Genomic DNA, 288,358 nt, shown 5'->3' with positions numbered 1-288,358 from the left:
GGACAGCTACCGCACCCTGGGCCAGCCGGGATCAGCCAGGGTCGCGGTCCTTGGGCTCCCGGACCGGAGCGAGCAGGGAAGTTTGTCAAAGGAATAGGGATTTTTCCTTCTCTTTATCTCCCAGCCCAATCCATGCAATTTTAATCTATATCGTATCGTCTCCATTAATCTCGCAGAGAGATGGCCCATTAAGTCGTATCTGGACACCCTTTAAGACAGAGAAAATGGGGAGGGGAGGGGGGCAGTCGAGAGAACCGGGCTCAACAGCGCCGACCCATAAAGAGAGAGAGAGTTGCAACTATTGATTCAGAGATTGGTCAGGGTGATTCCCGGCTCAGCAAGAATTTCCCCTTTCAGTTCCTTTTCATGCAGCCCCAAATTCATTATGCACAAACACAGCTATACCCCTCGCCCCCTACTCAGTCCCACCCTTCTCTTTAGAAAGGGGTGAAAGGCAGCCAAAAAAGAACCCCAGAGCATGCACAAAGTCAGCCTCAGCTAATACTCACAGTCTGCGGCATGCACATGACATAATATTACTTACCCAAACGGGAACTCCTTAAGAGAGAGAAAGAGAAACATAGGGGGAGGGAAGAGAAAGTGGAGAGAGAGAGGGAGACAGGAGAGAGGAGAGGAAAAATCCAACAATTAATTTCCAGACATAGTTGGGGGCGGGTGGGGGGGGAATGCGGCGGTGTCCAGGTTTTCTTCCACCCGCGCTGGCTTTTTATCCCAGTGCAGCCCTCGGTCTATTTCTGGAACACGATCAAACACTGATGCTATTTTTAGCAAGTACTGAAAAAACCTCCACACACAAAGGCACTTCGCTGGAACGTTACGTCCAAAACATTAAATGTGCATTAAGCGCCCCCTCCCCTCCTCAGCACCCGCGTGCGTTACTGCAGGTGATGTTTTTCAAAGCAGAAAAATACTCAAATGTTGCTTATATCCTCCCTCCCTCCCATTAACTCCCATCTGCCTCTGCCTGTTGCAAGCTCCTCGCTGTCTCCCTGAGCAGAAGGCTTTGGAGTGGATGTATTCTTTTAGAGCTGCATGTCTCCATTGACCAGATTCCCTACATGCTGGGGAAAAGGGGGGGAGGTGCTTAGGCCCCTTCCCCAGAAGAGCGTCCCAAGAAAGCTCTAGGGTCTAACGCTGTCCACGCTGGAGATTCCCAAATGAGGAAAGAAAATAAAAATTCCTCCATACCCTTCCCACATTTCCCACCCATGCTTTGCAAAATCGCGCTGTGTTTGCAACACACCGCCTTTGGAAATGTATATTTTGAAGGCTGCGTGTGTGTGTGTGTGTGTGTGTATGTATGTGTGTTGCGTTCTAGTAATTCACTACGAAGGGGTTGGAGAAAATAGACTTCATGAAGGCAGCGCGGAGCAGCCGCCTTGAGTCTCCTTTGCCAGTCTGCGTCAGTCATCAGCTACTGACGTCACGTGCAGATTCTCCTCTTTGGTGGGTCTGGTTCAGCCGAGAAGAGGCTTCTGCTCGGAGACAGCGCTTTGTGTTCGGCGCAGCCACTGAGCAAGCGAGGCGGGCGCCACCCGAGGCTTGGGCTGGGCAGCTGCAGAGGAGGCTGCAGCCTGGTGTGCGGGGCCCCGAGGGTTTGCCCAGCAGGACAGCCCCCTCCCCAAACGCCCGGCGCAAACTCGGCTCGGCACAGACGTGGAGTGAGCGTCCTTTCCCCGCCCTTTCGCAGCTGGCCGCTGTAGCGGAGACAGCTATGGCTATAACTCGGATTAATTCTGTGTTTGTCGGGCAGATAGCCCCGGCTCCTCGAGTGACGCAAGTAACAGATTCTAAGGCTCCCGCTCTCTCTCCTGCTCCCTTTTTCTCCCTCCCTCCTTCTTTTCCCTCTTCTGTTTCCTGCGCCCACGCATCCTGCTCGGTCGCCCACGGAATCAGACAGCTACAGCTTCCCAGAGAGCAACCATCCAAGTTACAGACAGACAGACTCCCAGAGCAGGAAAAAATAACCGTGCAATTAAACACACACATACACACAGCCTTTTGCAAATGGCCAGCAGCGTTTAGGGGCTCCCCTGTGTGGGGGAGGGGAAAGCTGATTCACAAATCCACCGGCCTCCAGTCAGTGCTCCAGGCAGGGCGGGGGGAGCGGAGAGCGGACGGAGAGACGACGGACAGGGAGGGCTTGCTGCTGCAGCTTTGCCCTCGCGCCACCACCCGGAAAGGAAACCCACCTCTATAAATGCCCAGATGGCAGGGTATTAGCGAATAAACAACTTTTGTTGAAAGGTAGAAGGAGAAAATTGAACAAAGACTGCAAAGGCTTAGTCTCTAGCGACATTATCAGGACTTTTTAAGACTAGGTGACGCTTTACCCTTTCTACCTCTCACAGACCAGGGGATCTGCTATTTTTCTTCTTAAAATAATGCCCCTGAAAAATGAGCTGAATGGATTAGTGCTATTTTTAAACCAGGTTGAAAGGAGCTTGTTTCATGAGAGTGACGAAGTGTGTGTGTGTGTGTGTGTGTGTGTGTGTGTCTGTCTGTCTCAGTGTGTGTTGTATCTGAATCTGAGATTTTCAGCAGAAGACATGCCACATCTCAGCATGACAGAGGGTTTATTGATTGGGGATGTGATGGAGGTGGGAAGAATTCTTGCAGATTGGAAGGTTTGAACAAAATCACATACACAGATCACCCTCCCCAAACATACACAGCATCCCAGATCCACCTCGCATAACTTCTGCCTCGAGAAGTGGGAAAACCGGAAAGCAGAGAGCTATTTACATGGTGCCCTCATGCCCGGTCCATCTCCTTTATCAACGTTGCCTGTCAATGATCTTCCTTATGCCAATAAACAATTTTCCAGAGGTTACCACTAGGATTTGGGGCACAAGGCCTGGGAGAGAGTGGTCATGGGGCTGACCTTTAATCAGTGTGATCTTAGAGATTTTGGTTTAAGCTTAAGCCCGTCCTGTATGCTCAACTCCTGTCTGTGACTTAAGCTTTGCCTACAAGAGGGAGACAGAGGACGGCTGGCTGCTCCGCACGGAGGACACCCTCTGGCAGCCCATCAGCAGCTGTTTATTTTTAGTTCCATGAATGCATGTATGTATGCACGTGAGAATGTCGCTGCAGTGGGGAGGTGGGCAGTCAGAAGAAACATCAATGAGACGGAGTCTGCCGGGGTTCTTGCACTGAACATGGCTTATCACATGGGATCATCAGATGTGGCCGGATGGACAGGAAAGCTTCCCCATCATGTGTTTCAGTGAAGTCTTGTTGGATGAATGAAAGTGTCAGGCCAAGTATGTTTTCAAAGGCACAGAGTAGGTATGTTTTTAGAGATATGAGCATAAACTCATGTGACCATACATTTTCTATGTAGACTACATAAACTATACAGAGAAGAGACACTTTAGCATTGTGTGACCTGCTTTCTGTTTCTATGCTTTGTATGGTGGTTGGGTGCTATGGTGTCTGATGTCGAGGCCAAGGCAGCCTCATTCAAGATCACTTTGGGGGCCCCTAAGAGCTTTCGGCAAACCCTGTATGTAACCCTAACAAAAGAGGCAGAGTTGGAAATAGAAGAAATGTGCTCAGACCCTGCATCTCAAAACTTTTGAGAGCGGCAGCCAAAATTACACTAATCCAGCTTTGGCGACCTGCTGGACTCAACGTCTGTGCTCCTTCCCACGTGCCCCCAGAAGGGGACCCCCTCTTTCCTGTCCCTGTCTTGCTACTCTAATCAAGCTGACTGGTTACACTGGGGGCCAGGGGGTGCCTAGGAGGCTCAGCAGAAATATTTACCAAAAGTTAGTCCTCCAAGGAGAGCATCTGCAGTTTCCCTGCACATCAGTCAGGTCTTTTGGTACAGGCCTGGACTGGAGCTGGTGACCTTGGCTTTTCAAGCTGTCCCGCCAGCCTTTGCTAAGGGTTGTGGTGCCCAATTCCTGTCTGAGCAACCAAGCTAAGGACCCAGGGAATTAATAGACTGACATGGAACCTGTCCAAGATGCAAACCGCCTTCTGCACTGCCAACCCGTCCCTGGGCACCCCAAGCATGAGAAGGACTCATTTCCCCTAATGCTGTCCCAGAGGGCCTATGGGGTAGGCTGCTGTCAGAAAGCCCTTGAAAAGAACTGAGTCTCCTCTCTTTCAGGGTCAGAGAAGGCAAGAAATGTCCCGCCTGTGTCTCTTGTCTCCTCTCTGAGCACCAAGAAAAATGCCAGTAGGTAAAGTACTGGGTTTGCAAGAGGAAAAAAGAAAAAAAAAAATCCAGCTCTCAGGAAATCACCAAGGGGAGACTATCAGGGAAGACGTCCAAGAAAGAGATTCCTCTTGGCCTAAAGATGTCTCCATCAGGGAACAGAACTATTTTGGCCTAAGTAAGGGACAGGGTAGGGGGAGAATAAACCAATAGTTTTTGAGCACCTATATGTGCCAGACACTATGCTGGATACTTTTACATGAATGATCTTATACTTAAAGGGCAATTTTATGGCTATCGTTATAGGAATGTTACCTACCCCATTAGGTTGTTGAGCACATAAATCACTCCCAGAATATTAGTTGTTGGTTTTTTTTTTTCCATTTTAAAGCTAAGGAAACGGAAAGCAGACGATTTAAGCGACTTGTGCAAAAGTCTTAGAGCTTGAAGTTGTAGAATTAGGGATCTCTCTGATCGTATTCATATTTGTGTGGCTCCCATACTCATGCTCACATCACTCTATCATGTGGCTTCTATTCCAATATCTGGTCTTTTATGTACCAGTTCTAGGCTCCATCATTAGGAATTAGAGATGCCTAGGACTTTCTCAGCAGTGACCTAAATAATGAAATTGATTTATTCCTCCAATATGACACCCCCTCCCACCCTGGCGAGGCTCTCTGCCTATGAAAAGAGACTCCCCACTCTCTACCAACAAAAGCCCCAGCCCGTTCAGCCTCACCAAAACTCAAGGGATTTGTCTGAAGCCAGCCAGTGTGAAGTAGAGATGCAATGAACCTTCTGTCCATCCAGGCCGCTACACCCAACCATGTTTCCCCCCTCCACTGAGGAAGCCCCATGGGTGGTACCAGGAAGGAGTTAGGAACTCCCCGGACCAGTCTCCCAAGAAAGCTGTTTGAAGGTGAGAACAGCAGTAAATCTGCATTTGGATTGGCTAGTCATCCGGGTCCTCCTTCACACCTTTAGAAACTGGCATCCCTGATCATTTTCCTGATTCTGAAAACCTTAGAGGCCAAGCCATCAGCACGGTGGGGGAGATAAGCCACAGCATGCATAATACAAGCTATTCCACCATCCCCTTCCTCTGTTAAGCACACGTTTCATCACTTACCCTGAGCAAGAGGTACATTTGGTCTTGGAAAACACTTCTTACAAGCCAGCACATTGGGAGGTTTGAGGGTGATATTTTTTGTGTGTGTGTGTGTGTGGTACGCGGGCCTCTCACTGTTGTGGCCTCTCCCGTTGCGGAGCACAGGCTCCGGACGCGCAGGCTCAGCGGCCATGGCTCACGGGCCCAGCCGCTCTGCGGCATGTGGGATCCTCCCAGACCGGGGCACGAACCCATGTCCCCTGCATCGGCAGGCGGACTCTCAACCACTGCGCCACCAGGGAAGCCCTGAGGGTGATATTTTTAAGGATCACTAGCATGCTGAAAGAAAGTGACTAGAATTCCAGCCCCTCCCTTTCCTTTTGTTGCCATCAGCACTCAAAAGTCTCAACTCTCTATCTACCTGAAAGCCATGGCAGTGTTCAATATCAGAACAGTTAAGACAGTATCTGCTCTTTGCTCTTTCAAATGCCCTCCTCCCCACCCTACGCCACTCTAACTGCTTGGAGAACCAGATGATAGGTTTTCCCCTGTCTCACCGGATGAAAAGCACGTTTGGGAGGATGGGGACCTAGAGGGTCACCCAAGAGTATCTAGAGTGGGTTACATGGTGAGGATCCAAGCAAAGACAAGGAAACCAGAGCAAGCACATGATAGGGGGCTGAGGCTGAAGCAGTTGGGTGGGGTGGGGCTCGGGATACCGGAGTGCTTTAGTTTAGCAGAGGCTAAATAGAAAAGGATCAGAGCTTTGGATCACAGGGAGAAAAGAATCATGTGAGGGGTGCTTCAAGATAGCTGCGTGAGTCTGGCTTTAATCTTGTGGTTGTTGGACCACCCACCTGAATTCAGTGGGCAGAGAGACCTCAATCACAGATTCATTTCGGGGGTGGGGGGTGTCTAGTGGATCTGAATTAGCTGAACTTTTTATCCTTTCACTATTAAAGCAGCCTTAAATTAGCTGCTGGTCTGCTAGACTTGGATCGCTATATCTGATAGTCCAACAGTAAAAAATGGGTATTGCATCTCTAATTCCTTATCCAATAAATATAGGCAGTAGAACAGTGGAAGAATGGACTAACATGTCTGCTGATTGGCCAGTTGTTTTGTACTTATTGGCAAGGCTATGAGTTAAGTAATGAATTGAGTCTGAATCTTTTCATGAGAAGAGAGACCTTCAGCTCACATGTGAAAACCTGGCATCTTCCATTGGTTCTAGCTTACCCCTAAAAGTGGAAATAAAAGTAGGGAAGAGAAAATATACTTTCTAGGTATAGTGGGTTTTCCAAGAACCACGCTTTTTGAAGTGATTGTGAGAAAGGGAGCACTCTGACCTCAACAAATTCTGATTGGGTTAATCGTGGGGGTCTGTTTTGTTTTGTAGTCCAGATTAACATTGTGAGGCTGGACCAACGTCTGTGTCAGGGCTGGGATCCCCAAAGGGCATTCAGGTCAAAAGGAAGCAATAAATGACAAATCTTAACAAGCCTAACAGGGTAGATCTATTTCATGAGCACTGGGTTTCTGAGATCATTACCAATCATCCTAGACAGGGCTGGCAAATGTCACTTACCTCACCATACAGGAACCTGTGGCTCAGAACCCATGAAGAAAAGCCTTGGATCTCAAATGAAAATGTCTAGAGTGAAGCCATAGCAATGTGGTAGGATGAAATGCAAATTTAACTGGAGAAAAAAAAATCTAGATGATTCCATCCTGTATTCGGGGGGCAATCCAATTCTGAGGATCTCTTTCTCTCCTCCTTACCCCGCATATTCTCAATCAGTCCTAAGTAAGCTCTTTCACTATATATGACTAGGATTAAGGGATTTCTGGTCTCTCCATCTGGTTTCAATTACATCACTCTCAGATACCTTGGGTACCTTCATTGAGTGTGACTGCTCTGGTAGAGAGTCTTGCAGCTTCATTTCGGAAGAGGTAGGATTTGCTGTGGTTTTCCTGACCTGGGGGCTGAGTGCTGGGCTGATTCTGGCATGAGGCAGGGGGAGGAGAGAGGGAAACTAATGTCAGGCGTCTGGGTATAACTCAGAGAGGAACTTGCCAAAGAGAGAGAGAGCAAAGCCACTGCCCCTGTGAGGGGCACCTCAGAGAAACAGCTGGGTGGGCAGTGAATGGAGGAAGGATGGTGATCAGGAAAGGGTGATGATGGTGAGGGTTGATAGGAAGGTGAATGCGAGCAGCAACATTGCAGAAAGCACGAGGCAAAGGATGAGGTGTGTCCTGGGTGTTTGAGGACTGCTTTGAAAACTCATCTGGTCTCCTCTTGGTCGCTGGCGCTCCTACAACAGCAAGAATGAAAGGGAAAGGGTGTCAGCAATCTACATTCCGTCACTCACAGCTCCCTGTGAGCACTCAGTTCCAGGCTCTCCCCTCCTCTCCTTCGGTGGTATCCTTTTAGTTTCTCAGATCATGGCAGGGACACAAGGGCCAGATGCTCAAGGCTACAGTTAGGTAAAGGGATGCTCAGCCTTACCAGCAGGTGGCCAAATAGTTCACTCCAAATTGGCAGATCTGAACCAACTATTCACCAAGAAGTCACATTTCTGGCAAAGCACAGTTTGTGATATTAACAGGTCAAATCAGAGAGAGATGCTTCCATTGGTAGCTGAGGGCCAGGAGGTCACATTATGGACAAATGGGTTTAACCCAACCACCCTGTTTAAGACTGGGACAGCCCAGTTGCTCAGGAGGTGCTGCAGAAAGCCTGCTCTTGTATCTTCTGTGTTACTATCATCAGGTACCATTCTGATCCCATTATGACATCACTCTGCCTATAGGGAAAGGAGTAGCTAGTAGGACGTCTTGGGACAGGGGTGGGGAAGTAGGTAATATCCCATGTGACCGCTGTCCCACTGTGTAGATTTAGAGACACCGAAGTGAAACTGGAAACCATCACCCAGCCCAAAGAGAAATGGGAATCCTATGACTTACCCATATCTCAAATCCCCAGGAAGAACCAATGTGGAAAAATGTTTTTAAGGTTCTCCTGCATGAAGTGAAAAGGATTACACCTTTGCATGGTACAGGAGAGTTGAAATAATATGTGGGATTCTTCCAGGGACCTAGATACCTTTAAAATGTGGGCTGGTGAGAGACCAACTTTACAAAGATAAGTGGCTTGTGTAATTCCCAATTCTCAAATGACTTTGTATCAAGGGAGCTCAATTATGAACCAACCTGAAACAGGGAAAGGAGTGACTCAGGACAAGATCTGTGTGTAAATCAAGGAGGTGTTTTCACAATCCTTATTATCTGTGGTTAAAAAGCCCAAATGAGACCTCAATTTCAACCAACGCCAACCATAAAGTCAGAACTTAAGCTGGGAGTAAAGATTCTGGTCTTGACTCTGCCATTTGCTCCTAACCGAAATCTGGCCACAGCACTATTTTAAATCCTCAACTTACAAAATGTGCGTACTGCTACCTGCCCTACCTACCTCATAGGATTTTATTTTTAAGAACATAGGTGTGAACATGTTCCACAAATTAAAATGACCTCATCTCCATAATGGAAATTCTTCTTAGGCACTGTGGCAGTTACTCTGTTTTCTTCAGTCTGGGCTTCAGAGAGCACAGATTGGACAAGCATTGCTATGTAAGTAATTGCCTTATGTACTGAATTAAAAAAAAAAAAAACAGGATTGAAATGCTCTAGGATCCAGGAAGTTTATGGAGAAATCTTAGAACCAGATACGACCTATTTAAGCTAGGTGATAAGAACACATTTCACTTCCAATTTCATGTTGTCCCTTGATCCTTGCTTCTCTTGAGTTCTCTCTCTCTCTCTCAGGAAAATTCTAAGAACCATGAAGGTCACTGAGGGGCGGGCGTCTGCTAGTCTCTGGTGATGCCAGGAACTTATTTAATCTTCCCAGGTCTTGGCTTCATGCAGTTGTAGTATTTAATCAGATCAGGCAAGTAAGATGCTTAGCACTGTGTTGGCACCCAGTAAATGTTAAATGAAATTATGAAGGAGGCAGAAGAAACCAGTCTTTGGAGTTTCATGTCCCTTGATGACTCAGGACATCTTATTTTCTCCTTGGTTCAAGGCACCAAGAAGCTGAGATGCCTCAATTTGCTACCCACAGGCCAGGGCAGAATGACTGCTATGGAATTTCTATCAAAGAGCCAGTAGAGGGAGCTCCTCAGTAAAACTACTCTGGTCTACATTTCCTTCATTTCTGTATAAGATAAATCTCTGCCCAGAGGCCCGGGACTTTTTCTCTACCAGAAATCTTTTACTTAGAGAAAACTGGAGCCCTCATCAAAAGACCTGGACCCAGTCCTGCTTTCAGAGAACCCAGGGGCTCTTGTACTTTAGAGACAGCTTGAGTCCCATGCCAAGGTTCAGCTCTTGTGCTACGGTGGCAAGTTGGAATAGAAAGTTCCTATTGGGGCTGGATCCAGAAGATGTGGGGCTGAGACTTTTGAAGCTAACACTTCTCTGGCCCGTGGAATTTTGAGTATGCTCTAGCTTTAATAACCATCCTCTCCCTACAAAAATCTAGACTCACAGTCCCTAAAAGACCTTGTTACAAATTTGTTATAAGGCAGTCGTGGAACCTGGATGCTGTGAAGCAGCAGAGTGAAGGGAATAGTCCTTGTCTGCTCTGAAGAACCTTTAAATGCAAGCATCTGTGAAACTCAATGATGGCCATGAAACCCTTCTCGGATAAAAGACCTAAGATGGCCGCCAAGAGGTGGCAAGACAGACTCTACTGAGGCTCTGAGCCTCAGTTTTCCCACAGTTCCTTCTCTGCTCAGATTCCTCAGGTCAACCAGGGTGCCCACTATCAGGGGACAAACTTTTTTTCCCCACACTTATTTTCTGGTTCACAGTTAATCAGTGTCGTAGTCGGAGCCCCAAGAGACGGTGGGAGATCTTTCCAGTCTGTCTTACAATTAACATTTGCTCACAGTCTGGTTTTGATTAGCAGTGGCCTCCTTTCTTTTAGGGTACCCAAGGGGCTCTGTGCCTCACCTACTTACAGGATGATGCTCAGGAGGAGCCCAGAATAAGATGAAGACTTGCCATTCAGGGAGCTTAAGAACATATGAGCGCTATTCTCCCTCCCCCTGCTGGTACGGTATCAAGAGTAACAACAGCTGAGATTTACTGAGTACTGACAAGCCTCAGGTGCTGTGCTAAGAGGTATGTATACATTATCCCATGTAGTCCTTACAGTAACTCAGTGAAATAGTTCCTTTACAATTTCCATTTTCAAGTTGAAAAGCTGGGCCTTGGCGAGGCTAATAACCTGGCCTAAGCCAGTGTATTAGCTGTATTCTGAAATACAGAGCAACCCCTCTTTGAGCCCTAGCCAGGTTCTCCAGAACAGACAATAGTGGAGTTCCCTTCAGCCTCAGGGGCTGTTTCCAAGGGTAAGAGGAGCCTGGGCAGTGGCCCACACCTTGTTAAGTCCCACCCAGGCCCAACGGAAACATCTGATGTTCCTTGTCATTCCATTGTCTCATTTCCATAGGGTAAGTGCAACCTGCCTTGGGAGGAAAAAGTTACCACCATGATGAAGCTCTTTACCTCCTTTTCTATCTCTAAGATAATCCCTCTAACACCTGGCCAAGCCACCGAGAACAAAAGGGACTCATTATATCTTTGGAAACTTCATTGGATTCAGAATTTGGGGATGAGCTGGAAGACTGATAGCTGGGGACCTAGTTCAAGAGTAGAATTCTTTAGGCCCTATGCTAGAAAAGAAAAGACTCTTTGGGAACTGCCACTAAGAATAATCTGGGAACCAGGGGTAGGTAATGGATGTTAGCAGCAGCTCTCAAGCTATGACTCCATCTACCCTGATTTGTAACTTTGCTTGGCTCTGTCCACCCAACTCTGGCTAAGGGTCAGTGTTGGCTCCTTTGACATAGGGGCTTGGACCAGGTAGGAAAAGCAGAGGCTGTACAGCTAACGTCGGAGGAGGCACTTCTCCTTAATCATAGATGATGAAGGCCCTGCCTTCAATCACTCCATGAGCTTGACTCTCCTACTACCCTCCACTCCTGAAGTCAACAGAGGGAAGCTGTCCAGTGAGAAGGTAGGTTTCTGATGACCAGAAGGAGAAAAGCCGATACTGCCTTGAAGAGCCTGAGAACCACGGGCTACAGGAAGAAGGCCCAAGCTTGTCCCAGGTCCCTCCTACCATGTCTTCTCATCCCCTCGTCTCTAGGGCTGACACCAAATGTTTTGACTCACGGAATGACTTGCTGCTCTGGGCCAACAGTATTAGCAAATTGGTTCCAATGGGTTTGAAAAATGTTCAGTTACAAATGAAAACAAAACTTTGGTCTGGATTGTAACAGGAGAATTACTAATGTTTTGACTATATCTGGAGGTCATGCATATGAAGAGTTCATTCTGATTAGGGACTTGTGGCCCAGTTCACTTAAACACGTAGGCACCAAGCCCTCAGCAGGGACCAGCTTTCATCGTGCTGCAGCTTGCTTCCTCTGCATCCTGGTTAGAGCCCTCCAGCGCCAAACGGGTTACAGGGTATTTATGTTTTCCTTGAAATCCCCTTCAAATGCATGACAGTCTCCCAAGGGACCCAAAGGGCTGGGGTATTAGGGACAGAGATGCCTTAAGAAAGGGAGAAACACTAATAATAATAGAAAGCGTTCATTGAACACTTGTTATACACCAGGCAGTGTCCTAAAGCACTTCGCACATCTTCATTTACTTCTTGTAGTAACCCTAGGAGGGGGTACTAGTATTATTCCCATCTTATAGATGAGGAAACAGGGAGGTGACCGAACTTGTCCAAGGTCTCAGAGTCTATTAAATAGGCAGGATTTTCATCCAGGCTATCTGGCTCATGCTCTGAGCCCTGTGCTAGATTCTATCCTCTTAATGGAAGGACCTCCAAGGTGCTGGCAGGGAACTGGGCATGTATAGATCCCAAATGAAAAGGGATCCACATTCAGTCTGGTGTTATATTTGCTGTGGATAGTCTGCGGAAGGCCAGACATCACAGGGACTAATGGGCCCAGAGAAACCTGTTGCCTGAGGCCTGAGGAACTCCTGATCCCTCCATTCCAGGGCCATAGAAGAAGACTGTGATAACAGTACCCTTAACACATACATGCCCACTCCTCCAACCACCCGAGGAGCTCCTTAAGGAAAAGAATTATTTAACTTGCTCTGAGCAACAGTCATGAGACTGCATAAATTATAGAGCGGGTGGACTCTGACCCCTTGTTTTAGAGAAGAGGTCAAAAGAGGCCAAGTGGATTACCGACGTCCACTAGGTTAGGCAGCAGAGCCTGGGCTAGAACCGAACTGACTCCTGGTTCAGTCAGGCTTTCTGATCACAGCGTGTCAGATAAGAGAATACAGTGGTTGCTGAAGAAGGAGGCTACTAGTACTCAAGACCCCACCTTCTAGAAAAGAAAGGGAGGTGTTTTTCTAATCTGTGTCGGGAACTAAAGCCGGGAGGGAGAGTCAGCTTGCACCAGCTCACAGGGCAAGTTAGGCAATGAGCTCATTGATTTCTGTTCCCAAATATGCAGCTCACCAGCTACATAGGTGGTGGGTGGTTAGCCTTTAAAAGTCTGAGAGCTTATACATCAGTAGGTTAATGTAGAGCAGGAGAAATCCTATTGTCTTGGAGGAGGTGGCTGAAGAAACGTTTTTAGGGAGGGATAGTGCCTGTTTTGCTCTTTTCTCTTACGTCACCTCCCTGAACGATTTCGTTTTCCAAATCTAAGTGAATTCAATATAGAAAAATAAGTAGAAGCAAATCACCCTCGGAGTGAATTGGGATGCTAACTGCTGCCCTAGAGTGAGGGTAGGTGAAGCCACGCCCCTCTCAGACTTGGTCATTCTTAATAGCCAAGACATGGTGGTATGGGTAAGTCCTATAATTCCGGGACCCAAGAACCCTAACAAAATCAGCCTGTGGGCTTGCAATAGGATGAACTGCCATAAAAACCTGGCATCATCCCCCAATACTACCAAGTCTCTGGAACTAGAACCTGGATCTTAACGGATGAACTTTTTTCTTTCCACCTGGTACATCCACACCCCTTAACACGCTCATATAAACTCATGGATGAAAGGATTCCTGATATAGTGGGACACAGGACATACAAGTTTGCAACAGGGAAAGGAAGCCTATGGTGGCTTATTGGTCAGGCAAGGGCTTTTTAAGTTCATAAGAAATCAGGGTGGGTGTAGGGCTTATGAAAGAAGAATATGGGCCGCTAAAGGCCTCTTTCACCTTTTGGACTATTAGTACCATGGCGGCAAGCAGGGTCCATGTCTTATCTCTGAATCTGCAGAGACTAGTATATGGCCTGCTATCTAGTGGACCCTTCATGATGTTGACGAGGCCATGGGGACTGGGCAAGTTACTACTTTCTTCTGTTCTCTATTAGAGAATGAGGTCATTGAAAATCAAGACCTGGATGAGGAGTAGATAGTCATACTTGCCCCCAAGGAATCACTGAGGGACTCTCACAATGTCCAAGGAGAGCTTGGAACATCTGCCCCAGTGGAGAAGAGGAGACTTGAGTCTTGTCCCTCGGCTCCAGGGAGTCAGACGCAGATGATCTTCTTACACCCATACCCTTGAGGTCCAGACTTATGCTAAGTATTGACTGGCCCCCTTTCTACTTACCTGGGTGTCTCCAGTTTCAGGACTGCGAGCTGCTTGGAGAAAAGGGTTATGGGCTCTGAGCTGAAGGGAAAGGTCCAGGGAAAGCTTCCCAGGCCTCTCCCTTGCTTGGCAGGGTCAATGAGAATAGTTCCCTTGACTTTCAGTAGGGTAAGGAGAGGGGAGGTAGATTTTACCCAGCATCTCCCAAGAGGAGTACCTGAGTATGTGAAAAGGTCTAAGAACAACTCTGCTAGCTTCAGAAAAGGAAGAATCTACCCAGGAAAGAAAGGCATATGGTGGAAATGCCATCCCACAACACGCCATGAGAAGATGCTCCCAAGTCACTTTTCTGTTGCTTCCTTGGGCCCATCAGTGGCCAGAGGTATAATCATTAAGACAACAATAAAAAATATTAGTAATACATCAGATACTTGGTGTATGCCAGGCACTGTGCCAAGCCCTCTGCAAATAACTCAGTAAATCATTATAAGAACTCTTTGAGGTGGGTACTATTATTACTCTCATTTTAAGTGTCAAGAAACCAAGACTTAGAGAGTTTAAATAACTGGTGAAAAGTTACATAACCAACCAAATACAGGAGTCAAGATTTGAGCCCAGCTATGTTTGGCTGCAAAGCCTGAACTATTCGTCGCCATACTCAGGACGCTGTGAGGGTCTAGCCTATCAGAGGCCTATGTCCACCTCTACGGCTGAGTGACGTGAGACAGGAAGGCAGGGTTTTCAAAAATTTAACATCTTCCTCTGTGCACGCACATATGTGCAGACTCATGTATCACGTATGTAGAAGAGTGCTTTTGGATAAGCCACCTCATTTCCCATTTCATTCTCAATAGGCATTATAATGTGAATACTCCCACTTTTTAGGTGAGGTTAGCAGGTCACAAAGAAGCTACATAATTTGCCTGAGATCATACATCCACTTGGTTTTTTGAATCTGTGTGGTTTGATACCAAGTCCCTGGCTCTTTCACTATGACATATTGCCACAATAATGAGACATACTCAGAGTCAGCTAGCATTTATTAAGCACCCACCATGGGTTAAGCACTGTGCTAGGCTCATTCATAAACAGTAAGTAATCATTCATTGATTGGTCTTTCAATCCACTAACTTGGGCTGTCACTGCAGCAGCCTCGAAGTCTAGTCAAGGTTATATGAAAGAATAAATAAGAGTAACGCCTTTTCCTCTTTTCCCTAGGTATTCTCAGTAGCTAAGTCCAAGCTAAATATTTCACAAAAGGGTGTTGCTGTCACCTGAAGGACCAGGAAGAAAGAAAAACTAGATTAAGGTTGAAAAACTCAAGTCTTAAAGTCCCCGATTCAGTGATGGAGGGTCCATAGTGTCTTTGTTCTCCATGTTGGATGCATTTTTAATGCCATCCTATTTCCATTCTAGTCCACCTCACATTTCTGAGGCGCCCTCTAGCTTTGCTCCTTCGAGGGTAAGAAGCAGGGAGGCAGTTGACGATGGAAGAAAACATTCCCTTTCTTCTGGGGTCCATCAGGAATATAGGACTGTCTTCCTCCTGACCCTTTCAGTCTCAAACCCTAATTCTTCCATGTCGACATCAATTGAATGTAGTGCCAAAGTCATTGCTGAGAACCTATCATCCTAGACCAAGAGATCCCTGGGCAGACTTTGGAGCAGTGGTGAGATAAATAACAATTAATAAGTACTAAGTAATTAGCAGAATTATTCACAAAGCAAGCTAAGTATTTTTTGTATTTGTTTGTAGATGGTGAAACCTAAGTACATGTCAAGCAGAAGAGCTGCTTGATGGAGCCAAGCTCGAAAGTGGTGGGTGGGGATTGGACAGATGCTTCATTTCCAAGGCCCAGACTCTAATCCAAGGCTTCAGCAGACCAGGGAGAGATCTGCAGATGAACTCTCTCTTCAGAGCTGTGACACCCTCACCCGCAAACGGTGGACTTTTCACCAAGTGAGACTTCGTTAGAGGAGAAGAAAACCCCAATGGATGAAAAATGGAGACTGCTGAAGTTTTTTTGCTGCAGATGGGTTATTTGCTTGATGAGGGAAAATGAGCAACAGTCTTCTCAGTCTGGGATCTGGGTTACCTTTCACCTCTTCCTGCCTAGGCTGGCTTCATGGGTGTGCGACATGTGTACTCACATATGGCCCTGTGCTCAGAAGGGCCGAGTGCTTGGTTTAATCCTCTGCTGTCATTGTCTTGAAATTCTTCATAATTTTATCTTTGCACTTGTGTTTTATAAGTAGAGTCTCTGGGACAATGGCGAATGCACGAGTAGAGAAGACACAAGCCATGTATGTGTTTACCGTTTCTTGCTGCCCCATTGGGTTGGCAGTACCCCAAGAGCACAGAATTCCAGTGGGAGCCCAGTAAGATGCAAAGCAAGTCAAAGGTAAGTCTCTGAGAAAGTGGGGCCATAGACAGCACCAAGAGGTCATGCTGTTGAAACCAGAACTTGCTTAAGTGTAGAAAGAAGGCAGTGGGGGTTCTATGAAACACTAATGACCAAGGAACCCTACCCTATCATTTCTTACTCATGTTCCTTCCCTCTATTTGCCAACCACCTATGCTGAAAAGGATGACACGGAAGCAAAGGGCAGCCCATAGTTCCTTCTCCTCTCAGTCCTTCCTTACTCATAAGCAAGGTGAAGTCAGAGATGCTGGTAGAACGTTCACATATTCGAAGTCAGATAAAAGCAGTTGAGTTCATTTTGTTCAACGTGTCCATTGTTCTGCTAAGGACTGAATATGTATGCATGTATAACCTATGAAATACAAATTGTGTGATTTTGGTGACTCTGCAAATGAATTAAATGCTCTTACGTTTGCATTTAAAACTAGCATTGCACAATATAAAAATGGATGGTAAAATTCATGCTAATAATTGGGAATTTTTATTTTTATTTAGCATGGCATTAAACAGCAAATAAAAAACATCATGACAAGATGAGAGAGAGAGACTCAAGGAAAAAAGCTTTATATTTTAGTACCTTTAACATCACTTTTTTCCTGCGTTTTGAACGAGGGGCCCTACATTTGTATTTTATACTGGGCCCCATGAATTATGTAGCTGGCCCTGCTCCTACTCTTATTTTTCTTTTCAGAAACAGAGGCAAAGCACTAGAGCTCATCCAAGGCAATGAAGGGAACACCTGGACTTGATTTTTCTCCTAAGCGGGTGAGCACCTGCTTGCAGTAATGGCCTCCAACGCTGAGCGAAGGGGGAACTGACACTCCTGAATGAATATGAGGAAACCCCAGGCAAATTCAGGTTCACCACATACACTCAGGGACGTCAGATCCACCCCTAAACTGGAAGTGGCATTTCTCCGTTGGCATCTTCACACTTAACAGAGATGAAGAGAGTCCAGTCTTTTGTGTGCTGTTTGTGAGCTCATGTGTGGAGAGAACTCTGCACACACACACACACACACACACACACACACACACACGCATGCACATGTGGGTGCTGTTGTGGTCTTGGCACACACATGTGCATGTACATGCACATAAGTGTTTGCATGTGATGTGCGCTTGGGCACCTGGTAGAACCTGAGAGAGGCAGTCTTTACACGGATCTCTGGGACGGGGGTGGGGATAAGGAGGGTTGGCTGACCGACACGAAACACCTTTGAGGCTGGGGTGACGATGGCGTCTTTCTGGAACATGGTCCTCAAGAGACCACAGCTAAGAGTGGAGAGCTATCCTGATGGGTTTGGGGGACTGTGGGGGACACATGGCTCTATTTCCAGGACCAGTTTTTCTTGTAAACACTCTCCTCTCCCTTTATATCAGAAGAAGACAAACACTTGTTGACTTAGGTAAAGAACAGAAACAATTTTGACTTCCTTCTGAAAGGAGTGACACAGTGACCCCACTGCCTCCTAGGCTGTGAAAGACTATTCCCTTCCACTACTGGACAAAAAATGAGGGGACAGTCTCATGAACGAGGCACTTAAGTGATGTGGACAGTGGATGTCGGGCCTGCTGGCCTGCTTTTACTCCACACCAGCAGGTCCATAAGGATGGAGTCGCCATCCACTCTGCTTTCTTTAGCTTCATACCAACAGCAGGCTCAGTGCCAGTCTGTGCCCCCATCTCACCTCCAACCCCATTTCTTTGCCTTTGGGTTATTCTAGCTCTGGAGCCATGCGGTGACAATGGCATTGCTGATTCTAACTTCCAAGTACCCTCCCCAAATCTCCCATCACCTCTGCTGAACCAGATTCACTTCTCATGTTAATTTGGTAACCCAGCCAGCTCCCCACAAGGAAAAAGCCACTAAGTCACAGCTTCAGAATCACATCCCCATCTGGGTGGTCTTCACCACCACCAGCCCACCAAAGTATCTTTGCCTTTTATCTTTCCCATATTTCCAAGTGCATTTTAATCAGACATTCAAATGGCACCCCAATGTCTATATTTAAAGGCCATGGGGGGAGTGAATTCTCCCCTCTAAAGAGACTTGGCGTTCCACCTCCCAGCAGTGGCTGCTCATCGGAGCGGAGTTGATTCCGCTTTCCTAGAAGGTCATTTGCAGGGGAAAACACAGTACTACTGCTAAGCGTGCTGCCTGCTTCCCTAGATTAAAGAAAACCAAAAGAAGCCCTGCTCTCAGACACACGGAATTCCCATCGAGGACGTTTGACCAACACCAGGCGCAGAATTTTTCCCATTAAACTTAAAGCTCAGGATGAAAGATATGGGGGTGGGAGAAGGGGTACCGTTTCAGCATTTTCAACCCTCTGGAGGACTTGAACTCTGGCCCCCAAAGTCAAATGGCTGATGTTCTAAAGTCCCCTCTCTCTGTCCCTCCACCTCTCTTCCCCAAGCTCCCTCCTAACAAAGAATGACTCTCTTTGCTACACACAATAAAGCCCTGGTGGATTTACCCAGATTAGAGAACCGCTTGAAGTCTCTGTCAAAACTAATCTTCTCAGGAGAAACACTTGTTGGTAACCACCCTGCTTTGTGCAGCAGTAGGGAAACCAGGGCTCTGCTGGAGAAACCGGCCTCTGACCCCGCCATCGCCACATGGCACCAGCCACCACCCAATCCCTGACCTCGCAGAACGTCCCCTCCCGCCCCCAGCACTACTACACACGCCCTGCAAGCCCGCGCCCCCATTTATTGACCTTCTCCACTTCAAGCTGGGCCCATCCCAGCACCAGCCCCCCAAAGCAAGGAAGCCAGCACCGTGGCTTCCTAGACTCTGAGAGGCCCCGGCTGCGTGCCAGCCTCTCCCTCCGCCGCCGCCACGATTTAACCCTCCACCCTGCGGAGTTCAGCCTCTCTTGTCTTCAAGCTGCAAAGTTTGCCAGGCGCCTTTTCCGGCGGATTTTCTCCACACAACCGGCCCTAAGAAATCATGCACAGAGATTTCCCTCTACAGGTGGTTGTGAGCTGTAGCAGTTTTTGCTCTTGCAGTAGAAACGTGGTGTGTTTTTGTCTTTAATTTCATTTTACCCGCTATTAAGGGTTTAAAACAATTATTTTCCTTGCACCCACTAAAGACTTAGCATTTCTCCAAATAATGGGAAGAGAGATTAAATTCTCTATGCAAGAAATGTTACCACTAGCATCACCACCACCATGCCCTGACTCTCTTCATCTCCCCTCGCTCCCCCACTTTGCTCTGACTTCACGAAGCCTTTTCAGAACTAAAATTTCATATGCAAAATAATTACAAGAATGAAAACACTTAGTGAATGAGAATCCATCCAAAATACGACAAAGTGGACAAATTGCCCACGACAGAATCCCCCTCCATCCCTCCACCACAAAACAGCAGGGTGGGGGGAGAGAGGCAGTATCCCCTCCCTAGTTTGACACCACAGGATTGTCTTCCAGCTGGCATGACTCCTGCAAAAACCACACACACACCCAACCCCAGCAAAGCCTGCTCAAGAAGTCAAGGCGATTTGTACAAATATAATTGTTCAATGAAATAGACAGTAATCATGGCCAGTCATACAGCTCTAGTCCTCCAAACATCCATCAACTGACATCATAAACTTTGCAAAAGCCAAACACAAGACAGTGCACGGTATAACCTACCTTGGCGAGCTCCTTCACTTTTTGTGCAAATGTTTTCCCCTCCGCACGCTTCACAGAGATTTCTAGGGAAATTTGGAAGGACTGGTGAGGGGGTGGGAGAGGTGAGGGAATGAGGGTAATATAAATAAGGAAGCGTTTTAAATGCACCACGCAAAAAAGCTCGGGATTTCACGTTCTGTGTCTGCACTCTTCCCGGAGCAAAGCAAAACAGTTCGCGTTCAGTGCCAGACTTGGAGGGAGAGGGAGAAGAGAGAGGGAGGGGGAGAGAAGGAGAGGGGAGAGGGAGGGGGAGAGTAAGAAAGAGGGTGGGGGAGAATGGAGGAGAGAGGGAGAAGAAGAGAAAGAAAGGAAGTGAGGGAGAGATAGAGGGAGAAGAGAGGGGAGGTAAGCGGGGAGGGAGGGGGAGAGAGAGAAAGAGAAGAAAGGAGGGGGAGAGCCGGAGGAAAGGAGGAGAGAGAGGAGGCAGCCCCCTTCCCACGCTCCCACCCCCATACATTCAGGCACCTCCTGACTAACTGATCAGAGCAAGAACTCATCACCCACGTTCGAAAACCCCGTTTGGGGACCAAGTCCCGATGCACACACTCTCGGGGGCTATATATAGACAGACCCTAATGATATGCATTGCATTCTGAGCGTAAATGTGTGTGTGCGGATTACATACGGTTCCTTTGACAGGTATGCTTTTTTTAAAAATTTTATTTATTTATTTATTTTGCACTGCAGTGCGTCTGATTATATCTGTTTGGATTTTTTTTCCTCTTTTTTTTTCCATCAGGAAAACATGCATCAATTTTGAGGGCGTTCGGTAAAAATGGTGGGGGTCTCAATGCCTACCAAACCCTGGCTTTTTTTCCCCCTGCAAAGCTGGGATATTTGCAGAGTTGGGGCTGTTTGAAAAGGCTCCAGCTCTGGCTCGGTGTAGCACGCCCAGTTCCAGCAGTGTGTGCTATTGACCTGCATTGACGTCAGTGCGTCATTAGGTCTCCCTTAGAAACACTGACTTTCAAAAATAGTATCAAATTAATTCAGCTGGAGCCTGGTGAAGAAAGGCTACTAGCTGGAATCAGCCATAAAACTCCAGAATTTTCAGCCCTAGATCTCTTCTTCTTTTTCTAGGAGCCAAATAGAAATCAGATTGTATGGAAAATGCCATTGATGGGATTTTTTTTTCCTTAAGAAAAGAGACTAAATTAGATTGCAAAAACCCAGAACTGCTCCTCTTTTTTTTTTCTTTCCTCTCTTTTTTCTGATCTAAAAATAACCCCTTGCTTGAGCTGACTGCGGTATCTTTTGTGTTGCAGCTCTCTGCTTTTAGCAGTGTGGTCCTGGTGAAGGGTGGAACACAGTGCAGATATCGATCTATTGATATTTGCAAGGCCAGGAATTAATTTCAATAAAACAGGTGCGCCTCAGTGGTGGTGGGTAATAAAGAAGAGGGGGTGCCCAGGGGGAGATTTATGCCATTCGCACTGTACCGTTTCATTTTTTTCCAGTTCACCTTTTTAAGATATAATTCCCAACCCACGTGTCTCACGTGGCCTCTGACCAGCACATGTAACCCCCATTCATACAAACACAGAGCACCAGGGCATTCACACTTAGCAGAGACAGCACATTCATAAGCAAAGGCTCTGGGATCTTCCCTCCTCTCAGGGTTGCTTGGCAGAAAAGGCATAGCAGCCACCCACCGAAACAGGTTGAAGTTTAATTGGGGGGATTTAAATATTCAATCTGATAATTAGATTATATTATTAAAATCTGCACGTATTAAAAATCTGCTTTTTCTAGGGGAACAATCACCCCCCTCACATAGCTCACGATACAGTTCTAATTGGTCTATTTTACAACTATACAGTTTTCGACATACCTATGAAGTATATACAGGGGTATAGAGAGGGCCTCCCCCGTAGAAGCAAGGTGGGTGATAGATACCACTCTCAAAACTCTGGGGAGGGGCATATTGGATTTCTCTGTTTTCAGAGGAGGCAATTTACAGTAGTTTCATGGAGTCTTCATTGCCCACATTTCTTGCTTCCCAACCCTCTCGCCCTGACCCACTCTCCTCCAATGTGCTGCACTTGTGCCTCTGAGTGAAAAAAGAATTCGGTTTCTCTGACCCATTCAGTCTTTGGCCTCTGCTGAGACTGTTAATGAGGGGACTAATTAGGGCCATTGTGTACAGGGGCCCTCCTGGGAAGCATCTGGATGACAAGGGATGTGGGGGGCCTTGGGTGGAGAAGAAGAAGCTTCCATGATATACTTAAATAACGTGACAAAATTAAGAGGGCCCTCAATTTTTTTTGATACACCCACAAGGTCAGGTTTCCCGTTCATCATCACCCGATCATTTGTGCTTATCACTATGTCCTAAAAGAATGAGGCCGTTCCTTTCATTCCCTGATATCTAGTCGAGAGAGAGAGACGGGGTAAGATCTTGTCATTCTCAACATTTTCAAACGAGGACAGAAAATGCATAATTCTATTATGCCAGGCTAGTAGGTCAGGGGAGTGCAGGGCAGAAAAAAACCAAACCCCATCTGCCCCTCGTCAGCCCCAAGGAGAAGCATTGAGGGCTAGTAGGGCTAGAGTTTATCTAAGGACAGTTTCTGGTTTTTGGAGGAAACTTCAACTGAGGACAGACTGACCATGTGATTTTCCTTGTCTCTTCCCCTCTTTCCTCTCTGAGGGCTCAGGGAGGACAAGACAATTGCCAATGGTTTGTGCTGCCACAGCAGCAGCAGCAGCAGCAGCAAAAGGGAGATGCTGTGAGAAAACCCAGTGTTCCTCTCTCCCCCAACCCAGCACTTACAGACTTTGGTAAAGACACTGATCATGTGGATGCTTCCAGCCAACCAGGCACCTGCAAACCACTACCCCAGCTTGCAAAGGCTCCCAGACGCCCTTCATCACAAATGCACTCATTCACAGAAACTTACAGTCATTCGTGCACCTGCACACAACGACATTCATTCACATTTTAGCCGCAACTGCAGTCACACGTTTGCCTGCAAAGGCTGAGCGAGTGTGCACAGCAGGAACGTGCCTTTAGAGGGCTGCATTCTACCCCTCCCTTCTTGCGCGCACGCACGCGCACACATGCGCGCTCACACACACACATATACACACCGTCACTCCTGGCCCCACTTCCTTCCCTGAAACAAACACATTTCTGCTATTCAGACGGTTGAATCCCCAGCCTGTATAAAGACCTACTGACCTCGGAGGAGATGCCCAAGTGCTGGCAAAGCTGCAATTGCCTAGGTGGATGAGGGGGCCAGTTCTTTTCCTGGCCTGGTTTCCCTCCCTTGGCAGCCTGGTGAACAAAGAGAGGGCCAAGGGAGGGGCTTGCAGTGTGGCCCAAGACTGCACAGTGCCCCACTTGGCCCGCTCAGATCTTGTACTCTGGGGAGAGGTGAGAGTTGTGGAGGGCTGTCAAGTCCTGCAGGAGCTAAGATTTGGCATTCCCAGGCTCTGGGACTCCGTGTTGGTCTGGACACTGAGGTTGGGGAGCTGGGGATTCTCCATTTGGCCCTCCAGAGGCACTTGGCAATTTCTCCCTTCTGTTCTGTGCCCCTGGAGGTTGACCTGCAGGGCCCCCATGGACTCTGGATCTCTGGTTCAACCAATGGGGGGCCCTGCCAGGGAAATCTGAAGACAGAAGGACAGCACCATCTTCCTCCCTGCCAAGCTATGGGTTGTCTGTGGCCGTGTTCCTCTTTGGCAGGGCAAAAGTCCCCGAATCCACTTTCCTCATTGGTTCCTACTGGCTACTGAAAAAATCTCCAGTCGGAATGCTGGGTAAGTAGTGCTTGCTTTATGGACAAAGAAAAGGTGAGCTTTTTCAGTTAAGTTCATTAAATTAAACGACATATGCTGCTGGAGATATTGTAGCATAGCAGTTAAGGAGAGCGCTGAAAGTGGACCATCAGCACAACTGTTTACTGCCTTTGTGATCATGGGCAAGTGGCTTAATTTCTCGAAGCCTCAGTTTCCTCCCCTGTAAAATGGGAATAATAATGATAACAGCATCCTGCCCTTAGAATTGTTATAAGAACTGCATAAGGTAATGTATGTGAAAGTGTGTAACACACTGCCTGGCATAGAGTTAGCCCACAATAAATGTTAGCTATTTAACTATTAAGACTATAAGCATACATTCTACAGATGACCATCTATGGGGCATCTAGAACTTTCAAAGTTTTGGCCCATGGCCAACAGTAAGATTTTCATTTTATATCATAACCTGAAGATAACACACACAAAGCTGAAAGATTATAATACTTAGCCTTACAACTTGCGATGCACTCTGATATTCCGTCATTTGCTCTATTTCATCACACACACACACACAAAATGTGGGTCCCAACTCATCAGTGGAGAAACAGTGATCTGGTGGATATTCCGGGGGTCAATGCTCTGTCCTTAAAGGTGACAGAATAGGTAAAGACCATATCCTCATGTCTTCTAAACAGGTGTAGTCACATTAATGGGGGAAAAAAATCAGTTGGCGATACTCTCTACAGAATCTGAAATTCACTCAATGAGCATTTGAGTGGACTTACATGTACAGAAGCCAGGAGTTGGGGAAGGGGACCCAAGTATAAAATATGGTGCTTGCCCTCAAGGAGCTTATAGTTGAGTACCAGTTAAGATCCATTCACTCATTCATTTAACAAACTGAGCACCTACTATGTGCGAGGAAGCACTGTTCTGCATCAGTGAACAAGACAAGTTCCTGCCTCACCAACCTTATCTTCTCATGATAGTGCCAGACAATAAACAAATAACCGGTGCAGACAGTGGTAAAGGCTCTTAAGAAAAGGTAAGAAAAAAAAATAAAAAAAGCAAAGGTAAGGAAATGTAGAGTGACTGATAGGAAGGCCTATCCTAGATAAGGTAGTCAGGGAACACCTCTAAGAAAAAGGTATTTGACCAGAAACACGAAGTGAGGGAGTGAACCCTGTAAATTCTAAAAGAAAGGCACTCCATTAAGAGGGGCCAACAAGAACAAAGGCTCTGAGGCAGAAATGGAATACTCCAGAAACAGGAAGAACAAGGTGGCTAGAAATCAGGGAGCCTATGAAAGGTAGATGGGGCCAGATGACGTAGCGTCATGAAGGTCATGTTAATCTTAAGTTACATCTGAATGTGATGGGGAACCATTGTAGACATGGGGGCAGGAGAGTAACATGATCTGGTTTATGTTTTAAAAGGATCACACTTGCTGCTGTGTGGAAAACCGACTGAAGAGGGCAAGAGGAAAGCAACTGAACGGGTCAGGAGGCTATCATGGCAGTCAAACAAGAGATGATGGTAGCTTGGATAAGACTGACATTGATGGAGGTGGCAAGAAGTGATGGGATCAGCAGCACCTACTTTGAAAGTCGCTGCCTCTCCATATCCATAATACAACGTAGAACGTGAGGTGCCAAGATAGAGTACACTGTGTTGTGGGAACTCAGATGAAAATTACATCTGGCTGTGGGATGAGCTGGCACTTGAGCTGTGTCTTCAAGGATGAGTGGGTAGAAATGGCAAGGGAGGAGAAGACATTCCAAAGAAAGGGAAAAGCATATGAGTAAAGGCACAAAAGAGGGAAGGCAGAAGGCGTGTTTGAGGACCCGGGGCAGTTCTGTGGATTATGGTAGGCCTGAAAGGGCAGAATGGGAGGTAAGATTGAACAGGTTTGTTGGGGATAAATCACAAAGGGCTCGCGGTGCCATCATAGAGTTTGGGCAATGGAGAGCCATAGCATGTTCCTAATGAGGGTTTTATGTGATCAGAGCTTTAGTGTATTGGGTTAATGAGAGGCTGCAGGGGAACCTGATAGTTTCTGCTTTGGGCCTCTGTAGATTCATTCATTAAGGCAATCTTTGACTTTAATCCTAAATCTTTTGTTCCAGCCAGACCAGCCTTCTCCCTGACCAGTGGGCTGCCCACAACCATCCCTTCCTCCTTGCCTTTACTCATGTAGTTCTCAGCACCTAGGACACCTTCCCCAGCTCCTGTCCATTTATTCAAAACCTCCCCATTCTTCTCTGGCTTCTTGGCCTCTACTGCTCTCCCCCTTCTATCAAAGCACTTGTCTACACCACTCATGCTGGCTCTTAACCTCATATAGTCACTCACATTTCCTTAAGTACATATTTCAAGAACGTAGGTAGGCCTTTCCCTAAGAGATGTAAACTCCTTTCGGTCAAGGACATTACCTGGCATTCCCTTTGGCTTCTCCACAGTGCCTGGCACTCAGTAGCTATTCAATTATATTGACCACCCTCATACCTAATAAAGTGAGTGTTGAGAGCCAAGTGGCCTCCTTAAAAGCCAAGAGTAGAAAGGCAATTGTCCAGATACACTGACATTTAGACACACAGCCCAAGGGGACCTATCTCCTTGTCTCCAAATGTCTTCCATTCCCTGATCATCCCAGAAACGAACACATTAAGAACTGGACACACTTAGGTTTTGCCTTCCATAAAAGAACCGTCCTGGGGAATTACCTCTGCTCTAGAGACTATAATCCACATTCAAGAGAACACACCAAGCCCATGATTTCCCACAGGGAAACAGGGAAGTGGGCCTGGGTCAGATGCAGGTCCTCTCCTCTCCCCCTCACACCTCTGCCCCTCCTCCAGCGCTTGGTGGTTTCCCTGCATCCGGCTCCCACCCTCCGTGCCACATCATCCATCATTTTTCCCTGAGATGGTTTACTTTAGGGATTTCCACTCTAGAGCCACCCTCCCACCCCGTTTCACCGGGCACGGGAACTAGCAAGCAGTGAGACACAAGTCTCAAGATAGCAACAAGCCTGCATGGACTCTCTCAACACCTGACACCCTGCAGGGACATGGGTCACTTAAGGACACCACGCAAAGGCACAGATGATGGGTTTCCTTCTCTGTTGCTGTGGACACTCAATTCGGTGCGTGGCCTGTCCTTGGCCTCCAGCGCTCACTGGTTCTCCCCAGGTGCTTCGTCTGCCATTTCCGGGAGAGGTTTTGGGGCCGGGGGAGTCTGCGAGGTCACCGACCCGGGAAGGATGAAGATTTTAGATTCTCGCCCGTGGGCTGAGCTCGGTGCTCGGCACAGGATCCAGTAAGCCAGGGCACCTGACCCAACCCAGCTCAGAGTCTGGCGGTCGAGACCAACCGAGGCGTCTACGCCACAGCGTCGGCACAGTAACGGAGGCCAAAGAGGGCTGCGGGCTCCCCCTCATTTCAAAACCTCTTCTCCCCGCCTCCCTCCCAAGCCAAGCTTAGGTTTAAATCTGGAACCGTCTCTTCCCTTACAAAAGAGTCCCCCTACTCTGCCTCCTTCTTGCATCCCTGAAACTCAGGGGGGTGGGGGTTAAGGAAGGGAGACCTCCTTTCACCGAGTTCCATCCCGTTCCCCCACAACCGGGCTAGCATGGAGCTCAGCAACCCTGGCCGGCAACCCTGGTCTCCAAGTCCAGGACAGAGAAGGGCGGCGGTGCCAGGTCCTCGGGCGGGGACGTGGCTGCACGACGCAGACTTCCCCTCCGCCTGCTCAGGCCGGCCCGCCCCCACCGCGGCGGCCTCCCTCCCACGCGTGGGAGCCGAGCGGCGGCGGCGGCCGGGTGGAGCCTGCCGTTCACGCGGGCGGCACGCGGCGCTGCGCCCCGGGCACGTGAGGGGGCGGGGCCTGCGCCCAGGATCCCCTCTCGCGGCTGCTTGCGTAGGAGCGCGGCGCCCGCCCCCGCCCGCGCCCGCTCCGCCCCGCCCGGCGCCCCCGCCCTCGCGCAGCTGAACGCGCCGCCTCCGTCCCGAGAGCTCCCGCGCGTGGGCGAGCCCCGGAGCCGGGGGAGCTGGAGCTGTGCGACTAGGAGCTAGGGGAAGGAGGGGGGGTCGGGGGGGGGAGGAGAGGGAGGCACGGGGGTAGGGGCTGGCGCCCGGCGCTGCACTAGGCCCTCCGACGGGGCGAGCCCCCTCCCCCAGTCCCTCCAAAGGCTCTCCCGTACCATCCGGGGTTTTCCTACATTTGGGGCGAAGAGAAGTAGGGATGCGGAATACAGCTGCCGGCTGGTGGAGGCGAGGGGTGCGGTCAGATGCGAGGATACCCCCTTAACACCCCGCCCCCCCATCCACCCACGCGCGCGTGTTCTCCCAGCGCTGATGATGCCCTGCCCGCTCCGCTGCTCTCGCTCGGCTCGTGACTCTGCTTCGTGCTGGCAAAATTCCGCAGCGTGCACTTGGGGGCGGGGGCGGGAGGTTGGCTCCCAGCCTTGCCCCTTGAGCTTGCCACCCTCGGGCCTGCCCAACTGCCAGGCACCCCACTTACTTCCCCTCACCCCGCCTCCAATGACTGTGGCTTCCCACACCAGGTCATTGCCAGGCCCAGCCCCCGTGTCCCCGTCCACCCTATGGGACACTCTTGTGTCTCCATCCTGCACCTGGTTGCCCTTGATGGCATTGAAATCTCCCATGTTTTCCTCTGGGCCCCACAGCCCCACCTCCGGAGTCCACATGGTTGCTGGCGGCAGAGGGAGAGTAGGGCGGCCCACAGGCCATCCACACGGCCCCTGTGGTGTACACCCTCTTGGAACAGGGCAGTGGAAAAACAAACAGGAACTCCGCAGGAGGAGATGGATCCTAAACACCAGCTCATTTCCACTCTTTGTTGATCACCCAAGCACGTGTCCCTCCCCCCCTCCCCGGAAGTAAATATTGTGGTTTGGTTCCATTCAGCACCGAAGAGTACGCATTCGCTGCCCCTGCTAACTGGGCAGCAAGGCCTAGCCCAGGTTTCTCTCCTCTGGGTTGCAGTGCGTCTGACGCAGGGTCTGAGGTAAGGTGGTGTGTGTTGGACACAGAGGTAGGGTGAGAAATAAATATGAAAGGCGAGAGATACCCAGAAGTCAGGTCCGGCCCTCTCCCAGTTGTTAACACCCTGCCCTGGAAGGTGTGGGCTCGCTCCTCTGAGGCCCGTCCCCTAGCTGGAGGATGATTCTGGATGTTGCCCTAAGAGACAGACCTGGGGCCCTCGCTTCCAGGTGGCGGTCGCCTGCGCTAAAGTTTCACCAAGAGAGAGGCAGCAGGGCTGGGGGTTGCAATTCCAGGTTCCAGTGTTACCTGCTAAGGGCTTGCCCTGGATAGGCTCTTGAAAACTGCCTTGTAAACAAGCTCTTTCAGCCCCAAAAGAGAAGTCTGAGTGGACGGTTCAGTGTCCCCTGGGCCCTCTTCTGCTCCAGTCTACTGGGGTTGTTGAATCCGGTTGCCTTGGACATTAGAAACTTGAGGACGTCCTTCAGAAAGCCCTCTGCGCTCCAGGTCAAGCTCCTCAGGATTCCTGTTGTTCAGGATAGCAGTTCCATACAGTTTAGCAGCAGCTTGTGCTTTGAGTTAATTTTGTCACCTGGTATCACCTTGAAAACAGAGGTTTATGTGCAAGCATGCAAAAGGCCTCAGGAGAGGGCTGCACTCCTGGAGGAAAGGGCACTGCAGAGCTTTAGGATTCTTTGACCATTTATTTACTCGTTCATGTTTCTTGAGGGCTTACTGTGTTCTGTACCTTATGCAAGGCACTGGGGAAACCTAGTTCAAATGACATGGCCTCTGTTGATGAGGAGTATTGGGTCCACTGAGAAGACAGTAAATGATTTTATCACAGTGAAATGATATAACTGGATTGCTCATGTGATACAATGGTAACATAAGGGGGAAGCTGCTGAAATCTGCGCCGGGGAGTGTATCTGTCAGCTTGGGCTACATTATGTTGCAGTAACAATTGACTCCAATGGCTCAAGTAGCTAAAAACAATCGAGGTTTTTATTTTCTCACATGCATGTCCACCAGAGGTCTCCTGCGGTTTTGCTGCATGCTCCCTTCGTTCTGGAACCAAAGGTAAAGGTGCTGTCCCTACGTGGGTCTGGCTGGTCTTGATGGCAAAGAGAAAATAGAGATGGCAGAGCCATGTAATGGCTTCTGCTCCAGAGTAGTATATGTCACTCTCACTCATGCCACATTGGCCAAAGCAAGTCATGTGATTAAGTTGGCCATAAATAGAGCAGAAAGTATAATCTTCCTACAGGGTCAGGTGGGGTGGTGAATATCTGGACCAATAATACAATCTACCACAGCTTTCCAGAGGTGGTGATGCTTGGACCGATTGCAAAAGTAAATTAGAACTTGGGCAGGCAAGCAGACAAGGCAGGGAAGGATATTCCTATAGAGAGAACCTCACTGGCCACAGTCATAGAGGCATGAAGCTGCCTGGTACAACAGCCTTTCCCCCTAAGTCTGCACGGTGTGGGGCAGCATTCCTCATCCACTGTCCCTTTCCATGGATGAATCTCTTTTTAGGGGCCTGCCTCCAGCCCTGTTTCAAAGGGTTGTCAGTGGGGGAAAGATGCTGATTGGTTGTTGTATGTCTTCCCAGAGGAAATGGACCCAAGTTACTCCAAAAGCCTCTTGTCCTCCGTAAATACTGGAAAACAGAACAGCGACAAAAACAAATCGGCAAATTGCCATGAGATTCTTGTCATCTTGGAGGCTTGATAGTGATGGGTCTGGACAGCCATGCCAGGTGGGGGGTGCTGGGGGCTACCAGAGCGCCCCTGCAGGTGTCAAGCCTTCTAAGATTTCAGCCTTTGTTCATGGAGGAGTTTCAGAGGATGTCTCTAGATGGTTCTTATAGTCACCTGGGTCTCTGCAACCCTGCCTCTGTCTCCTGGTGAGCCCGATCAATAAAAGCCTCATTCCCACCCGCTTCTTTCATTTTCTATCTTGATTTAAGTGTTAAAAGAGGGACCTGTTGGACTTCCCCAGTGGCGCAGTGGATAAGAATTCGCCTGCCAATGCAGGGGACATGGGTTCAATCCCTGGTCCAGGAAGATCCCACATGCCGGGGAGCAAATAAGCCCGTGGGCCACAGCTACTGAGCCTGTGCCCTGGAGCCCGTGAGCCACAACTACTAAAGCCTGCGTGCCTAGAGCCCATGCTCCACAGCAAGAGAAGCCACCACGAAGAGTAGCCCCCGCTCACCACAACTAGAGAAAGCCTGCGCACAGCAACGAAGGCCCAAGGCAGCCAAAAATAAATAAAATTAAAAAAAAAAAAAAGAGGGATCTGTTGACCAAGGTGCCTAGGTGGCAAACACAGCGTCAGATGCTGTTAAGCAAGAACAAATGCATGTTATTGATTTCCAGAAGGATTAGGTAAACCTTTTGTAGTGGTTTGGCTTTTCCTTTATGGTAGTCTAGATGCCTGGAGGGCAGTGCTCATGGCCTGATTCTTTTCCCCTCTGTAACCCCTAGAGCAGTATTTCCCTGAGTACCAGAGCCACCCAAGGGAGATTTGTTTCTGGGTTGATTCGTTGGAAGGCAACCCTCCTAAAGAGAGTCAGGAATATTTCAGTTGCAAGTAACTGAAAATTCAGCCTAACTGGCTTAATTTAAAGTGGATTTTTTATTTTTTTAGTTCACATAACTGGAAAGTACATAGGGCAGTGTCACCCTCAGGCGTGGCTTCACGTAGGGGCTTAAAGCAGACATCTGGTTTCATTCTCTCTCCCTGTCTAGGCTCTGCTTTCTCCTTGGCGGGCTCCTGTCTCAGATAGGCTCCTTCAGGCTCGTTGTAAGATGGCTCCAGAACTTCCAATCTTGCACCTACCTGGATTCACGTCCATTGGGAAAGAATGTCTGTGCCTTTCCCAGCATTCCTGGCACAGGTCTCTCCTAAACCAATCGTGGTTTTGTGATTGTGATGCTCCATTGATAAAGGCCAAAGGCACATATATTTTGGGTGAGTTTCACCCCACTCAAAGCACGGGACTGAGAGATGGAGAGGAATGGTTCTCAGGAGGCATCCAAAGGTGGTGACGAGAGGAAAGGTGAATGGCAGGTGGGTGACAAAAACAGCAGATGTTCAATTCATTAACAGTAGTCTGTATCCGCCAGCTATTGCTACGGTAACGCTGTATAACAAACCACCCCAAGACTCAGTGGTTTACAATATTTAGCATTAACTTTTTTTCTCATTCACAGGGTTGTGGAGTGGTTGGCTCATTTCTGCTTTGGGCTGCAGATTGACTAAGCTTGGCCCCAGGATGTGGACTGGGTTCAGGTTTAGTCTATTTCCTCTCATCTTCCTGGGAACAGGAGCCACCTCGGGTATGTTCTTCTTGTGGTGAGTGGCAGAAACACACCGCGCCTTTTAAGACCTTGGCTCAGAACTGGCACGCCTATTGGCTCTGCCCATATTCCTTTGGCCAAAACAAGTCAGAAGGCCAAGCCCAACATCAGTGGGGCAGAGAAATATACTGAAAAATAATCCAGTTCATCACAGTGTTGGAAAAAGTGAGCTCAGCAATAGGATTAGAATGGGCTGCTCCAGATTTCCCAAACTCCATCCCTGTGGCTTTATTCACAGTTGTCCCATGTTCACATGGACATGTGTGAAAAGTTTCTGCTGAGAAAATCATGTATCAAGTTCTTTTGTCTCCCTAACTTCCCTTTCCCCTGGCCTCAGCCTTCAGTCTGCCTCTAGATTTTCCTGCACCAACTCTCTGTGATTCACTTCACCTCTTTTTGAGGCTGTGAGGGCTGATACAAGAGCTATGGTGGGTGAGTGTCAACAGCAGGTGAGTGCCCACCTGTCTGGAACATTGTGGAAAGAATTCTTGCCGTGAGTGGGAGATTGGATAAGAAGAGATTACTTCTTGAGCCCTTTCCCACACTAAGATACTCTGATTCTGGGTATCCTATGTGTGGGTTTTACCCCACAGGCCTGTAAGTCTTGTAGTTGCCCAGCCTAAAGACTGAAGAAAGAGCCCAGAGACAGTGACAGAGACATCAGGGATTTATTGGACAGAGGCTCTTACACAAAGGGTCCTGGAGTGACACCCCGCCGTACATGGCAGATGGTGGGCAGGACATGGCATCAGTCTTCACTACTCATGGGAGAAGGAGGCTACCGTTTATAGGGGGAGTTGACAGCCAGGTGGGCCCATCAGTTACCAGGGACTAATTAAGCCCTAAAATTAAGAGGATTACATAGTCATGTGAGAGAAGCAGGGACTGGTTGAGCAGGGGGTGTACAGAGAGCAAGAGAACAGCCATCTTGAATAGCCTAACCATACACTGTGTCAATTTCTGACCTGTGTAGTTGTATTTTAGGATACACGGTTTGACCTGTGAATCTTAGATCTCTTTGCCTCCAGCGTCCTCAGTCTGGGATCCATCAGGGCCTGAGACAATAAGCTCAAGTACCCAGAAGACCATTATTCTGCCTCCTCTTGGGGACCCCATGAGGAAGAGGAATTGGAAGAAGGCAAGTTTCTCAGCAGCCACATTTCTTTATAAAGCTTTTCTTTGCCTCTGGATGGCTTCAGATGGAAGAGCCATCCGGAAACATTAGTCTCTCCCTCTCTCCCTCCCTTCCTTTCTTCCTTCTTTCCTTCCTTACTTTCTTTTAAAAATGGATCTCCAAGAAACAAAGCACAACTTTTTCATTCTGTATGCCAGGGGTGCAAAGGCCTCCACATAAGGAAGTTCTGCAGTGTCTAACTTGATTCTCCATGGCTGGCCATCATTTCTCCCTTCTCGTCTCTTCACATCTTTGCATATGGTGGAATCCATCTCTAACGCTGGTGTTATAGAGACCTGGTTCCAGAAGAAAGAACTAGTATTGTTTTCTTTTATTTCATATCAACAGACAATTGTTGAACGAGTGTGATTGTCCCCATAAACACTGCAGTGTTAAGGGCATCACCTTTGGAGTCAGACTGTCTGGGTTCCAGTTCTGGCTCTGCCACTTACTAGCTGTATGACCTTGGACAAGTTATTAATCATCACTTGTCCACAGTCTCCTTGTCTGTAAAATGTCTTTATGAGAGTACCTCTCACAGGGTTCTCATGAGGGACAAGAGAGTTAACACACGTAGAGCACTTAGAATAGTGCCTGGCCTATATGTGCTCAGTAAACTTGGGCTGTTATTATCCTTACTTTGAGATGTAAGACTTAGTTGCTGGGGACTTCCCTGGTGGCGCAGTGGTTAAGAATCCACCTGCCAATGCAGGGGACACGGGTTCGATCCCTGGTCCAGGAAGATCCCACATGCCATGGAGCAACTAAGCCCGTGCACCACAACTACTGAGCCTTTGCTCTAGAGCCCGCGAGCCACAACTACTGTGCCCGTGTGCCACAACTACTGAAGCCCACGCACCTAGAGCCCGTGCTCCGCAACAAGAGAAGCCGGCGCACCACAATGAAGAGTAGCCCCTGCTCACCGCAACTAGAGAAAGCCCACACGCAGCAATGGAGATCCAATGCAGCCAAAAATAAATTAATTAATTAAAAAAAAATAAAGACTTAGTTGCTGTCCTAAAACTCCAGGGAAGAAAACTGCATTGATGACACTGGGGGGGGGTAGCTGTCCTCTTGTTTAAAATGGCAAGGGGACATAGGTGGTTGTAGGAACAAAGTGAGAGAAAGTTACAAGGAGGTAGATTTTGTAAGATAAGATCTTCCTAACAATAGCATTGGTAAGTAATGAGCTCCCCTGTCATCAGAGGCATTCAGGCAAATCCTGAATAGACATCCAGGTAGATGGTATATGACTTTGCAAATGGGTAGTCCATGGGCTGGATGGATCTCACCTGCAAAGGTGTGTTATTTAGGCGGTCACGTATTTTTAAAAAGTTTCAATGACTCGACCGTTGATTAGGAGAGGATTCCCTGGCAGTCCAGTGGTTAGGACCCCACATTTCCACTGCAGGGGGCACGGGTTTGATCCCTGGTTGGGGAACTAAGATCCCACAAGCTGCGTGGTATGGCCAAATAAAAATTTTAAAAAATTAAAAATAAAAACAAACAAAAAACGATGGATTAGGAGATTTTTGTTAAAAAGTCTAGATTTTCAGCTTGTTTGTGTTTTGCAGATGTTGGAAGATCTGGCAACACTGAATCGACAGTCCTGCATATCAGTAATGCAGCTGAGCTGTGGCTACTCCCTTAAGATAAAGCCTATTGTACATATATGTATGTCTTATACCCTCTCTTAGGGCCGCATCTCTCATTTATGGGAGGCAACTGACTCCTGTGTATTTTTTTTTTTAATTTTATTATTATTATTATTATTATTTTGCGGTACGCGGGCCTCTCACTGTTGTGGCCTCTCCCATTGCGGAGCACAGGCTCCGGACGCACAGGGTCAGCGGCCATGGCTCATGGGCCCAGCTGCTCCACGGCATGTGGGATCTTCCCGGACCAGGGCACGAACCCGTGTCCCCTGCATCGGCAGGCGGACTCTCAACCACTGCACCACCGGGGAAGCCCTCCTGTGTACTTTTAAATTTACAACACCTGTTGCAGAATGTCTGCATAGTGGGTGGGAGGCTAGATCAGATGAGATCACCTTTAGGATGACCTGATCCCAGATGAACTCCCTCCTAATTCTGAGAGCCTCCATTCTGGATGCAAATCTGACCTCTGGCACAGCACCATTCATTAAGCGTGCCCTGCACACCTACTCCTTGCTAAGCCCTATGATTCATACTAGAATACTAAACTGGCCTTCAATGGGTCCTATTTTAAATATTGAAAGGAGAACACTTGTTTTCTTTATTCACTATTCACTGACTACTTCTTACACCAAATGTGGGTGGCTTTTTCCCCATCAAGCAGTTCTTCAACTCTTCAGACATCAGCTGGGTGTCCTACAATTCAAACTCAATTCTGAAAATAATGCCTGTAGTTCGCACAGGCCCCATGGGTTAAGGGCTCAGTTCCATGACTGCCCACCCTCCTCCCTCCCTTAGATGCCAGTCGCCAAGTCCAGGTTGTCACCTGTGCTTCTTACCTTCTGGCTATAAATTAGAGGCTCCCATGACCCCCTCCTTGGGTTTGATAGTTTGCTAGAACATCTCACAGAGCTCAGGAAAACAGTTTACTTACTAGATAATTGGTTTATTATAAAAAGATACAACTCAGAACGGCCAGATCAAAGAGGTGCATAGGGCAAGGCATGTGGGGAGGGATGTGGAGCTTCCAAGCCTTCCTGTATGGTCAGGCCACCCGAGATGGCTGTTCTCTTGCTCTCTGTACATCCCCTGCTCGACCAGTGCCTGCTTCACCTGTACCCTACTCGCATGACTGCCCGTACTACATACTTGCCTCCCACCCCAGCTAGAGATTGTTCTAACCTGACGTCACTGATTGATCCCACCTGACGTCAATTCCCTCTATAATTGATAACCGCCCACTCCCTCCCGGTAGTGAAGATTACCGCCCAGTCCAGCCCGCCTGTCTGCATCGTAGGGTGTTGCTCCAGGATCCTGCTTCAGACGCTTCAGATGTGTAAGCTCCCCCATTTATTAAACCATTGGCGTCTCTGTTGCTGACTCTAGGCTTCTTCTTCGGTCCTGAAGCTGGGCAAGTACAGGCATGGTAGGCCTGGGGGGTGCAGCCCAACAATTGGCGGCGCTTGCCAGGAGACCGAGGAAATTTCCGTGAGTGCAGAGATGTTGGGAGATAAGGAAGGGGAATGGAAAGTTGCGGGGCCATCCACTAATATGTGGGCCTAGGAGATCCCAGGGTGTCTGTCCACTAGTATGTGGGGTCCTGTGGTGGCTGTCCTTGAGGAAGGGGGGCTGCCAAGAGAGTATGGAAAACAGTGGCCCCTAATGGCTCTGCTATTGTGTCAAAGTGAGCCTTTTGTCATTGGGTTGGCTTTTACCTTGGATGTGTGCATGGGCGCCTAGTACGTACGTGAGTCCAAATCCTGTTCTCTCTCTTTGGTCTTTACCTTCGTTAAAAGGCCCTGGTAACTTGAATGCTGATTCATGTTTTTCTGAAGGTGAGGCAAATGAATGTGAGGGAACGATATGTATTATTGTCTACTGCTATTAATTGTTTAAACTGAGTTGGCTATTTAGAAACTGCAAAATAAATTCCTAAAGATGTCCTTTTAGATGTGGACATTCTAAAACTGCTTAAAGGAAGTTAGCTTCCTAGAAGGATTGGTATTTTTCTTGCGCCTTTGAGATGTAAATGACCTGCCTGGGCTCTCAGTAACGTTAATCACCTGGTCCCTGAGAGTGAAGAAGAAAAAAAAAAGAGGCCTTTTAGAACTCTACAGGAATAATTATGTTTTGGGAATGTCTGTCTAAAATTGTTTCTCCAGATTTTGGTAATTTGCAACTAAACTAAGTTAAATGAAGAGAATTCTTCGACAATCTGGGTCATTTCAAATAGGATAAAATATTGGAACATTAATTGCTGGGGAGGTGTAAGTTTACCTACCTTTGCCTTTTTAGGAGAGAAAGACTAAAGCATAAGTTTTCCAATCAAGAAATGCTGGTAGGGCAAAAAGTTCACAATTACTTTCTTCTTGTTTTCTGCCAGAGATTAAGGTTATTAAGGGTTAAGATTATAATCGGTCATAATTCTAGTTACTGTGACCAAGTTTTTTTTTTTTTAACATCTTTATTGGGGTATAATTGCTTTACAATAATGGTGTTAGTTTCTGCTTTATGACAAAGTGAATCAGTTATACATATACATATGTTCCCATATCTCTTCCCTCTTGCGTCTCCCTCCGTCCCACCCCTCCAGGCAGTCACAAAACACCGAGCTGATATCCCTGTGCTATGCAGCTGCTTCCCACTAGTGACCAAGTTTCTTTATTGATTATGTTGTAACCAGGTGTTTAACAGTGCCTTTTTAGGTCTTTTGTGATTTATAGGCTTATTGTTGTATTCTGATGCTTTTGCAAAAGTGCTTCATCTTCAAGAAGATTCATAGGAAGGATCTTTTGACAAGTACAGGTCTCTGATAAATTTCAGATCATACCACTGAACTGGGTAAGAAATTAAAGAATCCTAAGGGAGAACCTGATGGCTTCATAAAAAGTTAACAAAAGGATTGGTTACTGAGTGAACTGGTAGATATGGTTATACTTTTTATGGTTTTTGTCTGGAATATTACTGGCATTTTTTTTTTTTTTTTTTTTTTTTCGGTACGCGGGCCTCTCACTGTTGAGGCCTCTCCCGTTGCGGAGCACAGGCTCCGGACGCACAGGCCCAGCGGCCATGGCTCACGGGCCCAGCCGCTCCGCGGCATGTGGGATCTTCCCGGACTGGGACACGAACCCACGTCCCCTGCATCGGCAGGCGGACTCTCAACCACTACGCCACCAGGGAAGCCCTATTACTGGTTTTGATCTGTGTTTCCCAGGTCTGGGGAAGCCCTTCCCCTCAAGTTAGTTACGACTTACAGCAATTTGGTAAACTACACCTGTGGGTAGAATTGAAACATTTCTTCTCTCTGCCTGGTCGCTCCAGAAACTGGAGACTTTTGGGTTCTGAGCAGCCTTATCAAGTGAATGGGAAAGACTGTCTCCTGGCATGTGCAGGCATCTCGATATTTCGGGGACCTCTAGGAGAGAGAAATCCACTGATGTGGAGCCTGATGGCAGGCCCTTGGCATGGCTCTCCTGGCCTTGAGAGGCTTCCTGGGAATTCGGTGTGAGACTCCTGAGGAATTCTACCACAGCCAGTTTGGAGGAGCCTATGTGGTCAACTGACCAGACTTGTTCTGCAAACAAATTAGTTCTGATGTGGCTGTGTTTGGTGGAGATGAGGGTAATTTCAGAGAGAAAAAAGATTGTTTCAATAGATATTAAATTCTAGTTCTGCTAATTGAGGTCTGTATTTACGAAAGTTACTGTGTTAGCCATACTTTTGCCCTGATGTTCAGGCTGGAAAGAAGATTATCTAGTGAAGTTGTCCCAGAGTATAATTACTCATAGTATATCACTGCTTGCTTTATGTCTGCCACTAAAAGCACATGTACAATGTTTGTGTAACACTTCGGTATAAGGAATAAAATGTATAGCCTATAAAATGTTTCCCCATACCTCTGAGCTTGTTCACAATATCTCATTAGTTCTCCCTCAAAGTGGACAACTCTATAAGCAAATAGAAAGGAGACCTAGCACTGAGGCACATGATCTGGACCCAGGGTAGGCAGCATTCACCCTGGCTCCCAGGAACATATACTTTGGTCTATCTAAAGATTTGCAATCAAAAGGGGAAAATGATGGAAAAATCTTCATATATGGAGGTATGGGGAAGTCATTCTGGCTTATACGTGGTTTAATTTAAACTTTATGGACCAGAGTGGCCTGTTTGGTGGCCTGTCGAGCATGAATTATGCATCTGCTTTGGCCATGTGGAGGGGAATGCATTTGAAAGTGAAAATGGAGTAGCAGTGGTTCAGACACCCAAGGTAAAACTAGGTGGCCATTGTTCAGAACTGTATTGCAGACCAGCACAAAAACCACAGGCAGGTGTGGTATTATCTCAGAATGCAGGTACTGCTTGTATTTTGTTTAATGGTCATGGTCACCCCTGTATTGTACCTGTTAGATGTCTTACATTTCGTCCCTAGCTTGAGCGAAGGGAATCTATTTGAGGACGGAACAGCAATGCTGGCCTCACTGCAAAATGAGTCTAATTGCTGGGTCAACAGCGAGATGCCATTGTCATCTTCCTCTGGACTTCCATGGAAAACTGACCCAGCTAATGTGACCATGTGGGGATGACTGACAATGGGGCAGGGGAAGACTTTCACCATCTTCCTTTCCCACGGGCCAGTACATCGGAAGGACCCCTTCGGTAAATGTAAAAACCAAGGGGGGCCTTACCTTCCTTATAACTGGACAGGGCATTGCTGCCATTGACTCCATCTCCATTGACCTGGTAAGCGCTTGGCTCCAAAATTGGCCCACATCCTGGCAAACGACTGTTCTTAGCATACTAGGTATCTTACTGTTGATACTCTTTAGCCGCTGGTGTCTGTAGTGTATTTGTGGTATCTGGTGGCAGTGCCCCTCTATATACCCAGGGATATCATGGAAGAGGGGTGGACCAAGACTGTAAGGGTCGTGCAGGGCCTGTAGGGGTGGAGTGTAAGGTCAGGCCACCCAGGATGGCTGTTCTCTTGCTCTCTGTACATCCCCTGCTCGACCAGTGCCTGCTTCACCTCTACCCTCCTCACATGACTCGCCTTCCACCATACGTGCCTCTGCCCCCCAGCTAGTGATTGTTCTAACCTTTAGATCAGAACATCTCCACCATGACAGCTTATCAAAGGGGCAGTGAGGGGCATGCCCCTCAGCTGGTTTCCCTGGTAACCGATGAGCCAACCTGATGTCAATTCCCCCTGTAACCTACCCAACTCACTCCCGGCCAGGAGTGAAAACTGCCACCCTGCGTGGCACAGTGTTGCTCCTGGACCTTGCTTCAGACATGGAAGATCCCTCATCCGTTAAACCATTGATATCTCTGTCACTAACTCTGGACTTTTTTTTCGGTCTTGAAGCTGGGCAAGTACAGGCCTTGTAGGCCTGTGGGGTGCAGCCCAGCACTTACCCAGGCTCACCACCCTCCCAGCACTTCTACATATTCTGCAACCTGGGAGCTCCCAGGACCCCATACTATTGCTTTTTTATGGAGACTTCATTACTTAGGCATGGTTGATCAAATCATTGGCCACTGGTGATTAATTCAACCTCCAGCCCTTCTCCCTTCCCTGGAGGTCAGGTCAGGGGCTGAAAGTTTCAACCCTCTAAATGGTTGGTTCCCCTGGCAACTAGGTGCCATCCTAAGGGGTTTTTCAAAAGTCACCTCATCAACAAACTCAGGTGAGGTTTATAGGGGCTTGTGATGAATAACAAAAGATGCTCCTTTCACCTTTTTTCCTCTTTTAGGGAATTCCAAATGCTTTAGGAGCTATGTGCCTGAAGACCAAATATATATTGTAAATCACAATAGTACATATACATATTTGAATTTTTGTGGTAAAATATACATAACATAAATTTATTATTTTAACTCTGTTTAAGTGTACAATGTATTGGCATGAAGAACATTAACAATGTTGTACAACCATCACCACTATCCATTTCCAGAACTTTTTTGCCCCACACAGACTCTGTACCCATTAAAAAATAACTCCCTATTTCCTCCCCCTCCTCAGCCCCTGGTAACCTCCATTCTACTTTCTAAGAATTTGCTTATTCCAGAAACTTCATACAAGAGGAATCATACAACATGTGGTTTTCTGTGTCTGATTTATTTAATTTAGCATAATGTTTTCAAGGGTTATCCATGTTAAACCATGGATATATCAGAATTTCCGTCCCTTTCATGGCTCTCATTGTACATACATACATCTCATTTATCCATTGCTCTGTTCATGGACACTTGGGTTACATTGTAAATAATGCTGCTGCGAACAGTGGGGTACAATATCTGTTGGAGCTTCTGCTTCCAATTCTTTTCGGCATATATGGTCCTGTTATATTTTAATTCAAATTGAACAACGAACTTCCAGCTCTTTCTTCTTCTTGGTGGTCCGTAAGGCAATAAAGAACCTGGTACTTCCATTTTCCAGATGCAGAAACTGAGCAGGAGATTAAGGCTGCAAACTGGAACTGGAAACTAGATCCTTAGGGTGGAGTCTTTGGCACTAACACCCCCAAAGACAAGGTCTGTGCATCACCGATGCATCCTCAGGACAAGGGGCCAGGAGGCAGTCCACATGGTGAAAGAATGGATGAATGTTTTTTTGTGCTGACACTTTGAAGAGCCTCTCGAATAAGCTCCTGGTGTCTGTAACACTTTTTCCTCCCCTTTCCCAAATCTCGCTCTCCATTAATTAGACACACTCCCCCCCCACCCCCACCCCACCCGCCCCGCCAAGGGACTTGGACAAACCAGCTGGTCCTGGTCCATATCTTAAGTCATAACAACTTCAGTCTCATTCAGGCCTGAGAGAGGTTGCTTTCCAAAGTGTTCTGTCCACAGTCCCAGGTGTATGTCTTTCCCTCCATCCTGTGTGGGGCTTCACTTGAGCTTCACCCCGAGTTCATTGCAATTCCCAAGCAACTGGTTCCTGGCTGCTGTGTGAGACCCAGTGGGGGGCCCTCTGGCATAAGGTAGGGGTGGATTTGGATGCTTTCTAGTCAAGTTTTGTCAGAGAATCTCTAGCCTGCTGCATGGTCGCAGGTCCTCTTATCTCACCAAGCTGTCCTGGGGTTTTGGGAATCTCAACCCAAATTCCCTTTTGTTTAAAAATTGAGACAAATGTAATTTTAATGAAGTGGTGAAAATGCTTCTCTTGGTAAACTGTACTGTCGACTTGGCATTTGCTTTAGAAAATGGGGGCTCTAAAAGGATTCCCTGCTCTCTTCTCCTTGGAGGAGCCTGGCTTCAGGCTCTCAGAGGAGGTAAGGGGTGTGGCTTAAATCATCTGGGGTCCTTTGTCCACTTGCATTCTGCCCACACGACAACAAAAGCTGTCACTAATGGCACATAGATGGGATGCAGAAGGCGTGTGCCTGTCTCTCGCTATTGGGGAGAGTGTGTGTAAGAAAGAAGGCAAGTGATGGTGAGAAGCACACGCAAGGCATCCATTTCATGCCCCCAAAGTAGTATGGCTAAAGGTTCAGTTTCACCAGGGAAAATTCTGTCTGGTGGAGGAAGGAGGCGCTGAGACAAAAGGTTTCGTGGTGAGGGTGGGGTGGAGATGAGCTCGTGCAGGTTTGGCAAAAATAGAGAACTAAATCCATCTATCTATAGCCCGACTACAGGCAAACAACCACCCGTCTCCGCTGAAAGTGGGCGGGGCCGAGGGGAGCAGGGGAGGGAGCGGCTTCACGGACAGCAGAGGGTTAACCGCTCCGGGCGCCCAAGGACGTCAGAGCGGGCTCTTGTCTGCAGCTGGGATTGAGAGCTTTTATTCCTTGTTATTTTTCCTCCCGTCTTTGCTTTTTATTGTGTTAGGATTTCGGGATTTGGCTTTTTATTTTTTTAATGTTGAAAATACTTGGAAGGGGAGAAAAAAAAATCAATCCCAGTGAAAGGATAGGAAGACAGCAGGCTGGAGGATGGGGCCATTGGGAGTCCGTGGTTCAGATCAAGAGCAGGGCAGCTACCCTTACGTGGCCCCCTCCCATCCCTACATTCCCCTGAACCCCCAAAACCTCAGCCTGGGCAAAGGGGCTTCCTGCTTTGGAGCCATTCATCCACAAGTCAGCTATGAGGCCCGCTGTTATTAACAGGGGCCACTGCCCCATGTGCCCTCCTCCTGGACACAGACGTCCTCCCGCCCAGCAGTCGTAGCCTGTGGTGGGCTGCGAGGTCAGGAGATGTCTCTGCAGGAGACTTTCTCCTCTGCTGACCCAGTGGGGAAGGGCATGGAGAAGGACACAATCTCTCTGAAAGTGAGGGGGGAGAATAGAGGAGATCAGGTTCCAGAAAGGAGGGAAGGAGTGACATGCATTACTCAAGACAATTTAGAGCTGCTTAGATGTTTATAAGATACTTCTTTAGGAAGTAAATATGAAAACTCAGGGAGGCCATATTCAGCCGATGGCCATAGGGGTCAGAATTTTTCGTAGTCTGCAGGTTTCAGGACAGAGTTGTTGGTCTGAGGCAGAAGGTACTGAGCACAAAGGTCAGGTGAGAGAAAGGTAAGGTGGCCTGAGTGTGGCGCCATGAAGCCAGAAATTGAGACAGAGATGTGGAGACAGAACCATTGAGCCCCAGGATCCTAGGGATGGAAAGGATGCCTGAGCATATCTGGGGGACCTGCTCCCCAGAGGAAGAATGATGTTGGCCCACATCCCTGATATGGAAGCCTCCAGTTGGCTTGCATACTTTGGGTCCTAGGGAGACGACCCGGGAATGGGTATAGCTACTTCCCAATGGAACTTTGTCACTTGGTAGCCCTGGGAAGCTGCAGGAATTGCAGGGAGAGAGGTGGAGACTCAAAGGGCAAGACCAAATAACATTTGTCTCTTACTCTTGCTTATAGTCACACTGACAGAGAAAGCAAGCTGTGGGAAATGGTCACCTGGTGTTAAAGATCAGAACTGGGTCTTCTGAACTAAGACTTAACATTATAAAAATGGACTTTCTACCAAGGATAGGGTACATCTGAAGGGGATCATGACAATGGGGGTTGGCAGGAAAATCTCCCACCTGATCCAAATAACTTAAACTGAAACTTTGAGAGAAAGTGGGAGGGATAAATATCCATCTGCAGTGAAAACTGGATATTGTGGAGAGTGAGCCTGGCATCAGTGAAAGATAGAAACAAAGAAGTTCTTGGTTAAGTAACAATGTTCGTGTGGTCTCAGATTGGGGCTGGAGACCTTTACTTTCTCCTCTCCACCCTGTCTTCAACACTCTGCCCTGAGTCCTGGAAGCCTGTCTTTATGGATGCATCAGTGGGCTCTCTGCTGGGTTCAGCCAATAAGAATCAACCAGTGGGAGACTGGAAGATGGGAGGACAGTGAAGTCGGGATATTTATTTTCTGGCTCCCTCCCAGGTGGGTCCCCATGTGCTGGCTGCATCCCTCCTCTAAAAACCTCAGCTCTTGTCAGTGACGTGCTACAGCAACTCTGTTCAGATTCAGGTACCTACCTTTTCCCTTTGCCCCTCCAGGGCTTGGAATGGTAACAGATCCCCACCATTGTTGGCTCTATTCCTTGCTGGTTTCCCTTAACCCTGCTGACACTACTTAACCAGCCCCTTTATTAAACTCCGAATTACCCCATCTGAGATTGCCAACCACTTCCCACTGGGACCCTACCTAATACAATAATCTAATTAATGACATAAAGTTGAAACTGTAACATGAGGTTGGTATAAGCTCAATGTCACCAGCAACACTTGGTTGGATGAGGCCGAAGATGTGAATTCTATGTTGGTAAGGATCCTATTCACCCAAATAAATTAGCCTCATGGCAGTGGGTCAAGAACTCAGTTCATTTAATTATTTAAATAAATATTTATTGAGTATCTACTGCATGGCATGTACTACAGTAGGGACTGGGGAGTCAGTGATGGGCAAAACAAACATCCAGGTCTCAAGGTGTTTTCAATCTAGTGGGGGAGAAAGACATTAATCACACAGTCACAAATATAAATATATAGGTAGAAACTGTGATAAATCCTTGGCAAGATAACATGTTTCTCTGAGAGCATCTAATAGGAGGTTAATAAGGGGTGGAGCATCAGAGAAAGTTCCTCTGAGGAAGTGACACTAAGCTTAGTCAGGCAAAGGGCAAGGGATGGGGAGAGGAGCGTAGTAAGCAGAGGGAATAGCACGTTCAAAGATTCTGAGGCTGGGGCTTCCCTGGCCATCCAGAGGTTGAGCCTCAGCGCTTCCACTGCAGGGGGCCTGTGTTCGATCCCTGGTTGGGGAACTAAGATCCCGCATGTCACATGTGGTGTGGCCAAAAAATAAACTGTCAAAGATCCTGAGGCTGGAAGGGCCTTACAGGTGTTCAGTGAGCCTGGGAGAGGCCTCTACAGCAAGTTGAGAGTTGGCTTTACGTGCAGTGGGGGGGCATCATAGAGTTTTGGGCAGGAGAATAGCATGACTTGATGTCACAAAAACTGGTGATGGTACACCACGGGGAGCACTGGTGGGGATAAAAGGAGAAACAAGTGACGCTGCTATGGGAGGTCCCAACCACTGGCCTGGCTAACAGCGTTGTGATGCTCTCCTTGTCCAGGAAAGCCTCACTTGGAGGCAGTGAACTGGGCTGATGGGCACAACCGTTGGGTGCCTTGTTCTTTCATAAGCATTGCAGTGATGCGGGGAGCTAGTACCTGGGATCTAATTCTGACTAGCAAGGAAGAATTTGTTGGTAAGGTAGAAGTGTCTGGAGGAAAAGGGGAAGTTCTTGGGAGAAAGGGATGGATGATCATATGATGTGTGTGTGTGTGTGTGTGTGTGTGAGACACAGACTGAGAAACAGAGGTAGAGAGATGTGCTAGAAAAGCAAATCTCTTGGACTCCAGAAAGAAAACAGGAGTTACTAGCTTATGGCTAGAGATTCAGACAAATAAACTAGATTAACAGGCACAGGAAATCCTACTGTATTTATTTGCTTGGACTGCCATAACAAAGTTCCACAGACTGGGTATCTTAAATGACAGAAATTTATCATCATCTCACAGTTCTGGAGGCTAGACATCCAAAATTAAGGTGTCAGCAGAGTTGGTTCCTTCTGAGGATGTGAGGGAAGGAAGGACCTGTTCTAGGCCTCTCTCCTTGGCTTGTAGATGGCCATCACCTGCCTGTCTTTCTTCACATTGTCTTCTCTCTACTTGTGTCTGTCTCTGTGTCCAGATTTCCCCTTTTTATAAGGACATTAGTCCTATTGGATTAGGGCCCACCCTCAAGACCTCACTTTTCCTTGATTATGTCTATAAAGATTCTAACTCCAAATAAGGTCACATTCTGAAGTACTGGGGGTTAGGACTCCAACATATTCTTTTTAGTAGACCCAAGGGACCCATCACAACTACCAAATGAAATTCAAGCAGAACTTACTAATTCATCTATCAAACATGTACCAGATGCTTACTCTATACCAGGTACCTGCTAAGTGTGGGCTTGGCCCCAAAAGTACACTTGGTCTTGTGGTAGAATACGGACATTCAAAATATGTAATGCAGGTTAACAAGAGCTGTGATAAGTATGTTTACTTCTAGGACACACTTGATATATGACACAGTTTAATGTAACATAACAGGGAAGCACAGGGGATACAAAGCATAGTGGTGGCACAAAGAGCAGAGTGGGGACTTCCCTGGTGGCGAGTGGTTAAGAATCCACCTGCCAATGCAGGGGACACGGGTTCAAGCCCTTGTCCGGAAAGATCCCACATGCCGTGGAGCGACTGAGCCTGAGCGCCACAACTACTGAGCCTGCACTCTAGAGGCCGCGAGCCACAACTACTGAGCCCACGTGCCACAAGTGCTAAAGCCTGCATGCCTAGAGCCTGTGCTCTGCAACAAGAGAAGCCGCCGCAATGAGAGGCCCGCGCAACGCAACAAAGAGTAGTCCCCGCTCGCCACAACTAGAGAAAGCCTGCGCGCAGCAACGAAGACCCAATGCAGCCAAAAATAAATAAATAAAATAAATTTAAAAAAAAAGGAGGATAGTGGTCAGCGCTACTCAGGGGGCTCAGGGAAGGCTTCTTGGAAGAAGTGACATGACCTGAGTCTCTAAGGATGACAAAGGAGTGGCCCAAGGGGAGAAGAAGTGGAAGGGAGTTCCATGTGGAGGGAAATCCATAGAGTGAGTAAGTGCAGGTGGGTGTGGGTGAGAGTATGGCTGCAGGTCAGTGAAGGGAGATGAGGTTAGAGATGCCAGATCATGAAGGGCCTTGGGTCCAGGATAAGGAAAGTGAACTTACACATACACTTGACAAAGTTTTCAGGATATGTGGGGAACATCATCTGGGGGATTTAAGGACAGAGTGGTATGATTAGATTTGGCTTTTGTGTGGAGGATGGATTGAGGGGGTTGTGAGGGGAGCCAGTGAGACTACTGAGTGGGCAGAAGCAGAAATAAGAGAGTGAGAGGGAAAGAGAACAGAGGGCTGGGCCAAGGCAGTAGGGATGGAGAGGGGAGAAACCATTATGCAGAGTCCTAGGGGTAGAATTGAAATCTGTTAGTGACAACTTAGTCGTGAGGGACAAGGGAGTGGGGAACTTAGGATACTCCCTAGATATCTGGTTTGAGTGTGAGTGGACAGTGGTGGCATTCACAAGACAGGGACTTCAGGAGGAAGAGTGGATGTTGGGGGAAGGTTAGTTCTGTTTTGGACATGTTGAGATTGAGATGTTTGTGGGAAGTCAGGGAAGAGGTCTGGGTTTGAGATATACATCTGGGAGCTGGCAGTAGTTGAAGTCATGGACTTAGATGAAGTTACCTGGAATGAACTTTTTTTTTTTGCTGCACCATGTGGCATGTGGGATCTTAGTTCCCCAACAAGGGATCGAACCTACGCCCACAGCAGTGGAAGCACAGAGACTTAAACACTGGGCTACCAGGGCAGGGAAGTCCCTAGGATGAACCTTTAGAGTGAAAAAAATGTAGGACTCAGGGACAAAACCTTGAGGAAAAGGAGAATGATAAAGGTCAACCAGATGGTGCTGGAGAAAAGTCTGATGAACATCACAGAGGAGAGAGTTAACACCATTAGATGCCCCTCAGAAATCAGAAAAGAAAAAGGATGAAAGGGAATCTTTGGATTGGCTATTTGGTGGTCACTGACTACATCAGTGGGTCAGTTTTAGTGGAGTGAGTGCAGCAAAGTTTAAGTTGCATGGACAGAGGAATGAACAAAAGGGGAGGAAGTGGAGATGAATAGTGTGGGTGATTCTCTTAGAAAGCCTGGCAGTGAAGGGAAGGAGAAAAATAGACTGTAGCTAGAGGGGGACAGAGGATTTGGAGTTGGGTTTTTTCCCCCATGAGAGAGATTTTATGGTGTTTCTATAAAGAATGAGCAGAAGAGCAGGAGGAAGAGGTCAAATATACAGCGAGGAAAGAGAAGACTCCGGAGATGAAAAGGATGGATCCAGAGCAAAGGTGGTTGGGTTATCCTTGTAGGAAAGATGTAGTGGAGGTAGCAGTGGGTCTAGAAACCTTAGATGGATTGGCAGGAACTTAAGAAATTCCTCAATGATGTTGTCTTGTTTTTCCCCTAAAATGTAAGAGATGATTCATCTCTGGGGAGTGAGATGGGAGGTTATTGGATAGTAGAGATGACGCGGGGAAGAAAAACTTGAAAAGGGTGTATTAGTCAGAGTTCAGTTGCAGTTAACAATCCTTTGTAGCTATTTTAAGAAGAAAAGGACTTAATGCAGTGAATTGGGTGCTTACAAAAATCACTGGAAAGTCTAGAAGGCCAAACTCTAAACTGAGATTCCAGGAATGAATCCAGGGCATCTCATCACTAATCTTCCAGGGGGCCTACCATCTCTACCACAGTCAAGAAATTGGGGAGGGACTTCCCTGGCAGTCCAGTGGTTAAGACTCCATGCTCCCACTGCAGGGGGCACAGGTTTGAAGTAAGATCCCATATGCTGCGCAGCATGGCCAAAAAAAAAAAAAGAAAAAAGAAAAGAATAAAAAGAAACTGGGCAGTTTGGAAGCCACTGCTGTTGAGCCTTGGAACACTTAGCTGTCATGCAGGGATCAGGAAGTTGGGACAGCAACTTTGGATACAGGGCCAAGTTCCCAAATTCAAGTCTCATCAAGTGTTACTTATTGGCAGAACCTAAGTCACAATCTAAAATCTAGCTGCAAAGGAGTCTGGGAAGTTTTTGGTTTTTCATTCCATGCAGTATGGGAACGTATACCCTTATCCCCACACTTAAATTCTAATAAACAACAGCAACGTGCTCCCATCTAATATAACTATCCCTTCTTACAAAACACCATCCATCCATCCATGTTCAATTTCAGTTGAAATCAGATGTATGCCTAACATACAATTAAAGGATTTGATAAAGCTAATTAATAACAGTAGAATTTCATCCTTCAATAATATAATTGCCAAGATTCTCCATTTCAGTCTTGAGTATAGAAACCACCTAGTGTTAGCCTCTTCCATCTTTTAAGGCAGGGCACTGAAGTTTGCAGTGCTCTTTCACATATATGATTTCATTTGATTATCACATTTTGTGAACTGGACATTCATAGGGGTTACTGTTTTCATTTTACAGCTGACATAAAAGTCTCTATTGGCATAGTAGCATATAAATTTTAGTTATATTTATATTAACTACAAAGGACTTTCGTATCCAAATGTATTTACAGTTCATCAAAGAGAATAAAGTTATGTATTATATTCACTAATAATGCATGATGAACCGTACAGGTTATAGGTCAATTCAGTTTCATTGGACAGTGTGCTAGTCTGTCTATATAAGACTGGAAGCAATTACCTTGACCTTGTTCATAATTATCATTTTTCTTTTCAGCTTTATTGAGGTACAAGTAACAAATGCGAATGGTATATATTTAAGGTGTACAGCTTGATGTTTTGATTTAAGTATGCATTGTGAGATGCTCACCACAATCAAGCTAATTAACATATCCATCACTGTGTATAGTTGCCTCTTTCTTCCTCCCTCCCTCCCTCCTTTCCCTCCCTCCTTCCCTCTATCCCTTCTTTCCAAATCCCTCCCTCCCTCCTTTCCCTCCCTCCTTCCCTCCATCCCTTCTTTCCAAATCTCAAGTAAATAATGTATTGTTAACAGTAGTCACCATGCTGTACATTAGATCTCTAGAACTTATTCGTCTTGCATAACTGAAAATTTGTACCCTTTGACCAACATCTCCCCATTTCCACCCCACACCTACCCCCACCAACCGCCATTCCTCTCTCTGCTTATAGGAGTTTGACTACTTTAGATTCCACATATAAGTGAGATTATACAGTATTTGTCTTTCTGTGTCTGGCTTATTACACCGTAATGCCCTCCAGGTTCATCCATGTTGTCACAAATGGCAGAATTTCCTTCTTTTTATGGCTGAATAGTAATATTCCATTGTGTGTACCACATTCTCTTCATTCATTATCATCAGGTATTTAGGTTGTATCTTAGCTATTGTGAATAACATGCATTCATCTTCCATCATCCATCCATCCATCCAACCACAGTAGGCATCAGAAGCTGTGTTGATATGGTACGGTGAGTAGACCAGGTGTAGAACAGCAGGTGCAATAGGAATTACAGTCTGATCTTACATAATCTGTCATCATTCTCCAGTTCCAAGGTACATCTGGTCAAGTCAAGTAAGTAGGTTAAATGAGGATGTGATGGGGATCACCTCTAGTTTGCTGGTAAACTGGCTCTCAGAGAGGACGAAAAAGCCCCGGTTTGTAGCGTGTGCCAATTTCATGGTTTAAGTAGTCTCATCGTGGCCAATTTAAAGCTACCAAAGATGAGGTTTGGAGGTAATGTTAACAATCTTATATAATTCTTACGAATAAATGAGAACAATTCTCACCGATAGGTCACCAACCTTGCATTCTTCAAGTCTTCTCTGGTGATACTGAACTCCGTGATTCCCTAGAAATGTGGCATTGGTTTTGATTTACTATTTTGTTAAGGAGGGGCTCACCAGGAGTTCTCACTTGGTCCTTCCTGTCATGATGGCCCTTAATCCATAGGTCAGGCAGAATCCGCTGGAGATTCTGCCTGTCGCTGAGCATATATATTCCAACTGTACATTCAGGACCTGGAGAAACAACCACAGGGTGGATATGAATCTGTTGGGCCCACTGTGAAATGGTTTGGGCCCAAACTCCATTTATTTCCTGACCTCCATTAATTTCATTTCAACCCATTCAACCCATTAGCTCAGCGCCAGTAATAAGCCCTGAAAAGTCTGCTATTCCTCTTTTCCCAGTGCACACTCACTCTACTAAATGACCACAATTCCCCTGGAGAAAAATCTGGAGGAAGATGTACAATATAAATTTGTAATGTCATATGGTACAGAGTACACAGTTTTTCTACTCACCTGACTTAGGTCTGGGAATTTAGTGGAAACCTATGACCCTCTGATGTCCGGCGACCTTGTCTGTCAGATCTTTAGAGCTCTAGTTTTAAAAAAAATTCTACAGATCTAGTAAGATGTTAATGCAGTGCTCTATATATTTCATCCCCTGGTATCCATGATCACTTAGCCACCACTAAAGTTCCCTGTGTGTCAGTCTATTCTGACTGTCACTCTGGCCCTGCTGCCTTCTTTTTTTTTTTAGACGTTGGGGGTAGGAGTTTATTCATTTATTTATTTTTGCTGTGTTGGGTCTTCGTTTCTGTGCGAGGGCTTTCTCTACTTGTGGCAAGTGGGGGCCACTCTTCATCACGGTGCGCGGGCCTCTCACTATCGCGGCCTCTCCTGTTGCGGAGCACAGGCTGCAGACGCGCAGGCTCAGTAGTTGTGGCTCACGGGCCCTGCCGCTCCGCGGCATGTGGGATCCTCCCAGACCAGGGCTCGAACCCGTGTCCCCTGCACTAGCAGGCAGACTCTCAACCACTGCGCCACCAGGGAAGCCCCCTTGCTGCCTTCTTTGTCCACCTTGCTTATGGTCACTAAGTGTCACTACAGAGCTGGGGTCTCATTATCACCATTAAAACCCAGGAACGTATTTCAATGGCATGTCTTCCATTATCACCCAGAGCATAGAGAGGACTGCAGCTCTAGCACCTTTGGAGGAAGCTAGTGTTGTCCTCATCAACGAATTTCTTGATGTCTTGGTGAAGCGGGGAGTCCTCTGGTCCCTCTCAGGGGATGTACAGATAGTACCTGACTTATAATGCTCCGAATTTAACAATTTTTTATTTTTATGGTGGTGCAAAAGCAATACATGTTCAGTAGAAACTATACCTCCAATTTTGACATTGGGTCTTTTCCTGTGCTAATGGTATGCTTATGATACTCTCTTGTGATCCTAGGCACGGGTAGTAAGCTGCAGCCCCCAGTCAGCCACGTAATCATAAACAAGAGCGTAAACAGTTGATACACTTAACAACCATTCCAGTTTTTACTTTCAGTACACTATTCGATAAATTATGTGAGATATTAAACACTTTATTATAAAATAGGCTTTGTGTTAGATAATTTTGCCCAACTGTAGGCTAACATAAGTGTTCTGAGCATTTTTTTTTAATTTTCTAATTTTATTTTATTTAGTTTTTATACAGCAGGTTCTTATTAGTCATCAATTTTATACACATCAGTGTATACATGTCAATCCCAATCGCCCAATTCAGCACACCACCATCCCCACCCCCACCACGGCTTTCCCCCTTGGTGTCCATACATTTGTTCTCTACATCCGTGTCTCAACTTCTGCCCCGCAAACCAGTTCATCTGTTGCATTTTTCCACGTTCCACATACATGCATTAATATATGATATTTGTTTTTCTCTTTCTGACTTAATTCACTCTGTGAAGTGGATCTAGACAGTCTCTAGATTCATCCACACCTCAACAAATGACCCAATTTCGTTCCTTTTTATGGCTGAGTAATATTCCATCGTATATATGTACCACAACTTCTTTATCCATTCATCTGTCGATGGGCATTTAGGTTGCTTCCACGACCTGGCTGTTGTAAATAGTGCTGCAATGAACATTGGGGTGCATGTGAACAATAGTGCTGCAATGAACATTGGGGTGCACGTGTCTTTTTGAATTATGGTTTTCTTTGGGTATATGCCCAGTAGAGGGATTGCGGGGTCGTATGGTAGTTCTATTTTTAGTTTTTTAAGGAACCTCCACACTGTTCTCCATAGTGGCTGTATCAATTTACATTCCCACCAACAGTGCAAGAGGGTTCCCTTTTCTCCACACCCTCTCCGGCATTTGTTGTTTGTATATTTTCCGATGATGCTCATTCTAACTGGTGTGAGATGATACCTCATCGTAGTTTTGATTTGCATTTCTCTAATAATTAGTGATGTTGAGCATCTTTTCATGTGCCTCTTGGCCATCTGTATGTCTTCTTTGGAGAAATGTCTATTTAGGTCTTCTGCCCATTTTTAGATTGGGTTGTTTGTTTCTTTAATATTGAGCTGCATGAGCTGTTTATATATTTTGGAGATTAATCCTTTGTCCATTGATTTGTTTGCAAATATTTTCTCCCATTCTGAGGGTTGTCTTTTCGTCTTGTTTATGGTTTCCTTTCCTGTGCAAAAGCTTTTAAGTTTCATTAGGTCCCATTTGTTTATTTTTGTTTTTATTTCCATTACTCTAGGATGTGGATAAAAAGACCTTGCTGTGATTTATGTCAAAGAGTGTTCTTCCTATGTTTTCCTCTAAGAGTTTTATAGTGTCCAGTCTTACATTTAGGTCTCTAATCCATTTCGAGTTTATTTTTGTGTATCGTGTTAGGGAGTGTTCTAATTTCATTCTTTTACATGTAGCTGTCCAGTTTTCCCCACACCACTTATTGAAGAGACTGTCTTTTCTCCACTGTATATCCTTGCCACCTTTGTCATAGATTAGTTGACCATAGGTGCGTGGGTTTATCTCTGGGCTTTCTATCTTGTTTCACTGATCTATGTTTCTGTTTTTGTGCCAGTACCATATTGCTTTGATTATTGTAGCTTTGTAGTATAATCTGAAGTCAGGGAGTCTGATTCCTCCAGCTCCTTTTTTTTTTTTCCCTCAAGACTGCTTTGGATTTTCGGAGTCTTTTGTGTCTGCATACAAATTTTAAGATTTTTTGTTCTAGTTCTGTAAAAAATGCCATTGGTAATTTGATAGGGATTGCATTGAATTTGTAGATTGCTTGGGGTAGTGTAGTCATTTTCACAATATTGATTCTTCCAATTCAAGGACATGATATATCTCTCCATCTGTTGGTATCATCTTTAATTTCTTTCATCAGTGTCATATAGTTTTCTGCATACCAGTCTTCTGTCTCCCTGGGTAGGTTTATTCCTAGGTATTTTATTCTTTTTGTTGCAGTGGTAAATGGGAGTGTTTCCTTAATTTCTCTTTCAGATTTTTCATCATTAGTGTATAGGAATGCAAGAGATTTCTGTGCATTAATTAGCTTTACCAAGATAATTGATTAGCTCTAGTAGTTTTCTGGTGGCATTTTTAGGATTCTCTATGTATAGTATCATGTCATCTGCAAACAGTGACACTTTTACTTCTTCTTTTCCAATTTGTATTCCTTTTATTTCTTTTTCTTTTCTGATTGCCATGGCTAGGACTTCCAAAACTATGTTGAATAATAGTGGTGAGAGTGGACATCCTTGTCTTGTTCCCGATCTTAGAGGAAATGCTTTCAGTTTTTCACCATTGAGAATGATGTTTGCTGTGGGTTTGTCCTATATGGCCTTTATTATGTTGAGGTAGTTTCCCTCCATGCCCACTTTCTGGAGAGTTTTTATCATAAATGGGTATTGAATTTTGTCAAAAGCTTTTTCTGCATCTATTGAGATGATCATATGGTTTTTATTCTTCAATTTGTTAATATGGTGTATCACATTGATTGATTTGTGTATATTGAAGAATCCTTGCATCCCTGGGATGAATCCCACTTGATCATGGTGTATGATGCTTTTAATGTGTTGTTGGATTCTGTTTACTAGTATTTTGTTGAGGATTTTTGCATCTATATTCACCAGCGATATTGGTCTGTAAGTTTCTTTTTCGTAGTATCTTTGTCTGGTTTTGGTATCAGGGTGATGGTGGCCTCATACAATGAGTTTGGGAGTGTTTCTTCCTCTGTAACTTTTTGGAAGAGTCTGAGAAGGATGGGTGTTAGCTCTTCTCTAAATGTTTGATAGAATTCACCTGTGAAGCCATCTGGTCCTGGACTTTTGTTTGTTGGAAGATTTTTAATCACAGTTTCAATTTCATTACTTGTGATTGGTCTGTTCATATTTTCTATTTCTTCCTGGTTCAGTCTTGGAAGGTTATACCTTTCTAAGAATTTGTCCATTTCTTCCAGGTTGTCCATTTTTATTGGCATAGAGTTGCTTTAGTAAACTCTTAGGATGCTTTGTATTTCTGTGGTGTCTGTTGTAACTTCTCCTTTTTCATTTCTAATTTTATTGATTTGAGTCCTCTCCCTCTTTTTCTTGATGAGTCTGGCTAATGGTTTATCAATTTTGCTTACCTTCTCAAAGAATCAGCTTTTAGTTTCATTGATCTTTGCTATTGTTTTCTTTGTTTCTATTTCATTTATTTCTGCTCTGATCTTTATGATTTCTTTCCTTGCGCTAACTTTGGGTTTTGTTTGTTCTTCTTTCTCTAGTTCCTATAGGTGTAAGGTTAGATAGTTTATTTGACATTTTTCTTGTTTCTAGAGGTAGGCTTGTATAGCTATAAACTTCCCTCTTAGAACTGCTTTTGCTGCATCCCATAGGTTTTGGATCATCATGTTTTCATTTGTCTCTAGGTATTTTTTGATTTCCTCTTTGATTTTTTCAGTGATCTCTTGGTTATTTAGTAACGTATTGTTTAGCCTCCATGTGTTTGTGTTTTTTTCCCTGTAATTCATTTCTAATCTCATGGCATTGTGGTCAGAAAAGATGCTTGATATGATTTCAATTTTCTTAAATTTACTGAGGCTTGATTTGTGACCCAATATGTGATCTATCCTGGACAATGTTCTGTGCGCACTTGGGAAGAAAGTGTAATCTTATGTTTTTGGATGGAATTTCCTATAAATATCAATTAAATGTATCTGGTCTATTGTGTCATTTAAAGCTTTTGTTTCCTTATTTATTTTCATTTTGGATGATCTGTCCATTGGTGTAAGTGAGGTGTTAAAGTCCCCCACTATTATTGTGTTACTGTCGATTTCCTCTTTTATAGCTGTTAGCAGTTGCCTTATGTATTGAGGTGCTCCTATGTTGGGTGCATATACATATATATTTATAATTGTTGTATCTTCTTCTTGGATTGATCCCTTGATCATTATGTAGTGTCCTTCCTTGTCTCTTGCAACATTCTTTATTTTAAAGTCTATTTTATCTGAGTATTGCTACTCCAACTTTCTTTTGATTTCCATTTGCATGGAATATCTTTTTCTATCCCCTCACTTTCAGTCTGTATGTGTCCCTAGGTCTGAAGTGGGTCTCTTGTAGACAGCATATATATGGGTCTTGTTTTTGTATCCATTCAGGAAGCCTGTGTCTTTTGTTTGGAGCATCTAATCCATTCACGTTTATCAATATGTATGTTCCTATGACCATTTTCTTAACTGTTTTAGGTTTGCTTTTGTAGGTCCTTTTCTTCTCTTGTGTTTCCTGCCTAGAGAAGTTCCTTTAACATTTGTTGTAGAGCTGGCTTGGTGGTGCTGAATTCTCTGAACTTTTGCTTGTCTGTAAAGCTTTTGATTTCTCCATCAAATCTGAATGAGATCCTTGCTGGGTAGAGTAATCTTGGTTGTAGGTTCTTCCCTTTCATCACTTTAAGTATATCATGCCACTGCCTTCTGGCTTGTAGAGTTTCTGCTGAGAAATCAGCTGTTAACCTTATGGAAGTTCCCTTGTATGTTATTTGTCATTTTTCCCTTGATGCTTTCAGTAATTTTTCTTTCTCTCTAATTTTTGCCAATTTGATTACTATGTGTCTCGGCATGTTTCTCCTTGGTTTTATCATCTATGGGACTTGCTGCACTTCCTGGACTTTGGTGGCTATTTCCTTTCCCATGCTAGGGAAGTTTTCGACTATAATTTCTTCAAATATTTTCTCTGGTCCTTTCTCTCTCTCTTCTCCTTCTGGGACCCCTATAGTGTGAATGTTGTTGCGTTTAATGTTGTCCCAGAGGTCTCTTAGGTTGTCTTCATTTCTTTTCATTCTTTTTTCTTTATTCTGTTCTGCAGCAGTGAATTCTACCATTCTGTCTTCCAGGTCACTTATCCATTTTTCTGCCTCAGTTATTCTGCTATTGATTCCTTCTAGTGTATTTTTCATTTCAGTTATTGCATTGTTCATCTCTGTTTGTTTGTTCTTTAATTCTTCTAGGTCTTTGTTAAAAGTTTCTTGCATCTTCTCGATCTTTGCCTCCATTCTTTTTCCGAGGTCCTAGATCATCTTCACTGTCATTATTCTGAATTCTTTTTCTGGAAGGTTGCCTATCTCCACTTCATTTAGTTGCTTTTCTTGGGTTTTATCTTGTTCCTTCATCTGGTACATAGCCCTCTGCCTTTTCTTCTTGTCTCTCTTTCTGTGAATGTGGTTTTTGTTCCACAGGCTGCAGGATTGTAGTTCTTTCTTCTGCTGTCTGCCCTCTGGTGGATGAGGCTATCTAAGAGGCTTGTGCAAGTTTCCTGATGGGAGGGACTGGTGGTTCTTAGAGCTGACTGTTGCTCTGGTGGGCAGAGCTCAGTAAAACTTTAATCCTCTTGACTGCTGATGGGTGGGGCTGAGTTCCCTCCCTGTTGGTTGTTTGGCCTGAGGCAAGCCAACACTGGAGCCTACCTAGGCTCTTTGGTGGGGCTAATGACAGACTCTGGGAGGGCTCCCGTCAAGGAGTACTTCCCAGAACTTCTGCTGCCAGTGTCCTTGTCCCCATGGTGAGCCACAGCCACCCCCCGCCTCTGCAGGAGCCCCTCCAACACTAGCAGGTAGGTCTGGTTCAGTCTCCCCTGGGGTCACTTCTCTTTCCCCTGGGTCCCGATGTGCACACTACTTTGTGTGTGCCCTCCAAGAGTGGAGTCTCTGTTTCCCCCAGTCCTGTCGAAGTCCTGCAATCAAATCCCACTAGGTTTCAGAGTCTGATTCTCTAGGAATTCCTCCTCCCGTTGCCGGACCCCCAGGTTGGGAAGCCTGACGTTGGGCTCAGAACCTTCACTCCCGTGGATGGACTTCTGTGGTATAAGTGTTCTCCAATCTGTGAGTCACCCACCCAGCAGTTATGGGATTTGATTTTACTGTGATTGCGCCCCTCCTACCGTCTCATTGTGGCTTCTCCTTTGTCTTTTGATGTGGGGTGTCTTTTTTGGTGAGTTACAGTGTCTTCCTGTCAGTGATTGCCCAGCAGCTAGTTGTGATTCTGGTGTTCTCATAAGAGGGAGTGAGAGCACATCCTTCTACTCTGCCATCTTGGTTCCAGTCCCTGAGCATGTTTAAGATAGGCTAGGGTAATCTATGACGTTTGGTAGGTCAGATGTGTTAGAAGCATTTTCAACATATGATATTGTCAACTTACCATGGGTAAGTCAAGGAAGACCTGCAGTTAAAGCTTAGATAGACCAGTCACATGTGATAAATCCACTTCAACATACGTAGTTCCCTAAGTCTTTGGATTTCTCTTACATTATACCCAGAGACTTTTTGGCATGTCCGTTTCATTTGACTATCAGTGAGTCCAGACTTCAGTTTACCAACTGAAGTAACAATACAGCTTTGATCAGATTCTTGAGCTGGTGCACCAGCTTCAGAATCTCTGGTAAGCAGGACATCCATACTGAAAAATTCAGCCAGATTTAAAACTACTCTCTCCTCTCTACTCTAGCATGGTTCAAACCTATTCCTATGAATATTCCCCAGGTTTTCACTGATATATAAATTTGCACATTTTGGCATCTAAGCATCTACTAGGCACACCTTTATAATTGGCTCCCTGGGTACATGCAGATTGTCTTTAGCCATGGATCTGGGACACATGTGAAGCTATGGGGTGGGAGATGGTCATAGGATCATCAAGCAAGGCAAGACCAGCCTCCTTAGGGTCAGAGGAGTTGTTTCTACTGGTGAGAGAAGCCCGGTGGAGTTATGTTGTCCAGGGTCTTCAGATTTAACTGGATTCTCCTAAATATCACCATTCTAATACTTTGGGACTCTGGTCTTTCCTAATCATTGCCCTAAAATTTCACGTAAGAAATATGGTAGGCTGTGAATCCAGTCTATTGTGTAAATCAGCAACCAATAGGACAAGAATCCACACTTGACTACGCTAGGCTACTCACTGGCTATGAGAGATAGGATGTGATTTAGGGTATTCATAAGACCGTTCTCTCAGGACAGTTATAGGAAGTCCTTGGTTCTCTGACTAATAAGCCATGAATTTAAAGCCCTGGGCTTGATATTCTATTTAAATTCTCTTGGATGGTGAGAAGCAACCAGCCTACCTTTTATTCCTCCTGACCGCCAAACTGTGCTATGGCCTTTGCCATTTGTTCTGTCAAAGCCATATCTTTAAAAATTCACTTTATGATCATAGATGACAAATTAGAACAGAAACTGCTCTATGAAGAGAGACTGAGGACAGAACTCCAGCATGACATTTGGTAGTAAAGGAAATAAGAGAGTTAGGAGATGGCATGACTCATGAAGGACTTTTTGTTTTTTGGCCACACCGCACGGCATGTGGGATCTTTGTTCCCCGACCAGGGATCGAACACTTTCCCCCTGCAGTGGAAGTGCAGAGTCCTAACCACTGGACTGCCAGGGAAGTCCCATGAAGGACTTTTAGAATAGAGATATTTGTAGACTAAGAAAACAGCCTAATGGAAAGGAAGTGATGGAAGATGCAAAGAATATGGCAAGTAACGGAAGGAGCAAGTTCTTAGAGGTGGTCTAAGTTTGAAAAGAAGAGCTCAAGTGAAGGACTGATACTGGTGCACGGTCTGGGGATGGAAGGAAAATATGAAAGCAAAGAGCAAGTTCAGATGGAGTGGGTGGATGATGGCAATGAAAGGCCCGGTCGTTATATAGGAGAGGGATGTCTAGAGCCTGAGACTCAGGGGCTGAGCAGTTGTGAAGGATGACATGGTCCAGATGCAGCCTTGCCTCCGGCTGGCTCAAGTGCAGCGTGGATGAGGCATCAATTCGAGCTGAGGCAGTGCAAGCTGAGAAGTCTTCAGCCTGGTTGTGGAAATCAGTGGAGGTGAGAACAGGGAAAAGTGTGGGGATGGAACCCATGAATGAGCCAGGTGTGCCCATTCTCGGGGAAGGTTGGGGTTGGAAGGGATCCTGCAGGCTGGAAGATAACATGGAGGAAGCGGGGTGGTGGTGGCGACACAAGCGGGTGACCTGGTTTTGTAAGGAGGACATGCTGGCAGAGGGGCCTGGAAGTAGCTATAGGAAACCAAGAAGTACCCCAGTCCTTCTAACCTCCTGCCCTGGGGCAAAAGGTGACCTCGGTTCGTGCGCTTTGTGAGCAAATGATCTCAGCAAGGGATTAAATGAAGATGACTTAGGACAGTGCCAAGCACATTGTCAGCACTCAGTAAATGTTGGCTCTGATTATTATTAAAGTCAGGGACCAGTAGAAGAAATAGAAGATGGGCTGATGGGGGTGATAGAGAGAGATGGGGGTGATAGAGAGAGGGGTTAGATCTGACAGTAATAAGGGGACAGGAGGGAATAGCGCTGACAGTTCTTTCTTCATCACCGGTTCATGAAGAACCCCCTCCGCTTCCTCCTCCTCATTCTTTCTCTCTCTCCCCCCACCCATAACAGCTTTATCAAGATATAACCCATATGTTACACGTTCACCCATTTAAATTGCACACTTGATTTTTACTATATTCACATAGTTGTGCAACCAGCACTACAGTCAATTATAGAACTTTTTTTTTTTTTTTTTTTGCGGTACGCGGGCCTCTCACTGCCGTGGCCTCTCCCGTTGCGGAGCACAGACTCCGGACGCGCAGGCTCAGCGGCCATGGCTCACGGGCCCAGCCGCTCCGCGGCACGTGGGATCTTCCCGGACCGGGTCACGAACCCGTGTCCCCTGCATCGGCAGGCAGACTCTCAACCACTGCGCCACCAGGGAAGCCCTATAGAACATTTTAATCACCTCAAAACCCATATCGTTTTGCTATCACCCCAATCCCCCATCATTTCTGGCCCTGGGAAAGCCACTCATCTACTTTCTGCCTCTGTGATTCGCCTGTTGTGGACATTTCATATACATGGATCAGAATATGCACAACAAGCAAATCCTCTTAAATTCCTTTTAATTATAAGTTCAAAGGAATGAAGCACTAACAGTGGACTCTCAGGTACTAGCAATAGGTGTGTGTGGGGGGAGGGGGACAGGATTTGGAGACTCAGATCCTCCTTCCTCTGTGCATAAGTCTAGCCCGTTTGTTTTTCCTCTTATAACATGCTTGGAAAGGAAAATGTCAAAAGCCAACCAGCTACAGAATACAGGAGGAGGCTGGCGAATCACTTCAGTGGCTGGCGCCCTGCTGAGAATTGCACAAAGGAAGGGCTGGGGGGATCTACTCCCTTGGGGAGACCGGCTGATTCTGCGGCGGCACCAGAGGGAACAGACCAGTCGGTGCTGAGGTGGCGGTGGCAGGTGGCGGGGGAGAGAGGGGATGCCATGGTGGAGCCCATAGCATTGCCCAGAGGGCTGCACGGGGAGGTCATCCAGAAGCCCCTACTTTCCATTAGTCCATGCAGCCCCTCCACGGGGACATAGTAATTTGCGTAGGGAGGGGCAGGACCCACCAGTGTGTGTCAAGTGAGGGCATAAATCCATGGTGCCTTAGATGACGTTAGGTGTTTCATGGCCCGCCAGCCCCTAAATAACATTAAATCACCCACTAAGAAGGTTTCTCCCCTTTTAATTCTCTTTCAACCTTTTAAGTCAAAGAGAAGGCATCAACTTGGTGCCCATGTTTCCAACACCCTCACTGACACTTGTGAATGTCCCTTTTAAGAGAGTGGGTCCTAGAATCAGGGTCCCCTGGCAGCAACAATGTCTCCCTAGAATTTAATAACATTGTTTTGTTCACAATGAATTGATTTTCCCATGGTCTTCCATGTCTGGTAGTGATATAAAGTTTCCATCTTACATAATCTTTTTAGAGCTTAATAAGAGAGTCAGTTTAAAGAAAGATATTAGTGAAATAATGGCAAGTGATATGTAGATATGGTAAACATGGTGATGGTGGTACATGAAATGACCAAAGCGTAAGAACTGAACTGGAAGAATTTTATGATCTGTTTCTCTGCCTAGAGGGTCTGCGACTCGGTGATTCAGAAAATGAGAGATGCCGTTGCGGTCAGCCTGGCTTCCCCCATTGTAGCTCTCACTCCACTGCATGTAATGGGGAGTTTTTACTTGTCCGCCTCTCTCACCAGACTTGGAACCCGATATGTGTTGTTTCCCTTATGTCAGCAGTGCCCAGCACAGTGCCTGATACACAGAAGTCCTCAGTGTTTATTTACTGAATGAATGTAAATGAATGAATAAATGCGTGAATGAACAGTTGCCCTCAGTACTCTGAGGAGAGTAGTTACTGAGAATCTGTCCATCCGTCCATCCATCCACACGTGCATTCCATACTTACTAAGCAAGACACTGTGTGCAAGATACCCTGCCGTTAACTTCCTTGTAATGGCTTCATTTTTAGTCAATAATCAATCTACGTATTGTGCCCAGGGTAGTCAAGATACTGTCAGTGGTGGGGAGAATGTAATCTCTTCTTCACTTAAAAGCAGCGATATTAGAGCCAGCCGGAGCTGAGATTAAATCCTGTCTCTGACACTTAATATTTCGGGCACTTTGGGCCATTTACCTCTTGGAGTAAGAGTTCTCCTTCTGTAAAGTGGTTTTAATAATATTGAAGTGGCCCTGAGTCAGCCCCAGGGAATGTTGTTGAATGAATGAGATAGAGCGAGTGAATGAGTGAATGGATGCGGACCACAGCCCCCAGCGCAGCCTGGGCGCCAGGACACAGCCTAGCTCCTCTCCCACAGCCCAGGCCCCCGCCTGCCGGTGAAACTTCAGAATGGGTGGGAGAAAGCCTCAGCTCCAAGCTGTGCTTCACTGAGCAAAAATACAGCACACTGGGTGAAAAGCAGAGAGCTAGCGGAGTCTCTCCCGCAGTGGACCCTGAGGCCTATGCTGGGCCAGCAGCAGGGGCCCTTGGCAGGTGACCCAAGGACAGACAAACCACTCCCTAGACTGCTGAATGTCCGAAGGCCCCAGCCCCTCCCCTCCCCCCAGGGATGTGGGCAATGTGTTGTTGGCATGGTGACCAGTCAGCCTGTCCCCCCCATCTCTGCATCCTGCTGTGACAAAGAGGCCCTGAGGGGTGGAATGGGGCCCTGCGGGCTCCACTGGCTCAAGAACGGTAGGGAGAGCCAGGTCCAGGAGCTTGGGGGGGGCCTGCCTGCTGCCCTCCGGAGGCAGGAACAATGGAGCCGTTGCCCTGGCAACCAGAGGAGGCCTCTCCCTGGGCCTCCAGGCTGAGTCTGGGAGGAGGTGTCCTAAGAAAGGGAGGTTGGGAAGAGGGTGGGTGTGCCTGTTCTCAGAGCTGCCTGTCCCCCAAGGAAGGGCGGCAGGGGCTTCTTTCCAGAGAAGATGATCAGAGTCTCTGTGGACCCATTCTGCAGAGCCTCAGAGGGAGACAGGTGCGAGCAGTTTCCACCACATCAAGGCTGAGCAGGCCACGGACACGTCACTGCAGTATCTCCTGAGCACCTTTCCCTAATGCCCACCTCTCCTCCTCTGAGGCCTCCTGAGGGCTGGTTTAGGGCCGGGACCGTGCAGTCAGGACCAGACGCTGATGGCCTGAGAGGCCCTCTAACCTTGGGGCTGTACTGCAAACTCTGGGATGTGTGTGATGCTGTGGGGGCAGGTGGGGCTTGGGGAGCTGGGCCACGTTCTCCGAGCCTGAGGGCAGACCCTTGCCGTGAAAGGCCCCAGGGCTTTGTAAAGGCATCAGCTTCTGGAGCGAGACATCCCAGCTCCAGATCTGGGCTCCAGCAGCACTTCACTGGCTGCGTGACCCAGAGCAAGTGATTTCGTCTGAGTCTCAGTTTCCCTAGCTGTAAAGCAGCACTGGTTAGCATGTGCATATAGAATAGAGGAGATGGCTCCTGGGACGGACGTATGGGGTCACAGGGTGGCTCAGCGGGGATTAGCTTCCTTCCCTCCCCGGCCACGTGCTTCTCCCTCCAGGCACCTGTGGCTCGGAACCCTGGGGGTATCACCGGCTCTCCACAGACCGCTGAGTACCCCATCGACAAATGCACCCCCATTCTCCCTGAAAGGCTCCCCTATTCTTGTTACCCTCCTGAGGGTCCCAGGCAGGATGTACCTCTATCATGGTAACCAGGCTTGTCTTTGAGATGGGCTGGTGTCGGATGTCCTTTGCTTGTCTGAATGTTCTCATTTTCCCCTTTGAGCTTGGGTTGCTTCTGCCATAAAGAAAAGAAAAATTTAAGAGAGGAGGAACCTTATAAAAGGTCTGAGAGCTCAGAGGCATTGGAAGTGGCTGTGTCCATTGCACCCACCTGGGTAGAAGCAGGTCACTGGGGGAGAATCTATCTCAGTCGGTGGCCACCTGCACCCCATGCTCTGTCCTCGCCTGCAGTCAGCACCTAACGCTACCCGGAGCCTGCGTGGGCGTCGGGGGATGAATGTGGGAGTCACGATCCCAGCCAGACGCCTGTCCTTTCAGGACAAATGGCTCCCTCTTGTGGCCACTAGGCCTCATGGCAGGCGTTTCCCGCCCCCGTGCCCTTGGCTGCTCAGAGCACCCTGACAGGTGCCTGAAGGGAGGGGCACCAAGGACACTGAAGCTGGTCTGGCCTGGCCCTTGAGCTCCCAAAGTAAAGCTCATTCCCAGCCTGGACCCCCTGAACCCCTGAGTCTAATTGGAGCAGCAAGGCCCTTTCCTGCTTCTTCCCAAGCAAGAACCTTGTGGAGGCTGAAACAGCCGTTCTGAGAAGGCTCACCACGCTCAGACTGCACTGCCGACCTGACAGGCGCTGAGGGGACAAGCTGGCCACAGGGACCTCGCCCACAAAGATGATCTCAGAGTGAAGAAGGGCGTACCAGTAGTTCACATTCTATTTCTGGAGAATCTGTTATGTCCTGGGCCTGGCCTGGGCTCACTGTGAGGTGGGTGGGTAGAAACTAAGAAACGAAGGAGACCATACTTGTTGCTCTCTGGTGCCTTCACACTAGTTAGTGTGTTCATTCCAAACAGAAGTTCTTACCTGGGATCCTTGGGTTGGCTTCAGGGGGTCCGTGGGCCCCCTGAAATTATATGCATGAAATGGGCATTTTTCTGGAGAGACGGTCTGGAGCTTTCATCAGATTCTCAAAGGATTTAAAAGCATCAGAACCACAGCTAAAGTAAATGAGATGAAAACTTCTCATCCCATGGTGTATGTGGGCCCCTTCAATATAGTCACCTTGGGAGGAGGCTGACTGCTCAGATGACCGTTTTCTTTTCCACCTGGGGCTCCTGTGGGCTGTCCTCAGGGATAGCTTTGAAACTATGGAAAAATATCAGGCTCATTTCTTCTTGATCACTTCTTTTTTTCCCCCCAGAATGACCCAGATTTATCACCCACCTTTGTCACCAGCTTTGGATCTAAATGACTGTCAGCTGTTTCCAAAAATTCCATCCACCTTAACAAGGCAAAGATTTGTCACCCTCAGGAGTATTCAAGCGAACATGACAGCATTACTGCGGGAGTTCCTGAAACTTCCTTCAGAACTCAGGGTGGGGAAAGAGTATAGAAAAGTATAGTCTTTTGAGGTGACTGATTTGAATGCTCTGTCAGTAAAAAGACAGCCATGTGACTCTGTAATGATGAATTGTAAGCATAACAGATTAACCAGCAATAACCAGAAAATGAGATAAAGGGTGAAAATAATGTGTAGAGGAAGACAGAGAAGGGAGGGGTCGTGGTGGCCGTCATTCACTCAGCATTCAAGGGATGTTTATGGACATCCCTTGATGTCCATAAACATCAAGGGATGTTTATGGACATCCACTCTGGAACCTAGGTGAATAAGACAGGAGCACCCAGTGTATCAGAGGAGACAGACACACAAAGAACCCGCCAGAGAACCATGTGGGGTGTGTTATAACAGAAGGATAACTGCGGAAGTGACACCACAAAAGCTCACCCCAAGTGGCACTAAGTTTACCCCCAAAGTGACACATCCTTCCAGGGCTGTGTATCGAACAGAGCACAAAGCAAATATTCTGTTTATCTGGCCCCCTGAAGGCAAAACTTGGAAGAAGACTGTGGTAGGTTGTGTTATGGCCTCAATTCTTCACTCCTTGTATCCGTGTGACTTTGAGGGCAAGTTGTAATTCCCTGCCCGGGAACAGTGGATATTAGCAGACGTGACACAAGCAGGATATTTAAATGTGCTTGCATGACTGGGTTTGTTCTCTGGTGCTTCTGCCATTGCCATGAGAATATTCTGGGCTAGCTCGCTGGTCCCAGGAAGAGGATGAGAGACGTGTGGAGCAGAGTTGCCCCAATGAAGGTGCCCAGCCAAGCCCAGCCTAGAGAACTACCCGCAAACCAACCTCTAGATACAGAAGTGACCCCAGTGAAGTCAGCAGACCCCTGAGCCCCATTTGAGCCCAGCCTTGATCAGCCTACTCTTAGTCAACCCAAAGACAGATAAGGTATGATAATAAGTGACTGTTGTTTCAGGCCACTGAGTTTGGGGTGGTTTGTTATGCAGTGATAGCTGACTGATACAAAGGCCCCTTTATCAGCGATTTCTGTAGATTTCCCCTTGCCTAGTTTCCCCTTTCCCCCAGCCCCTGGCAGCCTCTATCTTCCTTTCTGCCTCTATGAATCAGACTATTCTAGATATCTCACATAGGCGGACTCATACGATATTTTTCCTTTTGTGTCTGGCTTATTTCGCTTAGCATAACATCTTCAAGATTCATCCATGTTGTAGCAGGTATCAGAGTTCCATTCCTTTTTTTTTTTTTGGATAATTATATATATATGTATATATTTTTTGTGTGTGTGTGGTACGCGGGCCTCTCACTGTTGTGGCCTCTCCCGTTGCGGAGCACAGGCTCCGGACGCGCAGGCTCAGCGGCCATGGCTCACGGACCCAGCCACTCCACTGCATGTGGGATCTTCCCAGACCGGGGCACGAACCCGTGTCCCCTGCATCGGCAGGCGGACTCTCAACCACCGTGCCACCAGGGAAGCCCCAATAATATATATATTTTTAATTGAAGTATAGTTGGTTTACAATGTCATGTTAGTTTCAGGTGTACAGCACAGTGATTCAGTTATATATAAATATATTTATTCTTTTTCAAATTCTTTTCCCGTATAGGTTATTAAAAAATATTGAGTGTGGTTCCCTGTGCTATACAGTAGGTCCTTGTTGGTTATCTATTTTATATATAGTAGTGTGTATATTTTAATCCCAAACTCCTAATTTATCCCTCCTCCTCCCCCTTTGTTGACCATAAGTTTATTTTCTATTTTCATTCCTTTTTTAAGGTTGAATAATATTCCATTCTTTGTGTGTACCATATTTTATCATCCATTCATTTGTCAATGGACACTTGGGTTGTTTGCACCTCTTGGCTATTGTGAATAGTGCTGCTATGAACATGGGTGTACAGCTGCTGCTTTTAATTCTTTTGGAAATTTAGTTCTAGAAGTGGAATTGCTAGATCAAATGGTAATTCTCTGTTTCGTTTTTGAAGCTCTGACCCACCTCATTGCAGATGAGGCCGTCAGAGGTTAAAGGCTGGCATTGAGAAGCATCCCATCAGCACTTTCCCATTGCTAGTCCCACTCCCGTCCGTTATGGGGCACGAGCTTTCCCGGTGCCCAGATGCCCTTTAAAAAGAGAGATAAGAGGAGGGGAATGTGATGACACCCTGAATTACTGAGTATTTTTGTTAAAACTGCAGTCAAACTCTGAACTGCACAGTGATTGAGATAATATTTAAATTTATCTGAAAAACGCCTACTAAATTGGACCAACTGGGAGCACATTAGAACAGGGCCTTGAGAGCAAAGATGAATTCAATTAAAAGTTCAGCTGTGGGAAATCAAGTTGGTTTTTCCTTTTGACATCAGGGTTGAAATGTACAAATTTTAAACTCGGCTACAGACACAATGAAGATCATCGTAGCTGGTGGTTAGTGCCATCGATACCAAGGAGCTGGACAAGGTACTGGGGTGGAGAGGATGGAGGGGCCTGTTTTAAATCACATCATGGCCACAGGGAGGGCTCCTCAGAGGAGGTGACACTTGGGCTGAACCTTGATGGACAAGTCCACCCAGAGGACAGCCATTGTGAGAGGGTTCCAGTCAGGAGGAAGTGCATGGGGGCCTGGAGGTAGGAAATAGCTCTATATGTTTGAGAAACAAAAGAAATTCCAGAGCGAATACAGGGTAATGATTAAGGAGAGAGCGTGACCTTTCATTCTTGATCATAACCCCCCACTCCTTCAAATTCTTTAACGATGCCTCATATGTTCCAAGGTCAAGTTTAAATCCTGTAGCCCTGAGCCCAGGCGCCTCATAGATCTGGCTTCTCTGGCCTCCCCTTCCGTCACTGTAGTGTGTCCACCTCCCATCAGCCACTTTCTTTTCTCCACTCAGCCTTTCCTTCTGCCTGGGACACCGGCCTCCCTCTTCTCTACCTGTCTAATTCCCTTCCTGTGTTTAAAAAACCCAGCTCCTGCCGCCTCCTCCAAGAACCTTCCCCAGTCGAGGGGATCACCCGCTCCTTTGCGCCTCCACTGCTCTCTGATGATTGTGTGCATTTCTGTCTAAGTGACTGCGTGATCCTTGGGGGCCGGAACCCAGTCTAATTATTCATGTTTGTGTTCCCTGGGTTTACCTGGTAGGCACCTGTATGTACGCTGATGTCTGCCAAACGTTTTCTGCATCCTGGTCCTCTCTCTTGGGCTTTACACCCGTACATCTACCTGCCTATTAGATAAGTTCATGCAGTTGGCCTCGAGCAGTGGCTCTGGGCCCACAGGTGCACCTCAGAACCCCCTGGAGCCAGTTCATACTGCCTGGGGGTGACAACTGCTGCATCTCTTCCCAGCTCTGTGTGGGAGTGATGTCAGACAGGTGGCTTGAAATCGGCCATGGTGGGATTATTTCCACCGTTAGAATTGGCGAATACTAAAATCAGGAATTCCTTCTCCCCAGGAGTGAGTTGTTAAACATTTCTCAGCACGCCACTACTTGGAGGGCTAGAGGGTTTATTAAAGCCCAGATTGCTGGGCCCTCCCACCGAGTCCCTGATTTAGTAGGTCTGGGGTAGGGCCTGAGAAATTGCATTTCTAAAAGTTCCAGGGATGCTGAGGCTACTGGTCTCAGAGAATCAGAGGCCTACAGGCACCTCAGAGTCATGTCCAAAACAAAAGTCATCATCTTTCCCTCAAACCCACGCCTCCTGTGTTGTTTGTAGGGAATGGCAGCAGTATCCACCGAGTTTCCTCAGCCAGGAATCTGGGATCATCTCCCTCGGCTTCCGGGGCTCAGTGATCACCAGGTCCCGGCAACCCTCCTTCATCAGCTCTCCTCTGACCCTTCACCTTCTGCCTGTCCCTGGGGCCTGGGCCCTGCCTGATTCACACCCCGTCCCTCCTTGTCTGTTCCCACACCAGCCTCCTGGGCGGGCACCCTGCTTCCATCCACTCTGTCCTTTCTCCACATCACCTTCAGCGTGAATGAGATGCCAATCCCATCACATGATCCCCAGCGTGAAAGGTGTCAACGTTTCCCCATTCATGTCTTCAGGAGCGCTTCTGTCTGGAGTTCTCCTTCCTCCCTCGGCCTTCAGCACTCACCTTAACTCCCCCCCACCCCATCCAGGCTGGGCGGCTGTCTCTCCCCAGGGAATCCCTGCCCCCTCTCCTGCCCCATTACAGTGCTGTTCACACCACCATCTCCCAATTGCCTCTTCACCCTCCGGCTTCACCCATGTCACTGCAAGCTTACGAGGAAGGAACTGAATTTGTCTTATCAAATCTCTTTTCCTCTGTGCTTACCACTGAGTCTGGCACACGGTAGGCCCTTTTCTCGGCTTGGCTTGCGGGAAGGAGACTCTGAGAATTTTAGTGCAAGTCGTTTATTTGGGAAGTGATCTGAGGAAGCACCAGTAGGGAGTGAGGGGCAGGATGGGGTGTCGGAAAGCCAGTAAAAGGCGTCTCTTCAGGCCAGTTGCCCCTGGGGACCCCACTGAAGCTCAGTCCTCTGGGGATTCTGGGAGCAAGTGTAGAAAAGGCCTCAGAGTCATCTTACTCAAGGGGTATCTATCCACCAACACCCCATCTGTTGGGGCATTAACTCTCCAGCACTGCCTGCCCGTGCAAGGGCCAAATGGCTCCCATAGCCAGGACAGTCCCCAGGCAGCAGCTGTGGGCACGTTGAAGCAGTGCTGAGGGCATATGGGCAGATACCGACAGCCCCGGCACAGTGCTCACTGTTTGGTACATAGACGTGAAGAAGAGAGCATCCCAGCATCCCGGGGAGAGGTGACAGCATGTTCAAAGGCACTGAGGCCTGAAGGAGCCTAAACCATCCCAGCTTAAGGAGGAAAAATTATTTTCCAAGAAGAAAGGAGGGGGAGCTGGATGAAGATGGTCAAAAGTTACAAACTTCCAGTTTTAAGATAAAAATGTACTGAGGATGTAACGTACCACACAGTGGCTATAGCTAACACTGCTGTATGGCGTATCTGAAACTTGTTACGAGAGTAGAGCCTAAGAGGTCTCATCACAGGAAAAAACACGTTTTTTCTTTTTGTATCTATATGAGGTGATGGATATTCACTAAACTTACTGTGGTAATTAATTCACAATATATGTAAGTCAAGTTGTTAAGCTGTACACTTTAGACTTATATAGTGCTGTATGCCAGTTGTATCTCGATAAAACTGGAAAGGAATAAAAGAAGGAGGTGAGGAGGGGTCTGCGTTAAGGGACCCACTCTGGGGCCTTCTGAATGGACGTTCTCTGGGGGTGATGCAGACTTGTCTGGTGTCTGGGTGTTACACACTTGGGTGGGTTGGAGCTCATTGTCTGGGGCAGCACTCCCCCTGGGACTCTGCTGATGGAGATGTTTCATATCTGTGCTGTCCAATACAGAAGACCCATGTGGCTGCTGAGCATTTGAAAATGTGGCTGGTGCAACCGAGGAATTGAATCTTTAATTTTATCCCATTGTGATGAATTTAAATGTCAGTGTCAGTGGGCAGGTTGGTTACTGGCTACCGTCGTGGACAGTGCAGGTCCTCCACCACACTGTTGCCTCTCCATCCTCTGCAGCTAGGGCTCTGAGCTGCCCTGATCAAGAGCACCCCTGCGCCTGGAGTGCCACGTGGTCCCCCCTTCGTTTGGTCCTCAGATCCTCAGCCTTGTGTCCGGCTGCCACCTGCAGGATTTGGAGAGCAATGGGCAGAAGCTGGCCTGGTCCCTTATCAGGCCTGGGTCCCCTGATTTTCACTAGCCTCACCCCAAGGCATGTGACTATAGAGAGAAGGCCTGGTGAGAATGACTCTGGACACATTCTCAGAACTCTTAGAGAGGCCTTAGTGGAGAAGTTCCAGGTTCCCGTCTGCCATCTTTATGAAGTTAGCATGTGGTAAGGGTCTGGCTGGGCCTTACTTTCACTACTGGTCCGGGCTTGTTTTCAAATTATAAAAGGTACCTCCCTAATGCAGCTGGGCATTTTCAGAGAGGCTGGGCTTTCTGTGATAGGCCCTTGCAGAGATTTTGGGGTTGGAGGGCATGGAGGAGGTCAACTCTAGACAAAATGGGAGTCTGCTCTGAAGCCAGCGTGTCTGGATGCCCTTTCTATTTCATCCTGCATGAAGGATAAAATTCATGTCTTTCTGTAGCAATGCTTCTCACACAGGGATTCGTGTGCCCCAGGGGAAGGTTCCAGGTTTCTTGGAGGTAAGGTCATATGTAGTGTAGAGCTGGCCTCTCCAAACGTCCAGCCGTGTTGGCCTATGGAACACACACACTGGAATCCTGCACCTCCAACTCCAGCGCATACAAAGGCACGATATGATATTTTAGAATATTGAGCAAACTCAAAATCAAGAAATTACCAGGTGCCAATGATGGAGTGGGAACTGGCACTGAGAATTCCTACAGGCCTGGAGAACTGTGGTCTTGGTTCCCCCGCAGGGACAGGCATAAGCCCTCATGGACAGTTGATTGATGGAACTGGACTCTGTCTAAGGCCAGGAGCAGGGACAAGACCCAGATCAGACAGCCCCTGTCCACCAGGTAAAACTATTAGGACCTTGAGCCTCCTACCTGTGGGAAGGTAGGGTCCTAATTCACACTCTCCATACAGTGTGGAAACCCCAACTTCAGAAGCTAACAAACGTGTTGACCTTATGGGGTTTCCAGTAGAGGCCACTTCAAAAACTTCTGCGGAGGGAGGTGCCTTCAATCCCAGGTACTTGTGGGATTACCTCGAATGTTAACTCCTGCTAAATAAAGACAAAAAATATAAAATATATGAGGAAGTCTAGCATCACTCACTCGTTCATTCATCCATCCATCCATTCATTCAGCAGTTTCCTCTGGACACCTACTCTGTACCAGGGGCTAGAGACACATCAGGGTACAAAACAGAGACAAGGGCTTCCCTGGTGGCGCAGTGGTTGGGAGTCCGCCTGCCGATGCAGGGGACATGGGTTCGTGCCCCGGTCCGGGAAGATCCCACATGCCGCGGAGTGGCTACGCCCATGACCCATGGCCGCTGAGCCTGCGTGTCCGGAGCCTGTGCTCCTCAACGGGAGAGGCCACAACAGTGAGAGGCCCACGTACCGGAAAAAAAAAAAAAAAAAAAAAAGAGAGACAAATCTTGCATCGTTAGAACATATGTGTGGGAGTGACAGACAACAAATAACTTACACAGTAGGCTCAATAACGGTAAGAGTTACTGGGAAAAGTAAAGCAGGAAAGGGGATTAGGAAATCGTGGAGGTAGATGTCACAATTTAAAATATCACGATTAGAGAAGCCTCCCAGGGAAGGTGGTGAGCCAAGTGGATATTTGGGGGAATTCAAGGTACGAAATTTCCATCACCCCGAAAGACTCCCTCACTCTGCCCCTTCGTACTCAAACACCACCCTTAACCCTTGGCAACTGTTAATCCGTTCTCCCTATGGTTTTTCCTTTTCCATAATGTCATGTAAACGGAATTATACAGTCTATAGCTTTTTGAATCTGACTGCTTTCATTTACCATAGTGAACTTGAAATTCATCCATGTTGTTGCATGAATCTGTAGTCCGTTACTCTTTTTTTTTAAGATTTTATATTGGAGTATAGTTGATTTACAATGTGTGTTAGTTTCAGGTGTACAGCAAAGTGATTCAGTTATACGTATACATGTATCAATTCTTTTTCAGATTCTTTTCCCATAAAGGTTATAATAGAATATTGAGTAGAGTTCCCTGTGCAATACAGTAGGTCCTTGTTGACTATCTATTTTATATACAGTAGTTTGAAACTGCTAATCCCAACCTCCTAATTTATCCTCCCCCGACCTTTCCTCTTTGGTAACCATAGTTTGTTTTCTATGTCCGTGAGTCTGTTTTGTAAATATGTTCATTTATATCTTTTTTTTTTTAGATTCCACATATAAGTGATATCATACGATATTTGTCTTTCTCTATCCAACTCACTTCACTTAGTCTGGTAATCTCTAGGTCCATCCATGTTGCTGTAAATGGCATTATTTCATTCTTTTTTTATGGCTGAGTAATATTCTGTTGTATAAATATACCATATCTTCTTTGTTCATTCATGTGTCGATGGACATTTAGGTTGCTTCCATGTCTTGGCTATTGTAAATAGTGCTGCAGTGAACATTGGGGTGCATGTATCTTTTGGAATTGTGGATTTCTCTGGATATACGCCCTGGAGTGGGATTGCTGGATCATACGGAAACTAGTTTTTTAAGGAACCTCCATACTGTTCTCCATAGTGGCTGTACCAATTTACATTCCCATAATCCATTACTCTTTATTGCTGAGTCGTATTTCATCATTTATTCACCTGTTGGAGGACATTGGGATGTTTCTAGCTTTTGGAGATTATAAGTAAAGCTGCAATAGACATTCACATATTGATTTTTGTGTGCAGATAGGTTTTAATTTCTCTTGTGAAAATAATTCAGCAGTTGTTTTCCTGTTGTAAATGTATGTGTTGAGTTCTTGGTATGTTCCAAGATTATTCTAAAAGTTTCCACTGGATAAAACTCATTGAAGCCTCACATCAACCCCACAGTGTAGGAGCTGTTGTTATTCCGATTTTAAGAATGGGAAAACCATAACTGAGATTAAGTGACTTGCCCAAGACGACAGCAGGGAAGCGTTGGAGTTGAGATCTGAGCCCAAGTAGCCTCGTTCTAGAGCCAGCACTGCCAAACACCATGCTATGTACATCCATTATCCCATTTAATCCTCCCAGCTACAAAATGAGATAGATGATGTTATCCCCATTTTACAGATGAGAGAACCAAGGCTCACAGGTGAAGTAACTGGTTCATAATCACACATATGTGGTAGAGTTCAGATTCAAACCAAGCTCAGATTTACCTAAATTAATGTACCAAGTTAGTGCTCTTAGCTGCTCTCCTACACTTCTTCCACATATAAATTATTTCTAGTAAGTACTTCATCCTTAACTGTTCTCTAGTTGCTTTCAGGTGTGTTGATCTTGTCTCTTCCATATGCGTTCTCCTTTGTGTGTCACATGTCTGTGCCTCCTAGCACTGAATGCAGCACCCAGTATGTAGTAAATACTTAGTAAATGCTGAATGAATGACAAACAGTGCAATTGATGTGTTCCTCTCTTTCCTGCTGTTGGAGTTTGGAGGGCTTTCCACCCATATCTCATGGTTTTTTAGGAAACCAATCTAAGCGAAACAAAATATCTTGCTTCTCAGCAATGGAACTTGCAACACACACACACACACGCACACACACACACACACACGCACACACACACACGCACACACACGCCTCAGACTCCCTACTCTCAATCTGGCTACTAGGCTGATAGAGGAAACCCAGTCTATTTCACTGCCCAAGAGCCCTGCACCACTAGTTAAGGAGAATGGGGCCAGTCTGGTGGGGCCAGCTTTGTGTGGATAATTCCCCTTTCCTGGATCCAGCGACTCTACTCAAGTCTATGCCTGTTGTTATCTTTCAAGCAGTGGATGAGCCAGCAGCAGGGGAGACTGGCTTCTAACTTCAGCTTTTGTGGTTCTCCTAACGGTCAGATCTAATCCCATGTTCTCCTTTTCTGTGGAGATGCAAACAGGCAAGTCCAGCTTTACCGACGAACATTTAATTCAGCACCTATTGATGTTCAACACTGTAAATGAGACATTATACACGGCTTCTTCCCTCAAGGAGTCACAGTCTAGTTAGAGATAAGACTGAGAGAATTAGGGGACACAAAGTCTACTCCTGAATGTTGAAGACCCAGAAACAGAGGTCTCTGATGGATTCACTGTCCGAGTCCCCTAGGGTGGTGTAGCCTCTTCCAGGTGTACAAACCTTGGTTTGGACCCTCCAAGCAGAGGCCCCCTGCCTGCCTTTCCATACTTTCCTTCTGCAACTCATTTTATATTCCACAAACATGTACTGAATACTTCCTATGTGCCAGGCACCGTGCTGGCCACTGCAGGTGATCCCACATGGTGGGAGGATAGAGTGTGGGTGGGGAAGGTGGTGAGAGATGAGGCAGGGTCCAGATCGTGAAAGTCATCATAAGCAGAGCCACGAACTCTGGGCTTTTTCCTGGTGGAAATGGAGAGCCACTCCCCAGCTTGCACTTGAAGCTACAACTTAGTGTTTCCCACATGCACAAAACTTCCCCATTTCCATGTCTGGGATTATGCTGCTGCCACTACCTGGATGCCAACTCCTCCCACTTCTCCCCCTTTTTTTCACTTAATTCCACTGATTTTCAGAGGCATTGTCCATGTGTCACAGGATGCCACGTTCCTACAGCACCTGTGATAACCCCTTTGGTGACACTCATCGCCTGTAGGGAAATGAGCTGACCATGTTTCTTTTTAAAAAAATTGAAGTAGGGGCTGCCCTGGTGGCGCAGTGGTTGAGAGTCCGCCTGCCGATGCAGGGGACGCGGGTTCGTGCCCCGGTCCGGGAAGATCCCACATGCCGCGGAGCAGCTGGGCCCGTGAGCCACGGCCACCGAGCCTGCGCGTCCGGAGCCTGTGCTCCGCAACGGGAGAGGCCACAACAGTGAGAGGCCCGCGTATCGCAAAAAAAAAAAAAATTGAAGTAGAGTTGATTTACAATGTATTATTTCTGGCGTACAGCAGGGTGATATATGTATTCAGTTATATATACATATATGTATTCTTTTTCTGGTTCTTTTCCATTATAGGTTATTACAAGATATTGAATATAGTTCCCTGTGCTATACCGTAGGACGTTGTTGTTTATCTATTTTAAAAATAGTGGTTCATATCTGCTAATCCCAAGCTCCTAATTTATCCCTCCCCTCCTCTTTCCCCTTTGGTTACCATACGTTTGTTTTCTATGTCCGTGAGTCTGTTTTGTAAATAAGTTCATTTGTGTCACTTTTTAGATTCCACATATAAGAGATATGATATTCGTCTGACTTCACTTAGTATGGTAATCTCTAGGTCCATCCATGTTGCTGCAAATGGCATTATTTCATTCTTTTTTTAGGGCTGAGTAATATTCCATTGTATATATGTACCACATCTTCTTTACCCATTCATCTGTCGATGGGCATTTAGGTTGCTTCCATGTCCTGGCTATTGTAAATAGTGCTGCAATGAACACTGGGGTGCATGTGTCTTTTTGAATTATGGTTTTCTCCAGATATATGTCCAGCAGTGGGATTGCTCGATCACATGGTAACTCTAGTTTTAGTTTTTTGAGGAACCTCCATACTATTTTCCATAGTGGCTGCACCAATTTACATTCCCACCAACAGTGTAGGAGGGTTCCCTTTTCTCCACACCCTCTCCTTTATCATTTGTAAACTTTTTAATGATGGCCATTCTGACCAGTGTGAGGTGATACCCCATTGTAGTTTTGATTTGCATTTCTCTAATAATTAGTGATTTTGAGCAACGTTTCACGTGCCTATTGGCCATCTGTATGTCTTCTTTGGAGAAATGTCTATTTAGGTCTTCTGCCATTTTTTGATTTTTAAATTTTTTTTGAGTTCTATGAGCTGATTGTATATCTTGGATATTAAGCCCTTGTTGATTGCATCATTTGCAAATACTTTCTCCCAGTCCCTAGGTTGTCTTTTTGTTTTATGGTTTCCTTTGCTGTGCAAAAGCTTATAAGTTTGAGTAAGTCCCATTTATTTTTGCTTTTATTTCTATTGCCTTGGAAGAGTGACGTAAGAAAACATTGCTACAATTTATGTCAGAGAATGTTTTGCCTATGTTCTCTTCTAGTTTCATGGTGTCATGTCTTATATTTAAGTATTTAAGCCATTTTGTGTTCTTTTTGTGCATATGGTGAGGGTGTGTTCTACCTTTGTTGATTTGCGTGTAGCTAGCTGTCCAGCTTTCCCAACACCATTTGCTGAAGAGACTACCCTTTCTCCTTTCTCCATTGTATTCTTGCCTCCTTTGTTGAAGATTAACTGACCATAGGTGTGTGGGTTTATTTCTGGGCTCTCTACTCTGTTCCATTGATCCATATGTCTGTTTTTGTGCCAATACCATGCTGTTTTGGTTGCTGTAGCTTTGTAGTATTGTCTGAAGTTTGGAAGGGTTATGTCTCCAGCTTTGTTCTTTTTTCTTAGGATTGCTACGGCAATTCTCGGTCTGCTGACCACGTATCTTGTCTCCAATCAGATGCTTAGCTCCATGTCTAATAAATGTCTATATCCCCTGCTCTTTCAACATATGGACCTGGTGCAAAACAGTTGCTTGATTAAAAAAAAAAAAGTTACTGAACTATTGAATTAATAATGGTGGACAGACCCAGCAATACCCTAAAGCTATAGAAGCATCAGGGAGAAGAGACTGGAAATTGAAAGAGAGAGGGAAGACTAAATCAGGGACAGCTCCAGAGGACACGTGAAGCTGTTCTCACTTAATCTACAGAGGTACAGTCTGGTCTCTCAGCTCTGCCCGAGTCACCCATTGCTCCTGATCCATGTAAAACACTTTGAACAGGGACAGGCACACACCATGCAACCGATAGATGTTAGTTCTTCTTATTAGCAGAGGTCTTCAATCCTGTCACCAACTCTTTTCCCAGTTCTAGAAATAAATTAAGAGTTGTATTCTGTTTCTGGACCCTGATTCAAAAGCTTGACTGCTTAAGAAAGTGAGTTCTAGCCTGGAAAGTGAGGAGTTTGCCCTATGAGAGCATTTAATACAAATATTTGAGGAAAAGTTTGTCCTTCTGTTTTTATGCTTTGGTGGATTTCTTTCATTCTATCTTACAAGTCACTAACTCTCTCTTCAGCTGTGTCTAGTCTGTTTAACCTATCCATTGAGATTTTTATTTCAATAATATTTTTCACTTGTAGGAGTCCTATGTGGTTCTTTTTCACCATATCTACCTGCTCGTGTTTCTTTCTTTTTTTTGGCTGCCTTGGGTCTTCGTTGTTGCGCGTGGGCTTTCTTTAGTTGCGGCGAGTGGGGGCTACTCTTTGTTGTGGTGCGTGGGCTTCTCATTGCAGTGGCTTCTCTTGTTGTGGAGCATGGGCTCTAGGCATGCAGGCTTCAGTAGTTGCAGCACACGGGCTCAGTAGTTGCAGCATGCAGGCCCTCGAGCATGCGGGCTTCAGTAGTTGTGTCTCGCGGGCTCTAGAGTACAGGCTCAATAGTTGGGGCACACGGGCTTAGTTGCTAAGCGGCATGTGGGATCTTCCTGGACCAGGGATTGAACCCGTGTCCCCTGCATTGGCAGGTGGATTCTTAACCACTGTGGCCCCAGGGAAGTCCCTAACCTGCTCATGTTCCATAATCTCTGTTATGTGGATGATAGTCTTTTAACTACTTGAACATTTTCAGCATTCTTACTTTTCAAATTGCTCTATTATTTCTTGTACATTAGGAATGAATTCTGTTGTTGGGCATGTGAACTCTTTGACCCCATAACACTGGAATTCCCCAGTTCTGCCTTTAAATCTGTGCTCTTGTCTATATTCTCTCATGTCCTTAGTGATCTCATCCAGTCTCATGGGTTCAAATACTATCCCCATGCCTGTGACATCCAAATTTATATCTCCAGCATAGATATCCTCTATTAACCCTAATTTATCCAACTGTCTACCCAATATCTTCACATAGTCTGTACAAAACTGAATTCCTTAATCTTCCCCACAAAACTCTTGTCTAACTTTGGTCTTCCCATCTGAGTTAATAGCAACTCCCTCCTTCTAATTGCTCAGGTCAAAAAATCCTAGAGTAATCCTGACTCCTGTTAAAACAGGTCAGATCATGTTATTTCTCTGCTTAAAACCAGTGACTTGCAGTGACATATAAAGCCCCACAACAAAAATAAACAAAACAAACACCCAAAAAGCTACACAATCTGGTTCCCCTCTCTGGCTTCATCTCCTACTATTCTTCCTCTTGCTTACACCTCTTCAGCCAAAGCGGTCTCCTGTGTTTTGAAACTTTCAGTGTGCTTCTGCCTTAGGGCATCTACCGTTGCTGTTCCATAATGCCATGTAAATAGAACCATATAGTACATAGCCTTTGGAGTCTGACTTCTTTCATTTACCATATGGAGGAAAAGGAAAAACTATAGAAAGAACAGATCAGAGGTGGCCAAGGGTTAAGGGTGGTGTTTGACTACAAAGGAGCAGAGTGAGGGAGTCTTTTGGGGGTGATGAAAGTTTTTTACCTTGATTGTTGTGGTGGCTGTATGACTCTATGCATTTGTCAACATTCACGGAACTGTACACTGAAGAATGAATTTCACTGTATGTAAATTTTAAAAAAAGCAAAACAAAATCACAGAAAACGGTTGCAAGTTTCAGGAAAAACTAAATGCAACATTGTGGAGAGGTGGGGAGGCAGGAAATACAATCAGACACACACAAGGATTCTCAGTGAAAAGAGGTTCCCTTTATCCAGCAATGAATGAGCTGCTTCTCAAAATACATCTGACATAAAACCGTTTGAAATTAGCTGGACTCTAGCTGCATAAAAGACAGAAGGAGAGTTGACAGGCATGTCTGACTGCTCACCTGCTTCTAAGAAATTACAGTCTCTGCTAGAACCAAATGCTCCAGGTTTAGTGACCCAGTATTTGAGATGACTGGTGTCTGATAATGTTCTAGGAAACCCTGTGTTCAGTGGAGTCCTGTCCCAAAGGGAATGCTCAGTTTCACACTGGTACAACTCTCACCAAAGCTCCACGAAGCTTACTTGGACGAACTTTAGGATCCGTGCTCACCGGAGGGCTGACTTTTGTGGTTTAGATTATTCTTCCTTTCCCAGGAAGGTCAATTATCAACTCTGAACATCTGCTGACTGTGCATCTTTCCTGGTCAAATGTATTGTGTTAATGAAGTTCATCAACCATAAAACCTAGTGATGGATTGTTTCTCCCCACACCTTGCTGTGGTGGAAAGAAAGAAAGAAAGATAAAGACAACCTAGGACTTGAGAAGATCTGACCCAGAGTTATAGTTAGGCTTCAGAGCTGTCCAAATGAGCCTGGTTCTATAAAGAAGAACCACACCACAGACCTATTTTCATAAACAACTTTTATTTTTGTCCTCAGTATGTGCCCTTCAAGACTCCCAAATGCCTGGAGTTTCTGACTCTCCTTGGACCAGAGGCATAAGCATTGTACGGAACACTCAACCTTGGCTCTTCACTCTCCTGAGGGGCTAAGTCTGAAGGCCTCAGAGAGAGGGAGCTGACACTCATGCCTCATCCCAAGATGGGTAACACAGTGAACAAAGAATTAGTAAAACATAGACTCAGTCTGTAGAGGGCTTCAAATATACATATTCTCTATATATAAACCTGTTTATATATATAGGATTTCAACTTATTGGTTTCCTTGTGATTTGTAATTAAAGTACAAATGATATCGATGTTGTACACTGCTGATTTCCCCTTCTCAGCCCCCCTCCCTCCCCAACATAAATAACATCACAAAGGTCAGGTGATCCTAAGAGTTTTTGTTGTAAATATTTTGTTTTTAAAATCATTTCCCCTTCCTCCCCCGCAAACTACCTGTGAGAGTTTGGATCGGAGCAGCATGGAACGGACAAGGCTGGGGGCAGCATGGAGATCTAGTGGGGAGAGCGCGGAACATTGCTTCTCACTGACTGGCACCAGATGGGCTTCTGCATTTCCACTGACAACAGAGGCTACGACGGGAAGCAGAGAATGTGCGATGCGGTTTCGCCCTCCTCCGAATTGGAGGAGGCTGGCTGGACCACTGAGAAAAGCCCTAAAGGCATCGAGGTTTTGGAGACAGAGCACAGCTCCAGAAATGTCTTGGCTCAGTATTTACACAATATCTTTAGGCTGCATTTTCCTTTTAAGAAATTTATGTTTCTGAGGTTGGCTGGGGGAAAGAAGGAACTTAAAAACCAAAACAAACCAATTCCCACATATGTAAAAGTCCTGTTATATGTCTTACTCAGTTATTGTCATAAACATCATTAAAAGGAGATACTGACAATGATTGGTTTCTTATTCCTTTTCTGAAGAGCATGAGAAAAGAGAGACAGGAGAGAAGGGAGGAGTGAGCTAAGGAGAGCGCCGGCCCTTCTTCAGAATTAAGTGACACTGGATGGTCTGGATTCGGTTCTTGGCCGGGACAAACTCGGGCTGCAGCTTCAGTGTAGATTCGTACCACACCAGTGCTTTTTCAAACTCTTCCTGTGAGGGGCAGAGGGACAAAAGTGAGAGGGGTACTACCACCAGGCTAAATATATATGGTGACTTCTTTTTCTGTGAAAAGCACATCTGTGGTAGTGACGATCCTGCAGTATTTTCTCAGTGGATCTAAATCTCTGAGGAAAACTCTAAGGTCTGGAGGAAACAACTACCTCCATCCCCAAGGTATGAAATAACAAAGAAAATTATGGCAGAGCCCAAGAACCAGAGGGAAAGGGGAGATCAAGTTTATAGAGGTTTGGCCCAACAAAAGGAGTAACTGTGGTGGCAACAGTAAGAACCAACATTACTGAGTACCTGCTGCGTGCCAGGCACAGTGCTAGGTGCTTTATGGAATCCCTTCCTTTAATCCTCACAGAAACCTCTAGAACTATGTCTGGCAAAAGCTTACTGTGCATCTGCCTGAATTTTCTACTGTTAACTGGAAAGATGGAAGTCATGTCAGGTATCTCAATTAGACTTGGAAATTCTGAAACAGCTTCTTATTCTCCCTAACACTTGAAAATACGAACACGGTTTGGAAATGATCACTGCCATGGTGAAGGCGTTAATCTTTTACTTAGACTAATACTCGCAAAGAAGAGCCCAAATCTACTGCTTAAATGGCTCCTTCTGGCCAAATGAGAGGCAGAATTCCTCATTCACAGCAGCACATTTTGCATTTACTGGGGATGAAAATAGATTCTTCAGTTTTAAGAAGCAGAGAGGGAAATCTGCACATGCAGCAAGACCTACCTGTGGCCAAGATTATATCTCCTGCCTTGGAGGTCACGGGTAACACATAAAACTTGGAGCCTGAAGCTGCTCATTCTATTACCCTTCACTGAGGGTACCGTGGGAAGAGCCCCATGTGGGACCCCAAGCTTTGGACGAAAGTGCATGGCACAATTCTTGTTAAATTCGGCTATGACAGCTTCTGGGGGACCCCTGGGACTTTAAGTTCTGAAATTGGTCCTTGTTCTGAACAAGATGGCTTTGCCATTTTATCTGTAAATGGTATCCCATGAAACTAGTGGCATTCCATCATTCATCAAAGCTTTGGTGAGCACCTACTATGTGCCAAACCCTGTGAAGTGCTAGGAACAGGGAGATGAAGAGGAGTCTCTTTCTAAGGAGCTCCTGGTCTAGGGGGAGAGACTAATACTTGAAACAGAAATTATAAAACAAGGTGAAAGTACAAGAGAAATCTGCACAGGGCATCATGAGTGCAACCATAGGGACCTAGCCCAACCTTGCAGTAAGAAAGCACGAGAGTGTGTCCGTCCATGTGGAGGGTTAGGTAAGGTTTTCCGGAACAGGTGACATCTCTAGAAAACTGCAGGTAAATCTGACTCTATTACTGTTAAAAACTTAAGGTGCGGAACTACATAGTTGCAAACACGTGGATGAATTTCCTGTATTACTTTAAAAACTCACAAACCCCTTACCTATAAAATACACCTTTGGTGGAGAGCTAACAATTTTAGACGCAAAACTTACAGGAAACTGGAGGACACTGACACAGTCAAAGAGGGTTTGAAATCAAAGAAGATGTGCCCGAGAGAAGGTGACAGAGCTGGTGTGCTCCGCTCACAGGCCAACCTCACCATCGCCACGTAGACGTTGCCCAGTGTGAAGTGGTTCACAGCAAAGTGTGGCGCGATCTCCACTGCCATGGTGGCCACGATGACGGCGTCGTTCCAGAGCTTGGCGTTGTGCAGGATGTTGGCTAGGCTAATGAGGGGTACGTCCTGGGGGAGGAAGGAGAAGGCGAGAAGGGAAGAGCTTTCATTCTCGGCTCTGGTGATCGTAAGTAATGTGGTCAGCGTTTCCTGGTGAATGGCAGAGTCGTGCAGCTCAGCGCGGGAGGCTGCCGTTTGCTACGGGTCTGTGATAGGGAAGGAGCGCGCACCAGCCTACCCATGCAGTACTTCTTTCATTGAGTGAGACTTACCTCAAAAAACAAACAAACACGTCAGCTGCGTAAAAACCTGCTGAGTGCGGTTGTTGGCTTCCATCCTGGTGCAAGCTCCTGGCTGCGCTGCAGCTTGGTAAGGGAAGTCGGTGGCCCGATGCTCTGCACAGCCCACACTCTGGGGCATGCCGTCACAGAGCCAAGGGGTTTTCTGCAAGGACCGCTGCACTGCCTGAGGCAGAGGCTGGCAAGCTGTGGCCCACAGGCCAGTCCAGCCTGCTGCCTGCTTTTGTAACTTTTTATTGGACCACACCATTCCCATTCCCTTAGGTATTTCTGTGGCTGTTTTCACGCTATCATGGCAGAACTGAGTGGCTGTAACAGAGCCTGTCTGGCCTCAGACCCTAATTTTGTACCACCTGGCCCTTTACAGAAAAAGTTCCCTGACCCCTGATCCAGAGTCTTCGCCCTTCCCTATCACCTAGCAGTACAGAGCACAGAATGATGGGTTGATCAAGTAAAAGTATTATTATCACAAATATTTATTAATATCACAAATATTTATTCCCTTTAAATGTGTTACCTGAGCAACTGCTATCTATATTGCATTGTTCTACATCACTGGGTTCTTCTATAGGAGATACAGAAGAAACCGAAAAAATGACCCATCTTTGTCCTTGCTGGACACTCACAGAGTGCATGTCATTAATAGGGTCACAGAGGTTTAAGAATTTGCCTAAGATCACAAACCTAGTGAGAGGCAGAGCTGCATTTAGAACTCGGCAATGCCTGCGCCTGATATAATGTTTTACAGTGATCTTGAAGCCCTTCCTTGATGTTCCATCTTGTTGAGGTAGGGAAGGCGCAATAGTGGGTGTAATTCACAGGCTTGTGGTGGCACAAGTGGGGTCATAAGTTTTCCCCCCTATCTTAGCCTTTTGCCATTTTCTTATAGGCTGAGCATGAGGAAGGTTGTTGAAACCTCAGAATAAACCACTGGGCAAAGGAAAGGACTGAGAGATGGAAATTCCCACCTCTGAGTTCCACTCACCTTCATTTGGTGTGGAGCATAGTGCAGGGCTTGGCGTAGGCAGTCGATCGCCTTCTTTCCTTGGCCTTTCACTCTCCAGTAGAGGGCTGCCATGCTGGAAAGGACCCAGGACGTCTGGTTCTACAAAGGAATGGTCAGCTAAGGCTGATGCTTCTTAAATAACACACTAATTTACCACCAAGATTAAGAACAGTAACACAAGTAACACAAGTTAATGACCATTTAACTGAGCACTTACCTGGTCCTGGCGGTCTGCTATACACTCATGTTCATCCTCTTATTAATCCTAATAGCAACCCTATAAGCTTGATTCTACTATTACAGTCTTTTTATAGATAAAAAAACTATGATCCAAAGAGGTTAAATATCTTGTCCAAATCCACTCAATTACTAAGTAGCAGAACTATATTTCATGCCCATGTTCTTTTATATTTAAATTTACTTAGCTTTTTGAACAGGTAATTCATTCACGTTTCAAAAACCAGAAATTATATAAAGTTATACAATGAAAAACCTCCCTGCCATCCTTGTCACTATTATATACAAGTAAACACTATTTTTGGTTTCTTATGTAACCTTCTAGGATTTCTTTATGCTGTATCTAAGCAAATGCGAATACAGGCTTATCTCTCCTGCTTTATAAGCCTATTACTTATATACGAGCTAACGTTCATCCGCACTTTGCTTTTTTCACTAAACAGTACACCTCAGAGATCGTTCTACATCAGTGTGTAGAAAGCCTCTTCATTCCTTTGTTATCAGCTGCATAGTATTTCATTGTTTGGAAGCACCATTATTTATTTAACTAGGTCCTTATTAATGAATATTCCTCTCTCCTCCAATTCTTCACTATTAAAAACAATGCTGCAAACATGACTTTGTATAGGTGTAATTTTGTGTCTGTGCAGCGCATCTGTAGGATACATTTCCAGTGTGGACATGCTATATCAAGGGGACACACATGTTAGTTTGATAGAAATTACCACACTGCCTTCCATAGGACTGTAGCAATTTAATATCCCACCAGAAATATACACATGTCCCTGTTTCTTTATTGCCTCACCAAGGAGTCTTATTAAATAAACTCTGGGATCTTTGATAGGTGAAAATGCGGTTTAAATCTACATTTCCCTTCTTATGAATGGAGCTGACCATCCTTTCATGTTTGACAGCCTTTTGTATTTCTTTTCTGTGAACGACCTGTTCTTATATTGTTAATTTTTCTGTGAGGTCTTTAGCTTATCTATATGAGAAAGCTCTTTAGGTATAAGGGAGATTAGTCCCTTGCCTGTATATGAATTACAGATACATTCCCCCAGGCTTCTCAAGTCTGCCTTTGGACTTATGGTGCTTTGTGTGATATAAAGGTTTTAATTTCTGCATAGTTCAGTTCATTAATCTATTTCTGATGGCTTCTGGATTTTCAGTTAGGAAGGTCTTGTTTACTCCAAGGTTATTAAGAATTTTTACCATGTTTTTTTCCCCAGAACATTTGTAGTTTCATTTTTCACATTTTACCCTTTGATCCACTTAAAATTTAACTTGCTGTAAAGTAAAAGATATGGCTCCAATTTAATTTTTTTTTCCAGATGGCTACTAAGTTGTCTCAATAACAGTTAATGAGTAATTCCTCTCTCCCCCCGACTGTGATGCTACCTTTATCATATACAAAACTTTAGTACTTAATTTAGGTTGAATATTGGGTTAATTTAGGTTCAATTTTGCATTTTCCTGTCTATTTCATTCTGATGGGTGGTCTCTAACTCCCAGCCATTACAGATGAGGCAATCAGAAAACTTACCCTGCTTCCTATCTTCTTTCTGTCTTCCAATCTATTTTTTTGGTGATTTTATCATTTTTCATTGTCAGGGCACATAGCATTTATATTCTGTTCTATCACCCAATTTCCTGCCTTTGTTTTTGTATTGGTTCTACAGTTAAATACAGTCCTTGATCACTGACATTACTTTTGTGCAGCTTCCCTAGTCATCTCCTGGTTGGCTGAAGTTTATCTTCTAGTAGTTTTCTTAAGACGGGCCGATGGGAAAATTATTCTCTGAGATTGTTGTTATGGGCTGAACTATGTCCCCCCAAATTCATATGTTGAAGTCTCAAATCTCTAGTTCCTCAGAATGTAACTATTTAGAAATAAAGTATTTAAAGGGCTGATTAAGTTAAAATGAGGCCATTATTGTGGGGCCCTAATCTAATATAACTGGATTTATGTGAAGGATTTATAGAAGAGGAAGAGATACATCAGGGTCGTGTGTGCAGAGGGATGAAGGCGAGAGGTGCCAACAGGGCGGCCAACTGCAAACCTAGGAGCGAGGCCTCAGAGGAAAACAACCCTGCCGGCACCTGGATCCCCGACTTGTAGCCTCCAGAACTGTGAGAAAATAAATTTCTATTGTTTAAGCCACGCCGTCTATAGTATTTTGTTATGGCACCCCTAGCAAACAAATACAATCATATAAGTTCAAAACTTTCTGTCTCTAGCCTTTATGCCTGAAGCACAGCTGGCTGGATATAAAACCATGGCTCATTCTTTCTTTCCTTGAACAATTTGCTGGTATTGCTCCATTGCCTCTTGGTTTGAATGGGGGCTGCACAGAAATCTGAAGCTAGCCTGATGTGTTGCTCCTCCTTCTTTATGACTTGATTCTTCTGACTGGCTTCCCAAAAGGATCCTTTTTTTAAGAAAATAAAATTACCTTTCTTTAATGCCAATATCTGACACATACTGAAGAACATATTTATATATATACACATACAACAAATATGTAATTATATAAAATATACATGTATGCTGTAAAGCATAAAATAATGAATATTCCAGAAACCGCTACCCTACTAAAGAATGAACCTGCTTCTCCTGTATGTTCTTAACACTATGCCATCCTCTTGTCTTTTCTCCAGAGGCACACGCTATCCCAAGTGTTGTGTTTATTATTCCATTGCTTTTTTTTTTTTTGCGGTACGCGGGCCTCTCACTGCTGTGGCCTCTCCCGTTGCGGAGCACAGGCTCCAGATGCGCAGGCCCAGCGGCCATGGCTCACGGGCCCAGCCGCTCCGCGGCATGTGGGGTCTTCCCGGACAGGGGCACGAACCCGCGTCCCCTGCATTGGCAGGCGGACTCTCAACCACTGTGCCACCAGGGAAGCCCTCCATTGCTCTTTTTAAACACCGTTCTATCACTTACGCACACATATTTGCTCCAACAACACAATACTTGTTTGCGTCTTCCTGTGCCTTGGAAACAAACATGGTGTAATCACTCTTCTGGGGCTTGGTGCTCTTATTCGGCCCTCTAAGATCCATCCGTGTCGCTGCATGTAGTTTCAGTTCATTAAATTTCCTTGCTGCACAGTTAAATGTCCATTAAGTGAATATACTATAACGTATTTATACGTTTTCTGTAAATGGGAGGGTTTGAGTTATTTCCTGTTTTTAAGTTAGCTTCCCGTTGCCAACAGATGTACAAAGAGGTTCTCTAGTCTAGATACCTAGGGGTGGAACTGCTGGGTCAGAGGATGCGCAAATGTCCAACATAACAAGAGAAAGCCGAATTGCTTCCTAAAGGTGTTATGACAAGTTTCAGTGCTATCAGAAATGTTTAAAAGTGCCTCTTGCTCTATATCCTTTCTAACTCTTGGTATTATTAGTAGGGATAAAACAGCATCTTACTGTAGCCTTTATTTGCATTTCCTGATTATTAGTGAGATTGAGAATTGTTTCTTGTGTTTATTGGTCATACATATCTTTTTTCTGTGAAATGTCTGTTAATATCGTTTATACATTTTTCTATTTTATTATCTATCTTTCTCATCACTTTATTTACATGCTCTGCATATTAATCCTTGTAGGTTAAATGTGTTAAATGGATTTTCTCTCCCTCTGGCTACTTTAATTTAAAAAATGTCTTTAATTAAAAACTTTTAACCTTTAATATACTTGAACTTAATAACGTTCTCTTCTCTAGCTTATGCTTGTATATCTTCTTTACGAAATCTTTTTGTACTTCAAGGCCAGAGAGATCATCACCCACAGTTTATTTTAATTTTTAAAGTTTTGTTTTTGATACTTGAGTCCTTAATTCACATGGAGTTCATTTTTTGTGTATGATGTGAGGTGAGGATTGAAATTAACTAATTGCCCCAGCAAGCTTTCTGAATAGTCCCCCGTCTCCCCATTGATCTTCCACAGCTCTGTGTACACTAGAGACTTTCTGGGCTTCCTATTTAGTCCCCCTCATTACTTTTGCTTATTCCTTGAGCAAATGGCATAATGTCTTGTAATTTTTCATAAAAGTAAGGCAATTCTCACAACCTATTCTTCTTTTCAAGAGTGTTATGTCTGTTCTTTACCCTTCCATATTAATGTAAAGATCTGCTTTTTAAGTGCCGTAAAAAAAAACCCTGTTGTTATTTTGATTACAATAGGATTGACTCTATAAATCTAATTGGGGAAAACTGACATGTTTATGGTGTGTGTCTTCTTATCCATGAACATTACATATCTTTGTTTATTTAGGTCTTTTAAAATGTCTTTCAATAAAGTTTTATCACTTTCTGCACCTAAGTCTCACGACTTTTTTGTTAGATTTAGTACTGGGAACTTTATATTTTTGTAACAAAGTAAATACATGTTAAAAATTATGTTTTCTAATATTTATTGCTGCTGTATAGAAATGCAACTTATTTTTATTTATTGACTTTACAGGCAGCCACCTCGACAGAAACATTGTTATTTCTAAATATTTGTCTGTAGATTCTTTTAGGTTTGCTATGTAGATAAGCACATCATTTCTGAATAACAGCTTTTTTCTTCCTAATACTTATGCCATTACTTTCTTTTTCTTGATTTACTATACTTGTTAGGACTTTTAGTACAATGCTGAAAAGAAGTGGTAGTGGTGGGCATTCTTTTTCCTGATTTCAAAGAATTATTTTAAATATTTCCCCCATTAACAATTATCTTTGATGAAGATGTTTTGTTGATTCTTCTCATCAGATTTAAGGAAATACTTTTCTATTCTCAATTTGCATTAGGTTTATATCATGAATGTACTGAATTTTATCAGATGCAATCTACTAAAATGATTTCATAATTTTTCTCCTTTAATTTGGCTGATGAAATTTAAGATTTTCCTAAAGTTAGACTGTTTACATTTGTATTTCTGGGATAAACCCAACTGGTCAAGGTGCATCTTTTATATATATATATATATATATATAAAATAAGATATAAAAAATTCAAAATTACAGCTGTAGATTTCAACATACCTCTCAATAATTGATAGAAGTAGACAAAAAAAATCGGTAAATATAAAGACTATAGAGTATTAACCAACTTGACTTAAATGACATTTCTAGAACAGTCTAACAACAGCAGAAGATGCATTCTTTTCTGGTGCTTATGGAACATTTATCAAGACAGATCATATTCTGGGGCATAAAACAAGTCTGAATAAGTTTAAAATAATTCAAATCATACAAAGTATACTGATTTACCACAGTGTAATTAAATCAGAAATCAATTAAAGCAAGACATCTGGAAAATACCCAATAGTTTGAAACCACATAACACACTTCTAAATAATTTATGGGTCAAAGAGGAGATTAGAAGGAAAATTATAAATCATTTTAAACTGAATGAAAATGAAAATATGACAAATAAAACATGTGATATGCAGCTGACACAGAATTTAGAGGGAACTTTTAGCACTAAACCCCTACATTAGAAAAGCAAGGGATCAAATTAGTAACCTAAACTTCCATACTGAGAAACTAAAAACAAAACAAACAAAAAACTTGTCAAATTAAATCCTAAGCAAGCAGAATACAGGAGGTAACAAAGATAAGAGCAGATACCAATGAAAGAGAAAACAGAAAAACAATAGAGAAAAATCCATGGATCCAAAAACTCATTCTTTGGGAAGCTCAATAAAAACTGATAAACTTTTATTAGTCAATGTGACCGGGGGGAAAAAAAGAGAAAAGATACAAAGTCCCAAGATAAGAATTGAGAAGGTACATTACTACAAATCCTACAGATATTAATGGAATGATAAGGAACTATTATGAACAACTTTATGCCAATAAATTCAATGACTTAGGTAAACTAGACAAATTAAAGACACAAGTAACAAAGCTCACTCAAGAAGAAAGGGCTTCCCTGGTGGTGCAGTGGTTGAGAGTTCGCCTGCCGATGCAGGGGACACGGGTTTGTGCCCCGGTCCGGGAAGATCCCACATGCCACGGAGTGGCTGGGCCCGTGAGCCATGGCCGCTGAGCCTGCGCGTCCGGAGCCTGTGCTCCGCAACGGGAGAGGCCACAACAGTGAGAGGCCCGTGTACCGCAAAAAAAAAAAAAAAAAAAAGAAGAAAGACAATTTGAATACTCTCATTAAAGAAATTGAGTTTATAGTTAAAAATCTCTCACAAAGAAAACTCCCTGTTCAGATGGCCTCAAAGGTGAATTTTCTATCAAACATTTAAGGAAGATATAATACCAATCCTCTACAATCTTTTCCAGAAAAATAAGGGTAGGGAACACTTCCCAACACATTACACACAGTCATTATTATCCTGATACCAAAACTAGACAAAATATTACAAGAAAATCACAGACTAATATACTTATGAATATAAATTCAGACAGACTGAATGGCTTATCAGCGGTAGAGAAAGGTGTGTGTGTTGGTTTGTCAATTTCTCATTAAATCAATCATTTTCTGCTTTATATATTTTGAGGTTATTTTTATTGCATCTGTATAAGGTTAGAAGCAGTATATATTGTTTTTCTGGTGAATTAAAGCTTTATCATTATGTGCGCATTCTCTCTGACCCTAATAATTTTTTCTGCTTTGAAATATATATTTCCAGGTAATTAATGTAACTATAGCTACTTCCTTTTGATAGTATAGTCCTTTTTGATTAGTATTTTCCCATTAACATTTCTACTATGCTTTAGGTATGACTTAACAACATGTAGCTCCTTTAAAAAGTTTCCAATTTGACATTATTGTGACTGTTATATTACAGATTTGTTTAAAGACTGTTTATCATATTTCTTGGTTTCTTTTTATCCTGATTCTTGAATACATTTTTTCCTCTTTTTTTTTTTTGGTGCCATTTCTTGGATTGATTTCTTTTTTGGATTGTTTTTTTTTTTTTGGTCCTCCTGTTCTTACTTCATTATTTTACCCTCAGAGGTTTGGGAGTTGCACATTTTTTTTTAAAGGTTACCCTTAAATCTCTACTTAATATTTAAGTTAACAAAGTCCAAGTAATATATTAACTCACTCCTCCTGAACACTAAAAGTGCATTTGAATACCTTAACTATGATCATCCCACTCTCAAATGTACATTTCTCCAGTATTTCGGTTTAGCCACTCCTGAGACTGAACCAGAAAAAGATAGAAAACATAAACAGACCAATCACAAGCACTGAAATTAAGACTGTGATTAAAACTCTTCCAACAAACAAAAGCCTAGGACCAGATGTCTTCACAGGCAAATTCTATCAAACACTTAGAGAAGAGCTAACAACTATCCTTCTCAAACTCTTCCAAAATATAGCAGAGGGAGGAACACTCCCAAACTCATTCTACGAGGCCACCATCACCCTGATACCAAAAGCAGACAAAGATATCACAAAGAAAGAAAGAAAACTACAGGCCAATATCACTGATGAACACAGACGCAAAAATCCTCAACAAAATACTAGCAAACAGAATCCAGCAGCACATTAAAAGGATCATACACCATGATCAAGTGGGGTTTACCCCAGAAATGCAAGGATTCTTCAATGTACGCAAATCAATCAATGTGATACACCATATTAACAAATTGAAATATAAAAACCATATGATCATCCCAATAGATGCAGAAAAAGCTTTTGACAAAATTCAACACCTATTTATGATAAAAACTCTCCAGAAAGTAGGCATAGAGGGAACTTACCTCAACATAATAAAGGCCATATATGACAAACCCACAGCCAACAAGGTTCTCAATGGTGAAAAACGGAAACCATTTCCTCTAAGATCAGGAAAAACAAAAGGTTGTCCACTCTCACCACTATTATTCAACACAGTTTTGGAAGTTTTAACCACAGCAATGAGAGAAGAAAAAGAAATAAAAGGAATACAAATTGGAAAAGAAGTAAAAGTGTCACTGTTTGCAGATGACATGATACTATACATAGAGAATCCTAAAGATGCTACCAGAAAACTACTAGAGCTAATCAATGAATTTGGTAAAGCAGCAGGAGAGAAAATTAATGCACAGAAATCTCTTGCATTCCTATACTCTAATGATGAAAAATCTGAAAGAGAAATTAAGGAAACACTCCCATTTACCACTGCAACAAGAAGAATAAAATACCTAGGAATAAACCTACCTAAGGAGACAAAAGACCTGTATGCAGAAAACTGTAAGACACTGATGAAAGAAATTAAAGATGATACAAACAGATGGAGAGATATACCATGTGCTTGGATTGGCAGAATCAATATTGTGAAAATGACTATACTACCCAAAGCAATCTACAGATTCAGTGCAATCCTATCAAACTTTTAATGGCATTTTTCCCAGAACTAAAACAAAAAATTTCACCAATTGTAAGGAAACACAAAAGACCCCGAATAACCAAAGCAATCTTGAGAAAGAAAAACGGAGCTGAAGGAATCAGGCTCCCGGACTTCAGACTATACTACAAAGCTACAGTAATCAAGACAGTATGGTGCTGGCACAAAAACAGAATTATAGATAAATGGAACAGTACAGAAAGCCCAGAGATAATCTCATGCATGTATGGTCACCTTATATTAGATAAAGGAGGCAAGAATATACAATGGAGAAAAGACAGCCTCTTCAATAAGTGGTGCTGGGAAAACCGGACAGCTACATGTAAAAAAATGAAATTAGAACACTTCCTAACACCACACACAAAAATAAACTCAAAATGGATTGAAGACCTAAATGTAAGGCCAGACACTAGAGGAAAACATAGGCAGAACACTCTGTGACATACATCACAGCAAGATCTTTTTTGACCCACCTCCTAGAGAAATGGAAATAAAAACAGAAATAAACAAATGGGACCTAATGAAGCTTAAAAGCTTTTGCACAGAAAAGGAAACCATAAGACAAAAAGACAACCCTCAGAATGGGAGAAAATATTAGCAAATGAAGTAACAAAGGATTAATCTCCAAAATTTACAAGCAGCTCATGCAGCTCAATATCAAACAGAAAAACAACCCAATCCAAAAATGGGCAGAAGACCTAAATAGACATTTGTCCAAAGAAGATATACAGATGGCCAACAAATACATGAAAAGATGCTCAACATCACTAATCATTAGAGAAATGCAAATCAAAACTACAATGAGATATCATCTCACACCAGTCAGAATGGCCATCATCAAAAAACCTACAAACAATAATGCTGAAGAGGGTGTGGAGAAAAGAGAACCCTCTTGCACTGTTGGTGGGAATGTAAATTGATACAGCCACTATGGAGAACAGTATGGCGGTTCCTTAAGAACTAAAAATAGAACTACCATACGACCCAGCAATCCCACTACTGGGCATATACCCTGAGAAAACCATAATTCAAGAAGAGTCATGTACCACAATGTTCATTGCAGCTCTATTTACAACAGCCAGGACATGGAAGCAACCTAAGTGTCCATCGACAGATGAATGGATAAAGAAGATGTGGCACATATATACAATGGAATATAACTCAGGCATAAAAGGAAACGAAATTGAGTTACTTGTAGTGAGGTGGATGGATCTAGAGTCTGTCATACAGAATAAAGTAAGCCAGAAAGAGAAAAACAAATACCATATGCTAACACATATATATGGAATCTAAAAAAAAAAAGGTTCTGAAGAACCTAGGGACAGGACAGGAATAAAGCCACAGACGTATAGAATGGACTGGAGGACACGGGGAGGGGGAAGGGTAGCTGGGACAAAGTGAGAAAGTGGCATGGACATATACACACTACCAAATGTAAAATAGACAGCTAGTGGGAAGCAGCCACATAGCACAGGGAGATCAGCTCGGTGCTTTGTGACCACCTAGCGGGGTGGGATAGGGAGGGTGGGAGGGAGACACAAGACGGGGGAGATATGGGAATATATGTATATGTATAGCTGATACACTTTGTTATAAAGCAGAAACTAACACACCATTGTAAAGCAATTATACTCCAATAAAGATGTTAAAAAAATAAAACATTAACAATAAATAAATTTTAAAAACCCACAAATTGTTTTCTACAGACAGTGTTTGTTTGGCTTTGTATACCTGTATAATTTTATTTGCTTAGTGAATCTTCCTTTGTCTCAGACAATCCTTCTCTAGCTATCATATAGAAAAGTTCCTTTAGGATGGGGCTTTTGGTAAACTTTTTCCAGTTCTTTATCTTTAAGTGCCTTTATTCTTCCCTCCTTGTAGGGTGCAGAATTCTAGCGGGCCCAGTATACTTCCAAAACTGTCATCTGGCTTAGATAGCTGCTATGAAAAACAGGCTGTCATTTGAGTCATCTCTTCTCTATAGGTGATCTGTCCTTTCTGTCCCCATGAGGGCAGAGATCTAGGTCTAAAGTTTTCTTCACTGATTGATACCAAGCACCTGAAAAGTATTTGGCACAATACTTTGCTACATATTTGTTGAATGAATGAATAAATGAATGAAAGGCTGCTGTCATATTTCTTAAGCTATTTTCTCTCAGATGCAAATCCAAAATTCTATAATCTGCTTTGTGATACTGTGGCTGGAACTCTGCAAACCACATTTCTCCTTTGCTAGCTGGCTTCTTGTTAGGTTCTGCAAACATATGTGCTAGGGGATTGGAAGGTAAGAGGGAAAGGGACTTTTTCTGCCCGTTTGCATGCTGCTTCTGTCACTGTCATTGTGGCAACAGCACTTTGTGGGCAGCACTCTGGTCTCCAGCTTCTTCCAGCACTCCCAGCAGCCAGCCCATGCTCCCTCCTCAGAAGCAGGAAGTCTAGCTCGCTCAGAGCTCTCTCCTGTGGACTCTAGATTTTGAAAATCTCAAATGCTTACCTTCTCATTCCTTACAATTAATATCTCTGGTTTACCTGTTTCCTTTTTTCTTTTTCAGCCCTCCACCACAAGGTACTGTCATGCCTCAGAGATACTGTGGGTTCAGTTACAGACTACCACAATAAAGGGAATATTGCAATAAAGTGAGTCACACCAACTTTTTGGCTTCCCAGTGCATATAAAAGTTATGTTTACACTATACTGTAGTCTGTCAAGTGTGCAATAATAGCATTATGTCTAAAAAACAATGTACATATCTTTATTAAAAATACTTTCTTGCTAAAAAATGCTAACAATCACCTGAGTCTTCAGTGAGTGGCAGTAGTAACGTCAAAGATCACTGGCTACAGAATCACCGAAACACAAATGATAATAATGAAAAAGTTCAAAATACTGTGAGAATTACCAAAATGTGACACAAAGAGACGAAGTGAGCAAATACTACTGGAAAAATGGCGCCAACAGACGTGCTCAAGACAGGGTTGCTGCAAACCTTCAATTTGCAAAAAATGCAGCATCTGCCAAGCGCAATAAAGCGAAGCACAATAAAACTAGGTATGCCTGTAATCGATTCTCTAAATTCAATGTGCTCTTCTGAAATACCTAGTGTTGTTTCTGTTTTCCTGACAGTACCCTGACTGAAACAGATGCTTTTAAGATATCTTTGTCTTTGTTATAATGTATCTTGGCGTGGATTTCTTTTTATTTACCCAGCTTGGGATACATGGTACTTCCTGAATCTGTTGATTCCTTTACCTCCTTGTCTCTATAATACTCCAGGTAATTTTTTACACAAAGCTTGCAATTCACTAATTATTTAACTGTGTCTGAATCTATCTAACTCATCCACGGGGTATCTGACTTAATTACTTAAAGAAATATATTTTTAGTTTAAGACATATCAATTAAAAAAATTTACCTACTCATTTTCTATGTCATTTCTTTGCTCACTTTTGTGATTACATCTCTAAGGTATTTTATAATGAAAAATTTCAAATACATATACAAATAAAGGGAACAGTATAATGAACTCCATGTGCTCATCACCTAGATTCAACATTTATCAACAACTCATGGCCAATCCTATTTCATCTAAACCCTCATCCATGCTGATCTGAAGCAAATCCCAGACTCTCTATAATTTCACAAGTAAGTTTTTCAGTGTTACCTCTAAAAGATACAACCTCATGTTTAAAAGATAAACTTGAAAAACTTTGGCCTAAAATATTGAAAATTATTCTTTAATACCATCAAGTATTCGTCTGGTGTGCCTATTTCCCCCAACTGTCTTATAAAACTTTGCTTTGCTTTTACAGTTTTAATCATAATCTAACTACAGTTCATACATTGCAAATGGCTAATGTATTCCTTAAGTCTCTTTTGATCTCTAGAGTCCACCACCTAATTTTTAAAATTTATTTCTGTACTAGAAACACAGGGTGTTTATCCTGTAGTTTCACACTGACTGGACTCTGCTTACTGCATCCTCATGGAACCATCTGACATGTTCCTCTGTCCCCTGTATTTCCCGCAAGTTGGTAGTTAGGCGCTTGACTGGATTCAGGACTGATTTTTTGGGGAGGAGTGGGGGCAAAACTATTTCATAGGTGGTAGTGAGAACTTCCCAGAGTACACACATACTGTCTCTCTATTTGTGATGGTAGCAGCCAGTGGTAATCACTGCCATAACTTAATTAGGGGCTGCAATGATCATTCCTAGTTTATTAGTTGGAATACTCCTATAAAGAGACTTTTCTCATCAGTTATTTATCCTAAAGTACTGTTCATTTAGAAAGGAAGGATACATGTTTATTACCATCTTCGTCTTTCCTAGAAGGATCTAGAAGGTCATTTTTAAAAATTGTAGTATAGAGGTCAACCCTTCAACCCTTTACTCTGTGGTAAACTGCACAAAGGTTTTGGCAAGGATATATGAGATCAAGATCCATTCCATATGGGAACAGAGTCAAGGAAGGACACTCGAATTAAATAAATAAATCAAGCCTAAAGCCTGGAAAGGAGGCAGAGTCAAGACGGCGGACTAGGAGGATGAGGAATTTGTGTCTTCGCACAACTAAGGCACCTACCCGGCACTGGTGGGGGACCATGGACACCTAAAGGGACGGGAGGAACCCCCAGCGACCGGGTAGAAAGTGGGGTGTGGGGGAGGGAGGGGGGAGAAGAACTGGAGGCGGGACAGGACTGGCGCCCCTGAGGGGTGGCTGGGGGAGGGGAAGTGATCCTACACCCGAAGGGGGAAACTGGGGGACAACTGGGAGGACAGAGAACCAGAAGGGAGAGTGGCCAGGTTTCCCCTGCCCACGTGGGCGCCCGGCAGCCTGCTGAGATCCGGGCCTGATCCTCTGCCCACCGAGGCCCCTCCAGCCATGCGGGTCCTGAGGGAGTGGGAGGGAGGGAAGGGGGAGCAAAAGTAAAGGCTGGATCTATGGCACCGGCCTCCCTGAGGGGCGGCTGGGGTAGGGGAGGACTTCCTACACCCAGCGGGACCCACCCACGGTTAGGGGTCCAGTGGGGATGGGGGAGACCCTGGGGGAGACGGCGGGGGGCGGGGCACAGAGGAATGGAGAGGAACGCAGCCAGCACTTTCCCTGTCCACTTAAGCACCAGAGAGCCTGTTGGGCTCTGGGGCCTAATCCTGTGCCCTTGGAGTCTCCCTCCTGCCACGCAGAGCCCAAGCCCCTCCCCTACACCCAGGGCCCTACCTCTATAGTGGGAGACCACCTCCAACCGTGCTGGGCGAAAACCCCACCCATACACCCTCACCCAGGGACTTACCTCCAAACTCTGGAACTCCATACTCCAGAGGCACCCCTTTGGACGTGCTGCCTCTGCTTCTGGGCAGGTCCTAAGCAGAGGCTCCGCCCCACACTTGAATGTCGACTCCCCCCACACACACACACTTAGGGCCTGCCCCCAAGGCCTTTTTTGCCTGCGAGGGTCCTGAACCAGGTGCGGGTCCTGGACCAGGCCTTGTCCCATGCTCAAACATCACCTGCACCCCCACCCCCCTGCATAGGTCTCGCCCCACCCTAAACCTGGCCCCTGCGTAAGTTCCACCTCCACCTAAACTCTCGCCACCACAGACAAGGCTTTTCTGTTTTCCTCTTGGGGTTCTGTTTTACCTTGTTGTTGAGTGGCAGGACAAATTTAAAATGATGAAAGGGAAAAAGCTACAATCAAGATTACTCTACGCTACAAGGATATCATTCAGATTCGATGGAGAAATCAAAAGCTTTACAGACAAGCAAAAGCTACAAGAATTCAACACCACCAAACCAGCTTTACAACAAATGCAAAAGGAACTTCTCTAAGTGGGAAACACAAGAGAAGAAAAAGACCCATAAAAACAAACTCAATTAAGAAAATGATAATAGGAACATACATATCAATAATCACCTTGAAGGTAAATAGATTAAACGCTCCAACCAAAAGACAAAGACTGGCTGAATGGATACAAAAACAAGACCCATATATATGCTGTCTATAAGAAACCCACTTCAGAACTAGGGACATATACAGACTGAAAGTGAGGGGATGGAAATAAATATTCCGCGCAAATGGCAATCACAAGAAAGCTGGAGTAGCAATTCTCATATTAGATAAAATGGACTTTAAAATAAAGACAGTTACAAAAGAAAAGGAAGGACACTACATAATGATCAAGGGATCAATCCAAGAAGAAAACATTAACTATCATAAATATTTCTGCACCCAACATAGGAGCACCTCAATACATAAGACAAATGCTAACAGCTATGAAAGGAGAAATCAACAGTAACACAATAATAGTGGGGGACTTTAACAGCCCACTTACACCAATAGATAATCCAGAGAGAAAATAAATAAGGAAACATAAGCTTTAAATGACACAATAGACCAAATCAACTTAATTGATATTTTTAGGACATTCCACCCAAAGCAGAAGAATACACTTTCTTCTCAAGTGCACATGGAACATTCTCCAGAATAGATCACATCTTGGGTCACAAATCAAGCCTTGGAGGACTTCCCTGGTGGCACAGTGGTTAAGAATCTGCCTGCCAATGCAGGGGACACGGGTTCCAGCCCTGGTCCAGGAAGATCCCACATGCTGCAGAGCAACTAAGCCCGTGCACCACAACTACTGAGCCTGTGCTCTTGAGCCTGAGAGTCACAACTACTGAGCCTGCATGCCACAATTACTGAAGCCCACGTGCCTAGAGACCCATGCTCTGCAACAACAGAAGCCACTGCAGTGAGAAGCCCGCGCACCGCAACAAAGAGTAGCCCCCGCTCACTGCAACTAGAGAAAGCCCACGCACAGCAACGAAGACCCAACGCAGCCAAAAATAAATATAAATAAAATAATAAATGTATATAAAAAAACAAATCAAGCCTTGGAAAATTTAAGAAAACTGAAATCGTATCAAGCATCTTCCGACCACAATGCTATGAGATTAGAAATCAGTTACAGGAAAAAACAGTAAAAAACACAAACACATGGAGGCTAAACAGTGCACTGCTAAATAACCAAGAGATCACTGAAGAAATCAAAGAGGAAATAAAAAAATACCTAGAAACAAATGACAACGAAAATACCAGGATCCAAAACCTGTGGGATGCAGCAAATCAGTTCTAAGAGGGAAGTTTATAGCAATACAATCCTACCTCAAGAAACAAGACAAATCTCAAATAAACAATCTAAACTTACACTTAAACTAGAAAAAGAAGAAGAAAGAAAACCCAAAGTTAGTAGAAGGAAAGAAATCATAAAGATCAGAGCAGAAATAAATGAAATAGAAACAAAGAAAGATGTTAAAAAAAGATGTTAAAAATCTTCCAAAAAATAAAAGTCCAGGACCAGATGGCTTCACAGGTGAATTCTATCAAACATTTAGAGAAGAGTTAACATCTATCCTTCTTAAACTCTTCCAAAATTGGAGAGGGAAGAACACACCCAAACTTGTTCTACAAGGCCACCATCACCCTGACACTAAACCGGACAAAGATATCACAAAAAAAGAAAATTATAGACCAATATCACTAATGAACATAGATGCAAAAATCCTCAACAAAATACTAGCAAACAGAATCCAACAATGCATTAAAAGGATCATACACCATGATCAAGGGGGATTTATCCCAGGGATGCTAGGATTCTTCAATATACGTAAAACAATCAATGTGACACACCATATTAACAAACTGAAAAATAAAAAACATATGATCATCTCAATAGGTGAGGAAAAAGCTTTTGACAAAATTCAACACCCATTTATGATAAAAACTCTCCAGAAAGTGGGCACCAAGGGAAACTACCTCAACATAATAAAAGCCATATATGACCAACCCACAGCAAACACCACTCTCAATGGTGAAAAACTGAATTTATTTCCTCTAAGATCAGGAACAAGATAAGGATGTCCACTCTCGTCACTATTACTCAACAGAGTATTGGAAGTCCTAGCCACATCAATCAGAGAAGAAAAAGAAATAAAAGGAATACAAATTGGGAAAGAAGAAGTAAAACTGTCACTCTTTGCAGATGACATGATACTATACATAGAGAATCCTAAAGATGCCACCAGAAAACTACTGGAACTAATCAACGAATTTGGTAAGGTTGCAGGATACAAAATTAATGCACTGAAATCTCTTGCATTCCTATACACTAACAACGAAAGATCAGAAAGAGAAATTAAGGAAACAATCCCATTTACCATCGCAACAAAAAGAATAAAATACCTAGGAATAAACCTACCTAAAGAGGCAAAAGACCTGTACTCAGAAAACTATAAAACACTGATGAAATAAATCAAAGATAACATAAACAGATGGAGCGATATACCATGCTCCTGGATTAGAAGAATCAGTATTGTGTAAATGACTATACTACCCAAAGCAATCTACAGGTTCAATGCAATCCCTATCTAATTACCAATGGCATTTTTCACAGAACTAGAACAAGAAATTTTACAATTTGTATGGAGACGGAAAAGACCCCAAATAGCCAATCTTAGGAAATGAAAACAGAGCTGGAGGAATCATGCTCCCTGATTTCAGACTATACTACAAAGCTACAGTTATCAAGGCAGTATGGTACTGGCACAAAAATAGAAATATAGATCAATGGAACAGGATAGAAAGCCCAGAGATAAACCCACGTACATATGGTCACCTTATCTTAAACAAAGGAGGCAAAAATATACAACAGAGAAAAGATAGTCTCTTCAATAAGGGGTGCTGGGAAAACTGGAGAGCTACATGTAAAAGAATGAAATTAGAACACACCCTACCACCATATACAAAAATGAAGTAAATGGATTAAAGATCTAAATGTAAGGTCAGACACCATAAAACTCTTAGAGGAAAACACAGGCAGAACACTCTATGACATACATTACATCAAGATCCTTTTTGACCCACCTCCTATAGTAAGGGAAATAAAAAACAAAAATAAACAAATGGGACTTAATGAAACTTAAAAGCTTTTGCACAGCAAAGGAACCCATAAATAAGATGAAAACACAACCCTCAGAATGGGAGAAAATATTTGCAAACAAAGCAAATGACAAAGGATTAATCTCCAAAATGTACAAGCAGCTCATGCAATTCAATACCACAAAAACAAACAACCCAATCCAAAAATGGTTGCAAGACCTAAATAGACATTTCTCCAAAGAAGATATACAGATGGCCAACAAATACATGAAAAGATGCTCAACATCACTAATCATTAGAGAAATGCAAATCAAAACTACAATGAGGCATCATCTCACACCAGTCAGAGTGGTCATCATCAAAAAATCTACAAACAATAATGCTGGAGAGGGTGTGGAGAAAAGAGAACCCTCTTGCACTGTTGGTGGGAATGTCAATTGATACAGCCACTATGGAGAACAGTATGGAGGTTCCTTAAAAAACTAAAAATAGAACTATCATACGACCCAGCAATCCCACTACTGGGCATATACCCTGAGAAAACCATAATTCAAAAAGAGTCGTGTACCACAATGTTCACTGCAGCACCGTTTACAATAGCCAGGACATGGAAGCAACCTAAATGTCCATCAACAGATGAATGGATAAAGAAGATGTGGCACATATATACAATGGAATATTACTCAGCCATAGAAAGGAACGAAATTGAGTTATGTGTAGTGAGGTGGATGGACCTAGAATCTGTCATGCAGAGTGAAGTAAGTTAGAAAGAGAAAAACAAATACTGTGTGCTAACGCATACATATAGATTTTAAAAAGCGGCACTGATGAACCTAGTGGCAGGGCAGGAATAAAGACGCAGACGTAGAGAATGGACTTGAGGGCATGGTGGGGAAGGGGAAGCTGGGATGAAGTGAGAGAGTAGCACTGACATATATACACTACCAAATGTAAAATGGATGGCTAGTGGGAAGCTGCTGCAGAGCACAGGGAGATCAGTTCGGTGCTTTGTGATGAGCTAGAGGGATGGGATAGGGAGGGTGGGAGGGAGGCGATATAGGGATATATGTATACGTATAGCTGATTCACTCTGTTGTACAGTAGAAACTAACACAACTTTGTAAAGCATTTATACTCCAATAAAGATGTGAAAAAAAAAACACTACAGAAAAAAGCTGACAGCTTTTAATAGAGCTGTTATGGTCATATTCCATGGGTTTCCTCATGGTTCAACTTGCTGCAATGTAGTAAAAATCAGTTAAGACATAAAATTAAAGCATTATTTCCCAGAAAAAGAAAAAAAAATTGAAGTACAGTTGATTTACAATGTTATATTAGTTTCAGATATACAACATAGTGATTAGATGTTTTTACAGATCACACTCTATTTAAAGTTACTGGGGGACTTCGCTGGTGGCACAATGGTTAAGAATTCGCCTGCCAATGCAGGGGACATGGGTTTGAGCCCTGGTCCAGGAAGATCCCACATGCCACAGAGCAACTAAGCCCGTGCGCCACAACTACTGAGGCTGAGGTCCAGAGCCCACGAGCCACAACTACTGAGCTCGCGTGCCACAACTACTGAAGCCTGCGTGCCTAGAGCCTGTGCTCCGTAACGAGAAGCCACCACAGTGAGAAGCCTGCGCACCGCAATGAAGAGCAGCTCTCACTTGCCGCAACTAGAGAAAGCCCGCACAGCAACGAAGATCCAACACGGCCATAAATAAATAAATAAACAAACATAAAAAGAAATATAGTTATTCAGTTGGCCAAAATGTTCAGTTTTTTCCGTAGATGGCTTTAGCAGCACTTAGTTGCCTTTAACCTCATTCGAAACAATTTTGTTAGACTGTATTGTGACAGCTGTCATATCAGCGTGCATTTTTAAAAAAACTTATCAAAATTGGTGAATTTTTGTGTAGCCATTTTAATACTGAAGATGGAAGAAAAAAGCAACATTTCTGGCCTATTATGCTTTTTTAAAAATAAATTTATTTATTTATTTACTTATTTATTTTTGGCTGCGTTGGGTCTTTGTTGCTGCGTGTGGGCTTTTCTCTAGTTGTGGCAAGCGGGGGCTACTCTTCCTTGCGATGCGTGGGCTTCTCATTGCGGTGGCTTCTCTTGTTGTGGGGCACGGGCCCTAGTGTGCATGGGCTTCAGTAAGTTGTGGCACGCGGGCTCCGTAGTGGTGGCTCGCAGGCTCTAGAGCGCAGGCTCAGTAGTTGTGGCGCACAGGCTTAGTTGCACCACGGCATGTGGGATCTTCCCAGACCAGGGTTCGAACCCCTGTCCCCTGCATTGGCAGGTGGATTCTTAACCACTGCACCACCAGGAAAGTCCCAATTATGCTTTATTATTTCCAGAAAGGTAAAAATGCAACTGAAATGCAAAAAAAGATTTGTGCAGTGTATGGAGAAGGTGCTGTGACTGACTGAACGTGTCAAAAGTGGTTTGCGAAGTTTTGTGCTGGAGATTTTTCGCTGGACGATGCTCCACTGTTGTGTAGACCAGTTGAAGTTATAGCGATCAAATTGAGACATTAATTGAGAAAAATCAAAGTTATCATACAGGAGATAGCCGACAAACTCAAAATATCCAAATCAAGTGCTGAAAATCATTTGCACCAGCTTGGTTATTTAATCGCTTTGATGTTTGGGTTCCACGTAAGTTAAGCGCAAAAAACCTTCTTGACCATGCAATTCTCTACTTAAACGTAACAAAAACATTCTGTTTTTAAAACAAATTGTGACGGGTGATGAAAAGTGGATACTGTACAATAATGTGGAATGGAAGAGATCGTGGGGCAAATGAAATGTACCACCACCAACCACACCAAAGGCCGGTCTTCATCCAAAGAAGGTGATGTTGTGTATATGGTGGGATTGGAAGGGAGTCCTTTATTATGAGTTCCTTCCGAAAAACCATACGATTAATTCCAACAAGTACTGCTCCCAATTAGACCAACTGAAAGAAGCACCTGATGAAAAGCGACCAAAATTAGTCAACAGAAAATGCATAATCTCCCATCAGGATACCGCAAGACCGTATGTTTCCTTGATGACCAGGCAAAAACTGTTACAGCTTGGCTGGGAAGTTCTGATTCATCCGCTGTATTCACCAGACATTGCACATTCGGACTCCCATTTATTTTGGTCTTTACAAAATTCTCTTAGTGGAAAAAATTTCAATTCCCTGGAAGACTGTAAAAGGCACCTGGAACAGTTCTTCGCTCAAAAAGATAAACAGTTTTGGGAAGATGGAATTATGAAGTTGCCTGAAAAATGGCAGAAGGTAGTGGAACAAAAGGGTGAATATGTTGTTCAATAAAGTTCTTGGTGAAAATGAAAAATGTGTTTTTTATTTGTACTTAAAAAACGAAGGAACTTTTTGGCCAACCCAATATTATAAAATATTGGCTATATTCCTTGTGCTGTACATTAAAATGTCGTATCTTATTTATTTTATACCTAGTAGTCTGTACCTCTTAATCCCCTTCCTCGTGCTGCCCCTCTGCCCACCCCTCACCTCCCTGGTAACCACTAGTTGGTTCTTTGTATCTATGCAACTGCTTCTGTTTTGTTATATTCATTCACTTATTTTTTTAGATTCCACATATAAGTGAAAACATGCAGTATTTGTCTTTCTCTGATTTATGACACTAAGTATAATACCCTCCAAGTCCATCCATGTTGTTGCAAATGGCAAAATTTCATTCTTTTTTATGACCGAGTAATATTCCATCGTGTGTGTGTGTGTGTGTGTGTGTGTGTGTGTGTGTCTTCTTTAACCATTCATCTGTTGATAGACACTTAGGTTGCTTCCACATCTTGAATTAGTGTTTCCATTTTCTTTGGATATATACCCAGGAGTAGAATTGCTGGATCATATGGTAGTTCTACTTCTAATTTTTTGAGGAACCTCTATAATGTTTTCCATGACGGCTGTGCCAATTTACATTCCCACCAACAGTGAACTAGGGTTTCCCCTTTCTCCACATCCTTGCCAACACTTATTTGTTAACTTTTTGTAGATAGCCAGGTGTGAGGTGATAGCTCATTGTGGTTCTGATTTGTATTTCCCTGATGATTAATGATGTTGAGCATCTTTACATATGCCTGTTGGCCATTTGTATGTCTTCTTTGGAAAAATGCCTATTCAGATCTTCTGCCCATTTTTAAATAAGGTTATTTGTTTTTCTAATATTGAGTTGAATGAGCTTTTTATAAATTTTGGATATTAACCCCTTATCAGACATATCATTTGCAAATATATTTTCCCATTCAGTAGGTTGCCTTTTTGTTTTGTTGATGGTTTCCTTTGTTGTGCAAAAGTTTTAAAGTTTATTTAGGCCTCATTTGTTTAGTTTTGCTTTTGTTTTCCTTGCCTGAGAAGACAGATCCAAAAATATATTGCTAAGAATTATGTCATAGAATATACTGCCTGGGTTTTCTTCTAGGAGTTTCATGGTTTCCAATTTTCCATTTAGATCTTTAATCCATTGAGTTATTTTTATATATGATGTGATAATATGTTCTAATTTCATTCTTTTCATGTAGCTGTCCAGTTTTTCCAACACCACTTACTGAAGAGGCTGTCTTTTCCCCATTGTGTATATCTGCCTCCTTTGTCATAAATTGACAGTATGTGTGTGGGTTTATTTCCAGGCTCTCTATTCTATTCCATTGATCTATGTGTCTGTTTTTGTGCCAGTACCATACTGTTTTGATGACTATAGCTTTGTAGTATAGTCTGAAGTCAGGGAACATGATACCTCCAGCTTTGCTCTTTTTTCTCAAGATTGCTTTGGCAATTTGGGGTCTTTTGTGGTTCCATACAAAATTTAGAACTATTTGTTCTAGTTCTGTGAAAAACGTCATGGATATTTTGATAAGGGTTACACTAAATCTCTAGATTGCTTTAAGTAGTATAGACATTTTAACAATATTAATTCTTCCAAAGCATGAACATGGGATATCTTTCCATTTATTTGTATCATCTTCAATTTTGTTCATCAGCATCTTATAGTTTTCAGAGTATAGGTCTTTCATTTCCTTGGTTAAAATTATTATTTTATTATTTTTGATGCAACTGTTTCCTTGCTTCCTCTTTCTGATAGTTACCAGTGTATAGAAAAGCAACAGATTTCTGTATATTAATCTTGTATCCTGCAACTTTACTGAATTCATTCGCTAGTTCTAATAGTTTTTTGGTGGAGACTTCAGGGTTTTCTATATGTAGTATCATGTCATCTGCAGATAGTGACCATTTTACTTCATCCTTTCCAATTTGGATGCCTTTTCTGTTTCTTGTCTGATTGCTATGGCCAGGTCTCCTAATACTATGTTAAATAGAAATGGTGAGAGTGGACATCCTTGTCTTATTCCAATTTTAAATGAAAAGCTTTCAGTTTTTCACCACTGAGTATGATGTTAGCTGGGTCTGTCATAAATGGCCTTTATTATGTTGAGATCTGTTCCCTCTATACCAACTTTGTTGAGAATATTTATCATGAATGGGTGTTGAATTTTGTTAAATGCATTTTCTGCATCTATTGAGATGATTGTGTGATTTTTATCCTTTGTTTTGTTAATGTGGTGTATCACATTGATTGATTTGCAGATACTGAACGATTCTTACATCTCTGGAATAAATCTCACTTGATCACAGTGTATGACCTTTTTGTATATTGTTGAATCTGACTTGCTAATATATATATATATATATATATATATATATTTAAATATTTATTTAGGCTGTGCCACATCTTTTCTTTTTAAATTAACATCTTTATTGGAGTATAATTGCTTTACAATGGTGTGTTAGTTTCTGGACTTGCTAATATTTCATTGAGGTTCTTTGCATTTGTATTCATCACAGATATTAGCCTGTAATTTTCTTTTTCTTTGTAGTATCTTTGTCTGATTTGGGTATCAGGATAATGATGGTCCCACAGAATGAATTTGGGAATACTGCCTTCTCTTCAAGTTTTTGTCATAGTTTGAGAGGGGTAAGTATTAACTTTTCTTTATATGTTTGGTAGAATTCCCCTGTGAAGCCATCCAGTCCTGGACTTCTGTTTGTTGGGCGTTTTTTGATTATTGATTTAATTTTAATAAAAGTATCTGGTCTGTTCAGATTATCTATTTCTTCCCGATTCAGTCTTAGAAGATTGTATGTTTCTGGAAATTTATCCATTTCTTGTAGTTTGTCCAATTTGTTGGCATATAACTGTTCATAGTATTCTCTTATGACTGTATTTCTGTGATATGTTTCAATTTCTCCTCTTTCATTTCTTTAAAAAATATTTATTTATTTGGCTGTGCCAGGTCTTTAGCTGTGGCATGCGGGATCTTTATTTACAGCATGCAGAATCTTTAGTTGCAGCATGCAAACTCTTAGTCACGGCATATGGGATCTAGTTCCCTGACCAGGGATTGCATCCAGGCCCCCTACACTGGGAGTGTGGAGTCTTAGCCACTGGACCACCAGAGAGGTCCCTTTCCTCTTTCATTTCTTATTTTATTTGGGTCCTCTCTCTTTCGTTCTTAATGAGCCTGACTAAAGTCTTATCAATTCTGTTTATCTTTTCAAAAAACCAGCTCTTGGTTTCACTGATCTTTTCTACTGTTTTGTTTTGTCTTGTTTGGTCTCTATTTTACTTCCTTTCATATCTTTACTATTTCCTAACTTCTTCTAATTTTAAGCTTTATTTTTCTTTTTCTAATTCCTTTAGGGGGTAGGTTAGGTTATTTGAGATTTTTCTTGTTACTTGAGGTATGCCTGAATTGCTACCAACTTCCCTCTTAGAACTGTTTTTGCTGTGCCCTATAGATTTTGGAAAGTTTTTTGTTTTCATTTGTCTCAAGGTATTTTCTGATTTTGGCTTTGACTTTTTCATTGACGCATTGGTTTTTAAGCATCATGTTGTTTAGTCTCCACGTGTTTGTGTTCTTCCCATTTTTCTTTTGTAACTGATCTCTAGTTTCATACTGTTGTGGTCGGAAAAGATGCTTGATGTAATTTCTGTCCTCTTAAATTTATTGGGAGTTGTTTTGTGGCCTAGCATGTGATCTATCTGAAAAGAACGTGTATTCTGCTGTTTTTGGATGGAACGTCCTGTAGACATCTATTAAGGCCAAGTGGTCTAACATGTCATTTAAGACCACTGTTTCCTTATTGATTTTCTGTCTGGATGATTTGTCCACTGATGTAACTGGGGTATTAAAGTCCCCTACTATTATTGTATTACTGTCAACCTTTAGGTCTTTTAATATTTGCTTTATATATTTAAGTGCTCCTGTATTAGGTACATATATGTTTATTAATGCTATATCCTCTTCTTGTGTTGATCCTTTTATCATTATATAATGCCCTTCTTTGTCTTTTATTACAGACTTTGTTTTAAAGTGGAAAACAGTATCTAAAGATCACAATCTGGGTACTAAGGGTGCCTACTAATAGTGGGCTAGTCATAGATTCTAGTCTTTTCAGTAAAATAAAGCTAGGAGATGTGTAAATATATCAATAAAATAGTTCAAGAATTCTTACTAATACTTCCAATTCAAGACTAGAGATGTTTACTTATCATCATTCTCACATCTCTATGTCCTTTCACCCATACTCAAAATTCCAGTTCTCAACATCACCAACAAAATTACTCATTTATTTTGCAATACATACACCTACAATCTCAAAAGAATAACATCAATATTATTAATACAATAGTATTACTGAAAACAGTATAAGGTTTTCTTTTGTTCTTAGGGTAAATTCCATTAGGGATGTACAGCCAAATAACTGTGTTTTAAAGTCACTTGGAATTCTTCCTCTTGATGTGGTTATACTACCAATGGAGTGCAAAGTTAGGCTCATTTAATTTTACTTTTAATTAGGAATTCTCTTATTTAAAAATTCTTTGTAATTATGCAAAATATTTATTTGGTTCCAAAGTCAAACAACAACAACAGAAAAAACCCAATGTAGATTCAAGGAAATCTAGCTTCATTCTGTGCCTTTTCTATCCTATTTCTGTCTTCCTTCCATGGGACACCATTTAAATTTTTTTTTTTCAAATTTAGTCTTTCATTTTAAAATATCTATTTCTCTCTACATATAATTCCTCTCCCCACAAGTTGCTATTTTAAAGAGATAAAGAGTAACCTAAGACATAATATTTTTCTACTGTTCTTTTTTTTATTTGCTATATCCTGGAGATTACTCCATATAAGTTTATAGAGATGGTCCTCATTCATTTTGACAGCTTCAGAAGTCTCCATTGTGTGGATGTTCACACACAATGAGCAGGCACATGGGACTTTTTATTCAATCAATCCCCTACTACTGGGCATTTGGATTGTTTTAGTTTACTATTACAAATCAGGCTATAATCAACAGCCTTATTCACAGGTATTTTTGTCAGGTAATTTTTTTTGCCATTGTATTTACAGGAAAGATTCCTAAAAGCAGGATTGCTGGCTGGATGGGTAAATGAATGTATAATTTTGCTAGATATTGTCAATTTTCTCTCCATAGAGATTATTCCATTTTGCATTTCTACCAGCAGTGTATGACACTGCCAGTTTTCCCATGGTCTCACCAAGGGTATCCTATCCTATCAAACTTCTAAATTTTTGCCAATGATATGGGCGGGAAATATCTCAGTGTAATTTTGTTCTTTTTTTTAGCTTTTTGAGGTAGAAGCACAGATCACTACGTTTCAGTCATTTTGTTTTTAAACTAACATATCCATTTAGGGCTATAAACTTCCCTCAAGCATTGCTTTAGTTGCATCCCATAAGTTTTGATATGCCAAATCTTTATTGTCATTCATTTCAAAATATTTTCTAATTTTGCTTTCTTCACTGAACACTGAGTCATTCAGAGGTGTAGTATAATCTCATCAAAATCACTGGGAATTTTCTATCCTTTTTTTTCTGATTTTTTTTCTAGGTTAATTCCACCATCATCAGAAAGTAAACTCTAAATTGCTTCAGTGGTTTAATATTTAATTGAGGTTTAATTTATGATTCAGCTTATGATCAATACGGTAAATGTTCCATATGCATTTTAAAAATAAGAATATCCTCACAGTTGAATGTGGCATTATATAAATATCAGTTGTGTCAAGTTTATTAGTAAGATCTTCTATATCTTAATTTTTTGTCTGCTTAGTTCTATCACCTATTAAGAGGTATGTTAAAGTCTATTTTGGTTGTGGATTCATCTATTTCTCCTTTTACATGTCAATGTTTAATGCTTGTCTATATAATGTGAAACTATGGCATTGGTTCCATATAGATTTACAACTTTCAATATCCTGGTGGACTGACCACTTTATCATTATGAATTGTCTTTATCTGTAGTAATGCTTCTTGCCTTAAATTCCACATTGTCTGATATTAGTATAGTTACACCAGGTTCTTTTGATTAATGTTTGTATGATGTATCTTTTTTCCATCAGTTTAATTTCGACTGTTTTGTATCTTATATTAAGATGTGTTACTTTAAACAGCACATAATTGGGTTCAAGATTTTAACCTAGTCTGATAATGTTAGCACTCTAATTGGGGTACCTAGTCCTTTTATATTTATTGTGATTACTGATATATTGGGTTTATCACTATCATCTTACCATTTGTATTCTATTTCACCCACCTGTTTTATAATCCTTTGTCTTCCTTGCCTCCTTTATGAAGTAATCAAATGTTTTTTATTATTCCATTTTCCCTTAATTATACTTTAACTGTTCTTTTAGTGGTTAGCCTAAAAGTATAACATGCATCTTTGAATTATTACAGACAAAAAACATAAATTATTACTTTAATTTTATTATTTTCCTGAAATGTTAAAGCCTAACACTTTGTCTATGAGTATTCCTGGGAAATTAATCTCATGTTAACTTTTCAGCTAAGTTGCCCTGGAAACATAATAAAGGTAGAATGTCACCCACATTACTAGGCAACATTGTTTATGGTAAAGATGACCTGACTGTAAACTGCTAGTGGGCTGTGATGATCTGGTAGGAAGCCACAGCTCTGAGCTTTCCCCAGTGTGATGTTTCTTGTCCCTTGTTGGAACTCTTGGGCTCTAGGTCCACAGGACTGGTAAAGAGGCACTGGTTCTTACATGGAACTTGAGGCTTCCAGGCCAGGGTGGTTCCCACACTCATCCATGTGGTCTTGATCCCTTATCCCTGAGCTATCAATTGGGTGGTTGGAGCAGAGAACAGTCCCCAAGACTGCTGCCAGAGAGCTATGGGGACTCCTGGAGAAATACATGAAAAGCTTCCCTGCTGGCCTGCGGTATGTCCTGTTCTATATCCTCCTCAGTGAAGGCAAGAAAGGCGCCCTACTGAGGTGTGCAAGTATGAAATATCTATCGAGCTGCTCTTAAAACCACAAACAGTGGGCACTGCAGAGCAGCAGTAGCGATGAAAGAGACTTTCATATCCTTGGTTCAATATGGCCAAGGCACCAGGACACAAAGGGAATGGAGAGGAAGATGCTGATAAGACTGAAGCCTCAGTGGGGGCCAACTTTCCCACAGTCTGATGGCAGAAGCTTGACACTGTGTGACAGGGGATAAAGCTTCCCCTTGTAGGAATGGATGAAAGCTGGAGACAAACTTATGCCGAGAGAAAATGCCCCACTGTCCATGAAATGGAGCTGACCAGAAACCTAGTTACAAATGGGCTGACTGGCAAGAATGATATTGCCTTGGTGTAGTTGATGCATTTGAGCCAAAGTAGGCATTGATGCCTGACAGGGGGCGGGGAGGAGACAAGCACACGAGCTTAAGACTCCATGTTTGTAACTAGGTCTGGATCAGAAAAGGAGGTGGAGCAGCTTGGTTCTGACCGAAGTTGGGTTGGCTGTAGGTCTAACCAGCACAAAGTAGTGCCCACAAGCCACCACCTGAAGACCTGGGGAGACAAAAATGGGAGAACTATTTCTGCACTAGCCCACAAGGTCACACAGGACAACGTGGCAACCTGGCATACAAACCGGCTGCGGGGTCAATGGTGGCAGCATGGTGTGCATCTGGGGCCAGAGGTGAGACCTCTGCAGAGGCTGCCACGTGTGGAGAGTAACCTCAGCTGCAACCCGGGCAGCTTTCTGAGGGTTCTGATAGTGCATAATGATTTACCCTAAAATGGAGCCTGACCAATGTCATCTGCTGACACTTACTGATAATTATGGTAATGCAAACTAAAAACTCCCTAAAGAGACAACTACAGATGGGCTCTTCAAGAAATAATAAAGGATAACGACTGAGTATTTTAAAAGTTGGAGCAGACAGGATATGGAGATCCTTGTTCTTTTCTGAAAGGTAAATGGGAAAGGGGTGCTTCTGCTTTGTTATCACTGCCATTTTCTAAGTGTGGTCCTCAGATCAGCAGCATCACTCAGTATCAGCTGTGAACTTACTAGAAATGCAAATTCTCAAGCCCGGCCCTAGACCTACTAAATCTGTAAGTCCTGTCATAGAAGCCTAGCAATCTGTTTTAACAAGTCTTCCAGGTGATTGTGGTGTACCCTAAAGTCTGAGAACTACTGTACTAAAGTTAATAACTCAAGGTCATGGAGGTCAGTCTGTGAGCCTACAATGGAAACTGATGTTGGATTACCTTCTAGCCCTATTTCCCTGAAGACCTAATAAAGGGGGAATGTTAGCTGTCACTAGGCAAGACAACTTACAGTAAAAATGGCCTTGGATGGTAAACTGTATCTGGACTGATAAGACTGGGAAAAAACTATAAACACCAGGTAGGAAGCTTGGAGCCTCTAAGTGCCATGGTTCTTGTAGCTAGCCGTGTCCCTTTCTAGCACTCTATGCCCATGTGGCTATTACAAAAGATACTGGTTCTCATATGGAACTTGGAGCATCTAAGCCAGGGTAGTTCCCACACTTAATCATTTGATTTGTTCCCGAGCATGTGAACAGGCACTTGGCAGGAAAGAAGGGTGGGCAGAGAATGGTCCCTGGCCTAAGTGAGTGCTCATTCTGGAGGTATATGACTGATGCTGCTGTGGTGTCCTAGCCCCTTATCCTTCTGGGTGAAGCCCACTCTAAGTGAGGCCAATTACATGAGTGTGAAATGTCTAATTGGACCTGAGACCATCTACAGTGATCAGTGCAATTCCTTTCTGCCTTTTGTGTTGCTGTTGTCATGACCTGTAACCTCAGAAGACACTACTTATTATTTTGTACTGTCATACTCATTTACATATACTCTAATATTTTCTCTTTCTGTTGCTCTTCACTCTTTCTTGTATTTCTGAGTTTCTACCTGGAATAGTTTTCCTTCTGCCTGAAAAAAATCCCTTTAGTGATTTTTAATGCAAGTCTGTTGATAACATATATCTTTCAGTTTCTTGTGGTCTAAAACCGTTATCTAAACTTCATTTTAAAAAAAATCAAGGTATAATTTAAATAGAGAAACGCTCAGACCTTAGGTATAACATTCCGTTTTGACTATTGCTTAAAGACACAGAAAACTTCCAACACTCCAGAAAGTCCTTTCAAGTTGCTTCCCAGTCAACCGCTTCCCCCCACAAAGCAATCACTGTTCTGATTTCTATCACCATAGGTTAGTTTTGCCTGTTCTAGAATTTCATATAGTTGAGATCATGCGCTATACACTTTTTTTGTGTCCAACGACTTTTATTAGCAATAATATTTTTGAGATTCATCAATATGGATATAGGGTCCTTCTTGCAGAATAGTATCCAGTGTATAAATATAACACTGTTTATCCCTTCTTCTACTGATGGACATCTTACTGTTTCCAGATTTTTGGATGTTACGAATAAATCTGCTGTGAACATTTTTTAACAAGTATTTTGTGGACATAGTTTTCATGTCTCTTTGATAAATACCTAGCAGTAAAATTACTGGGTCATATATGCTTAACTGTTTAATAGACTACTAGACTGTCTTCCAAAATGACCTGTACCATTTTATACTCTCACCAGCAATGTATCAGAGTTCTGGTTTCTCCATATCATCTTGAACATCTGTATCATCAATCTTTTTCATTTTAGCCCTTCTAACTCTCATAATATTTCTTGCTTCAAAGTTGTTGTTTTTTTTAAAAAGAGTGTAGCCATATCTGCCTTTTTTATTGTTTGCATGGTATATTATTTTCCATCTTTGTACTTTCAACCCTTCTGTATCCTAATATTTGAGGAATTTCTCTTATAAGCAGCATATAGTTGGATTTTAAAAAAATCCATTCCATACAAAATGCTTAAATTATAAATCTTTTTTGTAGTTAACTACTGATATACTTTATTTACTATTTTACTATTTGTGTTCTATTTTTATGTGACTCTACCTTTCTCGATTTTCTTTGGATTAATCAAATGTTTCACATTACTCCGTTTTCTTTCCACTGAATTATATTGTAAAACCATTTTTAGTAGTTAGCCTAGAGCTTAAAACATACATTCTTACTTATTACAGTCCAATGCAAATTATTTCTTTTACTACTTGGCTGATACCAATTAAACCTTAGAACTTTTAAACTCCATTTATTTCCCTCCCATCGTTTATGTTACTGTTACCATGAATTTTAGTTATATATAAAGGTGAAGCTCCTCAGGGCAGTACAGTTATCATTTTGTACAATTACTCTTCATTTATATGTTCTTTCCAGTGTTCTTCTTTCCCTCTGGCATGTCCATATTTCTATCTGGGATCGTTTTTCTGAAGAACTCCCTTTAATTTTTATTTCAGTGCAGGCCTACTGATGCCTAAGTCTCTGAATTTTATTGGTTTAAACACATCTTTACTTCACCTTAATTTTTGAACAGTATTTTTGCTGTATAGAATTTTAGGCTTGCAGTTTTCTTCTTTAGTACTTTAAAGATGTCATTACATTGGCTTCTAGTTTCCATCATTTCCACTGAGAAGCTGTCAGTTTTATTGTTGCTCCTTTTAAAGGCACTGCGGTAGATAAAAGATAGGCCACGGTCTTTGCACTGCCAGCAGGCGGAGGATAGTTCCCCTGCCCTGGGACTTTGCTTTGACAGATAGAAGGGCTGAAAGTGGTGCTGTTCCACCTCTGTGCATGGACTCTAAGCTTCTGCTTTCACCCTCTTGGAGCCCTGAGCCACCAGGTAAAAAGGTCCAGCTTCTCTGCTAGAGAGAATACTCGGAGAGAGACGATATCCAACTGTGTCCCAGCTATTCCAATTGCTCCAGCCTTCTTTGGCGGCCAGCCCCACTTAGGTCTCCACATGTCTATAGTTGCATGAATGATTCCAAGTCAGATCAGAAGACGGTCCAGCTCGGGTTGTAGAATCTTGAGCAAATAATAGTTTTGTTTTAAGCCAGTAAATCCTGGCATGATTTATTAGGCAAATAGATAACTGGAAATAGTATTTGGCATCAAGAATGGAGTGTGGCCGCAACAGAAACTTAAAGCATGTGACATAAGTCTGGGGAACGGGTTGAGGACACTTGACGAAGGAGCAGCAACGAGACCATTAATGAAGGTTGGAAGAGCACTGGGGATACTGCTACTGGACCCTGGAGAAGCGGCATTATAATCTATTGGCAAAACAAATAGTGAGGCTGTATCTTGGAATATAGGAAAATACCTAACGCTGTGGATCTGGCCAGGAAGACCTCTAGGAAGAGCGCTAAAAGTGACAAATGGTTTTTAAAAAATCACCTATAATTTTTTTAGGTATTAAAAGAGAGAGGAGACCTAAACAAGGAACTATGCAGTTTTCAAGCAGAATTTAGAGAAAATGCTTCCAACCTGGGACTTGCAGGGTTAGAGAATGAAACTTTCTCAATTGTCAGCTTCTCTAGTCAGCACAAGGTTTTGACAAAAAGTCAAATCCAGGTGCTACCAGTAAAACTATGGCCTCAGGATTAAGATCAAATCAAAAGCACGGCAGTAAGACACTTTGTTACTACCACCTCAGAAAGATCTGAGTCTAGATTTAAGCCTCAGAGACTCTCTGTTAGACCAAAGGTGTCTAAGAATCTTAAAGGTATTGCCCTGGACTCACGTTCAAAGGAGACAGGGGCCTTCTTGAAGAGATCTGTGGGTGTGGCTTTTGTCTGATGGGACGGCTTATAATTTGAAAGTCCACAAAGCTTTTCTAAGAAGTTGTGCCAAGGATAGAGACAGGCAGCAAGTTGAGTAAGCTATTCAGCTACAAATACAGGACACTCCTAAGGAAAAGGAAAGACAGCTCAGAGAGAAGAGCTGAAAGCTGAGAAACAGATGAGGAAACCAACCCCAGGGAACCAAAACAGGCCCTATTCAAGGAATATATCCTTGGGCTTCCCTGGTGGCGCAGTGGTTAAGAATCTGCCTGCCAATGCAGGGGACACAGGTTAGAGCCCTGGTCTGGGAAGATCCCACATGCCGCGGAGCAACTAAGCCCGTGTGCCATAACTACTGAGCCTGCGCTCTAGAGCCCGCGAGTCACAACTACTGAAGCCTGCATGCCTAGAGCCCGTGCTCTGCAACAAGAGAAGCCACCACAATGAAAAGCCCACGCACTGCAATGAAGAGTAGCCCCCGCTTGCTGCAACTAGAGAAAACCTCTCACAGCAACGAAGACCCAATGAAGCAATAAATAAATAAATAAATTAATTAAAAAGGAATATATCCTACTCTGGAATTGGGGGAACCGGTGACACATGGCCAGATGAATTTCAGAATTCCCATGGAATAGTGATTGCTGAGTGCCTTCCACTTCCTCTCTTTTAAACTGATGCGATTATCCTATCCCTACCTACTAGAAGTGGAGTCGACCCTTTTAATCACTATTTTATGTTACCTCTTCAATATCATTATAATAATAAAGTGGAGAGATTCTTAACCATAAAATAATTAAATTAAAATTTAAAAACTTCCTCTTTATACAAATATCACACAGAGGCAGATGAACCGTCTTGGAGACTCTTAATTATATTTTCTGTAGGCTGTATGAAAATATAGTTTTGCAAATATTTTTCATGATTTCAAAGAAAAAAAGATATTTCAAGATGTGATTCCCACCCACCATCCAAAATACCAAATATTCTTTATCACCAAAAAAGGAACACCTGACTTATTTCCCATACCTAGATTCCATAGTTCACAGTGGCATCACCTGAATATATCCACGCTGGACTAAAAAAGAGAAAACTGACCATGTAAAGTTTAAGCACAGAAGGTCAACAAAGTAGCAAAAAAGAATACTAACCAATTGATGGAAAAAGTAATGGAAAAGTGATTGAAACATTTCACGTCATCCCTTCGGTACCGAGTATTAAGTAACTAACAGAACAGGTCAGAGCCACATAGTGGCAAATAATCGGGAAAAGTCAGAAAGTGGGCAATAGTTTAGAGCTTTCCTACAGAGTGACTTACCTTTTCCAAAACTTTGGCAATTCGGGTGCCAATTTGTTCAAGTGACTGTTGTGGATATTGGTCTTTGCCAAGATTTTGCAATACCTGGTACAGGGAAAAAGATGGTAGATTAGAGGAATGAAAATGAGGTGAGGTCTGGTGACACTGCTGACGCTGAGTTGGGCACTGTACCACAGGTGCAGACTGCTTCTCTGGGGTACCTGCTGTGGTCCTGTTGGTAAAGCATTTTGTGGAAGATACACTGAAGGCCATTTTACCATCCCCTCAGCCTTCTCTCACTTAACAAAAATTATGGACATGTAAAACACATTCATTATAGTATTACAGAATATAGAGTAAATAAAATAAAAAGCACTCGTAATCCTGTCACCCAGACACAACCACTGTTGATATCGCTTATGTATCTTTCAGATATTTTTCTATGTACACATATATTATTTCTCTCACAGACTGTATACCATGGGATCACATTGTAAACTATTACCTACATTTTCACATAATATATTCTAAAAGTTTCTTCATGCCAATACATATATTTCTACTACATCTTTCTTAATGGCTCTTATTGTATACTATCTCACATCTATACCAAAACTTATTTAACAAATCCTCTACTTACTTAACATGCCTCTACTGTGGCATGTTTTCCAATTATTCTTCTATGTATATGCTGGGTCTGTCCTCTTTCCCTTCCTTCTTAAGAATGTCAATAGGAGGATTAACTGCCCCAAATATTTCTCACGAAGAGCCTCTGTCTGATGGCAAGCAGAATGCTACCCACCTCAAGGAATAAATCAGAATTAAAATTTCCTGGTCATAAAAAGAAGCATAAGCTCAGTCACAGGGCCTGAAAGAAATTAGGCTTGGCCTAAGCCACCTAGATGACAGCCATCTGAAAATAGGCAAAAAAATATGGCCTGGCTGCTTGTGCTTTCTGCTATCAGTTGCATCATGACCGTGGGGCTAAAAACTACAGAGAGGCTGAATAAAGCCAAGCACTCACCTCTGTTAACTGGCTCTCGCCCGTGTAATGTAGGCTGGCTCGGTTGGAAACCCCCTGCAAGTGGTCCAGGGTGTGCATGCTCGTGGGGAGGTTGCCATTGCAAACAGGTTCCATCGCTGGCTGCTGTATTGGAGTGGCAAAGTCTATGTGCTCTGTGACGCTGAAAAATGGAGAGGACCACCTTAGCCATGGAAAAAGTGAGCGGGTGGGGGAAAGAGTATTAATACTCAGCCGACCGCAACGTCAACAAATTATTAGAAGTGTCTGGAACCACAGAGTCTCACAATGGAAGAGACTTCAGAAGTTATTTAGTCTGATCTCTCATTTTACAGGTACAAGGACTCCAGTGCCTGGTAATGACCATCTGTTGAATGTATGAATAGATATCGTAGCCTGGGTCAAAGCAGCAGTGTTGGGATCTGAGTCTTGAACTCAGTATTTTCTCAGTCTCCTCAAGCTGCCTCCTTTCTATGCACCGTGATGTCTGATTTCCTTACTGCTGCTGGGCCACTTTTTCTCACTGGGGTGGTTTTAAACCAGGTGGGTTTTCTTCTAGGACTTCTTCTTCCAGGGTACAGATAGTGGTAAATACCCACAGGTGGTTCCTATCTTTTACTTTCCCTCTATGCACAGAAGTACACTTGTCCCCACAGAAAAAGTTACCTAAAGTTTAGACAGTAAATGTTATACAGATCCAGCTATTCACTGTATCTATGTATAAGATATAAGTACTTCCCTTCATGGTTCCAAAGGGGTCACTTTCCTGCTATAGACAGGCTAAATGTTATACCCTATCATATATATATCATATATACTGATGTGGCAAATTGGCACTGCCAAATTTTGTTATAGCTACTTAAAAAGTTTAACACATATTATGCAAACATTCATTCATTCACTATTTATTCACAGCCTATTACATGTCAGATATCAGGGTTATAATAATTAACAAAACATACCCAGTTCCCACAGTTATGATGCTCATAGTCTTGTGATAGTCGGTTATTACAGGTGTGATGAATTGTAAAAGATAAAAACACAGTGCAATGTCAGTTTACTACAGGAGGGTGTATATTTCCTCCACGCTGATGGAGGAAGGAGGTGGTTAATGAAGGACTTCCTGCGGAAGAGATTTACGTGGAGACCAGAAGGAGGAGTATGAATTAACCAGGAAGGGAGAAGGCGCTGAGAGCACCAGCACAGGCAAAGGAGATACTACATGTGAAGGGAGGGAGGGGGAGGGCAGAGCTGAAGATGGAAAGACACGCAGGGAGCAAATCATGAAGGGCTCTGTGGGCCACTGTGAACAGCGATATTTATAAGTTATTAGAGTAGTTTAAGAATTATTTGACTTATATTTGAGGAATAATGCTGAGTACTGTGGACAGAATGGACTGAAGAGATGCAAGAATGAATAAACCAAAAGGACCAGCTAGGAGGCTACTGAATGAATCTAAGTGGAGATGACGGTACTCTGGTTTAAGGAGGCTGCAATGGGGATGAAGAAAAGCAGGTGGTTTTGAAAAATATTCAAAAGTTCTGGGAGTAGAGCAGTCTGACTAGGAGTGATTGTAAAATAAGAAGGTTTAGTGGTGAATCTTGGGGAACTCCAATGCTTAAAAGGTAGAAAAGGGGCCAACAAAAGAGACTGAGCATCCAAGGAGGAAAAAGCAGCTATAAGAGAGGCAACCTTGCTCGCCTGTGTCCCGGTAGGTGCTTGTAAATCTGGATTTGCTCTGGCTCCCTTTGTAAGCACACCATGTCAGGGAAGTTTTGTGCTTTGATTGAGAGAGATCCAGTCTTTAAATCAAACTAAGTAAGTTAGCTGTGACTTCTAGATAGCTTAGAAAGTATGGGTGAAGGCACTGAGAAGGGGGCACATCGACTGTTTCAGTACAGTGGGCTGAGTCCAACTGTGATATCCTCTGAACCACCAACCCTAGAGAGGACGACTCTTCTAGTAGCTGTTGCCAAAGAAGGGCAGCCATGAGGTCAGCGGGGGCCCAGTGGGATCACTGGTCACAAATGCCATGAAGGAGGGAGAGGTTTAAGATACTCACTCAATATTTTTTGAAGAAACTGCAAGCCAGGTACTCACGATGGCCGTCAGCTCTACCCAGCGGAGTTTGAGGCACTCGTCCGGGCTGGGCCATCCCAGACTCTGGTAGTCACGCTTTTTTCCTGGAAGGAAAGTATGTCATCAATCGACACGACTGCAAAGGAACAGAATGTATAGTGTCTTATGCCCTGGTGATTACTTCATCCAGATTGGTGTATTAGAGGTGCCAGTCATTCTTCTAGTCTAGAATTTCTACCACCTAGAGAACTAACTAAAATCCTGTCATTCACAGCTATGGGAATAACAATCATCTTTGAGTAAAGCCTTGTTTTCAAAGACAGATGATGAAGTAAACATAAATGTGCCCTTCACTGGATTTAAGACTGAGATAAGGGTCAAAATACTGTTCAATGTTAGCATTTTACCAAACTTAATTTTTACCTTTCTATTGCTTTCTATTCAAAATCAATACATTTTGATTTTATAGAGACAACTCTAAGTCAGGAGAAACATATATCTCTAAAGCAGGGTTTCTTAAGCTGGTACTACTGTGCACTGGAGGATGTTTGGCAGCATCCCTGGCAGCTACCCAACAGATGTCAGCAGCACCCTCCCTGACATATGACAACCCAAAATGCCTCCAGATACTGTCAAATGTTCCCTGGGAGGGCGACGTCACTCCTGGTAGAGAACCCCTGCTGTAAAGAAAAGCAGTAGGTTAGAGAATAATGATGATAATGAAAGGTTATCATTTATTTCCAGAGCACTTACCATTGTTCAGGTCCTGTGCTAAGGGCTTTATATCTGTAACCTCATGAGGCAGATTTTAATCCTCATTTCTCAGATGAGAAAACAGAGGCTCAGAGAAATCAAGTGACTTGCCCAGGGTCACCTGCCTACTAGGTGGCAGAAATGGGATTCAGATCCAGGTCTGTTTGACTCTAACGTGCACATTCCCAATCATGCTATTTAAGGCTTTACTGGGCTTTGAAAGCTCTCTTTATGGTACCCTTCAAAGGTACTACCTTTTGGGTGTAGGCCCTTTACTTAAATCAAGTCCCCAAGAAAAGAGCAGAATTAAGTCCTATCTAGGAAGGATTCTTCTCTAGAAATTCGACTGGAATGGACAGGAAGGAGAACTTTGGTTCTGTATAGCTCTTTTTATACTGTAGGAATTTACCAATGATAGAAAACTGTTTAAGACACAGGCAGGGCTTTAGATTTAGATTTTAATAGAATAGAAAAAAACAGTTTGGAAGAGTTTCAAATGAACCCTGTTTAAATGAATAAGTTAAAGAGTTGAACCATAGGTTTCACAATAAGGATTATTTTTCTTTTATGTTTAAGAAATTCACTTGAAAAATGTTTATTGAGCATCTGTTATAAGAGACTGGGAACTGTGTTAAGACACTAGGGATACAGAGAGGTATAATAAAAGGGCCTGCCCTTGAGCTCACAGTCTACTGAGGAAGGTAAACAAACAAATTATTAGAACACAATAGGGTTAAGTGCTAGAGTGAAGGTACAGAACAGCTGCATAGAGGAGACAGCAACTAATGTTGCCTGAAGGTACCAAGGAAGAGATGGCATTGGAGTTTGAAGTGTAAAGATGAGTGACATTTTAGCACCGCTGAGGTGGCAGAAGGGCATTCCAGGCAGAGGGAACAGCATGTGCAAAGACAAGGAGGTAAAACAAGAGCAGGGTTGGTTCAGAGAATGGTACTGAAGGGGAGAGAAAGGCTGGGCTGTAAACAGTCTTGTGCAACACACTAGAAAGTTTGGCCTTTATGCTGCAGGCACTGGGGAGTCTTTGAGCGTACCACTCTCCACCTTGTTCACAAGGATATCATAAGACACTCTGTTAAATGCTTTGCTTTAATCTAGTTACATTATGTCTATGACACTTTCCTGGCCTTCCAGTCTACTAGCCCTCACCAAAGTAGGAAATGAAATTAGTTGTGCATTATCAATTTTATTAATTCTTAGAAAATCTACAATGGCCCTTAATGATCCCTACTCTTCCCCCATGGGCTCACAAAGTACTGGTTTAATAATTTGCTTTAGAACTTTGTCAGAATTTATCACAAACTCCTTATCACTTGGTAGTGGGCAGAATCCATACTTATTTGAAAATTGGGATACTGAACCTCTCCAGTCTTCTCTTGCTTCAGAACTTTTCACTTTAGTGACAGTGACGCTTTAGTTCCATGATCTCATTTGCAAGTATATTCAGTGCCCTACACAGGCCCACCTCCTTGAATCCATTTAAAATTGTCTACGTGCTCTCCTATCATCTCAATCACCCTGAGCTTTAATTTTCACTTTTACAAGAAATTTTTAGTTTTTGTTTGTTAAAGTAATATAGGCTTATTATAAAATATTTAGAAAACGGAAAAGAATGTAGAAGAAAACAGAAAATCACCTGCAGCCCTATGAGCACCCAGTGATGATAATTTATGACATTTTAGAGTATTCTCTCCTACACTCGTTTCTATGTGCTTGTTTATTTTAGCATATTTCATCAAATCTAAGATGTCATCAACTGTAAGGTACACATTATTTTACATGATTTAAGAAAGAAAAATGTTGCCAATTATTAGTTAAGATACTATCAATTGTAAGATGATCTCAATTTCAGAGATACTGAAATGTGAAAAAAAATGTCAAAATATAGTATATTTACTATTTTACAAAAATTGAAGTATTCTCTATATATGCTATTCTATAAACTGCGTTTGTTCACCTACTAAATTATAAACATCTTGGCTGCACAGTCATGGCAAGAACATGCTGTTATTTATTTAGGCAACTATCATCATTTAGTTATTTTTCAAATTTTTATTATGATAAGCAGCATGATGATCAATCTCTGTACTTCTATCTTTCACACTTGTAAGATAATTTATTTAGGGTAAGTTACTAGAAGTAGAACTGCTGACATTTTTTAAAATTTTCTGATACATCTAGTCAAACTATCCCAAAATTCACTTTATTAACTCTCACTGTGTATTACACAAATAATTTGACAAGCAAAACTGGCAGATCACATTTTATGTTTGCACTTCCTTGACTGCTAGTGAGGCTGAACATTTTATCACGTTTAGTGGCTGTGTGTGTGTGAGTGTGTATGTGGTGAATTGCCTATGTACTTTGTACATATTTTATTGAAATGCTGTATTTTTTTCTATCAATTTGTAGGTGTTCTTTAAATGATGTTGATATCCTTTGCTTATCATATATTCTGTAAATATATATAAACATTCTGCAAAAATACTGTTTCAATCCTTTGTCTTTCTATTTTGTAGTGTTTTCTGATGCCAGAATTATTTTATTTTTCTTCTTCTCTCTGCTTTAGAAAGTCCTTTTTCACCTTAAAAGTATATAAATATCCATTTGAATTTTCCTCTTTTATGTTTTTATTACATTTACTACTTAATCCATTGGAAGTTTCATTGCTATAATCATGTTTTATAGTTTGAATATCTTTTTCCTTGCTACTGCAGACGGACCTACTAGAGGAAGTGTTGCTTTCTTTCCATAACATGTTAGCACATGCTCTTTTTCTTAAACAGTAAAGCTACTTCATACTTTCAACTCTAGTCATGACAAAGTATCCTTTTTGGTGTCCTTAGTACTTTTCTCAAATCACAGATCATTCTGGGATTTAGCCAAGTTGACCTCATTCTTTACATTTTATTATGTGTCCTTTGCTTTCAGCTTTGATAAATACAACTTAAATAAGACACATTTTCATGAACTTACCTTGAATTTTTGAAGTCTAAGACAGTGAAAATATCCTTTTAAAAAAGGAGACTTCTTTTAAAAAAAGAAATTCTATCACCACTATTTCACTGTTGGAAAAGAAAGTCAACTGGACTCATGGCAATGGCCCGGAACCTGGAGTCCAAAGATAGACTTCGGGACCACTATGAACCCTGAAAGTACATGCCAAATTTTGATGTAAATGCATTTTTTTTTTCTGGGGAGTAGTTCCAAAGCATTTATCCAATACTTAAAGAGACATCTGACAAACAAAATGTTACTAAATAGTTAATACTTATTGAGTCCTATGTGCCCAGTTCATTTAAAGCACTTTACCTGTATAAACTCATATAATACTCACAAACACCCTATAAGACAGATGCAATTATCGCCATTTTATAGATAAGGAAAATGAGGCACAGAGAACTAAATGGCAAAACTGGTGTGTGAAACCAGGGAGTCTGTCTCAAACTTACAGTTTTACATATTAAACTAGACTGTTAGGAATTAATAGGATATTTAAGTTCAAGATGGTAAGATTGTAAGTCAAATGGCCAATGGTAAAAAAAAATCAAGTATATGTCAAACAAAACTTTATATCGATGACTGATTTCTTGCTCACTTGGTTCAATTACGTTCACATCTGATTTACTTCAAGCTGCAAACACACCCTTTGTGAGAACTAAGACAGTGAAATCTGAAAGAAGAAACTGGCATATTAAATATTCAAATTTACCTTGTGGCCCAGGAGATGCCACCTTTGGGCCAGTGATCTCCAGGTTTGCTTGGTTACGATGTACATTTTCTGCCTGATTCGATTCTACCTTTTTCCCAGGAGTTTTCTTATGATCTCCTTTGGGTTTCTTTACACGTTTGACTTGGAATGTGATCTGGGAAACGAAAACATGTTAGGGACAAATGAGACCAGTTATCACTTCTGTCCATGGCTGTGGGTATTGGTGGTTTTAAGAATAATCAGTCTTGTGCTAGGATTAAGTTCTTTCCTTCAGTTTAATTCTTAAAGATCTAGATGAAAAATGTTTAGTGAAATAAATAAAATAACCTAGCCTTGAAGGGTATAGAGGAAACTGAAAAGTAAGATGTCTGAACTGGGCTGTTCCCAAGTCTGCGGGCTTTGAGTATGGTTTCACACCCATCCCACTTCCTTTGCCTCCTGGAAGAGCCAGCAATACCTAAGTAACATGAAATGCTTCTGGCAGTACAATTCCCATGTGAAGGCTGACTGGAACGTGGAGTAAAGTAGAGCCACTCACCCAATAGAACCCTTACACTTTGCAAACTAGGAGCACCTCCCATACCCCCAAAGACCTGGGCTACAGTTTGATAAGAATTGAGTTAGCAAACACTTACCCACTCTGTTGCTTCATCATCTTCACTTCTGCAGTCTCCATAGCAAGAGCTTCTGGCCACTCCATCCTGGGGGCCTTTCTTCAGTACTCGTATCCCCTGTAAGTCCAGACGCCGTCCTTTCATCTCTAGTGCTCCCCCAAAGCCTTCCAGAGGCCATGCCTGTTGAAATTCATCCACCAAAGCTAAAATCTCTTCTGACATTTTTGTTTCATCTGAATTCTCCATCTCATCAGAACCATTGCTTTCCTCAACCACTGTACCTGCAATTCAAGTGCCAGCATGTTATTAAAAATTACAATCATTCAAGTACTTGAGGGACTCCAACCATGCTTTCTGAGAAAAGTTCTGGCTCTGTTTAGAGGCACTTCTATAGTCCATCTTCATAAAAATACCATTCAACATCTTCAAAATTCATAATATAATATCATCTTTGTCATCTAGCTTTTGTAAAAAACCTGGCTGAGCACAATGGCAGCAGCTAGATGGCAGGAGGTCATAGATTATGTCACTAGTGAGCATGAAGATGGCCATTTTATTTTTTAAAATTATTTTTAAAATAAATTTATTTATTTATTTGGGCTGTGTTGGGTCTTCATTGCTGCACGCAGGCTTTCTCTAGTTGTAGCGAGCGGGGGCTACTCTTCGTTGTGGTGCGTGGGCTTCTTGTTGAGGTGGCTTTCCTTGTTGCAGAGCACAGGCTCTAGGTGCGTGGCCTTCAGTAGTTGTGGCACATGGGCTCAGTAGTTGTGGCTCGTGGGCTCTAGAGTGCAGGCTCAGTAGTTGTGGCGCATGGGCTTAGCTGCTCCGCAGCATGTGGGGTCTTCCCGGACCAGGGCTTGCACCCGTGTCCCCTGCGTTGGCAGGCAGATTCTTAACCAATGCGCCACCAGGGAAGTCCTGAAGATGGCTATTTTATATGTGTATTTTTTAGGGAAAAAAACCCAACTTGCTCTAGACATGAGACAGAGATGGCAAAGATGAAGTTTATTATGAAATATTATTTACTTAATATATATACAGGATTCTTCAAGCTTTATTCAAATAGCATATGAAATATCATAGCTGTTCAGACCGTACAGTCTGCCTTAACTGAACAATGATTTGTTTAGTGGAAAATTATCCTAATTCCACACGAAGGCTCCCATTTTCACTAATGGCTAATATAAGAAATAGCAATATACTAGTGTAATTTTTTTCTAAAATGGTTATCAAGATATTTATTACGTTGCTCATGTTTCTTATATAAAGACTCTCATGGATGTTTCTCAGTGCAATGGCCTAGTAAAAATTCTCTCTTGAGAAGTCAGTATGTTTCCATTATTATACACTGCAGGTTACACAACCTTACAAGTTCCTCTCTATGCTTACCTAGAAAGCTTAAGGCAAAATTAGTCTAAGTTTCTTAATAGAATGCCTTCCTTTCTTAAAAAAATTCTTTACTATTTAACTTTTGCTATTTTGAATTAATGGCTCAATCTTATATTGTGTGTTCTGTGAAAGTTATCTTCAATCCTTTTTGGAAGTGTACAGGGTACAAAAATGAACAACAAAATGGAATGCCTCCTTTTGTAATATGTACCCACTGGACAACCTGAGAGCTTGGGGTTGATTGTTCACAAAATGCCAGTCTGCGTTATCCCAATAATCTTCAATTGGTAATTCTGGCTTGTTAAGTGATTTAGAACATGGCATTAATAAGGCCAACGTCAGGAATCTCATAACCATATCACCAGACCTATAGCCATAGTGAGTAACCCATTTTAGAAATGCATAGTTTTAGTTTCTGAGAAGGCTTGGGGTAAGAAAGATGGCTGATTACCATGGCTAAAAACAAAGCTTTGAGCCCCTCTCACAGAAGGTCTGCAGCGTCACCCTTAGCTCTCTGGTGGCATCTCTTATCTCCTATCCCACTTTCTATTCCAGAATGTGGGAAGGTCATTGCTAGGCTGAGAGTACTGCAAGAAATCTCTTGTCATTCTGGAAAAAGCTATAGGGCTCTTCCGTTTGTTAACAGGTGACTACAAAATGTACTGCTGCCCTTTCAAGTAAGTTTCTTTTAGGTTTTCTGAGCCAATCTGCTAGATTCTATTGCTTAACATTGTCATTAATGTTCTGAAACAAGAATAAAGTAAAATAGGGGTTTGTAAAGTCTTTTTCTTTAGGGTATTTGGATAAAAATGTTTGGTTACTTGCCAAAATTATGTGGCCAGTAGTATAAGTAGGCTGGACAAAGAGTTTTTATTTTTAGTTTGTATCTTGTTTGCTACTATATTCCAAATGTCCAACATTGCACCTGGCACACAGCAGGCACAAATAGCTGTAGAATCAATTAATGGGAACTCAGGAATACTTTGCTTTGTGAGATCCTTGAGGATCTGCTGTTCCTCTTTCTGCCCTGTCCTGCTGGAAATTCAAGACTTTTTAAACTCTAAAAAGTGTCATCTGTTAAAGTACTGTCAACCCAGAGGAACGGTAAGCAAACGGAAAGGCAGGCACCATGTTTTCAGCATAGTGTCTGGCATACTACGTGACTTACAAACGTCTCAGTAGCTAATCCCGGAAAGCAGCTGAAAAGGATTGTTATAGGGATCCCAAAAAGGAACTTAATTAGAATTGCCTGGCAACAGAGCTACCTCTAAGTACTCCTCATGTTATTTTAGCTTCTTCTCCTTCTTTCTCCTATGGCCATGGGGTTCCTTGCACCTGGTCCTGAGACAGAAGAGGATTTTTGATAGATTTGGCCATAGCCAAGAATACGGGTTTAAAGAAAAGTGGCTTTTGGTCAAAGGTAGACAGCCGGTAACTAATTCCCCAGTGTATAGTTAGAGCTGCATAGGGATGCTGTGTGTGGAAGCCTTATTTCCATTCAGTAACTACTACTATCTAGAAAGCATTCATGTTTTTTAGTTGCAAAGAGTTCTGCAAGCCCAGGTCCCAAAGGCTGATACTTCCCCGTGCCCTTACCATATGGTAATAGATATCATTATCAAAAAGTTCTTAGAGAAGGGGCCTTTCATTGATGAAAATCAGTATTCAATTGAGAGACTATGGAACTTGCTGCGGTCTGCTGCGGCTGGCAGCCATTCGGCCTTTTCCAAGGCTGCTGGGGTTGGGGTGATAGCAATTCTTAGAGAACACCACCAAATAAAGGTGAGGAATGGGGAGATCATAAATGTGCTACGAGTGAGAAAACATAAACCAATCTTTATTTATTTAGACCCTATTACATGCCCATCTCCATGCTGGGAGCAAAAGGAATCTGGTCCCAAGGAATTAAAGATAATCAAGTTGGAGACACAAAACTATACATCAATACATTAAACAATGAGAGAACAATTACATTAAATTTTTTTTTCTAAAGGAAAAACACAATTGAATGTGGTCACAAAATGCTTCTTACAGGAGAGTAGACTACCTGAGGCAGGATTCAGACAGAATAGAGGTTCAGGGAGGGCACTCCCCGAGTGATGAAACTAAAAAAGCAGGTATGTATATACTCACATACCCATATACACCCATATAGATACAGGCATAAGGAAGGTATATGTGAAGGCGCTACTAATTTTAAATTAACTAGAACAAAAAACATATACAGAGTATATCAGCCAGTAAGATATTTGGGGAAGGTGGGTGACACTGAGAGTATCTGGGAAAGTCAGGAAGAAGATTCATTGTAAAGGGAGCCTCTAGTATGTTAAGCAAAGAATAACAAGATGAGAGCCACAATATTTATAACGATTAGATTAGTAAATCAGCTGGTGATTTAGGAGTTAGGGGGTGGAGGACAGAAGGAAGACAGAACACAGGACAATTATAAAGGTGCTTCAACAATCTCTATAGGAGTTATATAAAGAGAAGGTGACAGGCTGGGGGTAAATGGGAGATTTTAGAAAGGGAGGGAAAGAGGTATGAAGAAATTTCAATGAAGAAAAATTAATAGAATTTGGTAATTATATGGATATAATGGCTAACAGAATAAATCCAAAGATGATGTCAAGATCTTTTTACTATGTGAAATTTTAGCATCTGTGAATATGAAAACATAATGTTATTTACAAAGATGATGGAACTGGTAGAGGACAATAGGATAGTGTTGGGATTTCAGAAGCTTATTCATTCATTAATTCATTTAAACACCTGTTGTTATGTGCTTAAGAATATGCTGAGGGCTCAGGATATAACAACCCATGGAGCTATGGTCTAGGCTAGAATGGATGGAGGAACATATCTCCAGACATTGTGCAATAAGCAGCTGGAAATACAGAAGTCAGGTCTGGAGAAAGGTCTGGACTAGAGAGGGATCTCAGAAGATTTTAAGTTATACTTGAAGTAGGAAGAAAAAGTAAATATTAGACTGCTGCTTGCGGGGCAGATGCTATGATGAAAACTGGAAACAGAGAGACTGAGACCCATATCTTTATTTTTTCTTTATCTTCTTCAACATGTACCATTTTCAAACTGGAAAAAGGAGAATAAATATTGTGAAGTGAAGAGACTGAGCACCTGCAGTGAGGCTTGTATGAGTTCATGTTTTTTCACTTTGATGAATCTTATCTCAGGGTACTGGGAAAACTCACAGCTGAGTCTGTGAGGTAATCTGGCAAGAATCACAGGGACAAGGAGAAGTGTTGAGAGATGGAGAGAAGCGTATGTAGTTCTGATTAGAAAAAGAAAAAAACAAACAAAAAACAGAGAGAAAAAAGAAAGAAAAAAAAAAAAGGAAGAAAAAAAGAAGTCCAGGGCTTCCCTGGTGGCGCAGTGGTTGAGAGTCCGCCTGCCGATGCAGGGGACATGGGTTCGTGCCCCGGTCCGGGAAAATCCCACATGCCGTGGAGCGGCTGGGCCCGTGAGCCATGGCCGCTGAGCGTGCGCGCCCAGAGCCTGTGCTCCACAACGGGAGAGGCCACAACAGTGAGAGGCCCGCGTACTGCAAAAAAAAAAAGAAGTCCACTATAACTTTGCAACATTCCAGACACACCTGGAAATTCATGGTCTGGGTACCACAGTTTAAGAGATTTTCAAAGTGGACCATATTCATAGAAAAGTGACTTGGTGAAAGTACTCAAAACCATGTTAAATGAAGAAGGACTGAAGAAATCAAGGGTGATCCTGTAGTAGGAAGAGTAGCTGATATACTGCACGCATGTGCGCGCACGCACGCGTGCACACACACACACACAAACACAATCAGACTTGAAAAATATTTTGCTGGAAAGATTAAAAAAAAAATTCCAGAGTGAGTACTTCAAGGATGCTGAAGGGACTAAAAACTATAATAAAGAGAAATTATTGAAGAAAGTGCGGACATTTAGCTAAAAGAAACAAACACATGGGGGGTGGGTAGACAGGAACAATACTCATCTTCAAATATCTAAGGAAATGTGACATTAGTGAGAGGCAAGACTTTGTTAGCCTCAGAGGGCAGGACTAGAAACGAGAAGTCATATTTTAGCTCAATATTAGGAAAGACTTATGAATGGTCAGAACTGGAATGGGCTACCCAGGGAGAGCCTGAGCTGCCCATGCCTGGAGGAGAAGCAGAAGCCAGACTATGCTGGGAACACTACTGAGAGGGAGAGGACCCTCAGAAGGTGATTAAAAAAGGTGACTGTGTTTGATAAGAAGCAGTATTAATAATCTCGGAAGAAAGGTTTCAAGAAGAGTTTTAGGGAGTAGAGTCTGAAAAGGTAAGTGCTACATTCAAAATGAAACAGATCGAGAATAAACAGAGGTAAAGGTCACACCTTCAAAGAAATGACCAGCAAGACAAAATCCTTCCTTCAAAGTTTGGACTCAAAACATCTCCTCCAGTAAGTCTTACATGATTAATATCCATTTACTATTAGACTGTGGTTTCTGAAGGCAAGCAGGCGCATTCTACCTTTAAGGATATGTTCCTTTGTCTCACAAAATAAAAAGTATACTATGGAATTAGACAAAGTTGGTTTCAAATTAGGACTCCACCACCATAGGACCTTGGGCAATTCTGCCTGGAGTTCTAGTGCCTTCTCTGCAGCAACATGGATAGACGTGGAGGGCATTATGCTAAGTGAAATAAGTCAGACAGAAAAGGCAAATATTGTATGATATCAGTTATATATGGAATCTAAAAAATATAACCAACTAGTGAATATAACAAAAAAGAAGCAGACTCACAGATATAGAGAACATACTAGAGGTTACCAGTGGGGAGAGGGAAGGAGGGAGGGGCAATATAGGAGTAGGGGATTAAGAGGTACAAACTATTAAGTATAAAATAAGCTACAAGGATATATTGTACAACACGGAGAATGGCCAATATTTTATAACAACTATAAATGGAGGATAACCTTTAAGAATCACTATATCGTACATCTGTAACATATAACATTGTACAGCAACTATACTTCAATTAAAAAAAAGGCAGTTATCTCTTCTTTGAAGTCAGAGTATAAACCTGTGGACTGAAGACTTAATGCATAAACAATGGCATAAAATTTCAAGCCAGTAATCAGAAGGCACAAAAGGCTTAGATTAAATTACTCAGACTAAGGTAGGCAGGGAAATGATTCACTTCTGAGAAGAAAACAACAGTCATGAGTTTTCATTTGCACCAGTGGTGCTCTTCCTTCTTTTATCTGGGTTAGGATAGTTAAGAGAAGACAGAATTTGGAGAAAATAACCTAGAAAAGCAAATAGGGAATTGTTCCTGTAATAACTCTTGAGCAAAGATGTCAGGGCCCCCTTTACTGACGTTCATTGAGCAGATACTGTGTGTATGTATTTGTGAGGACTTTAGCTCACAAGCAGCCTCTAGGTCGGGAAGCAGCAGAGTCACACCTGTGTTTGCATTGATAGAAATGAACATTTCCTGAGTTCCATCTGTGTGCTAGTCCATCTCTGTACTGGTAGAAATGTTTCCCTAAGTTATTTCATTTAAATATTCAAGAGCACTCTGAGGCTTTTTTTTTTTTGAGGTAAGGAAGGCTCAGCTTGCCCAAGATTTAACAACTAAGTAGGTGGCGGAGCCAGGACATGATAACAATATCTCTGACTACAAAACCTACGCTCCACAGATCAGGTTTCTGGGGCAGAAATTCTGGAGTATATGATGAGCTATTAAAGCAGTGGTTTTTAAAATGTTAATCAGTTACATGATTTTCATCAATCCTTAGCAAAGTGAGAAGCAAAACAAGAACATATATCTAAAATTATAATACACACACATAACTTATGTCCATCCAGATACACACTTGTTGGTGTAAAGTTACCAACTGTCCATTTTTGAGAAAGACTGACCTTTATTCTAAGATTGCCTTTGTACTTTTTTGATATTAAAATGTTGTTTTATAAAATAATGGTAATAGCAGATGCTGGTTTTCTTTAAAAATGACCTTACAAATTAAAAAATAAAGTTCTAATCTATCAAACCCCTATTTCTTTTTTAAAAAATTTTACTTTATTTTTTTATACAGCAGGTTCTTATTAGTTATCCGTTTTACACATATTAGTGTATTTATGTCAATCCCAATCGTCCAATTCATCACACCACCACCACCAACCCCCGCCAATTTCCCCTCTTAGTGTCCATACGTTTGTTTTCTACATCTGTGTCTCTATTTCTGCCCTGCAAACTGGTTCATCTGTACCATTTTTCTAGGTTCCACATATATACATTAGATACGATATTTGTTTTTCTCTTTCTCACTTACTTCACTCTGTATGACAGTCTCTAGATCCATCCATATCTCTGCAAATGACCCAATTTCATTCCTTTTTGTGGCTGAGTAATATTCCATTGTATATATGTACCACATCTTCTTTATCCATTCGTCTGTCGATGGGCATTCAGGTTGCTTCCATGACCTGGCTATTGAAAATAGTGCTGCAATGAACAATGTGGTGCATGTGTCTTTTTGAATTATGGTTTTCTCAGGGTATATGCCCAGTAGTGGGATTCCTGGGTCATATGGTAAATCTATTTTTAGTTTTTTAAGGGATTTCCATACTGTTCTACATAGTGGCTGTATCAATTTACATTCCCACCAACAGTGCAAGTGGGTTCCCTTTTCTTCGCACCCTCTCCAGAATTTGCTGTTTGTAGATTTTCTGATGCCCGTTCTAACTGGTGTGAGGTGATACCTCATTGTAGTTTTGATTTCTGTTTCTCTAATAATTAGTGATGCTGAGCAGTTCTTCATGTGCTTCTTGGCCATCTGTATGTCTTCTTTGGAGAAACGTCTATTTACATCTTCTGCCCATTTTTTGATTGGGTTGTTTGTTTTTTTAATATTGAGCTGCATGAGCTGTTTATATATTTTGGAGATTAATCCTTTGTCCGTTGCTTCATTTGCACATATATTCTCCCATTCTGAGGGCTGTCTTTTTGTCTTGTTTGTAGTTTCCTTTGCTTTGCAAAAGCTTTTAAGTATCATTAGGTCCCATTTGTTTATTTTTATTTCCATTACTCTAGGAGGTGGATCAAAAAAGATCTTGCTGTGATTTATGTCAAAGCGTGTTCTTCCTATGTTTACCTCTAAGAGTTTTATAGTGTCTGGTCTTACATTTAGGTCTCTAATCCATTTTGAGTTTATTTTTATGTATGGTGTTAGGGAGTGTTCTAATTTTATTCTTTTACATGTAGCTGTCCAGTTTTCCCAGAACCACTTATTGAGACTCTTTTCTCCACTGTATATCCTTGCCTCCTTTGTCATAGATTAGTTGATCATAGGTGCGTGGACTTATCTCTGGGCTTTCTATCCTGTTCCATTGATCAATATTTCTGTTTTTGTGCCAGTACCATATTGTCTTGATTACTTTAGCTTTGTAGTATATAGTCTGAAGTCAGGGAGTCTGATTCCTCCCGCTCCAGTGTTCTCCCTCAAGACTGCTTTGGCTATTCGGGGTCTTTTGTGTCTCCCTCTAGTTCTGTAAAAAATGCCATTGGTAATTTGACAGGGATTGCATTGAATCTGTAGCTTGCTTTGGGTAGTATAGTCATTTTCACAATATTGATTCTTCCAATCCAAGAACATGGTATATCTCTCCACCTGTTTGTATCATCTTTAATTTCTTTCATCAGTGTCTTATAGTTTTTTGCATACAGGTCTTTTGTCTCCCTAAGTAGGTTTATTCCTAGGTATTTTATACTTTCTGTTGCAATGGTAAATGGGAGTGTTTCCTTAATTTATCTTTCAGATTTTTCATCATTAGTGTATAGGAATGCAAGATATTTCTGTGCATTTTGTATCCTGCAACTTTACCAAATTCATTTATTAGCTCTAGTAGTTTGCTGGTGGCATCTTTCAGATTCTCTATGTATATAGTATCATGTCATCTGCAAACAGTGACAATTTATATTCCTCTTATTTCTGTTTCTTCTCTGAATGCCGTGGCTAGGACTTCCAAAACTATGCTGAATAATAGTGGCGAGAGTGGACATCCTTGTCTTGTCCCTGATCCAGAGGAAATGGTTTCACTTTTTCACCAATGAGAATGATGTTGCCTGTGGGTTTGTCGTATATGGCCTTTATTATCTTGAGGTAGGTTCCCTCTATGCCCACTTTCTGGAGAGTTTTTATCATAAATGGGTGTTGAATTTTGTCTAAAGCCTTTTCTGCATCTATTGAGATGATCACATGGTTTTTATTCTTCAATTTGTTAGTATGGTGTATCACATTGATTGATTTGCATATATTGAAGAATCCTTGCATCCCTGGAGTAAACCCCACCTGATCATGGTGTATGATCCTTTTAATGTGTTCTTGGATTTTGTTTGCTAGTATTTTGTTGAGGATTTTTGCATCTATATTCATCAGTGATATTGGTCTGTAATTTTCTTTTTTGGTATTATCTCTGTCTGATTTTGGTATCAGGGTAATGGTGGCCTCACAGAATGTGTTTGGGAGTGTTCCTTCCTCTGCAATTTTTTGGAAGAGTTTGAGAAGGATGGGTGTTAGCTCTTCTCTAAATGTTTGATAGAATTCACCTGTGAAGCCATCTGGTCCTGGACTTTTGTTTGTTGGAAGATTTTTAATCACAGTTTCAATTTCATTACTTGTGACTGGTCTCTTCATATTTTCTATTTCTTCCTGGTTCAGTCTTGGAAGGTTATATCTTTCTAAGAATTTTTCCATTTCTTCCAGGTTGTCAATTTTATTGGCATAGAGTTGCTTGTAGTAGTAGTCTCTTAGGATGGTTTGTATTTCTGTGGTGTCTGTTGTAACTTCTCCTTTTTCTTTTCTAATTTTATTGATTTGAGTCCTCTCCCTGTTTCTTGATGAGTCTGGCTAATGGCTTATCAATTTTGTTTATCTTCTCAAAGAACCAGCTCTTAGTTTTATTGATCTTTGCTATTGTTTTTCTTTGTTTCTATTTTATTTATTTCTGCTCCGATCTTTATGATTTCTTTCCTTCTACTAGTTTTTGGTTTTGTTTGTTCTTCTTTCTCTAGTTCCTTTAAGTGTAAGGTTAGATTGTTTATTTGAGATTTTTCTTGTTTCTTGAGGTAGGCTTGTATTGCTATAAACTTCCCTCTTAGAACTGCTTTTGCTGCATCCCATAGGTCAAACCCCTATTTCTGAGAACCACAGGCAAATGACACACAGTGTATGGAAGCTGAAGGCCTGAGGATGAGTTTTAGTTATACGTCACCTACTAAAGATGTTAGGCAAGGTACCTAACTACTCTGAGTCTCAATTTTCTCAGCTACAAGATGGGGTTAATATCTATTTCACAAGGTTAATACACAATTCATAACTTCGTAAGGTATAAAGTACCACAAAAGGTAGTGATTATCATAATAATTTATGGTTACTGGAGCGGGCTTAACTATTTGTATTTCTTTAAAATTTCCTACAAAAATAGAGTTTTAAAAAATTCTTTAATGTCTATGCTTGACTTTTATTATACCATACTCTTTATATTAAAAAACAGAGTCTTTCTGACTCCTAACCACATACCATGACTGTGGTCCCTGTGGACTTGTCAGTATCCCAGAATTTACACACAGTAAAAAAAAAAAAAAAAGTTAGTAGCTAAGAGTAAAACTAGTAAGAGTCATCATTATACTATAATTAAATTAGCAATGTGAAAAGGAATGCACCCTAAGAGACAATTTGCATAATGTTGAAGGGACTTGGCAAACACCTAGCCCTAGGCAGGGCAACCATTCAGTGTTCCCAGTATGGGGATGGAATGGAACTACGTGGGAAACATGAAACTAAAGAAACTTAAACACTAGGTTATCTGCCTCAAGCAATGATGTATTTGGAAAACGAAGAGACAAAGAATAAGATTTTGGTTGGGTTTTATTCTGAATTGTCGTAGGAAAAGACTCTAATTTGGTAGTCATGAGTATTCCACTCATTAAGGAGTTGTATTGGAATAGGAAGTTTCTGTAAACTGAAAAAAATACCCCAGGACTTCCCTGGTGGTCCAGTGGTTAAGACTCCATGCTTCCACTGCAGGGGCCATGGGTCTGATCCCTGGTCGAGGAGCTAAGATCCCGCATGCCCTGTGGCGTGGCCAAAAAAAAAAAAACCAAACCAAAAAACCCCAAAACCCCTTAACATTACTCAGTATCAACCTCCCTTATGATGTTCATTTGGTTGTATGGGTACCTGATGTCAGTAAGAGACATGAGGCTGCCAGGCACTAGAGAGGAGTAGACCCACTGTGAATGAACAAAGTGGCCATCTGGTTTAAAAGTCAATTTCTTTTGAGTTGGTAAATGGAAAATTAATTTCCTTAAAGCCCAATGATTTCTGGTAGAACTGATGAAACTAATTCCCTAAACCTGCAAAAGTGAAGGTCACAACTTCCTCCTTTGAGGTCTAGCTTTCTTCTCTTAGACATTGTTTTTCATACACAGTACCACTTAGAAGGAAACACAAAATTTTGTAATTGCTAAATATGTTAATCCAATCTACACAGGAGGGCGAAGGACACATTTCATTACTCTAACAAATATTTACTATACACAGGAATATAACGTTATAAAGGACACAATATATAAGAAGCTCACAGTCTGATGCAACATAAGACATACAAGCAATTAATATTGTATAAAATATGCCTTGACAAAAAGTAGGAACAAGACAGCAAATGGAGCAACTAAATGCTTGGAGACCTTTGTGAATGCTTCACAGAGGAGATGACATTTGAGCTGGATCTTGGAGATGCATGGGAGTTGTCTATAAAAAGCACAGAACATGCAGGGGTCCTTCTCAGACTATGCAAAGACACGGAGGCTCAAAGCAGCATGGCACGTGAGGGAAATAGTGAAAGGTCTGTACTTCCTGCTATGCAGAGTACTAGTAGATGGTACAGTTCAGCTAGAGACAGAATCAAGGGCTAAACTGCCTCATATTCCACATTAAGACATTTGGACTCTTCCGATAGGTAATAGCTACTGAAAACTTTAAATGTAGGCAACTTACCAGATCAGGTCTGATTTCAGAAACAACTCTTTGGACACACAAGAAAGTGGTAACAGGGGTTGTTTCTGCTTTGTAAATTGTATACCAATTTCTATGTATTATCTCTCTTTTTCTCCCCTACACACATACACACCCCCTGCCTCTCTTGCACTCTCCATACATAGACTGAAGTAAAGGACTAGATATAGGGAAGCCAATCGTGAACCTACTACAACAGCCCTGGCAGAAATGAAGAAAGTCTAAATTCAGACAGTGCCACAAAGAATAGATTAGATGAAGAGATGATATATTTAACAGGTCTTAGGGATTGACTGGACATAGTGATGACTGGATGAGTTGTGCCATTAACAGGGAGCAGGAATATAGGAACTAGAAACAGCTCAGGAAGTAGGGCAAAATGAGGACAAGTTCAATTTTAGATATGTTAAGTTTGAAATGGCTGTGGCACGTCCAGATAAAGAGACCACTAAAAAGGTAGAAATAAGATCTGGAGTCACAAAGAATGTCTTAGCTGAAAATACAGACTTAGAGTCATTGGTATACTCCAAAGTATCTGAAACACCAAGAGATAACACATGGATGACTAAGAAAAGAAGACCAAGGTTAAGATCCTGGGTAAAAAAAATAAAGGGCAAAGTAAAGAATAAGTGAATGAAATTGAAAAAAGATATTCTGAGGACAAGGAAAAGAACCAAGAACAAGTGATATCCCAGAAGCCAAGAGGAGAAGAAGGAGAAAGTTTCAAGCGAGGAGTCGTGCACAGTTCCAAAGGCAGAAAAGAGGTTAAGCCGGATGAGTACTTAAAAGAAGTCACTGGGCTTCCCTGGTGGCGCAGTGGTTGAGAGTCCGCCTGCCGACGCAGGGGACATGGGTTCGTGCCCCGGTCCGGGAAGATCCCACATGCCGGCTGGGCCCGTGAGCCATGGCTGCTGAGCCTGCGCGTCCGGAGCCTGTGCTCCGCAATGGGAGAGGCCATGACAGTGAGAGGCCCGCGTACCGCAAAAAAACAAACAAAAAATAGAAGTCGCTCATTTTGGCAATTATAAATTGATAATCTTAAAACTTTTTAGAACAGCATAGCTCAAAATGTGGTCATAAAATGGAATTTTAGGAAAGGGCCTGGTAGGCATGCCCGTTATTTCAAATCTTTAAATTTTATTGGGTTAGTATAAATACAACTTGCTTTTTTTTTCAATGACTTACTCAACAGACTAATGACATTAAGAAGAAAGACTAGTACATAAATCAAATTTGTTCTAGCAAATGAAGATGTTGAGGTGGAGAAAACAGAAAGAAGTGTGCAAAGCATTTTCACTTTATAGCTTGCCTTCTGCCTCCCAATCTTGAGGGTCACCTTCATGATCTACAATATAGTAAGTGACTGTTAAAAGAAAGAACAAACGCTTGAGAGTAGAGAAAGCCTAAGCTTCAAGTCTGAGAGTTGATTTTACTCCAGAAGCACAGCTCAGGTCAAATCAACTTACTTTCAAGTCTAAGGACATCTGAGTCCCTCCCTGAATTCTCAACAGAGAGCACAGGGTCTTCCTCTGTTCCTGTCTCAGAGGGCTCTTCTTCAGCAGCATCCAGTGACTGTGAGTTGTCAAAATATTTCTGTTTGTCATGGCTGTTGTCCAGGGTTTTCGCATGACAATTACCTCAATGACAAGAGACACAGATAGAGCACATTAGAAACCTCTCTTGTGTAGTCCCATAGCTCAAGGTCCCCAACTATCAAGAAGAGCAAAAAGGTGACTGTCGGTTTTTCTCCAGCAGAACATGCACAAATCAGTGAGGTGGAGTGCCCAAAGGCAGACCATAATTGTGATTCAAGATTTTGCACTGAAGTTCAAGTTTCACCTGTTAGGCTATTTTAAGTATTTGGGGAAAAAACTATGACAACAAAGATCAAGTCCCAAGATCTCCTTCCATTCATAATGAATGATTGTGAAACACTTCTCTGAAAGTCAGAAACATCATAAAAAAGTGGTTTTCCTTCTATTTGCCTTTTGAAGGTGAGAAATAACAGATTAGTACCTGAATAAGTCTGGAGATAGATGAATTATAGCTGAAAAATATACCATTCTTGCATCATAGTTTAAAATGAAAGATATACCAAAAGGTAAAGGATTATAAATTAAAAACCAAGGACTTAGAGGGGGATAGTGGTGGCAGAGAATCCACATTTAAGACTGTCAGATCACACAGGTGCCTATTTTTTTCTTTTGAAAAACAAGTTCTGATCATGTAATAAAGATTTACCTAAGCATGAAATGTCACATCTTGAATGTAATCATAGCACTCTGTGATACCTTCTGATATGTATAGTGAGCATGACCTTTTGCTACAGTTTTGGCCAGGAGTCGAAGAGCTTCGACCTTATTAGGGATTGTATGTTAACAGGGATAAAGAGCCACTATCCAGCTCCACCTGATGGACATTCTCTGGGTAGGAGAATGTGTTACTAGGCTGTTGCGTATGCTGTAGTGGGAATCTGGCTGGCTGAACAGGTCTCCTCATGTTCCATGTGCGTTGCTACTGAAGGTGCATGGTCAGTGGAAGCCTACACGCATATTATAGGACAATTCTCTGGGTAAGAGTGTAAAAGTAACTTTCCTCCTTTATCAGAACGTCCAAACATTCTCTACAAGTTTTTTTATTTTTTAAGAGAATGTTGCCCCAAAGAGATGTATGTACCCAATCAGGCTGTCTCTGCGGCAATGGAAATACAAGAAGTCTCTTTCTGGATCTGATGACTCCCTTTCAGATTCCACAATTTTGGAAAGCATTTCTCGGGCCATTTTCCTTATTGTGCCAAGAAAACATAATGGACTCAAAACCTTTCCCAACTTCCTAGGTGAGAGAAAGGGGACTGCCTACTTAGGGATTCACTTCCCATTTTCCAGTTCTAGACTACCACACATCTGAGGCTACCATTTTCAACAAGGCTATGTCAGAAGCTTTAGCTCTCAAGAAGCTTACAAGACAATGAATGCAAGACAACAAACAATAATGAGGTAGTCTTCTGTGCCAAGTAAGTGCTTCAGAGAATAAGTTTTGAGTAGGTAGAACTTCAATTTTGAAGAATACGTAGGATTTAAAAACACAGAACTTCAAAAGGGGGAATTACAAGGAAGGGAATCAATATTTATTGAGTACTTCTGTATGTTTTCTTCCACTTACTCCTCAAAAACACCTTGTGAAATATTATTAATTTCACAGATAAGGAAACTGATTATCAGTGAAACTAAGTAACTTGCCTGTGGTCAAACAATAAGTAATGGTAGATCCGGGATTTGAATTAATTCTATTTTACCACAAAGCTTCTTGGCTTTCCCCTAGTCAATACTACCTCTTTAGCAGAAAAAGTAGAGAAGGTGGCATTCTAGGCAGGGAGGAATAATGTGTTGAGCAAAGCAATAGGAACAGGAATTCTCATTTGTGTTTGGGAGACAATGAGAAGTACGATTTGATAGAGACGGAAGGTGTGGAGTGTGTGGGCCCTGGAGGGCTAAGAAAAGAAGCCATGAGCAATGGTAGTTGCTTTCTTTCTCCAGATTCTCCTGAGAGGACAGACAGAGGTTGCAGATTTGCCTCTAATTCTGTCTTCACCACCTAGTACGTGCAATTAAGTACGGGGAGACCAAGCATAAGAGCATTAAAATAAAACAGAGCAATGACAACAACTACTCTACACACCCGACTGACTAAAATTCACTATGAAGAACAGCATGCTTTTCAGAGGCAATTCTTAATTGGGAAATAAATAAGCATAACTCTTAAAAGCAGAGAGAAAAAAAGATGACAATGATACTGATAATTTTAAACATGTTTTCCTAGTGAATATTCTCTCTGCCTTCAGCTTTGGTGAATTTGCCTCTAAAGCATTTTTTATCTTGACACAGGTCAAGTAAAGCAAAAAGATAAACCTTTAACACTGGAACCCAGTGAAATTCTAGCTGTGTTTCCTGCAGTTGATTTCCTCCTCCAACCTTTGCCATCTCTTATTTTTCTCTCCCACCCTCTTTCTATTATAAAAATTTAATTGGTTTCATCTTTTAAAATGTCTGCAATATTTTAAAATGCTTCATAGGTAATTTACAAGATACGATGTGCATAAGATCCAGAAGCTAAAATTAGTCCTCTTGCATGACCTCAAGCCCAGACACCCTCTTGAAGCAAGCCTTCTGCATTCTAAGAATGTCTTGCCCTCCAACTCAGGAAATTGGGGCCAATACCTCTGAGGGAGAGGGCAGGAAAGGGGATCAGGGAGAACTGGGGGAATTAAAGGAAGCATAAGAAGTTTATGTTAGGATATTCCTTGGAAATAGACAGGGTCAAAATGATCATGTAAAAACTACATGCTTTAAAATGAGAACTATTAATATGAATTTTCTTAGGTTGACAGTTAAAAAGAGACTGGTTTAGCATTCTGGTGTGATTTCCATGATTATCTAGGCTAATCATAGAAAGTCATACTGCCTAATTTTTGAATTACTCCTTCCAGTTGCCTGAGGGAGAACTGAAGAATTTCAGAAAAAATAAGTTTCTATTCTTTGGACTATAGTATAGGTCCAGGGCTTCCCTGGTGGCGCAGTGGTTGAGAGTCCGCCTGCCGATGCAGGGGACACGGGTTCGTGCCCCGGTCTGGGAAGATCCCACATGCCACGGAGCGGCTGGGCCCGTGAGCCATGGCCGCTGAGCCTGCACGTCGGAGCCTGTGCTCCGCAACGGGAGAGGCCACAACAGTGAGAGGCCCGCGTACCGCAAAAAAAAAAAAAAAAGCACGTATAGTATAGGTCTACTCTAGCTCAAAGGGGAACTAAAAAAAAAGTTGCCTATGTAGAAAAATATTGCTTGTCTTCCCAGCAAAGGCAGAGATGATGTTCTTATTAAAGAAACACAAGAAAATGGAGAAGGAAAAATGGAAAGACACCTAAAAAGTAAAAAGTCATCTTCCGTGCATAAGGGTATTATTTTTTGTTAATGCAAAAATGAGGAGATTCTATGGCTTGGACTAACCTTGAGAGGTATGTTTTTGTTGTTGTTATTGTTTTTGGAACTACATGATTTAAATGAAATGCTTTAGACAACAAGGTTCCAGGTGAAAATGGAAACACTTTTCTCTGCTTAATGCTCTATGCTTGCTTGCAAAGCATTTAGCAATTCAAATCCTGGCAGTCTGATTTTTCTTAGAAGAGAGTACAAGGCAAAACCAACTGAGCATGAAACTCCAAAGAGGGTATATCTGATTCTGGAACTGCTATGAAATCTTAGACATATCAACATCCTTTTCTGTGGTTAGAGTATTGACTGCATAAGTTGGGTTATTAATATTAACCTCCCCTACAAGGGTGTTCTGGAAAACAACTAAATATTTAATATACCTTGTCAAAGCATAAGTCTCCTAAGGGAGAAAGGCACAATTATTCTGTGGCTAAACAGATTTTCAGAGTAAACTAAGTTCCCAGGAACTCCTACCATGACTAAGGTTAAAGAAATCTCCTATCTTCTCATATAAATCCTGTTTACAAAGGTCCTAGAAGAACATTTGTTTTCTAACTGGAGTTGGGTAACCACTTACTTGTTAAAAAGAATTATTCTCTTCTTTTTTTAAGAATTCTTCTCTTCTGAATCTCATAAGTTGGTAAGAAATGCCTGGTTGGGTTAGGAATCCTTTAGGGTTAGTTATAAGAAAGAAATGCCACAAAATTGAGAGGCCTCAGAACTTTGTAAGAGCCAAGCAACTAATTTCATATTTATTTCTCTAGTAGGATATGTATCTTTTAGGAAAAATAGTGATATAAATTGTGAAGTGAACAAAAGTGTATCTTTCAGTTGTGCACCATTGTTATGCAAGATTGCTTTAAATTATTAAGAGGAAACTTTAACTGTGGGTGGCAATGTGGGGCCTGGTACTACACAGAGAAATAGGTGTACGTGAAGCAGTAAGAAACCTCACTGGGAACAGATTCCTTTATGATTTCCACCTCCACCGGCTGTGACAAAGTCTTGTAGACCTTGTTCTAAGAGGAGCATTCCATGGTATGAATTCAAATTCTGCCTTAGCTGCAGCCTTACCATATGAACCTCGGCAAATTAATTCCCTTCTCTGTGTCTAGGTTCTTTATCTGAAATGGAGAGAGAAGCTACTGTCCTACAGTAAGAGGAGCTGTAGGAAACACTATTGCTGAAACCACTGTGAACATAAGCATACAGAACTCCTTGAATCTAGGTGAACCTAGGTTGCTGATGGCTGCACCTGAGACAAGGGAAACTGCCTCACTTCCTGTCCTGTGCTGTCCTCCACTTAGACGAGAGAAGTCATTTTGATGGAAGTAACGGCTCAGACTTGTTCTCATTCAGCAATTACTGCTGAATGGAATTCTTTGCAGGAGGTTTAAAAGTAATGGTTATGTACTGGCTGACCTTAAAAGTACGGCAATGCCAGATAGAAAACACCATATTAGAGACTTGAAATCAGCAACCTCAGGATTATACAGGTATTCCCTCATGGTGAGGTGAATGAGTCACAAGTGAGCTTAAAAAGGAAAAACTAAGAAAGAAAAGTGTGTGACCTCAAAAGAAAAGAGAGAGAGAGAGAGGGAGGGAGGGAGGGAGGGAGAGAGAGAGAGAGAGAGAGAGAGAGAGAGAGAGGGGGATTGATTCCCTTTTACTACATATTCTAGAGTTAAATTCTATCCTGGGTAACACTCTCTTCACACATGGTGGGGGAACGTGATTTGCCCAAGAGTTCAGAGGTGCATTGGTTTCTATAGACCTGTACTCCCTGCCTTCTTTTAGAGAAGAAAAAAGAGAACCACCAATAAATCTGGCCTCTTTGTCTTGCCATGTGGCCATCACTTAAGTGACTAAAGCACAGGGAGCAAAGTCAGCACCAGCTGAGACACAGACACCATGACATGGAGACTGTGGAAGACATGACTCCAGTGATGGAATTCAAGCTCTCCACAGCTGTAACTTCCTCCAGAAATGTGAAAGATCAGGCTAGATGTCTAAACAAGAGAATTTAAACATTTACTGGAAGTTTACTAGGAAAGATTTTCCCATGTAGAAACAATATTGAGAAAGAAAGAAAATTAACTGCCATAGCTGCTGTTGAATATTTTGTTATTATTGTTATTGTTATTATTAAATTTAAATCTCTGTCTTACTTCAGCCTAGGGAAATTTGTTTCAAGCAAGAATGTTGGGGAAACAAATCCAATAGATTCTCACACTTACTGATTTACCCATAAATGTCAGTTTTTCAATGAGGGTCAACAAGGACATTTGTAACTTTCATTAAAAACAGTGCAGACAGGAGAAAATACAGGCTATCTATTAGATGTGTCATCTTCTAGTGGACACAACATGTGCCTTCAAATGAGATAATTCCTTTTCTATTCCCCCTCCTATTGTGCGGGAGCTGCAGACCTCAAAAGAAGGTCTATATCTATATATGTATGTCGAGTGGGGGTCTGGTATAAAGAATTCTGGATAAACAGCGGGTGGGTATGAGTTAATTACCCTCTATTACTAGGTATTTTCAGTAGTTCAAACCTGAAATGCCATTAGCTAATTTGCAGTTTAAGTACATTCTATGGGCTAAATATTGGGAGGATGGTGTGGAATGCATAGTGGGCCACGGTATGAAGATGAAAAAAGGATTGGTCCCTGCTCTCAATGAGCTAGAGAAGTCCTGTAGGAGAGTAGTGTCTTGTACACAAGTAACTGTAATGGCAAGTCACAGGAGCTGAAGGAGAGGCGCAGGTGGCATGACTGGTTATGCATTACTTATAATTAAGGGATCAGTAAGGCATATAGCAGAAGTGGGCCTTGAAGGATGGGCAAGATTAGAATTTTTGTGTGGGGGGAGGGCAGGAGGGAGGGTTATGGGGAAGAGCTACTGAAAACAATATAAGCCGACACAAGGAACCAGGAAAGCAGGGTGTATGTGGTAAAGAAAACAAGTATTCCACAATAGCATCATCATATGTCATGGTTTGGTATAATTTCCATTGACTTTGCAAAAGACAGAATGATATTAAAGTCCTTATGTGGTCAGTGAGCTTAAATTAAGCATGTCTATTCGCATCAACCACATATTCTTGCAGTGAGTTGGCTTCATTCAATTCTTAATACCTAGAATAAGCCTATAAACAGAGGGTTAGGATGAGGGAACAGGGGAGGGCTTAGACTTCCTAGCTACTCACCACCTCTGGAGTTTATATTTACCTCTCCTTTCTGTTGCTGCAAGTGACTGGTCACCTGCTGATGTCAAGGGAAAAAATCTGGTAGAAAAATCAATAGATTTAACTCTGCTCCCCCTCCTCAGGCTATAAATGGAGGCCCAGAGATATGCATAATGGGGAAGGGACCTTCCATCAGAAGCATTTACTGCCATTAGGCTTGCGCTTTTTCCAAAATGCAATTTCCTAATGCAAGGCCAAGGCTAATAAAACGTCAAAGGCTACTTGGTCTTTTTCACTCCTCAGACTAAGTGGATTATAAGAACAGTATCTTTAAATGAGAGCACAAGAGCCTAGTTATTCCATGATTGTTAAGGACTTGAGCCCAGTAATATCTCATAGGACTTAGATATGAGGACAAAGAGGGTTAGGCATTGTCCTTTACACTGGTTTGGGTAATAAGTATGATATTTAAACAAAGGTTAACAAAAAAGGCCACTGAAGTCCCTCTACCACAGAACGTTTTGAGCAAGGCCTTGTGGCTTTCAGTAAGAAAGTTCCCTAGCTGCCTGATATCAGACCCACTTTAGGGGTTTGGGATTAAGACAGGAACTTTGATTTGAGTATATCTACCTAAATCTAAGTACATATTATCAGTGCACTAAATCAAGTGAAAAGCATAGAAAAACAAATGATAGTATCATACTGTTTCCTTTTGCTTTATATCACCAAAGTTGCCTGGAGGCATTCACCTCAGTGGCCACTTTGCACGTAATAAATAACACGGTTTCTTGCTCTCTCCCTGTTTTTAACATTTATGGTACTTAGGCAGTGTACGGTGAGGGAGGTGGTGAGTTGTTTTGTTCATGTTAGGTTTTCCTCTAGCTGTATTTCACATCATCAAGGGAAATTGGCCATATTACTACAGGTATACCAGGGCTCAGAAGACTTGATCAACACCACATACCCTTTCAGCTGCTACTGACCTCTAGTTCCTTCTCCTGAAATTTGCTTGTTTTATTATTTTTTTAAATAATTATCATTTTAGATATTTGTGATTTGACTGGGTTATGAAGTAATGCCTGACAGCTAAAGCAGTTTAAACTGCTTTCAGAGTGGCAAATTTTGAATGGCAAATTTAGATTTGTTGTTATATCAATAAAAATAAACTAAATGAGAAGAGAAATCCGAAGCTGTGTTCTTTTCAACAGCTATGAAATATGATTTAAATTTCTCCTGTATTTTCAAGATCCTAACTAAATAAACTTTGGTGGTTAAGAAAAAGTAACAGACTACTGAGATTTTCTTGGTCAAAGATCACAATAGTTTAGTATGAAATAAATCCGACTATTGTAACAACCAACACTGAAAGAAAAAAGGGGGGGGAAAACCCAAAACCAGCATATACATGGACACATAGATACATGCCAGGTATCCTCAGTCATATGTATTTTAAATCTCACCAATGCTCTTTTCTACTGATTATCAGGCTCAACTGCTTTATTTCCATCAGCCCATGGAACTGAGTTAAAAAAAAAATCATTCAATGATTAAATTTTTAAAGGGGTTGAAGTACTTGGTGCTCACTGTTTTTTGTTTTTCTTTAATAAATTTATTTATTTTACTTATTTATTTTTGGCTAAGTTGGGTCTTCATTGCTGCGTGCGGGCTTTTAGTTGCGGCGAGCAGGGGCTACTCTTTCGTTGAGGTGCGTGGGCTTCTCATCGCGGTGGCTTCTCTTGTTGCAGAGCATGGGCTCTAAGGGTGTGGGCTTCAGTAGTTGTGGCACACGGGCTCAGTAGTTGTGGATCACTGGCTCTAGAGCGCAGGCTCAGTAGTTGTGGTGCATAGGCTTATTTGCTCTGGGGCATGTGGGATCGTCCTGGACCTGGGATCGAACCCGTGTCCCCTGCATTGGCAGGCGGATTCTTAACCACTGCACCACCAGGGAAGCCCCTATTTTTTTGGTTTGTTTTCTGTTTATTTTGGCCGCACCTTGCAGCTTGTGGGATTTTAGATCCCTGACCAGGGACTGAAGCTGGGCCCACGGCAGTGAAAGCACCGCGTCCTAACCACTGGACTGCCAGGGAACTGCCGGTACTCACTGTTTCAAACAAGAACTCCAAAACTGGGAATTCATTTCAACTAGTTGGTTTGCAGTGCACGTAAAGAATTTTCTGAGGCATAGGTCACTTAAAAAAGAGCCCACTCTAATGTAGCATGGATTTGTGTGTGTGTGTGTGTGTGAGAGAGAGAGAGAGAGAGAGAGAGAGAGAGAGAGAGGGAGAGAGAGAAGGAGGGAGGGAGGGAGGGAGGAAGAGAGAGTTCTGCCAATTAGAATAATCTTTTTGAATGGGGAGGAGTCATGCAAATGCTTGCTATATGAGATAGCAAAGCTTAACATCACAAACTGAAATATCTCCAAAAACATCTGCAACAATGAATGGAAACTGAAGATGTAAAAAGATAGCATCCAATGAACTTGCCTAACTTACTACACACAAAGTATTTATAACTAGAAGTTAGCCCCCTTCAGTTCCTATCAGGAGACATGTACTACTGCAGTGACAAACCATATTAAAAATATCTTGCTCAATAATTAGTGGGGGCTAGATAAAACAGACCCCATCTTGCTCATCCTTCATTTTTCTTGCTGGTGTGTACAATCACTGGGACCTCAGTGATGTGAATGCAGGAAACCACAGTAAGTTCCTGACGCAGAATGGCGCCTATACACAAAGAAAGATGTCTCAGTATAACTTTCCAACCCTATCTGTAGGTAAGTGTTCACAAAATATGATTAACGATGCCTTCCAGTTGGTGTCCCCGCACTACATACAGAGCATAAAGGAAGCAGAACCATGATCTTAATTTACAAACTCAAAAGTATAACTCACTTCCTACTGGAGACTCAAGATAGTAACCCTAACACTGGCAAAGACCATTCACACACCTCAAGTGTTAAGCTCTGTAACTCAGATTATAAATTTGCAACTTCTTCTTTTTAAGGTAATGAACAAAAGAATTCCATAACTGAGTAACAAGCTGCAGTGCTAACCTCCTAGCTGACTTCAAGAAGTGCTACTCAAATATCTAGAGTGACTGCTTAGTTGCTGCCCTTGGACACAGTCCTCTTGGAGCATCACAACCAAGCTGCAGTGACTCAGTTCCAAGAGTCCCAGAGACAGAATAAAACCACTTGCTCTGTGTGTATTACATGCTGGGCCTAATAAATGCCTTACTTCTTCACTCAGCTGCCAAATTTTTCTACTATTTTATTCCAAACACAAATTACTTTTTCATGTTTCTAATAAGTGAATTTTTTTAAAGTCTTCCTTATTTGTGTCCTATTACATATTATCTAAAGAATGATTCCTGGTATCATTAACTATTTGCTTTAAAGTTATTTTAGTTACACAGTGACAGGATGAAACAAAAGTTATAGTTTAGAATCTATGCCAGTAACTCTAAAAGTAATTCAACTATACATAGAGAGCTCACTTTAATATTTCTATTTTCCTAAAATTTATTCTTGTTTTAGTATAGATATTTCCCCATCTTACAGAAAATACTTTTGATAAAATGAGGTCACCAAATGATTTTCTAAACTGTTAAACCCAGAGCTTCCCACACTATTCATTCGTCCACTACTGTCGTGATTTTCCCATAGGTACCAGTACCATTATTTATGCAATGTTCTTCTTTAAATGGAGTCACTGTTTAATCTTACATTAATTTATGTTAAAAGGGAAAATCAGTACCACTTTTCATGAATTACAGGTTTGATGTGCTGGTTATTTATTTCTTCTAATGCCCATCAGAATAAGCCACAAATACTAAAATCAAAAAATGTTACTCTAAGTACCACCTAAAAGCTTGTGTGCCTCTGGTGATGTCTGTACCCTACTTTAGGAACCAATATAGGACACGCTACTGTTGATTTCTTTTTCCTTCTCAAACTCTCTGTTCTTCTGACCTTCAAGACCCAGCTCCCTCTTGGTTCTCCCAATACCTCTCTTTACTCACTTTCACTGCCTCTGCTCCTTAAATGCTAGTATTTTCTAAGATTCCATTCTAGGACTTTTCTTCTCACCCTGAACAATCTGAGGGAACCAGTGGCATCTCTGTATGAACATGTCTATCACTGAACTTATTTTCCAGCCACACATGAAGGCATAGATAATTTCTTTTCCATATTCCTTCTCTAAATTAATGACATTGACATGATCCAGTTACCAAAATTAGAAACTTCTCTAGTCAATTCACCTTCTGAGTCCATTGTTTTCAGCCCTTTCTCTCTCATTGTATTTCTAACCTCCTCTGCCCCTCTTCACACTCATCTGACAACTGGCCTCTTACTTCACTGAGAAGTAATCAAAAGTCGCACCAACATACCTACATCTATACCTATAAATTGTACCTTCTCCTATTCAAGGACAACCTCTACACTACACTTGTGCCTCGGAGCCCATCCCCTTCTGTTTATTCAAGAGTTTTGCTTCTACAATTTTTTCTGCATCTTCAATTTCTTCCTCTTTACTGGATATTTCCTACAGAAACACACTGCAATACCTCTTATTTTTAGAACAATAAAGCCAAAACCAAATATCTTCAATCCCACATTCCCCCACAACTACAATCCCATTTTTCTGCTCCTCACTACAGCAAAACTCCTTGAAAGAGCTGCTGGCCATCTCCACTTCACCTACTTCACAAGCCATTTAATACAAACTTTTAGAAGACTGCCAACAACCTCCATGTTCAGAAATCCGATGCTTTATTCTCTGTCCTCATCCAACTCAAGCTCTTAGGATATATCCACGTAGCGTAAGAATAACGATATAACTGACCACTCCTTGGAACACTTTCTTCGCTTGGCTTCTGGAACAGAACACTTGCCTGGTTTCCCTACTGTCTTACTGGCTACTCCTGTAATGTTCTTCCTCTTCCCAATCACTAAATGTTGGCTGGAATGCCCTAGTAATTAATCGCTGACCTCTTTTCTTTTTATACTAATCACTGAGGTAAGTTCATCCAATTTTGTGATTTTAAAAGACATTCATATGTCCATGGTTCACAAATTTTCATCTCTAGCCTGGGGCTCTTCCTTGACCATAATGACATTCATATATACCCAACTGCCTACCCAATACCATCACTTAAACATTTAGAAGGCAACTGAAACTTGTTTAAAACCAAACTTGTTTTTCTTCCTAAATCTGTTCCTTCCTCAGACTTTATCTCATTAAATAGCACCACAGGTTATTAAAAATCTCATTAAATAGCACCTAGTTGATTAGGTCCCATATTTAGGAGTCACCCTTACCCCTGCTTCTTTCATTTCCCATACTTCCTCTGGTAGTGTCTTATTGGTTCCACCTTCAAAAATATACCCCAAATATGATGATCACTTCTCCCCTTCTCCCCTCTCACCCCACTGGTCCAAGGCAACATCATCCGTCACCTACATTTTGTGTGTGTGTGTGTGTGTGTGTGTGTTATGCGGGCCTCTCACTGTTGTGGCCTCTCCCGTTGCGGAGCACAGGCTCCAGATGCGCAGGCTCAGCAGCCATGGCTCACGGGCCCAGCCACTCCGCGGCACGTGGGATCTTCCCGGACCGGGGCACGAACCCATGTCCCCTGCTTCGGCAGGCGGACTCTCAACCACTGTGCCACCAGGGAAGCCCCACCTACATTTTTGCAACAGCATCCTAACTGGTCTTCCTGCTTGTGCCATTACCTGACTACAATCTATCTTCAACGGAGCAGCCAGAAGAATCCTGTTAAAATGTAAATCAGATCATTTTCCTCTAATGCTCAAAACCTTCCAAATCATACATCTTTCTCTTAGAATAAAAGCCCAAATTATTAGAATGGTCTGCAAGGCAGTAAAGATGCGGTTCTACCCTCCTCCTGTTCGTCTCTGCTTTCATTTCCTCCAACACCACCAAACCACAGAAAAGCTCTCCTTGCATAAGCTTTTGCAACAACTATTTTCTCTGCCTGAAATGCTCTTATGCTGTATGTCTGCATGGTCCAACCCTTTACCTCCTTCAAAGCTTTGCTCAAGTGTCACTTTCTCAATGGGGCCTCCCTTAACAATCTAATTTAAATATCACACCAACCCTCCTGCTCTATTTATTTTTCCCCAGAGCACTTATTTGCTAACATACTAAATAACCTCTTTCGTATGTTTATCATCTACTCTGTTTCTCTTTACTAGAATGGAGCTCCGTAAGACTTGGAGTTTTTTGTTTTTTGCTTGCTTGTTTGGTTTCTAGTTCCTAGAATAGTAGACATTAGTTGAATAAATGAATGAATAAATAAGCCATACTCAGGTCCCTTTGCTTGAAAGAAAATACTCTATTGCTTTTGAAGGTTATATCCACTCTCAAATTTCATTTTTCTTAAATATTATTTGGCCAGGTTAACAATCTATAATGACTGGAGGACAACTGTAGAAAGATCTTAAGCAGGGCCCAACAGGCTCATTCCTCAAAAGAAAACAATTTTTTTTTGCATGCTGGACAAAAAATTCATGTTAAAAACCAAGAAGTATTTATATACATATTAAATGTCTTTCGGAGGCTGAAGTGTAAAACCACTGGTTAACAAAACCTGCCTAAATGTCTTAACTTCTTATGAAAACAAAAGGTAACCATTTTGCTCATGAAACCAAAATGCTGGGAATCCCAAAAGACAAATATTACCTACTGAGCGAATATTACAAGTATGGCTACCAGATCTTCTGTGTAAAATCCAATGATTTACAGCAATCTAATGATGCAAAATACAGAAGAGATCAAAGTGACACGCTAAACTGAAAGGGACCATTTTAGGTGTGCTTTTAGGGTTTATTATGACTGTCCCCCATAATATAGTTCAGAGCCATGTTTTATATAGGGATGTATGTATCTCTTTTGAGGGATGATATACGAAGTGCAGTGATTATACTACTTTCATAAAATGGCTCAAGAATCTACAAATATGAATTCTTTCAGTCTTGGCAGTGGAATAGTTTATGGCTTGAGAATAAAAGAATTACGCATGAGAGCCACACTGGCCTTAGAAGACAGAGGACTCAGATTTCAGTCTCTGTGCTACCAATGACTGACTCTGTGACTTGAGTAAATCATAACTTTTGCTTCTAGATTCATAAAAAAGGCACTTTTCTTATCCCTTCTCTCACCGTCATATAGATGCTTATCAAAGGATTGTTTGTTAACCAAATAATTAAAGCCCTTTAAGAAGTATAAAAATTTATACATATTACATATAGAGAGGTACATCTAGCTTTGTTGCAAGATGCACCTGCACCTACAGGATTCTGAGCCTGTAAAAAGTTAACCAGTTTTCATTCTTCCAACAAAAATAAATGGAGGTAAGCTAACTAGTAGCATATTAAAAATGCTATAAAAACTGTGTCTTTCAGACTGTATTTTCTTTCTTTCTTTTTGTTTTTGCGGTACGTGGGCCTCTCACTATTGTGGCCTCTCCCGCTGCGGAGCACAGGCTCCGGATGCACAGGCTCAGTGGCCATGGCTCATGGGCCCAGCCGCTCCGCGGCATGTGGGATCCTCCCAGACCGGGGCACGAACCCGCGTCCCCTGCATTGGCAGGCGGACTCTCAACCACTGCGCCACCAGGGAAGCCCTCTTTTTTTGTAAAGCAGATATCTTCACTAATTCTCATCAAGAATGTGATTAAAGCAGGTCCTTAACTGCACGTAGAATGTGTTGGATATTCCACAGGAGGGCAGCAAAATGCAGGATTTCTTTTCCTTCAAAATCTGAACTCCATGTAAAATTGCTTTAAGCTACAAGTTATAAATCTACAGAAATTTGGGTGGAAGAACACAGACTAAAACCACAGGCAAGAAACAAGTTATAAAACGAGATAAGATTTAGGTAAATAGTACGTAGATGCTATAAATACAGAAACATTATAAAGACAACACAGGGGCTTCCCTGGTGGTGCAGTGGTTGGGAGTCCGCCTGCCGATGCAGGGGACACGGGTTCATGCCCCGGTCCGGGAGGATCCCACATGCCACGGAGCAGCTGGGCCCGTGAGACATGGCCGCTGGGCCTGCGCGTCCGGAGCTTGTGCTCCGCAACGGGAGAGGCCACAGCAGCGAGAGGCCCGCGTACCACAAAAAACAACAACAACAAAAAAAAACAAAAAACAAACAAAAAAAAGACAACACAGAATAATTCTTCTGCACATTGGAACAGATATTAAAGCTCATGTATGTGATTTGGAAATTCTATTTTTTTCTATGGTGGTGAAAGCTTTGAAATACACTTTATAGAGAAATGTATATAAAATTCTAACCATACCTAGTCATTAAAGTCTGAGTTCTGTATAACATTTATTCATAATTTCTAAAGATCTGGGCCAATAATTTTAAGTGGGTAGGTGTCTCAGCGGATGAAGAAAAGACCAATGTTCAGCGATTGTGGGGCTGATGCTTAATTATACTCAGTTAATAACAATGCCATTGTTAGCAGCATACCTATACGCATGTAATGAAGTCTAACGAATATAACCTTCCGTTGGTCTTATGTTTTCTAATGTAAGAAAAGTAATACTGAGTGAAGAATACTAAAAGTAAAATTATGCATATCAGAGACATAATAATGGAACAATGTATATTGCTTAAGTAGTAGAAAGCATCATTTTTAGATGTAACTTTTTAATTTTCAAATCAGTGAAACTGAAGAATGAAAGTATGTAGAAAATACTCTTAAGTAATAAACACTTGGAAAATCCACTATCATGAATATTACAGATTTAATATCCACATTTTGCTTATTATAAATTATTTTCCATTTTTCATCATTAGAGAATATAATCATTATTGCTTCATGAAATTCCATTTTCTGTGACACCTTGTTATTTTCAATTTTAAAAAAGTCCTTTTTTAGTGTTGAGCACTCAAGAGACCTTACTTATACTCAAAAGCATTGTAAGTTTATTTAACAGGTTCCATTTTACTTTAAAAAAGGCCAAGTATGTTGTTATTGAAAAATGAGTTTGTTCAAGTGGCCAATTCAGTTCTATTTAAGTTGAATTGTAAAATAACAAGTCAATAAATGTGGACAAAAAGTATGTATTTAAAAACTGCCAAAATAAAATGTTTAATCAAAACTTGAAGCACTAGCTTCTCTTTCACAGTCAACTTGAGAGCTGGCAATTAAAAAATCTATTATGTTTTCCTTCCCAGCATCCTTGAAACTGTAATGCTGATATAAAAATACCTATAAAAGAAAAGAATTTATTAAGTACTATTCAAAGGAGAGAGAGAGATGATGATAAGCAGTTTCTGTAAGAACAAATGCAACTAATAAATGGCAGTAAATAAGAGGATTATCTAGATTAATCAAAGTTTGGGAAAACTGTCAGATAAATGATTCCGCACTAATTGACACATTTTTAGCTATAAAGTCTTTCAAGTAAGAAAAGTTTGTGAGCATAATGATTATGTACTTCTAAGCTGAATGAATCAGTATTCAAAGCTAAATACATTACCTGTGCATATACTCCAAGAAACATAAACTAAAAATCTGTGTGAAAAATTTCCAAGATTATATATGAAAAGCAATACTTACTGATGTTAAAAGACTACTGATAATTTTACCATTCAGTTCATACTACCCAAGACATTACACTATATTACAGTTGCTATAAAAACAGTGTCTAATGTGGATCTTTAAAGAAAATAATTTAGGGAAGATTAACAATAGTGGTCAGAAAAGTTGTTTTTAAAATGTTTTCCAAGAGTATTTAACTATTTTTGATCTTGAAAAGCTTACCTGAAAAGCTTTTAAATTGGTAGCTTTTCAAACAGGCTTTCATAAGAGAATTTTTTAGGTTGGAAAAAGGGTGTATAAGGGCAGCTTAAATCTTGTCCAAAAAAACCCAATTACAATATTAATTCCTTAAAATATCACTCAGCCATAAAAAAGGAACAAAATTGGGTCATTTGTAGAGATGTGGATGGACCTAGAGACTGTCATACAGAGTGAAGTAAGTCAGAAAGAGAAAAACAAATATCGCATATTAATGTATATATGGTAGAATCTGAAAAAATTGGTATAGACAATATTATTTACAAAGCAGAAATAGAGACACAGACATAGAGAACAAATGTATGGATACCAAGGGGGAAAGGGGGCACTGGGATGAACTGGGAGATTGGGACTGACATATATACACTATTGATACTGTGTATAAAATAGATAACTAATGAGAACCTACTGTATAGCATAGGGAACTCAACTCAATGCTCTGTGGTGACCTAAATGTGAAGGAAATCCAAAAAAGAGGGCACATATGTATATGTATAGCTCATTCACTTTGCTGTACAGCAGAAACTAACACAACACTGTAAAGCAATTATACTCCAATAAAAATTAAAAAAAAAAAAAAAAGACCCTCTGGACACCAAAGGTTGGGGTGTGCTCCCTTGGTTGGCAATACTCCACGTGTACTGTCACACATCATAGCTGGGAGGAGGTAATGTTGTCCATGACTCCATGGGAAGAGGACAACCGGAGGTTCTGTATTTGTACCCCTCAAGGACTCTACCTTGGCTGATTTTAACTAGTATCTTTTCCCTGTAATAAACTGTAACTATGAGTATTACAAAAAAATATGAATTCCTTGATTATTGGAAATAGAATCACAAGCCTTGCTTCTTGAAACCTTTCTAAAGTCATAATAAAAACTTTAGAAAGATATGTCAAACAAGATAACTTATGAAGCTTCTTTCAATATTGCAAAAATGAAAAAGTAAAGGGCAGAGAGAATCATCTGAAGGTACAGAAATGCTAATCATTACTTAGAGGTTTTGTCTCCTTTTTCATCAACCGTTTAGTAAAGCTCAGAGATAACTGGAGTAAAGGCAACTGTTAGGTTTTAAAATGTAGGAAGTTCATGGTTTTGACAGAGGTGTCTGCTTCTTTCAAATTTCAGCTTTTCAAAGCTGGAACTCAGCAAAACAACTGTCAATAAATAGGATTATTGTGGAAACAAGTAATGCAAAAACACTGTTAAAGAAAAATTTAATACTGAAATTAGTTCAGTATTATCAATGAGTTTTTAAACCTAGAAAATGCATATATTTCCATTAGGGGTAACTATTTATTTAGGAGTTAGCAGACGTTGGATTCTTTTCTAAACTAATTAATTACAATGTAAAAAGGGATAATGTTTTTTGTTTGTTTTTTTATACTGCAGGTTCTTATTAGTCATCAATTTTATACACATCAGTGTATACATGTCAATCCCAATCACCCAATTCAGCAAACCACCATCACCACCCCACCACACTTTTCCCCCCTTGGTGTCCATATGTCTGTTCTCTACATCTATGTCTCAACTTCTGCCCTGCAAACTGGCTCATCTGTACCATTTTTCTAGGTTCCACATACATGTGTTAATATACGATATTTGTTTTTCTCTTTCTGACTTACTTAACTCTGTATGAGAGTCTTTAGATCCATCCGCGTCTCAGCAAATGACCCACTTCCATTCCTTTTTATGGCTGAGTAATAATATTCCATTGTATATATGTACCACAATTTCTTTATCCATTTGTCTGTCGATGGGCATTTAGGTTGCTTCCATGACCTGGCTATTGTAAACAGTGCTGCAACGAACACTGGGGTGCATGTGTCTTTTTGAATTATGGTTTTCTCTGGGTATATGCCCAGTAGTGGGATTGCTGGATCATATGGTAAATCTATTTTTAGTTTTTGAAGGAACCTCCATACTGTTCTCCATAGTGGCTGTATCAATTTACATTCCCACCAACAGTGCAAGGGGGTTCCCTTTTCTCCACATCCTCTCCAGCATTTGTTGTAAGTAGATTTTCTGATGATGCCCATTCTAACTGGTGTGAGGTGATACCTCATTACAGTTGTGATTTGCATTTCTCTAATAATTAGTGATGTTGAAGAGCTTTTCATGTGCTTCTTGGCCATCTGTCTTCTTTGGAGAAATGTCTACTTAGGACTTCTGCCCATTTTTGGATTGGGTTGTTTGTTTCTTTGAGCTGCATGAGCTGTTTATGTATTTTGGAGATTAATCCTTTATCTGTTGATTTGTTTGCAAATATTTTGTCCTATTCTGAGTGTTCTCTTTTCATCTTGTTTAAAGTTTCCTTTGCTGTGCAAAAGCTCTGAAGTTTCATTAGGTCCCATTTGTTTATTTTTGTTTTTATTTCCATTACTCTAGGAGGTGGATCAAAAAGATCTTGCTGTGATTTATGTCAAGAGTGTTCTTCCTATGTTTCCTCTAAGAGTTTTATAGTGTCCAGTCTTACATTTAGGTCTCAAATCCATTTTGAGTTTATTTTTGTGTATGGTGTTATTTTGTGTATGGTGTTATTTCAGTATTCTAATTTCATTCCTTTACATGTAGCTGTCCAGTTTTCCCAGCACCACTTACTGAAGAGACTGTCTTTTCTCCATTGTATATCTTCGCTTCCTTTGTCATAGATTAGTTGACCATAGGTGCGTGGGTTTATCTCTGGGCTTTCTATCTTGTTCCATTGATCTATGTTTCTGTTTTTGTGCCAACACCATATTGTCTTGATTACTGTAGCTTTGTAGTATAGTCTGAAGTCAGGGAGTCTGATTTCTCCAGCTCCATTTTTTCCCCTCAAGACTGCTTTGGCTTTTTGGGGTCTTTTGTGTCTCCATACAAATTTTAAGATGATTTGTTCTAGTTCCATAAAATATGCCACGGGTAATTTGATAGGGATTGCACTGAATCTGTAGATTGCTTTGGGTAGTATAGTCATTTTCACAATATTGATTCTTCCAATCCCAAAACATGGTATATCTCTCCATCTGTTGGTATCATCTTTAATTTCTTTCATCAGTGTCTTATAGTTTTCTGCATACAGGTCTTTTGTCTCCCTAGGTAGGTTTATTCCTAGGTATTTTATTCTTTTTGTTGCAATGGTAAATGGGAGTGTTTCCATAATTTCTTTTCAGATTTTCATCATTAGTGTATAGGAATGCAAGAGATTTCTGTGCATTAATTTTATATCCTGCCACTTTACCAAATTCATTGATTAGCTCTAGTAGTTTTCTGGTGGCATTTTTAGGATTCTCTATGTATAGTATCATGTCATCTGCAAACAGTGACACTTTTACTTCTTCTTTTCCAATTTGTATTCCTTTTATTTCTTTTTCTTCTCTGATTGCCGTGGCTAGGACTTTCAAAACTATGTTGAATAATAGTGGGGAGAGTGGACATCCTTGTCTCACTCCTGATCTTAGAGGAAATGCTATCAGTTTTCATCATTGAGAATGATGTTTGCTGTGGGTTTGTCGTGTATGGCCTTTATTATCTTGAGGTAGGTCCCCTCTATGCCCACTTTCTGGAGAGTTTTTATCATAAATGGGTGTTGAATTTTGTCAAAAGCTTTTTCTGCATCTGTTGAATGATCATATGGTTTTTATTCTTCAATTTGTTAATATGGTGTATCACATTGATTGATTTGCATATATTGAAGAATCCTTGCATTCCTGGGATAAACCCCACTTGATCATGGTGTATGATCCTTTTAATGTGTTGTTGGATTTTGTTTGCTAGTATTTTGTTGAGGATTTTTGCCTCTATATTCATCAGTGATATTGATCTGTAAGTTTCTTTTTTTGTAGTATCTTTGTCTGGTTTTGGTATCAGGGTGATGGTGGCCTCATAGAATGAGCTTGGGAGTGTTCCTTCCTCTGCAATTTTTTGGAAGAGTTTGAGAAGGATGGGTGTTAGCTCTTCTCTAAATGTTTCAAAGAATTTACCTGTGAAGCCATCTGGTCCTGGACTTTTGTTTGTTGGAAGATTTTTAATCACAGTTTCAGTTTCAATGCTTGTGATTGGTCTGTTCATATTTTCTGTTTCTTCCTGGTTCAGTCTTGGAAGGTTGTGCTTTTCTAAGAATTTGTCCATTTCTTCCAGGTTGTCCATTTTATTGGCATAGAGTTGCCTGTATTAATCCCTCATGACTCTTTGTATTTCTGCAGTGTCAGCTGTTACTTCTCCTTTTTCATATCTAATTCTATTGATTTGAGTCTTCTCCCTTTTTTTCTTGATGAGTCTGGCGAATGGTTTATCAATTTTGTTTATCTTCTCAAAGAACCAGCTTTTAGTTTTATTGTTCTTTGTTATTGTTTTCTTCGTTTCTATTTCATTTATTTCTGCTCTGATCTTTATGATTTCTTTCCTTCTGCTAACCCTGGGTTTTGTTTGTTCTTCTTCCTCTAGTTGCTTTAGGTGTAATGTTTGATTGTTTACTTGAGATTTTTCTTGTTTCTTGAGGTAGGCTTGTATTGCTATAAACTTCCCTCTTAGGACTGCTTTTGCTGCATCCCATAGGTTTTGGATCGTCATGTTTTCATTGTCATTTGTCTCTAGGTATTTTTTGATTTCCTCTTTGATTTCTTCAGTGATCTCTTGGTTATTTAGTAATGTATTGTTTAGCGTCCATGTGTTTGTGTTTTTTACGTTTTTTTCCCTGTAATTCATTTCTAATCTCATAGCGTTATGGTCCGAAAAGATGCTTGATAAGATTTCAATATTCTTAAATTTACTGACGTTGGATTCTTTTCTAAACTAATTAATTACAATGTAAAAAGGGCTAATGTTTTTTCATTAAAAAAAAAATTTTAAAAATGAGCTCTCTGAAAGAACCAAAAATGGCATTCCCTCTTCCCAAGTCAAATTATTTTCTTTTATAGTTATTGTATCAGATTCAATAATATTCTTGGGGACTTCCCTGGTGGCGCAGTGGTTAAGAGTCTGCCTGCCAATGCAGGGGACACGGGTTCTAGCCCTGGTCCGGGAAGATCCCACATGCCACAGAGCAACTAAGCATGCGAGCCACAACTACTGAAGCCCGCGTGCCTAGAGCCCGTGCTGTGCAACAAGAGAAGCCACCGTAACGAGAAGCCCACACTCTGCAACGAAGGGTAGCCCCCACTCGCTGCAACTAGAGAAAGCCTGTGCGCAGCAATGAAGACCCAATGTGGCCAAAAATTTTAAATTATTAAAAAAAAAAAAAGAAGTGAGCAGAAAAAAAAAATAGCAATTAAAAAATATTCTTGGAATAACCTGGACTATCAGATACTACAATTTTGAGAAAGATTTGTTTCAAGTTAATAGTTCCCTGGGCTAGTTGAGATTATGTTCCAGGGGAAAAAGAGCTTAAGACAACTGAATTTCCTCTCTCAACATCAGTGACATAAAATAACAATAAATTTCAAGAAACTAAAATACTAAGCAAAAGCATGTAAAACAAATACAAGAGAAAAGGCTTTTAGAAAAGGATCACTATATACATACAAAACCCTTCTTCCCAATAACAGAAAAGAAGAGAAGTGAGGGAGATGATAGTCAGTAAAGAAAATAAGAAATTCTATTAATATAAACAGCTCATTGAAAAAAAATGAAATCCTGTTTATAAGGCTGTCCTTAGATATAACCTACAAAACTTTAAAGACCACAACATATTTTCTAGTATTATGTAAGAAGATAAAGATCCTTAACCTTTAGAGTCATATTCTGTATTCATTATGAATTTCTAATGGCTTACTTTTACATAACACCTACTCTGTGACAATAATCTCATTTAATCCTCCCAAAAAGTATATGAAATTTTACTGTCTTTCATTTTATAGATTAGGACACAAATTACTTTAATGGGAACAGAAAGACAGTAATGGCAAAGCCAGGGCTCAAACATGAATCTGTATGACTCTAGAACTAGCCACCCCACTATACTGCCTTGCTAAAAAAACACTGTTAGGCCTTCAGCATTCATGTACGAATTCTAGTTTAGATGCTGCTCAACAATGATCTACAACTGAGCTATAGAGTCTGAGAGATTTTTCGTTTCTTCACTAAAAAAAGGGCTCAGATATTTAAAATGACTTCCTACCTTCCATTAAAATCCTAAGGCAGTCTGGTATAGTGAATCAGTTTGGGTGCCAAATGTAGTAATTACTGATGTCTTTTAGACAAGTCACTTAATGAAGTGTGTATCACTTTTTTTCTTCTTCTAAATACCTGAAGTGAAGGAGCTGAGCTAGTCCTCTGGTTGAATATTATAATCTAATTTGAACATTAAACACAGCATCTACTGTGTGCTCTACAAAAGCAAGGTACTGAGGATTCACATGTATATAAACTGAACCACTTATAATTCAAGTTAAACTCATTTTTTTTCTTCCAGTGAAGGTTAAATAATAAATATCGTGGAACTACTATATTCAATATCCTATGATAAACTATAAATAAAAAAATATAAAAAAAGAATGTATTCCTTATATTCAATGTGCTCATACAATGTGTTCCTTTAAAAGCTAAAAATAAAATTACCATATGACCCAGCAATCCCACTACTGGACATATACCCAGAGAAAACCATAATTCAAAAAGACACATGCACCCCAATGCTCACTGCAGCACTATTTACAATAGCCAGGTCATGGAAGCAACCTAAATGCCCACCAACAGACGAATGGATAAAGAAGATGTGGAACATATATAAAATGGAATATTACTCAGCCATAAAAAGGAACGAAATTGGGTCATTTGTAGAGACATGGATGGATCTAGAGACTGTCATACAGAGTGAAGTAAGTCAGAAAGAGAAAAACAAATATCGTATATTAACTCATATATGTGGCATCTAGAAAAATGGTATAGATGAACCAGTTTGCAGGGCAGAAATTGAGCCACAGATGTAGAGAACAAACGTATGGACACCAAGGAGGGAAAGTGACGGGGGGTGGGGTGGGGGTGAGGATGTGATGAATTGGGTGATTGGGATTGACATGTATACACTGATGTGTACAAAATTGATGACTAACAAGAACCTGCTGTATAAAAAAATAAAAATTCTAAGAAAAAGAATGTATAAATATGTACAACTGAATCACTTTGCTGTACAGCAGAAATTAATACAACACTATAAATCAACTATACGTCAATAAAAAAATATTGAAGAAAAAATATCATGGAACTCTTAGAAATTTACAATAGTTGAGACATTAACTCAAGTAGCTCTGACCCAGGTGGACACACTGCTGCACACGTGTGTATGTATACACATATGTACACATGCATGGTGCCTGTGGGAGGAAGCGGAAGAATGCAAAGTAGATAGCCGCTTCACGTCAGACGACTGCCTGAAAGGTGCGGTGAAGGTCCACACCACCTCCACTCAAAGACAAGGGGCTGTACTTCGGTGAATGAGGATAGAAACACTGCTTCAAATCTCATTACACCGTTTGAATTTGTGGCAGAAAAAAATATCTTTTACCATAAATATCAGTTGTTGTAGAACATCAGAGATTTGGGGGAGAGAAAAAAATCTCACAGCTTATCAATCCCAGTCGAATATACTTTGATCAGCCTTTCTCAAACTAGGGCTCTGGGAGAGAATTAAGCCTAATGCTCCAAGGCATGTACACAGCAAGTTATTAATTAATTTCTTTCCTATGTATCTAGAATTACACTGGTTATGTAAAAACCTTCGAAAAATAAAATCATTTTCTGTGTTCTGTTGATCAAAACAGGAATCCTGATTGAACTCATTATTTTGCCAGCATTTAACAGCTGCTTACCACTGCAAACAGAAGAGGTGATGTTGTACAGAAAAGGATAAAACTGCATACAGCGAATCAACTTCAGGCTGTTTTCACACTCTGGGCATTTGGTAGTTAATTTCAAAGCCTGTCTAAAGGCCTCAAGTGCCCCACTGATATTCTTCAGAGCAAGGTAAGCATTTCCCAGGCTCAAAAAGGTCAGGGGCTGAAAAGAAAGAAAAAAAAAAATCAGAAAATGTTAATGAATTAATATTTTCTGAGAGTTACAAAACCTTTACAGTATATGTCTTTTGGCTTTTTTTAGGTTACCTCATAAAAGTTACCCCAACTGTCCATTTTATTTACATCAGCTAAACTGTTTAATATAAATTTATTTTTTACCTTTTTACTAAGATAAAAAATACATAAAGTATGTAACATGCACTAGTCTTAAGCGTACAGCTCAATGAGTTTTTATGTATGTATATACCCCTGTAACCACCACTCATCTAAAGATACAAAACATTTGGAACATTTCTGGTGCCCCAAGAGGTTCCCCTGGGCAACCCAACCCCAACCCCAGAGGTAACCACTTGATGTGATGTTGTGACTATCACCATAGATCAGCTCTGCCTTGCCTGTTCTTGAACTCCATATAAATGGAATCAAACAGTATGTTCTCTTACGTGTATAATATGTACCCTTTCGTACCTGCTTTCACTCAACACAACATCTAATATTCAAGAAACCAGATGTTTTCTGTGTACTATTTGTTCATTCTTCTTAAAAAAAATTGATGTGTAATGTTTCATCATGTGAATACACCACAATTTATTCATCCATTCTCCTACTGATAGGGAGTTTTTGGATTGTTTGCAGTTTTGGGTTACTATAAATAAAGCTACTATGAACAGTCATGTAAATGTCTTTTGATAGACATATGCACTCATTTTCCTTGGGTATACACTTAGTAGTGGTTCTTAAGGTAGGCATACATTTAGTTTTATGAGATACAACGAAACCATTTCCCATTGAACATACAGACTTGCACTCCTACCAACAACTGTGAGAATTCACTGACTTGTTATTGTCAGTTTTTTAAATTTAGCTGTTTTAGTGAGATGCTTAAGTGGCATCTCACTGTGATTTTAATGTGCATTTCCTTGATTAGTAATAATGTTGAATATTTTTTCATGTGCTTACTGGCCCTTTGGGTACCCTTATTGCTGAAGTGCTGTTGTTTTCCCCATTAAAAAAAAATTGGGTTGCCTTTTTCTTATTGATTTGAAGGATCAAATCATATATATTATATATATATGATTATATATTATATAATTATATTATATAATTATATATATTATATTATATATATTATATATATATAATTATATAATTATATATTATATAATAAATTATATATATACTAGACATGAGACCTTTGCTGGAAATATTTATTGCAAATATCTTCTCCAAGTCTGTTGTCTGCCTTTTTATTCTCTTAATGGTATCTTCTGATAAACAGAAATTCTTAATTTTAATGAAGCTCAGTTATATATTTTTTTCTTTTATAGTTAGTGCTTTTTGAAATCTTTGCCAGCTATAAGGTAACAAAGACTTCCTCCTATGTTTTCATCAAGAAGCTTTATTGTTTTATCTTTCACATTTTGGTACATGATCCACCTCAAATTAATCTTGTGTATGATATGGAGTAGGAGTCAGGGTTCATTTCTTTTTCCATAGGGGATATCCAAGTACTCCATTACTACCTACTGAAAAACCAAAAGCTCCCACACACACTGAACTAGTGTGCCTTTGTCATAAAATCAGGTGACCATATATGCAGGGGCCTATTTTTAATTTCTCTATTGTGTTCCATTGATATATTTAAGTATCTTTGTGCCAGTACCATACTGATTTAATTACAGTTAAGTCTTGAAATCTGGTAATATAAACCTTCCAACTCTGTTTTTTTCTTCCCCTCACACCCCAATTTTTGAGCTATTCTAGATCCATTTTTATGTAGATTTTTGACTCTCCTTATCAATTTACACACACATATACATGCAATTGCTGGGAGTTTGGGATCGAATTGAATCTATAAATCAATCTGAAGAGAACTTACATCTTAACAATATTGAATCTTTCAATCCATGAACATGATGTATATCACCATTTATTTAGGTTTTCTTTCTCTTAGCAATGTTTTGTAATCACGATAGAAATCTTGTGCATCTTCCTTTAGATTTACTTCTAGATGTCTGATTTTTTGGATGCTATTGTAAATAGTCTTAAAATTCTATTTTCCAATTGTTTGTTGAGACTTTGTTTTTATACACAGCCCAAAGTATTCAGTTTAGGTCATTTTAGCAGAAATATACCTATGCTTAGTATTTGCTGCATACAAACCATTTATTCTACAAACCATCTATTTACTTTATCATTAAAAATATTTTAAAAGATCTAAGAATGTTTTATTCTCAAATTGCACAGTATATCCCCGTGAAAAGCAATTATCCCCTATAATTTATCAGCTACTTGCTTTTGATTCAGGCTGTTAGGTCATCAGAAATATCTCACTATAACCAAACCAAGGTGTACAAAATATTCCAGATTAAAGAGGCCTAATCTAGGTAGTGCTCAGGTTACATTTAAAGTATTACTTAGTGGTTCACACTAAGATATACAATTAAATTCCATACATAGATTTCAAAAATGTCTTTATATTTTCCATAAGGAAATGAAGTATCATAATTATCCTTACAACTAGAATGAAGGAAACGAAGTATCATGATTATCCCTATGACTACAATGATAGTTGTGCAAATATCTTGTATTGAGACGAACTGGTTAGCATTTTGGAAAAAAAGAATAATTTTCGTGAATTCATTCTGAAAATAATTACTGAGTGTTTACCATGTTTCAAATACTGATTTTGACACTGGGGATACAGCAGAAAATAAGAAAGATAAATCTTTGCCTTAGTGGATCTTATAGTCTTGTGTCACACAATTGTGAGTAAAATGTGATGAAGGACAGCAGGGAAGAGACATAAATAGTACTAAGCATAGGGAAGAGAGTGCCATTACAGAGTAGTAAGGGAAAGACTCCCTGAGAAGTTAGTATTTGTAAAAGATTTTAAGGAGATGAGGAGCAAGCTATGAAGAATCTTAGTGGGATGAAGCATTCCAAGCAGAGAGAATAGAAAATGCAAAGGTCCTGAGGAGGGAGCACAGCTAGCATGTTCAAGGAACTGCAAGGCGGCAAGTGAGGCTAGAATAGAATGACCAAAGGAACGATCTCATGGAGATAAGGTCAGAAAAGTAACAAGGTCATGTAGGACCTTCTACATCATTATAAATTCTTGTTTCTTACTGTGAGTTACATGGAGAGTCACCGCAGAGATTTGAACAAATAACACCTGACATTTAAAAAAAAATTACTAACTTTGTTTCTTGTATTTTTTCAATGTAGAAGGTAATTTTTCAACTCTGGCTATGGGATGGAGAGAATTTAGGTGAAAGGAGAGGGGAAGCGGCTCCCTTTAAGCAATACTCTACAGCTTCCTAAAGCTAAGGAACAGCATATAAGTTTAGCATATGTTGAGCACTACTGGCATTGTATTTATTCATAACGCAATTTCTTTCTTTCTTTTTTTTTTTGGCTGCGCTGCGCAGCACGTGGGATCTTAGTTCCCTAACCAGGGATTGAACCCGTGCCCCTGCAGTGGAAGTGTGGAGTCTTAACCACTGGACCAACAGGGAAGTCCCTGACAACATCTGACTTTTAATAAGAATTTCATTGACTGCTGTACTGTGAACAGAGTGTAGGGTGACAAAGGCAGAAAGCCAAGAAGCTAGTTAGGAGGCTACTGAAATAATCTAGATAAAAGACAATGATGGTGTGGATAAGATAGCAGTGGAGATGATGGTAAATAGTGAAATTCTGGGTATATTTTAAAAACAGAATCAGCAAGATTACTTAATAGATTGAATCTGCCCTGAGAGAAGGAGAAAGGTACGAAGGATGGCTCTAAGTTTTTGTCCTGAGATACTGGCTTCACTGTTTCCTGAAATGGGAAAGACTGAGAACAAATTAGAACAATGTTAAGGAGCTTAGTTTTGGCCTGTAGTTTTAGACCGTGTTTTAGACATTCAAGTGGAGGTGTAATGTTAGCTGTTGGATAAAGGAGTCTGGAGTTCAGAGCAAAGGTGATAAGCGACTCAATAAGGAAAGTGTAGTGTTCTTGAGATATGCTCCTGGAACAATCAGATATCCGTTTGGATATGAACTTTGATGAATGAACGTTGATCCCTACCTCACACTGCAAAGAAAATTTAACTTGAAACGGATCATAGGCCTAAATGTGAAACCTGAAACTGTAAAACATCTAGAAGACAACATAGGAAAAGACCTTTGTATATCTGAGAGTCAACTATTTAAAGACAAACCAGAGAAAACAAAATAGAACTATTTTTTTTTCAGACTGCTTATGAGGACACCTTAAATCTAACAATAGAAATCAAAAGGGAAAAGATGGAAAATTAAGGTAAGTTTTAAAAGCTAAGATAAAAAGGCAAAGAGAGAAAATATTTTTAACATATGATAGATGGAGTTAAAGACTTTATTGTATAAAGAGTTCATGTAAAATTAAAAAAAAAAACAAATTCTAACAAAATGAGCAAAATGCCTACATAAACTTTTACTTTAAAAATACAATAAAATAGAGGACTTTCCTGGTGGCACAGTGGTTAAGAATCCACCTGCCAATGCAGGGGACATGGGTTTGAGCCCTGGCCTGGGAAGATCCCACATGCCATGGAGCAACCAAGCCCGTGCACCACAACTACTGAGCCTGCGCTCCAGAGCCTGCGAGCCAAAACTACTGAGCCCACACGCTGCAACTACTGAAGCCCATGTGCCTAGAGCCTGTGCTCCGCAACAAGAGAAGCCACTGCAATGAGAAGCCCGCGCACAGCAACGAAGACCCAACGCAGCCGGAAACACAAACAAACAAACAATAAACAATAAAACAGGGACTTCCCTGGGGGTCCAGTGGTTAAGGCTTTGAGCTCCCAATGCAGAAAGCCCGGGTTCAATCCCTGGTCAGGGAACTAGATCCCACATGCCGCAACTAAGAGCCTGCATGCCGCAACTAAAGATCTCACATGCCCCACCTAAAAAGTAAAAAATAAAAAGATCCCGCATGCTGCAACTAAAAAAAAAAATCCCACATGCTGCGAAGATCCTGTGTGCCGCAACTAAGACCCGGCGTAGCCAAATAAATAAATAAACATTTTAAAAAAATACAATATCCTTAAAATAAGATAAAGAAATTTATGTTACAACAGAGAAATGCAATTTTTTAAAGTAAATCTATTTTACAAATGTTAATACAGAAGCAGTGTGACTTGACTATAAAGGTGTGATCTCTAATGGTCACTCTCCCTGAGTTCAAATCCAAGCTCTATGACTTTCTGTAAATCCCTTTGGCATTCTTCTTCTATCAAATGGGTAAATCTTATCTCATAGGGTTGTTTTGAGGATTAAATGAGTTATTACATGTAAAGTGCTTGGTATGATGCCTGGCTCTAGTAAACAATCAATAAAAGTTAGCAGTTACTTCAACTGATTCTGGTGATAATACAAGCAAAATGAATATTTATAGATCTTGATTATGGCAATATATATTGGCCCAAATCTTTTTGTGGATTGTTTGGTATTTTGTATCAAAGCCATCAAAATATTCATTCTCTTACTGACTTAGTAATTTCACTGCTACTAGCAGTCTTTCCTAAGAAAATTATCTGGAAAACAGAAAAGGTCATATCTAGAAAATCATTACTGATATTAGCAACCTAAACATCCAGCAACAGAGGAGTAAGTTCTAACATATCAATTCATCAAACCTTTATACAACCATTTAAATTGATGGCTATAAAAACTAGGTAGTAAAAAATTTTTTTTATGTAAGTTTTAAAGATCACCAGTACAGTAAAGTTGCAACACTATGAAATATTTACATAGAAGGAAAGCTTATAAGGAAATATTTCCAAATGTTGACAGCTGGGGGTAGGGTCTGATTAAGGTGTATTTTGGGGTATCTACCCTGATTCACTGATTTGTATTTTTATTCTTGTTGCAGTACTACAGTATTTAGCTAAAATTTTAGTATAATTTTCAAATATGAAAAGGCAGGGCTTCCCCGGTGGCGCAGTGGTTGAGAGTCCGCCTGCCGATGCAGGGGACCTGGGTTCGTGCCCCGGTCTGGGAAGATCCCACATGCCACGGAGCAGCTAGGCCCGTGAGCCATGGCCATTGAGCCTGCGCATCCGGAGCCTGTGCTCCACAATGGGAGAGGCCACAACAGTGAGAGGCCTGCGTACCGCAAAAAAAAAAAAAAAAAAAGAAAAGGCAGCTAATCTCTAAAGGAGTTTTTTTTTTTTTTTTCCCAGAAGAAAACTGCCTAATTGCCTTGGCTGGTGGCAGAAAAAAGTGAACCATGAGAAGTATCAAGGGAATACAGCTGTGCTGAACCTTCCATTTGGGTGTTCATTTTATCACATCTCATATAGACCATCTGTTCTACTACAGCCACACCTGGCACACAGTAAACATTTGATTAATATTTGATGTACTTCTCTGGCAACTTGGCCTGTTGTATAACAGTGATTATAAAGTTTTACTTAAAATCCAGTTGTGAATTGGTGTATTTCAAAGGAAACTCTTAACAGGCAACATTCTCTTCTAGTACTGAAAAAATCAGTTTTGGGACACCTCGAATAAACCTAGGCCATTCATGCACACTCCTAAAAGTTTGTTTGCATATAAAACTCAGAAACATTTAGACGCTAAGTATAAAAGCAATTTAACTGTACATTTATTATAACTGCATTCATCAAACCTAAGATGTCATCAATTATAACATGCATCCTTATTTCAGAGATGTTAAAATATGAAAAAAAAAGTAAGTGGTACTTTAGAAACAATGAAATAAAGTATTTAACTACAAAGCAGTGACACAACTCCATGGATTGCATGTGGGAGGTTCAGGGCATGAATATCAACCTGCTTATCTATCCTTATCAAAACAACCTTTAAACTGTGCTCTGGCTTGGTTGGTATAAAGGTATCTATAAATTAAAGCTATAAAACAGTATAACATTATGCAATGTGCATGCTGTAATGAGCAGGATAAAGTGAGAAGCAGATGTTTCAGACATAAAGATGTGGCAGTATATTTTTAGCAGCTATGTCATTCTTATGTAAATGTAAGTTTCTAAAAAAATAACTGTATAATTTATAAACTTCATTCATTTAAAATAGATGAACACATCAAAAATAAAACAAAGCCCTCTTACAATATGCAAATTCTACTAAAAAATAAAACGAGTTTTTTTTATGCCCTCTCTATAAAAACACATATTATACTCTGAATTTGAGTTATCACTACTTAGTATATATTGCTACAAAGAAACATAAAACCTCACCTCAGAGCTATTGATGGCCAAAGCTTGAAGCAGCAGTTTAGTGGCATCAAGATGAAGGCCATAGTGAATCAAAAGGTTGGCCAAGTTCACAAGAGGAACATCCTGGTATTGAAGCGGAGCCAAATTCAAAGCCCTCTGAAGACAAGCAATAGCAAAGGTGCTATTTCCTACTGCTCTCCAGTAGAGTCCAGCTTCATTGAGTATCAGCCAGACAGGAGCATTTGGCTGAAAAACCCCAAATACTTCAGTTAACACAAGAATACAGTACTCATTCTAAAAAGGATTTTTTAATACATGCATTTTAACTTTTAATTACAATTACTAAGCATTTAAATTTCAGATATCTGAAGTAGGCAACTCACCTTGTTAATAGCATGAAATAAGAAAGACCCAATTTCTTCTTCTGGGATAGTATAGTTATTAATACGGGAAAGCAAAATCTGAAAACATCAAAAGGAAGATTGAATCAATTGAAAATAACAGGGAAGACATTTGAAAAGAATTTCTATAGACAACAGTCTTGAGCTCCTCAGGAACAGCTAACTTGAAGAGATATTTATAATTATATACATAACATGCAGTCATTGACATTACAACAGGTGTTACCCCGCTCATGTATGCCTTAGTTTCCTTTAATTAAAAAAAGTTAAAAGACATATACACCACATACATATTCAGGTGATCTATCATTCCCCCATTCAAGTCAACCTAAGTGTCCAGAACCAAATGAGAAATTATTCAGAGAGCAAAGCATGCAACACCTGATGCAATGAAAATCTGCTATCCTTCCTAGCTGGAAAAGCACCAGATCCTCAATTAATCTACTTTATATTCTTGCAGCATTTATATAACTGTAAGCAACTCTAAGTTAGGAATCATGGTCTATTTTTCTTTGTATTCCTAGCACTCCAAACTGTGCCTGGAACATAATGTTTTTTTGCCTCAGTAAATGCTGAATGTAAGTAGTAACTGCTCATAGTTTTAAAATTAAGTTAAAAAAAGGTCATGGTGATGGTCTGTTTTCTCTGCAAACAGTAAATTTTTTCATTTGTACCTATGGAATGGTAACTAATATAGGATTTATATTCAGTAATAAAACATTCCTAGTTATACATAGCTAATAGGAACTAAAGAAAACAGCGTAACAAAACATATTTATAATGTTTGCAAAGTAGTTATCAAATTCATACAAATTCCTAAGGACCTCATATGAGCACAAAGCAGGGTTGATAAGGCCAAGGAAAGAGAATCTTCAAGCTTTCAATTTATACAAACTTCTGGAAGCTTGGAGAATGTAAAGCTAAACTGCAGTGGTCAGAATGGCCTCCCCTAGGTAAACAGAGTTCTGTGTTACTCATCTTTGCAGCCCTCTTAGAGGAACACTGCTTGGGTGGTCTATGTATATAGCAACCCAGGGGAACACTTTACTGGCATTCCTTCAATAGCATGACTGACTTCTTAATTATTTCACCAAATCTTTAACTCTATCTTTCAGTTTTATAAACTTAAAGCTCAACAACTGCTATCTATCAAATTTTTGCTCCACCTATGAGGCTTGTGAAGTCAACCAGAATGGACGGCAATAAACACCAGCCTAAGTGAGCCTTACTTTTCGTGCATGGTCATCTGGCATTTTGGCTTTCAGATCCATGCGGACCTCTAATTCTTTGACTAAGTAGGACAGAGTCTGGCTTTTTCTGATGTCAGTTATGGAACAGTCAGGGGTTTGGGCCTCTTCTTCTGAAGCATAATCATCACTGTTGAGTTCGTGGATCCTGGCACAAGAAAAAGGAACAAAATTCATATTTTCAAAGTTTGGGTGACTTCAAAATAAAGACTTAACCTTTCAAGTCCAAGGCTGGTGCTCTCAAAGAACCGCCAGATGATAATCATGCAGAATCAAGTGCTTTGCCAAATCCATCAGCACTTGCCTGAGTCCTTTGTTTTCCGGAGGCAGAAAATACGTTGGCAATTCCCCGCCAACAGGGACTCTAGGATAGCTTTCTGCACAATCTGCTCTTTTAGGCCACAGAATATGCTGTTTGTCCTAATAAAAAAGAAAGTTTCTCATAAATTTCTTCAGATTCAATGCTTCAATATGCTAAATGAACTTTTAAAAGAACATAAAGATACTAGGATAACCGACAAACAGTTTAGTATTTTAAGATCTAGACCTTGTGGCAGGCTCTGTAATGTTCTTTCTACTGCAGATTATTAGTCGAAGTCAGTAATTCTACCTGCTTTACCACAGGCTGGTTCAGGGTTGGGCAGGCCTAACTCAGCCGAGCCACTAAGACACAAGGAGAGGTCTGCCTGGGGCTTCCAAGAAAGAAAAGCCAGTCTTAGTCTCTTATGCCCCATAGGAGCAAATACCATGTTGCTCCAGCTACTGCTGGCTGTCGTCTCAGTACCATGAGGAAGACAGGCTTTAGGATGGAACCAATACAGTGGATGGCAAATTAAAGAAAAGGAAAGAAATGGGTCACTGGGCCACTGAATCAACCAAAGCCAAAGTTTGCTCTATCTCTGGATTTCCCATAATATGAGGTGAATTTTCTTTCGTTTAAGTCAATTTGAGGTGGAGTTTGTGACTTTTACCTAGACGCATATATGCACTTAAAAAACTGGCACAGAAAACTATTTTCCCCTTAACTAAGACTTTTCTTTGCCAATGCTGAAGTTTAACAATTATTATTTTATTTGTAAAATTTCATCTTTCTAAATATAAATAACACGTACCAGAGGTTTACTAAACTTATAGCCTGAAGCTTTCAAACTTGGGAATTTATATTAGACATAATTAAATAATAAATGGCCGTATTAATTTTGTTAGAATAAAAACACAATTAAATTCTGAAAATTTAATGTTGAATAAAAAATACATGGTTTCTGTCTTCATATGTTGGTATCCCCATTGGCTAACACACAATTATTTCTTAGGTAGGTTAGAAATACATATTTATTTACTTGTTTATTATCTGTATCTTCTGCTAGAATGTGAGCTCCAGCAGAGCAAGGAACTTGTGTACTATATTCATAGTATCAGCCTGGTATACAGTTGGAAGCTCAATAAAAGAATGCTGATTAAATAAGTGAAGTACATACAAGCACGCACTTAGGTCAAGTTTAGAAACTTGTGAGGGTTGGTGATTATACTCAGAGCTTTGAACTGAAATCAGGGTGTCCATCTGCCCCACCTGACTGCCAAGAACTCAAGACAGACCCTGTGTCTTACCACCTAACAGAATGCCTTCCATTTAATATAAGCTTAACAAATGCTTGCTGAACTAAGCTGAACAGTGACTGGGGCCATATTAATCAGTGGGGTTGAGGGCCACTGCTTTAAGAAATCTTGTCTGTTAGAGAAAACTCCTTAATCATCCTCTACTAACTTACCCTATATGCATCAGAGTCCCTGCCCCAGATCCAGAGAACAGAATGGGCTATGGGAGAAGACTTGACCAAATCACTGATATCACTCTGATTTGCTTGAACATCAAAGTTCACAGACATCATACTGGAGGTTGATGAATCCTCACCAAACTAGAAAATGAAAAGAAAAGTTCAATCAAATTGAAAGCAGAAAAGGAGTTGTAAATAAGATTTAACTCAACCCAAAAATGTTAATGAATACTCAAAATTAGAAGAAAATCACAAAATAGGTCAGTTAAAAGGCAATCAGATCTTTAATTTTCAGAACTATGCCCCAACAGTATTCTCTCACAGATAATGCATAGCTAGCAACTTTCAATCAACTATGCCATTGATGTGTGAGAAAACTAGTGTGGGTTGTTTTCCTGTCCCACTACTTCCTTTCTATGATTTAGTCTCTTATAGGTTTAGTGATTAGCTGATTTAGATGTTTGATTCATTATTCCTCTCCCCTACCTAGACTAAAATGATCACTATTCTATAAAATTAGTGTGCTTAAGGGTTCTTAAGAGTTTAATATAGCTATCATTTAGGCATTAAAAACCACTGGACAGTCAATTTCAAATATGTATAGCCTTCAATGGTGAAAAATTAAAACGATTTCCTCTAAGATCAGGAACAAGGCAAGGTTGCCCACTCTCACCACTCTTATTCAACATAGTTTTGGAAGTTTTAGCCACAGCAATCAGAGAAGAAAAATAAATAAAAGGAATACAAATTGGAAAAGAAGTAAAACTGTCACTGTTTGCAGATGACATGATACTATACATACAGAATCCTAAAGATGCTACCAGAAAACTACTAGAGCTAATCAATGAATTTGGTAAAGTAGCAGAATACAAAATTAATTCACAGAAATCTCTTGCATTCCTATACACTAACAATGAAAAATCTGAAAGAGAAATTAAGGAGACACTCTCATTTACCATTACAACAAAAAAGAATAAAATACCTAGGAAAAAATCTACCTAAGGAGACAAAAGACCTGTATGCAGAAAACTATAAGACACTGATGAAAGAAATTAAAAACAATACAAACAGATGAAGAGATATAGCATGTTCTTGGATTGGAAGAATCAACACTGTGAAAATGACTATACTACCCAAAACAATCTACAGATTCAATGCAATACCTATCCAACTACCAATGGCATTTTTCACAGAATTAGAACAGAAAATTTTACAATTTGTATGGAAACACAAAAGGCCCAGAATAGCCAAAGAAATCTTAAGAAAGAAAAACGGAGCTGGAGGAATCAGGCTCCCTGACTAGACTATAATACAAAGCTACAGTAATCAAGATAGTATGGTACTGGCCCCAAAACAGAACTATAGGTCATGGAACAGGATAGAAAGCCCAGAGATAAACCACACACATATCGTCACCTTATCTTTGAAAAGGAGGCAAGAATATACGATGGAGAAAAGACAGCCTCTTCAGTAAATGGTGCTGGGAAAACTGGACAGCTACATGTAAAAGAATGAAATTAGAACACTTCCTAACACATACACAAAAATAAACTCAAAATGGATTAAAGACCTAAATGTAAGGCCAGACACTAAAAAACTCTTAGAGGAAAACATAGGCGGAACACTCTGTGACATAAATCCCAGCAAGATCCTTTTTGACCCACCTCCTAGAGAAACGGAAATAAAAATGAAAATAAACAAATGGGACCTAATGGAACTTAAAAAGTTTTTGCACATCAAAGGAAACCATAAACAAAATGAAAAGGCAACCCTCAGAATGGGAGAAAATATTTGCAAATGACAAAGGATTAATCTCCGAAATATATAAGCAGCACATGCAGCTCAATATCAAAAAAACAAACAGCCCAATCCAAAAATGGGTGGAAGACCTAAATAGGCATTTCTCCAAAGAAGACATACAGATTACCAACAAACATGTGAAAGGATGCTCCACATCACTAATCATTACAGCAATGCAAATCAAAACCACAATGAGGTATCACTTCACACCAGTCAGAATGGCCATCATCAAAACTCTACAAACAATAAATGCTGGAGAGCGTATGGAGAAAAGGGAACCCTCTTGCACTGTTGGTGGGAATGTAAATTGGTACAGCCACTATGGAGAACAGTATGGAGGTTCCTTAGAAAACTAAAAATAGAACTACCATATGACCCAGCAATCCCACTACTGGGCATATACCCTGAGAAATCCATAATTCAAAAAGGGTCATGTACCACAATGTTCACTGCAGCACTATCTATAATAGCCAGGACATGGAAGCAACCTAAGTGTCTATCAACAGATGAATGGATAAAGAAGATGTGGCTCATATATTCAATGGAATATTACTCAGTCATAAAAAGAAATGAAATTGATTTATTTGTAGTGAGGTAAATGGATTTAGAGTCTGTCATACAGAGTGAAGTAAGTCAGAAAGAGAAAAACAAATACTGTATGCTAACACATATATATGGAATCTAAAAAAAAAAAAAAAAAAGGTTCTGATGAACCTAGGGGCAGGACAGGAATAAAGACGTAAACAAAGAGAATGGACTTGAGGACACAGGGTGGGGGAAAGGGTAAGCTGGAACAAAGTGAGAGAGTAGCACAGACATATATACACTACCAAATGTAAAATAGATAGCTAGTGGGAAGCAGCTGCATTGCACAGGAAGATCAGCTCAGTGCTTTGTGACCACCTGCAGAGGGGATAGGCAGGGTGGGAGGGAGATGTAAGAGGGAGGGGATATGGGGACATATGTATACATATAGCTGATTCACTATGTTATACAGCAGAAACTAACACAACATTGTAAAGCAATTATACTCCAATAAAGATGTTAAAAAATATATATGTATAGCCTACCTCCAAACCAAGGTACAACAATATTTGATATTCTCACAAGATACCATATAGTTCCTGTGTATTTCTGAAACCTTGTTAGATAAGAGAATGGGACTAGGATGGGATGGAGTAGGAAAGAGATGAGAAAAAGGAATGAATATGATGAATTTGCAGCTCTATGCCTTTAATAACAGGAACAGATTCTTTCACTATATAGCGGTGATGAAATTTATGGATATATAATGTTGGAAGCTACACTCGCACATGGCAGTCTTCCAAATGGTCTGTCTTGAGACCATTATGATATCTAAAAGTTACACTGGGTTTCGGTATATTTCATTTCTAAATATTCCCTTTTTCCCATTAAAATGCTTGGATTTAAGACAGGGAGCTAGAGTCCCAGAGGGTGTAAGTCTGTTCTTCCTTTACTACTCTTGAAAACCAAACATGGGATATTGCTAGGAGCTGGCTCACAAAAATCATAGGAAGCTTTTGGTCTCTAGTATTACTTCTCCTCCTAAATGGCCTCTTAATTTTTATTTCTTACTCTTTCCCAATGTAGTCTGGGTTTTTCTAAATTAAAGAGTTCTAATTTTCCATGGTTTGTCTTCCTATAGAAGTTTTCCTGATCTCTTATTTTAACTGCTTATTGCTAGAAATTTCTGTATCTATGATTAAGGAACATGATGGGTTTTCTATGGGACAGGATAAATGTTATTTTATTTCCAGTATCCTTTTGGATGAAAATTGGACTCTGATTGTGTTTACTGTCTGTATCAGCATCAGTTACATGCTATCTGGTATCATTATATTTATGTATTATTTCTTCCCAACTAGATAGGCTAGGATTTTATGTATGTGTATAAGTGTGTGTATGTGTATGTACCTGTGTGGACATATACAGAGGCAGAAAGAAAGAAAAAACATGCACACAGCAATGTGCTTAATAAACGTTCTTTTGTAGATGATCATTTTGATGACGTTTTTGGTTGAAGCAACATAACTGGACTGATGACTTCAGGAAAGAGCATGGCTAATCTTTCCCAAATTTTAAATTATAGGTCTTACTAAAGTAAGTTAAAAGGGGAGGTAAAGGCTTTAATTCTAGCTCTCTTGGTAAAGAAGAAAAGAATTAAACACATATGAAAAGAAAATACAGCCAGTACTTTGGGAAACAAAAATGTCATTCATGGAGTAACTGAGTACTCTCTATAAAATCTGACTTCATAAACAGATACTCAACACCTTAAATGATGGTCACACATTTTAGAGATCAATTATATAAGGAATTAAGGGGGGGGAAGTGATATTACTCTTAGATATGTGCAAGTTTATAAGAACTAGAAGAGACTAAGAAAAAGACCTGAACATAGTCCACATTTTCAAAGATATCACCACGATGGTAGCGCACAGGTTGGTCCCACTGGCAATGTAAACTATGCTGCTGGTTGACCAGACGGCATATCTGATGATTTCCTGGAATAAGAAAGGAAATTTAAATTGATGAAAAAGATCAGCAATGCCAACATGATTTTCTTAGTCTAAGTCATGTACTATCAACCCTGTACTCTTCAGAGCCTGGCAGAGTACTTACAGAGGGGATACTTATCCAGGGGAAATCTCATTAACGGTTAATTAAATTAAATCATTCTAAAGAAGCCTGTTTCTCCACCTATAAAACAAATGGGCTCCACTAAATAATCACTGAGGTTCCTGCTGGCAATTGCATTCTATGACTGTAAAATCTATTGATTAAATTGTTTTAAGACTTTGCCCATCTCTCTGGAGAGAATTTGCTTTATATACTTCATGACTCTTTTTCAAATATATAAATATATATATATATAAGTGCTCTGGTTGCACTTCAGTACAGATTGAGCAACAAATAATCCCAAGGACTGAACATACTCTTTACACTCAAAATAGCAAAGAAGGGCTTCCCCGGTGGCGCAGTGGTTGAGAGTCCACCTGCCGATGCAAGGGATATGGGTTCGTGCCCCGGTCCGGGAAGATCCCACATGCCGCGGAGTGGCTAGGCCCGTGACCCATGGCCGCTGAGCCTGCGCGTCTGGAGCCTGTGCTCCGCAAAAAAAAAAAAAGCAAAGAAAACTTGTCAGGTGGATTGTAAAATGGACTGTAAATGTTCACAGCTAAGGGTCAAAGATCAAGAGGCTGTACAGACCAATATATTTACCAAGGGAGAAGGATGTAATATAAGGGATTCTATTCATTTATTCTTTGGTGTCAAGTTGTCATATCTGCTCCCACAGGGTTTAATCAGAAATGAAACATTCTGGATACAATCAAATCACTGATATCCTGTCAACCCAAGTTCCTTTAGACCAGTGGTTCTACTTTGGGGTCACAGACTGTAAAAGATTTAATAAGAGCTACATACCGTTTTACCAGGAAAAAAAAAAAGTGCATATACACAATACTGTGTATGATTTTGGGGAGGATTTCAGAACCCCCGAAAGTATTCCATTGATTACTTTCCTATTTGAGACAAAGTCTAGTCTAAAATCTTACTTCTAAAATAAAACATTTGTTTTTAATGGGGCAAAAAAAAGAGGAGAACATTTAGCCTTATTGCCACTGTTGGCTGAAAAGTGTGGATGTTTTGATTCTAGGGTGTGTCTAGCTTGCGTTAAATTGGTGTAGGGCCATGTTACAGTGTGTTTTCAGACTAGCAACAACAGGCATCAAATAGGAGCTTGTTAGAATAACAGAATCTCAGGCCCCAACCCAGACCTACTGAATCAGAATCTGCATTTTAACAAGATCTCCATTTTAACAAGAGATTGTTAGAGAAGCATCAATGTAGGCCATAGAGGACAAACAAACTGTTAAGACTCTTAGGATACAAAAGATTTGGTTTTTACTTTAAAATTTGGTTTTTAGTTTAAAAATTTGGTTTTTGCTTTTTATTAAAAAAAAAGTTAGAAGGATCAAACCAGCTCCTCAGGCCTGCTGGTATACCCGTAGTAACGATTTCATTTTAAGACTGAGAGAAGTCATAAGCACAATTTTATACTGCTTTATGGCTACATGAAAGTTATGAAAGTAAAGCACACTAGAAGTGAATTTCCTAACCTGTCTTCAATTACTTGGAATCAGTACTTACCTAATTGTGCCTCTTTTGCCATCTGTGTCTCATGGATGATATTTCTTAAGATTTGCTCTTCCTGAATCAGCTTATGTTTTTCTAGGATCTCCTGCTGTCTCAGGTAGTGGTCATGTTGCTTTTGATATTCTTTCAACTCATTCAGTGTTCGCTGGAGGGATCTTAACATTTTTTAATAACAGGAAAAAGTTACAGAGCTTTAAAATTATGGATTTTTAAACCCACTTAAATACATAGATTTTCTGGTTCTCAGCAAAAATTGCTAGATTTTGACTTTTAACATACAATCATTGTATCACAAGTTCAAGAACAATGGGGCTAAATAAATACTATTGTTTTATTAAAATTTGGGGGAAAAAAGATGGATGTGAAATTCTTCCCATAAACACAACAATTAATGACATTAAAAGGTGTATTAGACTCTTCAGGTGCCAGAAAAGATACGTAGCAATAAATACTACTATAAAGCTTTATACATTTAACAAGTCTATTTCCCTCCACAAAGACTGTCAGTTCCATGGACATTCAAAGCCTTTCTAGAATCTTCCTTTTCACCTTTTCCTTTGATTCTACCTAAAGACAAGGTTAAGAGAAGAGGCCACAATGCCTTGCTCTTGCACTGTAGCTTCTTGGTTTACAGATTTTGGGGAAAAAAACCACAGAAACTGCTTATAAAGGAATATTCCCTACCACCTGGTATCAATAAATCAGCTGCTTGATTATATTTAGTCACAAAAATCTTATTGCCTATTATACTGTTAACATATGGAGGTTTAATAGCTGCATAGATTGTATAAGAAGAGCATAATATTGGAATAAACTCAGCCAGGGCAAGTTCTGATCAGGTATAACAAAGCCAGGCATAAAAAAGCTGTCATTCTTTCCTTTTTACTACATTAGGCTTTTAAACAGATTGGAAAATAGGCAAAAGTTTAATGAAATCCAAATCCCCACTTAATTCTATAATAAAGTACACTCAAAACATTAAGGCTAATTCTATAAGAGGTGAACAATTCACTTCTGAGTTATGTCAAGTTCCTTTACTGGCCCTATTATTTACAGAATTAAATACAGGATATTTTTTAAGTATACTACAAGGATCAAGTACAACAGAATTCCATTACTGTACAACTTACACAAATCTGATTAAAATGTGGGCCAAATAATCTCTCTCAACATCACTTAACCAACATAACAATAGCCCAACCTTAGAAGTCAAAGAAGAGAAAGCTCAAATGTAGCATGAGCAAGTGATTTTACTGACAGTGTATTCTATGGAAATAAAAATGTAATCAATAGAATTACTGAGCATCTGGCAGCACCCCCTCCTCCATCTGACTTCATACAAGTAACTGATTGTCAATATTGTTAAGATTTAGATGATGGCATTTACTGTAAATATTCTCTAGTTCCTGGAATCCTTTATACAACCACTGACTTGTGCTAAACCTCCTGATTGGAGAAAAAGGACAGGACTAGCATTAGTGAAAAGGTGTTTTTCTTAATTCTAATGAACAAATTAACACTGATATCACCCTACACAAGTCTAACCTAAGGTTCTACAGTGTTGGTGCTTCAGTAATTTTTTCTCCTAGTTACCTATGTTGAGCTTCCAGTTTCTGCTCGAGTTTTTGCTGACACAGGACAGCATGCTTCCTCTTTATAGCTTGCTCAAACCCAGGTTTAGCCTGTAAAGCATGGTCATAACAGAGCACTGAGTGGTTATACTCCCCAAGCATCTGAAGAGACAAAAACAAACACACACACATACACAAACAAAGGGGGGGAAATGGTTAGCCTGGTTGTATCCGTCCAAATCCCCTTATGATTTATGAGATCACACTAAATCTCATACAGTGAATATTATTTCGATCAGTACTCAAATCTCCATAACATGAAGCAATGCTATACAGGACGGTTCAATTGGAAGTACTGCTATTTTAAGAAGAGTATGCTAAAGGAAAATAATATTCGTATCAATTTGATTATTTTCTTTTTTGTGAAGAGGCTAAAACACTTATGATTCATTATTGCTATGAAGTTTTTTTCCCTTAATTTCTTCCTTTCTATCCCCTTGTTTGGACCAAAAGAAGGGAAAAGGGTATTTTTTATTGGAAAAAAAGAAAGAAAGAAAGAAAGAAAGAAAACAGCAACTGGATTGGTTCATGTAAAAAAAAGTTGTATTTACTGCATATATATTTCCTAAAGTGTAATAGCTAGTGAAGAAGTCACTGTCGTCCAGAGCTGCGTGGACCACGACAGCAGCATCAGCAGAGAAGTGTGCTCTGTGCAGAACATTCGCCAAGTTGACCAGGGCAATGTCTTTATTGTGCCTAAAAGAGAAGGGAAGATGTAATTAGATGTCAGGAAAGAAGCATGTGCTCCACAATTGCCTATAACTACCTGACAAGGGCAAATTACATTCAAAGTTATTGAGCTTAGGAAAATAACTTTGAGTTTACTTACAGATGGGGAAAACAATTTAAGAAAATCCTAATGTTTAATTGTACATAATTGACGGTGCTTACTCAATCTGATAACTACAAATTTTGCCACAAAAATAAGGTCTGGCAGAGAGTTTATGCTTTTAAAATGTATTTAGGGCTTATATTTGCTTTGAGAATAATTTAATTTCTGATAGTTCCTCCAACCAATTTCCCTAGTTTCAAGTCTCAAGTGAATCAGAGGGCATCTACATTATATATTTTTCCTTAACAGAAATCAGAAGTATGTTATGCTATCATCACTTTGAACTCTTTGACATCTAACATTTTTGTGATGGGACTAATTGCAACAGGGAGGGAGGAGAATGCAAGTACAACACAATGCTTCCTCTTCTTGTTTTTTATGTATTTTAACAGTCCTGAGTTGCATGGAAAATCAGGAGGTCCAGAAGAGGAGGAATCCTACCTGGATGAGAAGTGAAGGGCTCGCATGGCACATTCCACTACTTGATACGGCTCATTCTTTATTCTCCAGTAAAATGAAGCCATGTTATATAGTACCCACGAGGAAGAGTTCTAGAAATTAAACAAATAAAATAACAACCAAATATAACTCAAGATAGTTTCTTCAATTCAGAATGTTCAAAATGAGCACCTTTACACTCTGTCTGGTCTGAAACTGATGAAGAAAATCAAGACTTATTACAGTAGCGACAAAGCAGAGGACAAAGTACAGATAAACTATCCCTGTCAAGACAGCATTCTGATCATTAGTTGATCAGGTGTATTAAGGTGTGATCTAAACAGAGGGACTGTCCAACCCCAGGCTATCTTCCAAAGGGGAAATAAAGCCAAAAAATCCCACCAAGTGGTCACAACTTGGGCCCTGTTTCAGGACTTTAGAAGTCAGGATCTAACCTACTTTAGAAATGCTAGTTGTTCTAACATGAAATTCCTGAAATTAACATATTGCAAAGTTTCCTATTTATTTAACATCTGAATGAAGGTATGTATGTAAACAAATGAAAGGCTTATGATTTGTGAAAGGTAAACTTTTGTCATTTCCTGTGTGTGTTCAGAAACTAATTCAGACCTTTACACTGCTAAAAGGTAAGTCTTTAGCATGTAATAATAAGTGCATTATTTAGTCAAATTAAACAGAAGTTCAGATAGGTTTTCTTCTTTTGTGGCTTGGATTTTTTGTCCCCTAACATATACTAAATTTCAACCACATAGAGGTCATAAGACTAAACTGAATCATGTCAAAAACTCAATGTAAGTTTAAACCCAAGAAAGAAATATCAAATTCAGCATGGAAAAAAAGTCATAAAGTTTAAGATAAAATGGGAAAAACATATGACAGCCAACACTTAATGTGTAGCTACCTCATAAAAAATCTAAACAGAGAAACCAAAAGAACAAGGGCCAAAAACATGGACAATTCAAAAATATGAAACAATGACTACTTAGCAGGCGAAAAGATATAAAACTTAACAACAACAACAAAGGAAATAAAGAGCTACAAGTTTTCCTTTTAAAAATTGGCAAAGGTTAGAAAGAATGCCAGTATTCACTATTGGCTACAGTGTATACTAACTTCCGATATTAAGTGTAGAAATATTAGGTTAGTACAGCATCGCTGGGGGACAATTTGACAATATGTATTTGAAAAGCCTTAAAAATGTGATTATCCTTTCATCCCAAAATTTCACTAAAAAAATTTATCCTATGAGAATAAAGTTTTAACTATACAGATATGTAAAAATAAAACTCCAAAAATATATAAAACAGCAATTATCTCTGACTTTTTAAATTATAATTTTTAATTTCCTTTTACATTTTTATATAGTCTTTTTTTTTTTTTACAAGGACCAATTATTTTATTTTAAAAAGTTATCTTTAAGACTAAAACTAGTATGGGATTCCCTGGTGGTGCAGTGGATAAGACGCTGAGGTCCCAATGCAGGGGGCCTGGGTTCGATCCCTGGTCAGGGAACTAGATCCCACATGCATGCCGCAACTAAGACTTTGTATGCCACAATTAAGAAGCCCTGGAGCCACAACTAAGGAGCCCTGGGGCCGCAACTAAGGAGCCCACCTGCTGCAACTAAGACCTGGCACAACCAAATAAATAAATATTAAGAAAAAAGATTAAAACTAGTATAATTCTTTACTAATCATCCTTAAGTATTCTATCTTCAAGGAAAAAATATGATTCTTGAGTGCTGCAAAGAAAGATTTTAGCACTAAGTGTAGCTGGTTACGGAATACTATATTCTTTCACACTTGACTTATGACTTAGGCTTCAGTCGCCTTTTTAGTAGCCTTTTGAGAAAGTTTTCCTTTAAATCAACAAATGATTTTTAATCTCTTATTTTTAAACCTTATATTGTGAATTGGGACAAAAAGATCAATTAAAAATTCGACATGATCCACCTGCCAATGCAGGGGCCACAGGTTCGACCCGTGGTCTGGGAAGATCCCACATGCTTCAGAGCAACTAAGCCCGTGTGCCACAACGACTGAGCATGCACTCTAGAGCCTGCAAGCTACAACTACTGAAGCCTGCGTGCCTAGAGCCTGTGTTCCACAACAAAGAGAAGCCACTGCAATAAGAAGCCCAGGCGCTGCACTGAAGAGTAGCTCCCACTCGCCGCAACTAGAGAAAGCGCATGCGCAGCAACGAAGACCCAACGCAGCTAAAAATAAATAAATAAATAATTTTATTTTAAAAAATACATATATAAAAATTAAAAATTCTACATGAACTACTAAAAGCATCATGATAAGCAGAATACTCTACTCATCATAGTATATTCAAAGAGAAAAATAAATCTTTAAATAAAAATCTATAAGATTTCTTGCACCTGGACCAGGGATCAAACCTGTGTCCCCTGCCTTGGAAGATGGATTCTTAAGTACTGCACCACCAGGGAAGTCCCTAGATTAATTTAAAGAGAGGGCAGACAGCAGAAGCAAGAAGAACTACAATTCTGTAGCCTGTGGAAGGAAAACCACATTCACAGAAGGATAGACAGAATGAAAAGACAGAGGACTTTGTACCAGATGAAGGAACAAGATAAAACCATAGAAAAAAAACTAAATGAAGTGGAGATAGGCAACCTTCCAGAAAAAGAATTCAGAATAATGATAGTGAAAATGATCGAGGATCTCTAAAAAGAATGGAGGCAAAGATCGAGAAGATGCAAGAAATGTTTAACGAAGACTACAAGAATTAAAGAAGAAACACCTAGAAGAATTAAAGAACAAACAAATAGAAATGAACAATACAATAACTGAAATGAAAAATACACTAGAAGATATCAATAGCAGAATAACTGAGGCAGAAGAACGGAGGAGTGACCTGGAAGACAGAATGGTGGAATTCACTGATGCGGAACAGAATAAAGAAAAAAGAATGAAAAAAAATGAAGACAGCCTAAGAGATCTTGGGGACAACATTAAACGCAACAACTCGCATTATAGGGGTCTCAGAAGGAGAAGAGAGAAAGAACCGAGAAAATATCTGAAGAGATTATAGTTGAAAACTTCCCTAACATGAGAAAAGAAATAGATACCCAAGTCCAGGAAGCACAGAGAGCCCCAGACAGGTTAAACCCAAGGAGAAACACACCGGGACACACAGTAATCAAACTAACAAAATTTAAAGACAAAGAAAAATTATTGAAAGCCACAAGGGAAAAATGACAAATAACATACAAAGGAACTCCCGTAAGGTTAACAGCTGATTTCTCAGGAGAAACTCTACAAGCCAGAAGGGAGTGGCATGACTTATTTAAAGTGATGAAAGGGAAGAACCTAAAACCAAGGTTACTCTCCCCAGCAAGGATCTCATTCAGATTCAACGGAGAAATGAAAAGCTCTACAGACAAGGAGAAGCTACGAGAATTCAACACCAACAAACCAGCTCAACAACAAACGCTAAAGGAACTTCTCTAAGTGGGAAACACAAGAGAAGAAAAGGACATACAAAAACAAACCCATAACAATTAAGAAAATGGTAACAGGAACAATCATATTGATAATTACCTTAAACGTGAATGGATTAAATGCTCCAATCAAAAGACACAGGCTCGCTTAACGGATACAAAAACAAGACCCATATATACACTGTCTACAAGAGACCCATGTCAGACCTAGGGACACATACAGACTGAAAGTGAGGGGATAGAAAAAGATATTCCATGCAAATGGAAATCAAAAGAAAGCTGGAGTAGCAATACTCATATCAGGTAAAATGGACTTTAAAAAAAAGATTGTCACAAGAGACAAGGAAGGACACTACATAATGATCAAGGGATCAATCCAAGAAGAAGATATAATGATTATAAATATATATGCACCCAACATGGTAGCACCTCAATACATAAGGCAACTGCTAACAGCTATAAAAAAGGAAATCGACAGTAACACAATAATAGTGGGGGATTTTAAAACCTCACTTACACCAATGGACAGATCAACCAGACAAAAAATTAATAAGGAAACACAAGCTTTAAATGACACAATGGAACAGATATATTTAATTGATATTTACAGGACTTTCCATCCAAAAACAGCAGATTACACTTTCTTCTCAAGTGCACATGGAACATTCTCCAGGATAGATCACATCTTGGGTCACAAATCAAGCCTCGGTAAATTTAAGAAAACTGAAATCATATCAAGCATCTTTTCTGACAACAACGCTATGAAATTAGAAATCAGTTACAGGGGAAAAAAACGTAAAAAACACAAACACATGGAAGCTAAACAATACGTTACTAAATAACCAAGAGATCACTGAAGAAATCAAAGAGGAAACCAAAAAATACCTAAAGACAAGTGACAATGAAAGCACGAAGATCCAAAATCCATGGGATGCAGTAAAAGCAGTTCTAAGAGGGAAGTTTATAGCAATACAAGCCTACCTCAAGAAACAAGAAAAATCTCAAGTAAAGAATCTAACCTTACACCCAAAGCAACTAGAGGAAGAAGAACAAACAAAACCAAAAGCTAGTAGAAGGAAAGAAATCATAAAGATCAGAGCAGAAATAAATGAAATAGAAACAAAGAAAACAATAGCAAAGATCAATAAAACTAAAAGCTGTTTCTTTGAGAAGATAAACAGAATTGATAAGCCATTATCCAGACTCATCAAGAAAAATCGGGAGAGGACTCAAATCAATAAAATTAGAAATGAAAAAAGAGAAGTTACAACAGACACCACAGAAATACAAACCATCCTAAGAGACTACTACAAGCAACTCTATGCCAATAAAATGGACAACCTGGAAGAAATGGACAAATTCTTAGAAAGGTATAACCTTCCAAGACTGAATCAGGAAGAAACAGAAAATATGAAGAGACCAGTCACAAGTAATGAAATTGAAACTGTGATTAAAAATCTTCCAACAAACAAAAGTCCAGGACCAGATGGCTTCACAGGTGAATTCTATCAAACATTTAGAGAAGACCTAACACCCATCCTTCTCAAACTCTTCCAAAAAATTGCAGAGGAAGGAACACTCCCAAACACATTCTATGAGGCCACCATCACCCTGATACCAAAATCAGACAGAGATACTACCAAAAAAGAAACTTACAGACCAATATCACTGATGAATATAGATGCAAAAATCCTCAACAAAATACTAGCAAACAGAATCCAAGAACACATTAAAAGGATCATACACCAGGATCAAGTGGGATTTATCCCAGGGATGCAAGGATTCTTCAATATACGCAAATCAATCAATGTGATACACTGTATTAACAAATTGAAGAATAAGAACCATATGATCATATTAATAGATGCAGAAAAAGCTTATGACAAAATTCAGCACCCATTTATCATAAAAACTCTCCAGAAAGTGGGCACAAAGGGAACCTACCTCAACATAATAAAGGCCATATACGACAAACCCACAGCAAACATCATTCTCAATGGTGAAAAACTGAAAGCATTTCCTCTAAGATCAGGAACAAGACATGGATGTCCACTCTCGCCACTATTATTCAACACAGTTTTGGAAGTCCTAGCCATGGCAATCAGAGAAGAAAAAGAAATAAATGGAATACAAATTGGGAATGAAGTAAAACTGTCATTGTTTGCAGATGACATGATACTATACATAGAGAGTCCTAAAGATGCCACCAGAAAACTACTAGAGCTAATCAATGAACTTGGTAAAGTTGCAGGATACATAATTAATGCACAGAAATCTCTTGCATTCCTATACACTAACAACAAAAGATCAGAAAGAGGAATTAAGGAAACAATTCCAATAACCACTGCAAGAAAAAGAATAAAATACCCAGGACTAAACCTACCTAAGGAGGTAAAAGAACTGTACTCAGAAAACTATAAGACACTGATGAAAGAAATCAACGATGACACAAACAGATGGAGAGATATACCATGGTCTTGAATTGGAAGACTCAATATTGTGAATATGACTATACTACCCAAAGCAACCTACAGATTCAATGCAATCCCTATCAAATTACCAGTGGTATTTTTTACAGAACTAGAAAAAAAAACCCTTAAAATTTGTATGGAGGAACAAAAGACCCTGAATAGCCAAAGCAGTCTTGAGGGAAAAAAATGGAGCTGGAGGAATCAGACTCTCTGACTAGAGACAATACTACAAGGCTACAGTAATCAAGATAATATGGTACTGGTACAAAAATAGAAATATAGATCAATGGAACAGGATAGAATGCCCAGAGATAAACCCATACACCTATGGTCAACTAATCTATGACAAAGGAGGCAAGGATACACAATGGAGAAAAGACAGTCTCTTCAGTAAGTGGTGCTGGGAAAACTGGACAACTACATGTAAAGGAATGAAATTAGAACACTCCCTAACACCATACACAAAGATAAACTCAAAATGGATTAGAGATCTAAATGTAAGACCAGACACTATAAAACTCTTAGAGGAAAACATAGGAAGAACACTCTTTGACATAAATCACAGCAAGATCTTTTTTGATCCACCTCCTAGAGTAATGGAAATAAAAACAAAAATAAACAAATGGGACCTAACAAAACTTCAAAGCTTTTGCAAAGCAAAGGAAGCTACAAACAAGACGAAAAGACAACCCTCAGAATGGGAGAAAATATTTGCAAACGAATCAACGGACAAAGAATTAAGCTCCAAAATATATAAACAGCTCATGCAGCTCAATATTAAAAAAACAAACAACCCAATCCAAAAATGGGCAGAAGACCTAAATAGACATTTCTCCAAAGAAGACATACAGATGGCCGAGAAGCACATGAAAAGCTGCTCAACATCACTAATTATTAGAGAAACGCATATGAAAACTACAATGAGGTATCACCTCACACCAGTTAGAATGGGCATCATCAGAAAATCTACAAACAACAAATGCTGGAGAGGGTGCAGAGAAAAGGGAACCCTCTTGCACTGCTGGTGGCAATGTAAATTGATACAGCCACTGTGGAGAACAGTATGGAGGTTCCTTAAAAAACTAAAAATAAAATTACCATATGATCCAGCGATCCCACTACTGGGCATATACCCAGAGAAAACCATAATTCAAAAAGACACATGCAACCCAATGTTCCTTGCAGCACTATTTACAATAGCCACGTCATGGAAGCAACCTAAATGCCCATCGACAGATGAATGGATAAAGAAGATGTGGTACATACATACAATGGAATATTACTCAGCCATAAAATGAACGAAATTGGGTCATTTGTAGAGACGTGGATGGATCTAGAGACTGTCATATAGAGTGACGTAAGTCAGAAAGAGAAAAACAAGTATCATATATTAACGCATATATGTGGAACCTAGAAAAATGGTACACGTGAACCGGTATGCAGGGCTGAAACAGAGACACAGACGTAGAGAACAAACGTATGGACACCCAGGGGGGAAAGTGGCGGTGCGGGTGGTGGTGTGATGAATTGGGAGATTGGGATTGACATGTATACACTAATATGTATAAAATAGATAACTAATAAGGACCTGCTGTATAAAAAAAATAAAATAAAATTCAAAATAAAAAAAAGATTTCTCATAAAATCTCCACTCTAACCTATAAATGTTCAAATGTCACTATTAATTATTCTCTCTCTTTTGAACACATTTTTTCCCTTGGCTCTTAGGATATCACATCCTTCTGGACATCCTTTGGATCTTTTCTGCTGGCCCTTCACCCTCTGCTTGATAGATAATGTAGGAGGACCCAGGACTTCTTCTCAAACTTCACTCTTCTCCAGATGACCATATGTAATCCCATGGCTACAAATACTCCCTACTTAACAATTATTCTCTATCTACATACCCAGCTCTGACCTCTACTGGAATTCCAGACTCATATAGGTATTTCAGATTTAACTTGACCAAAACAGAAGTCTATCTCATCTTCTCTCACCCCAACCCTGCTCCTCCAAGTTGCTCAAGCCAAAAATTAAGGAATTACCCTTGATTCCTCTTTTTCTCTCATTCCCCATATCTAATTAATCAGCTTCTAAACTTCTAAACATTTCCTGAAATAGTTTAACTTCCTCCATTTCCACTACCAATCCTTCTAGTCCAAACCATCTTCATCTCTCTCTTGAGTTACTGCACTAGCCTTCTAATGGTCTATTTCAAATTTTGGCCTCCTTTAGTCCTTTCTCCATATAAGTTTGAGAGTGTACCTTAAAAAGTACTAATTAAATTATGTTACTCTTCTGCTCCAGCTTCTCAGCACACTGGTAATAAAATTCAAAGTCCTAACTTTGGCTTTCAGAGCCCCACATAGCCTGGCCCTGGCCTACTTCTTTGGCTTCATTCCCTATCATCCTCCCTTTTGCTCACCAAGCTCCAGCCATACTGACCTGAATTTAATTACATAACACTTGTTATATACTGAATGTGTCTCTAACCATTCATATATGGACGCCCTAACCCTCAATGTGACTATATGTGAAGATAGGGCCTCTGAAGAGGTGATAAAGGTTAAAAATCCAATAGGAAAAAAAAAAAATCCAATAGGGCCAGTCCCCTTATAAGAGGAAGATTTATCTCTGTATCTCTCCCTCCCTCCCTCCCCATGTACACACTTCTCGGAGCCATGTGAGGACACAGCCAGAAGGTGAGTCCTCACCAGGAACCAAATCAGCCAGCAACATGATCTTGGACTTTCCAGCCTCCAGACTGTGAGAAATAGATTTCTGTTGTTTAAGCCACACAGTCTGTGGTATTTTGTGACGGCAGCCTGAGCTAACTAATATACTACCAAGCTCATTAAGGCTTCAGGGCCTTTGTTCATTCTTCAGCCTAGAATGTTCTTCCTTGATCTTTGACTTTTAGTTCCTTCTTGTCGTTCTAGTATCAGCTTAAATTTCATCTTTCCAGAGAGGATAACCCCAACTGCTCAACCTAAAGAAGCCACTCAATTACCCTCTATTTTAATTTTCTATAGAGCATTTACCACGATGATCTACTTTCAACTAACAATTCTCTGAACGACATCTTAAATCCCAGGCCAGTTTTTCCTTATTACTTATCAATTCTGGGGATGCAATATTTTACATTACCTTCAGAAAAACAATATGAAGAAGGTAACTTAGCTACAAAAATAATCCTATAATATATAATGCATTTGAATAAACATATAAATATATATTTGAGTAAACTGTATATAAATGTTACAATTACACATTTTACTTAGTACCACTATAATAGTGCTTAGAAACTAGCCTGCATTTTACAAATCTCCTTAGGCACAGAGAAAAGCAAAAACTATTTTCTAAATTCCCATATGTTATCCTGAATGATACCTTTAAATTCTTGGGTCCTGTTATATAATTCCCCATTTCATTGCTTTAAAGTAGATGTTCCCTTAAAATTACATGAAGATTTTATTGTTAGTGGTGATTCTTTTACCTGTTCAGAGAACAGTGATAATCTATGTATTTCCTGTGTGTAGACATATATCAAAGACACTAATGTTAATGTTCTTTCACACTCAAAATATATAATCTAGCTTATAAGCCCTGTTGCTTATATTAGTTTATAATTTGTTTTTTCGTGAATTAGTTTAAATAAAACTTTCCAGCATCTTGTCCTGGTAAAGGGGACTGGATTATCAATGCTTCTCTCTAACTTTGAACTATACAGTTTATATTACTGTAATCATGATTTAAAATCACTCTCTAGACAAAAACAAGCTAGGTAGGTATTTTCTGAGAGAAAAATATCTTCTGTTCACACAGGGCCTCCGGGCTCTTTAAGTCATTTACGACTTACCTTCTGTAGGCCTTCATGAATGAGGTGACCTATGTCATCTATACTCCTTCCTAACCGTTTAGATAGATATGTGAAGATTGGATCTTCTTTAGGTAGTAGAGGTGCAGAAAGATTAACTCTCTCTTGTACACCCTGAAGAGAAGAAAAAATAGAAAAAAACAGAAAAAGGAGATTATAAGACAATAGAAATCACAAGTAATTTGGTATCTTATGGCATTTAATTTGAAGGAATTTTAAGAAACAGGAGATGTTTGTTAAATTATAAAGCTGTTTGGAAGAAGAGAAGAAAGAAAAAGAGTATGTATAAGCAAGAGATTAAAGAAAAAAATGAAAACAAACAAAACCCCCCAAATTTCTCTACTTACTCGCAAGTGCTGAAAAGCATGTATACTATATGGAAGTTCTAGAATTTTAGTACAATCAGGCTGCTCAGGGTCTGGAGGGACAGGAGATTCTGTGTCTATATAATCTTCAGGGCTAAAATATCAAGAGGCAAGAAGTAATGAATGAATGAAAAGTGAAGATATGTCCAATTTTTCCCTAATTAAATCATATTCTCAAAGCATCTCACTTTACAACCAATATTAGTCAACATGCATACTTTTTTCATAGAGCTATTGTTAGAGCAAAATTTTCTGAGAGCTCAACTTAAAGGAGTTATATCAAGAGTTAGGGAGGGCCCGGGGTTCGATCCCTGGTCAGGGAACAAGATCCCACACGCATGCCGCAACTAAAAGATCCTGCACGCTGCAACAAAGATCCCGCGTGCCACAACTAAGACCCAGAGCAGCCAAATAAATTTAAAAAAAAAAAAAAGGTTAGGGAGAAAATAGGTAAGTCACAAACCGTTAAGACTGTGGACTCTGGACTTCCCCGGTGGCACAGTGGTTAAGAATCTGCCTGCCAGTGCAGAGGACATGGGTTCGAGCCCTGGTCCAGGAAGATCCCACATGCCGCGGAGCAACTAAGCCTGTGCGCCACAACTACTGAGCCTGTGCTCTAGAACTCGTGAGCCACAACTACTGAAGCCCGCATGCCTAGAGCCTGTGCTCCGCAACAAGAAGCCCGCGCACTGCAATGAAGAGTAGCCCCCGCTCGCTGCAACTAGAAAAAGCCCACGCACAGCAATGAAGACCCAACGCAGCCAAAAACAAACAAATTAATTGATTAATTTTAAAAAAAGACTGTGGACTTTTCAAAAGCTAATATAACACTGCTTAACTCTTTCTAGAAATGTTAAACCAGTTTACACTTCTATATAGTCTTTCTACATTTTTACCAGTTATTGATTTTTAAACATTTTTTTCAATTTGAGAGAAGAAAAATATGTCTTAGTATGCACTTATCTGATCATTACTGAGAAATATTTTTTCCACGTGTTTATTGGCCATTTGCATTTTTTTATCATAAATTGTTCAATTTTCTACTGTGGTATTAAATACTTTTAATTGATTTGTAAGAATTCTATACATACTACATATTTTGAACTTTCAAATTTCAATAAAGTCATCAGTGATTGAAGCTTTTTCTCATTAGAGAAATAATTTCTAATTGATTCGAGAAAGGTCTGTTCAGGAAGACGTACTTTATTTTTAGAAAGAGAATTTCTTTACCTGATATCTTTGCTCTCCAAAGTTATGTATGTGCCATCATACAGATCTAGGTCCCCTAAGGGTACCTTGGCTTTGATGCAGTCTGGATCCTCTTTATTATGTCTCTGTTCCAGTCCTGTATCTCTGTCCTCATTCTCTTCTATATGAATTTTTTGAGCAACTAACTGCTTCTGTTGAGAAGAAAATAAGAACACAAAAGGATTTTTCTAATATTTCAACCTAGATACCATGTAAGAGAAAGAAGAATTTAATGTGTTGAACAAGTCAGAGAAATCAAAATATGCCCTGGGTTACGTTAGTTGACATAAATTAGCTTCTCAAAACAGGTGTCCATATACAGAAAGTAACAGAACATGACATTTATAATACTGGCACATGAGTGCCTTATGATATGATCTCTGACTATGTATAAAGCTACATCTATCAACTTAACTGGCACAGAATAGCTCAGCAATTAGAAGTACCTTGAATTATCCAAACACGTCATATTTCAGTCCTTGAAGACATCTAGCGCATTGACAGTGCTACCTGAAGTAACTAGTGTTCCAGGGGAATTCCTGCCACTGACATTTTTTTTCCAAAAATACAGAGGAATTAAGTTAACAGCCATGTTTCCACCACCCTATCTATCTTAACATTTGGCCATACTCCAGATTTTTCTACAAGAAAAAAAAAATAGTTGAAGCCCCTCTTAACTGCCTTTGAGATCCCTCTCTCACTTCCAAAAGTTACCACTATCCTGGGAATGCCCTCGTGGTCCAGTAGTTAGGACTTGGAGCTTTCACTTCCATGGCCTGGGTTCAATCCCTGGTTGGGGAACTAAGATACCACAAGCTGTGCGGTGCAGCCAAGAGAATAAATAAATAAATAATTAATTAAAAGAACAAAAGCTACCACTATCCTGAATGTTTTATGCATTATTTTCATGTATATTTTTATAAAATATTACTATATTGCCCTACTTTTCTTAAAATATTACTTTATATATATATATATATTTACAGCTATATCTCCAAAATCAACATACAGCATTGCTTTGCAAATTTTGAAATTTTATATAAATACTATCATACTGTATGTATTATTCTACAACTTTCTTTTTTTTTTAACTTAATATTATGTTTTTGACATTTATCTACATTGGTCGGTAAAGCTCTAAATTTTTCATTCTACTGGATGTATAAAAATGTATTTATTTGGGGCTTCCCTGGTGGCGCAGTGGTTGAGAGTCCGCCTGCCGATGCAGGGGACACGGGTTCATGCCCTGGTACAGGAGGATCCCACATGCCGCGGAGCGGCTAGTCCCGTGAGCCATGGCTGCTGAGCCTGCACGTCCGGAGCCTGTGCTCCGCAACAGGAGAGGCCACAACAATGAGAGGCCCGCATACCTCAAAAAAAAAAAAAAAAAAAAGTATTTATTTTCCTGTAAACCATTAGGTTGCTTCTTTTTAAATATTTTTTGGTATTAAATGTGCTATGGTATTCTTATAAAACTGTCATTGTGTAAGAGTTCCAGTAGGAGAAAAATACGGGGCTGTATGGGATACATTTTCAGTTTATTTAGTCACCGTCAATCTGCTCTTCAAAGTGGTTATAAAAACTAGATTCTACCAACAGATTAGGATAATATCCATCTCCCCATGAACTTACCAACATTTGGTTTTGTCCTATTTTTTTAAAAAATATTTTTAATTTTTTTTATACAGCAAGTTCTTATTAGTCATCAATTTTATACATATCAGTGTATACATGTCAATCCCAATTGCCCAATTCAGCACACCACCACCGCCACCCACCTGCGGTTTTCACCCCTTGGTGTCCATATGTTGTTCTCTACATCTGTGTTTCAGTTTCTGCCCTGCAAACTGGTTCATCTGTACCATTTTTCTAGGTTCCACATACATGCGTTAATATACAATATTTTTCTCTTTCTGACTTACTTCACTCTGTATGACAGTCTCTAGATCCATCCACGTCTCAACAAATGACTCAATTCCGTTCCTTTTTATGGCTGAGTAATATTCCACTGTGTATATGTACCACAACTTCTTTATCCATTCGTCTGTGGATGGGCATTTAGGTTGCTTCCATGACCTGGCTATTGTAAATAGTGCTGCAAGGAACACTGGAGTGCATGTGTCTTTTTGAATTATGGTTTTCTCTGGGTATGTGCCCAGCAGTGGGATTGCTGGATCATATGGTAATCCTATTTTTACTTTTTTAAAGAAGCTCCATACTGTTCTCCATAGTGGCTGTATCAATTTTCATTCCCACCAACAGTACAAAAGGGTTCCCTTTTCTCCACACCCCCTCCAGCATTTGTTCTTTGTAGATTTTCTGATGATGCCCATTCTAACTGGTGTGAGGTGATACCTCATTGTAGTTTTGATTCGCATTTCTCTATTAGTGATGTTGAGCAGCTTTCCATGTGCTTCTTGGCCATCTGTATGTCTTCTTTGAAGAAATGTCTATTTAGGTCTTCTGCACATTTTTGGATTGGGTTTTTTTTTAATATTGAGCTGCATGAGCGGTTTATCTATTTTGGAGATTAATCCTTTGTCTGTTAATTCGTTTGCAAATATTTTCTCCCATTCTGAGGGTTCTCTTTTCGTCTTGTTTATGGTTTCCTTTCCTGTGCAAAAGCTTTGAAGTTTCATTAGGTCCCATTGGTTTATTTTTGTTTTTATTTCCATTAATCAAGGAGGTGGATCAAAAAAGATCTTGCTGTGATTTATGTCAAAGAGTGTTCTTCCTATGTTTACCTCCAAGAGTTTTATAGTGTCTGGTCTTACACTTAGGTATCGAATGCATTTTGAGTTAATTTTTTGTATGGTGTTAGGGAGTATTCTAATTTCATTCTTTTACTTGTAGCTGTCCAGTTATCCCAAAACCACTTATTGAAGAGACTGTCTTTTCTCCATTGTATGTCTTTGCCTCCTTTGTCATAGATTAGTTGACCATAGGTGCGTGGGTTTATCTCTGGGCTTTCTATCTTGTTCCATTGATCTATGTTTCTGTTTTTTGCAAACACCAAATTGTCTTGATTACTGTAGCTTTGTAATATAGTCTGAAGTCAGGGAGGCTGATTCCTCCAGCTCCATTTTTTTCCCTTAAGACTGCTTTGGCTCTTTGGGGTTTTTTGTGTCTCCATACAAATTTTAAGATGATTTGTTCTAGTTCCGTAAAAAATGCCATTGGTAATTTGATAGGGATTGCATTGAATCTGTAGGTTGCTTTAGGTAGTATAGTCATTTTCACAGTATTGATTCTTCCAATCCCAAAACATGGTATATCTCTCCATCTGTTGGTATCATCTTTAATTTCTTTCATGAGTGTCTTATAGTTTTCTGCATAGAGGTCTTTTGTCTCCCTAGGTAGGTTTATTCATCGGTATTTTATTCTCTTTGTTGCAATGGTAAATGGGAGCGTTTCCTTAATTTCTCTTTCAGATTTTTCATCATTAGTGTATAGGAATGCAAGAGATTTCTGTGCATTAATTTTGTATCCTGCAACTTTACCAAATTCATTGATTAGCTCTAGTAGTTTTCTGGTGGCATCTTTAGAATTCTCTATGTATAGTATCATGTCATCTGCAAAGAATGACACTTTTATTTATTCTTTTCCAATTTGTATTCCTTTTATTTCTTTTTCTTGTCTGATTGCCGTGGCTAGGACTTCCATGACTATGTTGAATAATTGTGGTGAAAATGGACATCCTTGTCTTGATCTTAGAGGAAATGCTTTCAGTTTTTCACCATTGAGAATGATGTTTCCTGTGGGTTTGTCATATATGGCCTTCATTATGTTGAAGTAGGTTCCCTCTGTGTCCACTTTCTGGAGAGTTTTTATCATAAATGGGTGTTGAATTTTGTCATAAGCTTTTTCTGTGTCTACTGAGATGATCATATGGTTCTTATTCTTCAATTTGTTAATATGGTGTATCACATTGATTGATTTGCATATATTGAAGAATCCTTGCATCCCTGGGATAAATCCCACTTGATCATGGTGTATGATCCTTTTAATGTGTTCTTGGATTCTGTTTGCTAGTATTTTGTTGAGGATTTTTGCCTCTATATTCATCAGTGATATTGGTCTGTAATTCTCTTTTTTTGTAGTATCTTTGTCTGGTTTTGGTATCAGGGTGATGGTGGCCTCATAGAATGAGTTTGGGAGTGTTCCTTCCTCTGCAATTTTTTGGAAGAGTTTGAGAAGGATGGGTGTTAGCTCTTGTCTAAATGTTTGACAGAATTCACCTGTGAAGCCATCTGGTCCTGGATTTTTGTTTGTTGGAAGATTTGTAATCACAGTTTCAATTTCATTACTTGTGATTTGAATATCATTACTTGTGATTTTTTTCTATTTCTTCCTGGTTCAGTCTTGGAAGGTTATACCTTTCTAAGAATTTGTCCATTTCTTCCTGGTTGTCCATTTTATTGGCATAGAGTTGCTTTAGTAGTCTCTTAGGATGCTTTGTATTTCTGTGGTGTCTGTTGTAACTTTTCCTTTATTTTTCTAATTTTATTGATCTGAGTCCTCTCCCTCTTTTTCTTGATGAATCTGGCTAATGGTTTATCAATTTTGTTTATCTTCTCAAAGAACCAGCTTTTAGTTTTATTGATCTTTGCTAGTGTTTTGTTTCTATTTCATTTATTTCTGCTCTGATCTATATGATTTCTTTCCTTCTGCTAACTTTGGGTTTTGTTTGTTCCTCTTTCTCTAGTTCCTTTAGGTGTAAGGTTAGATTGTTTACTTGAGATTTTTCTTGTTTCTTGAGGTAGGCTTGTGTAGCTATAAACTTCCCTCTTAGAACTGCTTTTGCTGCATCCTCTAGGTTTTGGATCATCTTGTTTTCATTGCCATTTGTCTCTAGGTATTTTTTGATTTCCTCTTTGATTTCTTCAGTGATCTCTTGGTTATTTAGTAACATATTGTTTAGCCTCTGTGTGTTTGTGTGTTTTCTATTTTTTTCCATGTTGATTTCTAATCTCATAGCGTTGTGGTCAGAAAAGATGCGTGATATGATTTCAATTTTCTTAAATTTACTGAGGCTTGATTTGTGCCTGAAGATGTGATCTATCCTGGAGAATGTTCCATGCGTACTCGAGAAGAAAGTGTAATCTGCTGTTTTTGGATGCAATGTCCTATAAATACCAATTAAATCTATCTGGTCTATTGTGTCATTTAAAGCTTCTGTTTCTTTATTTTCATTTTGGATGATCTGTCCGTTGGTGTAAGTGAGGTGTTAAAGTCCTCCACTATTATTGTGTTACTGTCGATTTCCTCTTTTATAGCTTTTAGGAGTTGCCTGATGTATTGAGGTGGTCCTATGTTGGGTGCATATATATTTATAATTGTAATATCTTCTTAGATTGATCCCTTGATCATTATGTAGTACCCTTCCTTATCTCTTGTAACATTATTTTAAAGTCTACTTTACCTGATATGAGTATTGCTACTCAGCTTTCTTTTGATTTTCATTTGCATAGAATATCTTTTTCCATCCACTCACCTTCAGTCTGTATGTGACCCTAGGTCTGAAGTGGGTCTCTTGTAGACAGCATATATACGGGTCTTGTTTTGTATCCATTCAGCAAGCCTGTGTCTTTTGGTTGGAGCATTTAATCCATTCACGTTTAAGGTAATTATCGATATGTTTGTTCCTATGACCATTTTCTTAATTGTTTCCGGTTTGTTTTTGTAGGTCCTTTTCTTCTCTTGTGTTTCCCACTTAGAGAAGTTCCTTTAGCATTTGTTGTAGAGCTGGTTTGGTGGTGCTGAATTGTCTTAGCTTTTGTTTGTCTGTAAAGCTTCTGATTTCTCCATCGAATATGAATGAGATCCTCGATAGGTAATCTTGGTTGTAGTTTCTTCCCTTTCATCACTTTAAGTATATTGTGCCACTCCCTTCTGGCTTGTAGACTTTCTGCTGAGAAATCACCTGTTAATCTTATGGGAGTTCCCTTGCATGTTATTTGTCGTTTTTGCCTTGCTGGTTTCAATAATTTTTCTTTGTCTTTAATTTTTGCCAATTTGATTACTATGTGTCTCAGCGTGTTTCTCCTTGGGTTTATCCTGTATGGAATTCGCTGCGCTTCCTGCACTTGGGTGGCTATTTCCTTTCCCATGTTAGGGAAGTTTTCGACTGTAATCTCTTCAAATATTTTCTCTGGTCCTTTCTCCCTCTCTTCTCCTTCTGGGACCACTATAATGCGAATATTGTTGCGTTTAATGTTGTCCCAGAGGTCTCTTAGGCTGTCTTCATTTCTTTTCATTCTTTTTTCTTTATTCTGTTCCACAGCAGTGAATTCCACCATTTTGTCTTCCAGGTCACTTATCCGTTCTTCTGCCTCAGTTATTCTGCTATTGATTCTTCTAATGTAGTATTCGTTTCAGTTATTGTATTTTTCATCTATGTTTGTTTGTTCTTTAATTCTTCTAGGTCTTTGTTAAACATTTCTTGCATCTTCTCGCTTTGCCTCCATTCTTTTCCTGAGGTCCTGGGTCATCTTCACTATCATTATTCTGAATTCTTTTTCTAGAAGTTTGCCTATCTCCACCTCTTTTAGTTGTTTTTCTGGGGTTTTATCTTGTTCCTTCATCTGGTACACAGCCCTCTGCCTTTTCATCTTGTCCATCTTTTTGTGAATGTGGTTTTTGTTCCACAGGCTGCAGGACTGTAGTTCTTCTTGTTTCTGCTGTCTGCCCTCTGTGTCCTACTTTTTAATTTATGTCAATCTCATGGGTATGAAATGTTATCCTGTTATAATTATTGGGGTAGACTGTACTACTATTAACAAATTTGTGCCCCTCCTTACAAGAGAATTCTACATCACTGTTCTGCTAGACTCCAATGTGACCAATATGACTTCCTTTGGTCAATGTAACATGAGAAGTGTCATCTGAGCCTTCTAGAGGGAAGCATTTTTAGAGCCACTGTATGCTTCACCATGTTCTTTCTTTTCCCTCAGGTACTGAGAATGGCAATATCCAGGCTGTTGTAGGTATATTTCTCATATGTACTATACAGCTAAACTAAATAAGAAATCCAATCTGATATTCCACGTTTTAATCAGTTTGTTTAATCTGTTTATATTTATTGTGATTGCTGATCTTATGGATTTATTTTCACCATATTATTTTGCATTTTCTGTTTATCTTACTTTTTCTTTGCTGCTTTTTTCTCATTTCCTGCCTGATACACTTTTTTTTTTTTTTTTTTTTTTTTTTTTGCGGTACGCGGGCCTCTCACTGTTGTGGCCTCTCCCGTTGCGGAGCACAGGCTCCGGACACGCAGGCTCAGTGGCCATGGCTCATGGGCCTAGCTGCTCCGCAGCATGTGGGATCTTCCCAGACCAGGGCACGAACCCGTGTCCCCTGCATCAGCAGGTGGACTCTCAACAACTGTGCCACCAGGGAAGCCCCGATACAGTTTTGATATACTTTCTACATTCCCTCCCCTCCTCCTGTATCTTCTCTTTGTTTGTAGGTTTGAAAACTATAGATTGCATTTCCATTATTTTGGTTACTGTCCTTACTCTTTTTTTGGTTAAGTTTTTCATCAGTAAATATTTCAGTATGATTCTGAAAGATTCTCTTCTTAAAAAAATAATACCACAACACCATTATCACATGCAAAAAATAGTAATTCCTTAATATTACATATCCAGTCTGTGTTCATTCCCAACTGTTTCTTCCCTCTTTATTTTAAAATACAATTTGGTTGAGTCAAAATTCAGTAAGGTACACACACACTGCAACTGGTTGATTTGTCTTTTAAGTCTCTTTTAGTCTTCCGGTTACCCCTCTATTTCATTTTTTTAATCCCTGTAATTTATTTGAGAAAGAAATTGGGTCACTTATCCTGTAGAGTTTATTACTCTACAAGATTTTACTGACTGCATCCCACAGGTTTAACATGTTCCTCTGTCCTCTGTATTTCCTGAATACTGACACCAGGATCCAGGGGTTCTTAACTTTTTCATGTCATGGACTTCTTTGGCAGTCTGATGAAGCCTACAAACCCTTTCTTAGAATAATCTTTTAAATACACAGAATATATAAAATGACAAAAGAGACCAATTATAGTGAAAAGCAAATTATACTGTGGTTTGATTAGATTTATATTTCTTTTGGCAAGACTTCTGAAAGGTGGCGATATTCTTAAATTTTTAATATGTATACCTATACATTTTCCAACAGGATTTTAATTTATTCAGTTATTTTTGCCTCCTGAACATAACAAAAGAGTTAATATGCTTTAAGTAATCATTGAGCATGCCCTAACCCACCTACAGACTGGTAATTTTATTTAGTTTTACCTTTTAAACACAGAAAATAAATAAATAAATTTAGCAACTTTTTCATCAATGTTTTTACTCACCATTACACATCCTATGCACTTCCACTGGATTTACTTTTCTTCTTGTAGAAGTACATCTTTAATTTTTTTTTTTTAAGTGAGGGTCTGTGGTTAGTAAACTGTGTATGTCAGAAAACTGCTTTGTCCTCACTCTTGAATGATGGTTTAAGAGAATATAAAATATTATATTTAAAAGAATACAAAATTCTAGACTTAACACTTTGATGCTATTCCTCCACTGTCTTCTGGTATCTAAGAAGTCATCCAGTTGTCACTACTTTGTAGACAAACTGTATTACCTAGTTTCATGGCTTTATGTCTATGTCAAGGCATAACAAGTTTATCTCTCTAGCTCAGACCTTTACCCAGGAGTCCACACTAGAAGAACCAACTCCTCACTCAGTGTCTCCACTTAGATGCCTAATAGGTATCTCAAACTTAATATACCAAAGCTAAACTCCTCCCCAATCTACACCTCCTTCAGTCTTCTATATCTCAGCTAACACCAACTCCATCCAACACCAGTCGCTCAGGGCAAAAATCTTGGAATCAACCTTCACCCCCTCTCCCTATCTGTCTGTCTCTTCCCAGCTACTCCATGATCATCTCCTGTGTCTAACAGTTTTGTAGTTGCTTCCAGGTTCTATCCAGATCCCAAACCCAAAATCACATCACATAATTTTAGTTTAGAGTTTTTACTCCAAAGTAATATTCTACCCTGAAATGGTGTTCGGTAAATTGAAGATGCAATTATTGAACCACTGGATGTTGGTTTGTTTTTTGGTCATTAGGTTTTGTTTTTTCTTCCTGCTTTTTTTTTCCACCAGACTCTTTTCAAGCTCCATCCTAGTCTTCGAGCAGTAGTGAATTTGGTTATCTTCCTTTATCTTGCACGAAATATTGTCATTTCCTTTATTCCATAGAAATGAACAACCAGACACCAGAGCCTGTTCCTGGCCTTTGAGACCAGCAGGTTTACAGTTTCAGCTACATTCTCAACTTAGTGTTTTGTTCTGTTTCTGGTCTATGGAGATATTTATGTTGTGTTTAGGCCTGACTATATTTTATTTTGATTTCTGTTTTGTTTTTTATCTGTCATTGCTATGTATATGAAGCAGAAGTAAAAACTAAGTACTAAGTATAGACTCATTACACTACCTTAACCAAAAATTGGTGGAGTCAATATTTTTCATTTGCATTTTCAATGACTTGGTAAATGGCATTTTCCCCCTACACATACTCTAATTTAAGTCTCCTTTCTTTATATTAAATAATACTGCCGCTTAGAGAGATAACAATAAACATATATAATGGTGTCTATGCATCTGAAAATAAAAACTACTTTCTGCACCACTGCATCTTTCTGAACACTGTGTTTAAGCTTCCAAGCATGAAGCCCAATAAATATATCTATTGTCTTTTTCCTAGTATTCATAAAAATCAACATTTCCAAATTTATAAGTGACAAAACTGGTAGGAACAAGGTGAGATACTATTTAAAAAATGGTGAGTTGTTCTAGTTTTACAAATATTCCTAAAGTGCTACTTCCTATACACAGCTGGTTAGTATGTGCTAAAAGCTCCTCCTTCTTAATTTACAGAAATTTAAAAAATATACAATTATAACTACTGCTGTTGATAGATGTACCAGTTTGAATTTATGTAAGTGAAATTCAGAACTTTTATATTAACTAGAAAATGAATGGCTACCTGGTTTTACCTTTGGTTTAAGCCAAGAGATAAGGCATTTGCCTCTGGTTCTGCCATAACTTGTTTTGTGAAAATCAGGCAATTCACTGTCTTTAGGTCTAATTGTTTCCTTGCTTCTAAAATGAAGATGACCTTTATGATTCCTTCTAGCACTCAAAGACTCTGACTCTTATTATTCCCAATAATTTTCTAAATCTTATTTTGCAAATTGGGTTACTTTTTCTGCAACTTAAAGTTTCCTTAAAATTTGGATTCAATTTACACTGTAACTTTTAAGAACAGGTTTTATGAGAGAAAAAAAGAAACTATTTTTTAAATAGTTAATACTCTTTGCTACTATGAAAAATCAGTTTATGAAAATCAATGATAGAAACAAAAAGGTCAGATTTTATTAGCACTAATAAATATCAAGTTTTCAAGGTGTGGGAAACGAATTTGAAAAAGAACAGCTATATGTATATGTATAACTGAATCACTGTGCTGTACACCTGAAACTAACACAACATTGTTAATCAACTATACTCCAATATAAAATAAAAATGAAAAAAAAGTTTTCAAGATGCAAATTGATGAATGCTCTTCACCTCAATCATAAGAACACAAAATACCAAGACCCTAATTTTTACTACCTGGGAATTAACAAAATTATATTTTTATGAGGTATTCAAACCATTCTTCCTTTTGATATTTTACCCAAATTCTCCTTCCAAGAATATCCTGAGATAATGCCTTTGCATACTTGATGGTAAAATTTATACATGGAAACTTTAATCAAGGATATAGTGAGTCAAGAACGAGGCATAAAAGAGAAAAACAAATATCATATATTAACACATACATGTGGAATCTAGAAAAATGGTTCAGTTGAACCGGTTTACAAGGAAGAAATAGAGACAGATGTAGAGAACAAACGTATGGACACCAAGGGGGGAAAGTGGGGCGGAGGGGGGTTGGTGGTGGTGGGATGAATTGGGCGATTGGGACTGACATGTATACGTTAATATGTATAAAATAGATAACTAATAAGAACCTGCTGTATTAAAAAAATAAACAAAAGGTAATCATAAAAAAATAAAACAAAAACGAGACATAAAACCCAGGCTCTGGTAGTCTGTTTCTCTTACTATTGCTCAAATGGCATTCTGATTAAAAAAAAAAAAAAAAAAAAGGACAATCTAAAAGTTGAATATTCCTGTAAAAGTCAGATTTAAGAAATAGCATGCTTTACTTGTTCTTTGAACACAACAGCTCCTGTGAAATGCAACAAGTATCAGCTGCATATGACATGTCCAGTTGCCTCACCTCCAGTTCTTTGAGGTAGTTAACTGTTGTTTCTTGTCTCATTAATATGACTAAGTCATGGGGATGCTTCAAGTTCATAGGTGAATCCACCTGCAAGCAAGCAAACAATAGATAAATAAAGCTCAGATTTCATTAACGTTTGTTTGGATATGCCTTAAATTATTGTTCGATCACCATTATAATCAGTGTTAGGTGCTCAGTAAACTCAAGGGGTATTTCAAAAGTGATGACATGTAAATTTCGGCAAAGAGAATGAGAGGTTCAATAGCTGTCCCTTGAACTCCAACTTGAAAAAGCAAGCTTTCAAAGTGAATATTCTGATTTGACTAGTCATGTAAGAAATATTCAAGAAGAGAAGTATTTGGAAATGAATGATAAAGTAAATTCCTTAAAATATATTTTATACCTATACTAATAAAAATAGATTGCTTTGTCTTGATAGCACATTCCATATCTGAACAGGTCTGGCGGCAATAAAAAGAAAAATACGAAAAGCATCTATTTTGCAGGCTATCTGCAGAAGCCGTAAATCAGAGATAATATAAAATAACCTTGAGACTTACAGTTTACAATTCTTGTTTCTGAATCATAAACAAGCAACTATGTTGTTGAATATGTAGGAAAAATGAACCCTCATATGCTGGTAGCAGGCTTATAAACTTATTATTTGGAGGGTTCTTTGAAAACATATATCAAAATTTTAAAAGTACATACCCTTTGACCTAGGAATATAAATTCTAGGAAACTATCCTATAGGCATTCTTTAAATGGGCAAAGATATATACAAGGCTGCTCACTATATTACCTTTAGCTGCAAAAAACAAACAAAAGACCCAACAAACCTAAGTCCAGCAATGAGGGAACAGAGAAAGGCAGTGGAATGGGATACAGAAAAATGAGATCTACTATCATGGAAAGATGTTCACAATGTATAATTAACTAAAAGTAATGAAGAATAGTATGTATGCCATACTTGTTTTAAGAAATTACATTTTTATAGATATAGATGTATACATGTCTGTATATGCACAAAACTAAGTTGGTTTACAGTGATTTCTTTGGGGAAGTGGGATTAAGAAGAGAGGTACATTCGTTATCTTTTACTTTATACACTTGTATTTATTTATTTATTTATTTTGCGGTACGCAGGCCTCTCACTGTTGTGGCCTCTCGCATTGTGGAGCACAGGCTCTGGACGCGCAGGCTCAGCGGCCATGGCCCACAGGCCCAGCCGCTCTGCAGCACGTGGGATCCTCCCGGACTGGGGCATGAACCCATATCCCCTGCACTGGCAGGCGGACTCTCAACCACTGCGCCAACAGGGAAGCCCTATACACTTGTATATTTTTAAATTGTCTATAATACACACATAATATGTTTATAATAAGGAAAAAACAACACATACACACACACGGGGTTTTTTGAATTTCAAGAAAATCTAAGACAGTGGCCTTGGAGTCTAAGAGATGAAATGAAGATCCTGCTATCCCTTAGTGTTAGACTGTCAAATTATAAACTAGCTCTTCAAGAAGTTCTACTTTGAGAAGAAACTACTGGGTTGGCCAAAAAGTTCATTCGGGGTTTTCCATAACATCTCTAAGAATCTTTCTATAATCTCTAAGAACTTGACATCAGCTCAATTAATTTTAGAACTAGCTTTTTAAGTGCAAAAGATAGCCTTGCTTAGACCTTGGTGAATGCAAGCCTATTTAAAAAACAAAAATTTAAAAAGAGGGAATGGGAATTCACTGGTGGTCCAGTGGGTAGGACTTGGTGCTTTCACTTCCAGGGTGCGGGTTCAATCCCTGGTTGGGGAACTAAGATCCCACAAGCTGTGCGGCATGGCCAAGAGAATAAATAAATAAATATTTAAAAAGAGGGAATAAAAACAACATGAAATAAGTTCAATGGTTGCTTTAATAATATGCACAATAACACTGGGCGATGTTGGGTGACTACATATAAAACTCATCTGCCTTTCCTCATTCTATCATCTCAGAGATGCCACAAGAAAAAGAGATGCTAGTCTGGACTAACTTCCACTCATACTTTCACTGCAATTGTCTGAACTACATAATCATCATTATGCAGTTATGGATAATTACAATCTCCCGTGGTCTCTCTTTTATGACAAAATCCCTTCAGTGCTTCCCCTGGCCTTCCTACTATACTGGAATTAACATTGAAACTGCAGTCTGAACTTAAAAGGCACTAAAAATATAATGGCAAGGCCTATACTTGACCACTTGAGCTGTGAATCTCCTCTATCAAACAGTCAAACCTGGCAAAGGCCTACAAGCAAAACGCTAGGTGTTTCTCAATGAGATGTGGAAGCTTTTGCTTCTCTTTTCATTGTATCTCAGACATCGAGAGGTAGTGATTTAATACATCTCTCTTTATTTATTTATTTATTTATTATTATTTTTTGCGGTACGCGGGCCTCTCACCATTGTGGCCTCTCCCGTTGCAGAACACAGGCTCCTAGCTGCTCCGCAGCATGTGGGATCTTCGCGGACCAGGGCACAAACCCGTGTCCCCTGCATCGGCAGGCAGACTCTCAACCACTGTGCCACCAGGGAAGCCCCATCTCTCTATACTTAAATGAAGTTTTTAGAAAAAACTTGGGGGAGGGAGAAGGAATGTGGGAGTATGACATTCCCATTCCAAAATACCCAACCAGTCTGATTACCTAACATTTGGAGAACTGCAAGAGGAATGACAGAATGAGACAAATGAAGATTTACATTAGATAAATACTTAATCTTAGCTTTAGATTAAAAAGATACTACATAACCAGCATGGGTCTGGCCCATATTCAATTGTGAGGAAGTACTTTTCATTTCCTTGAAGCATTTAGTTCAACAAAGATACAGTAACTAGAGAAGGTATAAAGATAAAATTATTAGCAGAAGGAAGGGATTCCACTGACAGTTTAACAGCTGTGTTTCTCTTTTTGACTTGGCAGCAAATGGCATGGATCTCTGCCAGATTAGGGTTGGTTACAGAAGATGTATAGCCTGACACATGTTTTTATTGAGATATTTTCAAGTTCTTAAATTTCAAGACTTTATGCTAATTATCTTTGGCAAATGCCAATCAGCTTGAATTTCTCTCCTTTCAAATACCTCTCCTCCTTAGAAGATTACGAAAGATGTTTGACATGTCTGCTAAGATGTTTGACAACTCTGTAAATACTAAAACATCCATTCAACTAATGAAAATGTATTAAGCCTCTATGAACCAGGTGCACTAGGAGTCCATATCTGGAGTGTATGTACTCCTATTTTATATACAATGTGAGAAGGAATGGTAATATCCCTTCAAAACCTTTAGCATTAAGAAGTGGCTGCTGTAAGTCCAAGGGCAAAGAGTGATAGAAATTACAGAGAGGTAGGTTAAAAATGATATAATGCATACACAAGATCTCAAAGCACTTTATGGCTTTTTCACAAAGGACAAACAAACTTCCATTGCTGCACAGCACAATAAATGGTGCTTATAATGATCTGAATAAAAAAGAAAAAGTGAAATTATTTTCAATTTGCTGTACTTAAGGAGAGAAAGCATGAAATACATTTTAGAGCAAAATTTAAACTGCAGGGAAAAACTGATCATGTATTTGGAAATTAGCTATAATGGAATTCAACTATTCAAAATGATTCATTTTCTTAAGACTTCCAGGTAAACAAAGTTTCACTGTTATCATAGCAATTTATTTTAATAAAGAAAATGGCAAATTATGTAAGACAATTCAATTTTATTTTCCTTTTAATATATTATATAAGCACATGTACCCAATTGTATATAACAGTAAATATCTTACTCATATCAAGTTGATTTTCATATGCTGTCATCTCTAACCAAGATATTGGTAGTTCCTGCACTTCTAATCTGGAGTTCTACCTCTGTGAATTCAGTAAAATCACATGGTAATGGATGGAAATGTCACTATATAAAGGTAATGACTTCACTGCCAAGTTAAACAAAGGCTGAACAAATTAAATCTAAAAAACCAAACTAGGGAATTCCCTGGCAGTCCAGAGGTTAAGACTGAGCTTTCATTGCCTAGGGCATGGGTTCGATCCCTGGTCGGGGAACTAACATCCCACAAGACACACGGTGCGGCCAAAAAACCCACACCAAATATAAAATAATCAATCTAACGAAATACACATTTTTGAGTTCTACAAAATCAATCACTTTCCACTGGTCCTTCATAATAAGAAACTGAACTTTTCTATTGTAACATTAGTTCTACCCTTCATATGCAACTTATTCTTCACATATGATGAATATTTTTATCTGTTATTTTAAAAAAATGGTATCCAAATGAGTACATGAAAGCACTGTTAATGGGGAACTCACTCTATTCCCATCAGCAGTTTGAAACTGATTAATGAAATCTTACATTATGCCATAATCATTAAAAAAGAATTTCCCTTAGGTTAAAAATGTGATGGAATATTTAAATCTTTTATTCAGAGTTTTAGTTTATTTAAATATTGAGACAATACGATGGAAAACATAAATAAAAATATTCAAAGCAACCAAGATTTCACCTCTACCTTAAATAACCCCACTTAGTATTTACAGCTTTTCCTATCCAGTACCTGCAATCTCCTTCTTGTGGCAAAATACCTGCAATCTCCTTCTTGTGGCAAAATACCTGCTTTGCTTGGCTGGAAGCAACCTTCCCCACATGGGAAGCCTGATCAGCGGATTGCTTCCCCTTGTTACCTTGGTGATTATTTCTGAGAAGGGACATTAACCAAGTAGTTAGCTTATACTAAAGAGTCCCTAATCGAGAACTTTTGTTTGAGCTATTGGGGAATAGCCATCCTGTACCCACAGTGGGCCTGAGAATGGGGTAAAAGAAGTAAACAAATGAAGACAGAGAAAAACCTATCCTGGTTATACTGTCTGAGCCCTGTATCAAGCTGTACCTATAGCACTTAGAATTTGTCCAGAGGGGAGGAGCAGCGCCTGGACCCTGCGCTCACTGAGTGCCCTCCAAGGAAACCTACACAACCCACTGGACCAACCTTAGCCACTGGGGACAGACACCAAAAACAACGGGAACTACGAACCTGCAGTCTGTAAAAAGGAGACCCCCAAAAAAGTAAGATAAGCAAAATGAAAAGACAGAAAAGCACACAGCAGATGAAGGAGCAAGGTAAAAACCCACCAGACCTAACAAATGAAGAGGAAATAGGCAGTCTACCTGAAAAAGAATTCAGAATAATGATAGTAAAGATGATCCAAAATCTTGGAAATAGAATAGACAAAATGCAAGAAACATTTAACAAGGACCTAGAAGGACTAAGGAGGAAACAAGCAATGATGAACAACACAATAAATGAAATTAAAAATACTCTAAAACGGATCAATAGCAGAATAACTGAGGCAGAAGAACAGATAAGTGACCTGGAAGATAAAATAGTGGAAATAACTACTGCAGAGCAGAATAAAGAAAAAAGAATGAAAAGAACTGAGGGCAGTCTCAGAGACGACTGGGACAATATTAAACACACCAACATTCGAATTAAAGGGGTCCCAGAAGAAGAAGAGAAAAAGAAAGGGACAGAGAAAATACTTGAAGAGATTATAGTTGAAAACTTCCCTAATATGGGAAAGGAAATAGTTAATCAAGTCCAGGAAGCACAGAGAGTCCCATACAGGATAAATCCAAGGAGAAACATGCCGAGACACATATTAATCAAACTATCAGAAATTAAATACAAAGAAAACATATTAAAAGCAGCAAGAGAAAAACAACAAATAACACACAAGGGAATCCCCATAAGGTTAACAGCTAATCTTTCAGTAGAAACTCTGCAAGCCAGAAGGGACTGGCAGTACATATTTAAAGTGATGAAGAAGAAAAACCTACAACCAAGATTACTCTACCCAGCAAGGATCTCATTCAGATTTGATGGAGAAATTAAAACCTTTACAGACAAACAAAAGCTGAGAGAGTTCAGCACCACCAAACCAGCTTTACAACAAATGCTAAAGGAACTTCTCTAGGCAAGAAACACAAGAGAAGGAAAAGACCTACAATAACAAACCCAAAACAATTAAGAAAATGGGAATAGGAACATACATATCAATAATTACCTTAAATGTAAAAGGATTAAATGCTCCCACCAAAAAACACAGACTGGCTGGATGGATACAAAAACAAGACCATACATATGCTGTCTACAAGAGGCTTAGGGACACATACAGACTGAAAGTGAGGGGATGGAAAAAGATATTCCATGCAAATGGAAATCAACAGAAAGCCGGAGTAGCAATTCTCATATCAGACAAAATAGACTTTAAAATAAAGACTATTACAAGAGATAAAAAAGGACACTACATAATGATCAAGGGATCGATCCAAGAAGATAAATATTTATGCACCCAACAATAGGAGCACCTCAATACATAAGGCAAATAAATACTAACAGCAATAAAGGGGAAATTGACAGTAACACAATCATAGTAGGGGACTTTAACACCACACTTTCACCAATGGACAGATCATCCAAAATGAAAATAAATAAGGAAACACAAGCTTTAAATGATACATTAAACAAGATGGACTTAATCGATATTTATAGGACATTCCATCCAAAACAACAGAATACACATTTTTCTCAAGTGCTCAGGGAACATACTCCAGGATAGAACATATCTTGGGCCACAAATCTAGCCTTGGTAAATTTAAGAAAATTGAAATCGTATCAAGTATCTTTTCTGACCAGAACGTTATGAGACTAGCTAGATATCAATTACAGGAAAAGAGCTGTAAAAAATACAAACACATGGAGGCTAAACAATACACTACTTAATAACGAAGTGATCACTGAAGAAATCAAAGAGGAAATCAAAAAATACCTAGAAACAAATGACAATGGAGACACGACAACCCAAAACCTACGGGATGCAGCAAAAGCAGTTCTAAGAGGGAAGTTTATAGAAATACAACCCTACCTTAAGAAACAGGAAACATCTCAAATAAACAACCTAACCTGCACCTAAAGCAATTAGAGAAAGAAGAACAAAAAAAACCCAAAGTTAGCAGAAGGAAAAAAATCGTAAAGATCAGATCAGAAATAAATGAAAAAGAAATGAAGGAAACGATAGCAAAGATCAATAAAACTAAAAGATGGTTCTTTGAGAAGATAAACAAAATTAACAAACCATTAGCCAGACTCATCAAGAAAAAACGGGAGAAGACTCAAATCAATAGTATTAGAAATGAAAAAGGAGAAGTAACAAATGACACTGCAGAAATACAAAGGATCATGAGAGATTAATACAAGCAACTCTATGCCAATAAAATGGACAACCTGGAAGAAATGGACAAATGCTTAGAAATGCACAATCAGCCAAGACTGAATCAGGAAGAAATAGAAAATATGAACATACCAATCACAAGCACTGAAATTGAAACTGTGATTAAAAGTCTTACAACAAACAAAAGCCCAGGACCAGATGGCTCCACAAGCGAATTCTATCAAACCTTTAAAGAGCTAACACCTATGCTTCTCAAACTCTTCCAAAATATAGCAGAGGGAGGAACACTCCCAAACTCATTCTACGAGGCCACCATCACTGTGTTATCAAAACCAGACAAAGATGTCACAAAGAAAGAAAACTACAGGCCAATATCACTGATGAACACAGATACAAAACTCCTCAACAAAATACTAGCAAACAGAATCTAACAGGACATTAAAAGGATCATACACCATGATCAAGTGGGGTTTATTCCAGGAATGCAAGGATTCTGCAATATATGCAAATCAATCAAAGTGATAAACCATATTAACAAACTGGAGGAGAAAAACCATATGATCATCTCAATAGATGCAGAGAAAGCTTTCGACAAAATTCAACACCCATTTGTGATAAAAACCCTGCAGAAAGTAGGCATAGAGGGAACTTTCCTCAACATAATACAGGCCATATTTGACAAACCCACAGCCAACATCGTCCTCAGTGGTGAAAAACTGAAACCATTTCCACTAAGATCAGGAACAAGACAAGGTTGCCCACTCTCACCACTCTTATTCAACATAGTTTTGGAAGTTTTAGCCTTAGCAATCAGAGAAGAAAAAGAAATAAAAGGAATCCAAATCGGAAAAGAAGTAAAGCTGTCACTGTTTGCAGAGACATGATACTACACATAGAGAATCCTAAAGATGCTACCAGAAAACTACTAGAGCTAATCAAAGAATTTGGTAAAGCAGCAGGATACAAAATTAATGCACAGAAATCTCTGGCATTCTTAAACACTAATGATGAAAAATCTGAAAGTGAAATTAAGAAAACACTCCCATTTACCATTGCAACAAAAAGAATAAAATATCTAGGAATAAACCTACCTAAGGAGACAAAAGACCTGTATGCAGAAAATTATAAGACACTGATGAAAGAAATTAAAGATGATACAAATAGATGGAGAGATATAACATGTTCTTGGATTGGAAGAATCAACATTGTGAAAATGATTCTACTACCCAAAGCAATCTACAGATTCAATGCAGTCCCTAACAAACTACCACTGGCATTTTTCACAGAACTAGAACAAAAAATTTCACAATTTGTATGGAAACACAAAAGACCCCGAATAGCCAAAGCAATCTGGACAATGAAAAATGGAGCTGTTGGAATCAGGTTCCCTGACTTCAGACTATACTACAAAGCTACAGTAATCAAGACAGTATGGTACTGGCACAAAAACAGAAAGTTAGATCAATGGAACAGGATAGAAAGCCCAGAGATAAACCCACACTCTTACGGGCACCTTATCTTTGATAAAGGAGGCAAGAATATCCAGTGGAGAAAAGACAGCCTCTTCAATAAGTGGTGCTGGGAAAACTGGACAGCTACATGTAAAAGTATGAAATTAGAACACTCCCTAACACCATACACAAAAGTAAACTCAAAATGGATTAAAGACCTAAATGTAAGGCCAGAAACTATCAAACTCTTAGAGGAAAACATAGGCAGAACACTCTATGACATAAATCACAGCAAGATCCTTTTTGACCCACCTCCTAGAGAAATGCAAATAAAAATAAAAATAAACAAATGGGACCTAATGAAACTTCAAAGCTTTTGCACAGCAAAGGAAACCATAAACAAGACCAAAAGACAACACTCAGAATGGGAGAAAATAATTGCAAATGAAGCAGCTGACAAAGGATTAATCTCCAAAATTTACAAGCAGCTCATGCAGCTCAATAACAAAGAACCCAATCCAAAAATGGGCACAAGACCTAAACAGACATTTCTCCAAAGAAGATATACAGATTGCCAACAAACACATGAAAGAATGCTCAACATCATTAATCATCAGAGAAATGCAAATCAAAACTACAATGAGATATCATCTCACAACAGTCAAAATGGCCATCACCAAAACATCTAGAAACAATAAATGCTGGAGAAGGTGTGGCGAAAAGGGAACACTCTTGCACTGTTGGTGGGAATGTAAATTGATACAGCCACTATGGAGAACAGTATGGAGGTTCCTTAAAAAACTACAAACAGAGCTACCATACGACCCAGCAATCCCACTACTGGGCATATACCCTGAGAAAACCATAATTCAAAAAGAGTCATGTACCAAAATGTTCATTGCAGCTCTATTTACAATAGCCAGGACATGGAAGCAACCTAAGTGTCCATCAACAGATGAATGGATAAAGATGTGGCACATGTATACAATGGAATATTACTCAGCCATAAAAAGAAACAAAATTGAGTTTTTTGTAGTTATTTGCAGTGAGTCTGTCATACAGAGTGAAGTAAGTCACAAAGAGAAAAACAGATACCGTATGCTAACACATATATATGGAATCTAAGAAAAAAAAAAAAAAAGGTCATAAAGAACCTAGGGGTAAGATGGGAATAAAGACACAGACCTACTAGAGCATGGAACTGAGGATATGGGGAGGGGGAAGAGTAAGCTGTGATAAAGTGACAGAGTGGCATGGACATATGTACACTACCAAACATAAAATAGATAGCTAGTGAGAAGTAGCCGCATAGCACAGGGAGATCAGCTAGGTGGTTTGTGACCACCTAGAGGGGTGGGATAGGGAGGGTGGGAGGGAGGGAGACGCAAGAGGGCAGAGATATGGGAACATATGTATATGTATAACTGATTCACTTTGTTATAAAGCAGAAACTAACACACCATTGTAAAGCAATTATACCCCAATAAAGATGTTAAAAAAAAAAAAAAAGAATTTGTCCAAACATTCCAATGAAAATTTTCAAAACTGAAAGTCTTAATGCTATTGATAAACCTCTGCCTAATTTTCTTGAGGTCCCCTGTCTAGGGTATCTTCTTTTTTTTAATTAATTCATTAATTGAATAATTTATTTTTTGGCTGTGTCGGGTCTTAGTTGTGGCGCGCGGGCTCCAGAGCGTGTGGACTCTGTAGTTGCAGCTCGCGGGCTTAGTTGCCCCATGGCATATGGGATCTTAGTTCCCTGACAAGGATAGAACTGGCATCCCCTGCATTGCAAGATGGATTTTTAACCACTGGACCACCAGGGAAGTCCCTGTTTAGGGTATCTTCTTATCCTTTTGGCTCTTTTATGGCCTCTGTGCCTTTGCACATGCTAATTCCTCTACTTGGAATGCATTTCTCTTCTTATGCTTTTGATGAAAGCCACATGACTTGGCTCAAATGACATTTCTTTTCTGAAACCATGCTTCTCTTGAGCTCCCATAGTATTTTATACATATTTCAGTATTAGCATTTATTACAGTTTTTAATTATTGTATGGCTATCTTTCCAAAAAAAAAAAAAAAATTGGGGGCTTCCCTGGTGGTGCAGTTGTTGAGAGTCCGCCTGCCGATGCAGGGGACACAGGTTCGTGCCCCAGTCTCGGACGATCCCACATGCCGCGGAGCAGCTGGGCCCGTGAGCCATGGTCGCTGAGCCTGCACGTCCAGAGCCTGTGCTCCGCAATGGGAGAGGCCACAACAGTGAGAGTCCCATGTACCGGAAAAAAAAAAAAATTTTTTTTTTTTGTATTCCTCTTTCTACCCTCAGTACTTAATGTGCTTTCAGGTACACGTTAGGTACATAAAACACTGATGATTGTTTGATGAAAGTGTCTGATATTACATTGTTAGATTCTCTATCTCCTAAGGCATTATGGCTCACTAATGACTATCTGGAAAGGAGGTAAAGAGGCTAAGCCACCAGGAATCAGGAAAAAATAAGTCCTTGACAGGACTATGACCAGCTGTGTGACCTTAAGCAAATCACCTTCCCTGTCAGGGCTTCTGTTTCCTCATCTATAAACTGAGGGCACCCAACCTAATGACTTCTAAAAATTCCTTATAGTTTTCAAATCCTACCTCTATAAAAGATTTAACACTATTATAAAAGTATCACTTTTAACCAGCCTAACCTATGACACTGAAGTAATGTGATATTCAAATGAATGAATTTATCATTCTTTCAATTTGCCCATATAAACTTGTACTCACTTTAGGCAAGGGACTATTTCCAAAGCTACAGTTAAAAGCTTCTTTTAAACAATCTGTCAAATTAAACCAAGGCTCCAATTAGCAGTGGCTACTTATTTCTGAGAGTTAAATTGTTCATTGTATCATAGACAAAGTTAGCCCTCTCTGTCCTTTCAGTGCTTAATTCTAAGAAAGTTCAACTTAAAAATAAGCTTTTTTTCTGATTTACAAGCTAAATATATATGTTACTATAAAAACAAACACATTATAGACAATATAAAGAAGAAAGTTAAATTACTTGAAATCTCACTTTCAGATATATCTGCTGTCATATACATATATCATGTTAGGATAACTTCTCTGTATTTATCAATATATACATATATAGCTATGTAGATAAATATTTTTATAAAAATCAGACAATATATCTACTGTATTGTATCCTTCCCCTCTCCATTCTTCCCTAAATTTTATCAGCCTTATTTCCCAGTAAATACAGATTTACATGATCATATTTAGTAGGTAATATTATATTAAAGTCATTTACCCAGGTTCCTACTAAAATTTATGCTCTCTTTTTAACAATATTGTGATGAATATCCTTACACTTAATTTTTTTGACAGCTGTCAAATTATTTCCTTCCCAGAACAAGAACTGTTAGGTTAAAGGAACTGCGCTTTTTTAAATTTATATTTTTTACTAGCTTTTCTCAGAATAGTTGAATCAACTGAAATTCCTAACAACAATCACTGAGTTTCTATACACTCTTAGGGACACAGAAAAGCGTGAATATATTTTAATCCCTTTGTTGGTCATATATATTTCTTTTGTGTACTTTTTTTTTTTTTTTTTTTGCGGTATGCAGGCCTCTCACTGTTGTGGCCTCTCCCGTTGCGGAGCACAGGCTCAGGACGCGCAGGCTCAGCGGCCATGGCTCACGGGCCCAGCCGCTCCGTGGCATGTGGGATCTTCCCGGACCGGGGCACGAACCCGTGCATCGGCAGGCGGACTCTCAACCACTGCGCCACCAGGGAAGCCCTCTTTTGTGTACTTATAAGAAAATCTTTCTCTTTTTAAATCCATCTGACAGTTTATACATCATATTTTATGAATGGTAGTTTCTAGTTGGTGGGACTTCAGATGATTATTCTCTTCTGGTTTGTGTTTTCTGACTTCTTCTGCAGCGAGCGTACACTTAAATTTACAAAGTATTTTTTTTAAAGTGCTATGAACAGGTCACCTTGTTAAAATGAAACTTTAGAGTGCTATGCAACATGCTTTATTGTATTTAAAAACAAATAAACAAACTGACAAGTATAAGCTCAGATCTGAGAAACAATCCTGCAGCTTTTCCTTATATAGTCATAGAGAAAAAAATTCCTCTCACAGATACGGGTCCAGGCAAACACTCAAAAAGGCAACATCTATTGTATTTTCTTGTTCCTTTCTCACCTCAAATTTTTACCCTTATCGCAAATCTAGTTCACTGCCATTTTCAAGTGATTGTCTAAGGAGCCCTTACCTTTGTGACCCCTGTCAGCCTAATACAGTGGCAAGCAAGATGAGTTTTACAGGGACAGAATGAGAGGGGCAGAAAAGTCTGTGGCCTTGACTTCGCATGCAACTCTCTCTTCAGGATTCAAGTCTAACTATCATGGACTTGCACCTTCTTCCAGGTTTAGAGAAGTGTTAAGTTCACAAAGTACCAGTTCAGCCTCAGCTCTTAAGAGGAACTTAGGTTGCTGGCTGTAATAATTGCCAAAACTTTAATATGTAACATAAACAGACCTTTTACTAGAAAAATTTAATTGTATCAGATCAATAAAACACTATTGTTATGAACTGTCAAGATTTGGAAATATTTTTATTAAAGATGACTTTTTCACTCTTAGAGCACTTGTATAGTATTTTAGTGAAAAGTTAAAAACCAGTCTCAATTTTATAGAATACCAAGTTACCAAACTAAAATTAAACTTTAAATAAACAAAAATGTTGAATCCTGACCATCACATGAATTTTTAATGTCCTTATATATTTTCTAAAGTTACCCTCAATTAGATTTTACTTTCTCATTTTCAGTTCTTGGAAGACATAGTTGTAAATACTTAAACTCACATAAAATAATCCAGGAATCTGAAGTATATTATATAGCTATAATCTAGATTTGAACACGTACAGTGTTGCAGCCAATTTTATTAGAATATTCATGTCAAATAATCACCATTTCCCCAACTGATTAGCAAACAAGTAACCATTTTCAACATGAATAACTAAGGAACAAGTTCTTATAAAAGTGTTATCAGTCTACATTTTATGATTTATGTTGCCAAGAAATATACAAATAACATAATGAATAAAGCAAACAGTTTACAACTTTACAAGGAAAGAAAATGAAACAGGACACCAGAGTCATGAATATTTCTCATTTGTGTACTTATGATATTCTTGTAAACATACACAGAAAAAATGTAGCTGTACAGTTAGAGTGGATTTATATGTAACTCAGAAGTAATTCTCATTCCAGCAGCAAATACTGAACACAGAACAATGGCCCGACAAAGATGTCTATGTCCTAAACTCCAGAACATGTGAATATGTTAGGTTACATGGCAAAAGGGAATTAGGTAGCTAGAGACTGGACCTTTGGGAAGTAAACAGATTTAGATGAGGTCATGAGGTTGGGGCCCTCCTGATGGGATTGGTGCTCCTGTAAGAGAAGATACCAGAGAGCTTGCTTTCTCTTTTTCTCTACCATGTGAGGACACAGCAAGATGCAGTTGTCTGCAAGCCAAAAAGAGAGCCCTCACTAGAACCCGACCATGCTGGCACTCTGATCTTGTATTTCCAGCCTCCAGAACTGTGAGAAAATAAACATCGGTTCTTTAAATCACCAGTTTACGGCATTTTGTTACGGCAGCCCAAGCTAAGACAGATTTGTCAATCAAATGTTGGAAAAGGAACACTAAAACCAGTGCCAGGAATTAAACCTTAGTAACTTTATCATTATTCAGATGATGGCAAACTCAACAGCCACTAAATTACTCTGCTATTTCATACTGGAAATCGCTGCTCTACAAGAGACAACTGAATAAAGTTCAACTTGATTAGTCATCAAAACACCGGTAGTATCAACTGTGGGGGAAAAGAAATCAGCTTGACTAATCTCTTTTATTGCAGTCCCAACAAGTGTGAAATAAATGTTAATGACAAAGGTTTAATTTTTTCTATGAAGATAAAAAAACTTAACTGAAGGTTCCTTTCTGTTCATATTTCTACTGATGATCACAACACTGTTTAGCTAAGGGCAATGGATGGAATAGAGGTCTTTTACTAGAATTGGATTATGAAAAATTTTTTGCATATTCCAAGCAATGCTGAGCATTTTCAAACACTCCTGATACAGTCCTTTAGGAGAACAATTTAGTAAATCTAAGAAAATTAAATATATGCATTTTTAGAAACAGGAAATTCCAATTCAAAGAATTCATCTTACAGATACACTCAATATAGGCATAGAAGCATGCAAAGATGAATGTATTAGCACGTTTACTCTCTGCAACAATGTTTGCGATAGCAAAAACAGAGAAACAATCTAAATGTCTGCCACTAGGGAACTGGTTAAATAAACTACAGAACACCCATACAACCCAATACTATGCAATCTTAAGGGAGAAGAGGGTAGCTTTCTTATTTCCGATATGGACAGATGTCTAAGTTTTATGAAGTGGATAGAAGATAACGGTGAGACAAAATGTTTCCAGTTGTGCGTTTAAAAATAAAGAACTATGGGGGCTTCCCTGGTGGCGCAGTGGCTGAGAGTCCGCCTGCCGATGCAGGGGACACGGGTTTGTGCCCCGGTCCGGGAAGATCCCACATGCCGCGGAGCGGCTGGGCCCGTGAGCCATGGTCGCTGAGCCTGCGCGTCCGGAGCTTGTGCTCCACAACGCGACAGGCCACAACAGAGAGAGGCTCGCGTACCGCAAAAAAAAAATAAAATAAAGAACTATGTATTTACAAATGCATAGAAACTTTTGGGAAGAATACACAAATAATTCTAGTTGTTTCCAGGAAGAAGGACTGTGGGTAGTTATGAAACTTTCACTTTTCATTTTATAGCATACTAAATAGTGTGAAAATTTTTTCAACAATTATCATATATTTTATAGTTTAATTCAGTTTTAAAATTAAAAAAACCTTTTTAAAAGAAAAATTTTAATTTTTGATGAGTATTTGTTTTACAAATAAAACTACAGAAATATTTTTCTTTATGTTAGTAGCAATGCTTAGCACTGCAGAGAAGAGAACAGGGTTCAGAATCAGACCTGAGCTTGAGTTCACACTCTGCCACTTCCTACTTGCATGGCTTGGGCAAGGAGTTTAACTACATTCTGCCCAAATTTATTTGATAGAAGATCAATACCCATATCTTACTGAGTCTGTATGATGACCAAATGAGATAATGAACATGAAAACACTGGATAAAGTGTTCAGTGAATTACAGACATTAAATTGTTTTTATTACAATAAAAGTTACCTGTTGATATCCTAAATTAGAGTCACTTCCATGTATGACTGTATAAAACACAAACTCTACTAAGGCAGGGACTATATCTCCCTCACAGCTGTATTTCAAGTACCTAACACAGAAAGCATCCAAGTATGTACTGAATGAGTGAGCTAAGCTTACCCAATGCAGTAATAGGCACACAAAAAGCACTCAGCAAATACTTGCTCTAATAAAAACGTTCCTGACTCCATTTGACCACTTTTGTCATGTGTTGATACTATTCTCTTGGGTTCTACTAAAGATTAATTACCCATCTCAACTCCCCACCAAGCAATTAGACTGAAGGTGGAAAGGCCTGACCTTTGGAGGCAGGACCTCTTGCCAGTCACCTGATTTCAATTGAAATAACTAAGTTCCTCAGAGGGAAAATGAAGACTGAAAACGTTAGTTAAAAATACATAAATGAGTTCTTTTCAAAAGTTAGACTCATGGGACTTCCCTGGTGGCACAGTGGTTAAGAATCCACCTGCCAGCTCTATTTACAATAGCCCGGAGATGGAAACAACCTAAGTGCCCATCATCGGATGAATGGATAAAGAAGATGTGGCACATATATACAATGGAATATTACTCAGCCTTAAAAGGAAACAAAATTGAGCTATTTGTAATGAGATGGATAGACCTAGAGTCTGTCATACAGAGTGAAGTAAGTCAGAAAGAAAAAGACAAATACTGTATGCTAACACATATATATGGAATTTAAGAAAAAAAAATGTCATGAAGAACCTAGGGGTAAGACAGGAATAAAGACGCAGACCTACTGGAGAACGGACTTGAGGATATGGGGAGGGGGAAGGGTGAGCTGTGACAGGGCGAGAGAGAGTCATGGACATATACACACTAACAAACGTAGTAAAGTAGATAGCTAGTGGGCAGCAGCCGCATGGCACAGGGATATTGGCTCGGTGCTTTGTGGCAGCCTGGAGGGGTGGGATAGGGAGGGTGGGAGGGAGGGAGACGCAAGAGGGAAGAGATATGGGAACATATGTATATGTATAACTGATTCACTTTGTTATGGGGCAGAAACTAACACATCATTGTAAAGCAATTATACCCCAATAAAGATGTTAAAAAAAAAAAAAAAGAATCCGCCTGCCAATGCAGGGGACACAGGTTCGAGCCTTGGTCCGGGAAGAACCTACATGTCGCGGAGCAACTAAGCCCGTGCGCCACAACTACTGAGCCCGTGCTAGAGTCACAAGCCACAACTACTGAAGCCCGTGCTCCTAGAGCCCGTGCTCCACAACAAGAGAAGCCACCGCAGTGAGAAGCACACGCACCACAACGAAGAGTAGCCCCCGCACGCAGCAACGAAGACCCAACGCAGCCAAAAATAAAATAAATAAAATAAATTTATTTTAAAAAAAGTTAGACTCATTACTAACTGACTTTACTACTGACTAAAAAAATATGGGAAGCACAACAGTGTGAATTCCTAATAGTATGTCTTGAAAGCAAAATATAAAGTGACAACCTAAATTTGTACAGTATTCAATTAATTTAAATAAGGTCACAATCTCAAATATGAGTTCTTTGAACATACCATAAAAGGTACGCTGTAGAGGTAAAATATCCAAAAGAGCCTTTAGGAAAGTAGATTATCTTAGGCACCATTTTACAACTCTGGTTAGAGATACCATGTTCTTAGAGAAGTCTTAGGCTGTGTAGACCTTTTATTGGTAACAGGGAGAATGAATGAATTAGCTTGCCCCCTTTAAAGTAAATGCACCTCCCTCCTGCAGACTATTAAAACAATGGTGGGGGCTTCCCTGGTGGCACAGTGGTTAAGAATCCACCTGCCAATGCAGGAGACACGGGTTCGAGCCCTGGTCCGGGAAGATCCCACATGCTGCGGAGCAACTAAGCCCGTGTGCCACAACTACTGAGCCTGCACTCTAGAGCCTGCAAGCCACAACTACTGAGCTCACGTGCCACAACTACTGAAGCACCCGCGCCCTAGAGCCCGTGCTCTGCAATAAGAGAAGCCACTGCAATGAGAAGCCTGTGCACAGCAATGAAGAGTAGGCCCTGCTCACCGCAACTAGAGAAAGCCCCTGTGCAGCAACGAAGACCCAACGCAGCCAAAAATAAATAAGTTAATTTTAAAAAACAAAGACAAAAACAAAAAAACAACGGTGGCCCTTCAGTATGCTGATATGAGATACAAGAGCTAATACAGGAGTAATTACTACTTGCACACACAGACATTCATATACTCTCTCACTTATTCAGTATTTACTGAGTGTACATCATGTGTCAGGCACTGTTTTAGGCACTAGGGTTACTTCACTGAACAAAACAAAGTTGTTGCCTTCATAAGCTTATGTTCTTGTAGAAAGACAGGCAATAAAGTATACCTTACAATACAGCGCCAGTAATAAATAATATGAAGAAAAATAGAGTGAGAAGACAGAGTGATGGAAAGAGATGCTGTTTTAGACAGCTTGGTCAGAAAATGGGTGACATGAGAACAGAGGCCTGAAAGAAGAGAAGGGCTGAGCCATGTTGATGTCTGCAAAAAAGTGCTTCAGGCAGATGAAGGAGCAAAAGCAAAGGTCTTGGTGAACCAAAAACAAGTGAACTTGGTGCTTTAAAAACCACCCAAAGGGCAGTATGGCTGAAACACAGCACACAAGAAGGAAAGTAGTATCAGCGCAGAGGGGTGGCCAGGAGCCAGGTCCCAGATCCTGCAGGGCCTTACAGGCCATGGTGAAAACTAGGTTTTATTATTTAAGTGTGATGGGAAACCACTGAAGGTTTTCTGATACTCTTTGCTTCCCTTCCCCCAAGACCCCTCAAGGAGTGGCATGACCAAAACTTATGTTTTTTAAAAGACTGCTTTGGCTAATCTGGGGAGCACAGACCCTATGGAGCAAACGTAAAAGCAAAGAGACCAGTTAGGGGGCTACTGCGTAGGTTCAGGACAGAGATGAAGATAGTCTGGACCAGGGTTGTAATAGTACAGGCGGAAAGACATGGCAGGATTCAGAATACATTTTGGAAGTTAAGTTGACAGGTTGCTGAGAGACTGGGTATGAGATGTGAGAGAAGGAAGAGTCAAGGAAGATACCAAGATTTGGGGCCTGAAAAACTTGGTAACAGGTGTGGTGGAGTGGGAAATCAAGAGTCAGTTTAGCACATGATGTATTCGTGGTGTCTATTAGGCAGATAGGTGGAGAGGCTGAGTAGGCAGTTGCATATATGAATCTGGAGTTCAGGGAGAGACTGCAGATTTATATATTTTATGCCATGAAACTGCGTAAGATTGTCTGGTGTACAGAGGGAAGAAAAGGGGCACACCAATATTTAAGACTCACGAATCAAAAAGGAATTCAGCAGAAGAGAATGAGAGGCAGGGGATTTAGAAGGAAAACCAGGAGTATATGTTCAGGAAGTCATGTAAAAAAATAGTTCAATAGAGTATGAAGACAAATGCTGGGCTGCTAAGAGGTTAAGTAAGATGACTGAGAACTGAGCACTGAATTCAGCAATGTGGAAGGCCCAGGGTATCTTGACAAGAGTTGTGGGGATGCAGGACTGATTGCAATGGGTTTAAAATAGACCTATATGAAGAGAGGAAGGAGAGTCTGTAAGCACAGACAACTCTGCTGAGGTGTCTGGCTATAAAAGAGCCATAGGGTAGAGGAATTCCTTTCACTCTTGCCATCATGGAGCACAACTGAGATGCAGGCACTGCTCACACCCAGCTCCCTACATTTCCGAGTGCAAAGCTGTTCTAATTTTTGACCCGACCTGCTGGCAAGCCCTCTTATTCCTGACTGTCAGAGCGCCTTCTGTTCACTTCCACCAGAGCTGCTTCTAAACTGCAACAACTGCTGAAGCCCACAGCTGATCCTAATCCCTCCTCAACAGTGCAGCTGCCAGCTCCCACCTACCTTGCCTCAGCCCTTTCCGATCCTTTTTCTGTTTTTCTTGTTTATCATTTTCCTGTCTCTTCTCCATACATTTGATGTCTGAGCAAGAGCTGACCTTTAGATATATAATGTCAGCAGCGACAGGATGACTTCCCTGGCAGGCACAACCTGATCACAACAGAGAGGCAAGAGTAATCTCTGAAATTATGGCTGTCCCCTGTGTACAGCATGGTTTCTGAAGGCCTCAGGGCTGACTCACTGATGGGTTACTCGGAGATTTAAAGATCTCCTGGAAGGTCTGAGGGTTCCTTTAGGCTAGTCCCTGATGACAACCACATTGGTGAGTATTGTAAGGCTTCATTCAGACAATGGTAAATTCCTAAAAGGTATCAATAGGAATCATTTCTCATACTTCCTTATATCATCCATTCAACAGATATTACTGTAGCCTATGTGATTAAGCAATGTGAGAGATGTTGGAGTTTCAGAGAAGATGGACACAGCTGCTCCCTTCATAGAGCATAAAGTAGTCTAGTAGGGCATTTACATAAGTAAACAGACACAACATGGTATGGCAAATGCTTTCATAAGGGAATGCAGGATGCTCTGAAGGCACATTGAAAGAACAGCTTATTCAAATCTGTGCATCATAGAAGCTTCCCTGAGAAAGTGATGTTTAAGTTATGAGGAGTATGAGTTAGCCAGATTAAGATGTTTGGGGGGAAGAACATGTACAAAGGCCCAGAAATAAGTGCGAACAGAGCATATTTGGGGACACTGACAAAAGTTAAGTATGACTAAGTAAATTACGTGTGTACATTCTGAGGTGAGAGTGGGGCACTCAAGAATGAGCAGAGACAGACTAGAGAGAAGGAAGGGCCAGATCTCAAGACATGTTAATGAATTTGGACCATATTCTGGGATATGTACCAATCTGTTAAAGGTAGTTTTTCCTGGGGAGTAAGAATGGGTAGAGGTAGGAGGACTTCATTTTATTACTTCAAATACTACCATAGCGTTAGGTATTTATTTTTACAGTGCCACGCATCACTTTTGTAATTCAAATTTTTTAATTAAACAAAAAAACACAGAAGGTTTTAAAAGATTACTCTGCACTGTGGAAAAAATGGACTAGAAGTAGGACAAGACTAGAAGCAGGGAGTGCAGTTAAGAAGCTACGGCAATTAATTAGGTGGTTGGAATTATGAGTAATGGTAGTGGCTACGGAAAGAAGCAAGATATAATTAGAAAGTAAAACTGAAAGCTGTTGGTAAGGAAGAGGGAGAAATTAAAAAGGACAACCAGATTTCTGATGTGGACCAATAGGCAGACGATGCATAGTGGTATCTTTAAGTTTGGGAAAACAGGGCATGACATAGGTATAGGTGTAAAACTGAGTTTAGATTTGGTCATATTAAGCTTGAAGTATCTACAGGACATTCACATGGAGTTAAAAGTTAACACGGAAGTCTTGAATTTATAACTCTGGAGAAAAAAAACTGAGTTGTAGAAAGAAATGTAGATATTCCCAGCATACATATGGTAACTTAAGTTTTGGGAAAGGATGACATTTCCCAGGTATACAAAGAGAGTAAAAATAGAAGCCTGCAACAAAGGCTGGAGGAAGAGCAAGATCTAAAACTGAATTTCTCATAATGATCTGTGACCCATCTGCATCACACTCTCCTGAGGAGTTTGATAAAAATGTGGAAACCTTGGCTCCACCATCAACCTACTGAATCACTCTCAGTGACCTGGGAATATGAATTTTAAGCAGGCATCCCAGATTATTTTTGTGCAAAGTTTGAGAACCACTGATCTAGAAGATAAGCGGAGGTGGAAGAGCCAAAACAAAAAACAAAAAGACCCAGAAGGTTAAGAAGGAGCTGTGCTCTGCTCACCCCTAAAGAAAAATGAGAATTCTGTGTCACGGTAGCCAGTGGAAAAGAACATACCCTTCAAAGCACTGTGGGTTGGTGAAAAGGAAGACATCAATAGATATCTGTTCAATAAATAATTGGGAAAAGTATTTAAAGTTATAATTTATCTCTGTATATTTCCAAACTCCTATTACTACTCTACCATATAAACAAACTTAATACCTGGGTAATTTATAAGAAGAAAAATAATAGTGGGAAATATCTTAAAAAATGGATTGAATGAGAATCACTTTTGATGTCAACGTCTAGTATAAACTGCAGGTGCCTAGCTACTGAATAACCAATATGACCTCCAGGTCCAAGTAAATCCCTTAAGTGTATAAACATAGAAACATGCTCTATGTCAAAAGATGGGTTCAGTTTTGAAAAGCACCAAAATGAAGCTGTCAGCTTCACAGTACAATATGGATGCTCTCTCCCAGATTAACCAAATCACTTAACATGAGACCAAAATTAAACCACTCCTTCACTTATAAGCTGTTAAAAATCAACAAATAAAGATTTAGCCAGTTTGTCCAACTAAGTATGATAGCTGTTCCCTAGGTCATAGTTGCTGAAATGGTTGCTTAGCAAACAGTTTTTGCCAAGTTTGCTAAGCTTCAGAACATTAGTTTTGTCAGAAACCTCATTTGTTCTGAGCAGTTAAACGGATCTGTACTCCGAAGACATCTGCTTGACAGGAGGCAAAATGATTAAGTGACCCCCAAATTAATTCACACCTATTTGGGACCCTCCCCCATCCACCCACCCCCAATTTAAAGTTATCACAAAACATTCTGCAAAGGTAAAGCAAACTGGAAAAGAGAAGACATCTACTTCATTTGGTTTTGTTTTTCTTTCTGTTCCTTCCTTTGTAGGTGTTATGCAGATAAAAAAAAGCACTTCAATCTTAGTATAAAGTGCTGGCTTACACATTACTGCAGATAAATACATTTTTACTTATTGTTACCACTAAATGCCATTCATTAGTTGTGTCTTTGGGGGACCTTCTCTCCTATGAGTCGCACCATATATTCTTTAAGAATTTTTTCCAAATCTAAAATGCCATGGTTCTAAGATTGGAGGAGAGGGAAACAGCAGCAAAGAAAATAAATAATATAATGTTATGAGAGAGTTGATAATCTAAATTTTCAAGTTTTAGACCTAACTAACATTTCAAGAGTTCATCTGTTAGCTGGTAAGCTGTAACATGAAGCGTACATTTTTCCAAAGAAATGATGTGACAGATAGGCTCTTAGGCTAATTCACAGAAGTTTATTTAACCTTCAGTGCAAGAGAACTGCTAGGCACTTGTGATTAAAATAGAAAACAGGTGTTGCCACAAGAGTAATTAAGCAAAAACAATGTCAAAATGAAACAAACAAAAATTTATCTTGAAGTCAAACAAAAGATCTAGTTACTGTAGATCTTCCTAGCAACTAGATTATAAAAGCTCATGCCTCAAGTCCATGGACTCCAAGTTAAGGACTCTTGCTTAAATAAGGCGAGAGGATCTTACTAGTTTTCAGGTACAGGGACATTAGGGGTTCAGAAGTATGCCAAAGCCCAAAGCTGGGAGAACAGCACAGAGCTGGAGAGGAGAAAGAGAGGAGGGGCTTTTCTTGGACGTCCTCTGACTGCAGTGGGAAATGAACTTAGTGACTGGAGCATTCTCTTCACATCCCAGCTCCAGTATTCCCTGTACGACACTCCTGGGAGTTCAGTGGCAGCTCAGTAAAACACAGAGCCTAAAAACATGGATGGCATGCTTCCTAGATGGAGCGGGGACTGTGGAAAGGAACAAGTCCCTGAGTCGCCATGCCAAGTACTGGACATCTACTACTGCCAGAAGCAGCTCAGCTTGGACTGCGAGGAGGCTGCCTGGAGCAATGTCTGCTTCCCTGCTCTGACTGAAAGGCCCATTTCAACCCCCCAAAGATCTACGGCTTCCAATATACATGCATGTTCACAAGTCTGCAGTCTGTAACTTGTGGGTGCCTATCTTTATCATCTGCTAAGGCTTGAAATAGAAAAGCCAAACGAATGTTCTCTTCTTCTGGGAAGGATTGCTTACTGTACTTAAAACTTTAACTATTATGATGGAAAATGTCCCTATCTAAGTCTGTATTTTGGGCAATTCAGATTCTTAATTCATAAGTACTTACCCACATTCACTCTGGAAAACAATGATCTATTACACTTAATTTGGATAGGTTTAAATATCAAGTGAAGGACGTCCCTGGTGGCGTAGTGGTTAAGAATCCGCCTGCCAATGCAGGGAACATGGGTTCGAGCCCTGGTCCAGGAAGATCCCACATACCATAGAGCAATTAGCCTGTGTGCCGTAACTACTGGGCCTACGCTCTAGAGCCCATGAGCCACAACCACTGACCCCACGCGCCACAACTACCGAAGCCCAAGTGCCTGGAGTCCGTGCTCCGTAACGAGAAGCCACCACAATGAGAAGCCCATGCACCGCAACAAAGAGCAGCCCCCGCTCACCACACTAAAGAAAGCCCCCACGCAGCAACGAAGATCCAGCGCAGCCAAAAATAAATAAATTAATAATTAAGATAAAAGTTAAAAAAACTAAATTAAAATAGAGTTTCAAAAGGTATTTTCTAAGACCTGCTATTTCAGTTTGCCCTTAACCCTTTCCCTAATATTAGGCAACTTTAAAAATGAAATCGGGGGATTTCCCTGGTGGCGCAGTGGTTAAGAATCTGCCTGCCATTGTAGGGGACACGGGTTTGAGCCCTGGTCTGGGAAGATCCCACATGCCGCGGAGCAACCAAGCCCGTGCGCCACAACTACTGAAGCCCGCGTGTGTAGAGCCCATGCTCTGCAACAAGAGAAGCCACTGCAATGAGAAGCCCGCACACCCCAACGAAGAGTAGCCCCTGCTCAACACAACTAGAGAAAGCCCGCGCGCAGCAACGAAGACCCAATTAGCCAAAAATAAATAAATAAACGTACAAAATAAAAAAAAATTTTAAAGATGAAATCAGGGAGCTCCCTGGTGGCCTAGTGATTACGATTCCGGGCTCTCACTGCCGTGGCCCAGGTTCAATCCCTGGTCAGGGAACTGAGATCCTGCAAGCAGTGCGGCACAGCCAAAAAAATGAAATACTTCTGTTCTCAATCAGATGTTAAAACTAAAAACAAGGAGCAAGGGATTTGGTACGCCTGGTAAGACACAGTACATATACTAAATTTTACTTTATTTTTTTTGATGTGGACCATTTTTTAAGTCTTTATTGAATTTGTTACAATATTGCTTCTGTTTTATGTTTTGGTTTTTTGGCGGTGAGGCATGTGGAATCTTAGCTCCCTGACCAGGGATCAAACCCGCTCCCCATGCATTGGACAGCAAAGGCCTAACCACTGGACCCCCAGGGAAGTTCCTATACTAAATTTGAATTAGTTATGTTGCTGAAAGTATGAATAGATCTGCAGTACACCCAAATCCACATACTAAAGAGACCTTTCAATTCTTTAATAAATACATCCAAATGTGATAATTAAGCACAATGTAAATTGAGGTTTGGATTCTGCCTGCAGTCAAATTACTGCCAGGAAGGGCTGCATGGGTAATGTATGCAGAGCTATCAGAGTGGAACTCAGAAGCTGACTGTGAGGTCCAACTCTCTTACTTTATTTACATGTGCTTTTCCCCTCAGATTAAATCCAACTTCCCTCCCCTGGCCTCTTGTTACACTGTAGTCACCAACTTTATTTCTTCTGGTATAAAATTTTGTAGTTGCCTGGACTTTACACTGTAAATGTTATGTAGCAAAGTACTGGAAAATTCACCAAAGAGGATCACTAAAAAGGCATGTAGTGAAGAAATCTTGCTTTCCTAACTCTAAGCCTAACTACCTACTGTAGGAGTGACTTGGAAGAGATCCAGAAGATTCTGTAGATTTCTCCCTTTCTCAAGCAAGTTTTTAGTAACCCCTACCTTTCCCCCACCAAAACATATGTACCCAATGTGCAAAAAGAAGGAATGTGTTAAAAAACAAAAACCAAATCAGATTCTACCTTCCCTTTGCAATGTTCAGCATATAAATACATTTCTACCAGCTTTCTACCACTTTTCAGGTGGGCTACTTTCTCAGCTGAGTAGCTGGACATCAAAATGAGAAGTCAATGTCAGGGAATATAAATAGCTGTGACCCAAAACAGTACTGCAAAAGAGCCAATAGGAGAAGGGCTCCCCAAAATGCAGCAGGACTTAACGCCACATCTCCCTTCATAAGGGCCTCAGGGAAAACCATCATCTGGAGCTAGAAGAAGGACAGAAGCAACCAGGATTCACACAAGATTTCCAATCTTTTGTTAGAGGTGAATTTGTAAGTGTTGTCTAGGGTTTCTGAAACACACATGCATATTTTAAATCTCAGCTGGTATGGCCATGAAAAGGAAATTTTTTTCTAATGTAACTTAGGTATAGAGAAATGCCACCCCACAGAGTCAGTCTTTTCTCAGATATACACTGAAAACCACTCACCAAAACCAACGCTGACTTTTAAATTGCTTTACTCATTCATTATATTTAAGACAAAATTTGCCATCACATGGTGAATCTAAATGTGAACCTCACTTTACACAAAGGTAAGCCTAGCATTGTGTTCCTATCACCATTCATTACATACAACCCAGTGCCTTCACAGAACAATGGTTAATACATTTCAGATCGGTGGGCTAAATTAAATTGCATGGGGCACACAGATCACTTTCTAAATGTTTGCTGGACTTTATAGGATTGTTCTCAGGTGTTGGAAGTCATTAAGTTTATCAAGTTCCTGTAGCAGAATACACACTCACGCATTCTTTAGGCATCAGCAGCATTCACAAAATACAGGCCATCAGAAAGTTATGAAAGAAAAGCAGCCTCTCCTCTGAGGAATTACTTCAACCTGACAAGAATCCGGGAAATCGCATATCCTCCCTGAGGGGCTGGGTCACAGGAACTAGGTAAAGAAACAATGCAAAGAACACTGGGATACTAGGGCGGTTGACTGCTGAAAAGATGCAGGCAACGCCACCAGAGGCATCCTCAAGCATTCCTTCGCAAAGAGAGTGTGCGTGTTGTGTCTAATGAGCCCCTGCTGACCTGGGTAACGGTACCAGCTGAAACCACCACAGCTTGACACGAACGCCAGCATGTGGGACAGGAGACTGGGGGAAGTAGCATTAGGTGACACACTACCTAGGGGTGCCGAAGCTGTCACCTCCCTAGGACTCGCGCACACCCGGGCGCTGCCACCTGCTTTCTACTTCCTCGGGGAGGGCTGGTGACGCGTGGGCCAGAGAGGCACCAAGGGAGGAATAATGAATCCGGGTTTTAAAGCTAGGGAGCCAGATCATGTCCCCAGGACCCGAACTCCCGGGGAGAGTCGCCCGGTCCCAGGGATGCAAGCCTGAGAACTTGCAGGCAGCCGAGCCCAGGTCCAGGACACAAGTGGGAAGGGGACCGGTCCGAGGGCGGTGTCGCCCAGACCGCGACACCGGGACCGTGGGACTGCAGGCTGGGGGCGGGGCCGCGCGGAGCCAAACAGCCAGGGGCCGGGCCGGGGAATCCCCCCCCGGGCGAGGGCGGGCGCGGGCGGAGAGGGACACCCTGGCCGCTACCTGCTGCTGGATCTTCCCGTCCTCCGTGACGACCCAGTGCGTGGTGGCGAAGGCCCCTCGAGCTGCCACACTCAGCAAGGCGGAAAGGCTGAGGAACCAGCCTGGACCGGAGCACGGCGGCAGCTCGCACCGTCCGCGGACCCCTACTGCCGCCGCCATCTTGCCCCCCTAGCCCGGGCGCTCACACCGGAAGCGGAAATGGGCCCCCGCCGTTCGCCATCTTGGGGAGGTCGACGCTGGAGGAGGAGGAGGAGCCGAGGGGGCGCTGCCCGCTGACTACCGGCTTCCTCGGCCTCGGGCTCGGTTTAGGCGGCAGGGAAGCGCGGCCTCTGACGCTGGCCCAATTTGGCTTCAGGTCGGAGACCGCTTTCTTATTATTGTTTTCCTGTGCGCGATACGATCTCGGAGCGTGGGAACCAGAGGGAGAGAAAAGTAGTGTTCCAGTTGGAGCCTAAGCCAAAATGAGAGGGCTCAGAGTATATACATATAACTCTTCGGTTTAAAAAAAATTTTTTATTTCTGATTGTGTCAAATGGTTGGAAAATAAAAGGTGTGCTTTCGAAACATCTAAGGGAAGGGATAGGTTCTCTTTTATTCTTAAAACCTCACAATAGGGGGAGCTTCAGAATTAGAAGTGTTGTTAGTCTAGGGCAGCGCCGTCCAGTAGAAACGTAACGCGAGCCGTGAACCACAATTTAAAAAAAAAATGAAATAACATCTTATTTAACCCATTATATACAGTATATTATTAGTTCAGTGTGAAATCTATTAGATTATTATTAACATATCTAATTATTATTAGAAATTACTGAGATATTTATTTTTGTACCAAGTTTTCGAAATCCGTATGCATTTTACGCTTATAGCTCATCTAAATTCGGACTAGCCAGATTTCAGGGGCTAAATAGCCACGTGTGGCTAGTGGCTACCTTACTGAACATCATAGGTCTAAATCTGGAGACCAGAAGCATTGGCATCACCTGGGAGCTTATTAAAAAAGCACATTCTTGGGCTTCCCTGGTGGCGCAGTGGTTGAGAATCCGCCTGCCGCCGCTGCAGGGGACACGGGTTCGCGCCCCGGTCCGGGAGGATCCTACATGCTGCGGAGCGGCTGGGCCCGTGAGCCACGGCCGCTAGGCCTGCGTGTCCGGAGCCTGTGCTCCGCAGCGGGAGAGGCCACAACAGTGAGAGGCCCGCGTACCGCAAAAAAAAAAAAGCACATTCTTGGCTCTTCTGTCTCTTCCCATCAGATTCTACCTTTTAACAAGAGCCCCGGGTGACTGGTATGTACATTAAAGTTTGAGAAGCACTTCCTTCTAGTGCATCAACACGCAGGCCAAGCGGACTAGCCTGGCTTCTAGGTTCTAGCTAGCTATGTCGTTTTAGGTGTGTCAGGGCTGCCTTCTAGCTATATGTGTCACTTTATGTTTAGATTCATTATGCTTTGGGGTTTTTTTCTTTGGGAAAAGGAAGATGAGAATTATGCCTGACACTTCCCTACTCAGGTGTATTGCAAGAAAACAAATAATTGCCAAGTGTTTAAACATCACTTCATGCAATGGAAGCCGTTACCACAGTACTGGCTTTTTATGTCTTCTTAGAGCAGCTTTTCTTAGGAGTACTGAAGTGATGAGCATTACTTTCATTAAAAATGTATGGCTTACCTGCTTTTTTTGCCTGATACTCTGCTAGACCCTGGGTATGAAAATCTGACCACTGAGCAGTGTGCAGTCTAGTGGGATACTGGCAAGGTAACAATTTACATATAGGATATTGGGGATGTGTAAGGGCTCATGTGTAGAAGAGACAGACCAACCAAGTGAAAGTCTTAGAGCAAAGGTGCTGTTTTAGGCAGAATAAGCGCTAAGCATGAAAAGGTGAAATTGGTGGCAAATTGTAAAGGTTTCTTGTATGTTCTCAGCATCTTATTTTTAGGCATAGAAGTAAACCCTACTTGTGTATAAAGCTACTAAATAATGACAGTCACCATCATCTAACATTGGTTGAGTGTTTAATACATACTGGGCACTGTACACACATAGTTCTAATTAATCTTCACTAACTTACCAGGCGTAGGCTAGTTAAGTAGTTTGGCCAAGATCATACAGCTAATAAGCAGCAGAACTCAGATTTGCATTCAGGTCTACCTAACTTTAGAGCCTGAGCATGGATGAAGGATGGTGAGGAGTTTGAAAGAAGCTCCAGCATCACCTCTTTTGGCCATCAGCAATTTCTTTGACATGCACAAGTTAACTTGCAAAGGGGCGGAATAGTAACTTCTATGGCTTTAACGTACCACCCACCTTCGTTTTCCTTAAATGATAACCCTCGTCCTTTGGGATCCTGTGTTAGTTTTCTGTTGCTATGTAACAAGTTACCACAAAATTTAGCAGCTTAACATAGTTATTAGCTCAGTTTCCATGGGTCAAGAGTCTGGCATGGCGTGTGTGGGTTCTCTGCTCAGTGTCTCACATGGCTTATACCAAGGTTGCAATCTCACCTGAGGCTCAGGAGCTTTTCCCAAATGCTTTCAAGTTTTTACAGAGTTCAGTTCTTTGCCGTTATAGGACCGAGGTCCCAGTTTTCTTGCTGGCTACTGACTGTCCTCATTCTCAACTCCTAGGTCACCCACCATGCCTTGCCATGTGGCTTTCTCAGCATGGCAGTTGTTTCTTCAAGGCAAGCAGGGAAATGTCTCCATCACTTATATCTCTGACTTCTTCCACCTCTGACCTCTAGGCCCAGATTTAAAGCATGCACGTGATTAGATAAGGTCTACCTGGATAACCTCTCTCTTGAGGAGCCCCATATGAACTGATTAGTAACCTTAGTGACATCTGCAAAAACTCCCTTTGCCATATAACATAAAACAGGAATGATATCATATTCACGCATTTTCCCCACTTTCAAGGGAGAAGATTTTATGAGGGCAAGGATCATTGGGGGGTCATCTTAGAATCCTGCCTGCCACAGATCCTGACTGCCTAGTTCCACACTTCTAGTCTTACTGAACTATGTTTTAAGCATCACACAGTAACACTTAGAAGTGCTCTTGCTCATCTTGTTCCTTGCCTAAAATCCCTCTCTTGCTCTTTTGAAATATATTATTTAAGGTATAGCTTAAATCCCAGATTGTAAAAAAAAATCTGTCAACTTCTATTTGCCTCCTCTGAATTCTGTAACACTAATACGACAATTAATACCATGTTGCTTTGTGATATTACTTTGTACATTTTGAACAGCTAAACTCTTGAGCAGCTCTTTGTTTAACTAGTTAGACTGTTAGCATCTGAGGGCAGGAAGCATTTCCTATACTAATGTATTTTTATCTTCCATAAAGCTTCCATACTTAAGTGGTTAGTTTGTTTAGTATTTTATACCCCCAAAAGGTAGCTTTTCCATTTTATGTGAATAAAACAATGAAAACTTCTAATCCAAATAAAATTGTTGCTACCAATTTTCTACATCCACATAGATCACCTGTTACCCTTCTTTTATTCTATTGTTCTAAGACCTGATATTTTTTCCATTTTAAGTACATATTTTCTCTTCATGCTTACATAAAACCTGTAGAAATATAAGATGGTAGTTACCAAAATTGCTGATAATCTCTAAACTGTGATTCAATTCTTAGTTGAACAAATGATAGGAAAACCCATAACTGCATGTAATTTGGTCTTTCAGCATAAAGTATTTTAGCACATAGGTCCTTTAATTTATCACTATCATTACAAATTATAGATTTTTTTTGAAGTTGGGAATTGGACAATGATAAAATGATCTTTCTGGATTATTAATTTCCTCTCTTGGGCCACTTTATCTGAATGTTGTAAAGGATCTCTATACTGTTTATTTATTAGAGAAAATACTTAAGATATAAATATTCCTGAGAGAGTTAACACCCTGGTTTAAATTCTGTTAAATGATTATCTTTTGCTTCATAGTAAACCAACGTAAATCTTTGTGGCTTAAATTTTAAGCTTTAAACCATGATTTATTATATATTTTTTGGCTGGACTCAGCTGGTGGTTCTGCCCCTCCTGCTGTTAGCTGGGGTCACTCATAAGGCTTCATACAGCTGGGACCCTGGCTGGGTTTGGAATGTTCCCAAATGGCTTCACTCATGCCTAGTGATTACCTGGAGTGGCTGAAATGGCTAGGGATGGCTGGGCCTCTCTCTCTCAGTCCCAGTAGTTAGTTACAGAGGTTTCTTACCTGGTGGCTCAGGGCTCCAAAAGAGTTAAAGTAGAAGCTGTCAGGCTCCTTGAGGGCCAGGCCCAGAAAAGTGTCACTTCTGCATTCTGTTGACCAAAGAAAGTAACAAGCCTGGCCCAGATTTAAGGGGAAATGGAAACACTCATCTTGATAAGTGAAGCAGCGTGTTTGATTGGGAATAGAAGGAATTATTGGCAGCCTGCTACATATAGTTAATTCCTTCAGTGATTTTGAACTGGTGGAGGTTGAAAGGGTGGATAGGGAGGGAGGCTGGTTATGGCAGGAGGGGCTATCCAGATGTATCTCCCCAGCAGCCATACACAAAGTGAAGAGGGTTTTCAAAGAAGAGACAGGGGATACCTAAATAGTAATTTCATTAGAAATTATGAAACGTGGTAATTTCATTTAGAAATAGTTCGCCAGTAGTTTGGCAGTCTGAAGCATGAGGACTACTTTGGAGGAGACCAAGTGTCAAATCAGCCCAGGATTCTAACTCACAGTGACACTAGGGCTGCTCTGAGGATAACATGATGGTCAGCCTCAAAAGACTTTTCCTGATACAGACTTACCAGCCATTAATTTATCCAAATCTTTGCAGCTGTTAATACATTTGGGGGCAACAGTTTCTATGGAGTAATTGTATTGTGACTGTTCAGTCTGTAAGTAGCTACAGGTCATACCCGCCCCACCCCCAGCTTTTACTCCCTCACATACACCCAACTTTCAGTATCCTGATTTTATGATTAAATCCAAGTTCATTCTATTCAAACCTTTTAGTGCATTTGTGCTTTTTGATCTTATCCATCACTTTATAGCATACCAAGTTTTAGTTTTTCCTTCTAGAAATACCATTCCTTCATCTTTTATTTGCTCTTCTTGTTTCCTATTCTTACGTATTTCTTGAAGAATACAAACTGGAACTGTATGTAGTCGTCTGTCTAGGCTTTGTCTCAGATCTTGTTTCTCTTATCAACTCTTTATGATGACCAGAATTTTACTTGATTTTATTTGTGGCTATATTTAGTTTTAAACGTACAACTTCCAGGAATAAATCTACAGTTTCTTAGGATTTTGATAAATTAGATTTCATTTGTTTTAGTTTCCATCACACTTGCTAGAATTAAATCCCACTTGCTGTTTTCTACCCATCAGAACTGATTTGAGTTCCTCCTATGGTTTCCAAAATGGGGAGGAAGGATAGTGAGCTGAAGGAGCATCCTGTACATGGTCCTGGGCCCAGCATGGGTGGAAAGGCTTCCCAGGGAGAGTGAAATCTAGTCTGACCTGAAGAAGGAATGTTAGTCTGATGAATGGGAGAGGGAGAGTCAGGGAACAAAGATTTTCCAGACAGAGGAAACATGCCCCAGGATCAGAAAGAGCATGTGCCCTTTGAGTTACTGAAAGTAGTTCCTCGAAGGTGAGTTTAGGAGTTCTTGGGTCGAGATTAGGAACCTAAGCACTTTGAGAACTCGTTCTTTAGCACAGCCTGGTATTCTTAAAGCCAAGGGTTCTGCACGTTTTGTTGCCTCCATTTCAAATGCCTTTCCTTGAGATCTTCACTAGGCTGGCTCCAAATCATCATCCAGGACTCAGCTCAAATGAATTCCTCAGAGACTTTTTCTAACCATTCTATGTGAGCTCTTACAAATTATCACCTTAGAATGCTTCAGTGTCCTCATAACACTACTCTCTGAAATCAGCTTATTAATTAGCCTCTGCATAATAGAATGTAAACTCCATGAGAGTTTGCCTGTCTCGTTTACCACTATATCCTCAGCATAAAACACTGCCTTCTACTTATTATTTATTGAAAGCTTACTATGTACTAAGCATTGTTTTAGATGTATGGGATTATCAATGAATAAAATGCAAAAATCCTTACCTTTGTGGCATTTTAGCCATGTTACATTCTACCAGGGGGAGACACTAAAACTATGGTAAATTATTGGGTTGGCCAAAAGGCTCGTCACTTTTTTCCGTAAGATGGCTCTAGTAGCACTTAGTTGTCTTTAACTTCATTCAAAACAATTTTGTTAGATTGTATGTGACAGCTGTCATGTCAGCATTTAAAAAAACTTATCAAAATTGGTGAATTTTTGTGTAGCCATTTTAATATTGAAGTTGGAAGAAAAAAAGCAACATTTTTGGCATATCATGCTTTATTATGTCAATAAAGGAAAAAATGCAACCGAAACGCAAAGATTCGTGCAGTGTATGGAGAAGGTGCTGTGACTGATTGAACGTGTCAAAAGTGGTTTACGACGTTTCGTGCTGGAGATTTCTCGCTGGACGATGCTCCATGGTCAGGTAGACCAGTTACAGTTGATAGCGATCAAATCGAGACATTAATTGAGAACAATTAACGTTAAACCATGCAGGAGATAGCTGACATACTCAAAAAATCCAAATCAAGTGTTGAAAATCATTTGCACCAGCTTGGTTACGTGAATCGCTTTGATGTTTGGATTCCACATAAGCAAAACCTTCTGGACCGTATTTCCGTAATGAAAATGTTCCGTTTTTAAAACAAACTGTGATGGGCGATGAAAAGTGGATACTGTACAATAATGTGGAACGGAAGAGATCGTGGGGCAAGCGAAATAAACCACCACCAACCACACCAAAGGCCGGTCTTCATCCAAAGGTGATGTGTATATGGTGGGATTGGGAGTCCTCTATTATGAGCTCCTTCTGGAAAACCAAGTGATTAATTCCAACAAGTACTGCTCCCAATTAGACCAACTGAAAGCAGCACCTGACAAAAAGCATCCAGAGCTAGTCAACAGAAAACGCATAAACTTCCATCAGGATAACGTAAGTCTGCATGTTTCTTTGATGACCAGGCAAAAACTGTTACAGCTTGGCTGGGAAGTTCTGATTCATCCGCTGTATTCACCAGACATTGCACGTTCGGCTTTCCACTTATTTCGGTCTTTACAAAATTCTCTTAATGGAAAAAATTTCAATTCCCTGGAAGGCTGTATAAGGCACCTGGAACAATTTGTTTCAAAAAGATAAAAAGTTTTGGGAAGATGGAATTATGAAGTTGCCTGAAAAATGGCAGAAGGTAGTGGAATAAAAGGGTGAATACATAGTTCAACAAAGTTCTTGGTGAAAATGAAAAATGCCTTTTATTTTTACTTAAAAACTGAAAGCAATTTTTGGCTAACCCAATATACAGTATAATTAGGATAGTATGTTAGAAGTTGGCAAATGCTCCAGAGAACACTGAGTAGGGTAAGTGGGTTCTGGAGTCTTGGCAGGGTAGAAAGGGGCATTGCAGTATTAAACAGGATTCCTTGAGAAAGTGATCTTTGAGGAATCGAAGGGGTGGAGTCAGACAGGCAGATATGTGGCTAGAAGGAACAGCCAGTGCAGATTCTAAGGTAGGAGTGTGTCTTTGCCTAGCTGCATGAAGCTGACTGACTGGGGCAGAGCAGCAGCTGAGGTCAGAAACTTTTAAGCCATGGCAGTGTTTTTGATTTTTATTCTAAAACGAGGAGTCATTGAACAGCTTTAAGTAGAAGAGTGTATGTTTCTTTGCTGCTGTGTTTAGAACAGGCTATAGTCAAGTGTAATAGCTGGGAGATCAATCAGGAGGCTATTATGAAACTCCAGGCAAGAAAGGATGGACATAGACATTTGGCAGTCCTCAGCATGTAGATGATATTACAGACATAGGACTGGATGTGATCACCAAGAAAATTTAGGTAACTTTTTCTGATCCATCCTTGGTGCTACTTCAGGAAAACAAAGGCTGGGAGTCAAAATAAGAAGTTGCTTTACATAATAACTTGAGGGAAGAAATTATTTCATAATGATTTGGCAAGTATCTGATGTTTTGCTTTGACAGAAAGAACCAAATCCTTTTTTCAGAAGGGTATTAGCTTCTAAAAATAAATCCAAAAGGTTGAAAATAAAAGATAACTTGTAATACTGAACCCTTGAAAGCAGAGCAGTATTTTTTCCATCTTTATATTTTCATGGTCTAACACACTGTTTGGCACATGAGAAGCAATGAATAAATGTTTAATGAATATCCAAGAATCTGAAGTTATAATCGTAACACAAGACACAAAACAAAATTACAAAAGGAAATTTATTTCAAAAGCATAAGGGAACATTTACATTTGAACAAGGGGATATACAGGTGTCTTGCAAAAGAAAAAAAATTCGTGGTATGAAGTTTTTTATTCAAAGTTTTGAAGCAGAAATAACCTAAGTTGTGCACTATTGCCTTAGGAAAGGGAAGGGGAACAATGAGGTGGTAAAGGAAGGAACACAGTCAACTTAATATCAAACTTTAGAAAGTAAAGTCACTTCTGCTCAGCTTTGAGTTTACAAATATTAAAAAGAAAAAGAGGAAAAATTACACTTAATGTTCAAATTTATATAACTGTCCCAAAACAGCATCTATACTTGAAATGGCTTTAGGCCACTGGCTGATCTGCCGTTGAGGTCCAGGCTACCTGGTCACAGTTTTCAAATGGAAATTCCATGTTCCTGTGTCTGCTCAGATTCCAAGGGAGCTTAGGTTCAGCTCACTGTCTTTTGGAATGTTTAGAGATTATTGCCACCACTCCATAGTCAAGCTGACCAACTTCTTTTGCTCACTTGTATCATTCTAGTCTTCAAAAAATATTTTCCCCATACACATGTGCAGTAATTCTAACAAAGGGGTTTTGCCTATACCCCCAGTATAGAGGTAACAGTAATGAAGACACCTGTATTGGAATCACGAACTATGCCTCAAAAAAAATGTCAAACTACTAGAAAATGTCACTCAGGCATTGGATTTGAATAGCAAACTTGGGGAGGGAAGATTAACTGTGGAACAAAAATATACGAAACATTCAAATGCAGAGCAAAGGGCCTATGCTACTAAAAATGCCCATGACATTAAACACTCCACAAACCCCCCATCTGTTGTTTTAACCTAAAGACTCTATTGACTAACTTATACAATAATTTTGATTAATAACCTGAGAAGTTAAAATCTTGAAAGTGGCAAAAGCAAACTGAGAGAGCATCCCTTACTTACTGGTATACCATGTTACCAAGTCACTTTTTCTGGGCTGCCCTGGTTATCAAATCCCCAAATTCTAAATTATTCTATCTCATCCTGTAGAAACCTATATGTACATCAGATTCAATATTCTGGCTGTATTTCTCCAACAGGGATCTCCAAATTTATCTTTGAAAATGCAGCCTTTGTTTATTTTTAGTTTTAAATAACAATAATCATGTAAGTGCAACTGACTCAAAAGCCCTCACTACTGGAAGGAAAACCTAGATAACAAGTTAATAATGGATTCAGCCTCAAAAGGATAATCACCGTGTCAAAGACTACCTGTTCCTGGAATTTTAAAAAATGACTTATGTTGTGTAGTCAAGTTTCGCAGCATGCATATATATATATATATATACACACACACACACACATACACAGATATATGCTCATGTATGTATGTATATTATACATACACATTTCTATGCAAATAGTAAGATCCCATATTCAAAAATTTATATCACAACATATGGAGAAGAGTTAAGTAAGCAGTGCAAAGCAACTTACTTCCTCCTAAAAATGTAATGTCATTTCTACATTTTAAGAAAGCTGGTAAGTATTTTGCTTTACTGACAGAAGCCAGGAATGCTGCACCATTGCCTAGCGGCTTTATTAAATAACAATGAAAATAAAATGTTAAGACTGACCATGACTCTTCTCCATATGTTGGCTGGGGGCAAGACAGAGAGGACAGGAAAGTCAGTAACCTTTCAGAACTGATGATCTTTACCAGTTATCAGAACTAGACTGAATTTTATTACATTTTAGATTTGAATAGCTCTCAATAACAAATTATCAAGATGTTTAAAAGATTCACAATATGAAGTCTGAATAATGGTGATATTGCAAAAACAAGTCAAGATTGCAGACAAAGCATCCAAAAATATCGCTGTGGTTTTTACCTTGGACACAACCATGGTCTGTTACAAAAGTAGATCATACATACAAAGGTATAAAGAACATTAAGTTTTTAGCTGAAGGCAGCAGTCTTTTTAAAGGGACATCCCCGGCAATCCAATGAGTAGAGTAGTAGAATTTAAGTATATTAAGCTCAAGACAATGCTGAAGACTGTGACTTCTCATTCAGTAGAGTCTTCCCCGACTACGATTTCCTCGTGCTCCCCAACCTCGGCCACCTCTACTTCCCCTGAAGGCTCCTCTCTGCTCTACGAAAAAGCGAACAAGGGTTTAGGTCTTGTTCAGGACTTCACGGGACAGCACACACAGAAGTAATGTAGCTCGCAGCTCTGAATGTAGCAGTAGGCTCTATACAAACAGCATCGGTATTCTGCTAGTCCATCTACAAATTCAATCTTCACATAAAACCAGGGCATCATATACGCCAAAGCACATATCGCAAGGTGCCTACATTCACAGTAGGTACTCAATTAAATGTATCCCATTAATAAAGATATTTCAAGGTGACAATGTTATAACTACATTGTTAGTTCTTTATTTTGGGGTCTATCACTACCAAAGATAATTAACAAAACTAGAAAAATTTCTATACTTAATATGGAATTAAAGCCACTGGCCTTCAAAAGTTAGTGCCATATATGTGAAATATCTTAGATTATCAATGATCAATTCTGAAAAATCAGGCTAGAATGAAAAATGTACCTTTCAAATGCAACAAACAGGCAATTTGTTTTGCTCACCATATTTCAAAATAATGTTGATACAAATTCCGACGGCTTTCCTCACTGCTTTTTCAGCTATGTATGAGCTGCTCAGAGTGCTGCCAAAAAGGTGATATGTATATATTACAGTGTTTGGGTTACTGATGTAAATTAAGGATATCTTTTGCTGAAAAATCAAGTTACTTGTGTCATATGGTAGATTGAGTCCTTGATTTATTGGTCAGTCTGTTTTATAGCTCCAGAGAAATATTCCTCAAAGGAGTCTTTCCAGTGAAGAAAACTGATTGAAGTTATCAGCAAGGCAGGACTTTTCATCATGTATAAGTTAGTCTCAAACTTCTAATTCTGGAGATAGAATCTCCTCATTGGAACTTTTCAAACTTCCTCATTGCAGCAATCTTGTTAGGAGCAATAAAAAGAATCTGGTGTTGCCATTTTTGATCCATAATACTGGAGGCTTGAAAAATTCCTATCAAGTCAGTGTTGCAATCCATTTTTTGCCATTATGGCTAGAAATATAGTTACTGTATTTGGGTGATGTTTTGATTTCTTCTTTTTTTTTTTCCCCTCCAGAAACTCTTGAGTTAGAAAACTAACTAGACCTTTCCCCAGCTTAGCCAACATTTACCTGTGTAACAGAACAGAATCTGATTCAAAGTCACCTCTCATGTCATGACACATTTTTCTAAGTTGATTGGTATGCAAACTGTTTAAACGAAACCATCGTGAGCCAACACGTTCAGAAAATCAGAGGTCGTCTGTGGGTAAGATACTCCCAGTGATAGATGCAATGACTGTGGTGCATTCTGGGAGCATAGCAACCTTAATACAGCAACTTCTTGATGCTGTAACTCCTGCATTTTTGACTGTTTAAGACTTGGCTTTACCCATGCAGATGTCTGCATATTTTCCCCCTATCATACTCATTATATAACCTTCATTTCTCAGTTTACATCGACACACTTAACAAATCAACACCCCCTATAAGCTAACAGACTACTAAAATCTACCCTTTCAATTGTTTTTCAATCAATTTTAATATGAAGAACTCAGTTACCCTCAATTGTTCAGTATATCTAATAAGTATATTAAATACATAGTATGAAGGTATTATTTGCTGTGATTATCTTTTCTATATTGGCTATTTCTTTCTGATCTGCAACCGAGGCAGCCATTTCTACAGTACAGGGAGTCACCAAACTTTCTTTTTTCTTCATCCTGAGGGACTATTCTGCACTTTAATGATCTTTTCAATGGTTTCAAGCTTACTAACACTGCTTACAGTTAAAATTATACTTTAAAAATTATTTTTATATTCTAAAAAGGTAAAAGTTGAAGGATACAAGTCACAAAACGTAGAATTAGTACTTGTGGGTTACCAGGGAACTCTGTTCTGCACGAAGGAAAACTAAACATGGGTATATGTTTGCAAATAATTTGACTGAAAATGCACCAGGAAGCTGAACTAAGTTACGGGAACAAACGCCATTTGACAAAGCAAATAACAGAGACATTGGTTAGTTAAGGGATAAACTTGGATAAGGAAAAAAGTCTAAGTATGCCTACATGGACTCAAAGAACAATCACAAATTCTGGCTCCTTCTCTGTAGTGAACAAGTTCAGGCCCATGACACTGGCACAATCTATTTTCTTTGCAGTAGACTTGTTCACTGTAATAAGAGCGATATTAGTATTACCTGGTTCCCTGTAACACAAAAGGAGTAAATTTCCCAACCCTTCAGTGTGTATGACTCTTCAAAAACAAAACAAAAAAACCCCCCATGCAACCAAGTCTTCCTTGGAAAAATAAAATTGAGCTTGGCTGATATAGAAAAGTGGAATTATGATGTTTTTGCCAAATGTGGGTAATAAAATCTATGTATTAAAGACTCAAGAACACAAAACATTTTTTCCCTCCAACTTTGAGACAACTCTGACATCCCAGGAAAAAAAATCCAACAGTTTCTCCTTCTTCCTGACCCACTGTCAGTTCCCTAAGGAAAGGACATAAAAAAGGTAGAAAAAATTTGAGGTAGATTGGTCCACCAATTCTCATCTATAGTACCAAGAACGGTTTTCAACCGAATGGGTGAAAGAAATCCAGGGAAACTCTCTGAATTGTTACTATGAGAATACTTACAATCTGACACATTCAACTCCCCAAAATAAAAGTACTAGCAGAAATTTTGTTCCTACTTTCCAATAAGAACAATCAGAGTTTAGTTTGCTTTGTAATTCAATTTATGACAAGCACTCCAATTACAAGGTTCACCCCTATAGGAATATTAAAGTACAAGAATACCAGACACAAAAGACAACAGTTTTGTCTGTTTTGCCATTCTGTTACTTTGAGGACTATGGAACAACTCAAGTTGTGACTCCTGGATTTTTTTTTCTTGGCTGCACTGTGCAGCTTGTGGGATCTTAGTTCCCTGACCAGGGATCGAACCCCCCCGGCAGTGAAAGTGTGGAATCCTAACCACTGGACTGCCAGGGAATTCCCTGGATATCTGTCCTGAGTAAAACTGCTTATTTTTTTCACATTGATAATTTTTTAAAAATCACATACAACCTAAGGCTTTGCATTTTCCACATCTCTTTTCCACATGCATCACATCATCTGATTCTCCCTATCAGGCAGGTAATGAATTTCACAGGGCAGAATGCTTACGGAAATTCAGAGTAACTGACTTGCCTAAGTGAAAATAAATACAATTTAATTCTCTATGTATTGCCATACCTCTTGATTACTTTCATCTATATCCAATGAAGATAGTATCTGAGAGAATAGTTGATTTTAAGAATGGTTTTGATAAATACCACATTAAATCATACAAATGACAGAGGACAATATTTCGTGCAATGAAGTAACAGAATCGTTTCCATTTAAAAAATGCTTTTGCAAATATTTTTTGAAGTTTTTAAGCTCTATGCTATCCCTTTATTTCAGGTAGGAAAAGAAGCTAAGAGATGCACATTTATTTATTATTATATAAGTAAAAGAGTTCAGTGATCTTTTCTACACTAAAGTTGCCTCAAAGAGTCTGACTGGAGTAGAAGGGTTCATTTCACAATCTAAAATTGCCTTTCTATAATCTGTTTGCTCAGATATTAGAGGAATTTAGCTATCGTAGGAGGAATTTACTTAACGTCGCAATCATCTCACCCTGGAAACAATTATAGAGAGCATATTCTTCAGAATGTACTTTTTTGGGAATAATTACTGCAGAATCAATTCTGCTTGGTAACCAAGACCAATCACAAGTATGTTTGGTTTTGAATATTAAACTTGGTCTTCTTAAGCAAGATTAAGGATCTGAGTCAGTGAAATTTTTGTCCATTTTTCTTTATAAGCCAGTGAGACAAACTTCACTTCTGATTTAACAGTCCTGGGAGAGACTGGACTAGTGGGAAGCTCTCCTTGCACTAATGTCTAAAGTTGAAAGGAGGACTGCACTCTGGGCAGTGGGGGAGACTGCAACAGGACACATCTTCTTTGCTAGATGATGCTTTAACATCTCACTCTACCTTCTAGAACTTCTCCTTTTGAAGTAGTGCAGAAGATGGGAGGACAAGCAGTAGGCTGACAAGGGCCAAGAAGGATCATTAATACCACATCTGCCAAGAATGGAAGCTATATACATTCTTGAGGGAGAATGCACAAAATGTCTTGCCGTGAAGCTAAAACAGGGAAAACCAGGAATAGATGGTTCATGCCATCTTCCTTCCTTTTTTTTTCTGTTGGCTCCTCTGAATACAAGAGGCACATTTTTCAGGTTCTCAGTGTTACATGCTCAATTCAGTGAGCCCACAAGGGTGAGTCAGAAAGGAATGTGTTAAGCTGTTTCCCCAACAGTTCAGGTTCCCCAAACTAACTCGAAAAGTCACCTGAAAGAACTATAATAGTCTATTTAATTAGTAATTAAAATCAAGTACAACACAATTTCTGCCTAATCTCTCATATTGCTTGTACCCAAACGGAAACGCTCACCATAATTAAAGTTGCCCAAATTGCTGCTATATTTCCCACTAGGAGGATTATAAATCTGCCTGGCATCCCTTTTTGGTCCTGCTGAAGATTTCTTGGGTGGTGAGCCTGAAGTTGTATCTTCATTGGCTCTCTTTTGCCTATAATGGTAGGAAGAACAGCAATTAAAAAAAATTCTTTTATACCAGAGGCTATCAATATATTTATTATATCTGTTACAAAAGACATCCAAAAGATGACAGTCACATCAGAAAAAAGGAAATAACATTCTGATGTCATCAAATTAACTGTGCTTTAGTTATGCAGACATTGTCAGAGGGGCATTTACAAGGCTTTACAACAATCTGAAATATGTAGCTTCACAGATTATACACAAGTGACTCATTTTATAAAACTTGTCAGGAAAGTCTTATTAAGTTACAGCAATACGGACAAAGGCTTGAAAATTCCAGAGTTGTATTCTACCAGTTTATTTTATAAATACTAGATTAGATTTTATATTTTAAGTCATGCTTTTAATAATCATAGTTTAACATCTTATTAAGAATCATTTAACTAATAACGTACCATTTTGTACAGGAAATGTAAAATCTGAATTCAGATTTTTTCGTATTTGTAAATCAAATATTAGAACACTTTAATCCCTTTAAATATGTTTCTTACCCAATTTCAACCTTCTGTACAGGTTTCCAGGATAATGTTACTGTGCTCTTATAAGAAGGAGGAATGTGGAAGAGATCCTGAAGAGACAAAATTAGAGATTTCTAATGTGTTTGGTGGTGCGGGGAGTGGTGGTAAGGGTAGGAAACAGGGAGACACATTTTAATTTTAGGACGGGAAACTAATTTATCCTTCTTGCTTTTGTGCTGATGACTAAAATAATAACCTAAAAAATAAACTGCAAGAGAAAAGAAAACAAGGACAATTTTGTTTACAAATTACATCTACTACTTCAATGTTATTTTGCACACATCACTTAAGAAACTGCAGCTAACTTTTTTCAAATGTCATTTCAAGTTATAGGACAAAAATATCAATATTTATCAACTTTAATCAAATCCACAAGTAGTTTCTTTTGCACAGGAGCAGTCACTGACGTGCTTTAAGGAAGATACAATGGTGCACTCTGCATTTGCTTTTGCAGGTTTTTAAGTGGTTCAAAACTAGAACAAAACTAAAGGTCTGGCTAATCATGTTTTTCTTCCCCTCAAATATCTATATATTACCAATAAGGAAAAAACCCACAAGATTTAAGTACTAAATTATTAATATAAGGTAATGCAAATATTTGCTGAATTTAAATGTTAACATAATCTAGAACTGAAATAATCTAACCTCATAATACCCTCAAAACTATGAATGAATTTCTAAATATATTTATTCTTGGTATTTTACCTAACATTTCTTACCAGTTTTACTCTAATTTTTATATACAGGCAAAATCTGATAAAAGTAAACTAAGTTTCTTTCACAGTTAAAATGAATATGTGAATAAAAATCACCTCCTACTATATAAAACTTAAGTCCAGGGTACCAGATAAATGCAGAGAATTAGCCAATATAAAGTCCTTTGAAACAAAAATGCTTGAGGTTTCTAGCTGGAGTGATTTAGCATATAATAATGTTATTTATTAAGAAAGTGTCAACAGGAAGAAGAAGGGGGAAGTCTTCAATTTTAAACATGTTAAATCTCAGGTGACAATGGGAAACTGGAGTATAGTTTGTGGATTCACTGAAATAGAAGTGAAGGTAAATTCTGGAATTAGATGCGTCTGGTTAGGTAGGAACTAAAGATTGCAAGCAGATGCCATGGAGGGACCAAAGCACACCAGTTTTTCTTGCGATTTCCCTAAAACAAAGAATTATGTCATATTAAAAAAATATTTCAGAATTTTTTGGTCAGGTACCCTACACATTGGTTGCTGACCCTATTCATCATTCTTCCCCATGCAACTTCCTACGGCAGTCATCTTTAAATCACTATGGTTTCCTGAACAGGAAACTGTCTCATCTCCATGTGTTGGGTCATAGTATTTGCTAAGTTTAAAATGTTCTTAACATCATAGTATATCTTCAACTTTGACTTATAGCATCAGTTCAAATAAAGTCAAATCTCACATTTTAATGTATTAATCCACCATTTGAAATTATTTATATTTAAGATTTGAAATAAATGGTGGCTATGATAAAACTTTTCTTTGAGATGTGAGTCAGTATTCTCACCTCTTCTGTTTTTAATGCCTTTTCACTTTTCCTGTTGGCAATGATACTCATCCCTCAATGTCTCACTGTTTTCTCTGAAAAGCTTCCCTTTCTCTTCTGATAAAAATAAGTATTCCATGGGATTTTTACCAGATTAGTTTTAAGGCATATCACTAGCCCTGATTTTGTTGCTGTTAAGCTTTGTGCTGTAAGTGTTACAAATATTTCTTTCTCCCATCTGGCTACAATACTATCAACTTATAACAGTACTGTTAACTTACAGTATCAAATGATGGCTACTTTGTTGTGATTCCTTTTTTGTTCTCTCAGGTTATTAGTTCTTTGTTTAGGCTAACAGATACTTGGGGAGGGTAAACAGAACTGAAGGATATTTATGGCTTAATGGTAAGTATAGAAAACTCTCAATTTATTACATAGACAAGTTAACAGAAAAGACCACAGGACAACGTTTCATGTGCCACATAAGACTGTTCATTCTTAGTGTAAGCAAAGCAGGGTTTTATTGGTCATTCAAAAGGACCCGACAGTATTAAGACTACAAGAACTTAAGTCAGTGAAATTTCTGAGTCTAAATGTATCTGCTCCAATGCTCTGGGTCAGAAAAACTCTGCATGCCTCCCTTTGTTTGCAGTATCTTCTGCAATAACTTTTAAATAAATAAAACAATGTATTATTCTATAATAGCTACAAAAACATCACTCGGTGTTATAAAAGGCATAAAGCTTTAAAAGGCCAAACGTCTGGAATGTAATGGCGTCTCTCCTTAACCAGTACCATTGCAGACATAAAGACATATGGAAAACCTCTTGCACTAACTTTCTAGCTGGCTGGGATGACTTGATAAGAAAGGAAGACTTACCTTGATTAAAACATTGATATTATTTGTTATTTTCAATGCAACAACTTTAATCTTGTTCTGCAAAAGGAAAACAAAATTAAATTAAAATGCCAATAACTTTCATGATGTATATTTCATTACCATATAGAACATGAATAATTCCACTTCTCTTTCAGAATCATTTCTACGGTTAGAGAATTCCTTGGTTTATATTTACTGATAATGCTCAATCCTATTTCTTGACTCTAAAACAAGTGTAGAGATGGCAAAGAAAGCAAATAATCTTTATCTTCCCTTGACAGGTTAGAAGTGTTATATCTACAATTTACTTGAAAAACGAGTAGGGGACAGATCACAGGCACATAGCAGTTGTTTTAAAAAAATATCAGTTTATGTTACAGGAAGACACAATGAAAACTTAAAATATTTCATTAGGACCAAGATGAAGATTGATCAAAATAGATGAGATCAGAGAAAACCAAAAATCCCAACATAAACACATATAGTTTGGTATAGAATTGGCAGTTTAATATTTTTTTCTAATGTAAACTAATATTTGGGCTTCAAAAAGGTGAAATTAAAAATATCACAATTGCTAATCAAATATTTAAACAAAATATGCTGCTAATGAGACCCTAGTGAAAGACTGGTATGCATCAACATTTGATAACATTGTTCACAAACATTGGACACATTCAAGACATTTCAACAATGATAAAGTTTCCTATATAACTTAGCATATAACTAAATATGTAGTCTTCTAACATTGTATCTTCAACTTAGAGTTGTATCATCCTTCAAATAAAGTCGAATGTTACATTTCAATATATGAATTCAGTCTGAATTTGTAATAAATGGTGGCTATTATAAAAATTTCCCAACAAGATGTAACTGAGTATTCTTACCTCTTCTGTTTTTAAGGCCTCGCCTGTTTTACCCTGGAGAGCCAAGCGAAGTTGTCTGATATACACCTGCAGGCCCCGTGCAAAGTACTGCAGCCTAAATGAAGAAGTATTTGCTAATTAAGAAATCATCACTTCAACTTTGCTTTTATACCTCAACTGTGTTTTTAAATTCAAGGAATACTACAGCTAAATGACCTTTACCAATAAAGAGTAAATTTTGAGGGGGACTTTCTTTTAATTATCAATGTATGATCATAAGAGATACACAAATAAGTAAAATAAAAGCAGTTTTTCTTCGTCAAAAATTGGAATAGATCCACACTCAACCTGGCAAGGGAAACACTTCTGGCACTGTGCTAAGGAAGCTTGTTATGTTAACCTGCAAGGTATGTGTCTAAATTAGAAACAACCAGGAGCCAGGGACTAGAATCAGGTGGCCTGGGTTCTTCTCTTCCACTAGCCAAATGAAGGTCAAGTGACACAGACAAGTCACTTAATCTCTATGTTTACCTGCTAAGGAGGGACAGTGTTTGACCCATTTGCACCTAAGGGTCCAGTTTAAAAATAAAACTGCAGATTTTGCGAAGGATGTTGAGTAATCTTTTTCAAATTTGTTCCCAGGTAATATGTGAAGAAAGGTGGTACCGTAACTCCATCCTGCCGACTTCTAGGAACTCTACTTAACAACGTGGCATCGCTGTTTTTCTCACTTTCAGAGTAATTTCCTAAGATGCTGCTTCTGGTCAAACGTTTCACCAAGTATTAAACCTCTGCCTTACCAAAGCACAGAGGACAATAACAGATGATACAGTGGCCAAGCACCTCAAAACTTAAGGTGTGAATTTGTTCATGCAATGATTTAATACAAAGTATCTTCAGGAAAATGACTTATATTGATTTCTCCAGTGCTGCTCCTCCAGCTGCACTGTAAGATAGTAAGAGCAGATACAGTTTACTGAACACCCACTATGTGCCAGGCATTGTGCTTAAAGCTTTTCATCCATTGTCTCATTTAATTCTCACAACTCTATAAGGCAGGTACTATTATCAATAAATTTAAGAGCTGAGGACAATTTGGGGTGTTAGAGAGGTTAGGGAACCTGCCCAAGATCATGAAGCAAGTAGGGAGAGCCAGAGTCCATTTTTGAAAAAGGTCATCTTCTCCCATGCATTTGCTATGCCACAATAGTTGTATGTTTACATACACTCCTGTTTTGTAGATCTTCCATTCTTTTGCACTGCAGTAAGGCAGGGTGGGGAAAAAGTTCTTATAAAATGAAAACAAAATCTAGGGAGCTTCAAGATAGCTTTCACCTTTGTCAAAGACTGGCCACTTCAACCATACATCACCTTATTTTGAAATCTTTGAGCTTTTCTGCATTCAGCTTGGCTGTTAAGAAATCTGGAAGTTTTCGGCCCAACTGGTGAAAGCTATACAACAAACATTCCACATAACTGAACTGCAGCTTGGGTTCTTCATTACCAGCGTTCTCCCCGTTTTCCGCTTCTTCTGGAGGGAGAGGCATATACTCCTAAGAGATGAAAATAGAGAGATGTATGCAATCTGCTCTAGACACTCTAATTATAAGCATATACTCACGTAATTATAAGGCACGCTCTGAAGACATGAAGCATTAAAAACTGCCAAGATCAGAAATTTAAGTAAGATATCCCTTTTACATATTGGATCAATAACCCAGCCTGTCAACATTCCATATTAACCTATAGTATAGCTGCTACTACTACTACCACTACTAATGACAGTGAAAGTGACTAATATTTATTAGGTACTAGGCAGATGAACAAACTGAAGTTCTGAGAGCTTAGGTAAGTTTCCCAAAGTTAATAAGCTGAAGAGGCAGGATTCAACCTGGGTTTGACATCAAAAGCTGATGTTCTTAAAACAGTATGGAGGTTCCTTAAAAAACTAAAAATAGAGTTACCATATGATCCAACAATCCCACTCCTGGGCATATATCCAGAGAAAAATCTAATTCAAAAAGATACATGCACCCCAATGTTCACAGCAGCACTATTTACAATAGCCAAGATATGGAAGCAACCTTAATGTCCATCAACAGATGAATGGGTAAAGATGTGGTGTATATATATATATGTACACACACACACATACACACAAACACAATGGCTGAAACACAGTGGCTGAATACGACTCAGCCACAAAAATGGATGCAATAATGCCATTTGCAGCAACATGGATGGACCCAGAGATAATCATACCACATGAAGTATGTCAGAAAGAAAAACAAATATGTCACTTATATGTGGAATCTAAAATATGATACAAATGAACTAGTTACAAAACAGAAACAGACTCACAGGCATAGAAAATAAACTTATGGTTACCAAAGGGGAAAGGAGGGGGAGGGATAAAAAGGAGTTTGGGATTAGCTGATACAAACTACTATATATAAAATTAAGATAAACAGCAAGATCCTACCATATAGCACAGGGAACTATATTCAATATCTTATAATAAACCATAATGGAAAAGAATATGAAAAAGAATATATATAACTGGATCACTCTGCTGTACACCAGAAACTAATACAACATTGTAAATCAACTATACTTAAAACAAAAAAAAGTTGATGCTCCTAGGAAAAATACTCCTAAAAGTTATATGGAACCAGAAAAGACCCCAAATAGCCAAAGAAATCCTGAGAAAGAACAAAGCAACAGGCATCACACTTCCTGATTTCAAGCTAGGCTATAAAGTTACAGTCATCAAAACAGTATAGTACTGGCATAAAAAAAGAGAAACAGACCAATGGAACAGAATCAAGAGCCCAGAAATACACCCAAGCATAGATGGTCAACTAATATTTGACAAGGGAGCCAAGAATATTCAATGGAGAAAAGACAGTCTCTTCAGTAGATGGTGCTGGGAAACTAGTTATGTACATGTAGAAGAATGAAACTGGACCCATATCTTACACCACTCACAAAAATTAACTTGAAATGGATTAAAGACTTAAGTGTAAGACCTGAAACCATGACATTCCTAGAAGAAAACATAGGAATAAAGCTCCTTGATGTGGGTCATGGTAATGATTTTTTGGATATGACACCTAAATCACAAGCCACAAAATAAAAAAAAAAACAAATGGGACTACATCAAACTAAAAAGCTTCTATATAGCAAAGTGAAAAGATAACCTGTGAAATAGAAAAATATATTTGCAAACTATGTATCTGACAAAGGGTTAATATCCAAAATATATAAATACACATACAGCCCAACAGCAAAAAACCAAATAATCCAATCAAAAAATGGACAAAAGAACTTTAACAGACATTTCTCCAAAGAAGATATACGAAAGGCCAACAAGCACATGAAAAGATGCTCAACATCACTGGTCATTAGGGAAATGCAAATTAAAACCACAATGAGATATTGGCTCATACCTGTTAGCATGGCCATCATCAAAAAGACAAGAGATAGGGGCAGTTTTGGAAGTTTTAGCCAAGGCAATCAGAGAAGGAAAAGAAATAAAAGGGATCCAAATCAGAAAAGAAAAAGTAAAACTTTCACTGTCTGCAGATGACATGATACTGTACATAGAGAATCCTAAAGATGCTACCAGAAAACTACTAGATCTAATCAATGAATTTCATAAAGTAGCAGGATACAAAATTAATGCACAGAAATCTCTTGCATTCCAAACACTAAAAACAAAAAATCTGAAAAAGAAATTAAGGAAACATTCCCATTTACCACTGCAACAAAAAGAATAAAATACCTAGGAATGAATCTACCTAAGGAGACAAAAGACCTGTATGCAGAAAACTATAAGACACTGATGAAAGAAATCAAAGATGATACAAAAAGATGGAGAGATATACCATGTTCTTGGATTGGAAGAATCAACATTGTAAAAATGACTCTACTACCCAAAGCAATCTACAGGTTCAATGCAATCCCTATCGAACTACCAATGGCACTGTTCACAGAACTAGAACAAAAAATTTTACAATTTGTATGGAAATGCAAAAGACACTGAATAGCCAAAGCAATCTTGAGAAAGAAAAATGGAGCTGGAGGAATCAGGCTCCCTGACTTCAGACTAAACTACAAAGCGACAGTATGGTACTGGTACAAAAACAGAAATATAGATCAATAGAACAGTACAGAAAGCCCAGAGATAAACCCAAACACATATGGTCCCCTTATCTTTGACAAAGGAGGCAAAAATATACAACAGAGAAAAGACAGCCTCTTCAATAAGTGGTGCTGGGAAAACTGGACAGCTACGTGGAAAACAATGAAATCAGAACACTTCCTAATACTATACACAAAAATAAACTCAAAATGGATTAAAGACCTAAATGTAAGGCCAGATACTATAAAACTTAGAGGAAAACACAGGCAGAACAGTCTATGACATAAATCACAGCAAGATCCTTTTTGACCCACCTCCTAGAGTAATGGAAATAAAAACGAAAATAAACAAATGGGACCTAATGAAACTTAAAAGCTTTTGCACAGCAAAGGAAAACATAAGCAAGATGAAGACACCCCTCAGAATGGAAGAAAATATTTGCAAACAAATCAAATGACAAAGGATTAATCTCCAAAATATACAAGCAGCTCATGCAGCTCAACATCAAAAAAACAAACAACCCATCCAAAAACGGGCAGAAGACCTAAACAGACATTTCTCCAAAGATATACAGATTGCCAACAAACACATGAAAGAATGCTCAACATCACTAATCATTAGAGAAATGCAAATCAAAACCACAATGAGGTATCACCTCACATCTGTCAGAATGGCCATCATCAAAAAAATCTACAAATAATAAATGCTGGAGAGGGTGTGGAGAAAAGGGAACTCTCTTGCACTGCTGGTGGGAATGTAAATTGATACAGCCACTATGGAGAACATTATGGAGGTTCCTTTAAAAACTAAAAATAGAACTATCATACCACCCAGCAATCCCACTACTGGGCATATACCCTGAGAAAACCATAATTCAAAAAGAGTCATGTATCACAATGTTCACTGCAGCACTATTTACAACAGCCAGGACATGGAAGCAACCTAAGTGTCCATCAACAGATGAATGGATAAAGGTGTAGCACATATATACAATGGAATATTACTCAGCCATAAAAATAAACGAAATTGAGTTACTTGTAGTGAGGTGGATGGACCTAGATAGAGTCTGTCATACAAAGTGAAGTTAGCCAGAAAGAGAAAAACAAATATCACATACTAACACATATATGTGGAATCCAGAAAAATGGTACAGATGAACCTATTTGTAGGGCAGGAATAGAGATGAAGAGGTAGAGAACGGACATGTGGACATGGTGGCTAAGGGAAGGGTGGGATGAATTGGGAGATTAGGTTTGACATAAATAACACTACCATGTGTAAAAGAGATAGCTAGTGGGAACCTGCTGTATAGCACAGGGAGCTCAGCTCAGTGCTCTGTGATGACTTAAACAGGTAGGATGGGGGGCGTTGGCAAGAAGGTCCAAGAGCAAGGGGTTTTATGTATACATATAGCTTATTCACTTCATTGTACAGTGGAAACGAACACAACATTGTAAAGCAATTATACTCCAATTAAAAACTAAAAAAGATGGCTTATTTTCTCCACAATTATAATTAATAACTTTATTTCCAGGTTGCTAAAGCCATTTGGCCTTGAGCAGCAACCTTGATGGTGATCTGGTGCAAACATTTAAAATATTTTGATAAAGGAATAGCAGAAAGACTTACTATATAAATCCTGTATTATATTTTGTCTAAAGCATCAACAACAGAAGAAATGCCTAAGATTAAAACAGATTTTATTTTTAAAGTAGACAACGTGTGGTCTGAGCAGCTAACAACACTACAATTATTATCTAAATCATTTCAAAATCTGGTTCTCTATAATCTAGAAATTAATACTACACTATTAGACTTTGGGGCTTTATACTGACTATGCCATAAGCAAAGAAAAAAGTTCTTACCAATAACTTATCAAACAGTTTCCTTAAATTTGTTTCTAGCTTTTCCATGTCACCACAAAATGAACTCATTTCAGCCAACAGTTTCAATACCTAAAACACACAATTCACTGTTATTAGCATTCTTTTTGAATGAGCAAGGGTTATAAAATAATAATTATTCTACATAACTATTTAATACTGCTTATTTTTCAGTTAGGCTTTTACAGAATCATAACATTTGAACTGGAAAAAAAATTTAGAGATGCAGCCCTAGTCTACTGTTGAGGAAACTGAAGGTCAGAGAGATTATGTGACTTGGCAAAGTCACAACGTATGTGAGTGGCAGGGCAGACTCTAAAACCCAGATCTCATGACTCTCAATATATCTGTGAGAACTGGTAAGGAAAAGAATATACACTTTCTGCTACAGGTTAACAATGTATAAGAAAGAGACAATGAGCAAGAACTCTTAACAGCAAAGAATTATTTACTAACAGTTAGGATGGGCCTCCTTTGCTATCAGACTTAGTCTCTGGATACTAACTCAAAGTATCAGTAATTGCCACTATTCTTTAGGTTCATCTCTGCTTTACTCAATTCCAGTCTGATAAGCCAAACCCAGGACATGTGAAGGAAATCACAGTGTAAGTGCACAGTGAGACTCTTCTCTATCCTAAAGACCCATGAAGGAAATGGCACATACATTTCCATATTTCAATTCAATAATCATTACTAGGTGCTTTTCGGAATTCTACATCAGATTCTGAGGATTCAGAAGGAATAAGGTTAAATTGGGGAGAAAAATGTGAGTATTTTATATGCTGCAAAAAAAATGTATATGTACATCACAGTTGAGATATAAAGGGGATAGAGAGTAGTCAATTCTATTGGAGAACGGATAAAGGACGTTTTGTGTTAATCAGTTAAATCTGGCTCTATCAGTCATAGAGATAGGAACTGTCATAACTGAACAACGTATTTAAAAGTATTAAGGCTACAAAGGCAGAGACTTAGACTATAATGAAAACTATAGGCGGTGCTTTCCTACTGTAGCAAACTCTCAATGAATCCATAAAGCATTCCTATGTAATTAATCCTGGGAGAGGTTACTAGCTAGCCACCACCAGGCCTTAAATCTCTTAGAAATCAGATCAAAGTTAGTGGTTTACATTTATGTTGAAATACGGGAATGACTGTTCAGTGCTAAAAGCAGAAATTTTCTCTTACCTCCAACTGTATATCGAGACCCTCCACTGGGGTAGTCAAGGAACTGAGGTTAGGGAGAACTTGCTCACAGAAATAAGTCACAAACCTTGTGGAATGAACATTTTTCTGTAAAAATCCAAAGAACACTGAATTGTCAAAAAATATATATAGATATACATATATTATATTCTCCCAAACAGTAGAATGTCAATAGACAAATGCTCAGTACCAAAGCATCAAGTACTGTGGCTAAAATACAACAGAGTGCATACCCCAAAGCACCCCAGGAGTAACCTCAATAGACAATATATACTTTGTTGCAAAGTAATCTGGAGCATTGGGACTTTTATACATCTTTCAACTCTTATTTGATTCTCAGGTCAAATTTCGGGGGAAACTTTAGTGTTGAATTTTAGACTGTACATTCTCCCTTTAGAAGGACAGCTCCTTTATTTATTTATTTAAAAAACATTTATTTATCTATTTGGCTGTGCCGGGTCTTAGTTGCGGCAGATGGGCTCCTTAGTTGCAGCTCACAGGCTCCTTGGTTGTGGTATGCACGTAGGATCTAGTTCCCTGACCAGGGATCGAACCCAGGCCCCCTGCGTTGGGACTGCTGAGTCTTAACGACTGTACCACCAGGGAAGTACCAGGACAGCTCCTTTACATTGTGTTTTTCAAACTGTGCTATGCACATCTCAGAAGATTCATGGCCAGAGGAAGCACAAAGCCAGAGATAAAGAGCAAATACACCTACAACAACAATCTAAAAAATTTAAGGAAAAAAAAAGTTAAATTACTAAACTAAGTGTTTTAAAAACTCAGTGAAACTATAAAGTATGATGCAAAATCTCAAGACTTTTAAAAAGTCCCTAAGCAAGACTATATAGAAATTTCTTGCTGCTTTGGGCTCTTCACCTAGGCCTCCATAAAATAAATAATAGCTCCATTGGGTTAATACTTTTATACAAAGGTTTGAGAAGAATGCTCAAGTGTGTATCTATAGAATTTTAAGCTAATAGAGTAATCAAAATACCACGTATACAAAACAAAGAGCTCACAGAGAAGAGGGGTACCGCCTGCCGAGTGCACTGTAAAAGCCTGTCCACACAGTCAGGATCCGAGGGGTTGAAGGTTTGTTCCAGATCAGCCTGTTCAGCCACCAACTCTACCAGTTGTTGCCTTCCACTCACTGTCTGTAAGCTTTTTAACCCAGATAGTATCTTCATAAACAGGACAAATTCCTCACCAGTCACATCTTCTAGGACCTGGAAAGAGACGATTCAGAACAGTTATTAGTATCTTTATCATTTGAATGGGAAAGAAACATCAATACTGAAACAGCACAGCAAATCTGTTTTGCAAAGTTAGTTTGCTGCTAATGTTCCTGAAATACTGAAGAGAGGACAACTTCAAGCTTCAGTCAAGTTAGCTTCAGAATAAGCCATGTATTTTCAATGGTGCGCTACACTGTTTCCAATGGAACAAAATTTGGTTCTTGGAAAATTTTACTCTTCTTTTACGTATAAAGCACAGATATACATACAGTACATAAACAGATATACAGTATATCTGTGGTATTAAAGTTTCATGGGATAGTGGCTAAGGGAAAAAATATCTAAAAAGGCTCTTCAGGGGGTGATAGCCAAAAAAAAGATGGAGAAAATGTGGCAATAAACTGTTAAATCAGACTCAGTTTCCTATATTTAAAAGCAGCCTCATTCACATTAATATGGTAATTGTATACAAAACAGGAGACCATGCAAATTTTAAGTGCTCCATATCAGTAGGTCTAAGCCTTTCTGTTCACTGACCAAAGGAGCAAGCAATCATGACGTATCCCACCAGATAACTAGCTGGGGCATAGGTGAAATATGCTGCTCCTTTCTCTCTCACTAAAGAAATCTTATCAATAAGCAAGTGAGTGGTGCTATTAGAGAAAATTTTGAAGTTTCCTCAACACATAAAAATAAATTATTCCCAAACGTTGGCACTGTATGAATGAAAAGTTAATTGTGACGCACCTTTCAAATCTTAGCAACTGTAACTATGCCAGCGCTGGGAGACAAATAAGCATGGTCTCTAGAGCTTATAGTGTCATGGGATAGGATGAAACAACAGGTCATTTCAAGGTGACTTCAGTTTCATTCTGAAATGATCCAGAATACTATGGGAGAATATCCTAAAATCAGGGAGGAAGGGCGGGAATTAGGTAAAAATTCCTGAAGGAAATGATTCCTTCCTGATGAATACATAAATTTTAAGGATAACACCACAAAGGATTTAAATGTGATCAAACCCTTTAAATTAACACATTGATTCATCATTACAAGTGACCAAAGTGCAAAGCACAACATAAGAAAATCTTGAAGTTCTACGGTGGTTCTTATGGGATATATCACCTTATACACAAGCTACATACAGCACTGATGAATACGGCTAATTTCAAGTATGTTCTTGTGCATTAGAGAAGTTCAGTAAAAGATAACCGAAGCTTACCTTCTTGGATTCAGTTAGTATAAGTTCCTCTACTTCCTTTGTTAAGACTTCATCTGGTAAAGTCTTAAGTTTTGTAGAAAGGAATTTAATTGCTCTTTCTCTAACAATGTCCTCTCCTTGAAGAATTTGGCTGAACAAGCCACCTAAAGTCCCTGCAAAACAAAACAGTTGCATGTAGCAAGTCAATTCTATATAGGAATGAAATTTTTCAAGTTAATTTGAATTACAGTATTTCTTTTCAAGTGAATCAATAAACTTCCTGAATATCACTGATACTGGTTAAACTGTCTGAAATTTCTAAAGCCCCAACCATAAGAGTGACCATATGCTTTGTTCACGGATTCAGAATCAGCTTGAGCATGACTTTCCTTTTCTATCACTATTAATAATAAATAAACTCAGGTATTTTGGAAGAATTTCTTTAAAGTGGCAAAGGGAGTTTTTCCAACAGACTTCTAAGGGAAAAGTTTGATCTGTTTCTGCAATTATTTCTGCTGGTTTTTCGAGTCACAAACATCTTGAGCTAAGCTTTTTTTGGAGAGTACTTAGAATTTTTATGAAACAGACGTCTGGGTGAATCCCAGACTTTATCCTTAATGAGTACTGCCAAACTCCCCAATTCTTTAGGACATCAAACACAATTCAGAACAAGAAGTGGCCTTACCTTTGGCATCCATCTTAAATATACTTAATAGGGCATTGTTCACTAAGTTAAATTCTGCAGAGTCATCTGGATAGAAAAAAAGTGGTACAAATGTATAAAATAAATGAAAAATACCATCTGCTTCATTTTCAAACTTAAGACTCAACACAGTTTCTCACAGATTACATTGAGAGGAGACATATAACTAAGCATTTCTCTCAAGTACCAAGAAAATACATCTTTCTTGTAAGGGTAGAGAACCTGATCTAGTGTACCTGTAAAGCTCTTATGTTAAGATGGTACAATTGAGAAACTACAGGAAATTGGGGGGCGGGGGGATGGTGGTGAATAAAAATTCCCCAAAGAATCCAGTCATTATACCTTTATAAACAGAATTCAAAACAAAACCAGAAATTAGATAATCACAAGTCAGTAAGCTTCAAACTACTGAATAAAAAAGAGAATTTAAATTTCTATCAGAGGTAGCACCTTCAGAAAAAAAAAAAAAAGCTAAGAAAAACAGAGTCATTATTTCAGAGAGAATTTATATTTAGATAAAAGGGTATTAATAAAATTCCTTACCTGTCTGCAAAAGTTGGGTTAGTATATCTGCCACTCGGGGAAGATTTTCTCCAGTGGCAAATTGAGGCAGCTCTTTAATTGCTTGCCGTCGAATCTGAACATAATTTCAAACAAAAAATTAACCAAATACTATCATAAATAAAAACAACCTCAACCTTTAAAGAAAACAAAAACCACAGACAAACCATATGAGATTTTTAGCAGTTTTAGAAATAATTTACTCCAATTTAATATTCAAAGCTTCACAGAATACTAAAACAAAATGTGGTGGAAAGGGACATTAAATACAATTATCTGGAGTAGGCAGATTTGAGATTATAAACAACAGTTTATATGCTGATTATACACAACTGTTGGGTTTTTACTACCTGTGGGTACATAATACTGTATCCCTCAAGAATGGCTACAGTGTCAATGTCATATCTAATAACTATTTACTTTAGAATTTTCAGTATTGACTACTTAATACATTTGTGAATACATTCTGTGAACTTCATTCCAAATATGCGATCGTGGCTTATCTAGTTTAACATAAAAGTGCAAGGGAGTTAAATCTAACAAATTATGCATGAAATCATGATTCAATGATTTCATTTGAAAAGCCAGTGGCTAATAGTTGAAAATTCTTAGGAACCTGTATCAGCAGCCAGAAATGCTAATGGTTAATTCTGTTCCAAGCAAAAACTATTTCTTTTTAGTCTAGTAATCACATACAATTTTTTCACAGGTCAATTATTTTTCTGCTATGCAAAATATTTAGGGGTGTTAAAACTATATTTTATGCTGCAATACTATTATTATTTTAAATATCCAAGCAAGCATAAATTGACTACAAACTAACACTAGTCTGATTTCATATGCACAATGCGTAATAATCTAAGGAAAAGATGTGAGCCACAACCATTTTCAACAGTGGATAACAAATAAGCAAAACAAAGTATTATGTGATTCTACAGATTTTTCACAGTTGAAAGAACTAATATATTTTCTTACATGTAGGTTTAAGCCTTGGTATGTTGTCACACCAGGCCACACTGCAGTATTTTATTGTTCACTGATATGATTGGTACTTCAGTTATATTAGGTACACGCAGAAAATATCTGAAAATGGCAAAAGCAACATCTGAAAACTTGTTGAAAAGTGTCAAACATAAACTTACTGATACGTCTTCATCCTCACAGAGGTCTAACTGTGCATTGATAGCAGAATCAGCCAATTCTGGAAAATGCTTAAAGAATTTTGGAATAAACTGAGCTGCTAATCTTTTTTCCTTGGTACCACCTTTGACACCATCCAATATCACTTGATAAGCATCTTTATGCTGAAAGAAAGAATGAAGTAGAAAAGAAACACAATTTTGAAGGATGGGAAGCTAACCAAACTTCTTTGAGTCTCCTTTAAATTAGTTAAATTTTACATAGGCTAAGAAATGGGCTTATTTTTGGAGTTTTACTGCTTAAATTTGACAGCTACCTTCCTCCTATCTGCTCCCTGTCCCCCATGTTATTACCTGTGAGTTGGGAAAGGAGAAGAATGACTCTAATATTAAGTAGAAAAAGCAAGTAAGTTTGTTATGTACCAACACTTCTTTATTCTATTGATTACTGACCCTAGCCTTGTGATTGTATCATGCTTTAAAAATTTGTAATGAATATAATAGAATTCTCAAAGAAATGTGTTACATTTACTTAAATATATTTATCTGTTTCCAATTACCACCTTGCAGAAGGTAGAGAGAATACACTCTTCAAATTAAGCAATATGAGGAAGGTTAGGAAGCTTTATTTTGCCTCACATTTTAGGATATAAAAATGGTAATTCATTCTATATGGCCAACCAATTTCGATGAAGATAGATGCTAATATCACATATTTAACTTTTCATTAAAATAATACATTCAAAGCTCATTTGTTTCCTTTAAAAAGAAATTTCAGAAGTGCTCTCCCTCAGATACTCATAATGTGAAGAATCAACAAGTTCCCAATTCCCCCTACACACTTGCCTCCAAACCAGTCCTTCTATTAAATGGATCAAGCTGGCAAACAAAGTAATAAATATCACAGCTACACAATACTTTTAATTCCTGGAAAACCTTAAACATAATACAAATACCAAATATGTATTTACTCTGTATAAAGAAATTCTCTAAATGCTTTAGATAAGTGAGCTTGCTTTATGCCATCAAGAGCGGAAAACTAAAGAACAGAAAATGGATTAGAGAATTACCACAAATTTAGTTTTGTGATAATTCTTCTCATGGACAATATACTGTGTTAAGTGAAAAAAATATATAGCATGATGAAAAGTTATTTAGGTTCAGTGGGATCTCAATTAAGGACATTATTATTATTATCATTATTTTTGGCCACCCTACATGGCATGCAAGATCTTAGTTCCCCGACCAGGGATCGAACCCGTGCCCCCTGCAGTGGAAGCTCAAAGCCTTGACCACTGGACCATCAGGGAAGTCCCAAGGACATTATTTTAAAAAAATAATCGGAAATAAAGTGCTCCATGTATCAAAAGGCTATGATCACAATTAGATCTTCTAAAGGTACACATTTTAATATAATCTGCATAATTACTAGATTACTTTAAAAGTTCATATATTGCCAAACTATCTAAAAAAACAAATTCTAAAAATTATTTCTAATAAACAAATTCCATCAAACTGATTAATGACAACTCCTTCTACTATCTTAAACATTAATACCACCCCCTAAATAACAGAAATTTCTGTGAATAAGGTTAGCTTCCTCATGAAATGCAGACACAAAATCAGTCTTCAGGAGTTACTACTTCAAAAGTGTATTATACACTTTTGGGCTTCCCTGGTGGCGCATTGGTTAAGAATCCACCTGCCAATGCAGGGGACATGGGTTCAAGCCCTGGGCCGGGAAGATCCCACATGCCTCGGAGCAAATAAGCCTGTGCGCCACAACTACTTAGTCTGCGCTCTAGGGCCCACAAGCCACAACTACTGAAGCCCGTGCGCGTAGAGCCCATGCTCTGCAACAAGAGAAGCCACGGCAATGAGAAGCCCACGCACCACAACGAAGAGTAGCCCCCATCTGCCGCAACTAGAGAAAGCCCACACGCAGCAATGAAGACCCAACGCAGCCAAAAATAAATAAGTTTATATTTTAAAAAGTGTATTATACACTTTTTAGTGCAAAGGTTCAAAAAAATCATGGCGGATTTCTCTACCAATGTACACTCCTGTGGCTTGCTTCATAGCTTCTAGTAGACTTCATAAAATTGAAGTATTGAGCAGTCTGACATCCTTAGTTTTTGCAGAGTATCACAATCCAATTTTCTTTAACTCAAACTTCAGACTTTACTTATAAACCCCTTTGAATTGTCTAAAATTCACTGTCTAAAATTAAATGAAGGATCCCTGCTTAAAACAACCATCCCCCTACCAAGGGAAAAAAATGTGGAATAGAATAAAAAGGGATTATTAGTAACACTTACTGAAAGCCTACATGGAACTGTGGAATGCCTTCTGTACATGCCTCACAACAATCCTGAATTAGGTGTTACTATGCTTGTTTTTCAGATGAGAAAACCAAGTCTTAGAGAAGTGAAATAATTTGTCCAGAACCAAATATAGTTAGTTAAGTAGCAGATCCAGGACCTGAACGTGGTTCTGATAGCCTTTTAAGTCAAGATCTGTGCCTAATACCAAGCTTCTTTAATTGGAATCTTTCAAATTAGTGTCCTGAGATCTTAATTAACAAAGGAGGAGAGAAAGAAAAGCTTGCCAGATGGAGGATTGTCAAAGGTAAAATTTGAGTCCTAAATACAGTCTCCACACAGGCATATAAATTGAAATGTAGTATATTAAACAGCAAGACCTTTGGAAAGTTAAGACATTTTAACATAGTCATAATAGAAATCAAAGTTTTTATCATTAATAGGCATCAGTTCTATCAAATAATTTCACAGACATTACAATAGACTTCAACTAATTATCCTTTATGAAATGCAAAATAAAATTATATTCTTCCTTGCCAGCTTTTTGAATTATGTCCTTTAACTGTAGTACAGGGACAGGACTCTTTAACAGAAATCTCCTTAAAGTAATTACTACTTCTGCTTTTCAAAGTAGGAAACAAGATATAAGTGATATTTGCAGTGATCATAGTGATTTAGTAACAAGTAGGAATGTAACCATAATAAAATGTTTCAAATACTACGCAGCACTGTGTATCTTTGCTTTTCCAACAGTTGTATTTATATTTTAGCTGGATAAATTAATGATCCTAATAAGAAGCTTTTTTTGTTGTTTTTCTTTTTTTGCGGTACGCGGGCCTCTCACTGTTGTGGCCTCTCCCATTGCGGAGCACAGGCTCCGGACGCACAGGCTCAGCGGCCATGGCTCACGGGCCCAGGCGCTCTGCACCACATGGGATCTTCCCAGACCGGGGCACGAGCCCATATCGCCTGCATCAGCAGGCAGACTCTCAACCACTGTGCCACCAGGGAAGCCCAAGAAGCTTTAATTGTAAATGCTTTTAATGGATTTCTAAAGCTGTGTATTTATGTGTGATTTTAATTTCTAATTAAAGGAGAAAACTCTAGAGCAATCTCTAAGATATTTTCAAGTAAAAAAGTCAGTTACAATTTGATCCACATTCAGCAGACACATTCTAAAAGAAAAACCTTGCAATTATGATTGTCAAATCACAACTGATATGCATAAGTGGTCACTGACGTGCTGGGTAAGCGACATTTGGGTCCAGGATGCAGCCTTCATGAAATAAAGCAGAAGAAGAGAGGATGAGAAGAAAGAGAAGACAGGATGTAGTTTCAACAAATTTCTCAAGTATGACATAAAAAGAAAATGGATAAGCTAAGCTATACTACTTCCTTCCTCAGACTCAATTAATAAACTTAGTTTGAATTTAATGTAAGTCTTAAACTGTTAACACTTCTACATTATTTTTGAGTGATTATGAACTTGGTTGGTCTGTGATTTTAGCTTAAGCATACCAAAAAAAAGTACCAAAAGAATGCTATTTCATGAAATATAAGTCAGTAAAGCTTACACTCTTCCACACTTAGGAGCCAATATACTCCTGTATAAGAGAACACAAGAGGAAGGAGGAGCTTCAAGATGGCAGAAGAGTAAGACGTGGAGATCACCTTCCTCCCCATAAATACATCAGAAATACATCTACATGTGGAACAACTCCTACAGAACACCTACTGAATGCTGGCAGAAGACCTCAGACCTCCAAAAGGCAAGAAACTCCCCATGTACCTGGGTAGCGCAAAAGGAAAAAGGAAAAACAGACCCAAAAGAATAGGGACGGGACCTGCACCAGTGGGAGGGAGCTGTGACGGAGGAAAGGTTTCCACACACTAGGAGCCCCTTCGCGGTCAGAGACTGCGGGTGGCGGAGTGGGGGAGCTTCAGAGCCGCGGAGGAGAGCGCAGCCACAGGGGTGTGGAGGGCAAAGCAGAGAGATTCCCGCACAGAGGATCAGTGCCGACCAGTACTCACCAGCCCAAGAGGCTTGTCTGCTCACCCACCGGGGTGGGCGCGGCTGCGAGCTGAGGCTCGGGCTTCGGTCGGATGCAGGGAGAGGACTGGGGCTGGCGGCGTGATCACAGCCTGAAGGGGGCTAATGCACCACGGCTAGCTGGGAGGCAGTCCGGGGAAAAGTCTGGACCTTCCGAAGAGGCAAGAGACTTTTTCTTGCCTCTTTGTTTCCTGGTGCATGAGGTGAGGGGATTAAGAGCACAGCTGAATGGAGCTCCAGAGATGGGCGCGCGAGCCACGGCTAACAGCGTGGACCCCAGAGACGGGCATGAGACGCTAAGGCTGCTGCTCCTGCCACCAAGAAGCCTGTGTGTGAGCACAGGTCACTATCCACACCCCCCTTCCGGGAGCCTGTGCAGCCCGCCACTGCCAGGGGTCCCGTGATCCAGGGACAACTTCGCTGGGAGAACACATGGCGAACCTAAGGCTGATGCAACACACTGGCCTCTGCCGCCGCAGGCTCACCCTGAACTCCGTACCCCTCCCTCCCCCCCGGCCTGAGTGACCCAGAGCCCCCGAATCAGCTGCTTCTTTAACCCCGTCCTGTCTGAGTGAAGAACAGACGCCCTCCGGCGACCTACATGCAGAGGCGGGGCAAATTCAAAGCTGAGCCCCAGGAGCTGTGAAAACAAAGAAGAGAAAGAGAAATGTCTCCCAGCAGCCTCAGGAGCAGCGGATTAAATTTCCACAGTCAACTTGATGTACCCTGCATCTGTGGAGTACCTGAATAGACAACGAATCATCCCAAATTGAGGAAGTGGACTTTGGGAGCAACAATATATATATTTTTTTCCCTTTTTCTTTTTTTGTGACTGTGTATGTGTATGCTTCTGTGTGTGATTTTGTCTGTATAGCTTTGCTTTTACCATTTATCCTAGGGTTCTGTCTGTCCATTTTTTGTGCTTTTTTTTAGTATACTTTTTAGTGCTTATCATTGCTGAATTTGTTTTTTGGCTTGGTTGCTCTCTTCTTTCTTTCTTTTTTTTTAATTACTTAAAAAATCTTTTTTAATAATTATTTTAATAACTTTATTTTATTTTATCTTATCTTCTTTCTTTCTTTCTTTTTTCTCCCTTTTATTCTGAGCCGTGTGGATGACAGGCTCTTGGTGTTCCAGCCAGGTGTTAGGGCTGTGCCTCTGAGGTGGGACAGCCAAGTTTAGGACATTGGTCCACAAGAGACCCCCAGCTCCACGTAATATCAAACAGCGAAAATCTCCCAGAGATCTCCATCTCAATGCCAAGACCCAGCTCCACTCAACGACCAGAAAGCTCCAGTGCTGGACACGCTATGCCAAACAACTAGCAAGACAGGAACACAACCTCATCCATTAGCAGAGAGGCTGCCTAAAATAATAAGGCCACAGACAACCCAAAACACACACCAGACGTGGACCTGCCCACCAGAAAGACAAGATCCAGCCTCATGCACCAGAACACAGGCACGAATCCCCTCCACCAGAAAGCACACACAACCCACTGAACCAACCTTAGCCACTGGGGGCAGACACCAAAAACAACGGGAACTATGAACCTGCAGTCTGTGCAAAGGAGACCCCCAAACACAGAAAGTTAAGCAAAATGAGAAGAGAGAGAAACACACAGCAGATGAAGGAGCAAGGAAAAAACCCACCAGAACAAACAAATGAAGAGGAAATAGACAGTATGCCTGAAAAAGGATTCAGAATAATGACAGTAAAGGTGATCCAAAATCTTGGAAATAGAATGGGGAAAATACAAGAAATGTTTAACAGGGAACTAGAAGAACTAAAGAGCAAACAAACAGTGATGAACAACACAATAAATGAAATTAAAAATGCTCTAGAAGGGATCAATAGCAGAATAACTGAGGCAGAAGAACGGATAAGTGACCTGGAAGATAAAATAGTGGAAATAACTACTGCAGAGCAGAATAAAGAAAAAAAAAAAATGAAAAGAATTGAGGACAGTCTCAGAGAACTCTGGGAGAACATTAAACACACCAACATTCGAATTATAGGGGTCCCAGAAGAAGAAGAGCAAAGAAACTGAGAAAATATTTGAAGAGATTATAGTTGAAAACTTCCCTAATATAGGAAAGGAAATAGTTAATCAAGTCCAGGAAGCACAGAGAGTCCTATACAGGATAAATCCAAGGAGAAACACGCCAAGACACATACTAATCAAACCATCAAAAATTAAATACAAAGAAAGCATATTAAAAGCAGCAAGAGAAAAACAACAAATAACATACAAGGGAACCCCATAAGGTTAACAGCTGATCTTTCAGCATAAACTCTCCAAGCCAGAAGGAAGTGGCAGGACATATTTAAAGTGATGAAGGGGAAAAACCTACAACCAAGATTACTCTACCCAGCAAGGATCTCATTCAGATTTGACGGAGAAATTAAAACTTCTACAGACAACCAAAAGCTAAGAGAATTCGGCACCACCAAACCAGCTCTACAACAAATGCTAAAGGAATTTCTCTAGGCAAGAAACACAAGAGAAGGAAAAGACTTACAATAACAAACCCAAAACAATTAAGAATATGGTAATAGGCACATACATATTGATAATTACCTTAAATGTAAATGGATTAAATGCTCCAACCAAAAGATACAGACTGCCTGAAAGGATACAAAAACAAGACCTGTCTATATGCTGACTACAAGAGACCCACTTCAGACCTAGGGACACACACAGGCTGAAAGTCAGGGGATGGAAAAAGATATTCCATGCAAATGGAAATCAAAAGAAAGCTGGAGAAGCAATTCTCATATCAGACAAAAAAGACTTTAAAACAAAGACTATTACAAGAGACAAAGAAGGACACTATATAATGATCAAAGGATCAATCCAAGAAGAAGATATAACAGTTGTAAATATTTATGCACCCAACACAGGAGCACCTCAATACATAAGGCAAATACTAACAGCCATAAAAGGGGAAATCGACAGTAACACAACAATAGTAGGGGACTTTTACACCCCACTTTCAACAATGGACAGACCCAAAATGAAAATAAATAAGGAAACACAAGCTTCAAATGATACATTAAACAAGATGGACTTAATTGATATTTATAGGACATTCTATCCAAAAGGAACAGAATACACTTTCTTCTCAAGGGCTCATGGAACATTCTCCGGGATAGATCATATCTTGGGTCACAAATCAAGCCTTGGTAAATTTAAGAAAATTGAAATTGTATGAAGTATCTTTTCCGACCACAACACTATGAGACTAGATACAAATTACAGGAAAAAATCTGTAAAAAAATACAAACAAATGGAGGCTAAACAATACACTAGTTAATAACCAAGAGACCATTGAAGAAATCAAAGAGGAAATAAAAAATACCTAGAAACAAATGACAATGAAAACACGATGACCCAAAACCCATGGGATGCAGCAAAATCAGTTCTAGAAGGGAAGTTTAGAGCAATACAATCCTACCTCAAGAAACAACAAACATCTCAAATAAAGAACTTAACCTTACACCTAAAGCAAGTAAAGAAAGAACAAAAAAGCCCCAAAGTTACCAGAAGAAAAGAAATCATAAAGATCAGATCAGAAATAAATGAAAAAGAAATGAAGGAAACGACAGCAAACATCAATAAAACTAAAAGCTGGTTCTTTGAGAAGATAAACAAAATTGATAAACCGTTAGCCAGACTCATCAAGAAAAAAAGGGAGAAGACTCAAGTCAACAGAATTACAAATGAAAAAGGAGAAGTAACAACTGACACTGCAGAAATACAAAGGATCATGAGAGATTACTACAAGCAACTATATGCCAACAAAATGGACAACCTGGATGAAATGGACAAATTCTTAGAAATGCACAACCTTCCGAGACTGAACCAGGAAGAAATAGAAAATATGAACAGACCAATCACAAGCACTAAAATTGCAACTGTGATTAAAAATCTTACAACAAACAAAAGCCCAGGACCAGATGGCTTCACAGGCAAATTCTATCAAACATTTAGAGAAGAGCTAACACCTATCCTTCTCAAACACTTCCAAAATATAGCAGAGGGAGGAACACTCCCAAACTCACTCTACGAGGCCACTGTCACCCTGATACCAAAACCAGACAAAGGTGACATGAAGAAAGCAAACTACAGACCAATATCACGGATGAACATAGATGCAAAAATGATCAACAAAATACTGGCAAACAGAATCCAACAGCACATTACAAGGTTCATACACCATGATCAAGTGGGGTTTATCCCAGGAATGCAAGGATTCTTCAATATATGCAAATCAATCAATGTGATACAGCATATTAACAAACTGAAGAATAAAAACCATATGATCAACTCAATAGATGCAGAGAAAGCTTTCAACAAAATTCAACACCCATTTATGATAAAAACCCTCAAGAAAGTAGGCATAGAGGGAACTTACCTCAACATAATAAAGGCCATATATGACAAACCCACAGCCAACATCGTCCTCAATGGTGAAAAACTGAAACCATCTCCACTAAGATCAGGAACAAGACAAGGTTGCCCACTCTCACCACTATTATTCAACATAGTTTTGGAAGTTTTAGCCACAGAAGTCAGAGAAGAAAAAGAAATAAAAAGAATCCAAATCAGAAAAGAAGAAGTAAAGCTGTCACTGTTTGCAGATGACATGATACTATACATTAGAGAATCCTAAAGATGCTACCAGAAAACTACTAGATCTAATCAATGAATTTGGTAAAGTTGCAGAATACAAAATTAATGCACAGAAATCTCTTTCATTCCTATACACTAATGATGAAAAAATCTGAAAGTGATATTAAGAAAACACTCCCATTTACCACTGCAACAAAAAGAATAAAATATCTAGAATAAACCTACTTAAGGAGACAAAAGACCTGTATGCAAAAAAAAAAAAATTATAAGATACTGATGAAAGAAATTAAAGATGATACAAATAGATGGAGAGATATACCATGTTCTTGGATTGGAAGAATCAACATTGTGAAAATGACTCTACTACCCAAAGCAATCTACAGATTCAATGCAATCCGTATCAAACTACCACTGGCATTTTTCACAGAACTAGAACAAAAAAATCTCAGAATTTGTATGGAAACACAAAGACCCCGAGTAGCCAAATCAATCTTGAGAAAGAAAAACGTAGCTGGAGGAATCATGCTCCCAGACTTCAGACTATACTACAAAGCTACAGTAATCAAGACAGTATGGTACTGGCACAAAAACAGATATACAGATCAACGGAACAGGATAGAAAGCCCAGAGATAAACCCACACACATATGCTCGCCTTATCTTTGATAAAGGAGGCAAGAATATCCAGTGGAGAAAAGACAGCCTCTTCAATAAGTGGTGCTGGGAAAACTGGACAGCTACGTGTAAAAATATGAAATTAGAACACTTCCTAACACCATACTCAAAAATAAACTCAAAATGGATTAAAGACCGAAATGTAAGGCCAGACACTATCAAACTCTTAGAGGAGGGCTTCCCTGGTGGCGCAGTGGTTGAGAATCTGCCTGCCAATGCAGGGGACACGGGTTCGAGCCCTGGTCTGGGAAGATCCCACATGCCGCGGGGCAACTAGCCCCGTGAGCCACAATTACTGAGCCTGCACGTCTGGAGCCTGTGCTCCGCAACAAGAGAGGCTGCGATAGTGAGAGGCCTGCGCACCGCGATGAAGAGTGGCCCCCACTTGCCGCAGCTAGAGAAAGCCCTCACACAGAAACGAAGAGCCAACACAGCCATAAATAAATAAATAAATAAATAAAATTAAAAAAAAAAAACTCTTAGAGGAAAACATACGCAGAACACTCTATGACATAAATCGCAGCAAGATCTTCTTTGACCCACCTCCTAGAGAAATGGAAATAAAAACAAAAATAAACAAATGGGACCTAATGAAACTTAAAAGCTTTTGCACAGCAAAGGAAAACATAAACAAGACGAAAAGACAACCCTCAGAATGGGAGAAAATATTTGCAAAGGAAGCAACTGACAAAGGATTAATCTCCAAAATTTACAAGCAGGTCATGCAGCTCAACATTAAAAAAACAAACAACCCAATCCAAAAATGGGCAGAAGACCTAAATAGACATTTCTCCAAAGAAGATATACAGATTGCCAACGAACACATGAAAGAATGCTCAACATCACTAATCATTAGAGAAATGCAAATCAAAACTACAAAGAGATATCATGTCACACCAGTCAGAATGGCCATCATCAAAAAATCTACGAACAATAAATTCTGGAGAGGGTGTGGAGAAAAGGGAACACTCTTGCACTGTTGGTGGGAATGTAAATTGATACAGCCACTATGGAGAACAGTATGGAGGTTCCTTAAAAAACTACAAACAGAACTACCATACGACCCAGCAATCCCACTACTGGGCATATACCCTGAGAAAATTGATACAGCCACTATGGAGAACAGTATGGAGGTTCCTTAAAAAACTACAAATAGAACTACCATATGACCCAGCAATCCTACTACTGGGCACATACCCTGAGAAAACCATAATTCAAAAAGCGTCATGTACCAAAATGTTCATTGCAGCTCTATTTACAATAGCCAGCACATGGAAACAACCTAAGTGTCCATCATCGGATGAATGGATGAAGAAGATGTGGCACATATATACAATGGAATATTGCTCAGCCATAAAAAGAAATGAAATTGAGTTATTTGTAGTGAGGTGGATGGACCTAGAGTCTGTCATACAGAGTGAAGTAAGTCAGAAAGAGAAAAACAAATACCGTATGCTAACACAGATATATGGGATCTAAAAAGAAAGAAAAAGGTCATGAAGAACTTAGGGGCAAGACGTGAATAAAGACACAGACGTAGTAGAGAATGGACTTGAGGACACAGGGAGAGGGAAGGGTAAGCTGGGACAAAGTGAGAGAGTGGTAGTGTATATATGGACATATATACATTACCAAACGTAAAATAGATAGCTAGTGGGAAGCAGTCGCTTAGCACAGGGAGATCAGCTCGGTGCTTTGTAACTGCCTGGAGGGGTGGGATAGGGAGGGTGGGAGGGAGGGAGACGCAAGAGGAAAGAGATATGGGAACATATGTATAACTGATTCACTCTGTTATAAAGCAGACACTAACACACCATTTTAAAGCAATTATACTCCAATAAAAATGTAAAAAAAATGTTCTTCAATAGGCTATATAAAAAAGCAAGCAGATATTCCTAATTAAAAAAATAAAATAAAATAAAAGGAGTACTGACAGTAGCAGAGAGGGCACTCCCTTCAGTGGTGGCTCTGTGAGCAGCATCTGCGGTACTCATCTCTTTTAAAATGGGTGAAAATCAAAATAAAGTTAGAAGTAAGTTCTAGACTAAGAAACTCAAATATAGTTTCAGAAGTGTCCAGATAGGTACCCGCCAGGAAATTTAAAGTCTTGACTGTAAATCTTACAAGGTGACATGAAAATCTGGGTGTGCTACACTATGAATGTAAATATTTTTTTCTCTCCTTAAAAAAACGTGAATCGTGTCCCTTCCGTTAAGTTGGCTCTTGCTTTTGTTAATTAAATTCACATGCAGTATCTTGAAGCTCAGTACACCTTTTTGGGTGAGCAGTTTTAGGAATTTTCTCTAAAAGGAAAGAAGTATTACACAATAGAGCAGAATTAGTTGGCATTACGGTTTGGTCTAGCTTCAGTTCTCCCAGAATTCACTGTTTGAGGCTGAGCAAATCACAACCTTTCATCACCCAAAGATTTTTTTTCCTTATTTAGTTGCTTGACAATTGTCATTACAGTGTCATGAAGGTACTGATCTCCCATCACCTAAGGGAACCGTGCTAAAATTTTACTGCCCAGCACAGTCTGGTACATGGTAGGCACTCAAGAAAATATACTGAATAAATGAAATTGTGGGTCCTCATGAAAGTCTGCATAAAAGGGTCCCTCCTGTTTTTCACAAAATTCTGTCTCCTAAGCACTCTTCCTAAATTAAAAGCAGATTTTTGCCTTGAGAAACACTATTGACCTCTTGAGAGAGAACTCTGAATCTAAACTGGTATTTATAATTAAAGACAATATAAGAGGGAAATGAGAGCAACTGTCCATAGAATATAAAAACTCCCGTTTGGCTTCTATTTACTGTAACATACTGTAAGTAGGTGGCTGTCAACCTTTATCCTACTCCAGCAAACAATGAGGGTGGGGTTATGGGACAGCACTCTGCATACAGTTTCAAAGTTTCCCTAGAAGATTCCTGAATCACCTCTTTGGGAGAGCACCATATACAAACTGACTTGAGAATCACTGTTGTACCTTTTATTCCATCCCCTCTGCTGATGTGCAACAAAGTCAATTTTAGGGAGAACAATTGGCTACAGTCTCCCCCAACTCAGTCATAGTGAATGAATCTGTCTTCACTACTAGTTCTCTATAGGAACAAGGACAACAAACTCAAACTGAGTGACCATAAGTTTTTCCCACCTTGCCTTAATCGGCAGAAAATGTCTCCTTCACAGCCAACTTAACACACACACCCTACATACATCTACAACAGACTGACTGTCAGTATATATTTCTCATTGATGATGTCAAAATTTCCTACTGAAATGAAAACGTGCAGGGAAGGAAAACCAACTGATACCTGAAAATGGTATATTCACAATTCTAGATTAAGCTAAAATAAGGTGCCAACATCAAAAATTTTTTTTGTTCGGCTCAGAAAGGTTCTACCTGAATGTCTGGAAAAGGGGATGGGAGAGGTAAAGCCACAGCTTTGCTCATGTTATCAGACTCTAGGATCTGCCACTCACTACTCCAAGAGATGGGTAAGCAGAAGAATCACATGACGTTCTAGGCACTGAAAAGATACAGCATGGGATTTCCAACAACAATGGTCAAGATTACCGCGGGGAGAGCCTGGTTCTTTTCCCAAGAAAACACACAACCACTTGTCAACTCCTCAACTTCAAAGGACTCCAGTACTTGAAAACTCACAAAGAAGCAATGGCTCGTACAGCCAATTCAACACTTGCCAGACAACTCTATTTAAAACTACACTCTCCCCCAACCCCCGCTACGGCCCTGTTATATTTTCGTCACGACACTCTTCATTGGGGGAAGGGGGGGAAGCATCTCTCTTTCTTATTTATCACTAGTCTCCCTCACTAAAGGTGCTTTCTGGGACCGCATGTGTTTTTCTGTCTCGTACCTCCAGCGCCCGGCGCAGAGCCTGGTCCATGACAGGCGCTCAAAAAATGTACTGAATAATGAAATCATAAGCCCTCGTTAAAGTCTGGACGAAAAGGCCTTTCTGTATTTCACAAACTTCTGTCTCCCAAATTCTCTTCGTAAATTAATTGCAGACTTTTGCCTCGAGAAAGACATTTTTGACCTCTCGAGGACTCTCAATCTAATCTTCCAAGGGACTGAGCGCCACCGAAAAGGAGAAAAACTTCAGTGGAATCTGGAGGACAAGGCTTGGAAAGAGACTGAACGGGGCGGGGACGGGGGGGCTGAAGAGGCTGAGTTGGGAAACGCCACGGTGAGAAAAGGCTAATCAAGGAAGGCAGAAGAGCCTGGAACCCGGGGACCGCGCTCTCCCTGGTGAAGCCCGAGTCTGCACTCCCGGCGAGGGGCCCACCCCGACGGAACAGCCGGGGCGGCTGGGAGCCCGCGGGAGGGCGAAGCAGTAGCCCCCGCCGGCCCGGGGAGCGCTTTCGAAAGGCCGCAGAGCGCCGGGCCCCGCAGGCCGCTAGGGAACTCACTTGGCCCACTTGCTCCGTGGCATCGGCTAAGATGCCATAGTTGCGGTAAAGCTCCTCTACGGTCGGCATGGTGAACGACAAGCCCAGGGCCTGCTACTGCTGTCTTCGTCGTCGCTGGTGCCTCCGCCGCCTCTGAAGTTCTCCTAGCCTGCGACCCGCACTATTACTGCTCCAGCTGCCGCCAGTGCCGCCGCCAGTCACCGCGCACGGGACAGCTCCTCCCCCAACGTCCACGTAAAGACGTGCGCGTCGGGAGCGGCCTTCATTGACTGCTAATGCGCCACCTGCTATTTTATTGCCCTCTAGCGGTGGGAGGTGCAAAAAGCGGCAAGGACGATTGAACTAGCTCATGCCTTTTTTTTTTTTTTGGAAGGACTGTGCCTGGCTAGGAGATCTTGGTGCGGGTTGGAGGAAAATACAAAGCTAATTGCGTTTCTGCCCTTAAAAGACCTCACATTGGCCAGAAAAGTGATTTTATGGGGAGAAAAACAGAATGAGGAGTGAGAGTGCAAGCTGTATGGGAAATCATAAACTCTATTTACAACTGACTCAAGGAAGGTAACACAAATCTGTGGCAATTGGTTCAGTGTTGCTTTTATTATTTTTTATTTTGGGTTTTGTGGGTTTTTTGAGCAAAAATCACTCAGTTGTCATTAAACAAACAAACAAACAAAACTCAACGTCCAAACAAAACAGGAAAACTCAAAAAACAAAAAAACTTCTGTCCACCAGGCTAAACAGGTCTAGGAGTGAAATTTGCCCTACTGGAAAAGTTTATCTTTGCTTGCTGCCAGAGTAGAGTTTGGGCCACCTGATTGTGTCTAATAACCAAGAGGGTAATAAATAACTGAAACCATATATACTTACTGATAAGAGTCTGCAAGATACAAGTTTAGATGAAAAAAATGGAAGTTGCAAAACAGGTATAAAAAGATTACATTTTTATTATAAAAAAAACCCCAAAGCGTACAAAACAAAGTTATGTGCATGTGTGTTCATATTGAAATGTCAAGATTGAAACATCAGCTGTAATAGATGGTAAATTTCAAAGCCATATTCACTCGTGCAGAATATATGCAGGCAATTGTTACAAACCAGTTCCTTGGGTCTTGTACTGCTTGTTTAGATTAAGGGTATTAAAAAAATTAGGTAGTAGAAGGAGAGGGATTGGTGAGGGTGTTTTTGGAGAGAGATCTTGTGCTTGTGAGCAGCTTGGGGCAACTGTGACCTCGTTCCCTCAAGCCTGGGACCATACTGAGGAGCCTGAAATGTAATCCCTGTAGTTGGAAGACACGAAGGGCTGGTGCCTGACATATGCCTGAAAAAGCTTGAGTTACCTGTGGCAGCAGAGTGGAGGTGGCCATGTTGGGGTCTACCTGCCATCCCAGATTTTTCCTGGAAACAAGGGGGTCAGAGGGATTCCCTTGTACCAAAGATAGGCTTGTAAAAGAGAGAGAGAGGGAGAGATTCTGGATCCATTCCGAGTCCTGCTTCAGGGGGCACCTGTCTGAGCATGAGAAATCCCCCACGACAAGAATCAGTGGCAACAGAAACTGCGTGACGTTTGAGGGCAGCACATGAGCACCTCATGGGGGTCACAGTTGGGGGTCACCTCTGAAGGTCCCACAGAGTGGCCTATGGAAAAGACCTAGTCTCTACCAACCTGAGAAGGCATGTAGTACTGCACATGTACTAACGTATCCTCTCTTCTCACATCCCCCTCTCAAAGCATATGCCCAGGAGGGCTTAGAAACTGCTTACCAGGTGGGGTGGGGAATAAAGAGCAGAAAGGCAGGGTGGGAAGCAGGTCCCAGATGGAGCAGAGAAGATATGATTGTAACTCAAGTTTAGAGTTTGGGTTCACATGTGAGAACGGACATTTTAATTTCTGAATTGAGGACTATTTTTTAACTTAGAGCAAGCAGAAAAGTTATGGATCTGCCAGAATTTCTCTCTAGGATCCGAATGAGATTCCTCTACTTCAATAAATTTTAAAGAGATAGTGAAAGACAAATAACAAAGGCAAAGACAAATAACAAAGGTGTATTTGGATCACATCCGCTAAGTTAGGTATTCAATGAAGTGTTTGGTGTATGTGTAAAAATGGGGAAGTGGGGCTTCCCTGGTGGTGCAGCGGTTGAGAATCTGCCTGCTAATGCAGGGGACACGGGTTCGAGCCCTGGTCTGGGAGGATCCCACATGCCGCGGAGCAACTAGGCCCGTGAGCCACAGCTACTGAGCCTGTGCGTCTGGAGCCTGTGCTCCGCAACAAGAGAGGCCGCGATAGTGAGAGGCCCGCGCACTGCGATGAAGAGTGGCCCCTGCTTGCCACATCTAGAGAAAGCCCTCGCACAGAAACGAAGACCCAACACAGCCATAAATAAATAAATAAATAAATTTTTTTAAAAATGGGGAAGTGATCTGGGGCAGGAAGTGAGACTCCAGATTTCTTAACTAACTAGGGAGTTTGTAAGACTGAAAGAAATAATTGAGAATGCCTCTCTAAACTAAAGAAAGTCTGTTTCATCTGAAGTATGGCACCTCCTGCAAAAAGCTTTGTATGCACTCTATACAGTGCAAAAATGTTTCATAAATACAGTCCACCCTTAATCATCAGGACGTTTAAGAGTTTGTGAATAACAGTGATAAAGGTGCAGTGGAGGCTGAAGCTGGTCCCACCTTCCCAGCTTGGATTGATTGCCAACCCTTTAGGGTTTCCGTGGGTGGAGAGCCCAGGAGGGAGGGAGGGAGGGAGAGAGCAGCTGAGATGATGTAGCAGTCACGGCTGACGATAATGGCAATGACAGCCACAAAAGTGAAAGCTAGCATATTGAGCACTTTCTCTCTGCTTTTCCTTGTGGGATCTCCCTCTCTCCCTTCTGGCTTGTGAAGAAAAGGTTTAATTCTGTGTCACATCAGAGAGGCCAGGAGGTTACATAAATTTCCCAGAGTTGCTCAGCTAGATTGGTAACAGAAGTGGGATTTGAACCCAGATCCATCTGACTTCAAAACCTGAGCTCTTGGACTCTACAGCTTTATATATCTTTCCCACCATCTTCCATTGCAGCAACCAGCTGAAGCCCGTGAAGAAAAGTCTTCACTCCATTAGCTTTCCCTTCACGGACAATGAAAAGATTCTGTGCTTCTTTATTCCCTCCATGTTCCCCATTCATTAATCAAAACAGGTAGAAATGACTACTGTGTGCAAAGTGATACAGTTGGTATTGGCTTAATTTTGTCCAGAGAAGGAGAAGCAGTGGAAGAGAATGACCCCAGAATTCATTCACAACCTCAAAGGCAAAGAGATGTTTAAAAAAAGTACCAATGGTTTTTATGTTTATTTTTTATTACAAATGTAATAGATGTTCACTGAAGAAAATGGGAACTGCAAAAAAAAAGCACAAAGAAGGAAATAAAATTCTCCTACTAGCCTGCCCTGAGAGACAAACTCTGTTAACATTTTGGTATGTTTGCTGAAAAAGAATTTTTTTTCTTATTTATAGGTAAACATACAAATTCTAGTTTATATAAAACACTGAATTTTTTGCTATGTGAAAAGAAAAAAAATAATCATCCTAATTTTTTTAATGTCATTTAATCAGGTCGTTTGTGACTGGCGGCTGAAAGCGTTCTGATTTCCCACCTAACAAATCCAACCACTGTTACCTCAGTTCATGCTCCTCAACATGTTGGTTCATTCATGGCTGCACTAGGCACTGGGGGTGGGGGGGATATAAAACAGTAAACACGGCAAGCGCTGCTCCTGTGGTCCTGGAGCTGACGATCACATAAACCGAGGAAAACAATACAAAAATTAAAAGTATTAGCAACTTGCCATGGATTGTGATAGGTGCTGTGACCTAGCATGACAGAGGTGGATAACAGTGCCTGGGGAGAGTCTCTGTGAGGACAAAATATTTGCGTTAAGACCTGAAGGAGAGGGAACCGGTCATTGGAAGAGGGGTCCACAAGGGGGAGCTGTTTGCATGGTCAACTTAACTCCTCGATGCCTCAGTTCATTCATCTGTAAGATGAAAATAAGAGTACAGAATTTAAAGGTAATATTATGAGGATTTAACGCACTCATTGTGTAAAGTGCTATATGGTGGTTACTTTGGAAGTGTCAGCTGCTGTTGCAGTGGGGCTAAGGCTGGGGCTGGTGAGGCCTACAAATTCCCAGGGGCTTGCGGTTCTCCTTTATGGCGCTCTCTGCCCGCCCCCGATCCTTGCCTGCGGTGGCACGAGCTGTCTCTACTCCTCCCAGTGTCAACCCGTGTCTTGCAATTCAGCCTCTTAAGACCCAGCTTCCACCGAAACAAACAAAATTTTTAAAAAGCCACAAAAACCACAGCAAACAAGTGAACAAGAAACAAAAGCATATTCATAAATGATCAAAACAATTCCGTTCTCACTAAGCATTCCTAAACGTTTGAAGTCCACTTTACTGAAGACTTGTAGAGGACGCAGGAGGAGGAGTCACATTAGCATATGCACATCCCCAGCATCCTGTGCGTTCCCCCTTCCCTTTCTTTTCTGTATCTCTCTCTCTGGAGTTTCTTTCCCCATCGGACACATAGATGTTTAGCTTATCTTTTGTTGCTTGAGCGCGTCAGAAAGGCTCCTTCTTTGCACTGAGAGCATGTCAGAGTACTTTACCCAAACAGATGCGGTGCTATTTCTAAGAAATCTGGTTTTGTTAGGCTGGGTTTTGTTATGCTGCAGTAACAAACATCTCCATAATCTCAGTGGCTTAAAACAAGAAAGCTTGATTTCTTGCCCATACCAAGTTTTTTGTAGGCTTGGGTGACTTTTTAGGGCAGCCATCCTGCATGCGATGCCTCAGGTTGCACTTTTTATCTACATGTGCTGTCAAAAGTGAAGAGTGAGGGCTTCCCTGGTGGCGCAGTGGTTGAGAGTCCGCCTGCCGATGCAGGGGACACGGGTTCGTGCCCCGGTCCAGGAAGATCCCACATGCCGCAGGGCGGCTGGGCCCGTAAGCCATGGCCGCTGAGCCTGCGCGTCCGGAGCCTGTGCTCCGCAACGGGAGAGGCCACAACGGTGAGAGGCCCGCGTACCGCAAAAAAAAAAAAAAAAAAAAAGTGAACGTGAAGAGTGAGGAGTAGTGTTGAGCACCTGGTCATACTTCCACCTGGTCTCTTCTACTCATAGTTCATTGGCCAGAGCGAGTTATACGGCTACACTTAACTACAAGTGGCAGAGAAGTACAAACTTTCCTTGTGCCCCAAAAGAGAGGGAAACAGGATGTTAGCAAAACGTGTGAATAGTGAAAAATTGATCTTGACCTCAGTACATTGACACAAAGCGAGGTACTGTTAGAGCCAGGATGAGAATCTACAACTCTGGCCCTTGAGTCCAGGACCCTTCCCTCTGGAGGTGGCACTACTATAAGGAGAACTAAATGCCTACTAAGAGCTTGAGGTCTGAAGCAAGACTGAAATCAACACCACCCACGCTACACATCTGTTAGGAGGATTGAAATGGAAGTAGTCTTGTTTAGGCTTCAGAGGCAATATTAGACCTCTAACTGATTCGTGACCTTGCCTGGACTATGTGCCTGCTTGTGAGCTGCCGCCAGCAAGACCCGGCAGCACTTAAGATGAAGAAGGGAGTGGACTGTGGAATTTCTTGAGCCTCGGGGACCTGGCCAGTTCCCGGGGGTCTAGAAATTCTTATAATACACAAAATGAGATAAATAGCATTGTTGAAGAAACCCAGAGCTGCATATTTGCACGCAAACGGATGATAATCAGTTTGCAGCCTGGTATTATAAGCGGGACTCCCCTAAACTGCAATTTGAAGTCTCACCCGCAGAGTGTACGCACTGCCCAGGACCTTTCCCAACTGGGACTCCAGATTGCTGTTTTCGGGACTTCTCAGCGCTAAGTCTGGCTGTAGGTGTCGGCCCAATCTGAGGGTGTACATGCTTTTACTTTTCTTTCCCTTTTCATTTCTGTTTCTTTCTTTTTAATGATTTTCTATTAAAGTTAAGTTGAAATTGTCTACTTGTGTGATGAGTGGTGTCTTTTTGTTAACGAGTCCTTCGAACCTGTAACGAAAGTAAAACTTTCGGCAAAACAGCATCATGGTAACAAATGGAGAAGCTCCCACTTCTTTCACGTGTGTTTTCATTTCATAAACTGGACACAATAAAGATACAATTACTTTGGGTTCCTTTTTGGGAGGCCTGTCATTCGCATTGAAGTGAATGTTCTTAGAATACATTAAAATGTTTACATACTAGGTAAAGCATCAAAGCGCAATATGTCTTCACTGCCAGAGAATCAATACAAATTTAGCTTTTGTGAAAAATATATCATCGACTCACTTTCAGATAAATCGTTGGACCAATGCAATCGTTCAGATCAGGCCCGGTGTAGGGTAGGGGCTCATTAAATCTTTGCTGAATGAGTGAATGAATAAACACAACTCTTCAGCCAGACCTATTGCACTTATTTATTCAGCCAAAAAATATTGAAAGCCAATGTGGTACATGGTGCCTTGGTGTCTCCTGATGACCCTCCCCTTCCAGGGTTCATGATCGCAGTATTCATACCCTTCCACTTTAACCCTGGGCTTCCTCAGGTGACTTGCTTTGCCCAGTGGAACATCAACAAGCATGACGCAGGCAGAGGCTTGATAAGCACTTGTGTGCTGGGGCTTGTGCCACCACCACGTGGGGGAACTTGGTCTGGTCTCCTTGAGGATGGAGACCCCTGGGAGACCGAGGCTCAGTGTTCCCAGCCGTCTCAGCTGAGCTCCTCTTCCAGCTATCCCTTCAGCTGAATGTGGTTGCCCGAGTGAGATGGGAGAAACCAGCACAGACTGCATTATTGTAAGATATGAAAAATTGTTGTCAGGCCAGGGGTCATCCAACTTTTTTCTGGAAAAGGCCAGATAGTAAATATTTTAGGTTTCTTGGGTCATACAGTTTCTATCACAATGACTCAATTCTGCCATTATCGTGTGAAAGCGCCCGTAGATGACATAGAAACGAATAGGTGTGGCCGTCTTCCAAACAAACTTTATTTTCAAAAACAGGTGGCGAGCTGAATCGGTCCACGCGCTGAGGTTTCCTGGCCCTGTTTTAGGCCACTAAGTTTTGGGGACAGTTTGTTTTGTTGCAGTAAATAATGGAAACGACCTGCCATTGTCTCTTCCGAGTTCCAGGCGTCCTCATTCCCGAGAACATCCCACCGTGTGACTTCATTCCTGATGGCTCCCTGAGGTGGAATGCCCTCCTTTCTCAGATCTGGCCCTAGGAAAATTAGAAAGTCATCAGCGTGTGTTTTTAGCTTCTCATCAAAAGGTTCTAGAAGGGCCAGAAAGAAATGGTTGTGGAAGTGCTCCTTTCCCTGGGAGTGAAGGGTGCCTACTCCTAAGTTTCGGGTGAGTGGGGGCCACTCTCTCCTCCTGCCCTGGGACCCTGAGGCTCCGTGGAGTCTGAGCAGGACGGCTTCACACTGCGTAAGGGGCAGTGAAGGTGGTAAAACGGAAGACTCCTAGCCTGATAGTCTTATTATATCACTGGAAAGGCTCAGCTGTCCCCATGCAACAGTGGCTTCTGACCGACCCATCCACATATTATTGCCCAGAAGTCTCAGATTTCCTGGGATTTCGACCAGAATTCCTAGAACTCTTAAGTAATGGTCTTCAAAAATCAGAATGATTGCATAAGGGACTTCCCTGTTGGTGCAGTGGTTAAGAATCCGCCTGCCAACGCAGGTGGCCTGGGTTTGATCCCTGGTCCGGGAAGATCTCACGTGCCACGGAGCAACTAAGCCCGTGCGCCACAACTACTGAGCCTGAGCTCTAGAGCCTGCGGGCCACAACTACTGAGCCCACGCACCACAACTACCGAAGCCTGCATGCCTAAAGCCTGGGCTCTGCAACTAGAGAAAGCCTGCATGCAGCAATGCAGACCCAACACAGCCAAAAATAAATAAATAAATAAATCTATAGATAAGAAAAAAAGAATGATTGCATAATCATCAAGGAAATAGAGA

General features: G+C 40.6%; 2 protein-coding genes and 1 long non-coding RNA gene across 5 annotated transcripts; 1 reads left to right on the top strand and 2 right to left on the bottom strand.

Annotated features, from left to right (window-relative positions):
* The first annotated feature begins 28,731 nt into the window (after positions 1-28,731).
* Positions 28,732-34,065, top strand: LOC114887301. Its single transcript, XR_003791525.1, has 4 exons — positions 28,732-28,819; positions 29,827-29,874; positions 31,551-31,872; positions 32,016-34,065. It is a non-coding gene; the product is annotated as an uncharacterized LOC114887301 (long non-coding RNA).
* Positions 34,066-80,815: 46,750 nt separating this feature from the next.
* Positions 80,816-235,514, bottom strand: TTC17 (tetratricopeptide repeat domain 17). Of its 2 annotated transcripts, XM_029207126.1 has the most exons (25): positions 235,286-235,514; positions 207,805-207,894; positions 196,431-196,600; positions 195,183-195,294; positions 194,818-194,949; positions 185,004-185,113; positions 184,282-184,426; positions 183,693-183,832; positions 182,094-182,254; positions 180,333-180,445; positions 176,115-176,261; positions 174,650-174,765; positions 174,328-174,493; positions 173,081-173,158; positions 172,719-172,943; positions 165,271-165,457; positions 140,930-141,100; positions 127,027-127,286; positions 126,392-126,545; positions 121,895-122,015; positions 119,835-119,994; positions 118,832-118,915; positions 84,926-85,045; positions 83,567-83,710; positions 80,816-81,962 (listed from the first exon to the last, which is right to left on the bottom strand). In XM_029207126.1, exons 1-25 carry the CDS (start codon positions 235,442-235,444, stop codon positions 81,831-81,833), a joined length of 3,597 nt encoding a protein of 1,198 aa, XP_029062959.1. In that variant the 5' UTR covers positions 235,445-235,514; the 3' UTR covers positions 80,816-81,830. The 2 variants fall into 2 exon arrangements, with proteins under 2 accessions (XP_029062959.1, XP_029062960.1); XM_029207127.1 differs by lacking the exon at positions 140,930-141,100 and having other exon boundaries at positions 235,286-235,479.
* An 8,066-nt stretch (positions 235,515-243,580) lies between these two features.
* API5 (apoptosis inhibitor 5) lies at positions 243,581-280,576 on the bottom strand. Of its 2 annotated transcripts, none has more exons than XM_029207125.1 (14): positions 280,335-280,576; positions 266,220-266,381; positions 265,060-265,153; positions 264,499-264,564; positions 263,835-263,986; positions 262,397-262,603; positions 261,357-261,461; positions 260,151-260,240; positions 255,513-255,694; positions 254,163-254,256; positions 253,279-253,335; positions 250,860-250,936; positions 250,200-250,336; positions 243,581-245,729 (listed from the first exon to the last, which is right to left on the bottom strand). In XM_029207125.1, exons 1-14 carry the CDS (start codon positions 280,401-280,403, stop codon positions 245,707-245,709), a joined length of 1,515 nt encoding a protein of 504 aa, XP_029062958.1. In that variant the 5' UTR covers positions 280,404-280,576; the 3' UTR covers positions 243,581-245,706. The 2 variants fall into 2 exon arrangements, with proteins under 2 accessions (XP_029062958.1, XP_029062957.1); XM_029207124.1 differs by having other exon boundaries at positions 243,582-245,734; positions 280,335-280,547.
* Positions 280,577-288,358: the final 7,782 nt, after the last annotated feature.

The sequence above is a fragment of the Monodon monoceros genome, unplaced genomic scaffold, assembly GCF_005190385.1.
Source record: "Monodon monoceros isolate NGI ecotype Baffin Bay Population unplaced genomic scaffold, NGI_Narwhal_1 Super_Scaffold_7, whole genome shotgun sequence".
Taxonomy (NCBI): domain Eukaryota; kingdom Metazoa; phylum Chordata; class Mammalia; order Artiodactyla; family Monodontidae; genus Monodon; species Monodon monoceros.
Note: the sequence above shows the minus strand (reverse complement) of the source record. Positions and strands in the feature narration are given on the sequence as shown.

Excerpts from the sequence above, each read along its gene's own strand:
- TTC17 (XM_029207126.1), bottom strand. The coding sequence starts at position 235,444 with ATGGCGGCGGCAGTAGGGGTCCGCGGACGGTGCGAGCTGCCGCCGTGC. Across the intron at positions 195,295-196,430 it reads TTGGAGAGCAAAGATATCAG|CCCTGAAGATTATATAGACA; the intron begins GTAAAGAAATTC and ends TTGATATTTTAG. Across the intron at positions 118,916-119,834 it reads GCGAGAGCCAGTTAACAGAG|GTATTGCAAAATCTTGGCAA; the intron begins GTGAGTGCTTGG and ends TCCCTGTACCAG.
- API5 (XM_029207124.1), bottom strand. The coding sequence starts at position 280,403 with ATGCCGACCGTAGAGGAGCTTTACCGCAACTATGGCATCTTAGCCGAT. Across the intron at positions 266,382-280,334 it reads CCACGGAGCAAGTGGGCCAA|CATAAAGATGCTTATCAAGT; the intron begins GTGAGTTCCCTA and ends TCTTTCTTTCAG. Across the intron at positions 254,257-255,512 it reads CTCAAAGATTTCAAAATAAG|GCTGCAGTACTTTGCACGGG; the intron begins GTGATGTATGGT and ends TTCTTCATTTAG.